This window comes from Anolis sagrei, chromosome 2, assembly GCF_037176765.1.
Source record: "Anolis sagrei isolate rAnoSag1 chromosome 2, rAnoSag1.mat, whole genome shotgun sequence".
NCBI lineage: Eukaryota > Metazoa > Chordata > Lepidosauria > Squamata > Dactyloidae > Anolis > Anolis sagrei.
Genome location: NC_090022.1, coordinates 179,707,362 through 179,931,493, shown reverse-complemented (window position 1 = coordinate 179,931,493; position 224,132 = coordinate 179,707,362). Strand labels below are relative to the sequence as shown.

Genomic DNA, 224,132 nt, shown 5'->3' with positions numbered 1-224,132 from the left:
TCAGTGGCATGGATCAGTGTAGGAACTACCAAAGGTCCTAAAATCTACCCTCAGAATATGTTCAGCAACCCAAAATATCTTGTTGAAAGCCTCAACGAAAACCTGGATTGGATTTGCTGCCCCACCAGACACTCCTAGGGATTTGTAATCCAAAAAAGGAACTTTTCTGAATTCTTTCCTGCAATCAGAAGTCAATACTTACTGGAAGCTAAGTGGAGGTTGCATTGTTTCATAATAATAATAATAATAATAATAATAATAATTATTATTATTATTATTATTATTATTTCGAATCCAGACTGACAAAGTTTTGGAACACAATACACCAGACATCACGATTGTGGAAAAGAAAAGTCTGGATTATTGATGTCGCCATACCAGGTGACAGTCTCATTGAGGAAAAACAATAGGAAAAACTCAGCCACTATCAAGACCTCAAAATCTAACTGCAAAGTCTCTGGCATAAACCAGTACAAGTGGTCCCAGTGGTCATCGGCACACTTGGTGCCGTGCCAAAAGATCTCAGCCAGCATCTGGAAACAATACACATCGATAAAATAACAATCTGTCAATTGCAAAAGGCCACCTTACTTGGATCTGCGCGCATCATTCGAAAATACATCACACAGTCCTAGAAGTGTTCGACTTGTGATTGAAATCCAGCATATAGATCTCGTTTGCTGTGACATACTGTGCTTTTGTGTCAGAATAATAATAATAATAATAATAATAATAATAATAATAATAATAACAGCTTCCAAATTCAGACTGATAAGAGTTTTGGAGCACAATACTCCTGACCTCACGGTCGTGTTAAAAAACAAAGTATGGATCGTCAATGTTGCAATCCCAGGAGACAGCAGGATTGAAGAGAAACAACTGGAAAATGATATGAGGATTTAAAGAACTGCAAAGACTCTTGCACAAGCCAGTCAAGGTGGTCCCAGTAGTGATCGGCACACTGGGTGCAGTGCCTAAAGACCTTGGCCTGCACTTAAACACTATCGCCGCTGACAAGATTACCATCTGCCAGCTGCAAAAGGCCACCTTACTGGGATCTGCACGCATTATTCGCCGATACATCACACAGTCCTAGACACTTGGGAAGTGTCCGACGTGTGATCCAATTCAACGGCCAACAGAGTGATCTTGTTTGCTGTGGACTCATCCTGTTGTGTTTCAAATAATAATAACAACTTAATTTTTATACCCCGTCTCCATCTCCCAAGGACTTGGGGCGGCTTACATGGGGCCAAGCCCAGTTGACAGTTAAAACATTTATTTACTTATTTATTTACTTCATTTGTATACCGCTATTCTCAGCCCTAAGGCGACTCATAGCGGTTAACAACAATCAAGCAAAAACAAGGCAAAACAATCAAAGCAAAAATTCAATGCGGCATCAACAAGGTACTTAAAAACAATTAACACAGAAGCAGACTAAACAATTTAACAGTAGTAAACATTCAAGTGGCGTCTCATAACTAGAATCATGATTCAAACTCGTCAATTGTAGTTCCATTTCCTGAATTCATTGCACTGCCTATTCAAACGCCTGTTCAAATAACTAGGTTTTCACTTTTCTCTGGAATAACATCAATGACGGAGCCAATCTAATGTCCGTGGAAAGGGCGTTCCACAGCTGAGGGGCCACCACCGAGAAGGCCCTGTCTCTCGTCCCCGCCAGCCGTGCCTGTGTTGCAGGTGGGATCGAGAACAGGGCCTCCCCGGAAGATCTCAAAGTACAAATGTACAAAATGCAATAATCAATATAAAAAACAACATAAACAACATTGTAACAACAATAAAATAAGCATCAGAAACAACAACCAATAGTATAATTCAAGTTTTGTTGTCTCACTCAAGTCTTCATGGACTAGAGTCCTTTGTACATCTCTTAAACTTTGTAATGGAAATATGGGGTTTCAATTCAGAAAACAGACACTGTCAGACAGGTACACACTTATAACAATGGCTCACTCGGTTACTTATATTGGATATATTTCATAACCTCAAAGTAGACAAGTTCTGATGGTAGAGGTAGATTATTTGTTTGCTTAGCCTTGTGGAAGAGACTTGGGGCTATTAATCAAAGACGGGCCTGCTTTTCCTAATGAACAACACCACTGCAGTAAGGATAGTAAAACTGAAAGTTAGATCAACACACACACACAAGGAGTTAAAGAGCCAAGAAACTGCACATCATTCACAAATATGCCAAAGACGGACTCAGAGGGTGACTAATGCTTGGAAAATCCTGTGGTATGGCAGCTGCGCTTTCCCCCCCTGTAGCCACAGCTGCAGTCATTTCCCTTTGCAAATGCATTGCTTCCCCAAGACGCATCCTGTCTCATAGGGCATGGTGTCCGTTACTCCATGTCCTCCCTGCTTTTCATAGGTGAGAATAACCTATTACCTCTTCTTCTTCAGACACGGGACTTGGTTGATCCTCAGCGTGGGCTGGCCAATCTCCGGTTCTCCAAGGTCATAGGATTCTTCTTTTCCATCAGCTCCAGCTAGTATGTCCATGTTTAAAGATGATGGCAGGTGTACTGGAACTAAACGAGAGGGCCATATTTTATCTATCTCTTCCTTATGAATGTACTCCTGTGCATAGCTAACAGCCTTTTCATCTGATTTCTGCAAATAAATGGCTCAGTCGAGGCACAAAGATAGCAGCATAACTTGTGGTCTAGTACTGGCATGATTTAGAAATGTCAATTTCAACCTTAATGTCTCCATAATTAATCATATTGTGTTGGAATATTCAAATTCATCAGTTCACTAGGGATTCCAGGGTTTAAGCCAGGAAGCTGAACATGTTATGGTTCATGTATCCTTGACTATGTATATATGCTCAGTTCTTGTCTATCCATCTCATGGTACACATATGCCTAGGTAGGCTCTGGAGAACCCTACAGGAATGGGGGAATTCATTGTCTACATCAGTGGTTCTCAACCTGGGGTCCCCAGATGTTTTTGGCCTACAACTCCCAGAAATCCCAGCCAGTTTACCAGCTGTTAGGATTTCTGGGAGTTGAAGGACAAAAACATCTGGGGACCCCAGGCTGAGAACCACTGGTTTATATACATTATAGTATTGCTAGCTTTGAAGCATCCAAATATTTTGTTGATTTATCAGGGCGTCATCAACCAGGGCAATCCCTTATGGCTAAATATCATTGTCTTGCAAGGTGCCTGCGCCCTACACCACTGAAGAAATTACACTGTTTAGCCAATATTGCACCATCTGACATTCACAGGGAGGTAGCAACCAATAGTGAAAGGACCAAGGCAGTGACATCCCCAGCTCATCCTCTGTTTGGGTATCAGCCAGCATTTCAATGACTTAAAATAAGAAATAGTTTTCTAAGATCTACAGAGACACTCTCTGGAACACCTCAGCAAGCAAGAGTCCAAACGTGGCAGGCTCAAACGCAGAACCTCAATCCATGGGTGATACCAAATGAGAGACTCCCCCCTGGGCACACAGAAAACTGGGCGACTTGGAAGGCGCTGAACAGACTGCGCTCTGGCACCACGAGATGCAGAGTCAACCTTAAGAAATGGAGCTACAAAGTGGAATCCACGACATGCGAGTGTGAACAGAGCAAACTAAAGACCATCTGCTGCAATGCAACCTGAGCCCTGCTACATGCACAATGGAGGACCTTCTTATAGTAACACCAGAGGCACTCCAAGTGGCCAGCTACTGGTCAAAGGACATTTAATCAACTACCAAGCTTGCAAACTTTGTGTTTTGTTTGTATGTATGTTTGTTTGTTAAAAATGCAATACAACTGTTTGGTTTGCTCCTGACATGATAGATAAATAAATAAAGGGAAGAATCTTGTCAGTGAATTACTGGATCTGCATGGTCTTTCACAATGAGGACATAGATTTCCACATGGAAGGTGGCCCCAACAAGGGCTTGATGTGCCTTCCTCTTGGCACGTTTCTCCCTTTCTCCTTCTATTCATGCCTCTTCAAAGTGCATAGCACTGTTGGTAATCGCTGACCTCTAGTTACAACACCCAGGGGCCAGGGCTTTCCAGTTCTCAGTGTTTATACCACTAAGAACATAAACACTGAGAACCGAGTGGCACAATGGGTTAAACTCTTGTACTGCTGAACTGCTGACCTGAAGGTTAGCTAAACTAAAAGTCGGCAGTTCAAATCCGCGAGAGGGGATGAGCTTCCATCTGTTAGCTCCAGTTCTTGCCAACCTAGCAGTTTGAAAACATGCACATGTGAGTAACTAAATAGGTACCGCTTCGGCAGAAAAAGGCGAAGAGACACTCCAATAATAATAATAATAATAATAATAATAATAATAATAATTTATTTATATACCCGCTCTAGCTCCCCGAGGGGACTCAGAGCGGTTCCCAGATAACATCACAAAACATATAAAGTAGAACGATTAACAAATCAATATAAGCATAAAAATTGTCGCCATAACACACATATATTAAAAGTAATCCTGCATGTTCAAGGCAATTAAAAAATTTAAAAGGCCAGGCCAAGATTTGTGCAAGCCCAAAAATTCTAGGAGGCCCGGAAATTAAGTGCAATGCTATAGCAGGCAACAATAATATTAGGAACGGGTATGTGGCTGTTCATTCCGGGGTAATTGGTAGGGAGAATAAGGCCGTATTTGACAATGTGTGGGGCTGAGTTAGAACTGGTCATTTTCAAAGGCTTGTTGAAACCACCAGGTCTTCAAGCTCTTAGGAAAGGAGGGGAGGGATGGGGCCTGTCTTATTTCCATTGGAAGGGTGTTCCAGAGATGGGGGGCCACCACAGAGAAGGCCCTCTCTCTCGTCCCCACCAGCCGTTCTTGTGATGGCGGTGGGACCGAGAGTAGGGTCTCCCTGGAAGATCTTAGAGTTCGTGTCGGTTCATAGAAGGAGAAGCGATCGCGGAGAGAGGCGGGGCTCGAACTGTTTAGGGCTTTATAGGTCATGACCTGCACCTTGAATTTGGCTCGGCAACTTATTGGCAGCCAATGAAGCTGTTTTAATAGTGGTGTTGTATGCTCCCTATAGTTAACTGGCCACACAACCAGGAGGTGACAACCAGGCTCTTCGTTAAAAAATGGAGGAAAGCACCTCTCCAGTGCCAGAGATGAGCACTGTCTCCAGAAGCCGGAAATGAAAGGAGAAGCCTCTGCCTTTGTGTTTGTGTGTCTCACTATATACGATTGTAAAGGCGTTGAATTTTTGCATATGTATATAAATGTTGTAATCCGCTCTGAGTCCCCTAAGGGAGAAGGGCAGAATATAAATAAAGTGTATTATTATTATTATTATTATTATTATTATTATTTCTGATCCTAAGTTTTCTAGGTTCCAGTTTTACAAGACTACATTTCATCTCTTTCTGTTCACTAACTGCAATGGAGCTGAGCTTAAGAGAATGTGTTCCAACACAAGGTTTGTATACAGCTGCCTATGCCCATCTGGCCCTTACAGTAGATTGTTGAATATGGTATATGGAGCAACAGCTGTGCTACTTCCAGTTCGAGGATGTGAAATTAAACCAACTGAGAAATGCAAAAGAAAATGCTCTGTAGATGTGATGGCACCTTAGATTTGGTGAAATACCGTATTCAAGATTTGTGGGAAGATATAGGGATTTCAGACATGTGGAGGCTCTACATCGACAGACTGTGTTTCTTTAAATGTATATACATCTCTTGGGTCATCTTGACATTCATATAATAGTATGCTCTTGCAGATATATAGCAGAGCATGTGATAATACAATAAACAAATACACACATTCCCATTTGTCACGGGGCAGATCAATTAGAAGACCTGACAAAGCACTTATGTGGAAGGAATGCTTATTACTCACCATTTATAATGCGGCTAACTTCAAGGTTTGCCCTTATGACTTATCTCCTGATGGTGTTTCAAATATTTTGAAATTTATAACATCTGTACTGTTGTCTTTAAAGCCCTAATTCTGGAATCATTGTACGTGAAAACCACTTCAGAGCAGAGAATTTAGTAATGTTTGAGCTGCACAAATAGGTGCTATAAGTCAAAACCTTAACTAATTAAGCAGATGACTAGAATAAACTATTTTAGATAATATTTCAAAGAAAAATGCCTGGTTATTTATTTGTCGTGTCAGAGCAACCAGTCCATTATATTACATTTTTAACAGAACAAAGCAAACAAACAGAAAAATACACAACTTGTGAGTTTGGTAGCTGGTTAAATGTCCTTTGACCAGTATCTAGCCACTTGGAGTGCTTCCGGTGTTGCTGCAAGAAGGTCCTCCACTGTGCATGTGGCAGGACTCAGGGTGCATTGCAGCAGGTGGTCAGTGGTTTGCTCTTCTCCACACTCGCATGTCGTGGATTCCACTTTGTAGCCCCATTTCTTGAGGTTGGCTCTGCATCTCGTGGTGCCAGAGCACAGTCTGTTAAGCACCTTCCAAGTTGCCCAGTTTTCTGTGTGCCCAGGGGGGAGCCTCTCATTTGGTATCAGCCATTGGTTGAGGTTCTGGGTTTGAGCCTGCCACTTTTGGACTCTCGCCTGCTGAGGTGTTCCAGCGAGTGTCTCTGTAGATCTTAGAAAACTATTTCTAGATTTAAGTCATTGACGTGCTGGCCTATACCCAAACAGGGGATGAGCTGGAGATGTCTCTGCCTTGGTTCTTTCACTATTGGCTGCTACTTCCCAGCGGATGTCAGGTGGTGCAATACCAGCTAAGCAGTGTATCAAATCAAATCATTTATTTCGGTCATTGACCAGCACAGGAAATAGTCACATTTTCATACAAACTTGGTATGTTTGGTACATAACTACTGAAGCACAATATGGGTGAGGGAGCGGAAAAGGAAACAGTGTAAAAACATACAATGCCCAGATGCATCACCAAATTGTAGATTCAGGGAAGAAGGTTACTGGACACACAGTTAACTTTTGGGACTAGTTATTCCCTGACGGATTTTGTATGCTGTTGCACAGAACTTTGCAACATTGTAGGTTGTAGCTGAATTAATATCTGCAAGTAGCAGGGAGGTATAAAATTGTCCTGAATGGCCTGGGAGCTTGTATAAGCTAAGCAGTGTAATTTCTCCAGTGGTGTAGAGCGCAGACACCCCGTGATAATGCGGCATGTCTCAGTAAGAGCCACATCCACTATTTTGGTGTGGTGAGATGTGTTCCACACTGGGCATGCGTACTCAGCAGCAGAGTAGCATAGCGCAAGGGCAGATGTCTTCACTGTGTCTGGCTGTGATCCCCAGGTTGTGCCAGTCAGCTTTCGTATGATATTGTTTCTAGCACCCACTTTTTGCTTAATGTTCAGGCAGTGCTTCTTGTAGGTCCAGAGTGACTCCCAGGTATTTGGGTGTGCGGAGTCCCTGGTGGCGCAGTGGGTTAAACCCTTGTGCCAGCAGGACTGAAGACCGACAGGTCGCAGGTTTGAATCTGGGGAGAGGCAGATGAGCTCCCTCTATCAGCTCCAGTTCCTCATGCGGGGACATGAGAGAAGCCTCCCACAGAGATGATAAAAACATCAAATCATCTGGGCGTCCCCTGGGCAACGTCCTTGCAGACGGCCAATTCTCTCACACCAGAAGCAACTTGCAGTTTCTCAAGTCGCTCCTGACACAATAAAAAACAAAACAAACCATAACTCAGAAACTACTTAAAAGCACATGAAAACAAGTGTTAGTGTTGAATGCTTATACATATTATTTATGTCCACAATTGGACCTAGGACTTTTTTTTAAATGGGTCCACATTTTTAGTGGGGCAGGGTATAGGACCCACAGGGCACATGCATTGCACAGATGTGTACCGCTTAATCTGTAATTTGGGAAATGGGCTCCATGAGGACAAAAATCCAAATTATTGTATTAATACCGTTCCCAACAAATATGTCATACATTTTCTAGATCCCGCACTAACTACAACTTTAACATACATCATATTGAATAATGTGAAGCCAGCTGACAGTCTGCCTGTTAGAACTTTTGGTGCCAATATTATGGTTATTTAAATTAAATAAATTATAGGAAAGAAATAGCATCTAATTTTCAAATAGTGCTTCAGGAGTAAAAAAATTAAATAAAAGCAATAGCATAGTCGGTTTAATTGGATATTTGATGTATATATAAAATAATTGAAATAACATTTCCATAGGTGAGATTAGCCCTTCTATCTATGAATTAGAACTTCAGAAGAAACTGCCTGCTTATTAAACTGCAGACTAGTTAAAGAAAAGTATTTGGGGTAATTCTAAGGAAGTAATTTCACATTCTATATTTTAATGCCAAATAAAAAATTTAGTGCCCAGAGCACTGCACTTTTGTTACTTCGAAGTTCAATTATTTTAATATTTTAATCTAAAAATTTAAAAGTCGTTGATGGAGCACAGATCAATAAAATCCTCCCAAGTTTTCTGAAAGCCGTTTAATGAAGTCTAAATTGTTTCCAGATTATAGAACAGACGCTGGATATTTTAACTTGGAACGAATATATATATATATATATATATATATATTCAGAATATTTGAACACAGTTCCATGTACCCATCATTCCACCTTTATATATATTGCAATGATTAGTATTTATGAACTATTCTTAATGTTTTATAAAATAAATAGAATGGTTTACCAGAAGTGCAGAATTTCTTTTTCAACACCTGCCACACATTTAATCACAAACCTGCTCACCAAGGTTTTCTACAGTTATTATGGATAATAAAAAGGAAGATTTGGTTGTAATTCAGTCCATATTTGTCCGATATTTAATCCAATTAATTATAATGGGATTTGAGTACCAAGGTGTGGAACTACATTGTTTGACATGGGCCCCATCTACACTGACAATTGAATGCAGTTTGAAACTAATTCCCACAGAAGAATACATCTGGATCTACACTGCCAGATAAAATCCAGATTATCTGCTTTTATGCAGATGTGTGTAGTCTCAGGCCCCTTTCACACAGCTGTATAAAATCCACATTGAGCTGGATTATATGGCAGTATGGACTCACGATAACCCAGTTCAAAGCAGGTATTGTGCATTATCTGCCTTGATATTCAGGATCATATGGCTGCATGGAAGGGCCCTCATATAATCCAGTTCAAATATGATAATATGGATTTTCTGATTTGACAATTTGGGTTATATGGCAGTGTAGATCCAGCTTACGAAAGGGAGCTCTGTGGTTTGTGTAAACACCATCCAGGCTTCGAACTGCACAGGGAATCAATTTTCTCCAATCCCAGTTTTAAATGGCATTAAATGGTGACTGTAGCTCGGGCTATACACATGCAAACTGTTATCACATAACTTACCACAGAGAATGGGAGCATCATTCTTTAAAAATATCTTTCAGCATTGCAAACACATGCTTTACATCCCTATTCTAATACTGTCATGTGTCATAGTGAGTACATCAACAACATTCGCATGCGTAATAAGCTGTTTCTATGAACTATCTTCTTGGTTACACACAGTGGGAGGTACATTTAGTAAAATAATGTATTTAATGGGTTGTTGTAAGTTTTTTCGGGCTATATGGCCATGTTCTAGAGGAAGCATTCTCTCCTGACGTTTTGCATGCATCTATGGCAAGCATCCTCAGAGGTATTGGGGATGCTTGCCTCAATACCTCTGAGGATGCTTGCCATAGATGCAGGCAAAACGTCAGGAGAGAATGCCTCTAGAACATGGCCATATAGCCCGAAAAAACCTACAACAACCCAGTGATTCCGGCCATGAAAGCCTTCGACAATACAATGTATTTAATTCCAAAAAAATTGCTCACCATGGTGACAACTCAAAGCAAATTTAAGCATACTTGAATCCATTGGTTATATTAGGTCCCCTTCCACAGAGATGTATAAAATCCACATTGAACTGGGTTATGTGGCAGTATGGACTCAGATTAACCAGTTCAAGCAAATATTGTGGATTATCTGCCTTGATATTCTGGGGGCCCTTCCACACAGTCATATAACCCAGGGCCCTTCCAATAGTCATATAACCCAGAATATCAAGGCAGAAAATCCCACAATAACTGCTTTGAACCGGGTTATCTGAGTCCACACTACCATGTATTCCAGTTCAAAGCAGATAATGTGGGATTTTCTTCCTTGTGTGGAAGGGCCCCCAGAATATCAATACAGAAAATTCCACAATAACTGCTTTGAATTGGGTTATCTTAGTCCACACTGCCATATAGTCCAGTTCAAAGCAGATAATGTGGGATTTTCTGCCTTGTGTGGAAGGCCCCCCAGAATATCAATACAGAAAATCCCACAATATCTGCTTTGAACTGGGTTTCCTGAGACCACACTGCCATATAGTCCAGTTCAAAGCAGATAATGGGAGATTTTGTTCAGCTGTGTGGAAGGGGCCTATCTTATATGGCTAAGTGACAGGGTTCTAGGCTTAACTGTTCTTGAAACAATGTTGGATCACAGTGAATGTGAATAGGATTATAGTGATAATAATAATCACCTCACTACCTCTGAGGATGCTTGCCATAGATGCAGGCGAAACGTCAGGAGAGAATGCCTCTAGACCATGGCCATATAGCCCGAAAAAACCTACAACAACCCAGTGATTCCGGTCATGAAAGCCTTCGACAATATATAGTGATATAGACCACTAACTACAGACAATCGAACTAGCAGACAACCTCTCAAAAGCCTGTATGTAATTCTGGTGGAAATTCAGAATCTCTGGCATTGAGGATGCTAATATATACTACGGTTTAATATATTCCTAAGTAAGAGTGCATATTCAAGATCACTTAACATTTAGCAGGGTGTCAAACCCACTCTCATGGAGGGTCCCATCAGCCATATGGTGGCCTTCAAAGAGCTGCTGAATCCATGGACAGAGAGTCCGTGGATAAAGAGGGCCAGCTATAGTTGTTGTTTTTTTTAACATTGTTATTGGTGCTCTTTAATTTTGTTATTGAATGACAACTCCAATGACTTTTGATTGTCTGCCATGCAGACTGGGGATAACAGCACTGAGGTTCAAGAAAGGTTAATGGAGATTTTAAAGTCAGACATCATATCCACAAACCTTGTATCTCAATCCAAACCCCACTCTCCTGACTAAATTTGCAGCCTTCCAGATGTTACTGTATCACAACTCCCAACAGTTCTAGTCATAATGTGTATTTATGGGAAATACAGCAGCTGGGATCCAGCATCTGAAAGGTGACATAAAAGTCTTGGATAAGAGGATAATTTGGGATCAGATCTTGGGATATAGTGCAGTGTAGAAGGGGCTGTAGAATATCACGATGACTGGGTCTTATCTATGAACCAGGGGAAAACTGAGGCATTTGGCCAATTGAGCCTTTGGACATTGTTGCCTTGTTTGTTTCCCAAATCTCAGCTCAATATTATTTCAGCACTAGAGATGGGATAGTGCCTACCATTCCCATTGATATATCTCAATATCTTGCCAGTGCACACCAGCATGTTTTATGCCAGGGGTCCTCAATCTAAGGCCCGGGGGCCGGATGCGGCCCTCCAAGGTCATTTACTCGGCCCTCGCTCAGGGTCAACCTAAGTCTGAAATGGCTTGAAAGTATGAATGACTCTACCATTCTTTACCAGTGCGGACTCTGACAGATTACTTGTAGAACCTTCAACAGAAAACTGAAAATGCATTTACTGAAAGTGCATCTACCCTGCTCTTGATTCCACCTCCTTCACAGGCGTGACTGGTGAGGACAAGACACAGGGCCTTCTCAGTGGGAGCCCCTTGTCTATGGAACACCCTCCTCAACAAAATTAATTCGTGCCCTCCCTCTTGGCCTTCAGAAAAAAAGCAAGAACGTAGCTTGGCCAGTCAGCAGGACAAGAAATGAACACGGGTTATGTGAATTTGGTATTTGATACTGGAACAGCCCGGACCATGCTTCTGGATTGTGTGATTTTAATGTTTATATTGATGTGCTTTTAATCCCATGGTTTAATGTAGTTATGCTTTATGATTTAATTGATAGTTTTATGTTACTGTTGTTTTTATGTTAGGTTTTCATGTTTTTAAAGTATTGAATTTTGCCATGAATATGTTGGAAAGCATTTTGAGTCCCCCCAGGGTGAGAAAAGTGGTATATAAATGAAGTAAGTAAATAAATAAATAAATAATTGAAAGTACATAACAACAATCCTATCTCATCAGCCAAAAACAGGCCCACATTTCACACTGAAATACTAATAATTTTATATTTGTTAACATTGTTACTCATTTTAATTATTGTATTGTTTTTATGTGTTTTTTTACATTACAAATAAGATATGTGCAGCGTGCATAGGAATTCATTCATTTTTTTTTTCCAAATTATAATCCGGCTCTCCAACAATTTGAGGGACTGTGACTTGGCCCGCTGTTCAAAAAGTTTGTGGATCCCTGTTTTATGCAATCCCCCTACTCTACCTAATGATATGAAGCTTGTTTGAAGTAAAGCAGGATTCTAGTAAAGTCAAATTGAAGAAATGCCCGCCATGCAAGTCTGATGTCAGGCCACCTCAATTCTCCAAGATGCCTTTTGGTGCTAGCAGGGTGTGTGTCACTGCTAGTTTAGAGGAGATTAAGCTTTTGGCCATTCCTCAAGGCAGCAATCTTCCTTCTCCTTGAAATAATGCAATGGAAATTTTGTGACTGGTGGCCAGAGCAACTCTGGGTGTTTTTCCTTGGCCTCGAATGGCTCTCTTCACTCCACCCTGCGATCATCTCCCTTTCTTGAAAGAGGCATCAGTCCTGAAATTAATTCCGCCAAGGTTTTTGGATGGATGAGGAGTATTTTGACACTTCAACCAGATTTTTTAAAGTATCCGCACGTCTCTTGTGGAGTGGATTTTGTGATGTGAGCACTCAAGGATTCAAGTATTAACATTACAGTCTGTCAAGCGATCCAGGCTGATATCACCAAGCAACGAATCCTTTCAAGATGAGGTAAAGAGCACAGTCCCAGGGGGAAGGGAGTGTCTTGCATCACCCAACAGCTCACTTCTTGGATGATAGCAACCCTGAAAAGCTCAAAAGGGAGTTCCTTCCAGTCATCTTCCAGACGCCAGAAGGGTAGTGATTGAGGATGTGTGTCTCCAGGGTGGAAGGAGGCAAAACCAAGGAATATTTGAGGGTCTGTTAAAGGCAAGGGATGTGTGAACAAAGTATAAAACTGCCTATGAAACTTTCACATTACCCCTCTATGGTTTCATAGCAAGGCGGGTTATAGATTTTGCTCACAAACAGTACTAGGGGTTTGCGAAGATACAGGAGGCGCAGGGAGCATATAATTAAAACAAAACCCACCCTTCAAAGCAATAATGCTGAACACATTGTTTCTTGACACTCCCAGAGTGTAGGAGGCAAGAATGCTTTACATGTGCAAATATTTATTGCATTTAATGCCTTTGAGAGCATATATCCCTGCCTTAAGCATATTGTTTGTTATCACATGAAAAAAAGGCATTCTCTATTGACTATGGTTTATTTTACAAAGAGGAGACCTCTCTATGTGAGAGTGATCTCCAGTTAAAAGGAAGAACACTTATGCCCTTCCACAAAGCTGTATAAAATCCACATTTAAGTGGGTTATATGGCAGTGTGGATTCAGATAACCCAGTTCAAAGCAGATATTGTGGGATTTTCTGCCTGGATATTCTGGATTACATGGCTGTGTGGAAGGGCCCTGGGGTCTCCTCTACACAGTTGAATAAATTCCAGATTATCTGCTTTGAACTGGAAGCCCTTCCACACAGCCCTATATCCCAGAATATCAAGGCAGAAAATCCCCACATTATCTGAGTATGGACTCAGATAGCCCAGTTCAAAGCAGATATTGTGGGATTTTCTGCCTTGATATTCTGGGATATAGGGATGTGTGGAAGGGCCCCAGTGATCACCATAACTATATAGTCTCAGGGCCCTTCCACACAGCCCTATATCCCAGAATATCAAGGCAGAAAATCCCCACATTATCTGAGTGTGGATTCAGATAGCCCAGTTCAAAGCAGATATTGTGGGATTTTCTGCCTTGATATTCTGGGATATAGGGATGTGTGGAAGGGCCCCAGTGATCACCATAACTATATAGTCTCAGGGCCCTTCCACACAGCCCTATATCCCAGAATATCAAGGCAGAAAATCCCCACATTATCTGAGTGTAGACTCAGATAACCCACTTCAAAGCAGAAATTTTGGGATTTTCTGCCTTGATATTCTGGGATATAGGGCTGCATGGAAGGGCCCTGGATTATATGGCAGTGTAGAAGGGCCCTAAGAAGAAAGAGCATAGGCTTAGAAGTTGTCCATCAACAATTAAGACCTACATAGCAAATTGAGGAGACCATCTGGCCACAAAATCTTTTCCACTGTGGTGAGATGTACTACATTTCTATTTAAATCTCCATCTTCTAACAAGATAGTTTCTGTAGGTTTGTTCTTAAACTGAATTTTTATGTAGGTTGGTGTAATTCAAGCTATATATATGTGGATAGCATAGGGAATGGTTAACAGCCCTATGGTGTTTGTTTTGCTGACTGTGCCCCTGTTCAAAAGATTCTCCCTTACCTCCACTACCTCTGAGGATGCTTGCCATAGATGCAGGCAAAACGTCAGGAGAAATGCCTCTAGGACATGGCCCTATAGCCCGAAAAACCCCACAAGAACCTAGTGATTCCAGCCATGAAAGCCTTCGACAATACATCTCCCTTACTTTCTTTCCCTGTGACCAGTGGATTTTGGAAAATGTGGTTTGTTGTGGAAACAAGGACTGGTGAGAAAACTTCATTGGAGCCACCTTTTCCCCATGATAATAACTCTTCCAGGAGTGAATTTCCCTTCCTAGGGATAGAATTCACTCCCTTCCTATTGTCCTGCCCCCCCCCCCCCCCCCGCCGTTCTTAACTATGAGCAATTTGTAAATGGGATATTTGTAACTTGGGACTGCCTGCAGTTGGCCCTCTGTATTCATGGATTCTCCCTCCATGGATTCAAGGGTCTTTATAAGGCTGAAGTGGCCCTGGATAAGACTTGGGCCCCTTCCACGCAGCTGTATAAAATCCACATTGAACTGGATGATATGGTAGTGTGAACTCAGATAACACAATTCGAAGCAGATATTGAGGATTATCTGCCTTGATATTCTGGGCTATATGGCTGTGTGGAAGGGCCCTAAGGCAGGATCTACACTTGCATATAAAATCCAGATTATCTGATTTGAACTGTTGGCAGTGTAGAAAGAGTCCCTACCACACAGCTGTATAAAATCCACATTGAACCGGATTATATGACAGTGTGGGCTCAGGACCCTTCCACACAGCTGAATAAAATCCTACATTATCTGTTTTGAACTGGCAGTGTGGACTCAGATATTCCAGTTCAAAGCAGATATTGTGGATTATTCTGCCTTGATATTCTGGGTTATATGGCTGTGTGGAAGGGCCCTCCGATAATCAGATTATCTCACATTATATTCTGGGTTATACGGCTGAGTGGAAGGGCCCAGTCTACACTGCCATAAAATCTAGTTCAAAGCAGATAATCCAGATCTTATATTGCAGTGTAGAAAGGGCCTGGGTTATAAATGTAATTTCCTAATTCGTTCTATCCTGAAAACATGGGAAAAGTTTATTAAGATGCAATAACTTCATTTTTGCGGGACATCCTGCAGCACATTTTGATATAGTTTTTCAATGAATATTTCATTGATTCTCAAGCAATTCAACATAGTTTGTGGCAGCCACAAAAATGAAGTTTATGGAGTATAACAACTGCTTCCAAAGTTAGGCCCCTTCTACACTACCCCATATCCCAGGATCTGATACCAGATTTTCTGCTTTAAAGGGGATTATATGAGTCTCCACTGACAGATACTCTGGGATAAGAAGATAATCTGGGATCAAATCCTGGGATACAGGGGCAGTGTGGAAGGGGCCTCAGCCACTTCAAGCCATGAGGAGAGGCGGGTAAGAAATAAAAATTATTATGATTATTAGTTTCAAAGTAAACACCGCTCAATTAAAAGAGAAGTAACGCTTTCAAACCAGGAACAGACAATTTTTCCAACTTTTTTTTACATACTGTTATCTGACAGTGTCGAGTCATATTATCCAGTACAAAGTAGATAATTTGTGATCAGATCCTGGGATATTGGGTAGTATAGATTGAAGGCCCTTCCACACAGCCCTACAGCCTAGAATATCAAAGTGGAAAATCCCACACTATCTGAGTATGTACTCAGGGCCCTTCCATACAGCCCTATATTGCAGAATATCAAGGCAGAAAATCCCACAATATCGGCTTTGAACTGGGTTAGATAAATCCACACTCAGATGTGAGATTTCCTGCCTTATATATAGGGATATAGGGCTGTGTGGAAGGGCCATCAGATAACCCAGTTCAAAGCAGATATTGTGGGATTTCCTGCCTTGATATTCTGGGGTATAGGACTTTGTGGAAGGGCCCCCAGTCTTCAGCCCCCTTTACGCTGCCATATAATCCAGATGATCAAATAAAATAATCCAGATTATTGGCTTTGAACCGGATTATATGAGTCAACACTGTCATATAACCCAGTTCAAAGCAGATAATCTGGATTTTATATGACAGTGTAGGTAGGGCCTCATATAATCCAGTTCAAAGTAGATATTGTGGGATTTTCTTCCTCGATATTCTGGGTTATATGGCTGCGTGGAGGGCCCCGAGTCCACACTGCCATATAATCCAGTTTAGTGTGGATTTTATACAGCTGTGTGAAAGAGCCCTTGGTGACTATGGGGCCCTTCCACGCAGCCCTATATCCCAGAATATCAAGACAGAAAACCCCATATTATTTGAGCGTGGACTCAGATAACCCAGGCCCCTTCCACGCAGCCCTATGTCCCAGAATATCAAGGCAGAAAACCCCATATTATTGGAGTGTGGACTCAGATAACCCAGGCCCTTTCCACGCAGCCCTATATCCTAGAATATCAAGACAGAAAACCCCATATTATTTGAGTGTGGACTCAGACAACCCAGGCCCCTTCCACACAGCCCTATATCCCAGAATATCAAGACAGAAAACCCCATATTATTTGAGTGTGGACTCAGACAACCCAGGCCCCTTCCACACAGCCCTATATCCCAGAATATCAAGACAGAAAACTTCATATTATTGGAGTGTGGACTCAGATAACCCAGGCTCCTTCCACGCAGGCCTTTATCCCAGAATATCAAGACAGAAAACTTCATATTATTGGAGTGTGGACTCAGATAACCCAGGCTCTATATCCCAGAATATCAAGACAGAAAACCCCATATTATATTATTATTATTATTATTATAACTTTATTTGTACCCCGCTAGCATCTCCCAAAGGACTTGATGCGGCTTACAAAGGCCAAGGCCTCAACACACAATACAACAAAGCAAAACAACACCTAAAGCAAATTAAAAACAGTTAAGCAGTATAAACAACAAGCAATAAACAATACATCAAGACACTATGAAAACCGGGCCGGGCCAGGGTAATGGGTACAAGATTAAAAGTGCTGATGTGGCAGGAGGTATGTAGGATTATAAAGTAAGTGCAGTGTGCGGTGTGCAGCGATCTTAGTTCTACTAAAGTGCTTCTGGGACTTGGTATTGGAGATTCCTAATCTGGGAAGGCACATCGGAACAGCAAGGTCTTCAAGTTCTTTCTGAAGACTGCCAGTGTAGGGGCCTGTCTAAGATCTTTGGGAGGGTGTTCCAGAGTCGGGGGGCCACCACAGAAAAGGCCCTGTCTTGAGTCCCCACCAAGCACGCTTGCGACGCAGGCGGAATCACGAGCAGGGCCTCTCTGGATGAGCGAAGTGAACGTGTGGGTTCATAGACGGAGATGCGGTCACGCAGGTAGGCTGGTCCCAAACCGTTTAGGGCTTTGAAGGTAAGCACTTGCACCTTAAATTGGGCTCGGAAGATAAATGGTAGCCAGTGGAGCTCCTTGAACAGGAGGGTTGACCTCTCTCTGTATGGAGCCCTGGTTAACATCCTGGCTGCTGCCCGTTGGACCAGTTGGAATTTCCGAGCCGTTTTCAAGGGCAGCCCCACGTAGAGCGCATTGCAGTAATCTAATCTAGAGGTGACCAAGGCATGGACCACCCCGGCCAGATCCCAGACACAGCCCTATATCCCAGAATATTAAAGCAGAAAACCCCTTATTATTTGAGTGTGGACTTAGATAACCCAGGCCCCTTCCACACAGCCCTGTATACCAGAATATTAAGGCAGAAAACCCCACAATATCTGCTTTGAACAGGGTTATCTGAGGGCCTTTCCACAGAGCTGAATAAAATCCCACATTTTCTACTTTGAATTGGAATATATGGCAGTGTGGACTCAAAATAACCCAGTTCAAAACAGATCCTGTGGGATTTTCTCCCTTGATATTGTGGGATATAGGACTGTGTGGATACTGTGGGCCTTGATATCATGAAATATAAGGCTGTGTGGAAGGGCCCACAGAAAAGGCAGCTCAGGACCCAATGGCAGTTCAAGCAGGGCCAAACTGCGTTAAGAATCCAGTGCAGCCTCCCAGCAGCCAGGAGGAGGCGGGGCAGGCGGTTTTACAGCGGAGACCCCCTTTGTGTGGAGGAGGGACAGCCCTCTGGCTTCCCTTCCCCGCCTTTGTTGCCCGACAAGAGGGCGGGAAGGAAGGAAAGGAAGGCAGGCAGGAAGAAAGGAAGGAAGGCGGCCTCCTCTCCTCTCCCTCCTCCTCCTCTTCTGAGGCGAGCCCTGCTCATGGCGACACTGGGCACATCCGGGCATTTCTCCCTTCGGCGGCGATTGCCGCTGCCGCCGCTGTTCCTGCTTGCTGCTGCTGCTGCTGCTGCTTCTTCCCTGAGCCGCCTCCATTAGCAGGCCTGCCTTCCCTCCTCCGCCTTCTCCTGCCTTCCTCGGGGGGAGGGGGTCATGTCCAACCCCGGGGCCCGGAGGAACGGGCCCGTCAAGCTGCGACTGACAGGTGAGAGACAGGCAGAGAAAGGGAGGGAGGAAGGGGCGCGGGGGGGGGGGGGAGAAACAGCCTTGTGCTCCTGTTCAGGCGTTACTTCAGGAAACACGGGGCCTTCCAAAGGAGAGAAGAAGGCTCACAGCGTTGGGGGGCTGGGGAAATAAAGCGGGGAAGGGGAGTGGGGGGAAGGGGAACACACACACACACACACACACACACAAGGCTTCCATGGCTTTGAGGTTGAACCTGCAGTCTCCCTCAGAAAGCCTCAAGGGAAGGCCTCAGGAGGCAGCAAGCCACTCTGGAGGCCCTTCCCCACACAGCTGAGTACAACCCCACATTATCTGCTTTGCATTGGAATATATGGCACTGTGGACTCTGGGCCCTTCCTCACAGCCATATAACCCAGAATATCAGGGCAGAAAATCCCACAGTATCTACTTTGAACTGGATTATGTGGAATATATGGCAGTGTGGACTCAGGGCCCTTCCACACACACTGCAAGATATCCCAATTCAAAGCAGATAATGTAGGGTTTTATTCCGCTGTGTGGAAGAGCCCACAGATAATCCCACAATATCTGCTTTGAACTGGAATATATGACAGTGTGGACTCTGGGTCCTTTCCCACAGCTGAATATACAATCCCACAATATCTGCTTTGAACTGGAATATATGGCAGTATGGACTCTGGGCCCTTCAACACAACTGAGTACAATTCCACAATATCTGCTTTGAACTGGAATATATGGCAGTGTGGACTCTGGGCCCTTCCACACAGACCTATAACCCACAAAATCAAGGTAGAAAACCACACAGTATCTACTTTGAACTGGGTTATCTGAGTCCACATATATCCCAGTTCAAAGCAAAAAATGTGATATTCTCTTCAGCTCTCAGGCCCCCTTCCACACAGCCATATAACTCAGAATATCAAGGCAGAAAATCCCACAATACCTGCTTTGAACTGGGTTATCTGAGGGCCCTTCCTTACAGCTGTATAAAATCCTACGTTATCAGAATTATATGGCAGTGTGGACTCTGGGCCCTTCCACAGAATCATAGAATCATAGAATCAAAGAGTTGGAAGAGACCTCATGGGCCATCCAGTCCAACCCCCTGCCAAGAAGCAGGAATATTGCATTCAAATCACCCCCGACAGATGGCCATCCAGCCTCTGCTTAAAAGCTTCCAAAGAAGGAGCCTCCACCACACTCCGGGGCAGAGAGTTCCACTGCTGAATGGCTCTCACAGTCAGAAAGTTCTTCCTAATGTTCAGATGGAATCTCCTCTCTTGTAGTTTGAAGCCATTGTTCCGCGCCCTAGTCTCCAAGGAAGCAGAAAACAAGCTTGCTCCCTCCTCCCTGTGGCTTCCTCTCACATATTTATACATGGCTATCATATCTCCTCTCAGCCTTCTCTTCTTCAGGCTAAACATGCCCAGTTCCCTAAGCCGCTCCTCATAGGGCTTGTTCTCCAGACCCTTGAGCTGAATATAATCCCACAATATCTGCTTTGAACTAGAATATATGGTAATGTGGACTCAGGGCCCTTTCCCACAGCTGATTATACAGCCCCACATTATTTACTTTGAACTGGAATATATGGCAGTGTGGACTCTGGGCCCTTCCACACAGCCATATAACCCACAATATCAAGGCATAAAATCCCATATCTGCTTTGAACTGGGCTATCTGAGGACCTTTCCTTACAGCTGTATAAAATCATACATTATCTGGATTATATGGTAGTGTGGACTCAGGGCCCTTCCACATAGCCATATAACTCATAATATCAAGGCACAATAACTCACAATATCTGCTTTGAACTGGAACATCTGAGTCCACACTGCTATATAATCCAATTCAATATGGGATTTTATACAGCTGTGTGGAAGGGGCCCCAGTTCAAAGCAGATACTGTGGAATTTTCTGCCTTGATATTCTGGATTATATGGCTGTGTAAAAGAACCCCTGATTTCATTTCCTCTCTATACAGCATAGGATTCTAAAGTATGGTCAATTTTAAAAGGAACCGGAAAGGAGGGATTCAAAACTGAAACCTCTTCGCAACTCTTTAAGGGCCCTTCTACACTGTCATATAGTCCAGATTATCAAAGCAGATAATCCATGCTATCTCCTTTGAACTGGATTATGAGTCTACACTGCCATTTAATCCAGTTCGAAGTTGATAATCTGGATTTTATATGACCGTGTAGAAAGGGTCTTAGTACACCCCATCTACACTGCAATATAATGCAGTTTGAACTGCATTATATGGTTAGTGTAGTCTCAGGTCCCTTCTACGCGGCCATATTACCCAGAATATCAAATCAGATAATCCACTTTATCTCCTTTGAACTGGATTATATGAGTCTACACTGTGAGATAATCAAATTCAAAGCAGATAATCTGGATTTTATATGGCAGTGTAGAAGAGGCCTCATATAATGTAGATTGAACTGCATTGAACCAGATTGTATGCCATATAATCCAGTTCTATCTGATTACAGTGGTAGTGTAGATGGCCCGTAAATCAAAAATAATCACCCCTTGTCCAAAAACATACCTGCGTTCATAAGCACATATAACATTAGTCCTGGAAACTGAGTTCTAGGTGAAGTGATCCTCCATTGGATTGACCGCTTGTTGAAAATGGGTGCACCTACACTGTGGAACTAATGCAGATGGAAACCACTTTAAATACCATGGCTCAATGTTATGGGATAATGGAAGTTGTAGTTTGGTGAGGCATCAGCACTTTTGGGTGGGGGCTGAGAAGGCTAAAGATTTTGTAAAACTACAGCTTCCAATAGTGTCACTTGGGAAGCATTAAAATCACAATTCTTCCTCATTCCAGCCTAATAGCCAAGAAGCTATTTTTGAGAGCTAACTACACTAGAGCAGCAAACACTCTATATGACAATGTTTATCTAACATAAACAAATTATGTAGATAGTTATTTTTAATTAATATTACTATAACCTGGAAATTAATGTTGAGCCATGGCAATCGAAGTGTTGTCCAACTGCATTAATTTGACAGCATAAATGCACCCCAAGAATGACACCTCTAGGGGGATACCTTCCTGAAAGTATTACATTTTCTGAAATATTTAGACGAAACTATGATGACTTAATTTTAGTGAGCAAAAGAAGATAGTTTGGAATGTTTTGTCTCCGTAAGAATAGCATATTTAAACTCGGTGCTTTTCTTTCCAATCTTTACTTTTTTAACCCATCTTTCAACATTTGAAGAAATGGTGGAGAGTTGTTTGACTGTGCTATAAAAACAAACATTGCACTTGATTTCGGCTGTTGCAAGGTTAAGTCACTGAAGGGGTCAGTACAAGGTCCAAAGCAGAGAGAGACAGAAGATAGTTTATCCTCTTTGAGCATAAACTTGAATCACTTGTCAGCCCTTTTGTACTCTTTGTTTTGATCTTCTATGCTGTGTTGTCCTGTTCAAATCAACTTTGTACTGGAGTTGTGTAAGGTTTTCTTTCTGGTCTGTGAAAAAACAATCTTGTGGATTCTTTAGAAATAACTTTTTATATGAGTGTATCTTAACAAAGGAGTTTTGCAGAAGGAAAGTAATCTATTGCTTCTAAAAATAAGTAGGTAGTTTGATACTATTCGTTTACTTCTGTTTTTAAAACAACCAGCACATAGATCTTTACTATCCAGTTTTATGCACATTTTCATTGGGATATACTCTAAATTAGATGCAGGTAAGAATATATGGGATTGTAAATATATGTGGAGTTATAGAGGGGAGTTAAGTCTATAAATGTGTATAAAGATGCTAAAGGAGACAGTGAAACATTAACATAATTACAATGTTGATATAACTTTTTCCAAAAAGTTAGCATAATTATTGAATGTTATGCAAACTAAATTTCAGTTGGTTTTCACTTTGACCCCAAATAATTTTGCATGATTGTTTCACAATAGTCAACTGTTAATGTTTTGTGAATTCTGACAGATAATAATAAAACATTCAAACTTTCATGTAAGGAATGAAAGTTTTTAATAATAGAAGTGAATACACATGTTTATTTAAAAGTTAAATCTACTTTGTTAAATGGAGTTTACTACGAGAAACTTTATGGTGGGTTTACAGCCCAACATTAATTTCTATTAATATTAATACAAATAACAATACAATTTGGAATTGTTTATGCTAGGTAAGCATTGTCCTATAGAGTGTTGTAGTCCTAGTGTCGTTAGCTTCTTAAAAATAGCTTCTTAGTTATTAGACTGGAATGTGGAATAGTTGTGATTTTGTTTTTGATGCTTTCCAAGCTGCAGTATTGCAGAACAAAAAATGCCTTTAAATTTAGAGCCTACTGATGCCTTGAGGGGAAAATGTTTTCAGACAGTTGTCTTTGGTCTGTGGAGTCCTAGTTCGGTTTCTTTTTCCCAGAAACATGCTGGGATGTAGGATTCCCCTTCATGACCAGTCATAACACATTCCTATCAGTATTTGAGGGTAAGAGACAAAAACAGTCAGTATTTTTTTCTTTGTATATTTATTTAACTGGATACATACCTATATATGAAATTCATTAAAATGTTATGCTCCTTTTAGCCAGTATGGTCTAAGTAGAAAAGCGGGAGATTTGTGGTGAAACTACGATGACTAATAGTTTTTTTTACACAGAAAATTAATATGAATTATTGTAATGTACTTGGAATACTAAAACATTAGACAGATGGTAGTTGATGATATAAAGAATGAGCCGGCAAAACAGTTAAAGCGTAGAGGAAGAAACATGTTACTTTATCACTAACAATATACTGTAGTATGTTTCCAAAGTTGTCCTCTTATAAATAAGTAGTGTTTCCATGGGGAAAAATGCCTTAAATGTTTATATATTTGTATATTTTAAATTGTATGCTAATGCCTTTATGTCAAGCTGCTTTGAGTCTCCTTCAGGAGACATAAAGCAGGGTATAAATAATAATAATAATAATAATAATAATAATAATAATATGTTTAAAAATAATTTTCAAGACAGCAATACTGTGAAGATTTATTTGGAAGTAAGCGCCATTGAACTCAGTGGGATCTCCAAGTAAACATAACTAGAAGTAGTTGTAAGTGATTTTCATAGAGCTTGTTTAGGAATACCATAATCTTATGTACTCTGTGGTTTTGAACACTTACTTTGGTCAGAAATACGCTCCAGGAACTTCTAAAAAGGCAAATTATTTGGAATAAAAATATTATAGCCTGCAGTCCTATGCACATTTGTATTGGAATACATCTTAACGGGGCTGGGTGATACTTACTTTTGAGTAGGCCTGTATAGGATTGTAGTGTTAATAGATATAATTTGAGATACTTGACGTATCTAGTCAGTCTTTTTAGATTTTATGAAATAAGCAGTCTTCTGTTTTGGCTTCAATATTTTCTTTTGCTGTACTAATTTTGTAATCATATAACATGTATTTCTCCTAATTTGATGCTGTGGACTTTGAAAAATGGATTGGAAAAAACTGGATTCAATTAGCCATTTTCAGGACATAAACATTAAACGTTTTAGATGGAAACATTGTTTTGACTGACTGGATAAATGACAGAATAGTGTTTGAAGTGCGCCCAGAAACTGATTTGGATCTAATGCCCAACTTCTCTGTCCATCTTGAGGAGCCAAATAAAATACAGCCCATGCCTGATTTAGAAGAAAAGGTTGATTCTTTGTGAGGCTTTAAGAATGTTTGAGAAATGTTTGGCATACCTTTGCACTAAGTGTTCAACCGTTTATTTAGATCCCTGTTCTAGCACTACCACTGTAAAGACATCTTATTTTACAGGATGGCTAGGTTTTTATAGATCTCTGTGTGTTCACTGTGATTTTTTTAAACCTGTCAAAACTTCATCGAATATTCAATGACACATGATCACATGTTCAGCTACTGAAAAATATGCAGATATTTGAAAAAACAACATTAAATAAGATAAGGACTGAATTCCAGCTGTGCCATGTAATTCAAGTAGATGTGATCTTGGCCTTTTACTGCTGTTGAATTAGCATTTGCCAGTCACTGTGGTATCCGAATAGGTGGGCTGTGTGAAGCCCTGTTAGAATGTCTATTCTCTAATGAAATGCTGAGAAGGAGCTAGTGATCTAGGAAGACCCTAAAGTTAATTTTCTTTGTACATAATTTGCATGAAAAAGCTACTTTAATATATCTTAATTTTAATAGTTTTGTTCTGCTGCCTATCCTGAATGGCTAGTGAATAACATTCAGAAGTGACGTATTGGACACTAAGATTATTATTATTATTTGAAACACAATAAGATGTGTCCACAGCTGACAAGATCACTCTGCTGGCTGTTGTATTGGTTCACACTTCCCAAGTGTCTAAGACTGTGTGATGTATCGGCGAATGATGCGTGCAGATCCCAGCAAGGTGGCCTTCTGCAGCTGGCAGATGGTAATTTTGTCAGTGCTGATTGTGTTTAATAATAATAATAATAATAATAATTATTATTATTATTATTATTTTATCTGCCTCTCCTCATTACTCAAGGTAGGGTGCAACATAGTTAAAACACATATATTAAAACACATTTCCCTCTCTCTCTCTCTCTCTTTGTATATATAGTAAGATTGGAGATTTTGGGGAAAATTCCCATTGGACTTAGTTTTGAATAAGCTCTCTTCAGATTGTGACAATACCTTAAAACTGACAGCTTGATGTTTTATTGGTATGACAATCTGCCTCAAACAGGTATATAATGACAACAAGGTATTTTCATTTCGTAGACTATAAACACTGCTGGTGTTTTCTCTTTAAAATCAAGTACAAATTTATGGATATGCAGTGTTGCTGACTCTTAGTCTTTGCAGGGAAGTATTTGTGCTTGCATAAATAAAAGCCGATGTGCTTCATGAAGAACAACACAGGAATTATCTCCTAGCCATTTATTCTTGTTAAATCAGTATACAGGTGGTGGTGAGGCATTAGTATAATCTTATTAGATACTTAGTATTCTTTTGTTTAAAAGCAAATGGTGAGGGTATTTGTTTCCTTGAAGAACATGCCATTGAGAAGTATCACAAAATAGGGAGAGAAAGGCTTGTCTCACATTTTCTTTTGCAGAAAGTCGTTTCCTATAGTTATTTGTATAAATGATGGGAACATATAACTGAGATAAGTTGCTGTGCATATTATGGCTGGTAAAAGTGCCATTCCAAAGGCAGGAGCATGAACAATGTCACTGTATGGAATGAAATGCTTTCTGCAAACCAACCATTAGCTTATTGGCTATATTTCTTGAGAATAACTAATGTTTGTTTAATGCAACCTTAGTTTTACCATCTGCTCTTAACTTCATACAGGATAATTCATGCTCTGGTTAACTAAACAACAACCAGAAGAAGTATATTCACATTGATCAAAAGGTAAAGGCTGTAACACGGGTTTGAAAAGCAAAACCAATATGATCAAGTGGCTTAGATAGCTCTCTTTGAAGGAAGAATGTGACTGTTTGAGGTTTTTTAGCCTAGAAAAAAGACAAATTAATCATTACCTTTCTCCCTCTGAAAACCTGAAGTCTACTGCTAAATCTGGATGTTGGAGATGCAAAACAGATACAAGTTTCTATCTGGCAATTATTCCTTCTTCTCCTTCCTCCACAGTAGTAATGGACATCAATGTGGACATTACTTTTGAAAAAAAGTAAGGGTTTCCGTTCCCCCTAACCATGAGAATCTTATACTGCTAGTGGTAGCAGAAGTGAAATGCAAGATTCTTGTGTCCTCTCTTCAGATATACCATGAGTGTCTGTTTGGGCACTAAGGGAACACAATGCTGGACTAGGCAGAAGTTGTCTTCTATGATGCCTCCTCTTATGTCTCTAATAAAATTAATTCAGTAGGTTTATAGTCAGAGACACTGACTAAACCTTGATTCATAAAACAATTTTGTATTACAGTCTCTATTTGCCTTATATTTTTCTCTAAACCTTATAACCAGCAGATTTTGTTTTGTTCTTTGCATCAGATGCTGAGAAACCGATCTCAGAGCTTTATAAAGTTTGTAAAACTTTTCTGACTAATGCTGGTAGAGCAGAGCTTTTAAAACAAAACTGAAAACATTCATTTAATTTTTTCATTAATTAATTATCTTGGTAGTGTCAGTTTTCAGGTTGTTATTGCAGTGAGTAATTCTTGGTTATGTGGTTATTGACAAGGTGAACCTAGATTATCATTGCATGCAACTGTCTCCCCAAGAATACAATTTGTGTATTTGGTTGAATTAGGGTCATCTCGGATCTCATGTTTACATACTAATTTGAGTACACACCTTATCTGGAAAACTATCCAGCTCTAGGCACAATTCAAGAGGGATATTGGCAAGCTAGAATGTATCTATAGGAGGGTGACCATGATAGTAAAGATTCAGAACCAGTTCCTATGCGGAACAGTTTAGTGAGCTGGTGGAAAAGAGAAGGTTGAGAGGGGACATGGTTGTCATGTTTAAATATTTGAAAGGATGTCATAACAAGGAGTTGAAATGACAAATTTTTTTCTGCTGCTCTAGAGACTAAGATGAAGAGCAGTGTATTTAGATTGAATGAAAAAATATCCACTTAATCATTAGGAAATACTTCCTGATGTTAAGAACTATTTGATAGTAGAATATGCTGCCTCAAAGGGTGCTGGAGCTCCCTTCTCTAGAGGTTTTTAAATAGAGGTTGGATGGCCATCTGTCAAGAGTGCTTTGATTATGTATTCCTGCATGCCACGGGGTTGAACTAAATGACACTTGTGGTCTCTTCCGACTCTATGATTCTAGTTCTGCAACCATTGTGGGTAAAGCGTGTAATTGAATTGCAATTCTAATCAGCTTAGCCAGCATGCATAATGGTGAGGTAGACTTTGAGTTAGGAGTTCCTCAACATTTGGAGAACTGTATTTTGCCAAGCCTTTTAACCTTTATGAACAACAGGGAAACAATATCTTGGTTATGGATATTCATTTTGGCTTTTTCTGATATAAGGTGAAACTGAAGCCTATAAGTGTGTTATAGTTTCCCCCACTCATCATAAACAAAACAGTTGCAGAAACTGTATTTTTCTGCAGAAGAAGAATGCAGTGCTTTAGATAAACTATTCAACATAGTTGTTAACTGGGAAGATAAATGCTTGGAAACATAAGCTAGTATGTAGAAGATGCAAAGGCTACAAGCTGTGAGATGTTGGTAAGAAATGGCAGCAGAATGTAGTTAAATAGATGTTGTGTTGATGGTCATTCTGAAGTGCATGGGTCAGATTCTATGATTAAGTTATAAGAATTTTCATCCTATCATGTATTGATTTCATGATCATTTAAAGTAAAGTAATCCTATATGCATGCCTAGTCAGAGGCAAGTCCAATTGAATTCAATAAAACATACACCAGATAAAGTGTGAATACTGGATTGTGGTCTTAATAGGATATGTTACTTGCCCATCTTGTTCCCCCCCCCCCCCCCCCCGTCCATTGAATGTAAAGATTTATTCATATTAATGTGTGAAGAAACAGGGACAACAGTAAAACGATCTCTTGAAAGTGTTACTTTAGAGTTAAGCCCTATTATTCTGACTTCCAATCTGATTCCCATTCGTACTATTTTTCAGAGTACAGTTTCTTAAAATTGAAGCCCGTGGTCAGCTTAGCTGAGTCAGTAGACTGGTGATGTCTCTAAGTTACACATTACTAGACTTTTTGTTTGTACCATTCCTTTCACAAATGTGTTTAACAGTTTACTCTTAAATGCCAAGTCTAGGAGTAACTATGCATTAATTTCCTGTTATGAATAGAACTTTAGCTGGTAAGCCTGATTATCGCAGTCATTCTACAATATGAGAAGGATTATGGTGTCAGTGACGGTGACTTTTCAAGTTTTCTCATTTTTTGAACAAGCATTATGCAAGAAGTTTATGTAAAAACTCTTTCTTCCTCTTTTAGTAAATAAATCCTAAGGGATTCTTCATGTTCAACAGAACTAATACCAATTGTTTGCAGAAAATAATAAATTTTAAGTTTTCAACATGAAACTGCCGGTTTTCAGCATTTCAGTAATGTTTAAAAGGAACAGTAATGTTGCTCTATGATAGGAGAGGCAACTGTAACTAATATAAATAAAGAGCTTACTTTTCCCTCTCATCTTTTCAGGCAGTGTTTACTTTTATATGTCCCTTGAAGGCAGGGATCAGGTGTAAGTCATACTTGGTCATATTCCGAAAGCTTAGCTTTATTGTTTGGTAGAGTTTAGCATGAGAATATTGACTCAAGAATGCCATTAAGATTTTCTGTTTTGGCAGCACAGTGAACTTTATTGTGATCTCATGAGTCTCTAGTGGTAAACTCTTATGCAACAATGAATGTGGTTTAAAAGATATCCTGGATCTTCCACAGTTCTTTGCTAATATTCTAAATGCCAAGCTGAAAATGAGTAGAATTCTTTAGTGGTTTGGCAGTCTGCTTCACCACTGATGTTTTTCAGTTCATCGTGGAAACAAATTGTGGAAGTAAAAAACATGCAGAACAGAACAACTGAGTTCATCTCTTGAGCAAAGAAATGGTTACCACATATTCTTGATCCTTCAAATCCTAGTTTGGAAGGTCAAGAGTGTGCTTGAACTTGGACTTAGTGCTCCTTCTTTTATCTACTTAATTATTTCATGTTTAGTTCAAGGAATAGTAAGTTGTGACATCAAACATGGAAGTTGCAGTATCTGTTTGCTTTCAAACCAGAGTTGCAAACATGACTAACCCTATTCTTGTATCCTGACAAAATACTATAAATTATTTGAGAAGGGAGAAATATAAAAATATCTTCCTCGTTACATCCTTTTTTGTTTTTAGGTGGAAATATTGAGCTGGCATAAATATAATACTAATAATAATTTCAATAAAAAATTTTTTTCATGACACTCCTAAACCAGTTATTATGTCATTTAATTAAACAAGAGGGGTGGCCACAATGGTCAGAATGCTGATGGGTACCAACCTGATAGATAAGTAATGTGGGTTCCCAGCGAGTTGCACGGGGTTCTAATTTCTAATCCAGTTCTGATTTTTTTTATTGCTTTGGATTGCTTGGGCTCCAGGGTCCTGTTTGAGTTATGCTTTCTTCCAAATGCCTTGAAGTCCTGGAGTAGGTTCTTTTTCTTGTCCCAACAAGTGTCTGGAATTCTTTGAGTGGCAATTAGAATCTTTTCCATTTTAGTGTTTTTGCTATGGAATTCCCTTCTCAGGATGCTTGTCATGGCCAGCTCAGTTAACATTTTTTTGGATGGGTAACAAAGGCATTCCTTCTAAAATGAGTAGTCTGTCATTGCTCTTGTTGCTTTTGGTAGGGTTGGTTTATATTTCATATTCAGCAACTGTATGGATAAATCCTTTAGAATATCCTGCTAGTTCTCAAATTTTGGGTATGACCTTTCATTTAAACTTAAGATAAAAATATAATGCAGATATTTATTTCTGTTAATTATAATTCTAATGGCATTTTGTTTCTAATCTAGGATTTATAAACAGTATCTGTGTATTTAAATGCTGATTGAGGGTGAATCTTCATTGTAGAATTAATGCAGTTTGAACCACTTTTAAATGCCATGGCTGCCATACCGTGGAGTATTGGTATTTGTAGTTCGTAAGGCACCAAGATACTCTGACAGACAAGTTTAAAGGCTTTGTAAAACTACAACTGCCATGATTTTATAGCATTGAGCCATGGCAGATAAAATAGTGTATGTATATGTAGGTGCTTTCAAGTCACCTGATCAACCCTATGAATTGCATAGTTTTTTGGGGGGTGGGGGCAAAGACTGTTTTGAAATGGCTTTGCTTGTTCCTTCCTCTAAAATAAAAACTGCAGCACCTGGTATTTTTTTGGCAGTTGCCCATCAAAGTACTAATTAGGACTGACCTTGATTACCTTTGATAAACTAGTAGGTTCTGGTATATTTAGCTATAGGTGCCTGGATTTTCCTTAAATCCTGGATCATGTTTTTAGTGACGAGACGCTAGTGAATGGTTATCTTAGTAATTGTGTATTAATTGTGTATTAGATTAGGCTATTAACTGTTTTATATTGGTGTTTGAATTCTGCTGTGTTCTGTGTCTTGTGAACTGCTGTGAGTCGCCTTCGGGCTGAGAACAGCGGTATAGAAGCAAAGTAAATAAATAAATAAATAATGAATTAAGACACATACAGTTTTCTTTTAAATTGGAGGTAATATTGTGCTCTTGTTAAATGAAACATTTCGAATTTTGTAGATCCATTGCATGTGTTTAGTTGCTTTGAATGTGTAGGAAGCCGAGTCTTTGGAGATCTGTTTCTTTTAAGTCACTTATTCGGACACTGAGAGGTAGGGAGTGGTGGGGTATCCTGGTATTAAAGTTTTTGATATTCCTTGAAGCAATGTTATATAGACTAGTTGGTTTGAGTGTTAGATTTCAACTCAGGAGACCAGGGTTCGAATCCTTGTTTTGCCATTGAAACCCATTTGGTAGCCTTGGGGAAGTGATATACTGTCAACGTCAGAGGAAGCTAAAGAAGAATCTGAAACAATCTTGCAAAGAAAACCTTGTGATAGGTTGGTTTGCCTTAGGGTTGCCAAAATTCAGAAATAATTTGAAGGCAGAGACCAATAGAAAAGAGACTATGACTCAAATTTAATGGGTCCATGTACACTAGTAGTTAATCCAGTATAGATGGCACATTAGCCTGAAGTGTCTAAACAATGTACCCAAGCAAATGCATTTTAACCAACACTGCATTGGCACGATGGGAATGTATGGTTCCTCCAATGAGGCGGGGCTTTGCCCCCATGCCTGGCCTCAAAATGTAGCGCGAACTGACAAATCAAATCTTTCTTTATTACAGTCATAGACCAGCATAAGTGGGGTACTGTCTGATAAAAGCATAATACATTGAAATAATTAAAATCTAGGCTAAAAGCTAAAATACAAAGGTATATTAAAAACTAAAACACAAATATATGAAATGATAATATATAGAAGGAAAGGAAAAAGGAAGAAAATCTGGAGGGAGCAGAAGGAGCATTCAGGGAATATGAAGGAGCATAAGGAGGGTGGGGAACAGTCAGACGCAGGTCTAGGAGACTAGGGGTTGGGACCATTAAATATATCTTAAATGACATACATTTATAGTTAAAATTTCCTGATAAGTTAGAATGCTCACTTGTGGCACCAGTCATTACTTGGTTTTAAGCACTACTGTGCAGAACCAATATATTTAATATTGGTTGGTGCTGCATTTTTTTCTGTTTGGAAGCAGCCTTAGAAAGCAATATATTTCTGGGTAGTCGGGTTTTCAGTACATCTTCATTTATGAGTTTATGAAAAACACACATGTCGTATGTTTGGTTGTACATAATAGGATGATGATGATTTATACCCTGCTTTTTCCCTCCACAATGAGACTCAAAGTGGATTTGAATTGAGAATAAATAGTCGTAAAATCTTTGGGGGTTGGGAGCTAAAATCTTGTTGCTAGTATTTTGTCCTGATTTTGGATAGTCTTTCAAGTGAATAAAGTTGTTAATGACTTCAGATGTGTTTCTCAATTGAATATGCTTCAGTTCGTTGTAGAGAAGTTTATGTATGGGTGGCTTCAATCTTAGATTGCTTTGTTGTTTGAATATACTTTGTAGAGGAGAAGGAAAACTGGTTTTTCTACTTTCTAGTGCTGTATTGAATTTTTGCTTGAAATCTTGTTCAAAGCCAGCAGAGCATAAAGCTCCATTTACACAGACAGAGTGACAGTAGTTGGAATACAGGGTGGCTGTTATGGTCGTCATTTTTGAGTGTTTCCATGTCTGTTATACTCATGTAATTGGAGGACGGAACTCTGCCCATGTGATATTGCATAGTGGATGAATTGGATTTTGGCCTCTAATTGGTTGTAATGAATTTATCAATAGCATTTCTATCTGGCAAGTGGGAAAGACATGGGATCTTTATGAACTAGGAATATAGTTCATGATTCATTAGTCATAAAATGGTCACCAAAGCGCACTCATTTTACTAATGAATTCCGCAGGTATCAATTTAATCCTCTATGAGGTAAAGATATATGATTTTACAAATCTGCTCATTTAAAATTACAAAAGATATGTCTGATTCTCACATCAGATTCTGATTCTGACACCATTTTTCTTTTGGGATTCTTCAGAATATGTGATATAGGCAACCAACATTACAGTGGCGACCAGTTTATTACTGCATGTATCTTTCTGGAAAAAATATTTTAGCAGAATGTTCAATCTCTGGATTCTGTTCTGTGATCTGACTTCGAGAGTGTCTGCAAATTTTTCACTTTGCCTTAGAAGGTTTCTTTTTTGACTTCCAAAAAACATACATACAAAAGCAAATATTGTTTTAAAACTTTAAAACTTACTAAAGTAATTAGTTACAATGTTCATTTTAGTAGCAAGAAAGGTTAAATTTGATCATTGGATTGGATCCTGGGATTGATATTGTGATGTGGACAAATTGTAGACAACCTGCTTAAAGAAGGGCCCAAAAAAGACAGGAGGAAATAACTTCATTAGGATCAAATTGTCACAAAACAATGAATATATGTTTCATTTTCTTAGATTGCCAAGCTGTTGGATGTCAATCAGAATAAAAATTGGTTGATTGAGAGAATGTGAAAAGTAGTCTATGTTTCTGATAGTTCATTGTTGCTTTTATGTGACTTCCAAGTCACCTCCGACTTATGGTGATTCTGTTCTGGGTTTTCTTGGTCTTATTATTAAGAGGTTGTCCACTGCCTTTCTCTGAGGGTGAGAGATGGCGATTGCCTAAAGTCACCCAGTGAGTTTCCACAGCTGATTGGGGAATTAATCCTTGGTCTTCCATATTCCCAACTTATCACTACTGATAGTTAAGCAGTTATAATTGGTTTCAATTCTACTAGATGTAAAACAGATTTAAGTCTGAATTGAATGCAATGAGGGGAATAAACATTGCACCCATTTCTTATAAAGGAATTATGAAAGTAGTAGTTATGCAATTATTGGCCTCGAGAAAAATTATTATTTTATATTAGAATGGAACACAGAATGTATCATTTGATGTGTCTAATTGCTTCTTCATTTAAAATCTAGATTTAGGGTTTGCGGTGTAATTTCTTGCAGTTTTTCAATTTAAATTGTAACTTCCTATTTTTTAATTTTTTTATTAATTTAATTTTTAAAAAAATTATCAAGAGCAATAGTTTTGCATATTGGATGCTATTTATAATAGCTAAAAGAAACTGTATTGTATCAATGATAAACAGCTCTATTTCTTTTGTGAATTTTTTTTTCTTGCTAAGATAGCTGTGAAAATCCTTAATTGAAGGAATGTACAGAAATGCTGGATGTGGTAATAATATAAATTATTTCTTTGGGAAGAAAGATCCATTGTTCTAGGAGTATCAGGTGGTTACAGTGGCCAGGAGCCCCTTTGGTTAGCTTCATTTTGGTTAGCAGGTGGAAGTCCAGCTCTGGCCACAGTGGTTCATTCCTTAAGCATGCGCAACTGGTCTACTATGGTCTACGCACTCAACATGGTAGCTGCCCTTGAAAAGTATTTAGAAGTTTTTGTTAGTGCAAAACAAAGTGGCCAGATAGCTGCTTAATACCTTCTTTACAGACTACATATTATTGGTCTTGCGTCAACAACACTGGTTACCGTTTACCTTACAACTTTGAGTTCAAAACTAAATTGGGGTGGACAACTGTGGAAGACTAAGCGCTTGTGCTAGCACTCCAGGAGAAGTGGGACCCCCCCCCCTCCCACCACTACACCTCCTCCTGACCAAAAATAAATCATTTTTGGTCCACAAATGCCATCTAGAGCAGGGTTCTGCAAAAGCATCATTGTGGTTTTGTGAAATATCTTAAAAATCAAATTTAAAATTGAATGTAAAATAAAACCAACTGTTTGATTTGCTGTCTCTGCAGTAGCTGTTTTATACTACAACTATTGCTATCAGGTGTGTAGTTACTGGCTTCATATGTCAACATTTTTTTGCCATCTGAACAAAGTGATTTACATGTAGTTTATTTTTAATGTTGATTCTACATTTCTCTATTAGTCTTGCTTTGTGCAGGTTTTGAGGTGGAAGGCATTCGGGGGTATTGACATATTATTCACAAAATATCTAGAGTAAAATTGACTAAAAAATTAGACATTAAATAAGAAATTGGGAAATGTATTTGAATTACTATAAAATGATCCAGAAGATATTTTTGATTAAACAAATTAGGGATCAGGTTAGGGTTCCATGGAAAATAAAGGTCTTTGGAAGGGTTCCTTAACCGGAAAGGTTTGGGAACTGGTGGTGATATGTTTTGGGATCTTCCTTGACCCTTTGGGGACATTTGGAACATAGAGGATCGAGGGGGCTCCAGTGTGACTGCCCTTCCTACCACATAGAGATTGTTTTGTGACATGTAAGGGGAAAGTTGACTCCTCCCCCTGGGGATTGCTTATTTGTCGATCATTGCTCTAAGTTGTTTCGGCCAGAATATCTGAAAGACTACCTTTCCCCATGTGAGTCTATCTAGAATTTGACATTTTCAGTGGAGGCCCTGTTACATGTCCCATCATTTCAAGAAGATAAGTTGGTGAATATACTTCATTTCAAGAAGCTGAATTCATGACTGGATTTTATTCTGTAGCAGCACAGTAGCTGTGGAACTATCTTACCAGGGAATTCGTGCTGATTTTGTTACGCTTGAGCATCCTGTAGATACCCCAGACTACATGGCCTTTCACATGCCCTTTGATTCTTAAAACCAAGAGTTACTTGGCTGGCCTGAGTCTCTATCTCCCCCCCCCCCCCCCAGCGGTGAGAAGGACAAGATAAAAATGTACGAAATAAATAAATACTTTTCTGAATGTATTTATTGCTCGTATTTTTGAAAATCTGTTTTTTAAAATGTTTTTGTCTGTCCTCCAAGCATGACTTTATCTGTTTCAACTGTTGTATTCTATCTCCAGTGGTTATGAGGCAATAAATACTTTTATAGATAGATAAATATATTCAGTTTGTTATTGGGTGGGTTTAGGTTTTTTCCTGTAATATGTGGGAGATGTTGTTATTAGATTGGATTCAAGCAGAATAGAAATAATGTGGAAACGAAATAAATATACATATGCATAAATCATATAGGTACTATTTTATTATCCGGGTGGAGGCCACAAGGGGGCACTAGAGAGAGAAATTTTACGTGAGGAGAGGGGTTTGAAGGAGTAAAATATTTTTTCCTGTTTTCCTGTAAACCCTCCCCCCCCCATGTTGCCATTGGAAGGGGGGGGGGAGTAGAAATAACCAGAGAAAATGGGGAAATTGTTTTTCTCCCTCAATTCCCCCCCCCCCCCCCCCAAATGGATTATCCTTCTTCTTAGGCCCCTTTTTGGAGTCCACCAGGATGATGGAACAGTACCATAATATATTTACATTAATAAGTCATATCCTTTCCTAGTTTATAGTATAAGCACTAAATTAAAAATGAATTCTAATCCTACGCCCTCTTGCTAGAGTAATTCAATAAACCCCTGGAACTAATGAGTATAAGATTGCATGATTGGAGTTGTTCACTGTTTGTTGTTACCTAATTTCATTAAAATTTCTGCTACTGTTAAGGAAAGGAAACAGAACATAAAATACACTGATTGTTACTAGTCTTTAATTCTTTATTTCTGATAAATATAATGAAATTTACACAATCAAAAACAATTTCAAAGACAAGTCTGAACAGAAGCAGATGAAAAGCTAGTATTTGGTTTGGCAAAACACTCAAGTAATTCAAGCAATCTAGAAAGCTCCTGTATTTTATAAAAAAGAATGAAGTGGCAATGGCAGAATATTTTTGGTATGAAGGGAGACTATGGTGTGGCTTTGTCTCACCTTATGTGACCTTAGGGCTTTCAGTATGAACTTCAAAGTGAGCTATATTTTAGCAACTGTTGTACTATGAATCTGGTATGAGAGACAGTTATGAGATTTTTTGTGTGTTTTCTTCATGTGCTACAAGTACTGGTAATATGCTCACAATTCAGTTATATATTTGGCTGGCATTAGCTAATATCACCTGAAAAGCCCCCGGTGGCGCAGTGGGTTAAATATTCCTACAGTCTTCCTATAAACTAAGAATATTACAAGAGACCTGAGGATTACTTACCATTTTTGATGATGTATAAATGCAACTCATTGTTTTCTCCAGTTGGTAAAGCTGTTCACTGCATAGTATGAATTTAGGGTCATTTCCTCCTAAGTGTCAAATGAAGATGATTGTGAATAAGACCAATAGGTATGCTTTCAAATAACTTGCTTCCCCTCAAGACTTTTGATGTAGAGTGAGTGAACATGCGAAGTGTTATCCAAATCTGAGTTAGGTCATTAAGACTGGAAGAGGTTTATTTATGTGAACTGAACACTTAACAACCTTGAAAGCATAAGTGTTACTAAATATTGATTCCTTTTAAGTATTATTAAGTATTTAACTTAATTTATTGTTTTTAAACAGATGTACTGTCAAGGGCCCCCTGGTGGCACAGCAGGTTAAGCCGCTGAGCTGCTGAACTTGCTGACTGAAAGGTTGGCGGTTTGAATCTGGGGAGCGGGGTGAGAACCTGCTGTTAGGCCCAGCTTCTGCCGACCTTGCAGTTGTTTAAAAGCATGCAAATGTGAGATCAAATTCCTTCACTCTGCACATAATGTATTTGTATGTTTCTTTCTGTCTCCTCTCACTTTCTCTAGCTTCTATCCACATATCTAAAATTAATGATTAATAACTGCTACCCCATTCCTCCTCCTCCTCTTTTTGTCTCTGTTACATTAGTTAGTCCTCCAATGGAAAACTGTTTTTAAACCTTTATACTGTAGTTGTATTTTCAAAGTATTTGTGTCAGAACAGATAGAAGGAAAACTTCCATTAGTTTTCTGTAAAAAAACAAGTTAGTGGAATTCTAGAAGAAACTTATTTGAAAGACAAAGAAAAAGTAAAGCAATATAGCTGTTGGATAAATCTGTACAAATACGTTTTAATATGTGTATTCTACAGAGTGTTTTTAAATGATTATGTGTTTTAGCAATGTTGTAAACCGCCTTGAGGTGTGAAGAGAGGCGGGTAAGAAATAAAACTATTATTATTATTATTATTATTATTATTATTATTATTATTATTTTACTGGCACACAGTATGTCACAGCAAGTCGAACACTTCCCAAGCATCTAGGATTGTGTGATGCATTTTTGAATGATGTGCACAGATCCAAGTAAGGTGGCCTTTTGCAGTTGTCAGATCATGATTTTGTCAATGTTTATTGTTTCCAAATGCCGGCTGAGGTCTTTTGGCACGGCACCCAGTGTGCCGATGACCACTGGGACCGCCTGTACTGGTTTATGACAGGGTCTTTGCAGTTCGATTTTGAGGTCTTGATAACGGCTGAGTTTTTCCTGTTGTTTTTCGTCAATTCGACTGTCACCTGGTATGGCAACATCAATAATCCAAACTTTTTTCTTTTCCACAATCGTGATGTCTGGTGTATTGTGTTCCAAAGTCCCACAGTATTTTTGCGTGTTCATTTGAGAGTCCCACAGTATTTTTGATTGTTCATTTTCCACTACCTTTGCAGGTTTATGATCCCACCAATTCTTTACTGCTGGCAGGTGGTACTTGTCACATAAGTTTCAGTGAATAATTTTGGCCAGAGAGTTGTGCCTTTGTTTGTAGTCCGTCTGTGATTTTCTTGCAACAGCTGAGGATATGGTCCATGGTTTCATCAGCTTCCTTGCACAGTCTGCATTTTGGGTCATTAGCTGGTTTTTTGACCCTGGCCTTAATTGCATTTCTTCTGATGGCTTGCTCCTGGGCTGCAAGAATCAGGCCTTCTGTCTCCTTCAGTGTTCCATTCGTAAGCCATAACCAGGTCTTCTCCCTGTCAATTTTTCCTTCAATTTTGTCAAGGAACTGCCCATGCTTTGTTGTGCCAGCTGTCAGCTCTGGTTTGGAGTGCAGTTTTCTTGTACTGACTCTTTATCTACTGTGGTTTGAGAAGTTTCTGATTACTGACTTCAATTAAGCAGGTTTTTGGCTTTCTTTTACATAAAATGCAGTCAAGTGTGATCCTTTTTTATGCTTGTTGGGTTACGGAAACTTAGCATATTAGAAAAATTGTGAAGTAGAGATTATTGAGAACAGGGCAAGATCTGACCTGAAAGTAGGTAGTAAGAAATTTTGTTTAAAATCAGGTGCACTGCATTAGTTAACATACAACAAGGGTACAGGAAATCCTTCACAAGTCAGCCTTGTAGGCAGAAAGATTGCCAAATGGGATATGATTCACCGTCTCTGAATGAGATGAGCATTGAGAAGAAGCAGTTTGAATTTCAGACTTATTTGGCTCAGAAACCACAAAATATGTGACTATGTTCTACCCATGCTATCCTCTTAGTGTAGCTGTGCACTAAAAGTGTAGCAGCCTCTGAGTAGTTCTTCATTATTTGACCACTTGTATTATCACTTTAGAAACTGTATCCCTGTATAATAAATAAAATAGTACCAGTGTGTTATATATTTGGCAGGTGGTTTGGTTACAAGAGATATGTGGAAGACATGTCATGATTTCTCAGTACAAGGAAATAATGTATGTGTGTGCACAAGAGAAAGAGGAATGAGCACATGTATATGTTCAGCAGGAGTTCATGGCCTTTGTTAATAATGCATGTGATGAACACAGCAGAATGTAACATGGCAACCATTAAGTTGAGAAGCTGCTTTATTTATATGAAGTCAAATTGAAATTTCTTTCTAACTTCAAGTCTGCAGAATTCTTTAGGAATCACTTTTAAGGAATCAAGGGCAAGCAGACATATTATGAATATCTTGTCTTGAAATTTTCTGATTTATTCTCCTCTGCTTTTCCATCCTAGCCCAGCGGTTCAACAAGTCTGTTAGACACTACCTCTCTTGGATTTCAAGCAGTAATTTTCTATTTCAAGCCCATGCAATAGGCTGCTTTCAGGCTCTTTGGGGTGTATTTTGTCACCAAGGTGCGACCCTTCAGGTTCTAATGGCAACAGCAATATGACTTTTCTTTTCCATTACATGGAAATATATAATATGATAATATATATATATAAAAAGTTTAAAACACCCTCTCTCAAACACCCCTCTTCCCTCTAATGTTATTTCATATAGCATCACTACAGAGATTGGGAGTGGTTCTCTTTCTCATGCCTGTTTCATCCTTCCACAAGTGAATAATCAAACTGTAAGCCTCACTATTTTGAGTATATAATTTGCTCAGATCCTGGGAGGAGGTCCTGTTTACATCGAACTTACTTTCAAGTAAACATACATAGTAAAAAAAAGGGTAAAGGTTGTCCCCTGACATTAAGTCCAGTCATGTCTGACTCTGGGGTGTGGTACTCATCTCCATTTCTAAGCCAAAGAGCCGACGTTGTCTATAGACACCTCCAAGGTCATGTTGCTGTATTACAGCGTGATAGTAACGTTACTACTCCCGGTAGAAGGGAGAAGAGGGCTGCGCAGGTGTTGGAGGAGGAGCAGCAGTGAAAGCTGATTAGAGACATATTCATGGCTCCAACTGATTCTGATTCCTTCGAGGGTTTCTCAGACTGTGAAATGGGGGGAGGAGAGGAAAGCAGGGGAGTTAAGCAGGCTACTCACGAACAAGAATCTGATGAGGAGCTCCAAAGGAAGCGTATCCATGATATACTTAGCGTTCCAACAGAAGATGAAGATTTTATGGGTTTTGAAAGGAGTGATGGGACTGGGAGTGACATTGAGGAGGAGAGTGATTTGGACTGGACCTGTGTACAGGAAATGAGGGATATCTGTACTCAGCCTACCTCCAGTGATGACTTTGAGGGGTTTGCAGAAGAGTGGCAATCGGGGAACACTTGGGAGGACCTAAGCCTTGACAGACGCTGGCAAAGGTCGAGAGATGGGAGGCAGTGTTCAGCTGCAGGGAATGGGGCAGCTGAAAGTGATGATGAAAGGGTGGGGAGCAGTTCATCCTCTGATGAGGAGCTTTAGGATATACGTTGGTTTGGTTTCAATGGGTCTTTGCAGAAGGCAAAGTGTTTTTTTGGGTGTGTTCCTGCTATTACTCTCAAGCTTGGGTCCTTGGACTACAGATCTTCGTGTTTCCGTGACTTCTGGCTGATACTTCGTAAGTGCTGACTACAACTCTCCCTGTTTGACTCCGGACCGTGTTTTGACAACTATGCTTTTTGGACTGCTTCTTCTTACTTCGGATGTGCCTGGACTACGGACTGCCTTTGGACTCTGATTTTGTTTGCTCCCACATTGTTTTTTGGTGCCTTTTGGACATTTTGAATTGCAAGCAGATTGTTGTATATTTTCGTTATCCCAGATTATACTCCGGGATAATCCGGATTTTATTTAAGTTGAGTTTTTTACATAGCGGTTGCTATAGACTTTTAGTTTGTGCTAGAGACACTGAAGCAAGTGTCTCTAAAGCCTTTTTGTGTTCAATAAACCTGTGTTTGGACCTTTCATATTGTGTTTGGCGTTCTTGAGGCTTCTGGGTTTTGACACATGTGGCCGGCAGGACTGCATGGTAATAGACTGCAAATACTTTTTTAAAACAGCTTTACAGTCTTATCTATGTATATGCTATATTTGAGGAAATGAATACATGAAAATTCAGAATATTCTATGTTCCGAAGCAACTTATTACAAATTTGATTCCTAAGAATCAACAGAAACTGTTTGGTGGTAAAGTCTAGTCATCCACATTGTTTCAAAAATATTAATAGTTTCATTTGGTTTCTGTAAGGTTATGGCCTAGGGAAATGAATAGTCACTTATATTCACTCAGGAAATTCTTTTTGACTGACTAAACTGGATAACTATATGATAGTTTGGTGTTTGTATAGGAACAAAGAGAATTTCAGACAAATTTGTTGAGAAATTTCATGGACTCATTCCAGGCCTATTTTTCACCTGCCCCTGGAGATGTAAAGTACAGAAGGGAGAAAACAAGATTTTCTGATTTCTTCTGTTTTTCCGTGGTTTTCTCAGTATTTGTTCACAGATCAAGGGATTCCTTATCAAGTTAGTCTTCCCTTTTGTCCAACTAGTCTGATGCAAAGACATTTTTATTTCAAAAAGCCTTTTGCCTCACCTGCTATGGAATGGATTCTGAGTGCTGTTCTTGCTTCTATTGGTGCATGTGAAATTGTGTTTTTAATCTGGTTTTGATTCTGAAAGTACTTGTTTTCATTTATCATTTTCTGCTTTGAATGCCATTCTTTCTAAGGAAGGCACAATAAAGATCCTCAAAATATGTTTTCTTGGATTTTCTAAATGAAAACATATGTAAGTTTTGAAATATTTTATTTCAAAACATTAAAATAAAAATTTCAAGACAAGATATTCATAGGTCTGCCTGTCCTTGACTCCTTAAAAGGGATTCCTAAAGTATTCTCCAGACTTGAAGTTTGAAAGAAATTTCAGTTACCAAATAGAGAACATCTTCAGGTACTGGGTAGAGGAATGCAGTCTGGGAATCTGTCCAGCACTTTTCTTTTCCAACATGATGGCAAGAGTGTAACAAAAAAAAATGTACACGCTTTGCATAATACAGACATTTGTTTTCCTTTTTTGCTTCTCATCTACTTCAGTTTTTTTCATTTTTACATTATGTGAAGGAAAGTGTTCTATTTTTGGAAGTAAATAGAAGTAAATCGGTAAATAAGCTGATAAGTGAAAGGACAGAGAAACATGTCTAAATCTGGACAAACTTTTGGTTATTGTATGGCCTTCCATATGATAAAAATTAACCTTAAGAAAAACTTAAAAATGAAAAATCTTAAAAAGATTTAAGATTTTTGAAGTAAAATATTATTGTCTTTGATCCCCGCCCCCAGGTCTTTAAGTTCTGTATATACAGTAAGTGTTTTTTTAGTTTACTATGAAATTGATAATTCCCTCCCCCCCTTCATTTTCTACCTTTAACTTTATATGCTTCTCAAAAACTTGCAAAACTTGCAAAACTAAACATTCCTAGATTTTTTTTAGAGTTCGGGATGTATACATTCAGTTTCAACATATATTTAAAACATGTTAAAGTAAATATAGTTTAGTGATTTGTGTAATGCATTGTATAAATAAAATATATGAATAATCCCCATATTTTCCCTCATTTAAAAAAATGTTTGTATGTAGGCTTCTTAACCTGATGCCTGAATGTGTAAGCTTAAATCTAATGTACAAATTGTGCACCATATTCTTTTGTGCAAAATATCTTGAAACATTTCTCTGTCCATTTGCAATTACACACTCAGGCTAAATTTTTGCATTTAAAAAAATTAAATGATAATTAACAATGAATGTTCAATCAATTGTTATACCTCTTTTAATCAAATTTCTGCCAAAAATACTCTCCTGGTAAAGTGCATGTTATTGTCATAATGTTGTAATTTATAATCTTTGAAAGCTGGGCGTGTAAGGATCAGAGCACATAAAGAAAGGTCTCTATACAGTCCATCACTTTAAAAAAAAGAAAAGAAGGAAAACTTTGATCTTGGCAGAGAAATAGGAGGGGACGATTTCTTACAATTTTATCAGTAAATATACATTGGCTAATGTCTAAGCCTTTTATGCTTTTACATGTTTGAAGAAACCATAAAAATGATTCCATCATAAGTACTGGATAAGCCACATATCTTTCTTGTGTAGTAACTAACACCATACTACTCAAAAGGAAGTAGGGGCTGCATGGGCAGTGTGTGACAATGTTTTGGGGGTGTTGAGCTGTTATTTATCAGGGTTTTGGCTAAGCCACTGGACTGTAAGACCTGTAATCATTCTTCAATGCAATGTAAGTTTGATATGTTTGAAATGTTTTAATATGTTTGAATAATTTGAAAGACTATTTTAATTGATATGCATGTGCTTTTTACAGTTTTATAATATTGTGTTCTATTGATATTGTTATTATCTGAATCTGGCATTGAATTATTGCCATATTTTGTAAGCCGCTCTGAGTCCCTGTATCCTGTATGTTTATCACGGATGGGGCTAAGATCCCAAAAGAGGATGAAGAGGGCCCTGAGGCTCCCCCCCCCCCTATTTATATATGTCAGGGGTCCACAAACCTTTTAAACAGAGGGCCAGGTCACAATCCCTCAAACTGTTGGAGAGCCGGATTATAATTTGAAAAAAAACCATGAATGAATTTCTGTGCACACTGGACATATCTTATTTGTAGTGCAAAAAAAAAAAGACGTTAAAACAATACAATAATTAAAATGAAGAACAATTTCAATAAATATATGTCTATTAGTATTTCTATGGGAAGTGTGGGCCTGCTTTTGGCTGATGAGATAGGATTGTTGTTGTTGTTGTGTGCTTTCAAGTCATTTCAGACTTAGGTTGACCTTGAGCGAGGGCCGGGTAAATTACCTTGAAGGGCCGTATTTGGCCCCTGGGCCTTAGTTTGAGGACCCCTGATATATGTCATCAAATATATATCTGACCTAGAATTTCAGTGTCTTTATTCAGATTTGTTAACAACCATAAAGCAACTGAATAGAAATTTCTCCTCCCCATGATTAACTTTTGTTGTCAAAGGCTTTCATGGCAAGAATCACTGGTTTGCTGTGGGGTTTTCAGGATGTTTGGCCATGTTCCAAAAGCACTCTCTCCTGATGTTTCACCCACATCTATTCAGGCATCGTCAGAGGTTGAGGGGTATGTTGGAAACTAGGCCTTAGTGCTTTCAATCTAAATAGATTCTGTCTTTAGCAGGGATGCTAACTAAGCATCACTGGTAGTATAGGATCAGCTGAAATCTTATTGCAGGAGCAGCAAACACAGCCTCAAATCCCTGTGGAATCCAGTTCATATGGTAGTTTCCAATTTGGTTTTGGGTTTAAAATGTGCCAGTGGGAAAACAGTAGGTGTTGGAATGAACACTTAGAAATGGAGTCTCCTGCTTGTTTCACAAGTTTGCATAGACATAACTTGCAAATTGAATTAATTATATTTTTCTTTCCCCTCTGCTGCAGGGTGTTGTGAAATATTTTTCAAAACCATATTATATTAGTGGGCCAAACTAGGGTAGAAACTACATGAAGCTATCATAAAACGAGTCAAGGCAAGATGAATATATTATCTCTCTGCAAAAAATTCAGGGTGCATGTTTGTTTTGTTTTAATTTTGGCATAGAATGGAAAAAAATGGGAGGAGTGGTGGAAAAGGAAGCTCTTTGTTTACTGTAGAACAATACTGTGAAGTAGACATGATGTATAAAACAGGAGTCTAAACATGGCAATGTAGTCAGGCTCCATCTGGCTGTGTCTGGAAGTCGCTCAGCAATCTTAAATGCAGATTACTGGATTGGCATGTATTGAATCCCATTATTTAATGTGTCATCCAAGCTTCTCTGCCTCTGTCCCTCCTTCCAAGTAGCCAAGAAGTAGACAGGGATAGAAGAGGACAAAATGTGTGTAATTGTCAATTCCAATTGGCAAAAGTATAAAGAAGACAATATGAATCGAGAGGAGGAAGCGCCCTCTCCTGCCTGTGTATCTTCCTATCCCCTTTTTCATACCCTGTAATGTTGAGGGAGGTTAGTCATAGTTAGATATCCTCCACCCCTCACTTTCTGATGTTTGGGGAAGCAAGGCTTTTGGCTCTGTCCTGTTTCCTTTCTGACAAGCTTCTCTGTAAAATTACTAAAGGAATTGTTTAAGAATGGAGACTAAAAGTATAATTGACAGCAAAAAAAGGTCTGCAAAAGGTAGTTTTGCTCCCTGTTGTGTTCTTTTGTCAAGATTGCCAGTCGAATAAAGAAACAGAAACAGATGTTATCCTCATAACTGGAAAGTGTGTATCAATTCATAGATTCCAGTGTGTTGTTGTTGTTAATTATTAGTGACTCAATGCTTATGACTGCTCCCACTCCTACCCCTCCCTAATCCATAGTAACTTTAGACTTATCATTGTCATTATATCGAAATCCCCCCTACCATCATATCAACCGGGAGTATTTCCCAGTAGGGTCAACTTTATGTCCCATTCAACCATTTATCTCAAACTTTATTGTTTATTGCTATTGTTTAAGACCAGTCAGGGGTTGAGTGTTGTGAAGGGCTCTAAAGGGAAGGAGTAGTTTTTGGAATTGAGAGTGGGTGGGGAGGAAGATCAGATTATAATGGGGGGGGGAGGAAGGGGCGGGTTCGTTTTTAATTTGTTAGATACAAACTGTGCAATATTAAAAGAATAGGTGGAAATAGAATAATAACAAATCATAATAACAAGTTGGAGGATTCATGTGTGGGGGGGAGTTCTGGGTCGGGGGACAGCCTATAATGGTGATCCAGGACAGGAGGGGAGGCGGAGATGGCAGGGGGCAGGCGATAAGGTTCTTGCTGCCCCTAGGCAGTATCAGGCTACAGCTAATCTAGATAACCCAGGAGGCAAGTCTCCTCACCTGAAATTGTTGTTGTTTAACGCCAGATGGTTAGCAGTAAAACAGCTGCCATCGAGGATCTGATGTGGATGACCATGCCGACCTGACATGTATCACAGAGACTTAGTTGGATGAGGGGTGTGTGTGTGTGTGTGTGTGGGGGGGGGGGTGTTAATCTCTCCCAGCTCTTTCTACCAGGTTTCTGTATGCAGCAGCAAACGAGGCCTGGGGGGCGGGGAGAAGGAGGAGTCGCAGTGGTCTAGCTGGATACCATCTTCTCAACTAGATTTTCCATCCCACAGTCGGCCACTTTTAGTGTGTCTACTTAAGGGTGGGTGGCTAGGACAGAACAGGGATTCTGTTGGTGTACTGTCCACACTGCTGCTCAACAACATCCCTGCCTGAGCTGGCCGGAATGGTCTCAGGCATATTGTTGGAGTCCCAACTGCTAATAGTGTTGGAGGACCCAAATGGTTTCTGGCCCCACACATAGTGCTGGTCACACCCTTGACTTAGTCTTCTATTTGGGGCAGGGTGACTGTGACACTATTGTGGAGGAACTATCTATGGTTCCTTTGTCATGGACCAATCACTACCTGGAGCTCTAAACCTCTGCAGTGGTGGAGAACCGATTAGGAAGGTGCGCCCCAGGAGACTTATGGATCTGGACAGATTCCTAAAGGCGCTTGGGGATTTTTCTACCGTCTTGGTAGGTGATTCTGTTGAAGCTGTGGTGGGCTTCTAAAATTGGGAGGTGGCCAGGGCAGTTGACACAGTTACTCCTGAATGTCTCCTTTCACACAGCAGAGCCAAAGAAGTTCCCTGGTTATTCCAAGAGCTGGTGCTGAGGAAGCAAATGAAGTGGAGATTATAGCTGTGATGGCGAAAAACTCACAGCGAATCTGACCGAGCACGGTCCAGAGCAGTGGTTCTCAACCTGTGGGTCCTTAGAAATCCTAACAGCTGGTAAACTGGCTGGGATTTCTGGGAGTTGCAGACCAAAACACTTGGGAACCTGCAGGTTGAGAACCACTGGTCTAGAGCATATTTAAGAGCCTATTCCGCAGCACTGAAGGCAGCGCAGAAATCTTTCGCTGCTGTTAACATTGCATCTGCAAAGAACCACCCGGCTGAAATGTTTTGAGTGGCCAGAGGACTGTTGCACCCTGTCTCTCAGATGGGGGATCCTATCCATTTGACAGCTCAATGTGAAGAATTTGCAAGGTTCTTTGCAGTTAAAGTTGCAAAGAACCTTGCAAATTCGTTCCAACTTAGATGGAAGTGTTGATGCAATCTCCATCGATGTAACTCGGGCACTTGCTTGTCCTTTTTTGTGGGATTCTTTTCAATTTAACATGGACAAGACCTTGGGAGAAATGAAGGCAACCACCTGTTCTCTGGACCCTTGTCCTTTCTGGCTATTTAAACAGGCCAGAGGGGGAGAGTGGGTGAAGATGCTGGTGAACACCTCTTTGGTACAATTAATAGGTCTTTTAACAATGGATATGTTTTTAAAATCTACCACACTGGCTTTTAACCTTGCTATTTATTGTGTCTGATTTGTGTTGTAGTGATTTGTCTTCTGTGTTTAGATATGATTATTTATATTATTTATATTTTACATTTATTATGTATTGTGTAGCATTGAATGGTTGTCATCCATGTTGTAAGCTGCCCTGTAAAGTTAAGCAGAATTTATTAGTTAACCTAATTTAGGAAGGCTCAGTGTTGCTCTCATTTTTCTGTGATTCATTAATGCAGTTGTATGTATATTTAGGAACCTAACGTGTAAATGAAATTCACTGTTTAAATTAGTGGTTTAAAATTAGTGTTCTGTTGTTAATTTGAAACCATGATTTAAATTGCTTACTTAAATTCACACTCAGATTTATATTTGTGCATAATACAATGAAAGGAAGAATGTAAGAATACATTTGGCTCACACATAAAACAAGTTCTACCTTTGATTAGCTTCTGACATTAAAATGTATCATGGTCTTAATAAAAAAAACCTGCACATTGTTACACCATTCTTTATTGTTAATAACATGGTTTATTGCAGAACTAATATGTATGGGCTGGGGCTATATGGCAGTTCAATATTAAATTACCCCATTTGAGGTTCAGATGGCGGGACAGTGTTAACAAGTTCACTCCTTTTCTTAAGAAAGGTCAAATAAACATTCATTATATGAGATAAAGAGATCTTTGAGCATAGAGCCACATCATATTGCTAGCTAATTTTTGACACCCCTGACTTGGATCAGGAGGAATGTTTGCCTTGAATTCAGTGGTACATTCATGTTTGGGAAAGAAAGCAAAAATCTTCATGGACTTTCTGGATTTGGTGTTTGTATTTCTGCATAATGGCTACTTAGTTGGATGAAGTTTGTATGAAAATTGGATCACAGAATCATAGAGTTGGAAGAGATCTCGTAGGCCATCCAGTCCAACCCCTTGCCAAGAAATAGGAAAATCACATTCAAAGCATCCTCGAAAGATGGCCATCCAGCCTCTGTTTAAAAGCCTCCAATGAAGGAGCAGAGAGTTCCACTGCTGAACAGCTCTCACAGTCAGGAAGTTCTTCCTAATGTTCAGATGGAATCTCCTTTCTTGTAGTTTGAAGCCATTGTTCCGCGCCCTAATCTCCAGGGCAGCAAAAAACAAGCTTGCTCACTCCTCCCTATGACTTCCCCTCACATGGCCATCATGTCTCCTCTCAGCATTCTCATCTTCAAGCTAAACATGCCCAGCTCTTTAAGCCACTCCTCATAGGGCTTGTTCTCCAGACCCTTGATCTCTTCTGGACACATTCCAGCTTGTCAACATCTCCCTTCAATTGTGATACCCAGAATTAGACACAGTATTCCAGATGTGGTCTAACCAAGGCAGAATAGAGGGGTAGCATGACTTCCCTGGATCTAGACACTATACTCCTATTGATGCAGACCAAAATCCCATTGGCTTTTTTTTGCCGCCGCATCACATTGTTGGCTGATGTTTAACTTGTTGTCCATGAGAATATTTTTTACATGTACTGCTCTCGAGCCAGGTGTCCCCCATTCTGTATCTTTGCATTTCATTTTTTTCCGCCTGGAGTATCTTGCATTTGTCACTGTTGAACTTCATTTTGTTAGTTTTGTGTCATCTCTCTAGTCTATTAAGATAGTTTAAATAGATTTAAGATTTTTACTATATCATAGGTCAAGATGCCCTAAAATATTTTCAATTTTAAGAATTTGCGGGTAACCATCTGTGGAATATTATACAACTAAAAGGGAAGATTTCATAAAGAAACACAATAGAATTTTCTTATCTGCCATGTCTGTACAGTCCTTGAAAAGCTTCATGTGAGGGTTGAGGAATCATCTACAACTTTCTGAGAAGTTATGCATGAGAATGCAATAGGAAGGTGGAATTTGCCTAAACAAGTTTGTCTTATGTGTACTAGCAGACATTCTTGATATTCAGTTGGATTGAAGCTATTGCTTAATTTGTATATAAAGTTTTTGCCATTTGGAGTCGGATCATGCTAAAATAAATTTAATTCTGTTTTTGCAACATGTTGTTCAAAAGGTGACTGAAATTTTATTGCCCAGTGTTTTCAGTTAGCAGCAATTCCTTTTAGAAGTCTTGGTTCATATCTTTTCTGGGATTGTGATTTGCTCTGGAAAGCAAATCTCAAAAAAATGTAAGTGGATTTATAGCATGCCAGTAGTTCAGCAAAAACATAGGAAATTGAATCCTGAAAAAAACAAGGAAACTCTGAGCTGTCTTCCTGAGTATTCATTTTGAGTGCCCTCTTCCATCAGTGCTGACAATATGTCAAAAAGTGTTTAAACATGGATATGTGTGAATTGTCAATACTGTTCTTTGATTTCAGAAGCAATATTTTGAAATAGTTTTCAAATTTTAAACACACCTCCCCCCAGTAGAGTTCATTCCAAGCAGCAGTGTAATTGGAATGCAACCACAGTCTGGAGGAGGAAAAGGAATTTTTGGCAAGAGGCAGCAGAGCGGTTTGTGGATTTACTCAGATTATACAAAATCTGGAGGGAAGTCCATTTAACTTTTTAATTTTATTATTTTGATTGTTGTTTTAGGGTGGAAGGTGGGAGAAGCTAGTTTTAATTGGTGTGTGTAGCAATACAAGTTATATATTAGAATATTTCTGTCTTTACAAATTGTATAACAATACGTATATTGCTGAAAAAAATAAATATATAGATAGAAAGATTAAACATAGTATATTTATTTTCAATACAACACAGTAATAGTACCATTGTGTTGTATTTCTACAGTTGAGATGTATTTTTAATAATAGATCTTTGAAGATACTATATAAAGAACATAAGTATTAAAAATGTGTCTCAGCTGTAGAAATACAACATTGAACAACTGTAGGAATGACTTTCAGTTACAGATTGTTTTAAGTAGCAAAAGTATTTCCCAATTCTCAGACCGAATTACTGTATGAATTATCAGGTACAATAAATTTACATGTATCTTGCACTTTCCCCCATCAGTTCTAAAATATACCCTTTGAGAAATAAGTGCTGGTTTTATGTTCAGTACTGCGAATGTTGTAAACTGTTTTTTAATGTTTATTGTTATTGCTTTAATTTTTTGTTTGCTTTATGAGTTTTATTGTTGTATTTGTTATGCTGTTGTTTTATTGAGGTCCTTGGCCTTTTGTAAGCCGCACCGAGTCCTTCAGGAGATGTTAGCGGGGTATAAATAAAGATAATAATAATAATAATAATAATAATAAACCAGGGGTTCTCAAATTATGGCTTGGGGGCCAAATACGGCCCTCCAAGGTCATTTACCCGGCCCTTGCTCAGGGCCAACCTAAGTCTGAAATGACTTGAAAGCACACAACAACAACAACAATCCTATCTCATCAGCCAAAAAGCAGGCCCACACTTCCCATTGAAATACTAATAAGCTTGTATGTATTAAAATTGTTCTTCATTTTAATTATTGTATTGTTTTGAAGTGTTTTTTGCACTACAAATAAGATATGTGCAGTGTGCATAGGGATTGATTCATGTTTTTTTCAAATTATAATCCGGCCCTCCAACAATTTGAGGGACTGTGTATAGAGCCTAAATATAAATTGGAGTATTCAGGGAATTATTGGGCGCAAGGAAAACTGATCGAAAATGGCATTAAAGACCACATTTCTAGTAGTATTTACCAGCTTCTGAACAACCTACTGTTTTCAAAATACATATGCACTATAAGTAGCATAATATATACTCGTTCAAATTCTGGCAGGACTGCTGACCAAAAGGTTGGCAGTTCAAATCCAGGTAGCAGGGTGAGCTCCCATCTGTCAGCTCCAGCTTCCCATGCAGGGACATGAGAGAAGCCTCCCACAGGATGGTAAAACATTTGGGTGTCCCCTCGGCAATGTTCTCACAGACAGCCAATTCTCTCACACCAGAAGTGACTTGCAGTTTCTCAAGTCGCTCCTAACACACACAAAAAATTCCTCACATGGATATTATCGGTCGAGATTTGCAAATTCTTTAGTTGTGTGTTTTGTGACATCTGTTTTTCTTTCCTCCTTTGCACATCTAGCTGAGTAACTTCAACTGCTCTAAAAGATTTTGTATATTCTGCCAACACTTTATTCCCATGTGCCTAATAAGGCTTCTGCTTATCTATGGCCTTAGAAAGGAGTTGTCAGGGTAGTTACAAAGACTGAGGTCTTTTACAGATTATTATTTGCTGATAACTGCCGTATTGTTGACTTAACTTTTATGTGGGGAAGTATTTTCAAGGTGTTGTGCTAGCAAGTAAAAGAGAAAGAGCATTTGCATAACCAGAAAGCATACTACTACCTTCGGTTGTGGATCCTTGTGTGCTACAGAATTATGTTTAAATGGATAAATAATTCCAGTGTACATATGAAATTATATAAAGTATGACAATTAATTCAAGAGTAAACATGTAATCTTGTGAATATATCTGGAAACAAGACACATTGAACAGTGAGGAATGTGTTTCAGACTAAATTTATACCTCCAATTCAGCTGAAAAAATGGCACTGAGAGTTCTCCAGAAGGAAAAGGTGGACGGATTGGTGCTTCCTGTAATAATAATAATAATAATAATTATTATTATTAAAAAACAACTTTATTTATACCTCGCTCCATCTCCCCCAGGGGGACTCGGTGCGGCTTACATGAGGCCACACCCATTGATACAATACAAACAAATATAACACAAAACACAATAAAATGAGCAAAATACATAAAATGCAAAATCAAAATAATATACAACACAACAATATAAAATCAAACATTAAAAACACAGGGAATTTCAGTAGGCGGGGCCAGATGCATGGATAAAATTATATATTTTTTAAAAAAACACTAGGAGATAGGACAGTGTAACTTATAAGGAGAAGGCTTCAAGAATGAGGAAGGATTTCATTGCACATAAGATGGACAGCAAAACTCCATGGGAACGGAAGCCATAGCAGAATCTGACTTGTTGGAAAATAAAGTTGCATAACAGCATCCATATAAGCTTAGGGATTTCTCCACAAAGATTTTTTATGGTTTGTTGTGTGTCTTCAAGCCATTTCTAACTTGTGGTTACACTATCATGGGCTTTTTTTTGGCAAGGTTTAATCAAAGGGGGATTTGCCTTTGCTTTCTTCTGAGGCTGAGAGAGTGTGACTCATCCAAGGTCACTCAGTAGGTTTCCATTGTTGAGCAGAGATTTGAATCTTGATCTCCAGAGTAAAATATGCTCCCTGTCCACAAGGAATGTCTGTGGTTGCAGAATGGAGGATGTTGCACTATACTGGAACACCCACAAAATGCACCTTCATATGAAGTAGTACATTTCTTCTGCATAGCTGACAGACTACTTTCTGTTTGTGTATATAGATAATTTCAGTGTTTGAAAAATAAATGATGTTCTTTATTGCTGAAAACCCCTCTCCTTGTGAATCACCCCAAACAGGAAAAAGACATAGTATTGAAACAAGGCCTCAGCTGTACGTATAAATTCTACGATAAGAAAAAAAGTTATTGTTGAAAAACCTGTCCTCGTAAAAACCCATTTTTGGGCCAGCCATTTTGCAAATAACCAGATGATGTTACTTAGATAGTCCATTTGTCGTGGAAAGCAAATTTCCCCTATGTGGTACATTGTATGATGGTCTTTTTTACACAGTCTTAGTACAGAAGTAACAACAGGAAAGATGTAGCCCCCCCCCCTTGTAAAATGCAGCTAGCCTGATTGATATTTGACATGCAAACCAAAGCTCAGTATTTTATTGTGTGTCTTATTTTGTTTTTCTTACAGTTCTCTGCGCAAAAAATTTGGTCAAAAAGGATTTTTTCCGTAAGTATACATACATCTTTCCTTCAGTCCCCATTAGTTCTGCCCACTGCCGAATAAAACATACCACTAACCTAAAGACCTCTGATATAGTCAGAATCACTATGATTTTATAAAAAATAAGTCTAATTAAATTCAAATATTCTGATGTGTGGATTGTTCATCAATATTATTCAGTTTTGAATATAATATTTCTTCACTGTTACTTTTCTGAGACATCTAATTACCTGGAATTCTGTTAGAGGCATTTTATAAGATTAGTAACTCATATTATTTTTTCCTGACTTTCTGGATTATAGTTTTACACATTAAAAATGGATCAGGAATCTACTGGTTTCTTAATTTCAAAGCCATGATCCAAAGAGCTTTGATTTCTTTTTTCATGTCAGGAGCAACTTGAGAAACTGCAAGTTGCTTCTGGTGTGAGAGAATTGGCTGTCTGCAATGACGTTGCCCAGGGGACACCTGGATGTTTTTGATGTTTTACCATCCTTGTGGGAGGCTTCTCTCATGTCAGACGGAGCTGATAGAGGGAGGTCATCCACACTCTTTCCGGATTCAAACCTGCAACCTGTCTGTCTTCAGTCCGGCCAGCGCAAGGGTTTAATCCATTGCGCCATGGGGGCCTCCAAGAGCATTGATATATTGTAAATTGCACATAATTGCACATACATTTTTGTTGAGCATTATTGTTTTAAGAAGCTCTCAGCTAAATGACCTCAAGAGCTTCCTTGTTCAAAAATCCAAATGAGACTTGGAGGTAGTGATGTAAGACAGTGTTAAAGGCTTTGGTTTTGGATGTATTCTCTTGTGTCTTACAGAATACTGTGAAAGTAGTAGTTGCTATGTGCTACATTCCTTGTTGACCAAAGTTTAGTGTGTGATTAGATAATTAGAGGTATCAAAAAGTTTCCAGGTGTGTGCTACAGAAAAAAGTGTTCCCATTCTTTAAGATATTTGAGTTGTGAGAAGAATAGTTGAAGACTGGTTTGCTTTTTATATATATGATGACAGCCTAGTGTGTCTTGAGACACCCATGCCGTGAGGCAAAGTAAACAGATTCTGGCATGTATGTTGTTGTAATGAAGAAATGTAACGAGAGATAAAAGAGTTCCTTATAGAAAAAAGTGCTGGTGAGTTTCTCTTTCTTTTGAAATATGGAGGCCCCGGTGGCACAGTGGGTTAAAACTCTGAGCTGCTGAACTTGCTGACCCAATGGTCACAGGTTCGAATCCAGGAAGTGGGGTGAGCTCCCGCTATTAGCCCCAACTTCTCAACCTAGCAATTTGAAAACATGCAAATGTCAGTAGGTCAATAGGTACCACTTTGGCGGGAATGTAATAGCACTCCATGCAGTCATGCCGGCCACATGACCTTGCAGTTGTCTCCGGACAACGCCAGCTCTTTGGCTTAGAAATGGAGATGAGCACCAACCCCCAGAATCGGACACGACTGGATTTAATGTCGGGAAAACCTTTACGTTTACTAATGATGTTTCTGAGTTTGAAGGTATAATATTATTGAGTCCATAAACAGAATTTGAAATGTCTAAAGGTTTCTCAAACTCCTAGGATAATGTGAAAGCACTAATACAGTTAACTGAGTAAAACGTATCAAATTGAAAGTATTAAATGCTTTACTTACAAAAGCCAACAAATGGCAATCATTCATGACTGAAATTATATAATTATACTGCCCACCCTATTATGTATTTTTCCTCCCTTCTGACAGGGCTTCCTGACCCATTTGCTAAAGTGGTGGTTGACGGATCTGGCCAATGCCATTCAACAGATACTGTGAAGAATACCCTTGATCCAAAGTGGAATCAGCATTATGACTTGTAGGTGTCAATAGGGATGGTCAAAATATACTCAGACTTTGAGGGGTATTCATTAATAGAACTGAAATATATGGAATCAGATAAATCCTTATAATATTCACTCTGCAAATGTATAAGTGTGCAGTACTTTATTACCTATTTTATTTAACTTCTACACATAGTTTACCTTTTTTTTCTAAGCTAAAAGCAGTAACACCATTTAGATCTCATGTTATGTTTTTCATCTGACCACAAAAGGTCTTAACTGAGGAGGTGAGTATTTTTATTTTCATTATAGTGAATAGTAGAGTAAAATAAAGATTTGGGCTTTCTTCTAAGCTGTGTATGCATGTGTATGTGCCTTCAAGTAAACTGTTGACTTATGGTTACTCCATGAATTTCATAGGATTTTCTTAGGCAAGGAATACACAGAGGTGGTTTGGCTAGTTCTTTCTTGCAAAATAAAGCCAACAGCACCTGGTATTTATTGGCACTTTCCTGTCCCAGTAATAACAAGAGCTAACTCTCCTTAGCTTCCAAGTTCAGATATGAAATTTTGTACTTTTAGGGAATTTAGACCTGCCACCTCATACGGCACTTTTATTCTCTCATATTTAAGAAAAAAAAAATTCTGTAAAAAAAGGTTTGTATTTGTTAGAACTTTTTCTCGCATGTATAGAACCACTGGAATACATCTGAGTTGATAGTCAGGATGTTATAGTGGTTTGAGCATTGGACTATGATTCTGGAGCTCGGGGTTCAGATCCCTGCTCATCCTTGGAAACTCAGTGGGTGACCTGCTCAATGTCACCCATTTCTCAGCCTCAGTGGAAGACCATTGTATATGATCTTGAATTAATCTTTGAATAAATCTTCCCAAGAAAAAACTGGTGATATGTTACCTTAGGGCTCTCATAGGTCGTAAATGACTTGAAGGCACATAAGAACATCAGCATTGGGTCAAGGGTGATGGAGTTACTATCCTCCAGAAGTTGTTGGAGTCTGCCTCCCATAGCTCCTCCATGGCCAGTTGTCAAGGAAATCATAGTTTCACATCATTCCCAACCGCTGCTCCAGATAAGGCTGTCAACGTCATAGCAAACAGTCTTTCTTACACGTTCACTTCCACTCATAGTAGGTTCACTTTCACTGGTCACAATATGCCTAGGTAGTAATTGGTTTTTCTGTAGCTTACCACTTTAATGGTAAACTGCAGATACTCTTCAGATACCAGCCAAGTATAGCAAGTTGTATTTCCGTTAAACCTAAGGTCGGAGCCACTTCTTGTGACCTAATTTTATGTGACTCTTGCCTTAATTATCCAAAGGCCTCAGCAACAAGTGAGTTTAGACATCTGATATAAAAATAGTCTATTTCCTCCCACTAGGAAAGGAGATAGAGAAGGGGTTGTAGTGAGAGTTCTTTAAGAAGGAGGTATGGGGTGGGGGGGGGGGGGGAAGGCTTGCCCCACTCATGCTCATTTCTGGTTTTGACCATTTCTGGTTTTGCCTCTGCCCTGTACCACCATGCATTCACTGACAGTTTATCTTCTTGATCTTAATTTTAAAAACAGGTAAGGAACTCATTTTTCAACAAAAATGCAGTTGATAGATTTTACAAAAAAGGCTAAGGGTTGTTGTAGGTTTTTTCGGGCTATATGGCCATGTTTTAGAGGCATTTTTCCTGACGTTTCACCTGCATCTATGGCAAGCATCCTCAGAGGTAGTGAGGTCTGAGGATGCTTGCCATAGGTGCAGGCGAAACGCCAGGAGAAATGCCTCTAGAACATGGCCATATAGCCCGAAAAAACCTACAACAACCCAGTGATTCTGGCCATGAAAGCCTTCGACAATACAAAAAAGGCTAATTTTGAAAGAAATGCAAATTGGCAGCCCCCCCAGGTGCATTTTGCACTTTGGACAACTTTTAAGTCATTTTCAGGGTCAATCCCACAAAGAGGACACTGCAGTAGTCTAATTAGATGTTTTCAGTGTGTGAACTACTGTGACTAAGACCCAAGCTAAAGTCTACTTGGCCCTCCTGCGAGAGAATGGATGTGAAGTACTCTCAAGCTGTGGACCTGTGACTCTTTGGGAAAGGAGGGAGTTCAGTCTCTTCCGTGGTAGTTCATGTGCCTAGTTTCATGCTCCGTAAGCCTCCATCTTAATTCTGTTTTTTCATTCACCGGTATTAAAAATAAGTAAAACAAATAATATTTTTATTTCGTTATGTAAGGCTGCAATTCTATATGCATGTGTCTGGGAGTAAGTTCTTTTGAGTAACCATGTTTAGTAATCAGAGGATTCTGTCACATCATTTACAAGCATTTATTTTAACACAACACTTCCAAACTTTCATCTCTATGGGCATTCTTTTCCTTTACCCAAAAAGACTAGAAAATATAATAATGACAGAATGTAATTTTCTGCTAAATATTGGCGATCAATTCTTCAGTCTGAGATTAATTATTTGCCGTCTATCCTGTTCTGAAAATAACTGTATAGTTGATGCTGAAGGCTCTATAATAATGTTTACCTTAACAACACAGTATTGCATGGGAACGCTGGTCTTTGACTTATGACACATTCATTGTTACAGGAAATAGCTTGCACGCCAATGATAACAGTGTCTCAGTGGCAAAGTGCCCACTTGGTCTCTTTGCTTGCAGATCAAGTAGATGAAAGAGGCAATCATACAAAGTTTTAGAACAGATACAATATAAAATCCCTTTCATTTTCCTTTCTCTTATTTTAGGATGAAAAAAAAGTTGAAGTAGTTTTACAAGAAAATAGCTTGGAAAAAACATTAAAATATTTCCCAGTCCTTAGGACATTCGCTTTGAAATGCATTTGTTGTGTAGCATTATAGGTGGCAAACTAAAGTGGTTTAAGAACTACAGCAGTGTCTAATGTGAGTTTCCATGAGAGATAAGAGATGGAAGTTGTCTTCAACCTATTTTTCAGGGAGTAATGTTCAATTTGGTGTTCTTTATATTTTGTGATGCATCCCCTCTTATTCTCCATTGTTACTGCATTTTAATTTTTGTAGAGCTCTAAGAATTTTTGTGCTAATTTTAGTGAATTTTTAAATGCATGGTGTAAGATATATCAGTTTGATGTTGTAAATGGAGAAACCCAGAGTATATAGAACTTGGGTGACAGAAGATTAAAATAAGGCTTTTTTTGTGGTGTACACTTTGTTCTCTGGTGGTGTCATATCTGATAAAGTTAGCGTATTCAAGAGAGCTTTTTCACGCACTTGCTGCTATCTTCTTCCACTAAATATAATCCTATTTTAGAAGTTTATGGATTACAGAAAATGGTTGGGTGTAACAGAATTAAGTATTTCTTCTATTGAAAATTAGATCTCATGAAACAAATATATTGATTTGTCTGGACTTGAAAGGACACTAAGTTTTTATAATTCTTACTCTCAAAAGTACAGGTTTATCTCTCAGTGGAGTCTCTCTCTCTCACTTCCACTCACACACACACACACACACACACACACTGCTCCTGCTGCTACAGGCCACTAGGCTGGGAAAGCGGTTTTCACTCTATACCCTTTCCCCATTGATCTTAAGCAGAATTGTTGGGATGGGGATAGCATTCAAGCCTTCTATAACAGCATCACTTGAGTGGAGAGCAGGCGTTAAATTGACCCCTCTCCCAGGGGATGGGAGCAAAACTAACTCCACAGCCAAGCAGTGCTCCTCAGGAGTGCCCGGAGGAAGGAAAGGCTTTAACATCACCAATCTAGCATTTATACAGGGAAAGTGGCCACACAGAGATGACATTCAATGTATGACCTTTTTTATTAGCATTCCTAACATTTTGCTAGGAAGTAAACCACAAGAGGAACCTGGGAAAGGCTGGGATGGAAAGTGGAGAGAGAGGGGCTGGGGAATGGGGGTAGTAAAGACTGGGATAGGAAGGGGAAAACTAGAAAAAGGAAAGACGGGTGTGGAAAAGGGATGCTAGAAAAGTATGTGGGGGGGGGGGGAACTGAGGTGAGAAGGGAGGAAGGTGCCGTCTGGCTCAGCCAAGGAGAGGCAAAGCCTGGGGGTCACCTCCTTCTTCTCTCCCTTGTCCCCAGAAGGGAGACCTGGAAAGCAAGGAGGGGAAAGGAAGCATGGAGGCGGCTGCTTGATTGCAGGAGGGGGCTCTCTTGCATGCGTGGAAGAGAGCCCACTTTCTAGGTCTCCCTTCTGGGAGCAGGAGGGAAAGGAAGAGGTGACCCCCGGCAGCTGGTGGATCTCAGGAGGGGAATGAAAGCAGGAGGGGAACGAGATGCCCCCTCCTGCGATCCTCCAGCTGCCTGCCTGCCTCAATGGGGCACTGGTGCATGCTCTCCTCTTCTTCCTCTTCTTCTTTCTCAATGATTAACTGGAGGAGGAAGAGGAGAAACAACAGCAGCACCCCTTCTCTTCTTTCTCCCTCCAGTTGGCCATCGATGAGGAAGAGGAAGAAGAAGAGGAGAAGGGACACTGCTGCTGTTTCTCCTCTTCTTCCTCCTCTTCCTCTTCGATGGCCAGTTGGAGCACAAGAAACAGCAGCAGCTCCCCTTCTCTTCTTCCTTCTCTTCCTCCTCGATGGCCAGCTGGAGCAGGAGGAGCAAGAAGAGGGAAACAGCGGCAGCGGCCCCTGTGCAGTCTCCGTGGTTTCTCCTCTTCTTCCTTCATGGCCAGCTGGAGGAGGAGGAGAGGAATTGTCAGGAATTGTCAGTGGCGGCATAGTAGCCTCGCCTGGGGGCCCCTGTGCCGCCTCCGCTGCTTGTCCTCCTCCTCCATGGCCAGCTGGCTTCGGAGCCTCACCTCCAGACTCCGCTGCCGGCTTGGCCCGAATATAAGCTGAGGGAGGATTTTTCAGCCCCCCCCCCCAAAGCTGAAAAACCCGGCTTATAATTGATGCGGTAAATTGGACCAAACTTGGAACACATACTGATATGCTGAGATTTGATTACTGGAGGGCTTTGTATCTGTGAGTTGTAGTTCACCCACACCAGAGAAATCAACCTCCCCCGATGATGGACCTGGATCAAACTTGGGCAGCAAGAGCCAACCCATATAGGGAGCCTTCCGCTCGACCTCCACTCCTTCCAAGCTCTCCAGGGGGCAAGTGCCCAAGAAGGTCTAAAAAATGGTGGACCTTCTCCCTTGTGCACCTTTGCCTCTAAGCTTCTCCTGACTCCATGCAGCCTTGTGGGAAGAGGAGGAGGAGCCGACCTGGAGTGCTTGGCTGTTTGGTTGGTACAGGGGCCGGCAGCCATTTTGAAGAGGGGACGAGGCTAACCGAGATGCCGTTGCGACCCCCAGAAACTGGCCCAACGACCCCCCTGGGGTCGCAACCCTCAGGTTGAGAACCTCTGTCATAGAGTCTCAACTAATTCAACATAGTTTGTGGGAGCCACAAAAATGAAGTTTCTGGAGTTTATTAACCACTTGCAAAGTGTCATACAATTAAACAGGAAATAATATTTTCAAACCAGGAACAGAGTTTTTTTTCAGATTCTGTACATAGTATTTATTTATTTATTTATTTTTATTTATCGTGTCAGGCAACAGAACAGTTGTATTACATTTTTGACAGAACAAACAAACAAACATACAAACATAGACAAGACACAGAGTTTGCAAGCTTGGTAGTTGATTAAATGTCCTTTGACCAGTATCTGGCCACTTGGAGTGCTTCTGGTGTCACTATAAGAAGGTCCTCCATTGTGCATGTAGCAGGGCTCAGGTTGCATTGCAGCAGGTGGTCTGTAGTTTGTTCTTCTCCACACTCGCATATTGTGGATTCCACTTTGTAGCCCCATTTCTGAAGGGGGTACATAGTGTTATTTGGTAAGAGTACTTTGTTGATTTCTACACTAGATGTTGTATCTTTAGCAGTTCTGAAGTGCTCTGTCTAGGTGAAGGAGCCTTAATTGTATGTTATAGCAGGTGCTAAGCCTTACTGAAAATACTGTTTTGATTTGAAAGCTTAATTATATCAACATTTTATATAAAATATATCAACTAGGCTGATTGAGAAAGACCCCATAGTGAACCTATGTCTTTCTTCAATGCTTCTAGAACACTGTAAAAGGTTTAGAAAAGCAAATGATGACTAAAACCTGAACTTCATTATTTCAGTCCTTCACAAGCATCCTTTTCTTTTGAATGTTATTGAACTGGTATTGCCAAAATATGATCTGTTAGAACTATATTAATTGTTACATTTATGTTTTACTGAAAGCAGACCCTGTACTAGTCTTAATATAAATATAATGAGAGTACAGTTTTCCTTTTCTTCATAATCAGAGGAATGTGGGTACAGCATAATGGCTCCCTGCTGTGCTTGTCAGCTGTCTGCTCCTATATGCTGGCAGTCAGCTGAAATCTTTAATAATTTTGCTAAATGATGACCTGCATACAATAAAAATGGGGTGGAGTGGGAGCAAGTGTTACATGAACAGCCATTGTAAGTCTTGAGGGATAAACCAGGATTTTTCTTTTCAAGCCCTAAGAGCTTCATTTAGTGTTAGATAACTAAAGATGTACAGCAATCATTGGGGAAGGATGTGTAGAAAATTTATATGGGTGAGTGTAGGAGGGTGTGTTTTAGTAAGTGGAATAGTTGGATGTTTGTACTGACAGGGAGTATGTCATGGAAGAAGACTGCTAAACATCTCTCAGGGAGACCCATAATTCTTACATTTCATAATCTCCCCCCAGGATTAAACACCCAATGATATACCAGTCCTTTTCCTTTAGACATACTGTCATTGTCTAGCCAAAGGATGTCGGCAGTGCTTGATTTACGTAAGACATTCTGAAAAGCTCCTTTGAAATTCCTTCGTGTCAATTCTGTTTTACAAATAAATTACTTGGGAGGCTTTTGCCAATCTGTAGCATGCAGTTCCTGTGAATCTGATCTTTTCTGCCAGAGGAAACCATGTTTACTCCCCTTACACTAAAATATTTTCCAATCGGGGACTATGTTGCATAGACTGTCCAAAATATGCAGTCAACCTAATTTGTATTGCTCTGATTCTTGTCCTTTTTTCAGATATATTGGGAAATCAGACTCCATAACAATCAGCGTATGGAACCACAAGAAAATTCATAAAAAACAGGGTGCTGGTTTTTTGGGTTGTGTGAGACTGCTTTCCAATGCTATCAACCGCCTTAAAGACACTGGTTGTAAGTAGACCCAATGTGTTGTAACTGTTTCAAATCTGATACCATGTGCAAGCTTCTCTCTGTGCCTTGGGCTTGCAAACAAGCATACATATCTGCCCCACAGTGCATTCTTGAAATGTTTACCTTATGGGTGGGCAGATTGTGGTCCTGGGACCAGATGTACCAGCTCAGATTGTTTTTGCAGTCCTTGACTCTTCCAGAATCTTTGGATAGCCCTTTTTGCCCAGAAACTTGTGAATTGTCTCTTTTATAAGTCTTCAGATTAAATAATTAAACTTTTAATTACATTGGACTTCCCACCTTATTTAAAACCAAAACTTATCCTACCCCTCTGAAGAAACCCCCAAACAAACCCTTAAATAGAGTTATAGCCACTGGAGTTATGTATGAGAATTGTATATCGTAAGTGCACATCTGCTTTTCTCCATATTTGTAGATCAGAGGTTGGATCTGTGCAAACTTGGGCCAAATGACAATGATACCGTCAGAGGACAAATTGTAGGTAAGTACTGGTCTAAATGTGTTCTTGGACACAAAGTTTTAAAAAATGGTGTTGTAGAGAACGGGTCCCCTGTTACTAAAGTGAATTTGGTTCTTGTTAAAAGAGACTGGTGTGACAGTGCCATGACCATGGTCAGTTTTGGCAGAAACCCCTAAAATATAGTTTCCATAACTTTGGAGTTGGTAAAGGTGGTGAGTAGGGCATTCATGGAGTAGTTTTGACTATGGCTTCAACCAATGAAAGTCAGAGAGAATAAGTTTATTTGGCTGCTCTTTTTTCTGACTCCCTTGTATACCATTGCAATGATTCCATAATCATGTGAAGTAGATTTTTGGAGGTGCAAAAAGATTGTATAGAGGAATTGAAATCAGTGAAAAAATAATTTCCCTTCCCTTTAGTTACTTCAAACCTCTGGTGGGTCAGATTCATCCATATGAATGGGAAAAAACCTACAGTATTTAGTAGAGCACACATAAATTAAATTCAAAGTACTCTGGAGAAATTCTTTTTGAGCAAAGATACAACCAATATACTAAGGTACATATATCAAAGGCAAGTCCTACAGGCTGAATCCGGCTCACTGCATCATTTTATGTGGCTCAAAGTTTTCTGTACCAGGATAACTTCAATACATTTATACAGTCTAACAATTACAAATGGCCCTTTGACGTTGCCTTAGGTGAAAATGGGTTTGACGCCCTTCTACTAAAGGGAACTCAGAGCCAGTGAGGAAACAACTAACAATCTTTGTTAATGGGTTCATGCCATTATTAAAGTCTGAGGTGTGGTTTGGCAATGGAAAAGGCCAATGAAAATAGGGACACCTTTATGTTTTAGTGCTCAATATACCATAGAGCAGTGGTTCTCAACCTGGGGTCCCCAGATGTTTTTGGCCTTCAACTCCCAGAAATCCTAACAGCTGGTAAACTGGCTGGGATTTCTGGGAGTTGTAGGCCAAAACACCTGGGGACCCACAGGTTGAGAACCACTGCCGTAGAGGAATAGAAAAAACCCATGTAGCTGTGGGAACCTTAAAATCATGGTCCATTCTGATTGCCATAAGGTTGATTTTGAATTCCTGAGCACGTTAAAGGAACTAGGTGGGAGGCATTTCTCTGAAAAAAGTTCAGTAGGCAAAGAACCAGGAAAAATTAACATAACAATAGAGCAGTTTCAAGCTAAGGAGACAAAAATATTCTAGTTCTATCTGAAATCTGTCAACTACTATGGAAAACAAAACAGTGACCTATAAATAGGAACATCCAATATACATTCCAGTCCTGAAAAAGGGGATGCCAGGGATTGCAGTAATCATTGCCCATTGCATTAATCTCAAATGCCAGCAAAGTAATGGTCAAACTTCTAAACAAAGACTTCAGCATAAGTGGGACAAGAAATGGCAGATTATTTATTTATTACTTAAAGCATTTATATTCTGCCCTTCTCACCCCGAAGGGGACTCAGGGCGGAACACAACATATACATGGCAAACATTCAATGCCAGAACATAAATAGACTATACACATACATAAACATTAAAATCATTTATCTTGACATTAAAATCCACTGTTTAAACCATCTCAATCAGAAGTCTAAGTTGGATTCAGAATAAGAGGATACAGTAGTAACTGTTTTGCAAACATGCACGTCAAATAATTTCTTGGGGAAAATGAGATTGTATTTTATAGAATATAGCTCAGCAATTGATGGTGTAGAATGAAAAAAGAGGATCGCTGGAAAAAAATCAGTGTTCCTTAACATTTGAGTGTCTCAGTGTGTAACCTGTATTCAGGACAAGAGGCTACTCTGAGGACAGAATATGACCAAACAGTACAGTTTCCAGCTGGCAATGGGGTCAGGCATTTTTATTGCCCTATCTGTTTAACTTGTACACTGAATGTGTCATACATAAAGTTGGACTAGACTTGGAGGAAGGAAGCATGAAAATTGGAGGAGATGACATTATACTTAATAGCAGAAAATAGCAGACTTGGAACAACTATTGAAAAACGTCAAGGAAGAAAGTGCAAAGGCAGGTTTATGGTTGCACATTAAAAAAAATAATGGCCACAGATTATTTACATAATTGTAAAGTAGACAGTGAAGACTTTGAGATAGTCAAAGATTTCTTGTATCTTGGCTCAGTCAGCAATGGAGACTGCGGGCAAGAAATGAGAAGATTAGGACTTGAAATTGCACCTATGAGGGAACCAGGCAAGATCCTCAAGTGTAAAGGCATATCATTGAATACCAGTTTGGGTTGTGTATCCCTATATATGTTTAATTTCTTTGTATGATTGTTAAAGCTGGACAGTGTAAAAATAGAAGGAAAACATCCTATTTGACATGGCGATGCTGGAGGAGAGTTTTGTGGTGAATTGCCGAGAAACAAATAAATTGGTCCTTGAGCAAATCAGGCCTTACCTCTCACTGGAAGCCTTGGTGAATGTGCTGAAACTGTCATATTTTGGCCATATCACGAGAAGACCTGATTTACTAGAAAAGAGAATAACTCTTGGGAAGGTAGAAAGTAGCAGGAACAGAGGAAGACCATACTATAGTTGGGTAGACTCAGTCCACTCAGCCACAGCTTTAAGTCTGAAAGTCCTGAGTAGGGCTGTTGGTGACAGGGCTACTCAAAGGACTGTCATTCATGGGTAAGTTGACGTGACAGCAGTTTACAACAAAGGCAGAGATAAGGTTATGCCTAATTCTGTATATATATAAAAAGATGACTTCCTTATGTATGTGAATGTGGATCAAAGTAAAGCAGAATAATCCATAACTCAAGGGAGTTTTTAGAGTAATCTTTTCCACGTACTTGCATGATCACTTAGCGTTATATAGTGGCTGAGGTTGTAGCATTAGGTTTGCAGATGATGTCCTACAGCAGTGGTTCTCAACCTGTGGGTCCCCAGGTGTTTTGGCCCTACAACTCCCAGAAATCCCGGCCAGTTTACCAGCTGTTAGGATTTCTGGGAGTTAAAGTCCAAAAACATCTGGGGACCCCAGGTTGAGAACCACTGTCCTACAGTCAGAATATTGGCATGTTTTGGCTACAATTGGGAACCGTTTCTCTATTATCTTTTGCTGGATGGATGCTCATTTTGGTCTAGACATGAACTTTCATTTCCAATCTAAACAGGATTAGGAAAAGCACATTAATCTTAATGCCACAGAAACCACAAATAAAGTTATGTGTTCAGTTTCATTCTTGACTCTCATGTTTATAAAATAAATAAAGCTACTTAAGCTTTCACATGCTGTCTTTATTTGACTTTTTACAGTACTTCATGCAGAAAAATGCCATATTATTCTGTTGTTAAAAAAAACCCTTACTACATGGAGTGTTACCAAATCAAGAAAAGATTGTCATTTTTAGATACATGACCCTATTTTACTGGAATTGTAAAGTATGCATGAACATCTCAACTCTGTGTATTTCTTTACTGTTGCTTTGTTTTGTGTAAACCATTACTTAAAAGCAATGAGCTACTTCTAAAATATTTTGCAAATATTTCAGAACTGTTGTGTGTTACAAAATTCAAGCTAGGGAAAAGTGCAAAGTTTATCTTAAAGTGCAAAGTAATCCAAAATTATTATAAAACCACAGTGTAAATAACCTAGAAGCACTGCCATAGTTCTGTCTAGTGTGCGTACTTAAAGAAATCCATGCAATAAGGATGTTGTCTGTACAAAATTCTTCTAAGTGGATGAGAGGCCCCATTAAGAGCATTTGACTCCCACCGCACTGTTGTCCACTGATAAATTTTCTCATCTCTCCCTGCAAAGATTCGTTTTGTTTAAAAGATTTGTAAGCTGAGCTTCTAGTCAGTTTACATTAATTATATAGCAAATACAAATAGTTGCATCATATTTATTTCATTATGAAGTCTGAGGGAACAGAAATTTATCAACAGGCTGAGAAAAATCTTCAAAGATAGCTGCCACATCACTGAAAAAATGTTACCTTAATAAGTGCCAACAAATTATCTGAGCCCAGGAGAGCTGTCCATGCCACAGATACTATATGTCAGTGAGGTGGTTTGCACTTCAAGTCCCAGAATTCCTGGCCATTGGACAAGCTGACTAGGGCTTCTGGAAGTCAAAGGCCCAAACTACTGTGGGACCACAAGTTTGACATCTCTGCTATATGAGCTTTCGGTGACAAAAGGAAATCCAAGAGTTACCTGCAGATCAAAATCAGATCCTTCAAGAGGAAAATACCCATCTAGAATATGATGTTTCTGGGGAAGGGGGAATCTGTTCACAGAATCTCAGCAGTGTCAAGACTTAGTTGCCATTTATTGGCCCTTATCCATAACATTGGTACTGTTTCTGTTTTAGCACTTTTGTTGTCTTGTTTCAATCTGATGAGGAAGAGAGAGAATTTTCTTAAGTATACGAGGGGCTGCTGATAAGTCTTTGGCTTTATGTTCTTGTTTTGTTTCTATGGTAACTAATGTTACATCACATGAAAGTCTTACGTGTCTAATATATGTTTTCAAAATTTTGTGTCTGTAGCTTATGGCAACATTGATCTAGGCATGCAGGAAAACAAAATGGCAGAGTCTAAGGCAATATTCACAGCAAATGAGAGCAGGGGAGTGATAAAATTCTTGTTTCTGCAAGGAAAGTCCGCATAGGATATTCATGGTGATATGTCGCAGACAATGAGGGATCAATGCCATTCATATTCTACAGTTAAGAACTAGGTAGCCGAATTTAAAATAGGCCACTTCATCATCAATGATGAGGAACGTCCTGGACCACAGGGTTCTCCTTCTTCTCCTCACTGGACAGATTGAACTAGCTGTGCTTAGATACCTAAGACAATTGGTTTATTTATACTCAGTACTGGCTTGTTTGGTAAATTACCCTGCTTGTGTTAGTAGAGAATGATAGAAAATAGCTGGAGGAAAGCACCACTCCACAAAGATTTTGGTAGATAAAGGAGGTGACTGTTTTTTGTATATCTTGATCAAGTCAGAGTTTTAAAGGTTTCCCTCTCTTTCACAGACTTAGCACAACCTGTCAGATTATAATCAAAATATACAGGCTTTATAATAGTGTAAATAAAAGTTTCAGTAATGTGTTAGCTATACTGAAGTTGTTTTGAACTTGCCTCTATTGAAAAACATCACACGTGTTTTTAAAAAACCTCTCAAAACAATGACCTTGTAAAAATACTTGCAAATTTGGGTTGGGAGTCCTACAGTCCACCTGATGTCATTGAACTGCAACTCCCAGTAGTTCAAATCAGTATAACCAACAAAAGGAATATTGGAAGCTACAGTCCAGTGCCATCTATACAATGTCTTCTAATATAGTTGTGATTTGAAATATATTGCCACCTTTCTAATTTTGACTTCTCTTTTTTTAATAGTAAGTCTTCAATCTAGAGACAGGATAGGCACAGGAGGGCAAGTTGTGGACTGCAGTAGATTATTTGACAATGATTTACCTGATGGGTAAGTTAAAAAATTGAATGCAGGAACAGAGCAAAAACATTAGTATTAAAGCTAATCAGTAATCACTACTGCCAATTTAGAAAATAATTTGTTCATGGTAATTGTTAAACGGTTTTATGCAATATTAATAATGTGTTAGTAGTATCATTTTAAAAAAATCAAACAAGAGAATTAACTGTATCTCCAAATGCCATATGGAAGCTAAATAATTTGAAACATTAATCATTTTTAGTCCATGATTCAGATCATTATTATTTTTAATTTCAGTATTTTGAATAATTGTTACCTTTTAATCTTGACTAATTCTTTTTAAGCTCTGAGAAGGAAACTTGTTTTCTCTTTGGATCATATGCATTTGTCACCTTTTACTTTCTGTATTATGTAAAAACAAAATTGACTGTTTCTGCATAGGTACACATACAGCATTCAGAAATGCTCACTGAATGTGGCATGGTTTTGTGTTTTTACAACTCAATGTTTACTGATCCTTATTCTTCACACCACTTGGTATTTGATCACAAACTACTACTGAAATTATAATTATATTGAATTCTGTGGTTTCACACTGATGTGGCATTAGAGGCTGTGCAATAGCGATTCAAATGTGGAAGGATGGGTGTATTGTTTTCTAATTTGTACATATATAATATGATTGGGGTGGCATTTAATTATGTACAATGACAGTAACATTATGTTTATGTTTTGATGTGGCATTGAATTATGCCGAATGGTTCTCACAATTAGAAAGAACTTCCTGACTGTGAGAGCCATTCGTCAGTGGAACTCTCTGCCCCGGAGTGTGGTGGAGGCTCCTTCTTTGGAAGCTTTTAAGCAGAGGCTGGATGGCCATCTGTCAGGGGTGATTTGAATGCAATATTCCTGCTTCTTGGCAGGGGGTTGGACTGGATGGCCCATGAGGTCTCTTCCAACTCTTTGATTCTATGATTCTATGCCAAGCTGTAAGCCGCTCTGAATCCTCCTCGGGGGTGAGATAGGGCAGGATAAAAACATAATAAATAAATAAATAAATCTAATTCAGAAGAAGCTAGAGACATTTTCTATAATGCATGGGAAAGGGCAGCTGTATCAGAATGTGATTCAGGATTTGTCTTATACTCACATAATGGCTCCTCTTACAGAAAAAAATTCGATGTTTGGGGGGTGTTCCCCTCTACACAGTACAACTCACATGTTTCAGGAGGTTCTTCTTACCTACTGTGGGCCATATTCCGAAAGATAGCAAGATAGAAATCAACAACCACATTTGACAGGATAAGGCACAGTTCTCTAAAATGATATTCCATAGGAAGGAAAGAATTGGAGTCCATTTCTACTCCCTCCCCCCACTTGTATGCAGGTAAATCTTGATTCATCCCACAATGTGTTGTGTCATAGCAATGAGTGTGTAAATCATTGGTTCTCAACCTGTGGGTCCCCAGATGTTTTGGCCTTCAACTCCTAGAAATCCTAAACTGGCTGGGTTTTCTGGGAGTTGTAGACCAAAACACCTAGGGACCCACAGGTTGGGAACCACTGATGTAAATGAACATAGTAGGTTAACTGTTGGCTGAAACCCACATGAAACAAACTTGTGAGAAGTAAGATTTGCTTTGCTTTTGTCATATACATTTTAGTTGGGAAGAAAGAAGGACAGCTTCTGGAAGAATTCAATACTTAAATCACATTACACGAACAACACAGTGGGAGCGACCGACAAGGTAAGAATTATTTGACAGAAGATGTATACCGTGAAATTTCAGAAAATGAATCTCTGTTCCCACATTTTTTTGCAGCAATCGGCAGGAGCTCACTGTTTCAAGAACTTCTAGTTAATATATATCTGACCACTCCCTATTATTGTAATATACTCATGTATAAGCTGACCTCACGAATAAGTCGAGGATAGGTTGAAAGCCAAAATTATAGATTTACTAGGCATTCAAAAAGGCCAGAAATGAAGATAACAAAGAGGAGCTGTTCATTTTAGCTTCTCCCAGGACCGTTCTCCTTTTGCTACTCTATTCAGAGAAAGGAGGTGGTTTCTTTTTTCTTAAGAGTTAAGGTACAGTATTCACATTGATCCATGAATAAGTCAATCAGGTTTTTTTGGACTGATTTTTCTAGACATACACATGAGTATATAGGGTAGTTTTGCCACTTGACAATGTTGTCCTTGGTTACAAGGTTTTTCCCTAATGTTGCTCCTATAATGTTACTTTTTCTACTGCTCAATCTGTGTCTTAGTAAGAATGAGATATAAATATAACGGAAGCTACTTTATATGCCTGTGATGCAAATAGTAAGACAAGTGTGAGGTATGGCACTGTTCTTTCATGTTTAGATACATTTCATATTGTATAATGTTTTAAATTGAGGTTTAAGGTTTTAATTGAAATTTTTATTGTATATGTTGATAGCATCTTTGATGCTTATGTGAGGCCACCCTGAGTCCCCTTTGTGGGGAGAAGAGCGAAGTAGAAATGAAATAAATAAATGAATAAATAAATAAAATTTTCCCCTTATCCTCCATCTGTATGGTGCTGCTCATACTAATCCTTGCAATAATTTGAGAGAAATTAAGGTAGGGATGGACCTGTTCGCAGGTCCATCCCCACATTAAAAATAGTTTTTAAAGTTTTAAATATTCCATGTTAAGAAAGATAGAAATCAGCAGCCACATTTGATAGGATAAAACACAGTTCTCTAGAATTGTGTTGTCTTGTGAATACAGTGATACCTTGACTTTCGGATATAATTTGTTCTGTGACAAAGCTCATAACTCAGATCTTGACTTGCAGTTCAAAGCTAAGTGTCGAAGGAGCGATGGTTTGTACCTCAAAAAACCTCGTAAGTTGGTGCACTTGTAAGTCAAGGTCTCATTGTAATCTGTTTGCTAATTTGCAATCCTAGTCTGCAGAGCAACATGCAAAGATCGTTGCTTCATATGACATGCTAAAGAAACCAGTCCTTGTTTGATTAGCATTTGGCTTGTGGGAAGGAGCAACTTGAAACTAAACAGCTTGCTTATTCAGTATAAGCCATTATTCTGGAATGTAGTTACTATGTTACCTGGACTCTTCATTTCCCTCTCCCTTGTTCCCTTGGTTTCATTTGAAGTAGGATCTAAAAGGCACGTATATTGCTATACAAAGCAGCATTGAATATTTTGTGGCAACAACCAGTACTTAGATTCAGCCCCCACCCCCAAGTCATTTTTATTCCAGAAAGAAAAGTGATAATACAGGGTGAAGCAGCATAATTTCCTTTTTTTAAATGCACGCCATTCAGTCAGTTGAAGACGTGTCGGAGCGCTAGTGGTCTCGTTTGAGAGGCAGGAGTATAAAGTTTTGTCCTGATACAGTTCAGTCGCCATCATGTGTTGGAACAGTGAAGAGCGTGCTTTTGCTGTTGAGGCCTACTTTTCGAGTGGATTTGGAGTGGCCGGTTCGCTCTCCAAATTTGGCCCCTTGTGATTTTTTTTCCATGGAGTTTTTTGAAATCCCGTGTTTATGTGAACTGTCCAAAGATCCCTACAAGATTTGAAGACCAACATCCAGGAAGAAATTGCCAACATAATGCCTGCTATGCTGGCAAGAGTCATGACAAATGCCAGAAATCGGTTTACTCAGTATATGGTGAATGGAGAATGGGGGACGTCATCTACCTAATTTGATCTTCAAAACTACGTAAAACAAAATTTTAGGTATCTGTCTACATTATAAAAAAAATCTGATTCATACAATGGGTTTTATTAAGTTTTGAAAAAAGGATGTTATTCTGCCTCACCCTGTAGAAGAGCAATAACAAAACAAGCAAGCAACTTTGGGGGATATGTAATATTGGAAACTATACAACTATATTCTATCCAGTGCTATAGAATTACAACTCAATACCTATTAAAAATAACAGAACATAAACAATAAAACAAAACACACAAATACACAAAATATTAGACTAAGAAACAGACAAAAAGACAGCTCTATGAACCTCACACTCACAGTCTGATGGTTTTTATTCCTTATTAGTCTGTTCCCTTTAAATTATATATAATCACGCCTTTACTTTTGTCAATTCTTTTCTCATTCATAAATCCTACAATTGACAAGTGTTGTGAAAAAGTAATAAACACATCCCAAGCTTCCTTTAAGTTGGTCAAAATTTCTCCTTCATCGGCATGGTCAATTCATTCATCTGAGTTAGTTCACAAATTTTTATACTTAGATTCTGTTACTAGGCTTCTGAATTGCATTGATTAGAATGGATTTGTTGACATTCTTGTCACTGATCGTAATACTTTACCCATATTTTTAGAGTAATTTTCTTTAATAAAGGGGAAAAATCATCTTCTACTGCATGGCCTCTGTAATTAAAAAAAATAGTTTTATTGAATTACTGGATCTAAAGGAAAATACATACAAAGTTGGACATTACTTTGTTGTTGAAGAAAATCCAACAAATTCAGCAAAGGACAAGAGGGATCCTCTCACCTCTGCAGGAGACTACTGTATACCATGCAGCTGTGGACAAGTCTTCATAGGGACCACGAAATGCAGTGGCCAAACAAGAATCAAGGAACATGAAAAGCACTGCAGACTAATTAAACCAGAGAAGTTAGCACTTGATGAACCAACCTGGACACAGCATATTATTTGAGAACACAGAAATGCTGGACTCCTCTAACAACCATCATGTCAGACTACACAGAGAAGCCATTGAAATCCACAAGCATGTGGACAATTTCAGGAGGAAACCATGAAAATGAACAAAATCTGGCTACCAGTGTTAAAAAACTTTTAAATCAGGACAGTAAATAAAGAGCAACACTCAAAACAGGAATTCCAGACAGGAATTAATCAAGGCCAGATCACATCTCCCAACAAAGGATTCCCCCAGGCAGCAATCAGCCAGGCTATGAAGCTGCAAGCCCATTCAGGGCTAATCAAGGTGTCCAGTTGCAACATTCACACTTGCCTCAAACAGACAAGAGTTTTTTCTCCCACCCTGGATATTCCACAGATATGTAAACCTCAACTGCCTAGCTTCCAACAGACCTCACAACCTCTGAGGATGCCTGTCATAGATGTGATTGCAACATCGGGAGAGAATGCTTTTGGAACATGGCCATAGAGCCTGGAAAACTCACAGCAACCCAGTGGATATTACTAATCAATAAAATAAGAACTGAAACAACAACAATACCAAATGATTTGCTTCCTATAAGTAAGGCAGAGCAGCATTCCCAACTCCAGTTTCATTTATCATTCATTTCAGGTGATGGAACATTTCGTAGGATCCAGGCTTTCATTGACAGCACTATGATGGTTCCGATGCAAAATGTCATTCCAAAGTCTAAGATGATGTGGCAATGGATGCCTTGATTGTGTTTTGTATTGACAAATTCAATAAATGGATGCAATTTCCCAACAAATGTCCTGGCTTCTTTGTCCCTTGGTAATGTGTATGTTGCTTGACAATTTGTCTAGTAACCAAGCATCCTAGATTCACTTCTGCCAAGTATTCACTGATTACCTGTTTCCAAGGAATGTTTCCATAGAAGCAGCTAAAGTAAAGAATATAATTAGATTTTTACACTTGTTTTTTCCTAATTAAAGAGGTAACAGTCGGAGAACTGAACAAAATGATATCTTTTCCCCAGTGATGGTTGAACCTAGTTCCAATTTATTATGCCAAAATCTTTTTACGCTTGGACAAACAAGGCACCTTTGAATAGATGTTCTTAAGTCATTTCATCGTCTCTATCCTTTTGGGCCAGTTTTTTCACCATTATTGACATTTTAATTATAATATCCTTTATGAATAGTTTTAGAGCCCTGGTTGAGTGGGATTTCAAAGGAGCTGTACATGTTAGTCCAGATTGCTATTTTCACTGTTACTAATTCAGATTACCAGTCTCCCATAGCACATTGCCCTCTGCTGTATTTATGTTCAATTAAACTATAGTAAATTAATGACACCTGACCCTTTATTTGCTGAGTAGAAAGATCATAGTCAAACAATGTCAGTAGTCCCCTAGACAGTAATTTAGAAGCAAAGGAGAGTGCACGTGTAGACACTGACAACTGACAGATAGGCAGTAATTCCATGTCACTTTCTGTTGTATAAAAGGAATCTCTTGTGCCTGCAATGACACAGAAAAGGGCAGGACTCAGGTAAAATGCTCCTCCACACCTCTAGAAAGAACTGGGAGCATAATGTGTGTGTGTGTATTTATTTATTTCTGGGGTCTTTGGAGGTATGAGTGTGCAGACCTCCAAGGTCTTCTGGTGGAATAATTTTTCACTATCTTTGAAGGTCTCATTGGCAGTAATATCTGCTTACCACCTTCCTTTGCAAGGACCTTCATCTTCCTTGCTGTATCTGCTTTCTTAGGTAAGAGATCTCCTAAGGGCCTAATAAATGTCTGTTTATAACCCGCACAATCTCATTTGTTAGTGATCCTGCTGCAGCTCGTGAAAATCTGTTGAACCAAGAGTAATGTGCAATCTCCAACTCCTTACTCTCCAATTTGACTTTCTAGTTGTAACAAGTGTACACAAGATGTTCAAATGAATTCTATTTTTTCCAGTTTCCCTTTCTACTCCATCTGAAATGTTACTCTATTCTTAGATATTAGGCAGAAATTGCCTCTGGAGCAGTCATGTGACATTGTCACTCAAATGTACTTTATTATGCTGGTCCTTTGTCTTATAAACTTTGTCTTATAAACCTGCTCCTGGAGGACTCTTGAAATACACTGTCATATTGGTGATAACTTTGGCAGCTTTGGTTCATCCTGGAAACCTATGTGATCGAGTCACTTGATTCCAGGTATCAACTTTCATCAATCATTACAGTTTTGGTATCTGACTAAAACAAATACCATATATTCTGGCGTATAAGACTACTTTTTAACCCAAGAAAATCTTCTCAAAAGTCAGGGGTCGACTTGTACACGGGAGTTGTCTTATACACGGGAGTAATCTTATATGCATGGGAGTCGTCTTATATGCGGGAGTCATCTTATACGCCAGGAGTCGTCTTATATAGCGGGTGCTGAAACTTCCAATCCGGATTGAAGAATCTATGGTTGCTGCATATTGTGGGGGGACTCAAAAATGTCAGTGGCCGCGTCCCTGCCGTATGCAGCGACTGTATGAAAGCATTAAGGGCGAAGTTGTACGAGTATGGTAGAAGAAAATCAATTCATCAGGATTCGTGGACTCAATGCGGTCTCGATTGTGAGGTGGGGGGGGGGCTTCACCGGGAAGGTTTAAGTGAAGTGTGCAGCAAGCTGCAGGCATCCGGGGCACCCGGAGTATGGAAAAAAGAGATAGAGTGGCTCTGGGCCCAGAAAAACACACCTCTTTTACCTGTCTGGCCCGCCCTTGTATCCTATTACCGTACCTCCTCCTCTGCCTCTCAGATCTCGCTCCTGAAGACTGCAGTGAAGCGGTGAAGGTGCGCATGTGCAAGATCTGAGAGGCAGAGAAAGAGGTACAGTAATAGGAAAATTACCATATTGAAATCAAATCTGATGCTTTTAAAAAAATTATTTGGTGTGCGTTGGAAGAGGGGTAGTCTTATACGGCGAGTATATCCCAAACTATATTTTAACTGGAAAAGTTGGGCATCGTCTTATACACCGAGTCGTCTTATATGCCGGAATATTATTTCAGTGAAACTATTCTTTCTTCTGTCTTCACTTATCTTCTATTTTGCCTCTTGTAAATTAGCAGCTAATCACCCACATGGGTGAACCATAGAGAATAGGATGCTTGTTTGTCACTGGTTGTTTGGTTGTTTGTAATTGCTTTGAACTCTTTATCATGGCTTTGCAGTGAAGGCCCCACTAGACATATCCACTGAGGGTGTGGGGGACAGGGACCCTGCCAAATATTGCTTCGTTTTGCAGCGTTACAAATTTGGTTTTGTGCTGGTGCAATACCTGTCTGTATGAATTCACAAATGAACACTCAAAGAAAACTGTTGTTTTTTTAAAAAAAATAGGCCAGCCTCAGAATATTCCAGTCCTGGTCGACCCCTGAGTTGCTTTGTGGATGAGAATACGCCTGTCACGGGAATCAATGGTGCAACATGTGGACAGACATCTGATCCAAGGCTAGCAGAGAGAAGAGTGAGATCTCAGAGGCACAGGAACTACATGAGCAGGACCCATCTACATACGCCTCCAGATTTACCTGAAGGATATGGTACGTATTGCTAAAACTGTTTAACTGTCTGTTTGATCCTTACCAAGTCTGTGTATGATTGACCATTTCCGAAGAAGCCTTCTGGCAAGTCTTTGCAGCATTGATCTTGTCATGGTTACAGCTATAAAGTTTTTAAAAACCCTTTGTTAAATAATTCTGTGAAATGATTGTTGGGCTAGTAGTGATTGTGTCTGCAGGATTTTTGTTTTGTCGCATGAAAACGCATGGTTCATTTGGCAGGAAGGAGTTAGGAGATAACTTCAGGCATAATAAGAGAGGCATTTCTTCCTCATCTATCATAATGAAAAGAACAAAGGGAGGAGAATTCTTCATGAACTATTGGACAGTGAAGATAATCCATTTTCCTTGTACACTGCCGTAAGATCCCATAAGTGGTGGAATATAAATATTTTGATTGATTCATGAATGCAGTAAGGCCAACATTCATGAAGGATTCAGGTGAAAATGTTGATAAATAAATGTGTGAGCTAGGCATAGAAGACAGTATTGGTTGTGAATAGTAATAAATGTGTATCACATAGAACATTAGTAGATGTGTAGGGCAAGCCTCTGGTATAGATAAAATTGAATGGAATGCTGACTGCTTTTAAGTTAATTCCCACCATTAATAGCTGCTGAGTAAAATGTGATGCAGAAATATTCTTAGAGTTGGAAGGGTCTACAAGGGCCATCTAGTCTAAGCCTCTTCTATACAGGAATTCACAGCAAAAGCTCTTCTGGAAGATGGCCATCCAGCCTCTGCTTTAAGATCTCCAAAGAAGGGGAATTTACTACTCAACAAGCAGTCTATTTCAGTCCTGAACAGTTCTACAGCCAAGGTGGTCTTCCATATTTGACATAAAGTGCTCATTTTGGGTTTGTTTTTTGTTTTTTTGCATCTATGACAGTTGACAAAATCTTTAAAAATAACGAAGATTCTTGGAATTTGTGCAATCTGAGCCTTTGATCCAGCACCGTTTTATGATATGGTCATAAATAAGCATATTGTTTAGATTTCCTGCTTAATATGATCCTTCTTACTGACAGTACCATTCTATATGTTTGCATGTGTGCTGGGTACATGCAATAATACAATTCCCTTGTATTTCTAAAGAAACAGTTCTATTATTTCAGTCCATAAAACCATAAGGTATTGGGCTACTTCCAGAACGATGCTACCAGTGAAAAGGCAATGCAGTTATTCCATCTTTGCCTCCATCTCTTTCATGTTAAAAAAAAGAAATAAGGATAGAAAAATATGGGAACAAAAAGAAAATGGCAGAGTCAAATCCCTTTAAGTTGTAATAAACAAAGTAAGGCAACTGCATAACAGAATGGCCTAATCTAGAAGCACCCTCAGACAGCGTCAGATACAGTGACACTCTCCCATGGTCTCATCAAAAGGTTGCAATAGTTGTCATACACAGCATAGACATATCGTATATACTAGAGTGCAAGCCAAGTTTTTCAGCCCTTTTTTAAGGCTAAAAAAGCCTCCCTTGGCTTATACTTGAATCAAGGTTATTTATTATTTTACTGCTCCTCCTCCTCCTCCTCCTCCTCCTCCTCCTCCTCTTCCTCTTCTTCTTGCATTTACATTATTTTACTCTATTATTATTATTATTATTGCATTTATTATTTTACTCTATTATTATTATTATTATTATTATTATTATTATTATTATTACATTTATTGGAATGATATGTAAGTACATATACATAGAAGAAGCTTAAAATAATGGTTTAATCAGAGCTGGACAGTCTTATCTTAAATTACAGCTTTATGTAAATATTCAAAAACATGTAACCTACTGATGCCTCAATTAATGTGATTTTATTGGAATCTATTTTTATTTTGAAATTTACCAGTAGCAGCTGCATTTCCCACCCTCAGCTTATACTCGAGTCAATAAGTTTTCTTAGTATTTATGTTGTAAAATTAGGTGCCTTGGCTTATACTTAAGTATATATGGTACAGAGGATTGTGCTTTAAGAAACTGAAATCAAACAAGTCCTACCATTCCAATTGGGCAAGAATAATGAACAGTTTGTACATATAACATAAAAGTGGAATAAAATATCACCTTGGGAAAATGGTTTGTATAGGATAATATAACCCCAGTCCTGTTTATGTCTCACTACTCTCACTAAAGCACACATGGACAACAATTCTGCAAAAGATTGAATTTTGGACTGATCTCTGGGGAATGAGAATTTTACAGATAAATCACTGCTGTGGCATATTCAGTCCTTGATTTGCTTGCTCTACAATTCATGTTCACTGACATTTTCTTCAATCAAGGAAACAAATCTTTTTATTATTGGTGTTTGTTTTCACATTGGTATTTTTTAATGAACAGAGCAAAGGACAACTCAGCAAGGACAGGTGTATTTCCTACATACTCAGACTGGTGTAAGCACATGGCATGACCCCCGTGTACCTCGGTAAGGGAATATTTCGACTTTGTTTTGATGTTTTTAAATTGAGGGTTTTTCCAAAACAATCTAGTAATGTTTACCAACATATAGATAATAAATGAGAACAGCATGCCTTGTTGGCATGGCTATCTGTATCTGTTTGCGCAAACTCAGATTTGGAATTTGGTTCAACAGTTAAGAATTTATGATTTCACTGAAAAAGTAAGAAGTACTACATTCTTCAAGCCTGTGTTTGAAGAGTGGTATGGACATTGTCGTGTTCAAAGCATCTAATACTTTACAGAAGCTGCATAGAGCTATGGAAAAGTTTCCAATGGCCCAGATGGGATTTCAGTGCCTTGCATAGCTTCTTTCCTCTGCCTTTGACTCAAAAAACGTTGGAACAAAATATAGTTTTCAGATCTGCCTGTCTCATCAAACTTGTCTTGGATTTCTCTGGCATAGAATGTTTAACTTTCTAAGTACTATGTGTGTGCAGCTGTGCATATTAGCTGAAATACGGCTTGTGAAATTTATTTTTATTAACATTAACTCTCATGCACACAAATTAAAGATAATTTGCATTGAGTGCATTCTGGGATGTTTTTTGATCTCAACAAGTTTGAGGAGATAAAAATGTCCCATGTCCGCATGAGTGTTTGTGGCATTGGATAAGGATATTCCTCAGTATTCAGATATTCAAAGACAGGCAGCGTGTTTACATGAAGCAAAACACTTTAGTGGTGGTCAGATCTCTTTTTCTGCATAAGAAAAAAAGAAAGACAAAGAGAAATATAATTTTGAACTTCTAAAAATACTATTGCTGTTATTGCCAATTCAGAACAGAACAAAGACTTTGTTGAGAATCCCACCCCCCAAATAGGAAAAGGATTTAAACCCTGAAGAAAATTGCTATTTTATTAGTTTCAGAAAGGATATGATGTTTTAGCACTCCAGCAGCACCACTACCATCGTTTATGCTATTTTCTTGCTTGACTGAATCATAGAGTTGGAAGAGACCTCATGGGCCATCCAGTCCAACCGCCTGCCAAGAAGCAGGAAAATTGCATTCAAAGCACTCCTGACAGATGGCCATCCAGCCTCTGTTCAAAAGCCTCCAAAGAAGAAGCCTCCACTACACTCCAGGGCAGAGAGTTCCACTGCTGAACGGCTCTCAGAGTCAGGAAGTTCTTCCTAATGTTCAGATGGAATCTTCTTTCTTGTAGATTGAAGGCATTACTATGCGTCCTAGTCTCCAGGGAAGCAGAAAACAAGCTTGCTCCCTCCTCCCTGTGACTTCCTCTCACATGGCTACCATGTCTCCTCTCAGCCTTCTCTTCTTCAGGCTAAACAAGCCCAGCTCTTTAAGCTGCACCTCATAGGGCTTGTTCTCCAGACCCTTGATCATTTTAGTTGTCCTCCTCTGGACACATTCCAGCTTGTCATATCTCTCTTCAATTGTGGTGCCCAGAATTGGACACAGTATTCCAGGTGTGGTCTAACCAAGGCAGAATAGAGGGGTAGCATGACTTCACTGGATCTAGGCACTATGCTCCTATTGATGCAGGCCAAAATCCCATTGGCTTTTTTTGCCGCTACATGACATTGCTGGCACATGTTTAACTTGTTGTCCACGAGGACTCCAAAATCTTTTTCACATGTACTGCTCTCGAGCCAGGCGTACCCCTTTCTGTATTTCTGCATTTCTTTCTGCATTTCGTTTTTTTCTGCCTACTTGGAACATAGTATTTCAGTGGGCATTTTCCTCTCAACTTAATAAGCTGTTCCATCAGTGATTAGATTCACCCCTTGTGTGCGAGGCTCTAAAGAAGGAGATTCTGAGATTAGATGCCACCTTCCGCAAAACTATCTGTTCTCACTGTGAACCGTTACCAAGAGCAGTAGATTAATGTATGCCTTCAGCAAGGAGCTTCCACATTTTGATTTTATTCAAGCTTCCACTCTTGCTCCATGCTGTGAATAAATGTTATGTCTTTTTATTTGTTTTACAGAGTATAAAGTGCTTTCTATGGGGAGCAATTAATAGGTTTTAGCATTATTTGTTGTTTGAATCCATCATTGGCTCTGAGAATTTCTGAATGGTATATCTGATTGCTTTGCGCTGAATACTGTAGATTTTTCCACTGAATCCTTTCAGGCTTTCCTCTCATAACTTCTGTCATGGCATCACTTGTCCTTCCTGGAGAGGATCAAAAAGAATATATATCAAGACTTTTGAACAGAGAGAGAGGTTGTTCCTCTTTAAAGCACTCATAGATGTTTCCATTTATCACGCTTTGACCACGGAATAGCATGAGATTTCCCTCTCCGGTGTGTTACACATGGGGAGAACAAGATTTTTTTGGGATAATCCATCCCCACATACACACAAACACTGTTTTTCAACAGTTAAAATTGGAGGCCAGCTATGTTGCAGGGGGCTGATGATCATAGTTTAAAGCGCATCTGACAACGATGTCATAAAGGTCTATCTTGTAGCTCTAGACCTTGGCAAATTTTGCAACGGAATGTGATTCTGCAATACTAAAATGTCAATTTTGGTAGGACAGGCGTCATTTGTCATTGGCATATAATTATTTCATACAGCATTGCCTTTTTTCCATTTACAGTAATTAAATTTGTTTACTTCTGCTGCTATGCTAATTGGTGATTGGTGTGTTCAAATTTTCCTTCTGCCTTTAGACTGAAAGGACCACCTAGGGCCAATATTGTTTCCCAAGCTTTACCTACTTTATAATGTGTAAATCATGCATATATAGGAGCCCCTGGTGGCGCAGAGGGTTAAACCGCTGAGCTGCTGAACTTGACTGAAAGGTTCTGATCTGGGGAGTAGGGTGAGCTCCCGATGTTAGCCCCAGCTTCTGCCAACCTAGTAGATCGAAAACATGCAAATGTGAGTAGATCAATAGGTCCTGGTTCTGTGGGAAGGCAACAGCACTCTATTCAGTCATGCCAGCCGCATGATCTAAGAGGTGTTTACAGACCACGTCGACTCTTTGGCTTAGAAATGGAGATGAGCACCACTCCCCAGAGTTGAACACGACTAGACTTAATGTCAAGGGGTAACCTTTACATTTACATGTATGTGCATATGCTCCAGGTCTCCGTTTTATTTATTTTCTATATTGTTGCATTGATGGACAAGCTCTGGAGGTCAGAAGGCTACCTAGATGCCCATTGTCAAATCTGATGAGGTGGTACTGTATGTTAGTTGTAAAAGTACTGTTATTTGTATGCCAGTTCATAAACAAACTGCTTGTTCTGGGCCTATGAGTCTGATTTTAGACACTGGGGTGTATCTTGATTTATGGTAAATGGGAAAAGCACTACTAATATACATGTTGGCTTTACCCCTTTAAGAATACCCTCATACTGTACAAATGGAAAATGACCCATTACTGCTCCACATGGGTGGAGGGCAAAGCTCTATATTGAATTTATATTCATTATAGGCATAAAGTCAGAGAGTATCTGAACAGTTTGTCTGCTATTCTTGTCTGTTGGGGAAATATGGAACTGGTGGGCTTCTTGTTATCCATTTCTAGTTTATGGCAGCTTAAGGGATGAGGAATATTTCTTTATTGCGTATAGCATCTGGTTTTCACAGTGGGCAAAAACTATGTGGTGCACTTTATACCCTTCATTGAAAATACCAATGTATTTGCAAATGTTCATCTTCAATTTTAAGAAAAAAAGTAAGATATTCTTAAGAGAGTGCTATCATCTTTTAAGAATATTTGTCAAAACAATTGTTCAAGTCCTGTCAGCAAGTATGGCAAAGGATGTTATTTTTGTTTTTAAATCAGCATCACAATGATTGCTAGTGTATTTGTTTGTTTTGAAAAAAGTAGGCTATGAGAAGAGCTTTCCCAAGGCATGTATAGTGGATTGTTTTTGTCAGACTGTGTTTTTCTTTTCCTTTGGTGGGCTCGTTCCTTGGGAGTAGAGATTCCAGCTGAACATATCAAGTTTCTGAAACAATGCATACACTCAGGCTTCGTGGAATTGTTATGTTACATTTACACTTGTTCGACTCAGATGCCAAATGCTGAGGTATTTTTCATTTTATGTTTGTTTTTGCAGGGATCTTAGCAACATCAATTGCGAAGAGCTTGGTCCTTTGCCTCCTGGATGGGAGATCCGCAATACAGCAACCGGCAGAGTTTATTTTGTTGACCATAACAACAGAACAACGCAATTTACGGATCCACGGCTATCAGCTAACTTGCACCTGGTTCTAAAGTGAGTCCATGATGTCACCAGTCCATGTGGATTAATATTTAGAGAATGAAAGTGTTTTTGATGGGGTGTAGTCAGTAGACTCTGAAACCTTGCATTATGTAATTTCTTAGTGTTCAGCACAGGTCTCTTAAATCTGTTGTCATGTGCCATGAAGATTTTATATGAGTCACAAATATACTATTAAGGGAATTCATGGAGGAAAATATACATCACAAGCATAATTTATATTGCAGTTAATAATAATAATAATAATAATAATAATAATAATAATAATAATTTGTATTCTGCCCTATCTCCCCGAGGGAACTCAGGGCGGATTCCAACAAAAAAGGAAAACATTCAGTGCCATCGGACATTCATAAATATAAGTACAAATAACAAACCAACCAGATCCCAAAATAAACATCTAAGACAAAATTATAACCAGAAATTTTAAAAAAACATAACATGTCAATTAATCTACATCTAACATTTAAAACATAAGCATAAATTTATATAAAGCCAGAATTAAAATTCATTTAAATTAGTTATTAAAATTATTATGAGGCCAATAAAACCAACAGAACTAACAGAGCCAGAGTATAATATGATTTCCAGTCAGTGACATATTAAGTATATTTAGACTTCTTAATACTTCAGACTAAGCAAAACAAATGCTAATGGACACTCTACAATCCCAATTCTGTGCCTGTTTACTCTAAAGCCCCACTGCATAGAGCTTGCCCTAGGAAAGTGAGCATTTGATTGTAGTACAAGCGTCCAATGTTTTTCACCAGGGTAAAGTTACTCTAGACATGTAGCACCTAGTTTTTACCCAGCCTGTTTTGTTCTTTTAAAATTATACTTTTCCTATTCATTTTTATTCTTAGTCATCTTGGCTCTCTTTTTTTGAGAGAGACTGTAACATTAATATCAATTAATTTATCAATGAAAACATAATAATAATAACTATTTTTTTTGGTTAAAACTGTTTATTTTGATTATGGTACATAACAGAAAAGCAAACCATGGCAAATCAGATATAAACAGGTACCAATATTTTTGACGTGTACATGCCTATCTACCTTATTCAATCAATCAGTTAATTTTGACGTTAAGTACAAATTATTATCATTTACATGTCTTAATACACATAAACTTGCTATTTCTGGCTGTTTTCCACTGCTTTCAGTCAGAGCTTAGTATTAATTTTTTTCATAACATTCAGGAAATCAGCACATGCCAGTTTACACACATATCCCAGACCTTACACTCAACCCAAAACCCCTATCCTGAACAAAATAAACCCTCATCCCCACACCCGTGCACCCTTTACCATGACTTCCCGCACCGAAACACTATGAAGCCTTTAAGCCTATTTATCTATCCTTATTCATGGTAAACCTAAATCCCTAGTGGAGCTCCTCTATATTACTGACTCTATATTACTGACTCTCTATTCAGATATGCCATGGCCAACTTCCATTTTTCTAGAAAGTCCTCATTACTCTTATTCCTCCTGTTATAAGTTAGTCTGGCCATTAGCATATATTCTCGCATTCTAGTTATACCCTGCCACCATCTCTCCAAGGGGACTCGGAGTGGCTTACATGAGGCCAAGCCCGACAACACATCAATAAGACAAAAAACAATAAGCAAAAAACAATACAACTAATATAGCTCACATATAAACAGTAACACGCAAGGATTTTAAAAACCTATGGCCGGGCCAAATGTAATAGTTTAAAATTTAAAAAATAAACACTGGGCATGAGCAGAGGTAGGATGTTTCTAGTAGGAGGGTTTTAAAGGAAATGAAGGGAGAGCAATCCAATGAGTAGTTAAAGTGCTTCTGAGGACATTTTGCTGGGGATTATTTCCTCATTCAGGGAAGGCACACTGGAACAGCCACGTTTTGAGGTTCCTCCTAAAGACTGCCAATATGGGGGCTTGCCTGATATCCTTAGGAAGTGAGTTCCAGTTGGGGGGCCATCACAGAGAAGGCCCTCTCCCTCGTCCCCACCAATCGCGCCTGTGAAGGGGGCGGGAAAGAGAGCAGGGCCTCTCCAGATGATTGAGGAGATCGCGTGGGTTCGTACACGGAAATGTGGTCTGCTTGTTGCTCTGTGTTTAGAACCAGTAGTTCCTTGCTTTGAGTCCGCAGATGTCCTTAGACTCTCTGACCATCAGCTGTGCTGGGAGTCGAGACCCAGCAACATGTGGGGGTCTGTAGATTAGAAACCATTATTCTAGGGGGCAATTAGAATTATTTGAAGCACATAAGCCACTAATTGCTTCAAAATGCTACATATGTATTAGAGAATGGATGGCATATGTTATTGTAAGAATATGCATTTTGTTTGGGTTTCATCTTGTACACGAATCTGAAGCTGACCATGTTCCCAACCTCAAAAGCTTTTGAGAAAAAAAACAAGAGCCCTCCAATATTTCTGTGTTTCCAAGATCAAGAAAGGAAGAGATTTCAAAGATATATAGAAGACAATTTATTGCTCAATGTGTTTTGCGTTATAAAACTTCCTGAGGGATAACTGTGATTAAATTCTTTCAAAGGGAAGCAAAACCTTGAGTTATTTTGAGATGAAAGACAAAACTGTGTCTATTTCACTTTGAAACAGTTGCCCCAAGAAAGATTTTCAACCCATAAAGTAATGGGCAATAAAATTATCTTCTCTCTAGTTGCTCCTGCATTTTGCGCTTCTCTTCCCTGTCCCTCCTCCATTGGTTAGCAAGGTTTCCAAGAGCAGGAGAGGCTTTCAAAGTCACATTTTCTATTGTCTAGACAAAACTATCCATTTGTTCAGACACCCCTGGAATTTTCCTTTGTTGTTCCTCAATCTTGACGCCTTTTAAATGCTATTTCTAGGAAACACCTGTGTAGCATTAAGTAGATGCTCCATAAAAGGCTGAATGGCTAGAAAACCAAGTGCATCTGAAGGGAACGGGGCAGCAAGAAGCCAGAGGGCAGGATTAGGTGATGAAACTCTGGAATAGGAATCTCTTTTTGGAGGTAGCCTGAGAGGCTCCAGCAAGTTAAAAATGTTAAATCGTATCTTCCCATTGTATGGAAATACAGGAAGGTGTGGCTAGTGTATATCTACTGCTAGAAAATACAATATTCATTCTTATCAGCTGGGATATGTTGGAGGTCTCTGCAAATGCCTACTGCAGAGGAATGTTTACGTTTTTATTATTATTAAGCATTTCTTTTGGATTTCGCAAACACTTTTCTTTTTTTCTCAGTAGTAATGTTCTATGAGTAACTGATTTCATCTATATAGATTTCTAAAATAGCTGACAATAGACTTTAGAAGAAATCTCGTGTTTCTTACAAATTCTAAAATCATAGAAGCTTTTTGTAATTCGCAAGCTGTTCTAACCACATACTTCAGCTTTTTCATTTGTACATCTGTTTTTCATTATGAAAGGATTTGAAAAATCCAATGAGCAATGTCATCAACAAAAAATACACATTTTGATATATCTATAACCTTTGATTTTCTAAACAATTAAGATAAAATTGTCAATTTTACTAAAATTACATCTACCACCATCCCTCCTCATTTGCAATTTTGACCTGGAGGACTGAGAACATTTCTAGAGAGGACATATCTTGTTGGATGCTGGTAGGTGAAAACACGGATCCTGGGCCCATGGATGCAGAGTCGTACTGTAGTAGATTTTTAGAATCAGGAGAATTGATCACAAAAAGGATATAATAAGCATTGATGACACTTGGCATTTTACCATGCTAGGCAAACATATTAAAATGGCCTCTGGTACTCCATCTCTTACAGTCTCATGTCTTTAGCTCTAGTTTGCTTAGCAACATGTTACTGCATAGCATCATAGGTTTTGTCAAGATAGGTGACTATAGAAAAGGAATATCTCCACAATAAAGTTTATTAAACAAAGCAAAAAAGGACTCAGAGACACTTAACTCAGTGCCTCTGGTCAAAAACACAAAGATAACAATCAGTCCTGGTTCAAAAAGAAACTTAAGGCAATAATCCGGATTATCCGGAGAAAAAAATCCGGATTAACACAAAGTGCTCAGAAAGTCACACAAATTAGCACAGAAAACAAATGGTTAACAAACAGAAGAACTGTGGAGGAGAAAGCGTAGTCAAATGAAGTCTGAGGTCGTAGTAAGCCAAATCCAAGGTAGCGAAGTTCCAAAGCGTCGTAGTCAAGGAAGGGGGAAATCTGCACCCACAAGAATCCACGTCAGATCGAAAGCACATGAATGGAAGCAGTAACCTGTAGATCCAGGACCCAATGCCAACACGAAACAGGCAGCGACAAGAACCCAATGCACGAACCAACACCTTGCCTTCTGCGAAGATTCACCATTTCAGAGCCTACTTTTATCTTACTTCCTGTTTGCCAATCCTCATTACCAGAGAAACCCATAAACGTGTCACTAGACGTCGGCTCCACACATACATCTTGTACCTCTTTAACCTTAGTCCAGTCCAATGTGTCATCCCCATCCTCATTACTCCCAGACCTATCACTCCCAGAGAAACCCATAAATGGTTCGTCATCTGTGGGAGTAGCAAGTATATCCCGGATCCTCTTCCTCTCACGCTCTTCATCTGATTCCTGCTCCCAAGTAACCCTCTTTGTTCCTTGCTTACCATCCATTGTATCTCCTTCCTCTCCCTCACTCATTGACTCTTCGTCTCCAGAAAACCATTCAAATGAGTATTCGTCGGTAGGCACCATAAGTATATCCTGGATCCTTTTCCTTTGTTGTTCTTCATCTGACTCCTGCTCATGAGTAACCCCTTTCCCCCTTCTGGCACTCATACTACTGTTTGCAACATTACTTACAGGCTCTACTATAACTATAGTTCTTCAAGTGGTCGTCTGGGAACTCACATAATGCCATCCGTCCTACCTTTGTTGTGTCCTGTCTATCCTTAGATCTTTGGCTGCTTTGCTGTCCAGGGAACTGAAGGTTTAGGTGGGAAGTGCACTGCTCTGATCTGTGGGGCTGGGTGGAACTACTGTCAAAATGCTTAGAAAAGATCTCTAGAACATCCTGTGGGTCCCCAGATGTTTTGGCTTTCAACTTGCAGAAATCCTAACAGCTGGTAAACTGGTTGGGATTTCTGGATTGGGATTCACGCAAAGAACTACAGTTATAGATCAGCAACCTGTCCCCCTTTGGTATGTACCAAATGCTATCTTTCTGTACAAATATAGCTGAAATAATCAGCATAATAACCAGAATGCTTATGCAACTTTTGAACATGCAATTTTTTTCCATTTGTCCACCTAGGAATTGTGTTGTCTGCCCCGCTTGCTTCATCGTCTGTAGTTCATACACATTTTTAAGAAAAAGGCTGCAAAATATGGTCTAATTACAATGCAGCACATGTTCCCATTACTTCTAACCTCATAGCTGTAGAGAATATCAAGAATTCTTTAATCTTAAAATGCTTTCTTATGAAGGCCCCCACCCACATGCACAGTCCAAATTTAGCTCTGATACATTTTTAAGCACAGCTAGTGAAAATATTCATGTATCCCCGCCAACTGGCTACATGTGAGTTTGCCTACATTCCTGTGGTCAAGACTAGTCCAGGTACAAGGGGCACCACCTTTGCCAAAGTGCCTGTACACACATTTTTGTAAGCTCATTCTTCAGGAAAGCCATTTAAAGCAGTGTGGTATCCAGTTTTAGACTTTTATGTGTGTGTGTATCTTGACGTAATCCTGAATATTAACATGAAAGACATTAAAACATACAAAGGAAACATGAGAGCTTTTGAACATTTGACATAAAAATACTGCTGCCGCATACTTACTAGAATGTTTTAAACCCTCTGAAGCTGGTTGAAAAATATCAAACCAGACAGACGTGCATGCCCTCAGTCATCTTAAAAGAATTGTAGCAAAACAAGACATTGTAACTATAGTAACCACCATTATATTTGCCTGAACATTTTGATTCCATTGCCTATTGATTAATTATGAGAAGAGAAACAACTGAAAAACTTGAATTAATCAGAGCTTCTATTTTTTTTCAGCCGTCAGAACCAACTTAAAGACCAACAGCAGCACCAGCAGCAGCAACAGGTAGTATCATTGTGCCAGCTTCCTGATGAAGCCGAATGCCTAACGGTGCCAAGGTACAAGCGGGACTTAGTGCAAAAGCTTAAGATTCTGAGGCAAGAGCTGTCTCAGCAGCAGCCCCAAGCTGGACACTGTCGCATAGAAGTCTCCAGAGAAGAAATCTTTGAGGTAACTTTGAATAAACATTTTATTTACAACAGAATACAGGATACTGGGCAGGACAGAGCAAAACAAGCCGGAGGAAACAAAAACGGCAAATGGGAAAAGAGAAAACCATGTCATACTGGCTCAGAGGGTTATTGCCCCATAAGTTAATGTGTGTCTATTAGCATTTACAGTAAAGGACTGCTTCCCACAAAATATCCATTGCATCAATGTTCATGGCTTTATTTAATTCAGATTATTGGGTTGTTGTAGGTTGTTTTGGGCTCTATGGCCATGTTCTAGAAGCATTCTCTCCTCATGTTTCGCCTGCATCTATGGCAGGCATCCTCAGAGGTTATTGCTAGTATATGCTAATAATGTAATGTAATGTAATGTAATGTAATATATTGTATATACATATAATAATTATAATATTATAATGTAATACAATATAATAATACTACTACTAATAATATGATATTATAATTATATATTTTATATATTACTAAGAATATTACAATATAATGTTATAGATCAATATAGTAATATATAATACTGATATTGTACTATTTTTATTTTTGTCGTGTCAGGAGCGACTTGAGAAACTTTAAGTCGCTTCTGGTGTAAGAGAATTGGCCGTCTGCAAGGACGTTGCCCAGGGGACGCCTGGATGATTTTATGTTTTTGTCATCCTTGTGGGAGGCTTCTCTCATGTCCCCGCATGAGGAGCTGGAGCTAGTAGAGGGAGCTCATCCACCTCTCCCTGTATTTGAACCTGCGACTGTTGGTCTTCAGTCCTGCCAGCACAGGGGTTTAACCCACTGCGCCACCGTGGGCTCCATATTGTACTATGCTAATTATATCTATATCTATCTATCTATCTATCTATCTATCTATATCTTGAAAGCCGCTCTGAGTCCCTTTTGGGATGAGAAAGGCGGCATATAAATGTCGTAAATAAATAAATAAATAAATAAATAAATAATAAGACATATACATTTGAATAATATGATTATAATTTTAAGTAGAGTATAAGTATTGTGATAGTACTCACAAAGCCATATGCAATTTAATTTCAGGAGTCTTACAGGCAAGTCATGAAGATGAGGCCTAAAGACCTATGGAAGAGATTAATGATAAAATTTCGTGGGGAAGAAGGCCTCGATTATGGAGGAGTTGCCAGGTAAACAATTACATTTTTTTCATTTTGTGATGATCCAGAAACAACAGGTTTTGCCCATGGGTGCACTATGTAGTGATGGATTTTAAAGCCAGTTCAGCAATTTCTGGTGAATTTGGGGATGTAGGCTCAGTTTCCCATGTTGGCCTTCTAGCAACATTTTTTTTCAGAACAGTCCATAATCTTACTACATTTTTAATAGAAGAATGTATATCTAAAGCAGAAAGCATACAAGATTATGTGACACAAAATAAAATACGCAATAGCTCTCAGATCAATGTTTTTGTCGCAAGAGTTCAAGAAGCCCTCTATGGTCCTAAGCAAGGCTAATGCCAACTCCCAGCTTCAGTATTAAAGTATAGTATGAAAAGTGCTGGTTTTTCTGATGAGCAAAGGCGATAATGTTTGTCACCCCAATCAAGCTTCCTTGCTTTTGTGGAACTTATCAGCAGTCCTCATAGTTGTGAGGTGGGTGAGTGGATTTTCCCAACAACAATGTATTGTATTGTCGAAGGCTTTCATGGCCGGAATCATTAGGTTGTTGTAGGTTTTTTTTTGGCTATATGGCCATGTTCTGGAGGCATTTTCTCCTGACGTTTCGCCTGCATCTGTGGCAAGCATCCTCGGAGGTAGTGAGGTCTGTTGGAACTAGGAAAATGGGTTTATATATCTGTGGAATGACCAGGGTGGGAAAAAGGATTCTTGTCTGCTGGAGCTAGGTGTGAATGTTTCAACTGACCACCTTGATTAGCATTTGATGGCCTGGCAGTGCCTGGGGCAATCTTTTGTTGAAAGGTGATTAGATGTGCATCAAATGCTAATCAAGGTGGTCAGTTGAAACATTCACACCTAGCTCCAGAGACAAGAGTTCTCTGTCCCACCCTGGTCATTCCACAGATATATAAACCCATTTTCCATCTATGGAATCACCAGGGTGGGACAGAGAACTCTTGTCTGTTGGAGCTAGGTGTGAATGTTTCAACTGACCACCTTGATTAGCATTTGATGCAATCTAATCACCTCTCAACAAAAGATTGCCCCAGGCACTGCCAGGCCATCAAATGCTAATCAAGGTGGCCAGTTGAAACATTCACAACTAGCTCCAACAGACAAGAGTTCTTTCTCCCACCCTGGACATTCCACAGATATATAAACCCAATTTTCCTAGTTCCAAGAGACCTCACTACCTCTGAGGATGCTTGCCATAGATGCAGGCGAAACGTCAGGAGAAAATGCCTCCAGAACATGGCCATATAACCCGAAAAAACCTACAACAACCCAACAGTGTATTATTGAGACCTATCCATGGTGTCATGCAAAATATTTTAGACTGCATTGGTCTTGAGAGGGCATTTAAGACAAGTGAGTTAACAAACACTTGATCTAAGTGGAAGAACGGGACAAACTGATTTGTTGACATTCACTTAATACATTTTCTGTCAAGGTGCATAATAAATAAAAGCACATTTCAGATGACGAATGGATCTAACTAATGGGAAGGAAAGTATGGGCTGGAGCAGAGGATGATTCCTCTCTGCCTAAATCCAAAGCACATATATTTCTAACAACTAACAACTAGCAAATGCTTCTGGGCAGCTTTTTATCCATTTCAAAACTAGAATAAAGCTGTTTCAGGTGCTATTGAGATCTAACTTGCTTTCCTTCCATCAGCAATTCCATTTAGCACAAACTGGCCAGCTGGCAATGAGAGTTAGTGACCTGAGCCAGGGGAGTAAATCTCAGAAGCACTATAAAATTCTATGTACTCTTGCTGTTGCTTAAGCCAATATTTATCAACGGGAGCAAATTTATTTAGCACTTTAAAATATAGTCTTTTAAAGTAATAGTCCTTTGAGTTATTGGCATATTTCAACATGCTGTCACATAATTATTTAGGACACAATAGCTGAACTGTATGCAGTCTTAACATCTAAGTTAGAGTACGCTTGCATTGCTCATGCACTGAAATAAGGAACTGCTACAGAATGCTAATTAAGCATTAAATGAGATCTTAAATATGATATACAAAACTGGAGATGCCAATATTATTTTATTATGGGATAAAATTATTGGAGCTTCCTTGGCAATTTTAAAATGTATTCTTGACCTGAAATAAATAAGCATCTGTGATATTGTGTCCATGCTGCATTACTAATATATAATTAAAAGAATCAGTGACTCCATACAACTAAAATGCTGTTTCTGAGTTTAGGAGAGGGATCTGCTGAGGATAGATTGAATACTGTTGTTTTTGTTTGTTTTCATACTGTACTTTTTAAAGAACTAAATAAAGTACTGTATTTCTTCAGTCTTGTACTTCCACTGGTTACTGTTATTGTTTTCTTTAATAGGTTATTTTATTCTGTGCTGTGTATGCCTCCACCAACCCTACCCCCACAATTAGAAATGTTGTATAATCCCTTCCATTGCTAGTTTCTGGGATTTAGCTGTTCTTACAAAAATGTGACGTCTCCTTAGCTTTATTCAAAGAATACTAAATTTTGCATGGAGTGTCGTGTACTTTGTATGTTCTACATAACATTTTCTCATGATTTAGCATGAATTTACAAAAGAGATCAAACAAGTCCCTGAGATGCTTAGTTGAAATAAAATTGAGGCAATGATTGTAAATTTATTTATTTATTTATTTATTTACAGTATTTATAGTCCACCCTTCTCACCCCACAGGGGACTCAGGATGGATTACAATGTACATATACTTGGCAAACATTCAATGCCATAGACACACGACACATATAGACAGACAGTCAGAGGCTATTTAACATTCCAGCTTTTCTAGCCACCAGGGGAGCTGTCGCTTTACCGTCCATCTGCGACACTGACAAAGTACTTCCTCCATGCTTTTGCTGGAGATTTTTTTAATGGTCTCGTAAATTAGTTAACTTAGCCTCTCCACATAAGTGGTACCTAATTTTCCTACTTGACAGATGCAACCTGTATTTTTGTGCAACTCTCATCTGATCTCAGCGTGCTTGTGTTTTCTTCAGAGAATGGCTCTATTTGCTTTCCCATGAAATGCTGAATCCCTATTATGGCCTCTTCCAATATTCGCGTGATGACATCTATACGCTACAGATAAATCCAGATTCTGCTGTTAACCCGGTATAAATAAGCACTTCCTTGAATTTATATGCTCTTTCTACCCAGCAAAATGTCTTTTCAGTATTGATATTAACATTATAAATCCTCATTTTGTGTGATCATATGCTTTATTTTTAGAACAGATAGTGATATTAAATAAATAGTAAAAATGTCTCCTCAAGATCCTAGAATGTCTACAAGGATGCTAAATGGAATTTGTGATTTTGGAATTTGTGTCTCAGATACAATGCATTATTCTTTATGCCCCCATGTCATCACACAGGCATTTGTGATCTTGTCAGTATTAAGAACACTTTCCATTAGGAATGCTTACAGCCAGATTTCCTGATATTGTCAGTGGACATAGACCTGTAAAGATGATTTGGGAAGCTGTCCCATCTGTGCCACTAATGACAAAGTTACTGTTACTAGTTCATTTATCAGCATTGTTAAATGTCCTAACACCTATGGATTAGTAGCTGGATACAAAAGACCCCAGAAACAGCAACATCTAGCCTAGATGTTTTACAAGGAGATTGCTTCCTACCTCCTATTTCTTCAGGTGCTTGCAGTCCTGCTCTCCAAATTAATCTCAAATATCCCCAAATCCTTGACCCATGTCATAGCACAGCACATTAGTAACAGAACAGAAACATAGCCAACGTGGAAGCTGATACAATAAATATAGGATGGATAGATAGACAGGATATATTTAGCATTACAGATGGTAGTTAAACTGGCAAGACCAAGACAACAAAACAAAGCAAAGCTGAAGGCTTACTAAAATGTTACAACCACCAGAATAAAGGTTAGGAAAGCAGCAATATTTATGCAAAGCTGCTTTAGATTTCCTCAGTATTAGCCTGTCTCCTTTGATAATATAAACCAAGCTAACCTTAGATAAGCGGTTTGAAAGATCTTGTATATATGTTTAGCTCTTATTCTTTAAACTAATTGGGATTATGTTTAAATACGCATACTTTAATTTTTTCCTTGATTAATATTATTTTGTGCTGTATACTGTTATTTTTCTAACTTTCTAACTTCCTAAGCAATCTAATGTGTGTTGCAAAATGTGACAATGTTTCATTATCCAGATCTCAGTAATTAGGATTGATATGGCTATTTGTGTTCTTTCCACTCCAGGAACATTTGTCCTACTTCCACTTTGTGGGGCGGATCATGGGGATGGCTGTGTTTCATGGACATTACATTGACGGGGGCTTCACGTTGCCTTTTTATAAGCAGTTGCTGGGAAAGCCAATTACACTGGATGACATGGAATTAGTTGACCCAGATCTTCACAACAGCTTAGTATGGATACTGTATGTACCAAGCCCTTCCAAAGGATGATTATGTTTAGAACGATTGTATTTTTTAAATAAAAAAAAACCAATCTCAAATATATTTGCCTTGTAACAACAATTTCACCAAAACTGTAGAGGATCTAATGCACATGTGTCAAACTCAAAGCCCTCAATGCCTTTCAGATTCTGGACTACAACTTCTGTATTCCTCATTAGGCATAATAATGACTAGAGCTGATGGGAGTTGTGATGCAGTCACATCCGGTAGGCTACATTTGTTCTGTCTACCAAGTAAAGTGGAGCTGAATTTAGATACAAGGCTTGTGGATATGATGCCTGACTTTAAAATGTCATTTAATCTTTCCCCAACCTCAGAACCACAAGTGCTGTTGGATTGCAATTCCCATTATCCCCAGTCCGCCTGGAGGATAACACTGTGTAACAAAATTCGAATAAACATCTCTTTCTGGTTTGAAAGTGTTATTCCCATTTAATTGTGCAGTACTTACTTTGAAAGTAGTTGTTATACTCCAGAAATTTCGTTTTCATGGCTGCCACAAATTATGTTGAATTGTTTGAGACTCAATGAGATATTCATTGAAAAACTATAGCAAAATGTGCTGCAGGATGCCCCGTTAAAACATTTTTTTGCCATTTAATCAACTTTTTCCATGTTTTTATGGTAGAAATGACATTTATAACCCAGGAACAAAAATCATGTTACATTCCTTACTCCCAAAGACTATGCCTCTGTGAAGAAAATAAAGTAGAAACAATATAGCATATTTTATTGCAGTGCCGTTATTACGAAGTGCAACATAGCCAGCTTTTATATCCAGTTTTGTCCCATGTGTGACCAGACATCCCCCATAGAGGATTGTTAGATATCATTTTAGAGCAGGGGTCCTCAAACTTTTTAAACAGAGGGCCAGGTCACAGTCCCTCAAACTGTTGGAGGGCCGGATTATAATTTGAAAAAAAAAAACATGAATGAATTCCTATGCACACTGCACATACCTTATTTGTAGTGCAAAAACAATACAATAATTAAAACGAAGAACAGTTTTAACAAATATAAACTTATTAGTATTTCAGTGGAAAGTGTGGGCTTGCTTTTGGCTGATGTGATAGGATTGTTGATGTTGTTGTTGTGTGCTTTCAAGCCATTTCAGACTTAGGTTGACTCTGAGCGAGGGCCGAGTAAATGACCTTGGAGGGCCGTATCCACCCCCCCCCCCCTGGGCCTTAGTTTGAGGACCCCTGATTTAGAGGATAAGTGCCACAGGGTGACCCTCATAGTGGCAAAATTCCTCGCAGTGTCAACAAGGATGAGAAAGAAACTAACCTCCGATAGGGGTATTACTTGGACCATGTAGATATATCTTGTATAGTGAACTTCTCCTGAGATGGGAGAATTTATTTTTGACTGTTTGTTCACTGATGGGTCTATGCACCATAATAAATATTGTTGTTACTGTGTTACATAACGTAATCAAAGATAATGGGAGTTGTCTTCAGTAGCATTTGGGGACCCAAACTGGTAAAAACTAAAGAGCACTGTGAAAAATATATTGTTGGCCCTGTCTCCATGGATTTTTTGTCCATGGAGCCAACGGCCCTTTGGAGGCAGTTATAAGGCTGATGTGGCCCTCGATGAAAATGAGTTTCACACCTTATATCTGATAGTTTTTAAGCAGGACTTCTTCTGAAGCTATGTGTCAGAGCTGTCCTACACATTTTTTTTTCTTTTCCTCCACACAAGTACTCCTTTGGACATGTTTGGTTAGGTGAGGAGGGAGAAAGATGGACAAATTGATAAGTACGAGCAGAACTAACCAAAGTAATTACCGTATTTTGTAAGTTCTGAGATGCAAACTAATTTCATTATCACCAACAGAAAGGCACTCTCAATTCTAAAACAAACCAAACTTTCCTCAGTTTGACATTTATATTCAGCATCAGGAAATTTAACATTGCCATAGGCAACTCTTTTATAGTCATTCTCATTTATTCTTAAATTCACTCACCTCATTCCAAAGCAGTGAATCTAATAATAATAATAATAATAATAATAATAATAATAATACTTTATTTATACTCCGCTACCATCTCCCAAGGGACTCAGTGTGGCTTACATGAGGCCGAGCCCACAATACATCAATAATAAAGCAATAACAATAAATAATACAAAACAATAAAATAAAACTCATAACAAAAAATCAAATCATGAGATCTCCAATATGACTATAGCTTTTTAAGAATATTATTTCTAGGAATGTACGATCAAATTGTCCCTTCTCCTCTCACACACATATGCACCACAAACTTAATTACTATTCCAAAACATGTTTACATGTCACCTTTAGTATTGATAATTCTACTTTGACTCTGGGAAAGATTATGATGCTATTTTTGACGTTATTTCTGTTATATGACATTATTTCCGTTGTACTTAAAAGTCCTTTAAGAGCAGAGTCAGTAGGAGAATTGCATGACTTTCTCATTCTGCACAGACTCTTCGTTTACCTCTGTTTTCTTTACTACTTTAGTGAGAACGATATTACAGGAGTCTTGGACCATACGTTTTGTGTAGAACATAATGCTTATGGTGAAATTATACAACATGAACTTAAACCCAATGGCAAAAGCATTCCAGTCACAGAGGAGAATAAAAAGGAATACGTCAGGTATGTATATGTGTCTGTGTTTTCTGGTAGCAAAATAATAATTTTAAAAAAGCAGTGGTGCAAACCTTAGGTGCTAGGTATGAAGGAAAAAAACCCTTTGCAAACAGATTGTGATTTTTGTTGCAGGCTTTATGTAAACTGGCGATTTTTACGAGGGATTGAAGCTCAATTTCTGGCTCTGCAGAAGGGATTTAATGAAGTAATCCCACAACATCTACTGAAGACGTTTGATGAGAAAGAGCTAGAGGTCAGTGTGCGAATGTTATGCTTGTTAAGTGTAACAAGAGAGTATTCCTAAATTTGGGAACATGCAAAGTTAAGCCCTGAACTTCTACAGAGGATTTGCAGAGGCAATAATTACGAGTAACAACTGTATTGAACATTCTTAATCAATGAAGGCTTAAGTGGGCCATACATTTTATCTGTTACTAGCCGTCCCCTGCTACGCGTTGCTGTCGCCCAGTCTGTGTATGTGTGTTTTGTGTGTGTATATATGTGTGTATATATGTGTGTGTATGTGTGTATATATTTGTGTATTTGTGTTTATATGTGTACATGCATATTGTGTATATGTGTGTGCATGTGTATATGTATATATGTATGTGTGAATGTATATCTGCATATGTGTATATGTATATATGTGTGTATGTATATGTATGTGTGTATATGTGTATATTTGTGAGTGTTTGTGCATATATATATGTGTGTGTGTAAATGTGTGCATGTGCATATGTATATGAGTGTATGCATATATGTATATATGATGTATTTTTGGGGTTTTTAAGTCTGTTCCGCTGTGTGTGTGAGTGCTTGTGTTTATGGGTGATGGACACCCGTTGGACAGTTAGGTGTATTGTGTACAAATTTCGTGTCAATTCATCCAGTAGTTTTTGAGTTCTGTTAATCCCACAAACAAACATTACATTTTTATTTATATAGATTAGCTGAACTTGTTAATAATATTTCAGTCTTGGGAAACATGAAACATGGGTCGGGGGGCTATGAGATTTAAAGGCCATTTTAAGCATTTCTTGTACTTTAATGCTGTTTTTAACAAACTGTTACTATTTATATATTTATTTTACTTTCGTGTTGCACTTTTAAAAACTTGTCAAGTGTGGGTTGTTAGCCACCTTGAATCTCCATGGAGAGAAAGGTGGCGTATGAATAGTTAATAATAACAACAACAACAATTCGGATAGTTGTTTATGATCAAATCAATTAAGCCACTTGAGTTCCTTTTGCAGTTATGTCAAGAAATTAATTTGTAAAACAGGTTCTTTGGGGGTTTATTCAATTTTTGTAAAAATTGGATTGGGGGGATTGCAGGAGAGAGGGGATATTTGTTGTTCTGGAGAGGATTGGGTTTGGATATGAGGGGCATGTCTCTACCGCAGATAAGATCACACACAGAGAGAAATTGGAGACACTCATACCCAATTCCATTGGAGAAAGGAGGGGAATCGGTTACGAGATGTGGCACAAGACGTGGATACTTTCGGCACTTACCTGCACATACATGTTTCACCACCAGCTTTGAGACACTCGGTCTCTTGTCAGCTGCCCTGAGCTGCTGATGCCAACGTCCACCGCCTTATTTATAGACAGGGCATCCCAAATGGCCCAAGAAGCCAAGGAGGGTGACCTTTCCAATGTGATACTAATCATTGCCCTGATGGCAAATCAGGCAGATGGAGCAAGGTTTCATAGAATCATAAAATAATAATAGAGTTGGAAGAGACCACGTGGGAGATCTAGTCCAACCCCCTAAAATGCAGGAAAAGCACCATCAAAGTTTTATGTGAGCTAGTTGGCACTCCACCTATGAGAAGCTTCATTGATGTGACCCAGATAGATGCATTCATACATGACACACACATTTTGAGGAGCAGACAATAGAGGTGAATCATGAGCTAGTCCTCACACCAGAAAAGGGACAGAAACAGGCCTCAGAACTATGTGCAAGTTGAGAAAGGACTGCTTGGTGAGAGAGCTGTATAGCTCAGGAGCTTCTTCGTTACTTTGCCTGTTGTCGTGTTGTGTCTTCAACTTGCTTCTAACATGCGAGATTTATTCAGGCTGATTGTTGACAAGCTGGAATGTGTCCAGAGGAGGACGACTAAAATGATCAAGAGTCTAGAGAACAAGCCCTATGAGGAGCGGCTTAAAGAGCTGGGCATGTTTAGTCTGAAGAAGAGAAGGCTGAGAAGGAGATATGATAGGCATATATAAATACGTGAGAGGAAGTCACAGGGAGGAGGGAGCAAGCTTGTATTCTGCTGCCCTGGAGACTAGGACACGGAGCAATGTCTTCAAACTACAAGAAAGGAGATTCCATCTGAACATTAGGAAGAACTTCCTGACTGTGAGACCCGTTCAGCAGTGGAACTCTCTGCACTGGAGTGTGGTGGAGGCTCCTCCTTTGGAGGCTTTTAAACAGAGGCTGGATGGCTATCTGTCGGGGGTGCTTTGAATGCAATTTTCCAGCTTCTTGGCAGGAGGTTGGATTGGATGGCCCACAAGGTCTCTTCTAACTCTATGATTGTATGATTTGCCTTTTATGTTCTTCCTCTGAGGGAGTGTGACTTCCCTAAGTGGCTTTCAATATGAAATGTATATGTATTAAACAATATATTTTATATTGTATGAACCTCTTATAAGGGGTTATGAACCTCTTATAAGGGGTTGGTTTACCCCCTGGTTTTGCCAGTAAAACCAAATTCCCATGTTGTGAAAGGATGTATGTCTAACTTGAAAAGTTTGAACATCTCTAGCTTAGGTTAACAGTCAAATTTTACTGGCCCTCATTTCTTACGTGCAACTAAAAACAAAAAATCAGAGCAGCCGTTCTTTTTCATTCAGAGGCTGTAGTTTCCTGTTTTCAGCATCAATTGCATGTAGTCATTGCCACTGTCCTTTGTATTATTGTGAACAGCTCATCATTTGTGGCCTTGGGAAGATAGATGTAAATGACTGGAAGGCCAACACGAGGCTAAAGCACTGCACGCCGGATAGCAATATTGTGAAGTGGTTCTGGAAAGCCGTGGAGCTCTTTGACGAAGAGAGGAGAGCCCGACTGCTGCAATTTGTGACTGGGTCATCCAGAGTGCCTCTGCAGGGCTTCAAGGCATTGCAAGGTAACAAAGACACAAATCCCATGGCACTGTCATGGTTCAAGTGTTTCCTGAAGTAATCCAGCACTTTGTAACATTTCTAGCAGAAACAATGTCGTTTTGCAAAGTATGACTTGTAATATGTCATGGATCTGTGCATTTTTGTCCAAAATCTACATGGTTCTTCTTCTTCTTCTTTTTTTTTTTTTTGGGTAAAGAGTTCAACTTACCTGGTTAGTTGATGGTTCCACCTAATATGATGTTCTTGTCAATTATCAAAGGAGTAAAGATTTTTTAACTTTGGAAGAAAGATCTGGTTAAATTCATTTGGAAAGGCACAAAAGCTAGATTTTTATAGGTTTTTTTGGGCTGTATGGCCATGTTCTAGATGTATTCTCTCCTGACGTTTCACCTGCATCTATGGCAGGCATCCTCAGAGGTAGGAATCTTATAGATGCGAAAGGTAGAGGGGCCCTAGTGCAGGAGTCCTCAAACTCTGGCCCGAGGGCCAAATACGGCCCTCCAAGGTCATTTACCCGGCCCTTGCTCAGCTTCAGCCTAAGTAAGAAACAACTTGAAAGCACACAACAACAACAACAATCCTATCTCATCAGCCAAAAGCAGGCCCACACTTCCCATTGAAATATTAATGAGTTTATATTTGTTAAAATGGTTCTTCATTTTAATTATTGTATTGTTTTGAAGTGTCTTTTGTATTACAAATAAGATACGTGCAGTGTGCATAGAAATTCATTCATTTTTTTTTCATATTATAATCCGGCCCTCCAACAAATTGAGGGACTGTGATCTGGCCCTCTGTTTAAAAAGTTTGAGGACGCCTGTCCTAGTGCTTCCAGATCTTGGGTATTATTATGAAACATCAAGTTTCAGTTGGCTTAAGGCAGGAGTCCTCAAACGTTTTAAACAGAGGGCCAGGTCACAGTCCCTCAAAATGTTGGAGGGCCTGATTATAATTTGGAAAAAAAAATGAATGAATTCCTGTTCACACTGCACATATCTTATTTGTAGTGCAAAAAAACACACTTAAAAATAATACAATAATTTAAATGAAGAACAATTTTAACAAATATAAACTTACTAGTAGTTCAATGGGAAGTGTGGGCCTGCTTTTGGCTCATGAGATAGGATTGTTGTTGTTGTTGTTGTTGTGTGCCTCCAAGTTGTTTCAGATTTAGGTTGACCCTGAGCGAGGGCCAGGTAAATCACCTTGGAGGGCCGCATCTGGCCCTCGGGCCTTAGTTTGAGGACCCCTGGCTTAAGGAATGGATCAAACTGAACAGCAAGTTACTTAATTCAGAGGGCCATAATATACGATTTGGGTGGCATGCCTATCTGTGGTATGAAAAGGACAAAGCGTAATAGGAATTTAATAGACATATAATAAGAGCTAATCCTTAGCAACATGGAAAAGGTATAAGAAGGGGATTGAATCAAAACTTCTGATATGGCTGATCCATTGGAAGCAGTATTGAGACCAATGAAGTATACCTATAGGGAGTACCATACCAAGAAAAAGAACAATGGAATGTATTGTCAAGGCCGAAATCACTGGGTTGTTATAGGTTTTTTTGGGCTGTATGGCCATGTTCTAGATGTATTCTCTCCTGACGTTTCACCTGCATCTATGGCAGGCATCCTCAGAGGTAGTGAGCCTGAAAAACCTACAACAGCCCAGAACAATGGAAACTTAAAAGGAGAGAGGGGTTAGGATAAATGATTGGTTTTGCTTCTAACAATTACATGATAGATTTACAAAAGATGTGAGGGTAGGGTTTTCAACTAGAAAATCGGAATTAGACCTAATCCTTACCTTTTCTTTCTTACCCCGATTTTATGTTAAATTAAAACAGAAATGCTTTTACCGTATATACTCGAGTATAAGCCGACCCAACTATAAGCTGAGGCAAAGTATGGCCTTTTCCGTTGATGGGAGTCATGATTGAGAATCCATTGGATGCATTAGTTTTGGTCCGTTACACATCTGCATGATTTTGAATTTTTAAAGTATTTTCAATTTTACTATGTGAACTTTTAACTTGCTAAACTCAAAGTTTTGTGGAGAAACAGCAGGGTATAAATCATCATCGTCATCATCATCCCAGTGGTGATCGGCACATTGTGTGTGGTGCTTAAAGACCTTGGCCAGTACTTGAAAACAATCAGTTCTGTCAAAATTACCATCTGTCCTATGTGGATCTGCACGCATTATTAGCCGATACATCACATAGTCCTATGTGTGATCCAGTGCAAAAGCTAGTACAGTTATCTTGTTTGCTGGGTACTAATCTTGTTGTGTATATAATAATAATAATAATAATAATAATAATAATAATAATTCAATATGTTTTAGCCTTTTAAATTCATCATTTTATTTGTTTATATCTTTTGAAATAATCACATCCATTTTATTGTGTGCTGTCCAGAGATCTTGAGAATTTTTGCTTCTTGGTTTAAACTATTTATATTCTGCGCTCATAAGAATGACGAAATCTCAGGCTGTGTCATATTGAACTGTATTTACTGTCTTTGTATTTTAGGTGCCGCTGGCCCAAGATTATTTACAATTCATCAGATTGATGCTAGCACAAATAACTTGCCAAAAGCCCATACTTGGTAAGTCACACACAGTGCCACATTGATCCTTTCCTATCAGGCAATTATGGAATTTGCAGTGAATTAAATCTATCCTTCATTAGCCTTCCAATAAAAATAATAGCAAAGTGATTGCACATTGTCAAAATTGTTATAGAAATGATTTTTTAAATTTCAGCCACCATCAGGACCTTACATCAGGGGTCCTCAAACTAAGGCCCGAGGGCCGGATACGGCCCTCCAAGCTCATTTACCCGGCCCTCGAACAGGGTCAACCTAAGTCTGAAATGACTTGAAAGCACACAATAACAACAACAATCCTATCTCATCAGCCAAAAGCAGGCCCACATTTCCCACTGAAATACTAATGAGTTTATATTTGCTCAAATTGTTCTTCATTTTAATTATTGTATTGTTTTTAAGATTTTTTTTGCACAACAAATAAGATATGTACAGTGTGCATAGGAATTCATTCATGCTTTTTTCAAATCCGGCCCTCCAACAGTTCGAGGGACTGTGGCCTGGCCCTCTGTTTAAAAAGTTTGAGGACCCCTGCCTTATATATTGGTTTGCAAATTGCATACAAACTTGCGGGATTTTTTTACCCAGCCAATCAATACAAATCCTGAACCTGTTTACCATTTTAATATTTAAGATCTGCAGGGAGAATTGGACAACATGGTTGCGAATTGTCTCAGATATATTTCCCACCATGTTTACTAATCAGGTGGCGGATTTCAACCCTTAAGGGCTTAAAATGAATCAAGGTTTAAGACCATCATTTCCAAACTGGAACAAAGTTTCCTATCTGCATTTCATAGTGTAATAATTAACATGTTCACCTTTGGGTAGCCTGTTTTTAGGCGATTTCTTAAATCAGCTTCTTTAAAACAACATCTCACCCAAACTGTATTTGTAAACGCTTTGTGGAAGCCAGTCCCTTTCTTTGACTGTTGAACATTTTAGATTTGTTGGTTTATTATTTTGATTTGTACTCCACCTTTCTCATACAAGTGGGACTCAAGTCTCCTTAGAGCAAATGCAAATAACACATTTTTTGTGACTATGGCCCTGTTACAAACAGAAAATAATACTTTTAAATCAGGAACAGATTTTTTTTTCAAATTTTATGACATAGTGTTGTCTGTCTTATTCAGGGACAGCGATCTAATTCCATTTTTGTGTTATATTGTGTTTCTGTATTGATGGGCGTAGCCTCATGTAAGCCTCCCCGAGTCCTCGTTGGGGAGATGGTGGCGGGATATAAATAAAGATGATTATTATTATTATTATTATTATTATTATTATTACTATTATTATTTTCCTGCCATGGCTAAGTGCTACGGAATCCTGGGAGTTGTAGTTTTACAAGACCTTTAGCCTTCCCTGCCAAAAAAAGGGCTGGTGCCTCACCAAACAGCAGGGGGAAGTCCTTCTGAGTTACTGTATTGTTATAAGTGTTTTATTTAACTTACTATATAGAGTGTAATCAAGTCTTATCAAGCCTTGTTGTTAATTTGGCATTGCGATATGACCTAAGGCAGTGGTTCTCAACCTGTGGGTCCCCAGGTGTTTTGGCATACAACTCCCAGAAATTATTTTTATTAATTATTATTATTATTATTTTATTATTATTAAACTTTATTTGTACCCTGCTAGCATCTCCCGAAGGACTCGATGCGGCTTACAAAGACCAAGGCCTCAGCATAACACAACAAGCAATAACAATGCAAGCAAATTAAAAAACATAAGCAATAACACAACAAAACATTACACTATTACACAGTAAAAAACAGGGCCGGGCCAATGATGGGTACAGGTTAAAAGTGCTGGGTGTGTGAGGTGGTATGTTGGAGTTCTGGGCAAGTGTAATGTGCAGAGAGTATTAAACTCTAATAAAGTGCTTCTGGGACAGAGTGCTGGAGGTTATCCTATTCTGGGAAGGCACATCGGAATAACCAAATCTTCAAGTTCTTCCTAAAGACTGCCAACGTGGGTGCTAGTCTAATGTCTTTGGGGAGGGTGTTCCAAAGTCGGGGGGCAACCACAGAGAAGGCCCTGTCCCTCGTCCCCACCAAACGCGCCTGCGACGCAGGTGGGATCGCGAGCAGGGCCTCTCCGGATGAATGCAGTGAGCGCGTGGGTTCGTAGATGGAGATGCGGTCACGCAGGTAGGCAGGTCCCAAACCGTTTACAGCTTTGTAGGTAAGCACCTGCACCTTGAATGGGCTCGGTAGGTAAATGGCAGCCAATGGAGCTCCTTAAACAGGAGGGTTGACCTCTCTCTGTAAGGAGCGCCAGTTAACATCCTGGCTGCCGCCCGTTGAACCAGTTGTAATTTCCGAGCCGTTTTCAAGGGCAGCCCCACGTAGAGCGCATTACAGTAGTCCAATCTGGAGGTGACCAAGGCATGGACCACCCTGGCCATCCCAGCCATTTTACTAGCTGTTAGGATTTCTGGGAATTGAAGGCCAAAACATCTGGGGAACCACTGATCTAGAATATCTTTCAGGGTTCTACTGAAAAGTTTTGTGGGTAGACCACTTCACTGATCTCTTTTATTATACAACCATTTTTGTAGAGCTGTATGTAGTATTATATCTTACTGATTTTGTTGCCATGAAAGTAGTGTGTGTTAGTGTTACAGGCTGAAAACCCATTTAAGCTTTTTCCTCCTTGATTTGCAGCTTCAATCGAATAGACATTCCTCCTTATGAAAGCTATGAGAAGCTCTATGAAAAGCTGCTAACCGCCATTGAAGAAACTTGTGGGTTTGCTGTGGAGTGAACATTTGCAAACTTACTTGGGATTGTATTTATACTCCGCCAGGCAGAAAATCCTCCCTACAGCCATGACACAGTCGATGCTTGAAATATAGGAAACTTTCTCCTCCCCGTCTCCCTTTTTTCTACTTTAGGACAGTATGAGGGAAAAGGACAATTTTTGGGATTTGTCGTTCAACAAAATGTCCTGTGGCTCCTGCCAAGGAATCATTCAGCTGCTATTTAAAAAACTCGTATCTTGAACGGAACAGAATGCTGACTTCTTCTTCATTTCAACAGTTAAGCAGTATTCTTCTCTTTGAAAGACGACTACTATTTTTGTAAAAAAAGGAAAGAAAAAAAGAAGCGATCTGATCCATTTGCCTACCTGATTACTATTCTTCCAGGTCCAAGATACAGACGGTACAAGTCTCATTCCAGCCTATTTACACAAGTATGTGATGCTGAACAGCGCCTATAACCTGCTATTTTTTTAAATAAAATATTTTGATTACTCTAATTTTTTGCATAAATTGGCTAAACAAATCAGACACCTTTTAAATCAAGGCCACTTAACATATAAACTGTGTTTTCTTATAGTGGGTAATTTTATTCTATGTTACGATGATTTCATCTTCCGTGTTCCTTCACTTAAGAATTTTTTTATATCTCTCAAGCTTGGATGACAGGTTTTGGATCCTGTTCTTTTCTGGTCATATTTCTTCAGCAGAGTCCTGATCTACGTTCACTTGCACTGCATTTGGTACATGACTTTGTGGTAAATGTGGAAAGCCCTTTTTTAAAAAAAGAAAGAAAGAAAAGAATTATAGGCATTTAGCATTTTTAAAAGAACTTTTTTTTTGTAAAAAGAAAGTGAATACTTGAGGTTTTTTAAATTTTTGCTTTCCATTTTAAATGGAACTGCTGCGTTTTTTAAAACTCCTAAATGTATGTCGATGATATCAGCAGCCTTCTGCCCGGCCATTGATTCATCTTTCAAAAACTCTCTGTGGATGTCATACCAACCAAAAGTCCTTTTGTTCACCTGCAGTCCTTCTGTACTGCATTGTGCTGAAGTATCATACCAGGTTATAAAAGGTCTGTTTTTCTAACTTTCTCATCATGTCTGGGGTTTGTGTTGGCTACAGTTAAGGGGGAAATGGTGATGCAATGAACTCAGAGAAATGCAGAAGCTTTGCTTTTCTGTGATATGCAAATATAACGTGATGTGCTCTAGTTGGGACACAGAGTGGACGTGGTTATTTTAATGGAAGCTCTAGTTTGCAAAATACTTAAAAAAATATACAGGGCATATTCATTATCTACTCTTAATGACAGTTATGTGAGGAATTTTCTCTCAAGTCCCCATGTAATAAACGTTGGGCTTGTGCCTTAGGAATGCTTCACATATTAAGCTCTTAGTAATTACATGTGCATATGTGTGTGGATGCCACAGCCAGCGTCGCTTCTCTTGCACATTTCGCTGCTGTGCTGGTGTACACTCAGGTTAACGTGGATATTTTGCCATAGTTTTATGAAGCCCACATCCCTGTATGGAGAAAGCAGTTGGAGGGGAAGTGTCTAACCTAAGGGCTAATATCTGGGCTCATCTTACCTTGAGCAAATATGCTGAAACCAATAGAACTTAAATGAGTTGTAACTAATATGCCCCCTTTATTCAGTAGTTCTTCTAACCGGTAGGACTGATGTTAGATTTGGTCTGATTGCTTGGTGAGCAATGTTGAAAACTTCATAAACACTAGGTTCTTGTGGGTTTTTTCAGGCTATAGGGCCATGTTCTAGAGGCATTTCTCCTGACGTTTCGCCTGCATCTATGGCAAGCATCCTCAGAGGTAGTGAGGTCTGTTGGAATTAGGACAATGGGTTATATATCTGTGGAATGGCTGGGGTGGGGCAAAGAGCTCTTCTCTGCTGGAGCTAAGTGTGAATGTTTCAACTGACGACCTTCATTAGCATTTGAAGGCCTGGCTGATAAACACTTGATAGCATTCTCTTCCTCACATTTCCACTGAGAAACAGGAAAGCTTTGTCAGGCAGGCCGTAGTCACACAATGTAAATAGACCTCTAAAATCACCATGGATTCTGTAATCTCAGTATTGAGATAGGTTGGGAAGCTAGTAGCACAGCCTCACTGTTCTTGGACACTTTATCCGGACTGAGACTTTATCCTCAAGAACTGTCAAAAATGTAGATAGAAGAGAGAAAACAAGCAGGGCAAACAGTGTCTGATAGAGAGCTTCTTGCTTCTTCAACTAGGACCCAGCTGCAAATTCTGGAGGCCTGAAAGTTGTTTGGCCCCAAATCATTTCATTGAATCTGTGGCAGAATCTGGAGAAAGTGGTCCATGGCAATATTAGCTGTGAAGTGAATCCTTTGAGACTCTTGCCCCTCTGTAGAAAGGGATGTTTCTATCCCAGTATATATCCTTCCAACTACACGCATCAAACAACTGTAGCAAACCCAGTGGTGGGAGTAGGTGATCTATTTATATTGTGGAACGGTAGGAGTTAGATCTATCTCTTCTGTCCGTTTCAGACCAAACTAAGGGTAGGGAATGTGGAGGTTACACTTTCCCAGCCCTAAATTTTTTTGAAGAGGAATTCTTTTGATTAACTTAAAAGCTCACAATACCCCTAGCTACTTTCAGTATGTTGGAATGTGCTCTCTTTGTTGTACAGGCTAAGTGGGATCAAAATATTGGGCAAAATACTTAAGAAGCAAAAGTTGTTTTGGAATTTTAAAAAAACAGGTGTAAGAATGTATGACCCCCAATTTTGGGTAGTTGCCCTCTGCTGAAAACACATTCATGATCATCTAGATCAGTGGTTCTCAACCTGGGGTCCCCAGATGTTTTTGGCCTACAACTCCCAGAAATCCCAGCCAGTTTACCAGCTGTTAGGATTTCTGGGAGTTGAAGGCCAGAAACATCTGGGGACCCACAGATTGAGAACCACTGATCTGGATTTCTGGCTGTATTGGAGCGAAACATAGCCATGAGGGATCCTGCTGAGTTGCTAGGCTGCCTGATGTTTGTCCATTCTTTCAAAGTAGCTCTGTGGTTATCTGCTTCAATTGTTCCTTCAGGCACCCCGAATAGCACTGCCTCAGTTCTTCATTCCTCTTTTTTCAAATGAACCAGTGCAGTGCCAGTTTTCTTCCCCGTCATTAACTTTCAGTGCAGGACAAGTGTGGGCAATTTGTAGCTTTCCAAATGTTGGAATGGCACTTTCATCATCATTGACCATTGGTAACCCTTGCTAGGACTGTAAGCCAACAAAATCAGGAAAGCCACAACTTGTACACTCCTGTGCAATGCCTAGTGTAGATTATTCAAAATTATTTCACAAATTTGTCCTTCCACACCTACCCAGCTAATAGGCCTGGGCAATGCATGGTTCTAAATGGTTCTAAAGTAAAGTTCTGGTGGTGAAAATTTCAGAACTCTGACAAAACTCTCAAAATGTTGTTATAAATGGCAGTTCCTAATTGGTTCTGTCATAAATATTGCCAATAATGAAATAATTAAATTTTGAAAGTTTTGTTAGAATTCTGAAATTTTCACCACCAGAACTTTAGTTTTCTAAGTACTTTAGAACCATTTAGAACCATGGATTACCCAGGCCTACCAACTAAGGTGTGGAATTTCTCAAGAAAACAGGATTTGTACAAAATCAGGCTTGCTATGTACATTTTCTTCTTTCAGCAGAATTCTTACTTTATTCAAGATAACCTTACCCTTCCCATCCTTTAAGGGTGTTGCCCCAGATTACAGTCTTCGTGGGTGGCTTAGGCTCTTTTGTTCATACTATTTCAATAATGGGAGACAGCCTAGTAACTCCAAAAGGATAAATGAGAACTCAAATACGGTGTTGACAGGCTTCTACAAAGGGCTCATTTTAATTGGCTTGAGGAAGGCAAACTGACTCTAGTTCAATATCAATATTAGAGGTTCGGCATCACCTCATTGTGAACTTGGTTTAATTTGTGTCCAGACAGTCTTCTGTCTTTATAGGGCTAGCTTTATAAATCAAATCCTAAGCATTTCTGCACATTGCTTTGACTTACACTGAGCAGAGCACTGCAAATGAAATATCTGGTTTTCTGAGTGCCTTTGTATCTGCATTACCATTAAGAGCTTTACAGCATACAATCTATTAGAAATGTCTCTGGACCCATCAACTGTAGTGCGTTGAAACTTTGGCTTTTCACCTTAGATTTAAATGTGAATATTTATTTCCAACATGTCCTTTTCCTTACATGGTTTTGTCATTCATTCTGAGTTTTGCATTCAGTGGTTAAGTGACATCGCCTCACATTCCCATACTTTCTTTCCATTAATGAATGTGTCCATGTGGATAGTGACTATTTTGGTAGGGCTCCGTTATGCAGTACCGAACTGCTTCAAATTTATTTTTTAGGTGTAAAGTTTTGTAATGGTGCTTTGTACAGTATGTATTCTATTTTTTTGCACATAGGTTCAGTTTCCCTAAACTGATTTTATTTTTACCAAATTTCTATGTTGTACTAAAGTCCAGAGCACACAGTGATTTTTTTGGTCGTCGTTTTTCTACAACACTACATCTGTTAAACCTTTGGTGCATTTAAACTGGCTGCAGTAATGGAAGCAAGAGCTTTGCTCCTATAATCGTACATTTTAATGTAGCATGAGCCCGTTGCTTCAGACTTTAAACTGCACCACAATTAACAGGTGCAATTTGTACTTTATACACTCTATTTGTAGATTTCCGACTCTGCTAAATTTTAAGAGCTTTGTCTATAGCTAAAATCGGTCCCGTCTTGGTATGATTTCCCCACCTTCCACAGACTGACAGGTGTTTTTTTAAGTTGCATTTCTATTGTATTTATTGCAGAGTGTTTTTAGTATTGATATCTCTTGTATTTTCACCAAGCTGTTACATGAGCTTTAACAATACATCTGTATAAAATGTTTTTTTTAAAACTATGTACCCATGCAGAAGTCAAGCAATAAAATTTGTATGCTGTTTGCACTGTCACAGCATTGACCATTTTAAAGAAATGTTTGTTTTGCATCTTCTTGATGTTTAAGGAAAATGAATATTGGCATTCATATTAATTAGTCTTCAGAGGAGAGAACACATGAAAGGGTTTTCAAAAAAAAAGCAAAGCCAGTCTTCAGGGCACTTTTCTAACTTCTATTACTTCTTGTTGACTTTTGTGGGTGGATGGCTCTGAAATTATATGTATATCCCGCTTTTTCTCTCCCCAGAGGAGACTCAAAATGGCTACATTCCACCTTTTGCCCTCTACAAACCCCACTCTGGGTTTTGTATATTCTTGATGGCTCAGGTATAGCTCAAGTAACCTGACAAGTCAACCTAGAAGAACATTTTCTAACAACTTGATTTCTACATAATCTTTATTTTAAAAATCTGTAAAAAATAAAATCTTCGGAGACCGTCCGTTTGGTATTTTCTTGCCATTGTAAACAAGCCAAATTTTGGATTTAGGACAGCAAATCCCAGGTGGCAAAACAAACTGCTAACTTCACACTTCTAGTTTTGGTCCCCTCGATGTTTTCTTTAAGAAGTCTTTTTGCCAGGACTAAATCGCACAAGTATTTGCGAGAGAAGCCTGCCAAGACCTAAAGGAACTGGTAGTTTTTGTTGTACTGAAAGGAAGCCACCAGGAGCCTGGATTTCAGACGGTCTGCTTCCAGTTCTCGGAAAAAGGTATCGTCGTCGTTTTGCATGATCATATCCTGCAGCTCTTTAATCTCTTTCTCCATCTTTGACCGCAGCTCACGTTTCACTTTGTTTAATGTCTGAAAAAGAACATGAAGATTAAGTCAAGGCATTGGTCAATTCATCAGCAAGTCCTGGAAGTCCAAGGCAACAAGGCTCACTTACGTTTGCATGTGCTTTCTCTCTGGTTTGGATTTCATGACGTTCTTCTGCAACAGCTTCTGCCAGCATTGAAAACTAAGCACAACACAAAGGAAGGTCAACGATGTGGAAGCAAAGCATTTCCTTATGGCAGTGGTTGTCAACTTGTGGGTCCCCAGATGTTTTGGCCTTCAACTCCCAGAAATCCCAACAGCTGGTAAACTGGCTGGGATTTCTGGGAGTTGTAGGCCAAAACATCTGGGGACCCACAAGTTGACAACCACTGCCTTATGGGATGGGAAGCATGCGGAGCCTACCTGGTTCCTGTAGTAGTTCTCCATAGACTCTAATTCATCCTGATGCTTCTTTTTTTGCTCAGCACGCTTTTCTTTGGCGTATGCTCTTAACTCGTGCAGTCTTTGTTTCTGAATGTCCAAGCCTTCTTCAAACAAGCTTTTAAATATCTGCCAAAAAAAAAAAAGACCCCAACAATCATAAGGAGAGCTCTGTTAAGAAACCCAACAAACACTGGTTTAGTTTGGGCAAACGTTAGTTGTCTACTGTCACAAAAGGATTGTAACAACACTTCCCTTTCTATGGATAAAGGACCCCAAACTTAAACTTGTTTCAAGATCACATGGTCCATCCTTAGCAACATATGTTAGGACTTTCCCTTAATTCTCAGTTAGCAACTGCCATTTTGGCAGGCGGTGGATCCATGGAAGAGAAGGCAGGCTGGGCTAACCCACTGACTTCACTGAAAGGCTGATTGTTTTGATGGCCCTTCTGTGACAGTCACTTGCCTGTGGCCTCCATCCACGCAGCTGGTCATAAGAATTGCAGTGATTCAGAACTGGTGCCTATGTTTTCTTTTATTGCTCTTACCCTCCCAACTTCCTGAGCTCTGTTACATGAAACATGTACAGTGCCATATTCCACATCAACCACGATATATATATATATAAATGCTCTGTTCGTTTTGATTTACATTGTAACTCAAAATTCACTGGATGAATTGCTGCCAAATTTGGCCACAAGGCATCTAACTAACCTAAAGAGTGACCATCACTCAAACTTATCATTTGGGAGTTGTAGTTGCTAGGATTCTGAACTCCACCACTGATGGAATTGAACCAAACTTGACACACACAACTCCCATGACCAACAGAAAATACTGTAAGGGTTTGGTAGGCATTGACCCTTGAGTTTTGGAGTTGTAGTTCACCTACATCCAGAGAGCACTGTGGACTCAAACAATGAATGATATAGACCAAACTTGTCACAAATACTCCATATGTCCAAATATAAACACAGATGGAGTTTGGGGAAAATAGACCTTGACATTTGGGAGTTGTAGTTACTAGGATTTATAGTGCACCTACAATCAAAGAGCATTCTGAACCTCACCAATGATAGAATTGGGCCAACTTCCCACACAGAACCCCCATGACCAACAGAAAATATTGTGCTTTCTGGTGGTTTTTGGCAACCTCCCCCAGGCTGAGAAATGCTGCCTTAAGGCATCCAAGTCCAACTCCCTTCACCAGAGCAAGAAAACAATCAAAGCCCTCCTGACAAAGAGCCATCCAGTCACAGAAACAGGAAAGAGTCTTAGCAGCACAGTTAAAGTGCTGTCTTCACAACCGCCTCTCTTCCAACCGAAATCCATGCTGCTCTTCAGATTCTGGAAAATCACTATCATGTGGATAGATAGGCTGGATTGGTTGGGTACCATACAAAATGGTGTCCCAACTCCCAAACCACTACTTATGGAAGAAATATCTACTTGAGGATAATCTACCCCCATAGTCTGGACATACCTATGCTGTAAAGAAGCGTTAATCCCACCGCTTGTCAACCAAAAATGTAAAGAAGCAGCGCTAATCTCACTAAAATGCCACCAAAAATTATGTGAGGAAGTATTAATCTTCTTTAATGCCACCAATATTCTGTGAGGAACCTTCTTTTAAATATCAATTAAGCTGCCACCAATATGTTTAGAGACGCTGGTTTATGTCTCTGTTTATCTTTAGTTGGGTTGTGAGGTGATTTTGGTAGTGTGGAATGCACCAAGCATAACAGCAATGGAGGAGGCAGGTTTGAAATAAAAAGAGAACAAGTTTTATTGTTAACAGAATGTAATTGTTGCAGTTTTGAGAGTTTGAACTTGGCACAAGGCTTGATGTTACAAAATGGCTGGTTTGAGATACTTTCAGGCTTCTGAATGTTACAAATCTACAAACTCCTTCTTTAGTGAAGTGCTTATACTATTCCAGAGTTCCCTATTGTGAATGTCCACACTGTTTGCCCTATACTCGGAACAAACCACTGATCACCAGTCTTTCCTTACTGGCGATCCTTAAAACCCCCTCTGTTAGATTCTTTAACCTAAGTAATCTAACAAGGTAACACCTTCAGCTCTCTTGCTGAAGAAATATTCACAAATTCTAGGAACTACTGAATTCTCACAGCTTCACAACAGAGCCCTAACTAACTGGCTCTGCTCTTCTCCGGGTCTCCTCCACCGGACTAAACTACTTTCCCCCAGAGTCCTTTCTTGACTCTGCTATTTCCCAGAGCCCTTAACTGGCTCTGCTCTTCTCCGGGTCTCCTCCACCGGACTGGAGCTTAACTGCCACACTCCAACCTTTTTCTCCTTAAGCTCCGCCCACCTCCTCTTCTGCCTTGTCTTGTCACCATGGCAACCTATCCCTCACAGCTAGGCCATGGCAATAAATGTAATACATAAATGCAGTTTAAACACAGTACATTAAACACTCTATAATAAACATTATAAATACAGTTTAAACACATTATAAATAACACTTTATAATGAACACATCTCTACATATGCCATAAACATGCAAACCGGCACAAAGTCGCAAATACATGATGAATCAGCCTGTTCCGGACCTGCGTAATGTTTGTACAGATTCTAACATGCATTTCTTCCATCTCATTTTGTCAAGTCTGCAATTTTTCACATGCATTTTCCTCAGCCACACACCAATTTATAAAATTTTAACACTTTTTTTTCAAACTGGTAATTGTAGCGCAAAATTCACAGAATGGCTGGACTCTAATCCACACCTTAGTCTAGAAAGTGCAAATTGTGTCATTCCTTGCTGAAAAATTATGACTACAAATTCTCCATCCTTAGTCTCAACTCAGCACCAAGGGCAACCGGACGAAAGATCCGACTTCCTGAAGAGAAAGATCCACTACTTACACGTTCCTCCCGTGTCCTGGCCCGCATCATCTTGGCCCGCAGCTGAACTCTATAATCTTGGTAGTATTTTTTGGCTCTCACGATCTGCTGCCGTCTGTCTCTCACCTTATTCTGAGTATATTTCTGCCGATGAATGCGCTGCTTAAATTCTTGCTAACAGTAACAACAAAAAGAGAAAAATCACTTGATTTCCCTTAGCAGATGGGAGCACACACACACATGGCTTTCTGGAAGGTTTCACAGTAGCCATTACTTGAAAAATGTGGGCCAGGATCTGGTGTCGGGAGGCATATTGCAAAGTTCTGCCATGGTGGAATCACAAAATATCCCTCTCCTCTTTCACAGGAAGCACCTTCCCCCTGAGGTCTGTCTCTCACACACACATCCATGGCTACACAGCAGCTGGTGGGGAGTGAGCAGCGGGTGAGAAGAGATGTCACTATAGCCAGATTACTAGGCATGGCCAACCCATGGTTCTAAATGGTCCTAAAGTGCTTTGCTTCTAAAGTGATGCTAAAGTTCTGGTGAAAATTTCAGAACTCTAACAAAACTTTCAAAATTTCGTTATAAATGGCAGTTCCTAATCGGTTTGGTCATAAAAATCACCAATAACAAAATAATAATGACATATTGAAAGTTTTGTTAGTGCGGATGATTACACAGGAAATCCTAGAACAAAGTGTGAGGCTCGGATGGTGATTTCACAAACCACAAAACACTGATTAGCATTGAGGGCTTTCTTTGGCACACTTTCATGGATGTTCGTTGTCTGACTGCCAGTTTGAAGCTAGCTTACTTATTCCTTTGACAGTTACCTGTCCATCGCAGTAGGTCTTCCATGGCTATTGTTCTACGCCTTCAAGTTGTTACAGACTTATTGCAACCCTAAGCCAAACCTATCATGGGGTTTTCTGGGGCTGAGAGAGTGGGACTTACCCAAGGTCATCCACTGAATTTTCCTGGCAAAGGGGGGGGGGATCAAAACCTGGTATCCAGAGTCACAGTCCAGCACTCAAGGCAATGCGCTATATTTTTAAGCATTATCATTATATTCTACCTACCCGTTTAATCTTTTTAATATGACTACTGTAAATAGCCAGTATTGCCCGACTGTCATTGGAACCGCTGCCCACCTGCTTTCTCCCTTCTCCAGCTCTGAGAAGGCCTAACTCACAGTGTCTCAATAGCAACACTCTGGCAATGGTGGGCAGGCTCTCTTTGTGGCTCTTCCCTTCATTCTCCTTTCCCTTCATAAACATGTCACTTTTTTTTTCCCCAGTGACATGACGGGACCACTTCACCTAACAACAGCCAGTGCAGCGACACTACAGAGGGCCACTTCACCTAGCAACAGCCTTTGTAATATGAATAAAATTATAAATAGAGTTAGGACCTGTTGAGAACAGAGGAGTGGAAGTGGAATGTGCAGAGTTTTCAACACTTTACCAACACTTTAGAAGCAAAGCACCAGCACCCTCTAGTTTTATAAGTACTTTAGAACCATGGATTGCCCATGCCTACCAGATACACAACATCATCATCTTCCAGGACCTCTACTACACTGCTTCTTAAACCCTGGGTCCTGACTCCAAATGGGGTTCCTTTAGCTCAATGCTGGAGTTCTGAAATATTTGGTAACAATAAAAGGCTTGTGAACATCACTGAGTGGCTGTTTACACAAATTTGTTGTGCAGTATTTACACTGGCTTCTGCAGAAATTGTTTCAGCTGTGCTTCATAAAAAGCAAAAATCAGCTTGTTTAGCTAGGCTTGCAAATGCCAATTTATTACCAACAACTGTTTGGTTTTTATACTGCTTTAGACACCTACATACAATATTTCTCAGGACGAAAGGGATTGCGAGTGGAAAAGTTTAAGAAGTCCCCCTGCTCTAGAAGACCCTTGGGTTCTGGCATGCCGCAGACATTGCTTTCTTTGCTGTGCATCTGACCATAGCCGTAGAGCGAAGCATTCCATAGCACTGTGCAACACAATTTGTGTTCCTGGGTCATAAATGTCATTACCTATTAAGTTGTATCATAAAAACATGGGGAAAGTTCATTAAACTAGTAAAACTTGGTTTTTGTGGGACATCCTGCAGCACATATTGCTATCATTTTTCAATGAGCAGCTCATTGAGTCTCAACCAATTCAACATAGTTTGTGGCAGCCACCAAAACAAAGCTTCTGGAGTATAACAACTACTTTCACTGCACAATTAAACAGGAAATAACACTTTCAAAGCAGGAACAGAAATTTGTTCAAATTTTGTTACATAGTGCTATTTATTGGACATGATGTTCTTTTGTTCTTCTGGCTCTAGAAGTGGTTTGATATGGCCGGGTGTAACTCCCATCAGTTGTAGTCAGCATAACATATAGAGACACTAAGAACTACAGTTTGACAACAATCAAAAGACCGCATAACCAGATCTATGGAACCCCCGGTGGCGCAGTGGGTTAAACCCCTGTGCCGGCAGGACTGAAGACCGACAGGTCACAGGTTTGAATCTGGGGAGAGGCAGATGAGTTCCCTCTGTCAGCTCCAGCTCCCCAAGCGGGGACATGAGTGAAGCCTCCCACAAGGATGATAAAAACATCAAATCATCTGGACGTCCCCTGGGCAACGTCCTTGCAGACGGCCAATTCTCTCACACCAGAAGTGACTTGTAGTTTCTCAAGTTGCTCCTGACATGACAAAAAAAACAAAACCAAATCGATAACAGAGAATGATATTAATGCTTCACTCTTATCTAAGGCTCACCCTATGCTGCCCCTCCCCGTTACAATATTACAAGCTGCTTTGGATGGACATTGCTTGAAAATCAATCAGACCTACCAGCCTCCTATTATGAGTCTGCTCTTTCTTGATGAGGTCAACAAGGAGCTCGTGTTTCTTCAGAGTTTCTAATACCTAAAAGGAAAATAGAATACACATTTCTATGAAAGGGCTTTTTTTTCTTTCACACATCAGTTTGCATATTTTCTAGTTTAACATATTACAAAGACATCTTAACCTTGCCAGCCAAGTCTGGATTCACTGTCTCTTGCTGAAACTCTCTGTAGTAATCAACTGGCAGTAATGATTGGAATCCTGTTGCTTTAAATATACAAGCTGGAACTCAATGGCTCCTCTTTTCCCCAGTTGCAAAGCTGCAGCTGGATGGAGCTTTGGATCCTCTTGCCACCAAAGGCACAACTAATGCAATTCCATAAGGTAGTGCATTAAGATATACTGGATCACTCCTTCCACAATGAAAAGGAGGTTACATATGTTGTGGCGGGGGGGGGGGGGGGGGGAGTCATTTCCAAAAAAAGCATTAAAAATGGTAAAGCAGCAGTAACAGCAGTAGCAGCAGCAAATCAGAAGCTTCTAGTGCCAGCAGTAGAGCCATTGAGCTTAAGCAATTCAGGAGCAGAGCCAAGCTTTAAAAGATATTAAATACTTTATTCAAAGGAACATTAACAGGGCCTAGCAATCTAACTAACTCACAGCAGGCATCTCTCTCTGCTCACAGGAGAAGAAGAAAAAATTATGGAGGTGCTTGCCAGGTGCTCAGAAAAAGAACAGTGTGTCGGAGAAGTGGTTGTCCAACAAGCAAGGTGAGAGGAGGAGAAAAAGAAAGACAGGCAAGACAAAAAGGCCAATGGGGAAGGGCTTTCCCTGCCAAGTAACTCATCTGCCTATCTAAGCCCTTGCTGAGGACTACAACTTTGTACAGGCTGAGTTCCAACAACTTCAGCATGCGTCAGTTCAGTAAATTTTCTGGTAATTGATACTCCACCAACCATAATGTGGGATCTTATCCTCAAGGATCCATTTTAGGCCCAAGGACTCTTTGGGGTCCAATTCTACCACTTGCTGTGAGGGAATACTGGACCCCATAAGTTAAAGCAGGGGTCCTCAAACTATGGCCCGAGGGCCGAATACGGCCCTCCAAGGTCATTTACCTGGCCCTCGCTCAGGGTCAACCTAAGTCGGAAACAACTTGAAAGCACACAACAACAACAACAATGACAACAAGAACAACAACAATCCTATCTCATCAGCCAAAAGCAGACCCACACTTCCCATTGAAATACTAATGTTTATATTTGTTAAAATTGTTCTTCATTTTAATTATTGTATTTTTAAGTGTCTTTTGCATTACAAATAAGATATGTGCAGTGTGTATATTCATTCATTTTTTTTCCAAATTATAATCCTGCCCTCCAACAGTTTGAGGGACTGTGACCTGGCCCTTTGTTTAAAAAGTTTGAGGACCCCTGAGTTAAAGGATTGAGATTTTCCCCCTGATGCATCTGTACACTGTTTATTTTTTCTTGAGAAGTCTGTGGGCCTTTAGGAGACAACTCACTTCATTCTGAAGTTTCTGACGGCTTCTGTTGATGGGAGATTTCAGGTGGTCTATCTGCGCAAGCTGTTGCTGCCACATCTTATTCATAGTTGGGTGGGAAACGTGCAAGTGGGGAAAATCTTCCAATAGTTGAGGCAAAAGGTCATTTTCCTTGACCTTCACTGTGAGAGAAAGGAAGGCGTAGGCAGGTAAATATGTATGTTCAAGTTGCATGGCCAAAGAGTTAAGTTTACACTATGTAACAAAATTTGAAAAAAAATTGTTCCTGGGTTGAAGGTGTTATTTCCTGTTTAATTGTGCACTGAAAGTAGTTGTTATCCTCCAGAAACTTTGTTTTTGTGGCTGCCACAAACTATATTGAATTGATTGAGACTTTAGGAGATATTTATTTTAAAAAACGACAGCAAAATGTGCTGCAGGATGTCCTGCAAAAACAAAGTTCTTGCAGCTTAATGAACATTTTCAATTTTTTATGATAGAACCAATTAGGAAATAACATTTATAATGCAGGAAAAAATTGTGTAAGCACAGAATTATTATTATTATTATTATTATTATTATTATTATTATTATTATTATTATATTTATTATATTTATTCTGCTTTTTCTCTGGAAAATGAAACTCAAAGTGACTAGATTTGAGGAAACACTGGCACTCTTTAAACTGTCAGAGTATTGTCAAGAGAAGGAATGGGGAACAAATGTATGTAAAAGAAGAGAACACCAGTCTAGAACAGATAAGTGGTATGAAACATGGGAATATGGGTGCACAAACATATATACATATCCCACCACCTCAACCACCCTCTTCACAAACCTCTGAACTCCATCATTCAATCTCCACTTAAAAGTAACTAATTCTATTTGTTAAAGTGAAATATAATGAATTTCTTTTTGGTAGAATCTCAATTTTTTAAATTTTGTTACATAGTGACTTGGAAATTTAAAAAATCAATTCCATTTTTTTAAAAAACCTGCACTTTCAAAAATTCTAGTCTTTTTGCACATTGTTGGATCTGAATACTATGAAGATGCAGAAACAATGGAAACAACAAGGTGCATCTCAATAGTTTTTACATGTTATTGATATGGGATAGCTAACATTCCCATACATTCTAGCTAAGAGCAGCTCTATGTGGGCAATAATTAAATACATTCTATAAATCTGTGCTTCAAAAGAAGATTAAGACACTAGTCCTATGGTCCTTGGGAAGGTGTTCCTGGAGCCATAGTAAATGTTGATCTCCTTCTCCGAAAGAGGAGTCCAACTTGGGAAGGGGGGATCCAACTTCACAACCCACCCCCTCTAACACTATTTATTTATTAATTTACCACTTTTTATCAACCTTTAAGGCAGTGGTTCTCAACCTGGGGTCTTCAGATGTTTTTGGCCATCAATTCCCAAAAACCCTAACAGCTGGTAAACTGGCTGGGATTTCTGGGAGTTGTAGGCCAAAAAGATCTGGGGACCCCAGGTTGAGAACCACTGCCTTAGGAGGACTCAAAGCGGTTCACAACAAAATAAATGGCAAAATTTAATGCATCACAAAATACAAACACTACACATAACTAAAATAGTATATAATAATAGATTAAAACCAGTAAACTATAAAACATCAAACATATACAACATAATATAGAACACTGGACATTGTACCAATCCCAAAGCTATCTTGACTACTTCATCTCACTCTCCAAATGCTTGCTTTAAAAGTTTTGAGTAATTTCCTTAACATCAGGAGGGAAGGGGTTGATCTGATCTCACTGGGGGGGGGGGGGGGGAGAGTTCCACAGCTGAGGTGCCTCCACCGGAAAGGCCCTGTCTCTCATCCACACCAGTTGTGCCTGCGAGGGCGTCGGGACCGAGAGCAGAACCTCCTCAGCCGGTCTTAATGCTCTAACTGGCTCATAAAGGGAGATACATTTGGATAGGTAAACTGGACCAGAACCATTTACGGATGTATAGGCAAAGGCCAGCACTTTGAATTTGTGCTCGGTACCAAACCAGCATCCAGTGGAGCTGATTCAACAGGGGGGGGGGGGTTGTATGCTCCCTGTATGCCGCTCCAGTGAGGAACCTGGCTGCCACCCGATGGACTATCTGAAGCTTCCAAACAGTCTACAAAGGCAACCCCATGTAGAGCGTATTGCAATAATCTATTTGAGATGTAACGAAAGCATGGGCCAATAAGTCTGACTTTCCAAGATACAGGCACAACTGGCGCACAAGTTTTAATTGTGTGAATGCTCCCCTGGCCACTGCCAAAGCCTGGGGTTCCAAGCTCAGCAATGAGTCCAAGATCACTCCCAAGCTGCGAACTTGTGTCTTCAGGGGTGTATAACCCCGTCCAACACAGGCTGTAACCCTATACTCTGTTCGGCGTTACAACTGACCAGGAGTGCCTGTCTTGTCTGGATTCAATTTCAATTTGTTCACCCTCATCCAGACCGCCACAGTTGCCAAGCACCGATTCAGGACTTGAACAGCCTCCTTAGCAGCAGATGGAAAGAATTATAGAGCTGAATGTCATCTGCGTATAGATGGCATCAAACTCCAAAACTCCAGATGATCTCTCCCAGCGGCTTCATGTAGATATTAAACAACACGGGGGACAGTACTGAACCCTGCAGGATCCCACAGGACAATGGCTATGGGGTGGAGCAGGTGTCCCCCAACAACACCTTCTGGAAACGACCCTCCAGGATGGACCGGAGCCACTGTAAGACAGTACTCCCAGAAGGTGTCCAGGCTTCAACAACTTGCTGTTCTTACATGGGATTGCTTTCTTCGGCTTGGCAAAGCCTCCCCTTGAAATCCACTGGTTGAGTTTGGGATTCCTAGGCCCACTTTTCTGAGAATAAAGTTTTGCTGCTTGTGAAGTTCTTGGAGGTCCTTTCAAGATGCATTCCTTATATCTTTGTTCCTAGATGAAAATACATATGGAGTATTGTTAGTCAGATGCTGGCACATTGAGCAAATAGATTCCAGGCATCAGTGAAGGGATTCACACAGGATACTTGGAATTTCCTAAAAAAGGAAGTTAGAAGATCTCCAAGAAACAAGAGGACTATGTCTGGAATTATGTTGATCAGACTCAACAAGAGTACACCCAATGAATCAACTGTTAAGTAGTGAGTCAGGAGGTAGGTAAATCTCTTTAATTCTGTGACTCTATTTTAATCAGAAAAAAACCCAATAAGATTTAGACCAGAGATTGGTTATGTACAACACTGCATCAAGGACAAAAAATACAGCCCCTCTGCAGGACAGGAGCTTTCCTCTCTTTCACATACCCTAACAGACAGAAGTATCAGCCTGAATCCCTGCTTGCACACACAACACCCCATTCCTACTCTTCAAATATGAATGACTTCAGATCCAAAAATCTCACTGTCTCCCAGAACATGCAGGAGAAAACAGATCTTCCTTTTTCTGCACCTGAAACCAGGCAATGAAGAGAGCTTCCAGGATAATAACAAGAAAAAGAACAAGAAGAAGAAGAAGAAGAACAACAACAACAACAACAACAACCAATTTATTCTTATATCCCACCACCATCTTCTCAAAGGGACTCGGGGCGGCTTACAGATGGCACAAAGTGCCTAAAAACAACATAAAAGTGAACACAATATAAAATACAATAAAATAAAACACATGCACGTATGAAAGCATCAATTCAGACTCCATCAAGCTGCAATCCTCTAACCGTGGCAGTAAATTCCTGTAACCATGGCCGAGCTATAAACATTAGGAATAAATAAGTGCCAGCCGCAGTAATGGAGAGGGCATGGGATAAAGGACAGGATGTGCGACTTCTACGCTGGACAACTAGAGGCTTAATATTAACAAATACTTGATTAAATATGAATTTTCATGGCTGGGTATGACAGTAGGAAGGGAATCAGTGACCACTTCTTCCTGCTTCAGTGGAAGGAAGGCCTTTTTAAAGGCACATCTGTGCCTTCTGGTACGACAGCATTGCCATCACCTTCATGGAAGGGACAGCTTTTATTTGGAAACATTCTCAAATAAGAATCCCAATAAATGGATCATTTTCTGATGCCCAGGTACCGCTATATTCCCAGATATAAGTCTCTAGACGTTTTTTGGCAATAAGGTCTGGGAGTGAGCTCCCATCACTCCTTTGCAAAAGAGAGAACGGCTCAGAGGGGAACCTGTTTCTGATCCCAATAATAATAATAATAATAATAATAATAATAATGTTTATTTATACCCCGCCACCATGTGGAGACCTGCAACCAAACAACAGTTGCTAATACTAGATTGGGGATAAACCGTGCACCTTGATTACACTGGGGCAAAACATTACAGCCATGTGATGTTGGCATGGCCATATTTCAATTGATGGTTTTAGTATTAACTAAAGAATGGTTTAACTGCTGAACTTGCTGACCAAAAGGTCAGTGGTTCGAACCTGGGGAGTGGGGTGAGTTCCCACTGTTGGCCCCAGCTTCTGCAAAACCTAGCATTTCAAAAACATGCAAATGTGAGAAGATCACATTTCTGCAGGAAGGTAACAGTGCTCTATGCAGTTATGCTGGCCACATGACCTTGGAGGTGTCTCCGGACAATACTGGCTCTTCATCTTAGAAATGGAGATGAGTACCCCCTTGCAGAGTCGGACATGACTGGACTTAATGTCAAGGGGAAACCTTTACCTTTATTAAACAAATTAAGAAGATTCCCTCTGAAAGGCAGGGAATCCTCCCTTAGAACAGTAAAGCCAACAGAGATACGAGAAAGGCACCATCCTTATCAGTGCTATTTGTTCTCTCACCGTTTCTTTGGCCTTTGTTTTCAGTTTTGCCATTTCCAATCTTTCAGTAGCTTCATAAGCTCTCAATTCATCATCATAGGCTTTAGCCAACAGCTAGAAGGCAAACAAAACCTGCTTTACATCCATGATATATTCATGACATGGCAACAATAAAAAGCAACAAATCAGTATCTTGAAACAGCAGCAAAGGCCCCAAAGCTTTACAGAAAACGCAACAACATTAAGTTGAAAACTGATGCTTCCAAAAAGTGTAAAGAAATAAAAAAAGGCATCAGAACGACAAAAGGGAAGAACATTGTTTCCACAAGGTTCTTCATTCTCTTCACAATCTGTAATCATAAAGGGCGGGACTGCCTGTAGTGGGCCTCCCAATATACATCTTTACATAAAATGTAAAGATGTATATTGGGAGAAGAAGGGCCTTTTGAGATTCAAGTCCCAAATCACAGATAACTTCCAAAGTAAGCATAAGGATTCTGTGCTCAGAAACCTGTTGTTTCAAAACTGAAACAGAGAATCTCAGGTAATGGTTGCGATAGAGGAGGTATTACTGATTTGCCTATAAAGATTTGGGCCTAAGGCCCTTTCAAAAAAGTTACAAAGGTAGTCAAATTCAGATGTCATTTAGAAAGCATCTTAATGAAAGAGAGATTAAAGTCATAACACCAGATAAATTTTAAGTGCAACTGTATGTTTATACTGACAAAATGTAAAAAGTCCAAAGTATTTGGTTCAAACTATAATGTGATGGGCAATTACTGGGAGCTAGTATGTGTTTGTGTCACACAGTCTCACCTACATGAAGTTGCAGGCACACATACACTCAAAAACACAATACATTTTTAAACAAATTTGAATATTTAAACATCTTGCAGAGGGTGGAGAGGTGCACCACCTTCCTCATCTCTGCCAAATAAGCCTAGAGTAGACTTCCCAGGTTGCTTCTGCTTGAAACAGTTTCAGAAAAATCAGATTTCTAGTAAGGCAAATCCACACAAACCTCTCTTGAATTGTGGTCCTGTCCCCTTAAAACAAAACAAAACAAACCCCTTCACATTCTCACTCAGACTCCCAATGTCTCTTTGCAGTGTCTTCAGAAACTATGAATGGCCTGGTTCACTGAGGTCCCTGGATATTCAGGTACTTGGCTGCGTCTAGAATCCTCTTGCCTTTACCTTTGCTCTTATTTTCCTCTGGTCTTCTTCCTTTTGCAAGCGTTCACGCATATTTCCAGCTGGCCTTCTTACATCCCTCTGTTGAAGATCATTGTCCAGCGCAGACAAGAGGTGGCTGGATGGTGGCGGTGAAGCAGAAAGTGATCGCTGTCTGACGGGTGCTTTCCTCAGGCGTACAGTGGCTGTGCAAGGGAAAGAAAAATACACTCACTAAAGACAGAAACCCCAGTAGGCATACAAAGAGGAGCGAATGCCTTTATGCAATCTAATGGGATGGTCCACATTGAACAACCGCTTGCCGTTAGTCTCTGAGACCAAATGTGCTACTCATCCACATTCCAACGCTACACTAATTTTTGGTGAGCAATTTGATTTACACACATTTAAAAAACTGTTTTGAATGTTTATGTTAACCCTGTTTATAAGGAAAACTCTCAGCAATATGCCCTCAAAATGCACTTTACCCCTGATTTAGGACTGACTGCGTTCCCTCATCTCTTTTTGAAAACCCTATACCAGTTATATCCTACCTTGTTCATGCCCAGCGTTATTTTTTAAATTTTAAACTATTACATTTGGCCCAGCCATAGGTTTTTAAATGCTTGTGTGTTACTGTTTATTGTTTATGTGATTAATATTAACTGTATTGTATTTATTGTTTTTGTTATTGCTTTTGTTATTGATGTACTGTGGGCTTGGCCTCATGTAAGCCGCAATGAGTCCCTTGGGGAGATGGTAGCGGTGTATAAATAAAGATATTATTATTATTATTATTATTATTATTATTATTATTAATGACATTCAAAGACACAGCCATGTTTGTCTGGAACATCAGTAGGAAAAGGATGTTATAGCACTTTAAAACAGGGTTTTGTTTTTTTAAAAATCCGTTCCATGCAGCCCTTTGCCAGTCAGGGGAAAACCATGGGCTCCTTCTCAGAATGTAGCAGCCAATAGTTTTAAGACACTCCCCACTGACATGTCACACAATAGTTTGTACGCAGCAAGACTGTGATCATGTGTGATCTTGTGTTGGGTCTAACAACAATTTCAAAGTGTGGATGAACATAAGCGATTTTTCAAGATATGCAACGAGCGTAATGTGATATGGAATATTATTGTAATTCAATGCATATATTAATAAGGGAAAGAAATACTAAATTTAAGTCAGAGATCAAAGAAAATAAAGACAATAAGTTGATTTTGTTTTGCAATTCAAATTCTTTCCATGGACCCCAAAGGGAATTCCCTAGTGAAGAACAGAGTTGATAGCATAAGCTTTTGTAGACTAAGTCTACTTCCTCAGATGTATGGAACAATAGTCCTAGAAACAAATTTTAATAGTCACAATGCATATGTGAATACCCATTGAAATACCCAGCATTGCCTGGATTGTTTGAAAAAGCCATTTTTAAAAACTGTAGAAAATGCATAAGGTTGTGGGTGAACTGCAACTCACATTATGCCAGGTTAACCCCAAAAAACTCCCATCAGTACTTTAAATTTGTTATGTTGGGCAAGTTTGCTCTAGATTTATCATTGGTGGGGTTCAGTGTGCTCTCTGGCTGTAGCGTAAACTACAATTCCCACTACAATGAGTCAGTCCCCTCAACTTGGTTGTGGGGATTCTGTGAGCCAAGTTTGGTCCAGGTCCATCATCAGTGGAGGTCACAGTTTCTCGGTTGTGGGTGAACTACAATTCCCAAAAAGGAAGGTCAGTTCCCCCCAAACCCCTCCAGTAATCAAATTTCAGCATATCAGGTATATGTGCCAAGTTTGGTCCAGATCCATCGGTGTTTGGGTTCACAGTCTTCTCTGGATATAGATGAACTACAGCTCCTATAAATCCCTCTAAAGATCTCCAGTATTTTTTGTTGGGCATGGGGGTTCTGTGTGTCAAGTCAGTTCCACGTCCATCATTGGTGGAGTTCAGAGTGCTCTTAGATTGCAGGTGAATTATACATCCCAGGACCTACAACTCCTATAAATCATGGGGAATTCTCCCCAAACCTCTCTAGTATATTCAGTTGCTGATCAATTCCTCCATATGCGGTGTGCCATAGAAAAGAATAGGAAAGGGCTAAGAGAGTGGGTGGGGTCATGCAAATTCCATACCAATGGAGAGAGTAAGAAACACTGAGATGCCTGTGATGGAGGAAACATATAAAATCTAGGATGAAGTTGTCCCCGTATGAAAGCCTTAATTTGGGTGGTAGGCAGTGTTACCTGGTTTCCTTTGACGGTAATCCATGACACTATCACTGTGTTGAGAAAGTTGATCCTCTTCAGATGATGACTCTTCTTGGGTTCGTTCACCCAAAGCGTGCTTTAACATCTGTTATTTAAAGAGAAATGTCCCTTTTGTTAGGAAGCTCTTCCCAGGGTGGTCTCAAAGATTTCCAAATGCTCAAATGTTAATGCCAAAAAAGACAAAGCATGCCCTGGCACATACTCAACGTAAAACATAACGAAATAGAGTGCTGCCCACAGCTTTGTAGACTAAAAAGAGAAGACAAAATGAGAAATGACTAGAGTGGCAAGAAGAAATCCTTCATCAGGGAAAAGGGAATAGTCATGCTTCCCACCCTGTCTCCCTCTGCTCTAGATCAGAGCGTCTTAAGCTTTTGGACTTGCAACCCCTTTTTGCCCAATAAAGTTTTGTGCAAATAGGTACACAAATACAATTTTTAAAATATTGAACAGTTAAATCCGTGGATGTGGAGGACCAACTGTACCACCGCAACAACAAACCTTTGCTTTTCCTCATCTCATCTCTTTCTCCTCCTCCTCCTCCTCTCCCCCCATTTCTATACCTCATCCATCCAGGTGGCTGGTTGCTTCTGCTAGGTAGCTTTCCCTTCTCTTAGCAGCTTGGGATTAGCTTTTGGCTTTTTCTTTTCCTCCATCCACTACTACTCTGGCTGGGGAGGGGGGGGGGGGCTTTTGCAATTCCAATATTGAGCTATGGGGTCAGGACTCTCAGTTTAAGAAACTCTGTTCTAGAATACTGTTTTCAGGGATGCCAAACTTATTTTCTTTGAAAGCCACATTTAGCCTTATGGTTGCAAATTTCTTTTTTTACATAGTGGTCAGTGCTCCTTAGTTTTTACCAGTGTTGGTCCCCAGATATTATTGAATGACAAATCCCACCACTGTTGATCATCCACTATGTGGACTGGGGATAATGGGAATTGCAGCCCAACAGCACTTGTGGTTCTGAGGTTGGGGAAAGGCTAAAGGCTATTTTAAAGTAAGGCATCAAATTATTAGGATGCAGCTAAAACCTAGTAATTTTCCCTTAGACTAGTTCAAAAGTTCACTCCAATCTTAAAAGTGATAAATTAATTAGTTTATCCCCTTTAAAACCATATCGCCTTCAGAATAATCAATGTTAGGAAATGTTAGCACAGCCCACACCATATGCTACATTTTCCTACAGTTCCTAATGCTTGAGAAATCTGGCACTAGTCAAAGTGACAATATGACAAAGGTTAAATGGTGCTCACTTACTGCATCAAGTTCATTCAGCCGCCGGGAGAGTTTCTGGGACATGTGATGCAACTCCTGGCGAGACAGTTTTTCCTTTGCCCTTCTGTGAGGAAGAGGTTCTTCATCAAGGGAGTCTGTTAGTGTCAAGCTTTCATTCTGGCTGAGAAGGAGCAAGGCACCATGCTATAAACATGTTTTGATATTCAATTTACTTATTTTTAAAATAGTTTTTATTCATTTTACTCACGTTTATAATTTTATTTTTAAACTTGATTTTAATTTATTTAACTTATTTTCATGCCTAAATCTATAGCAGTGTACAGATATAGTGTTATCTCATAGGGAAGGCCTCATTCTTTGGATTCTTCAGGAGTCTGGTGAATCCCAGGACATGTTATTAGCTTGCTATCATCTTATGTCAGCAATCTCAAACTCAGCACAAGTACGATAGGGCCACAGCTTCTGCTAGCTCTTGCCAGCATGGCCAATTGTAGTAATGGAAAATCAAGGACAGGTAAAGGAAAAAAACTATTATTTACACTGGTAACTGGCATGGGAGGGTGGAACCACATATTAAGAAGCTCTAGGTGCAATAAGCAAACTTTAGTATAATATACAGTTTAGAGCAGTGGTTCTCAACCTACCTTTTTCCAAGAAGCAGGTTTCTTTGCTTAGGTCTTGTGCTTTGTACAGATGTGGAATGGGGTAATGTATTCTCAAAACAAGGCGTTGGTGTGTACTGATAACTCTCATACGTTTCCTTTTAGAAAGAGAATTTAAACATGAGGTCACTGGAGAAGTGGGAGTAAATTCGAGAGAAAGGCAGGTGATGAAATGTAACAGTGACTACCATGTAATCTAATCAGGTAGGGCTGGTTTCTCGATGAAGTCAGGTGAAACAGTCATCTTAGGCGGCAGGGTATAGGTTACATCATAGCAAGTGTACGATTCCACCCCATGTTCTGGTGTTGCTAGCCCAAAAAGGCCCATTCTGTTTGGAGGAAGGGAGCCATTATTTGATGCAAGTGTCAAGGGCAACCACTTCCAGAAACACAATGCCAACGTAGCAAGCAAAACAGTACAGCTAGCCAGCCAGCCAATCTCCCTGCCATACTAGGAAACACAGATGGACAACTATGTATCACAACAACCTCCATGCAGGGCAAGGAAGATGAGAGTCTAGAGCATTTCTGTAGCACAGAGTGGGCAATGTGCAGTTTCTGGGTCTAATGCAGCCTCTACCTACCCAATAAACAAAAATATTGTTCTCAAAACAATTGTTCCAGAATGTGTCCAAACACACTGAAGAGACATGGAATGCATCTCCACCCGCTGGGACTCCCAGAAGTCAATAACAAGCTTCCTGGGACAATTTAGGTCCAGGAAAAGCTTTTTCATTAAGCATGGTGAAAATGCCCCCCTACCCGTTAAAGGCATTTGGGGGCACTTGGGGGGGGGGGAGGAACAAGTACAGGCCTCCAAGGAGACTTCAGGATCTAATGGACCCCTAGTCCTCCACAGTTACCCAAATCACCTTAGTGGAAGGTAACAATGCAGAGAGTGTTTTGTTTCTGAAAAAAAAATCTCTAACCAAACCATAAAGGTAACTAGGAAAACAGAATAGATAACTTTATTGTCATAGTACAATGAAATTAAATGCTTTCCCCAGCACACATCACAAAAAAAACACATCCATCCCGCCACACTCCAATCACCACCGCAATGCCACATCAATGCAAAACCATGAAGGTCAATATAGTTACAGCTCTAGGATAAAGTTATCTCTAAATCTGTTTGTCCTTGTCTTCGTCATCCTGTACCATCTGCCAGATGATAATCATTAAAAAAAATTATGCCGAATGAGAAGGATCCTTAAGAATGTTCCTAGTTTCTTTAAGGCTGCGGCACTTATAAAGTTCTACCAAAGAGGGAAGAGGGCAAGCAATGATTCTCTGGGCAGTAGTGGTGACCCTTTGAAGTGTCTTCCTATCTGCCACTGTGCAGTGACCAAACCATGCACAGATAAAGTAGGTAAGGACAGCAGTAGAAAGTCACCAGTAATTTTTCTTTCAGTTTTTGGTTCCTTAGAAGTCTCTGACAGTAAAATCTCTGTTCAGCTCTTTTAACCTGTGCTGCCTTATGAGTGTCCCAGGTCAAATCCTCCTTAACAATGACACCCAGGAACTTAAAACTAGCCACCCGCTCCACTTGGTCTACGTTTAAGACCAAGGGCTGAATTTCTGATCTATTCTTTCTGTAGTTCACTATGGGCTCCGTGGTCTTACTGATGTTAAGAACCAAATTATTGTCCCTTCATGTCGAGAGCAGCCAATCCACCTCATCCCGATAGGCAGACTCATCCCCTTAAGAGATAAGCCCCACAACTATTGTAGTATCAGCAAATTTAGAAATCAACTACTGTATATTAAGTACTTTTTATAAAGTTCAAAACCACTATCAGGTCCCCTTAATGTCATGTATTTAATGAGGACACTACAATTGCTGCCATAGCAGCAAGGGTACAAGTTCCCACCACGACTGCTGCCAATCTCCAACCTCCCCTCTAGTTTGGAGAGAGTAATGCCTTCATTTCCAGGGTACCTTAGTAATCAACAGGCATACATGGAACCCATTGGGGTGGTCAGGACTTTACTTCCCATGTCAAGCAAGGGAAGGAACTCTAACCAAGAGTTCCAGATTGCTATGCTGGTAAGAAATCTTAGGTCATTCACAGTACTTTAAAGCAAACTATTAGATGCAACAATACCAGGCTGGAATGTGTGCTGAGATCTCTTTAGACATCACCAAATGTACTGTTTCTTTAAAAGCTAAATGCTTCAGAAAGAAAACAAGAAGCACAATCTTTTAAAATCTCAACATGGCTAAGTCTGACTCATGAGTTTCTAACCAGATTACAATAGATTGACCATTCTGGAAATGATTTGTGGGCGTACTTCCCTTAATCAAGGAAAAGCTTGACACAACAACAGTGGTGTACATCCTATGAAGCAACACTGTGGGTTTTGAAGCTGTAATCAGATACAGGGAGAAGAAGTCATCCATCTTATGTTTAGGCAAACATAAACACAGCTGGATAAATGTACCATCAGCTGTAACAAGTCAACATTAATTTTTGTTTGGAATCATGAGCTTGAATTGCTGGGGCAAAAATATTGTATTAACATCAAATTTAAGCATAGATGTCAAAAATCAATTTGTTATTGTAGACTACAGATAGGCCAACTTCCTATCTATTCCAGCACCTTTTATCCTTAATTTGTTTTACTCACATATCTCTCTGTACCAATTCAGGACCTACTCCATCATCCTAAGCCCTCCTGTTCTTTTAATCTCTGATCTCCTATATAACTCAAACACCATCAGAAAATACCTATATAATGCTGCCCCCCTCTCTTTGAGAAAATCCTTCCTTGAAATATACATTTTAGAAGAAAAAGTTGCCCCAGTCTTCATTTCTTCCAAGAAACAAGGCCGAGTACATGTTAAATGCACTCAACGCTATTAATATTCCTTCTCCGTGGCCTTTCATTCAAATTTTAAGTTGCAAGCTCCTTGGCCAGAGACTGTTTCTAGTTATTCCACATAGCACCATGCAAAGCAATAAAACTATGAAGACATATATTAAATCTGTATCATAATAACAGCGCTGTTTTCTAATTTATACAACAAGAACTATGAATTTTATTAATGTTTGCTTTGCTTCATACTTTATTCTGTGGTGCATAGCATCAGGTGGAGATGAAACAATCACACATGCCATTTATTTATATCCTGCAAGAAACAAATAATCAGTTACCTTTCTTGAATCTATGCCATCTTCTGGCACAATTGTTGCATCAGTTACTTTGTCTGAAACAACTTCTGATGTTTGCTCCTCATCTCTAGTTGGATGATCTGACACGAGAAGCAACAAGGAATTAATTTGTGATTTGTGATAAATGTATAAATATAGAAATACAGGTATGTAAATTTATGTGGCACAGCAATGACACAGCAGGAAAGTTGAGACTGAAGGTCTTATTACTCAGTATGAAAACTCAAGCCTTTTATACGTTCTCTGCTGGGATTGCAGCTGATAGGTTTCCTTCTAGATTTAAACTCTCTCTCCAAAAAGGGGGAAAAAATCAATATTACCAGCAACTTTGTCTATTTCTGTCACAGACTGACTAGACACATATTAGAGAATTCCTCTCTCTCCAGCAACATTTCCTTTAATGTGTGTCCAGCAAACTCCTTTGCAAAGAACAGGTGCTGCATCAGCAAAGACTTAAAAGGATTAGTTGGACAAACTGAATGTTTTAGCCAAGAAGAATTTTGGTAATTCCATTTTTAATTTATGCTAAATAGGTTTAGAGTTTAATATACTTATTTACTTAGAAGTAAAACCAACTGAGTTCAATTCCCATGTGCATATGTAAGAATTAAAGCCTTAACAACCATGGTTTTCTCATCCCAAATACCGGTAGTACTAAGAATGGCAGAGGTGAGAAACATTAAAATGTAATAATCACCATCACTTTATAAAACATCAGTTCCCAAGTTTCAAGGGGAGTGGGGCTGGACTAAGCACATATGTAGAGCATAGATGTGTACTCTGAGCAGGGCTGAGAGTGCTGTATTCCTAGTTAACTAAACTGATATCTATATATCTTGTAATAATACAGAGTTTTCCTGTTACTGTATTCTTAATTAAGAATACAGTAACAGGACAACTTTGTATTAATACTAGGTGTTGTATTCCTGCCACCATCATCTCACATCAATGTGGTCAAGAGTCAGGAATGATGAGACTCGGACAGCCAATAAAATCTGGAGGAGCACATCTTGCCTTGCAACTAGACTAGAGCACTGCCATTCAGAACACAAATCAGAAAGGAAATGGTCAACCTCACACATAAAGACATTGACAAGATTTTCAAAGACGCCTTTCTCACTGCACTTAGAGTTTGATTTCAGAGCAACAAACACTAACTTCTGAAGGCGTATTAAAACACAATTTATTATGAACGAGGGTTTGCTCTTACCAGAGGTCATCCTTGATTGTGAAAGGTGACCACCTGAGAGGATTGCAGACTCTTCTTCAGGAGATTCTTCAGCCTGCAAAGGCATGCATCTTTAAACTGGTTTTTTTAAATACATGAATAAAAATTACCCAAAACTGACCACAAAATGCATGGGCACTTTTTAATTTTTTCCACAAAGAAAATGTCAAAAGGGCAGGAGGAACAAATATCAATGACATTATATGCAGGGGGAAAAAACGGGAGAAATACATTGCATTTTTCATGGTATGTTAAACCATTGTCTGATGCCGGGGTGGGGATTCTGTGGCTCCCTGGAAGTTGTCAGACTGCAAGTCTCAGCATCCATCATCACCATGTTTACTAGAGCTGCAGTCTAACATCATCTGGAGGGTTGGATTATCCCCAAAGTAAGAGATATTGGGCTACTTTTTAATTGATGTCCACAAAACTTCTGAGAATTCTAGATTTCAAATAGGTTTATGTAGATGGTCCTTATGGTCTCTTCCAACTCTATAATTCTATTATTTTCTCTTAGTAGCTTAGTGATACAGTGTTATACAGCCATGGATATTCTTTGCCCTTTGTCCTCTGAAATCAAGGATTAGACACATTGAGGCTTAGTTTTATGTAGTCCCTCAGGCTGTTTTGACAACCTTAAACCTAATTCCTCATCCCACTCTCCTATTGCACTTTTGTCTCTGAAGACGAACGATCTGCCTCTCTTGGAAACTTCTGGGAAAAGTAATTCACCTTTGACATGGGTCATAAGCACTCCTTGCACGGTCTAATAATAATAATAATAATAATAATAATAATAATAATAATAATAATTTATTTATACCCCGCCACCATCTCCCCAAGGGGACTCAGGGCGGCTTACATGAGGCCAAGCCCAACAACACATCAATAAAAAAAGAAAGCAGTGAGCAAATAAAACAATACAATTAATATAACTCACATAAAGGCAATAACACACAAAAATTTAAAATCTAAAATGGATTGTTGGTCGTTTCTGGTGATGATGGGGGAGATTTTAACAGTCTATGTCGCTCCCAGAGGATGGCAAAGACAGATAATAGACCCATTGTTGCCCATTCCTGCTAAGTGACAGCCTAGTTCAATGGTAACCTTAAGGCATATATCCCAAGTAAAAGGATACAAAGGCATCAAACTTACATCAGAGGATACGTGTTGAGATTTGGATGACGGGGATTGCCTGCCCAAACTTATGTCCTTTCTGTCTGTTGGGTGAGACATCCTGGGTACAGAAGGCTGGTAGGGAGGCTGTAAAGGAATTGCTGAGCGAATGGGTTCCCCAAGCTTTTTAGCACTGGAACTCGGCTGCTCTCTAGACAACTCAGAAGACTTTGCTGCTCCTTAAAGATATGTCAGTTTAGAGATTTGATGGATTTTTTCATTGTACAATTGATGCACGTCAGACACGCTGCTAGGCCATTTCCTTTAAGAGTACTGACTCCAGCATGACAACAAGTTATTTATGAATGTTTGTATAAATTATTAGGACATACTGATAAAAACACTGCCCTCTCAGATCTTATTAGAAGGCATCCAGTTCCAAGCACATTTTAATTTTATACACAAACAACAATCAGATGCTCAAGCACAGTAATAAAACTGAAGTCACACTTTCCCACTCCTCTTCAAGAAAAGAGAAAAAGATATTTTAGGATTTTAGGCACTGTTCCCAAAGATGCTACACTCACCTTTAGTTTCTGTGAAATGAACGCTTCTGCCACTTGAGGGGAAATCCGACGGCACTCTAAAACCTTCCTGCTTTTCAGAGTCCAAAGTTTTCATGGGTGTTTCTCTTTCTGACGGCAAGCCTTAGAGATGTTGACATGTTATTACCACTGCTTGAATGCAAATGTTGAAGAGTGCAGTTCTACTAATTCTTGGAGAGGGGCTACAGCAGGCATGGGCAAACTTTGGCTCTTCGGGTGTTTTGGGCTTCGACTCCCACAATTCTTAACAGCCAATAGGCTGTTAGGAATTGTAGGAGTTGAAGTCCAAAACACCTGGAGGGCTGCAGTTTGTTCATGCCTGCGCTACAGGGTATTGAGGGCAGAGCTTCCTCTCTGGAAGTAGACAAAACTCCTTCCTGGGTCTAAGGAGGCATGTGAGGCTGTTAAGGGAATGTTCATTCACAACAAATGTCTTGGAATGAAGGAGAACTTAAGCCAGTGCTGGAGCAGGCAGAGTGACTTCAGCTGGATCTACACTGCCATATAATCCAGTATATTATTCCAGATTATCTACTTAGAACTGGGTTATATGAGTCTACATTGCCATATAATCCAGTTCAAAGCAGATGATTTGAATTATATGGCAGTGTAGATTAGGCTTTCTTTTCTCTTTTGAAGGGAATTGTCAACAGATCAAAATTTTCATATAGAGAGGGAAAAACTGGCCCCCAGTGCATAGTTCGACTTTAAGGATTAAGAGTTCCACATAGAAAGGAAATGATAATTTATGATGAATCTGTTCAGGTGCTCCCTTTTTGGAAAACTCTCAACCTGGAATGCATAGAATATGCTTACCCTCTCTTGTGGGCAAAAGTAACCAATGAACTGATTTATGTAGTATTCAAAGGCTCATAAATCAATTAATCGCTCCCCAGAAAGCACAATTTTAAAATAGATTGTCAAAGACGCATATTTCAATTACCAACCAGTTTATGCCTCCCTTTGTCCCATTAGGAAGAAGTTTCTGACACCCATCTTTGGTTAAAATAATCTTTCTTGCTACACAGAAATCATACAAGACTAGTGTGTGATGAGAATGTGTTTTATGGACCACACAAAATGAATTTGTTCTCTCAGATTCATGTTATATTGCTGCTTCCAGCTGTATGCTCATCACCATGTGGCCTATCCCAATCATTTCAATACTTGTTTAGTTTTAAGTCACCAAGCGAGTAAATTTCAGTTTACACTAAGGTTGTACAGTTGTAATACTTTTGCATCTTGATCTAATAGAAATCGGGAGTGCCAGTTGTTTTCACTTACTGAAATTTACAAAATTTAATGCAAAAAAAGGTTAAAATGTTTCATTATCAAGTCAGGCCTGTTCACCTCAATAAAGGGAGAAGAATTTATAGTAAAATGGAAACTTCTCCGTTCTTATGGTACGCAGTTATAAGCAGATCATTTAGAGAAGGATCTAAAACTGCTTCCATGCATTAGCCATCTGATAATTCTCATTTGCCAACAAAGATCTCTCACCGTCATTCCTCAGGGAGAACAAATAAGCTGTGTCACCCAGCTTAATTAGTTCACTTGTTGTTTCTGAACCATCTACCTCTTCTGATGGGATTCTTGCCAATGACAGAGGAGACCTAAATGGAAAACAATTTAAACAGAAAGTACACTTGAAACCATGATCTATGAGAAGCGGCTTAAAAAGCTGGGTATTTTTAGCCTGCAGAAGAGTAAGTTGGGAATAGACATGATAACCATGGTTTAACTATTTGGACGGAAGCAGGTTTGTTTTCTACTGCCCTGGAGAGTAGGAATCAAAGTAATTGGTTCAAATATCTGGAAGGGAGATTCCACTTGAACATTTGGAAGAACTTCCTGAACAGAAGAGCTGTTCAACAGTGGAACTCTCTGTCTGGTGGAGACTCCTTCTTTGAAGGCTTTTAAATAGAGGCTGGATAGTCATCTGTTGGGGGTGCTTTTATTGTGCTTGTCCTGCATGGCAGGGGATTGGACCGGATGGCCCATGTGGTCTCTTGCAATCTATAATTTATGATTCACACTGGAATACAGCTCGATTTAAATCAAACAAGTTAATTTACAAAATTTACTCTATTTATGTCCTTTATTTTACCACAAGGTGGTGCTCCAGTTCAAACAATCCATAGGACTACTTCAATATATTTAGTTGAAAACATAACAGCAAATTTTACATTGATAGTTTCATTTTGCATTCATGATGACTTGCACATTCATTCATCTAAGATACCCTTAATAGGATAAACATGTGAACCATTAAGTGACCACACACTACATATCTCAGTATAAAATCAGTATGACACCAGGACAATATATGATCCTGCTTTAATAGTTGCAGTTACTTTCTTATATTAACTTTGGATCAGCAAGCTAGGATATAAACTCAGTTATATCAGTGGTTCTCAACCTGTGGGTCCCCAGATGTTTTGGCCTTCAACTCCCAGAAAACCTAACAGCTGGTAAACTGGCTGGGATTTCTGGGAGTTGTAGGCCAAAACACCTGGGCACCCACAGGTTGAGAACTACTGAATTATATGATTTTAAATTAATTATATATTCAATCAGTTTGTCCACATTTTGAATATCAGACATAATATAAAATAGAGAGAAATGTGAATATGTAAGTACATGTGCATCCTCACATAATTTACAGATTTCAGATAAATGTGTCAAATCTGCAGAAAGCTACACAAAACCCTCTCAAAATGCCTGAGCAGTATGATCTCTGAAACCAGGCTCAAGAGCTGTACTATTTGTTATGGCTTTGAAGGAACATCCCCTATGCATCTGCCAAGACTTACATGCATGATGTGTGCATGTGCCTTCAACATGCATGTTGACTTATAGTGACCCCATGACTTTCACAAGGATTTCTTAGGCAAGGAAAAATCAGCAGTGATCTTACTAGTTCTTTCCTCTGACATACAGCCTATATAACAACTGGTTTCTATGGTATCCTCCCATCCAAGTACTATGACAGTTGATTCTGATTAGTTTCCAAGATGAGATGGGATCTCGTGTCTTTGGGGCATTTACATTAACACGTTAAAGGCTATGCAATGCTGCTAAATTATATGCTATGTTATTGCTGTTGTTTAATACTGTCACTATGTGTTTTTATTGTACTTGTTGGTCTTTTTGGAGTCATCTTGAGCCCCAATCTCCAAAAAAGGTGGCATATATAATCACAGTGGTGCACAGAAAGATGAAGTTGACAACAATGTCATAAAGAACCTGCCTTACCCCACAGCTGATGGTAGTTCTAGGGAGGGAACTGGCAACTCTTGGCCACCTTCTTGCTCTCCCAGATGATGATGCTGGACTTCATCTTTAGCCACCTGATTAAAACCATCTGTAAAAATCCAGCAAATATTATCAGGAATTAACTGGACAAAATCTTTGCCACAAAGATGAAAAGTTGTAAGAGCACCTTCCTTCCAAATTATACCCATTTCCAACTGCACACAATTGTGTTCCAAAATCATATTGTTTGGGCACAATGGTTTATACAATAGTCTATAACTGCTTATACAAAATACAGAAATTACTCATCAATAGTAAACTTTAGCAATGCACTGTAAGGAATGAGTGTCTGCACAGACAATACCTGGGTCAGAAGCTCACCCGGACCCCAAAGCTATGGGTCAGGGTGAGTTCTCACTGTTAGCCCCAGCTCCTGTCAACCTAGCAGTTAGGAAACATGCAAATGTGAATAGATCAATAGGTACTGCTTCGGCAGGAAGGTAATAAAAGCATCCATGCAGCCATGCCGGCAATACGACCAGTGTTACAGTATATGATTTTGTAAGTCTTGACAAGAATCATCCCTTGCTTATATGTGTGTTGAGGAAGAACACATGGACAATGTAGCAATCAAGTTAAGGTGAATGTATATCAGGTGAAGGTTTTTTCTTGATGCAAGTAGTGGGTGAAATGAAGTAATCAGAGATGGAACTATGCTGCAAGGTTTGCTGGAAAGAAGCAGATTAATGCATTGTTTTGTAAGTTTGTTTTTCCTTCTGCAATGGACAATGATGGACAATGTATTTTCAAGGCTACTGTATTTTTTCTTTATGAAGCTGCATGTGTCAATTACTCAAGAGTAAAGACATTTTTCCTTTTATACTCTGTGTACTTCAACTTGGGGCCTGGAGCTGGGAGGACTGCTGTGTAATTTCAATATAAAATTTAACAAACCGCAACAGGTTATGGGCCCAGTCTGCGCAGTTTGCCCAGTCTGACCAGATTGCCCAGTTGGATATTATTTTTCTCCAGTTCCAGTTTTGAAGACATTTTTGGTTTTGCATTGTGTGTTTTATTGGCAAAACAAGAAGATGGATACTGGAATGAATTTTGCTTTCCCTATGGCCAGGTTAAATGGCAATAACTATTCCATTTGGAAAGTCAGAATGGAAAGTTATTTGAGGAGAGAATCCTTGTGGGAATGCACAGAGAACCCAGTGCAGCAGCCAGCTACAGCAGAGCAGCTGAGAGCTCTGGAAAGAGCAAGGTCTACTCTGATGTTAGGAGTTGACGATGAACAATTGGTTCATATAAGCAGCCTGCCAACTCCCAACGCAATTTGGATGAGACTCAGAGAAGTACATGCTTCCAGTTCGGCAGCAACAGTGGCTGTACTGGCAAGACGACTTTACAGGAAGAGATTGGAGAAGAATGAAAGTCTGAAAGACCATTTGCAGATATTGCAGAGTTTGTTTTTGCAATTGGAGGAGAGAGACTTTCATCTCACAGAGCCAAACAAGTGTTTTATTGTCCTGTCATCCTTGGATGATTCGTTTGACGGGATAGTAAATTCCTTGGAATCACTCCCACAAGCACAATTAAACCTCCAATATATTTGTGCTAGAATTCTTGCTGATTGCGAAAGGCGAAGAGATCGTTGTCTGGAGACTGCAAACACAGCAGGGCGTTCTCAAGGAAAGCAGTCAGCCGGAGTTGCACTCGAGGAGGAGACAGAGAAAGTTTGTGTGGTGAGAAGGTGCTTCAATTGTGGGTCTCCAAAACATTTAAAGAGGAATTGTCCAAAGCAGCAGCAGAAGAAGCAAGTGTGGAAGAAGGTGAACCAGAGGAGGAGTTCCTCGCATGTCAGCATTGTGAAGTCCCAAGGGAGTCCAACAGATGAAGACATATTTTATGTGGACTCTGGATGTTCACAGCATATAGTGAACAACAAAAGTTTGATTTGTAATCCTGTAAATCCTAAATGTTCAAATGTTACCCTTGCAGATGGAAAACAGTACAAAGTACAGGGACAAGGGGAAGTTTATGTTAAGCATTTGGGTAAAACATTAAGGAATGTGTTTTTAGTTCCAGAGATTGAGTACAATTTATTATCAGTTGGAAAACTGGATAAAGAAGGTTATGAAGTTAATTTTTCTGGAGGAAAAGTCAGAATTTTGAAAGGGAATAAGTTATGTGGAACTGGTGTATTACAAGGGGATTTGAATGTGTTGACTTCAGGAGGTAACACAAGTGATGTAAATGTAGTAAGTAAGAATGCTCCATTACACCAGGGATGCATTCATGATTTACATAGAACATTAGGTCACCCAAGTTTCAAAGTGTTGTATAAAATGCCAGAGTTTAGTGAAGGTATAAAATTAAAACATTGCAAAAAGTTTCTAGATTGCAATGTATGTAAGAAAACTAAAGCACAGTCAGCTCCAATTAGTAAGAGAAGTTTAAGAAACTCAGAAGAAAAGTTTCAGTTAGTACATGCTGATTTAATTGGACCGTTTCAACCGAGTAAGGGTGGAGCCTGTTATATACTGTGTATATTAGATGACTATTCTTGTTTTTCTTGGTGTTTTTTGTTGAAACAAAAGAGTGAAGTTTTTGAGATTATTAAGAATTGGGTGGCATATGTGAAGAGACAATTTGGAGTAGGAGTAAAGGCTCTCCAAACTGACAGAGGAGGAGAGTTTACCTCACATAGTTTAGAAAATTTTCTGAAAAAAGGGGGGATAAAGCACAGACTCACATGTGCTTATCAAAGTGCAGAAAATGGAAAGATAGAAAGACTAGTAAGAAAAGTTCAAACAGTGAAAGATTCTTTGTTAGAAGATTCTGGATTATCCCAAAATCTATGGGGAGAAGCAGTACTGACTGCATGTTATTTAATTAATAGACTCTGGTGTGAGCCTATTCAGAACACTCCTTATTTTATGTTATATGGCAAGAAGCCTCCATTAGGGCATTTAAGGAATTTTGGGACACAGGCATGGGTGTTCATACCCAAACCATTGAGAAGGAAAGGCCAAGATAAAGCCAGGAAATTAACAATGGTTGGCTATGCACAGGGAGCCAAAGCTTGGAGATTTTTAGATAATGAAGGAAACATTGTTATATCAAGATCTGCTAACTTTGCCTGTAGCCAGAATTGGGATAAGATTCATGCTAATCAGGAAGTTTTCTTTCCTATTTCAAAAGAGGAAACTCATGAGCAAGGTAGACAAAACACAAAGCAAGAAAGTGCTACTACACCTCAACTCATAAGTAAGCCTATAATTAGGAAATTTAAGAGGCCTAGACCCTCAGATGAGGATGATGAGGTGAATGAAGATCCTGAAGAGGGAACTAGTCAGGAAATTTTACTCAGAAGAAGTGAGAGAACCAGAAAGAAACCTGACAGGTTCACAATACAAAATGTAAGAGTATGTTTAGTTAATTATGAGCCTCAAAGTTTTGAGGAAATAGAAAGTTTGCCACAAGAAGAGAAAGAAAAATGGTTAGAGGCTATAGATGAAGAGATGAAAAGCATGGAAAGGTTAAATGTGTATGAGCCTGCAGATTTACCAAGAGGGAGTAATCCTATTGACACAAAATGGATTTTTAAGCAAAAGATTGATGCTAATGGTCAAGTAAGGTACAAAGCGCGTCTTGTTGCTAGAGGGTTTACACAGGTTAAGGACATAGATTACACAGAGGTGTATTCGCCCACTGTTAGTCCTAATTCTGTAAGATTGATTTTAACTCTTGCAGCATGTTTGAATTTAAAGGTATATCATTTTGACATAAGTACAGCATATCTGAATGCTACTCTAAAGGAGAATATATATATTGTACCTCCACCAGGTTCAAAGTACAGAAATACCAATACGTATTTTAAGCTGAATTGCTCTTTATACGGACTTGTCTGGAATGATTGTTTAAATGATGTTTTGACTAAAATGGGTTTCCAGAGAAGCAGAGCAGATCCATGCGTGTATGTAAGAAATGTACAACATGATTATCAAGTATTGTTTGTATATGTTGATGATGTATCATTTTTGGCTGAAACTCAAGCAGAAATTGACAAGTTTGCAGAAGAGTTAGGAAAACATTTTAAGTTAAGAAACCTTGGTCCAATTCAATATTTTCTTGGTGTACAAATTATGAAAACTGAACAAGGTTTTGTGTTAAGCCAAAAAGGGAAGATAATGCAGATTTTGGAAAAACTAAACATGAAAGATTGTAAAGGAGTTAAATCACCCATGATTTTAGGTTTTCAAAATGAAGTGGAAAATGCTGCAATATTTGAAGAGAAAGCCTTATACAAGAGCATTATTGGTCAGTTATTGTACATATGTAATTACACCAGAGCAGACATTGCATTTGCTGTGAATTTTCTAAGCAGATATGCAAGCAACCCAACCATTGCTGCATGGAATGGACTTAAGAGGGTGGCAAGATATTTAAAGCAAACACAAGATTTTTGTTTGGCATTAAGTCCAGATGATTCACTATCCTTGCAGGTATATACAGACAGTGATTTCGGCAACTGTACTGATAGGAAATCGACAACAGGGGTTTTAGTTAAGTTTTCTAATGCTGTAATTGACTGGAAGTCGAAGAAGCAGAGTTATGTAGCTTTAAGTTCCAGTGAGGCTGAGTTTGGTGCACTTAGCTTAGCATATACAGAGATTTGTGTAATCAAACAACTGCTTAAAGACTTGCAAATACCTGTTGAAGATCCAACAACAATATATGAGGATAATCAGACATGCATCACAATGGCAACACAGGCCAGAGTAAAACAAAGAAGCAAGCATGTAGATATTAAGTACAGTTGTGTAAGGGATGCAGTGAAAAATGGTGAAATTGATATAGTATATTGTAATACAAATCTAAATCTAGCTGATGTACTAACTAAGCCACTGAGTGTACAGAAACATCAGAATGTTTTGAATGATTTGGGAATTTTTGAATGTACCATGTAATTGTATTATGTATTGTGTTTCCCTCTACACACAAGGAGGAGTGTTACAGTATATGATTTTGTAAGTCTTGACAAGAATCATCCCTTGCTTATATGTGTGTTGAGGAAGAACACATGGACAATGTAGCAATCAAGTTAAGGTGAATGTATATCAGGTGAAGGTTTTTTCTTGATGCAAGTAGTGGGTGAAATGAAGTAATCAGAGATGGAACTATGCTGCAAGGTTTGCTGGAAAGAAGCAGATTAATGCATTGTTTTGTAAGTTTGTTTTTCCTTCTGCAATGGACAATGATGGACAATGTATTTTCAAGGCTACTGTATTTTTTCTTTATGAAGCTGCATGTGTCAATTACTCAAGAGTAAAGACATTTTTCCTTTTATACTCTGTGTACTTCAACTTGGGGCCTGGAGCTGGGAGGACTGCTGTGTAATTTCAATATAAAATTTAACAAACCGCAACAACCAGGAGGTGTCTACAGACAACAGGCTCCTCGGCTTGGAAATGGAACAAGAGCCTCCCCATGGCCAGGGTTGAGCACTCCCTCCAGAAGATGGAAGGGGAAGCCGTTACTTTTGTTCTGTGTATTTGTGTTTCATTGTTATTCCATTGTATTAAAGGCACTGGATGTTTGCCTATCTGTGTATGCTTTAATCTGCTCTAATTCCCCTTGGGGAGCAGAATATAAATAAAATATTATTACATTATATAGCAGCTGTGATTAAAGTGAAAGGTTAGTACACTTTATTTGAACCCTCTTTCCTACCAACAGTCCCACAGGCACAAAAATGCAATTACATACAAATATTGAAAATAGCAAATCTACATAGAAAATGCTATGTTCTTTTGCTCACCGCCATTCTGAGAAGCAGTCTCACTTATGTCTTCAGTAAGATATTCAAGTAGGCCATCAAATATTTCCAAGAGATTTCTAATGGATTCCTTGTCTCCCTTCACAATATTTTCTCCTGAACAGAAATAGGTTAATCTTGTATGAACGAAGGCAAAAAGCATTGAAGGTACAATGGGAATAGGAATGGTCTGGACCAGGGCACAGGAATGCATTGTAAATTAGCATCCCTATTAAACCAAATGTACCAGGAATAAAAACCACTCAAAATCAACTAACTCAAATTGCAGGTAGCATTTTCTCAAAGCACAAGGCAGGGAGGCTGCTCTCTTGAAGCCCTAAAGCCCTGCACTCTGGCATTAGCTCTCCCCCTAAAGCTAGCTCTTAACTCAAAATGCTGCTCTTGTGTCAAAGCAAAACCTGGGCCAAGCAATAGCTCTTAACTGAAAATACTCTTGGGATGCTTTTATGTAGAGATTCCACTGTAAACAGTTCTAGTGAGAAGTCAGTTCTTGTTCAGTTAGAAACACAGATACTGAATCACGTGTTCAGTGCTGAAATAGGGGAACACACGATAATAATGTCAACACAATCAGAGCAAGCTTTAGAACATTCACTTGTGATTACAATTTAGATTATGCTCCACATCTTTACTAGCTACCTCAGAGATAGGCAACTCTGGTCCATCAGATGTTTTTGACTGCAACTTCCCTAATATTCCTTCTGGCTATGATGGCTGGGGCTGATAAGATCAGTGGGCTAAAAAATATCACGGACTACTATTTTACATCTCTGCACTAGTAATAATGATAGTGATGATACATAATAATAATACAGTTAGGTGCAAAGTCCTTATGGTATGACATACAAGTTGTCACTATTTATTATAACAGCTTTTCTCCATGTCGCTGAAGGTTATACTCACATGGAGCACAGCATTTAACATTCTTCCCTGCTGCCATTATAAATCAGGATCCTAGAGTGTGATCTAATTTTGACTGAGTACAATACAACAAAGGTTGCTGTAAGTTCTGTTATAAAGATTTGGAGGCTTTCTAAGATAAACCGTGACTCTTTTTTCCCTCTTGTATGTAGAGTTAGCAGTTGAAATAGGAATGTTGTTAATTTTACCCAACCAAAAGCATCTTCTAGCAGGTACCTTAGCTTACAGATCCACTGTTCTGAAATATATCAATTTTATACCTGATTACCTGGGAATAAGCCCATTGAACTAAATGGCACTTACTTCTGAATAAACCCAAAACTGATTGCACTGCAAGGCTACTTATTCCAAGATAACTGCATTGGCAATTTTTCATTGTTTTTGATGGGAATATGTGTCCTGTGGTACAAATTGTCTCCTGCTTTACTTATAAAACACTCAAATGGACCTTACTTCCAAACAAACAAGAACAAAATCATAGTCTTTAAAACTGACTCATAATTTTTCCATATTATACATTCAGGCTTCTTATATATCCAAGATTAAATAAATTCTTGCTGGCTCCAAGCAGACAAGCACTCACATATATTTCATCTTACTCTAAATGGCAAATGTCTGACAGACTGAGTTGCAAGGTTGCTTTGTGTATTTTTCCAACAACATACTGTCTATTAAGATATGGGTACCTACCAGTTATATGCGATAAGCTGACCTGCAAGTAATCCAATGCCAAAGAATCGATTACCGCCTGCACATTATGCGCATCATCTTCTTGACAACTTGGTACAGCAATGAAATCTATAAAGTAATGGAATTGTATCATACTGTTACCACACAGAATAAGATACTGAATAAACTTGAAAAACTATCTACTTCTCATGTAATCTAAGTGCAAGTCCATGGAGATCTTTTCACAAAAGTTTGTAGGTCATATAACAATAGATAAACATATGAAAATATCAAACTGTTATTACATTCAGTGCTAGAAAAAAAAACCTCAGAGAAAAAATCTTAGGCTGTGTTTACGCTGCCATATAATCCAGATTATCAAAGCAGATAATCTACATTATCTGATTTGAACTAGATTATATGAATCTACACTGCCATTTAATCCAGTTCAGAGCAGATAATCTGGATTTTATATGGCAGTATAGAAGGGGCCTTAAGATATTCATGCTTGGGATAAGAACACCCTTTGTCAAAATAACCACGGCTGCAATTCAATGACTTAAATCCTGTTGTTAGTCCTAACTAGAGTACCTCCACTGGATCAAAACATTTTACCTGTATTTTGACTGAATGGGCTTACCCTAATTAGAACTAACCAACAACATGTCAGTCACTATAACTCTATTCAGGAGTAAGTGCCATTGATCTCAATGGGATGTACTCTAAGGCACGGATAGGGTTGCATTTTGCAGCTGTCATAGCACAAACTCAGTGTTATCACAAAAGCAGCTTCAGTAATTCCCAACACAATGTGGGTAATAGAAGAAACCAACCACTTAGGAGAAGGATATTCCTGGGTAGTCAAGAAGGATATCTAGAGATGGTCTGACAGTACAGTACAATAGAGTTTAACATTTTGGGTCTTTTAAGTCTAATTACAACTAGGGGATTTTGACCATTTAAAAGATGCAACACTTTGTTCAGTATGTTATGAAAAACTCTTGGATGGAAGCTATATATTGCTATTTATATACAATTCAACTCACTGTATTTCTGCTAAACTGAACATGCTTTAGATACATCCTGTTAGGATTACTGTAATGCACTCTATGTGGGGCTGACTTTGGAAAATGGTCAGAAACTTCCGTTGGCCCAACGCTCTGCAGCCAGGTTGCTAAATGGAGCTGGCTATAGGCAGCACACAACTCCCTTACAGCAAGTGTTTTACTGGCTGCCAGTCTGTTTCCAAGCGTAATTCAAAGTGCTGGATGCTGGTATTGTTTAAAAAGCAACGTATTGAAATACAACATGAAACAACAGTTAAACATGTAACACCTAAACTAGTTGAAGCATCAGGTTAAAAGAACACATAAGAACAATGCATTTTAAATTATCATGACACTGCTTAAAATTATCATTTAGAAGTAATGCCCTACACAGCTTGGACCCAGATTATTTGAAGGACTGTGTATGACCTTATGAGCCCTTAAAACTTCTATGATTGTCTGGAGAGGCCTTCCCCGCTGTCCACTTTCTTCTCAGACTCATTTGGTAAGAATAAGAGAAAGGGCCTTCTTGGTGGCTACTCTCAGGCTTTGAATCTCTCTCCCTTGAAAGGCCAGGATGTTCCCCTCCTTGCTCTCTTTCCATTGGTATATTTTTGTGTTGTAAGACATTTTTGTGTTGTAAGGCTTTTATAAACTGACATGGTTTGGGCTTTTAATACTGCCTTTTACTGTTTTTTAAGGGTTTGCATACAGTTTTTGATTAACTATTTGTTTTTCAAATGTTATATTTTATTTTGACATTTGCATTGTTTTTAACTTGTATTGTCTTTAAAAAACAGGATGTAAAAGAGGAAGCTGATAAAAATAAACTTATTTCACTAGTGTGCAGAAAATATCACCCAAGGAAAGAAGATGGTAGGATGCCCTTATTCTTACCTGGAACACTCTCTCCCAATATTGATTCATAAAGCTGAGTAAACACTTCAGCTCCACAATCAGAGAGACTGTTGACATGTAGATTTAGATTGCATTTTGTGAGAAGATCATTGGCAACATTGACCCATTCTGTATTAAAACAAAAAGGTGAAATGTTACAGCTTTGCAGAATATACAAGATTACTTTGTATAAAAGACATTCAACATATATTACATGTGACAGCCGGGTGTGATTAGCAGGAGGAGTTAAAGAGTTACATTAACTCCATGATGTCATAGTAATTGCAGAAGGAATTAATGGCATTACTCATTAAATTTAATGTGTACAACCTTTTTTTGGCACTTGGAGGAATAATGTGAAAGAAAAAAAATAAGTTGCGAACTCATTGCATCATCAGGTATATGCCATCCACAGATAAGAATCTAGGCGCCCCCAGCAGCGCAATGGGTTAAACTGGTAGACCGACAGATCAGAGGTTCGAATCCGGGGAGAGTGTGGATGAGCTCCCTCTGTCAGCTCCAGTTCCCCATGCGGGGACATGAGAGAAGCCTCCTACAAGGATGGTAAAACATCAAAAACATCATGGCATTTCCATGGGCAACGTCCTTGCAGACGACCAAATTCTCTCACACCAGAAGCGACTTGCAGTTTCTCAAGTCCCTCCTGACATGGAAATAAAAGAAAAGGAAAAAAGATAAGAACCTTGATTTTCTTTCACCTTTGTCCTATCCATATTTCCTTAAATGTAAGCTCCTTTGATAATTCCATTATTTTGCTCAGCATATAGCATAGATGACCTTGGAGGCATATATGACCTTGGAGTTGTCTATGGACAACGTCGGCTTTTCAGCTTAGAAATGGTTTAGAAATGGATTACTTTAAAAGGCCTATAATGCCACTTTCGACATTTTAGTCAAGACAATTCAAAACTGTTAACATATTAATTTACAATTAATTTAATAGAGGCAGTTTGGGCTTCATATTTACAAGACACTTTTAATCTATTCACCATTTATATACCAAGAAAACACTATAAAAAGACATTTGGCCAAAATTTTCTGCATCTTACTGTAAAATATATGGAACTCAACTAGACAGGAGAACTTGGCACAGTCGTGTTTCAAAAGCAGAATGTGAGTAAAGAAAAGCTCTTCAAAGAACACTGAGGCAGTTCTTAAGTCAAATTTTGCACATTTTCCCTCCTATTTGGAAGGGGATCCAAGCAACAAATCTATCTATGTCCAAATGGCAATATAGTCTAGTGCCAAATGAACAGGCCAAGAAATAAAAACTATAAACGGACTATAGGTTCTGTTTTTCAAGAACAGTACTTTTTTACAGTAACATCACATACATGACTAATCAGAAGTAACTTCAAAAAAGATTTAATGACAAGAGGATACAAAATCCAATTTGGGCTGAATTTCTGTATCTACACTTGGTCATTTACATTCACAAATTCTGTATCCATAGATTCAGTCATTCATGTGTGTGTGTGTAAAATTTCAAAACTGAAAACTTGCTTTGGCATGTTATATAAGGGACATCATTTTAATATACCATAATCGGATAATAAGCAACCAGGGATTTTGCTATTTTTGGGAACAGCATGAAATTAAACCCAGCTGATGCTCATTGTATTTCCCAGTAAGAATAAGCCTCAAAACTAACATGATCTGGTGTTTTGAGTAATGGATCAAGAGTCCAGGAGACCAGCATTTGAATCACTGTTCAGCCATGGAAACCCACTGACTGACTGACTTTGGCAGAGGCAAACCTGCTCTGAATAAATCTTGCCATAGGGCTGCCAAAAGCCAGAGTTGAACTGAAAGCACATAACTGCCATTCCCATTTAATGTATTGGGATTTAATTCTAAGTGACTATTATAGTATATAGTATTTAGAATTTAAAATGTTCAAGGATGTGCAATATTAACATTGGTGTTTTGTTATTATTAAAAATGAAGATGATACAGTGCTGTGTTTGTTTTTTTTAATCTGTTTGTTTTGTTCTGAAATGTAACACAATTCTCTTTTTGTAACACAATTCTCAAAAAAAAGAGAAAAGTGGGGGAAATGTCAAAGCAAAATAATAAAACAACATGTTAAAGAGGCTGATGTACGAAATGCAATAGTATGTAATAAATGTGATAAATCAATAAAAATTATTTTTAAAAATGTAATACAATGTTCTGGTTGCGGATGACACGATAAATAAATAAATAAATAAATAAATAAATAGTGCTGTTAAATGGATACCATACTATACAAAAACTAAGCAATCAAAGGTATACTAACAAATTCAATTTTAACAAAAATATATACAGAATTACGGCACATTTAAAAATGCAAGGTCCAATCTATCAAGAAGCTGGGAAGTCTGGGATTTGGGAAATGGGTGAGGATAAGGAGAACCTGTAGCCAAATGCAAAATACAATCTATAACAGAGATCAAAACTATGTAAAATATTTTAAAATGGAAGCTCAATTTTTCATTCAAAAGAATGGAAACTATATGCCTTAGCATAACAATAGCAAAATATTTCATCAGATCTCCTGCTGCCATGTAGCCCATAAAGTAGGGAAGAGACTTTGTATTTATTGTGAGGACAGGGCTAAGAAGGATGGGTTTTATCTATGTGATGGGAGGAACAAGCATAGGATTCTTGTCATTGATATGCCAGAGAGTAGTACCATATTTGTGACCATTGCTTAAACTATTGCTTTCTTGGAAACTCACAAAGAACCAGAATCTGATGGCTCATGAACCATTACTGGTTCACAGATCACCTCTTTGAGTAGCACTGCTTTAACCAGCAAAACCTACAACAACCCAATACTGGAAGGGTTTGGTGGCATTGACCTTGAGTTTTGGAGTTGTAGTTCACCTACATTCAGAGAGCACTGTGGACTCAAACAATGATGGATCTGTACCAAACTTGGCACGAATATTCCATATGCCCAAATATGAACACAGATGGAGTTTGGGGGAAATAGACCTTGACATTTGAGAGTTGTAGTTGCTGGGATTCACAGTTCACCTACAATCAAAGAGTGTTCTGAACGACAGAATCGGGGCAAACTTCCCACACAGAACCCCCATGACCAACAGAAAATATTTAAGGCCATCCAGTCCAACTCCCTTCACCAGGACAAGAAAACGTCATCAAAGCTCTCCTGACAAAGATGACAAAGAGCCATCCAGCCATAGATATAGATAGATCGATATGATTAACGCGCACAGAGATATAGTATCATAGATTTGAAAGGGACCCCTAAAGAAGGACAATGATATCTTGCATGTTCCAGGGTGGGCAAACCAGACCATCTCCACATCAACACTGACAAAGAAACAGCAAAAAGTACTGTTTACCCACAAGCATAAAGAAATTACATATATTAGAAACCAACACTTTCTCATTAATTTATTTTCCAGATCACTAGACTGGGCCACAGCAACGCCTGGCAGGGGACAGCTAGTGTTATAAGAGTACGGTGTATATGAGACATACAACACCCGCCTACAGAATATCTCGTTATGCACATGCAAGTATTCCAACACTTCTAGTCCCAAGAATTGAGGAAAGGGGATACCTAATCTATGTCAGAGTCTAAGTCCTTAAAAGTAAAAAATACAAATGACATAACTCCACAGCACTCAGCCCCCGGTGGCGCAGTGGGTTAAGCCCCTGTGCCGGCAGGACTGAAGACTGACAGGTCGCAGGTTCAAATCCGGAGAGAGGTGGATGAGCTCCCTCTGTCAGCTCCAGCTCCTCATGCGGGGACATGAGAGAAGCCTCCCACAAGGATGACAAAAACATCAAATCATCCGGGTGTCCCTTGGGCAACGTCCTTGCAGACGGCCAATTCTCTCACAACAGGAGCGAGTTGCAGCGGGCTCAAACTGCATGAATTCTACAGTGTAGGTGCACTTTGAGTGGCCCAGGCATTCCCCCTCTAGCTCTACGACGTCCTTGCTCTACCTCAGGGAGCAAACACACCCCAAGGAGCTCTCCTGAGCAAGGACAATAACCCCCTCCCCTTCCCTGAGGGCCCACCTTTTTCCTCAGTGGGGCCCATGTCACGGTTCCGCCCAGGCCTGCCTTCTTCAACTGATATCCAACCACCCCCGGCCCCTCGCCTGAAGAGATTTAAACCCTTCACCGCCCCACGGCCTTCTGCGAAGGGATTGGCCGGTCTGGAGAGGAAGAGGCGGGGCTTCCTGTGGTTGCTTTCGTAGATTCGCAATCACTCGAGTCAGTGTCCTACTTCCGGCCTTGTGTTCCAATGATAAAAGAGACAGCCGGCCGGGCTGTTTATTTCCTCGGCCTGGTCCCGTTGCCGTGGCAACGCGGCGCGCGCTTCTGAGAAAGGGTGGCGCGCGCAATTTAGGCCGCTGGGGCGGGAACTGGGTGCCTGTGAGGAGGAGGGTATAATGATGGTGGCTGTTCTTGACCTTTGCCCTCCATGTTAGGCTGTTTTACTTAATTTCAATCCTATCTCTCCTCTTAAAAACTGCACGGTTATAATATAGACCTAGGGCCCTTCCACACAGCCCTATAACCCAGAATATCAAGGAAGGAAATCCCACAACATCTGCTTTGAACTCGCTCTTTCACACAGCTTTATAACCCAGAATAGCTTGGCAGACAATCCCACAATATCCGCTTTGAACTGGATTATCTGAGGGCCCTTCCACACAGCCCTATAACCCAGAATATCAAGGAAGGAAATCCCACAACATCTGCTTTGAACTCGCTCTTTCACACAGCTCTATAACCCAGAATAGCTAGGCAGACAATCCCACAATATCTGCTTTGAACTCGCTCTTTCACACAGCTCTATAACCCAGAATATCTAGGCAGACAATCCCACAATATCCGCTTTGAACTGGGTTATCTGAGGGCCCTTCCACACAGCCCTATAACCCAGAATATCAAGGAAGGAAATCCCACAACATCTGCTTTGAACTCGCTCTTTCACACAGCTCTATAACCCAGAATAGCTAGGCAGACAATCCCACAATATCCGCTTTGAACTGGATTATCTGAGGGCCCTTCCACACAGCCCTATAACCCAGAATATCTAGGCAGACAATCCCACAATATCTGCTTTGAACTGGGTTATCTGAGGGCCCTTTACACAACCCTATAACCCAGAATATCTAGGCAGACAATAGCACAATTTCTGCTTTGAACTTGGTTATCTGAGGGCCCTTCCACACAGCCCTATAACCCAGAATATCAAGGAAGGAAATCCCACAACATCTGCTTTGAACTCGCTCTTTCACACAGCTCTATAACCCAGAATATCTAGGCAGACAATCCCACAATATCTGCTTTGAACTCGCTCTTTCACACAGCTCTATAACCCAGAATATCTAGGCAGACAATCCCACAATATCCGCTTTGAACTGGGTTATCTGAGGGCCCTTCCACACAGCCCTATAACCCAGAATATCAAGGAAGGAAATCCCACAACATCTGCTTTGAACTCGCTCTTTCACACAGCTCTATAACCCAGAATATCTAGGCAGACAATCCCACAATATCCGCTTTGAACTGGGTTATCTGATGGCCCTTCCACACAGCCCTATAACCCAGAATATCTAGGCAGACAATCCCACATTATCTGCTTTGAACTGGGTTATCTGAGGCCCCTTCCACACAGCTGAATAAAACCCCACATTTTCTGCTTTTAACTGGGATAAATGGCACTGTGGAAACAGATAACCCAGGACCCTTCCACACAGCCCTATATCCCAGAATATCAAGTCAGAAAATCCCACATTATCTATGTGTGGACTCAGATAACCCAGTTCAAAGCAGATATTTTGGGTTATTCCGCCTTGATATTCTGGATTATATGGCTGTGTGGAAGGACTGCCATACAATCCAGTTAAATGTGAATTTTGTACAGCTGTGTGGAAGGGCCCTTAGATTTTTCCCTCCACCCAAACCTGGGTCTAAGGGCCTGTCCACACAGCCATGTAACTCAGAATATCAAGGCAGAAAATCCCAAAATATCTGCTTTGAACTGGGTTGTCTGAGTCCACAATGCCATATATTTCAGTTCAAAGCAAATAATGTAGGATTTTATTCAGCTGTGTGGAAGGGGCTTGAAGCTGGATCTGCACTGCCATATAATCCAATTTGAAGCAGATAATCCGAATTCAGAAACTGGATTATAGGGCAGTGTAGATGGGGCCTTAACTGCATAGCAGCCTTACGAAGTCGGCTTGGCAGGAAAAGGGGGTGGTTGGGAAAGTTGAGGGTCAAACAGAATGGGGTAAGAGGCTGTTCCTACTTTTTAGTGCATCTACACTGTGGAATAAGTGCATCATGATATCCCTTTAGATGCCATGGCTCAATGCTTTGGGATCCTGGGATTTGTAGTTTGGTGAGGACACAGCACTGTAATAAGAAATTCAATGTACAGATTTGATAAATGTTAATTTAATAATTATGTGTGGGAATGAATGGAAGAATGGAAGTTGTATGTGTGGAATTAATAATTTTGGAGACCCTACTAAAATACTAAGGCCTTGGGATCCTGGAATTTGTAGTTTGGTGAGGACACAGCACTCTTGCAGAGAAGGCTAAAGAAAAACCTTGAAAAACAACAGTATTTATGGTATCATAGCTTTAAGCCATGGCAGTGAAAGTGGTGTCAAACTGCCATAATTCTACAGTGTAGCAGCACCTATAATTTGAATTATTTGAATCTAGGCCCTCTGTGGCGGTTGTATTCTCTTCCCTTGTGAAAGATGGCAATGCAGTGACTGCCTAGTACTGCAAGAGCCCCATTTAATCCATTGTCTAAAGGGGGGTTACACTTTCTTTCCAGCTGTACTCTGTTCCATCAATATTGTGAGTGCTCTCCTCCTTCAGTTTCATGTTTTCATTTACGAGCAATATAAAATAATGTATTAGAATTGCTGCTACACCTTTTCCATTGCTCTCTTCACTTCCGGCATATAAACAGGCAACATGTTAACCCCTCCTGGGTGTCTTTGTATTGACAGGCAAAGCCCTGTAATTTTTTTTTTTTTTTGCAGACTTTGAGCACTAAAGGTTTCCAAGACCTTTAGTACTCAAAGTTTGCAAAAAAAATATACTGCTATGTAATTAATTTTCTGAGTCCAGATGATCTGCTTTGAACCTGATTATATGGCAGCGTAGGTCCAGCCTCTGTTGATAATCCAGTTCAAAGCAAATCATCTGGATTCAGAAACTGGATTACATAGTAACCTAAGAAAATAACTTTTAAGAGGACATTGTCTTGTTTTGTGTGTTGAAACTCAACCAGAGCAAAATTTTATAAGACTGCACCATTTTGAATGGTTTTTACCCATTGACTTGTACATTTTAAATTGTTTCTATGTTAATGTTGATCTTTTGTATGTTTCAACTATTCTGCAATCGATGTAACTGATGGTGATGATAAGTGGATAAATTGCTACTATTGCCAAAACATTGCTTTGCAGATTCGATTGACAAGGTTTGACATGATAATGCAGAAAATTACAACAGGGAGTCCCCAAATTACAAACATCAGACTTACAAATGACTCATAGTTAAGGAGGGTGAGACAACAGGAAGTGAGAGAAATCTACTCTTCGGAAAGAAAATTCACTCCTTATAGTGGGAAAAAGGTGTTTCCACTTAAGCTTTCTCCCCAATCTTTGTTTCCACAACAAACTATTTTTTTTTCAAAATCCAATTATCACAGGGACAGAAGGTGAGGTGAAATCTTCTGAACAGGGTCACGGGCAGCAAAACAAACACCACAGGGCTATTAACTTTTCCCTATGCTGTCCAAAGCTTATAGAAATATGTGGCTGGAGTTACATTTCAAAATGTATGTGTTCTTACATACAAATTTAACTTAAGAATAAACGTACAGAAACTGTCTTCTTTGTAACTTGGGGACTGCCTGTAATGGCCTCGTCTTATAATCATGCAAGCGGTACAGGGAAAATATAGACTTGCTTGTGAGTGCCTTTGTTCTAGTGTAATTGAGCTTTTTGGGGTGTTATTTTGGAGTGATTTCACGATGGAACATCTCAAAGGTCGGTATACTTTTTTCAGCTGGGACTACTATGCTTTTAATTGACAAGTCAAATCTAGAAAATTCTAGTTACCCCAGCAAAGCAATGGAGTGACAGGAGAAAGTTTATCTATTGAAGCTGTGTTGGATTTGAACAATTAAAAGCGTAGGAACCCAACTAGGAGGAGGAAGAGCAGCATCTAACTGCTCAGGGGATCATGAATGCCTTTAGATTGCTTCATAATAGATTTATCACAATTATGTGCCCCTCTGACTTCACAGCAAGGTCTTTATAAAATCCTGGGGATACTGTTGGCCCAGTTTGATTGTGCAGCTGTCATTGGATGCATCTACACTGTAGAATCAATGCAGTCTGATACCACTGAATGTGATGGAATCACTGGAGTTATAGTTTCCCAAGGTCTTTAGCCTTCTGTGGGATCTTGCCAAACTACAAATCCCATCATCCTACAGAACTGGGCCACATCAGGTAAAGTGGTTTCAAACTGGATTAATTATACAACATAGATACACACAGTTAATCTGGATACTTAGCTTGTACAACTGCAGTTTATCAAACCTATCTTGAGGGAAAAGTTATTATGAATCTCGTAATATTTGTGTGCTATGTATAGCATACAATCTTCTATACACAATCTTCTTCCTGATGGAAACAGCAACCTTCTCAAGCCTCTAGTCTACTGGTTATTTGTTATGTATATAATTGCTTACTATATTTATTTGTGTATTGGTATGCAATTTGACCTTAATTCTTTGTTGTGGGAGGGGCTGCAGACATTGTGACACTTAAAACGTTAGCATATAAAATATAAATTCATATCAAGTCAATAAAAACAATAAAAACGTATATCCTCAGCATCTCCTTACTGAAATAATTATTCAATCACATCGTCAGTTATCAATGTTTCTTCAATAAATATTTTCCCATCTGCTTTTAAAAATGTTACTTTTCCTTAGGCCTTTTTAAACCTGTAAATTAAATGTTAATTTATCATTTACTGCTCATTTCCATATTTCCTTATACTATTCTTCTACCTTAATTTCTACTCCTCCTTTCCCATTTTGTGTTATTAATAGCCTTGTTAGATGCTGGTGTAATGTCAGGAGATAATGCTTCTGAAACATGACCATACAGCCTGGAAAACTCATAGCAACCGGTTCACAACATCGTTATCAAATTCTTTATGATTCTAGATTATCTGCTTTGAATTGGATTGGTCCCCACTGCCAAATAATCTGGGATAATCAGATAATCTTGGATGTAGATCCAGCCTGAGATCATATAATACAGTCCTAACTGCATGAAATGACTGTGTAGATAGGGTGATAGGCCCCAACTAAACTCTGATATAATCCATTTTATAATATATATATTTATAATGTATATTTTACAATATAATGGGTAAAAACAATTCAAAATGGCGCAGTCTTATAAAATTTTGCTCTGGTTGAGTTTCAATCATTATAATTTATATTTTACTAGCTGTCCCCTGCCATGCATTGCTGTGGCCCAGTCTGTTGATCTGGAAAATAAAGTAATGAGAAAATGTTGGTTTCTAATATATGTAATTTGTTTATGGTTGTGGGTAAGCATATTTCTTGCTGTTTCTTTGTCAGTGTTGATGCGGAGAGTGTCTGGTTTGCCCACCCTGGAACATATAGGATATCATTGTCCTTCTTTAGGGGTCCCTTTCAAATCTATGATACTATATCTCTCTCTGTGTGAATCATATCTATCTATCTATCTATTCCTTGATGGCTCTTTGTCAGGAGGACTTTGATCATGTTTTCTTGCCCTGATGAAGGGAGTTGGGTTAGATGGCCTTAAGTATTTTCTGTTGGTCGTGGGTGTTCTGTGTGGGAAGTTTGCCCCAATTCTGTCGTTCGTGGGGTTCAGAATGCTCTTTGATTGTAGGTGAACTGTGAATCCCAGTGACTACAACTCCCAAATGTCAAGGTCTGTTTCCTCCAAACTCCATCTGTGTTCATATTTGGGCGTATTGAGTGCTTGTGCCAAGTTTGGTCCAGATCCATCATTGTATGAGTCCATAGTGCTTTCTGGATGTAAGTGAACTACAACTCCCAAACTCAAAGTCAATGCCCACCAAACCCTTCCAGTATTTTTTGTTTGGCATGGGTGTCCTGTGTGCCAAGATTGGTTCAATTCCATCGTTGATAAGAGTTCAGAATGCTCTTCGATTATAGGTGAACTATAAATCCCAGCAACTACAACTCCCAAATGACAAAATCATAATTTTTGAGTGGTCACTCCTTGTGTTGTAAGAAGTTTTGTTGCCAAATTTGGTATAATTTCGTTCACTGCTTCTTTTGTTTTTAAGATGCTCATTATCCACAGAGCATTTTTATAGATATAGATAATAATAATATAAATATAATCCTCCTAGGGCCTTTCCACACAGCCATATAACCCAGAATATGAAGGCAGGAAATCTCACGTTATCTGCTTTGAACTAGAATATATGGCAGTGTGGACTGAAATAACACAGTTCAAAGGCGATATTGTGGGATTTCCTGCCTTGAGATTCTGGGTTATATGGCTGTACGGAAGGGCCCCTAGCCAACAAGAGAGGATGCGTGACAAACGTCCTCACGTACAGGAACCAAGCAGGGTCAGTGCCCGGAGCCGAATGAGAGCCGGTCTGCGCATGCGCGCTCAGAGCTGCGTGGGCGTCAGCCGTGGAGGCCGAGCCAAGCCTCACAAGGCGCCCTGGGCTCCAGCGGCTACTAGGCCGAGTGGGAAGCCCCGCCCCTTTTTGTCCGAAGGAGCCGAAAAGCCGGCCGGCTCCAGCTCCTGCGCTCCTTATAGGCCGAAAGAGGTGCCCATCACTGTAGCCCCGCCCCATCGCCTTTGAAAAAAAAGGAAGAACGTTGGAAGTGGAATCTGGAGGGAGGGGCGGGGCTCTTTAGTGACGTCACGAGCCGGCTTCCCGGCATTCGCGGCGGCGCCGGCTATATAACCGGCATCCGCCCGGCGAGACACTCCCCATTCAGTCGCCCCCGCCATCGGCTTTGCGGTTGATCCCAGCCTGCTTGTGTCCCTCGCCGTTCCGTCGTTCAAGGCCCTTTCTTCGTCGTCAGCATGCCTGGCTATTCCAGCGACAGGGACCGCGGGTGAGACCTGAGGGGGCTCTTTTGAAGGATGAACTCTGACGGGGAAGAGCGGGGGGGGGGGGGCTCTAAAATGGCGGCGGGGGGAGCCGGGGGTATTTAAAATGGCGGCGGGGGGAGCCGAGAGTGGCCAAAATGGCGGCGGGGGCGTTTGGGAAAAAGGAGAGGCGTGGGGGGGAATTCAGAAACGGGTTGAGTCTGGGAGGGGGAAGGAAAAGGGAATGGTTAAATATCTGAAAGGATTGTGGTGGGGAAATAGAAGGACCTCCTTTTCCTCCTCTCTTTTGTCTCTCGTCCCCGCCATGCGGTGGCTGAGGGGAAATCAAAATGCCGGCGGCTGCCTCCTTTGTTCCTCCTCTCTCTCCTTTCTCTCCTTATCCCCGCCCCGGCGTTAAAATGGACGCGCGCCGGCTTAGAAAATGTGGCGTAGACGGGGGAAAATAGGCCCTCAAAGCAAGGGGAGCCCCTCCTGTCCAGCTACCCGCCTTCCAGGCTTCCCTTTCCGTCCCTCTTCCTCCATTCCTTCCAGACAAAAGCTGAGCGGGGACGGATTTACTCCTCGGCTGGGGTTTTAGAGGAGACTTTCGATGGAAAAAGGGGGAGGGGGGTTGCGCATGCGCAGTGGCGCCTTGGCGTTTTTCTCCCTCTGTGAAAGAACCCTAGAGTTGAAGGGCCAATCCAGTTCAACCCCGTCCTGCCTGCCACGCGGGGATACACCATCCAATCACTCCCGACAGATAGCCATCTGCTTTGAAAAAACTCAAATTATGTGTTATGGTGGAACTCCTGAGATGTGGATGTTTATGTATGGTTCTCAAGAAAAGAAAAGAAAAGAAAAGAAAGGGAGAAAAAGGGGGGAAAAAGAAAAGAGAAGGGAAAGAATTTTTTTAAAAAGAAAAACTCCAGAGAAGGAAAGTCCACCATGCTTCCTTTTTTTTAAAAAAAAAAGAAGAAATATAATCCCCTTTGTTCTTTAAAAAAAAAGCTGCTTACCGGAATTGTGTCGGTTTCACAATCCTCCCCCACCCACTTTGAGGCACTCCCTCTCTGCGTCAAGACACTCAACAATTACGGAACAATTTTTTTAAAAAAAACAACACACATCCTTAACAGTTCAAGCTTTTTGTCCTGTATCACAGTGCATAGATTATAGATTGTAGTCTATACTATAGTCTATATAGGCTATATAATAGTCTATATAGACTATATAATAGTCTATATAAATAATTCCAACTCCCTTCATCAGGGCAAGAAAACGCAATCCAAGCCCTCCTGACGAATTGCCATCCAGCCATAGATATCTATATAAATAAAAATGTAATGTTCGTTTGTGGGATTAACAGAACTCAAAAACCACTAGACGAATTGACACCAAATTTGGCCACAAGTCACCTACTAACCCAAGGAGTGACCATCACTCCAATAAATTGATATTGTTATTTGGGAATTGTAGTTGCTGCAATTTATAGTTAACGTACAATCACAGAGCATTCTGAACCCCACCAACGATAGAATTGGGCCAAACCTCCCACACAGAATCCCCATGGAGATGGCTAGTCTATATAAATAAAAATGTAATGTTCGTTTTTGGGATCAACAGAACTCAAAAACGACTGGACGAACTGACACCAAATTTGGACACAAGACACCTAACATCCCAATGTATGTCCTTCACTCAAAAAAGTTGATTTTCTCACCAAAAATGGCAGTGAACCAAACGTGGCATACAGGACTCCCATGACCAACAGAAAACACTAGAAGAGTTTGGTGGGCATTGACCTTGAGTTTGGGAGTTGTAGTTCACCTATATCCAGAGAGCACTGTGGACTCAAACAATGATGGATCTGGACCAAACCTGGCACAAATATTCCATATGCCCAACTAGGAACACAGATGGAGTTTAGGGAAAATAGACCTTGACATTTGGAAGTTCTGGTTACTGGGATTTATAGTTCACCTACAATCAAAGAGCATTCTGAATCCCACAAACGATAGTATTGGGCCAAACCTCCCACACACAACCCCCATGACCACCAGAGTGGCCCACAGCAACACGTGGCAGGGGGCAGCTAGTAATAATAAAACTTTATTTATACCCCGCCATTATCTCCCCAAGGGAACTTGGGGCAACTTACATTAGGCCAAGCTCAATAAAATGCAGTTGCTTTGCTTGTCCTCTAAATCTTGGATGTTTTAATATTTGGATGTTGATAGTGATATATTAATATCACTACCACAATTAATTAATATTATTAATTATATATTTTTATTTAGAAGAAGAATATTGTATGCTACTATAAGTTTCTATCCACCTTATTGAACCACCCTATCTCTTAACCAGTTCGCATAGTGGCCTCCCCCCCTCCCTAAAATTAATCTGCTGTTGTTTTTTATAGTTGTTTATTACTGTTTATGATATTTTATGCTATTTTGTTATTGTTTTGTTTTTAATTGTATGTTGCCTTGGGCTTGGCCACATGTAAGCCACCAAGAGTCCCTTCGGGGTAGAAAAATAAAGTTACGATACTATACAATCATGTATAGTAACATTTACGATATTTCTACCCTACCTTTCTCAAACCCACAGGTGGCAAATGATATGATTAGAGCGATAGTATTATTATTATTATTAATAACTTTGTTTATATTCCACATCTCCCAAAAGGGACTTGGTGTGGCTTCCAAAAGCATGTGTTAGTGCAGTGCTATATGTACAATACAGTAAAACGAATTAATGGCACTCCATGCAGTCATGCTGGCCACATGACCTTGGAGGCGTCTACAGACAACGCTGGCTTAGAAATGGTGCTCATCTCCAGCTTAGAAATGGAGATGAGCACCAACCCCCAGAGTTGGACTCAATTAGACTGAATGTCAAGGGGAAACATTTGCATTTTACTGAAACACTTAACAATTGTAAAACAATAGCAATGTTAGTAACATCAAATGGATGTACAAAAAAACAGCATTTAAAAACTCCTAGTTAAAATACTCAATAAAATGCAGCAAAAGCTGCAGATAACAACTGTAACCCTGATTGAAGGTCTGTTATGGTAGATATTAGTAGTAAGGCATTAAAATGCAGTAAAGTTAGCAAAGCAGTAAAACTACAGAAATGCTACATTACCTGAAAATTGATATCATAAAACTTTCAAAATATTACAAATCTTAGATAAAACAAGTCCAAAATTCTTACTTTACTAATATGCCAGACCGAAGATTTAACTGGTCTTTGAGAGAATAATTTCACTAACAAGGCAGACTTTTGTGCCAGTTGCCTTCAGGCTAGACGGAGTTGTACAAATATTAGAGGCCAATGAGGGGAGGCAGGCTTTTGCAAGCACAAGATTTATGGGCAGTTTCATTTGTTGTTTGTCCTCTGCTTTAATATTTGAGATTTGTGGATGGGCATATATAGCAGCAAGGCATTATAGAATATGAATTGCCAGGCTGTGTTGTTAAATGATTTGAAATATTCGCATTTGTCTCAACAGGTTTGGTAGCCCTCGTTTTGGAGGAAGCAGAGGGGGGTCTTTAGGTGGAAAGAAGTTTGGAAATCCTGGAGAAAAGCTGACAAAGAAGAAATGGAACCTAGATGAGCTTCCCAAGTTTGAGAAGAACTTCTACCAGGAACATCCTGATGTTGCCAGGCGACCTATGGTATGAGAACTGCCTTGTATGAGAATGTGTTTGAACTTTTTACTGTAGACTAGGACAGTAATGTCTCTAAACAGTTTTATGATCCTAGCATCTTCCTATCCTCATAAAAAAGGAAATGGCTTTTTAAGCCACTAAATCTAAGCCCCAAATCTTATATTATTGTTTGTCCAGCGCCAGAGGAGGATTTCTAATCATGTTTTCTTACATCTGTGTGGCCTCTGGAATATTTTGGGAGCAGATAATCTCAGTATCTGTTGGTTTTTATTACCCTTGAGAATAATACAGCTGAAGAATGCCTTTGCTTTATTTGCAGCAAGAGATTGAACAATATAGAGGAGGCAAGGAGATTACAGTTAAGGGCCACAATTGTCCAAAACCTGTTATGAACTTCTATGAAGCTAATTTTCCTGGTAAGCAGCAATGCTATTGTTGACTTTTAGATATTTGTATACATACTTTTTTCATGGAATTCGAGGCCCTTAACCAATCCACTTTTGTGTCTTTTAGCAAACGTTATGGAAGTAATTCAGCGACAGAACTTTACTGAACCAACTGCTATTCAGGCACAAGGCTGGCCTGTTGCCTTGAGTGGACTGGATATGGTTGGAGTAGCACAAACTGGATCAGGGAAAACACTGTCTGTGAGTGACTTGTTCTGTATGTTCTGAGAGTAACTTGTTCTGAATGTTTAAAATTAAGAATTGCAGTGTGCTTGGAGAAATAAATGATATTATTTTTGTCTTTTCTTAACAGTATTTGTTGCCTGCCATAGTGCATATAAATCATCAGCCATTTCTTGAGCGAGGAGATGGGCCTATTGTAAGTACTGAACTGTGCAAATTTTAACTGGGGGAGGGGTTAATTTAATATTGACTTGTCACCTCTAACACAATAAAGCATATTTATGAGTTAGACTTAATAAAGGGTTTTGAATTCATAAATTTCAAGGCTAAAATTGAACAATGGGTTATCATGGTGAATATTGAAACCAAGGCAGGACTTCAATATTGTGCTTGAAGCTGTACAAATAGCTGAGCATGTGATCCTACTGGTTTCATTTCTGTGTACTATTAGCTCTTGTGCTGGAGCTCCTCGGTGGTTTTACTTCTTACCCAGAATGTAGCATCATTATGCGGGTAGAGGGCATAGGCTAATTGTAACATGTAATTATAGCAGTTACGGAAGCCTTGGGATTATTTTATGTATAGCAAGCTTGTTAGAAGTCAAAAAAATAATTTAAAGTAAATGAGAATATATTCCAAGAATATATCAAAGTGGTGTTGGCATGTATAAAAAGCATTCTCGGAACAATGCCATCCTTTTAATGCGGTACTGGATTTGATTAATCAATTCAGAGCATCACAAAGTCTGTCTTTTCACTTCTCCCCATAGTGTCTGGTGCTGGCACCAACTCGAGAATTGGCTCAACAAGTGCAGCAAGTGGCTGCAGAATATGGCAGAGCCTGCCGCTTAAAGTCCACTTGTATTTATGGAGGTGCTCCCAAGGGACCACAAATACGTGATCTGGAAAGGGGTATGAAAAGCATATTTTTTTGTGGGGAGGGGGAGATTAATAACCCTGAACATTACAATTTTGTATACTGCAGAGATTACAAGCCAAATATCCTATCTTCCTTTGATTCCAGGGGTGGAAATTTGCATTGCAACACCTGGTAGGCTCATAGACTTTTTGGAAGCTGGAAAGACCAATCTCCGAAGATGTACTTACCTTGTTCTTGATGAAGCTGACAGGATGCTGGATATGGGCTTTGAACCTCAGATCCGAAAGATTGTAGAGCAGATAAGAGTAAGTGTCGAAGTTTCACACTGGGTTTGTGCACTTGAAAGATGGCCGAGAAGCTGTGCTAGAATTTCGTTTAGTTCCTTGATTGTATGTGTGGGATGCTAAGCAAACCATTTGATGTTAAGGGCAATCCATTTATTTCCAGCCTGATAGGCAGACTCTCATGTGGAGTGCAACATGGCCTAAGGAAGTGAGGCAACTTGCAGAAGACTTCTTAAAAGAATATGTACACATCAACATTGGTGCACTGGAGCTTAGTGCCAATCACAACATTCTGCAGATAGTGGATGTATGTCATGATGTAGAGAAGGATGACAAGTAAGTGAAATGGGACATTTTCAACTTGAAAACATAAAGGCATATGACTGTAGAACCTTTAAAGGCTTCTTGTGTGACATCACTGCTCAAAGAGGACCTTCTCTTTTTGTTATGAAGGCTTATACGGTTGATGGAAGAAATTATGAGCGAGAAAGAAAACAAGACAATTGTGTTTGTGGAGACCAAAAGAAGATGTGATGACCTTACTAGAAAAATGAGACGAGATGGGTAAGCATTTCAATAAACTTTCCTTGTTCGCCTGTTATTGTGCTATTTTGGTACAGCCCTAGTCTAGATATAATGGCACAATATTGTACTTTTTTTGCTTTAATTTCGGATCCTGACTAGGCATGATTAATTACCTTCTGTTGCTACATTGTTTTTTTATTAATTTATATAAACCAATAATGATTATATCAGAACAGCTGAAGTTGGGGCTTTCTTCTATAGATAGAGCAGTGGTTTTGCAAAAAGATGCCATGATATAATCACCCAAGCCATATATGGCAAAAGGCCATTGCTACTGAGCCCCTAGTATTATTTTAGTATTCATTTATTTACCACATTTATACTCGGGGCAGCCTTACAAAGGCAATAATTCAGTGCCATATATTAATACATCAGTAAATAGAGGTGGGAACAAAAGTTTGAATGCTTATGTGAGGTTGCGAATTTACTTGCAGATGGCCAGCAATGGGTATCCATGGTGACAAAAGCCAGCAGGAGCGAGACTGGGTTTTAAATGGTGAGTAATACTGATTATGTTTAAAATAATTCAGATTGGTGATATTGTTATCAGGTGTTTAGTGTTAAGTACAAACTAATCTGCTTTTCTTTGGCGCAGAATTCAAACATGGGAAGGCTCCTATCCTGATTGCTACAGATGTTGCCTCCAGAGGTCTAGGTTAGTACAATTCTAATCTTGGATGCCACATAAATTTTTAAAGAAAGTTCATTGCTTTCTTTAACCTCTGCATTTTTCTAAGTTTTTTCACATAAAGGTGCAGTCTTTGTGGCAAGGCCTAGGCATGACAATCGGAGGACTCGAGGGGGATGGAGGACTAATGGAAGTGATCGTCTGGACGCTTCCAGTCCGATAGAGAGGTGAAAGTTGAACATTGTGTGCCAGTAATCTTCAAAAGGCAAAGACAAAAACTACGACCCCATAAACTGTTCTCTCAAACGGTTGCTTCATTCACGGTTCACTTTTGCCCGGTTATTTCTACTGTTCCATGCTTTGCATGACACTGCCCTAGTGCACTGCTGTTTAGTCTGTGTGCATACTGTTTGCTGTGGTCCGTGAGTCTTTGGATTTCAGTGAGTTTGCTGAAATGTCGAAGAATAATTAAACTTTTGTGGTCTCTGATTTTTGCCAACCTTTGAAATGGAGAGAGCAGACTTAAAATGTACTGAGCCTTGTACAAATTGGTGAGTACTGGCACATGAAATTTGAAAGTCCACCTCTCATATCCAAGTTGGGGTGGGAAAGCAGTGGCTTTTCAAACCTGGAGTTCCTCCGTCACCTATACCCTAAGCGTCATGTCGAGACCTGCCAGAGAGAGACCCACTCAAGTGAACGCTGGCTTCTTGGAAGCGCTTGCCTAGACGAGACACAGTGCATGAAAACAACTTGATGACCTTTCGGGGACAGGTATGTTTTTCTTGCAGCTGCGGTTGAAAGGTCTTGGCAAGACAAGCAGTGTGGCCCTCTTTTTAAGCTTCTGATGTGCGACAAGGCCTCGTTTTTATCTCGAGGTCCTTGGGAGCACTCCCAAGAGGCTACTGTGAACTTATTGGTCCTACTGCAAGAAGCATTCAGATGTCACTTGACTTGTAGGGGTGCTCTGGTAAGGATGTTAGGTTGCAGGGTTAATTGCAGAGAGATTAAGAGGGAAGAGTTGCAGCAATGTTCACTGTTCCTCTTTTTTGCAGGAAATAGATAATTAACATTCTTTACAGCAGTTAGCGTCATACAGTCTATTTCTATCTAACTTGCTTTTTCATCTGGCTGTTGTGGTGTGCAAAATTTTGTGCATTGCTTTTTGCTGCACTGCAACACTTTACAGATGTGGAAGATGTGAAATTTGTCATCAATTATGACTACCCTAACTCCTCTGAGGACTATATCCACCGAATTGGACGAACTGCCCGCAGCACCAAAACAGGCACAGCATACACTTTCTTTACACCTAACAATATAAAGCAAGTAAGCGACCTCATCTCTGTACTTCGTGAAGCTAATCAGGCGATCAACCCAAAATTGCTCCAGTTGGTTGAAGACAGAGGTTCAGGTAAATCTTTTATTTTGCCTTATTCTGATACATTTTTGATTGCTGACTTAACAAGAGCATGTACTGTGAAGTGTGTTCTGACATCACAATTCCTTTATGACTTAAGAAATATTGCTATAAATAGTAACAGTTATGCAGAACTTAAGCTTTGGCAAGAAGATGTCACAAGGAAAGAGATCTGTGTTTGCTTGTTGCGTCTATTTGGAACAAGAGTGGTTGCCCCTAATATGCCTGTTTCAACTTTGAATCATTCTAGGTCGTTCCAGAGGTGACCGACGTGACAGATACTCTGCGGGCAAAAGAGGTGGATTTGGTTTTAGAGAGAGGGAAAACTTTGAAAGAACCTATGGTGCAGTGGGCAAGAGAGACTTTGGTGCAAAAACTCAGAATGGTGGCTATGGTGCTCAAGGTTTTGGTAATGGAACTGGCTTTGGAAGCAACTTTGGAGCAAGTGGCATGCAGAGTGGATTTAGGGCTGGCACCACAGCTTTCCAGAATGGCTATGACCAACAGTATGGAAATAACATGGCAAATATGCACGGTGCAATGAACCAACAGCAGTATACGTACCCTGCAACTGGCGGTACGCCAATGATAGGTTATCCAATGCCAGCAAACTATACCCAATAACCTAGTCTATTTAAGTGTCTTGTTTTTTTTTCATAATTGCTCTTTATATTGTGTGTTGACAACATAGTTATTTAAAATCTTATGGAACATGCAGAAACGTCTGCAGTGCAACAGTACCTGGTGCACTTTTCCGCTATTTAAGTTGAATATTCTCTACATTCCTGAACAATTTTTAGTTTTTTGTACTAGAAAATGCAGACTGTGTTTTCACAAAGTAAATGTACAGTGATTTGAAATACAACTGGGGGCAATGCATGGCCTTCCAATAAAGATATTTGAAAACAGAAGTTGCTTGTTCCGTGTTTGAATTATTGTTCTATCAGAAGTTGTATCTTCCATTCTCACTAGACTGGCTGTAATATAAGTGCCTTTAGGATCAACTGAGAACCTTATTTTTCTGACTGGAGTCTTATTAGAATTCAGAACCTCTGGGGTTCAGTCTTTTTGGATAAGTAATAAGTTCCCCCAAGCACTGTATGAAAAGGACATCACAATCTCTTGAAGTTGACTTATGGAAGGAGAGGATTCTTAAATGTCTCAAAGTAAAAAAAAAAAAGCTATCTAAAAAGGCTGAATAACTTGTTATTGTCGGTTTAGTGGAATTAAAATGGAAATTAAGGGAAATACATTGAAAGACAGTTCTGTAAAATCTTGTCAGTAGATTAACGTTTTCCTAATGAGTTTAGTGCAGGGTTTTAATTATCCTATTTAGGGTAGCTTCCTCCTATCCTAAATAATAGTGCATTTAGAATTATGTATTAAATGCCAGACTTCCTGTTGAAACTGGAAAGGTATCGGAGATCCTTGTTTACTGGAGATTATGTCGTACCTATGGCTTCGGAAAACACCTGTTCCTCCTTTAATCCTAGGATAATATGAAAATTACCCAGCTATGCATTTGAAATGGTTTACTGGTGTGGACAAGTGGCTTCCAGGATGTCAGCTTAAGAATTACTGCTTATTTGGAATTTTTCTTGTGAATTGCAGGGGTCCATAACTCTTGGGAGGGGGGTATATGTAAGATAAGTATTCAGTTTATTGGTGATTCAACACTGGAATCAAACATGCTTCAACCTACAGTGGTAAGCAAATAAATGTAGCTGTTTTAGAGCAGAATCAGAATTCGGTTACCCAAATAAAGACTTTTTTAAGAAAAACACAGACCTATTTCCAGTTTAAATGCAAGTCTGAATAAATACACAACATTTAGTTATGTAAAATGACATTAGCATCTGTTTTGTGTTGTCACCCCACCCATGAAAATATTTTAATCGGAATGGAAGACATTTAAAAATGGCTCCCTTTGCAACTTGCAGATATTTGTAGATGCTAAATTGATTTTTATTTTGTTAAAGGACAGGTAGAATTGGTAATCCTAATTTCAGTGGATTTCATTTGCTTAGCAAAGATAAATATGTAATTTTGACCCAGTAACCCAACTACCTCTTAGATTTATTTTGAGGGCTCTGAAGTACTTCAAATCACCTATAATAGGATTATTCTGACTCACTGGAACTTGAACATGGCTGACTCCCATCCTCCTCCGTGGTAACTGGCTCAGTGAGTTTAATGCTGCTTCTCTGTAAGCTCCACCTAATGGAAGTAGGTTATAACTGATTTAACAAATGTGGCATGATGGAAATTTCCACTGGCCTGCTGCTGAGCCAGAATGACTATGCCAGTTCTGAATACCATTGGCAACGTTGGCAAAGTGCACTTCTAAAACCACACTGACGTTTAAATCTGGTATTCAGCTATGGGACTGAGCATTTGAAGATGTGTTCCATGGTAGTGTACTCTTGTGCTTTCAGCACTGGAAACTACAGTAATTCAAAAATATCTGGAAAATGTATAGCAAAGTATATGAAATTTAATTAGGCTAGAACTCATGTAACTAAGGGGCATTTTTGGCACTTATTAATTCGTGAAATAATTTTACTGGTGAAATGGGTGCATGAATGGATGGAGAAACTTAAAAGTGTGTTGCATCATCCCCCCCCCCCCCCTCCAATTTGGAAGACTGTTCAGTATTCAGTAATAGCAATGATTGTTTTGATCAACATGAATATGAAGCACCTCACTTTTTCAGTTTTGTATGTACTGGAGCCAGTATTAGATGGCAGAAACACACATTCTTGAGATACATCGTGTTTACAGACTTTTAGTACTACCTATGTCCTGGCAACTCTCACTTGAGACCAGCCCAGCCTTTCCTTAAATGTGGCATTTCTCCTGCTCAGATCTCCTGAATGTTTTCTTGCCATCCTGATCAAGTGATATCCATTTAGCCTTTTTAACAGTGGTTTTTTGTAGGTTTTTTGGGCTGTATGGCCATGTTCTAGAAGCCTCTTGATGTTTCGCCTGCATCTGTGGCAAGCATCCACAGAGGTTGTGAGGTTTTGAAAACCATACAGTCTTAAAACCTACAACAACCCAGTGATTCTTGCCATGAAAGCCTTTGGCAATACCCTTTTTAACAGTTTGATATCAAAACAACACACACTAGGGTTGGTTTAATTTTTATTTCCACATATAATTGACAAGTGTCAAATACATAGTACTACTATCGGTGAGGATACATTCTCCTAATACCTGAAAGCATTTGATTATACCTGGATACGAACTGGAGGACCTAGAGAGGCCTACAAATACTTCAGGGAAGGAATATTTAAATATTTTTCTAGAATCTAAACTGGAAGTGTCCTGATGTGTCTTTGTTCTGGAGGTCAGGGGGAGTTTTCAGTTATCAAACAGCTATTATATATTCCAACACCCCTCTAGGTCAGTAGTTGTATTCCTGGAACACAAAAGAACAGTACAGACATTTTATCTGAATTTATTGGATATTTTTATTACCCTCTTGGTAGAATGAGAAATGCTCCTGCTAATCAAGGTGGCCAATGGCAACATTCATACTTGCCCCAAGCTGACAAGAGTTATTTTTCCCGCTCTGGATATTGCACAGATACATAAACACGTCAGGAGAGAGAATGCTTCTGGAACATGGCCATATAGCCCGGAAAACTCAAAACAACCCAATGCTCCTGTTACTCAAATGCAAGACAATGATTACAATGCTCACTTGACAGCATCTCTTCCCTCTGGCCAAGTATGACCAAAACCAAACCTTTGACAATACAAACCTGTTTTCACAATTTAAGTGTTTGTTTCCTACTTGCCCAACAATGGCCATTATTGTTTAAATATGGAAAAGGAGGTGTCAAAAGTTAAAATCTACATCCTTATTAAAAGGTACAGCTAGAGCCAGCACATGATACTTTGCTAGCAGAAGTGTGGCCTCTTCTCTCCTCCAGGAAGCCCAGTACTCAAGGCAATAACCCTAAATGTACTTCCTCTTCCCCATCTGCATGTTAACAATTTCGTAATTTGCTGCCCTTTCACAACAGCCAACACTACTGTGAGTCCTGGCAACATAATCTACTATGAAACATCTTCAGATTATGGCAGGCATGTGCAAACTGGCCGGCCCTTCAGGTGTTTTGGACTTCAACTCCCAGTTCCTAACAGCTGGTAAACTAACTGGGATTTCTGGGAGTTGTAGTCCAAACACCCGGAGGGCTGAAGTTTGCTTATGCTTGGATTACGGGATATGTAGCAGTTAGATTTAGATACAGTTACAACAATCCTTTTGAGCTGTGGTGTTGGAGGAAAGTGCTGAGAGTGCCTTGAACAGCGAGAAGATCCAACCAGTCCATACTTCAAGAAATAAAGCCCGAATGCTCATTGGAGGGAAGAAGACTAGAGGCCAAGATGAAGTACTTTGGCCACATCATGAGAAGAAAGGAAAGCTTAGAGAAGACAATGATGCTGGGGAAAATGGAAGGGAAAAAAAAGGCATCTCTGCCTATGAGCCCACCAGGACTTTGAGATCTTCCAGGGAGACCCTGCTCTAGATCCCGCCTGCTTCTCAAGCTCGGCTGGCGGGGACGAGAGATAGGGCCTTCTCGGTGGTGGCTCCTCGGCTGTGGAACGCCCTTCCTATGGACATTAGACTAGCACCATCTCTAATGGTATTCCGCAAAAAGGTGAAGACCTGGCTGTTTGAGCAGGCGTTCGAATAATTAGTGAAATGATTGGTTAATGAACACTGGAATGGAACAATGGATGACGAATCTGGAACATGTTTTTGATGACGAGACGACAGTGAATGGGTATTGTAGTAACTTTATTAATTGTGTAATGTGTTAGGTTGTTAACTGTTTCTACACTGTAGCACTGAATTTTTGCTGTTCGTATTTGTTGTGAACCGCTGTGAGTCGCCTTCGGGCTGAGAACAGCGGTATATAGGTAAGGTAAATAAATAAATAAATAAATAAAAAGAAGAGGGGCCGACCAAGGGCAAGATGGATGGATGGTATCCTTGAAGTGACTGGATTGACCTTGAAGGAGCTGGAGATGGTGACGACTGACGGAGCTCTGGCGTGGGCTGGTCCATGAGGTCACGAAGAATCGGATTACGAATGAACAACAAACAACAACAATCCTGTCCATTAATACTGCGGCAGAAATGATCACTTAGTATCTCCATCTTGAGTGGGGAGTTAACTATATGCCTTTATTAGAGAGAGCTATATAAGGCATTCCTGCCAATAGAAAAAAAACCATATCCAACAATGGAAATTTATCCAGATTATACATTCTTTTGAGTTTGGTGTGATTTACTCAGCATTGTGTGTCATCTATATACTTAAAGACACGTCAGCTGAATTTTAGCCCATAATTCCTGTTTGGGTAACATGTAGCCCTCCTGGTGATGTGTTGGACTACATCTTCCATCAGCTCTGCCTGGCACAGCCACAGACTGGATAATGGGAGCTGCAGCTCAAAAACTTCAAGATGGTGATGACATGTGCATCTGTGATGTAACTTAGAAAATTGAGGTAATGCAGACACTGTTCTTTTTGCTATAATATTAAAAAAATGTTGAAATTGAGAGGAGATGGTTATCTTTTCCATCTCTTCATTCTATGTGAAGTCTTTGCGATTGTGCAGGTAAATTTTTAGAAAGCCCCACAACACGTCCAACTCCGAAATGAAACCAGCTGATTATTATGTATAGGCATGCTGACCACACGGTCTTGGAGGTGTCTATGGACAAGGCCACCTCTTGGGCTGCAAAATGAAGATGAGTACCAACCCCCTGAGTAGGACACGACTAAACTTAATGTCAGGGGAAACCTTTACCTTTGGCAGTGCGGGCTCAGATAACCCATTTCAAAGCAGACATTGTGAGATTTTCTGCCTTGATATTCTGGGTTATAAGGCTGTGTGGAAGGGCCCTCAGATAACCCAGTTCAAAGCAGATATTCTGGGTTATAAGGCTGTGTGGAAGGGCCCTCAGATAACCCAGTTCTGAGCAGACATTGTGGGATTTTCTGCCTTGACATTCTGGGTTATAGGGCTGTGTGGCAGGACACTGAATCCACACTGGCCTACATCCCAGTTCAAAGCAGATAATGTGGGATTGTATTCAGCTGTGTGGAAGAGGCCTAAAGGAACAAATAACACCTCACTTCTGGAGCAGGGGCGGTTTCCCCCGCCTAATTACATCCTTCCGCTGTTTGGCGCATGCGCCGCAGCAGTAAGAGTCAGACAGAAAAAGCGTGCCTTTCGACGCATGCGCACTTCGCTCAGCGGGGGCGGGGCCACGCGCCTCGGAGCCATGAGGCTCGCAGGCTCCCGGCTCTCGGGATTCTTGTTGCTGCTCCGAGGAGGAATAGGAGGATTCCGCGGGGTCCCAAAGCGAGCCATTTCCCTGGAGAATGAGGACGGCAGCAGCAGCAGGTCCGAGGAGGTGTCCGAAGCCCTCCTGTCCCTGTGTCGGAGGAGGCACTTCCTCCAGGACCAGGTTTCCGCCACCTGGGGCTCTTACCTGAGGGGGAACCACCGCGGCTTCGGACCCCTCGGGGTGGCGCTGAGGCAGAACATGGCGGCGCAGTGGTGGGGGTCGGAGGCCGCCTCGAGGGAGCGCGTGCTGGGCCTGGGCGCCAGGGCCTCGCGACCTCCCAGTGCCGCCTCGCCAGAAGGGGCCCTCCGAGCAGTGGCCCCCGCAGCCCTTCGCCAAGCCACAGCAGAGGGAGAGGAAGCCCTCCAGAAGATGCTGGCCGCCTCAGACACGCTGCGTGAGGACCTCCTGGATGGTGGGGCTCATTTCCCTCAGGAACAAAGACACTTTCCTTTCCTCGGGTGTTTTGGACTTCATTTCCCAGAAGACAGCAGAGGCTTCTGGGAAATGAAGTCCAAAACACCCGAGGGCCCAGTTTGAAACTCCTTAGTAACACACTTTGTGCGCCTGGGTTATAAATATCATTTTCTAATTTTCTAACATGGGAAAAGTTGATTAAACTTTGTTTTTGTGGGATATCCTCCAGCACATTTGGCCCTACTTTCTCAAATGAGTCTCAACCAATTCCACATAGTTTGTGGCAGCCACAAAAACGAAGTTTCTAGAGTAGAATGAGTCTTTTCAAGTTAAGTGCCACACAATTAAACAGTAAATAACACTTTCAAACCAGGAACAGAATATAGTTCACATTTCTCAAATGATATTATATATTATATTATCCAATCCAACCCCATTCTGCCAAGAAGTAGGAATATTGCATTCAAAGCACCCCCGACAGATGGCCATCTAGCCTCTGTTTAAAAGCTTCCAAAGAAGGAGCCTCCACCACACTCCGGGGCAGAGAGTTCCACTGCTGAACAGCCCTCACAGTCAGAAAGGTCTTCCTAATGTTCAGATGGAATCTCCTCTCTTGTAGTTTGAAGCCATTGTTCCATTGCGTCCTAGTCTCCAGGGCAGCAGAATAAAAGCTTGCTCTCTCCTCCCTATGACTTCCACTCACGTATTTATACATGGTTATCATGTCTCCTCTCAGCCTTCTCTTCTTCAGGCTAATCATGCCCAGCTCTTTAAGCCACTCCTCATAGGGCTTGTTCTCCAGATAGTAATAAATCCATACAGTTTTGTAGCACTAAAGATGTGAAGCAAATATTGCCCATGTAAGATGTCATTAGTGGGCAGCATTGCTCACCACTGGTTTCAAGCCAGAAACACTTTCAAGCCAGAAACAAACAAATTACAAATTTTGTTATATATTGCATCGAGAATGAACACATCTTTGACCTCACTGTAACCGCTATGGCTCAATGCTGTGGAGTCCTGGGATGTGTAGCTTGCCACTGTAAGCCGCCCTGAGTTGCCTAAGGGCTGAGAAGGGCAGTATACAAATATAGTAAATAAATAATAAATAAATACATGGCATTTAAAGCAGTGCCAAACTGTATTCAGTCTCTAGTGTTCGATGCACCGTTGGATTACATACTGAATGCCTTGCATCATAAATTGATACAGGTTGAGTAGCCCTTATGCAAAATGTGTGGGACCAAACAACATGAATATTATTTTTCTTTGATGTGCAATTAATTTTTCTTTGAAAAATGGAAATACATCAGATTTTTTTAAAATTCTAGAAGTAACCTATACGGGCAGTTCCCAAATTACAAACATCTGACTTACAAATAGCTCAATAGTTAAGAATGGGGGTGAGACAACAGGAAGTGAGAGAAACCTATCTCTCTGAAGGAAAAGTCACTCCTGGAAGAATGACTTTCATGGGGAAAAGGTGGCTCCAATAAAGCTTTCTCACCAGTCCTTGTTTCCACAACAAGCCAATTTTTTCAAAATCTAATTCTCACAGGGACAGAACGAGAGGTGTAATCTTCTGAAAAGAGGAATAGACAGCAAAACAAACACCACAGGGGTGCTATCCAATGCTATCCAAAGCTTGCACACACACACACATATATATTTGGCTGGAGTTACACTTCAAAAATGTACCTGTTCCAGCTTACAAGCAATTTCATGTAAAAAATAAACTCACAGAACCAATCTTGTCTGTAACTTGGGGACTGCCTGTAATGGTACTTGTAACTTTAAACTCTGTACAAACACATCGTTATATGGGAAATGCCAAGTATGTAGTTATCTCAGTCCCCAGTGTAGCTGCTAAGCTTTCCACTTAAAACTGCCTGTGTCCTGGGTTGTTTTTTCAGTCTGTGTTTAATACTTTCTATTTAATACTTTCTAGGAGTCCTGGAACATTATGTCGAATGCCTGGAATTGGTAAACAAGAGGCTGCCTTTTGGGGCTGCGCAAATAGGAACGTGTTTCCATGCAGTCACCACAAATGAAAAAGAGAATCATGTGAGGTACAATGTTATACATTCCTACATCTTTTTTTATAAAGTATTAAATAGCTGAAAAAAATAACAAAATAAAATGAATTTGGTAGAAAAATAATACTTTGAGCTTGTATTTTAAGTATTAGTTTGCTAGTCATTTACTTCTTTTGTTTTTTAAAGAACAGGTGAAAGGACGATGTCCACCCTGGTGTGGTACAGCTCTGGCAGAACTGCTGGACAGTGGCTTGACTACTGGTTACGTCAGCGCCTTCAGTGGTGGAGAAAAGTATTGACTTTGGTTATTTACCTTCATTTCAAGTTATGTTTTGCTTTAGGAAGGCTGGATGGCAATGTGGAAACACTTTACAAACATAAAATGTTCTCAAGTTACAAATAAGCTAGAATTTTCACTTAAGAGTGAAGAATTCTGTTTTTGGAAATGCAACGGTACTTTGATTAGCAGCCATTTGGTTAACAGAAGAGAAATATAGCCAACAACATCTTTAATCTAGGATTGCAAATGAATTATCACTCATTAGCAAGTAAAAATGCGTTTCAGGTAACTGCATTTCCATGAGCAGAGTTGGTCAAAGGAAGGTTGTTATTTCAAAGCAGTACAGACGATGCACCCACAATTTAGTAAATATCCTTGGAATAGTCATGTGACAATTTGCAAAATCTTGACATAAATGCAATAGCGTCCTCCCATTTGCCTTCCCTAGCACTTGGTATTCAGAGACAATCTAATAGACATGAAAAGCCTAATTTGCTATTATTTCTTTTTAATTTTATAAAGCTTCCCAGTCATTAGATCTTATGGCACAGAATGGCATCGTTTCACTGAGCACAGTGGGAGAAATTACAGCAAAGTGAACTTTTAGAGTATCTTAACTTGAAGCATTTTTTGACCCCACTATGCATTTGGATGCTTTGCAGAGCATAAACATGCCCATGCCCACAAAAATGTGCGAATAGAGAACCAAGGATATTCCATGCTCCTCACATATCCAAAGTTAGAAGACACATGTAATATAATGTTTCTGCAACTCTCAGCCTTCCTTTTTCAGAAAAAGTAATATAATCAATCTAGTTGACGTTGATGTAATGCTATTTTTTTCCTTTAAAAAAAGGAAATCTCTAATTGCCAGTGTCTGAAACGATGGGATACTCTAACCTGCAGAGTTGTAAGCAGTGCTATGCTACCTAGTAGTTCTAGTTCTGCAACAAAACAGCCCTTTGGGGAACTAAAATTCCCCGTCTGCACAGAGGAGAGTTAACGTTATCTCTAGTTGGGCCCCGAAGTGTAGCCTACACTCAGGCATGTCTTTTTCTGGTTGTGCTTCTCTTGGTGAATGAGTATGCATTGCCCTCTCAGAGTGTAAAGACAAGCTTCTATCAGTTGTATAGATCAGTGTTTCCTCAACTCTAGTCTTCCAGGTATTTGGGACTTCAGCTCCCAGAGTCCCTAATTGTTGGCCAAGCCAGCTAAGCTTTCTTGGGGATGAAGAACTAGAGTTTAGGAATCACTGGTGTAGATATTAAATATTGATGTGCATATTTGTTATCAGGCCAGTTTAGTTCTGTATTTTCAATATCACTTCTGTCATTTTCTTAGTTTGCAATATGTCCATCCAACTTCAGCAGTAGTCATCATCATGATGAAGAAGGAAGGAGAGGAAGCAATCTGTATTACAGCTTTCCATGGGGAAAGGAACTGATAGAAACTCTGCGGAGCCTAGGAGATAATGAGTTGTTGAAAATTTATCCAGGAAAAGAATCACAACTACATGTGAGTTTTTGTGAATTTACTTAACTAATTTAGATCGGAATCTGCCTTATCCTGTCTTGATATTGTCTGACAGCAGTGGGTTTTTTTAGGCTTGCAGATAGGATTCTTTCCTGGCCTACCTGGAGATCTCAGCTATACATTTTGGTCTCCTACCGCAGAACTAGCCACCCAAGCCCTGCTTAGGATCTGAAGGCAGACTAAATCAAACACATGCTGAGAATTATGGTGCTAGTCAAGTGAATTTCGCTTTGCATCCAGGTTCTCTTCCCCTCTCGCTTTAGCTCAGACCTGAAGGATCTGTTGCATAACTTGCTCCAGGTAGACCTCATTAAACACTTTGGCAACTTCAAAAATGGAGGCACTGACATCTGATCGGATTGCCATCTACCAACGGAAGGTGAGCAGGAGTGCCAAAGCTCGGGACCTCATTGTAGTACCTTGCAGGCATCCTTCCACACCAGAAAATTAATGTAACCTCCATGCATTGCATACAGATGGAGGGAGACTTTCCTGTTTGCAAATGAATAAAACAAGACCATTTCTAAAATAGAAGAGCTATAAATAATATCCGAATTATTCACCAGGGATACTTTTCATGTTACTTTGTTTGATGTGCAGTCAGTTGAGAGGGTACTTCTCACTTCCCCATCTCTGTGTTTTGAATGCTCCAACTTTTCTAGAAACACTTGTAAGCATTTGATCTTCTGCGAACAATTTAAATTGAGTCAGCATATTCAGTTATTCAGACTTATGGCCACCCTAAGATTAACCTGTCATAGGGTTTTCTTGCAAAGATTTGTTCAGAAGTGGTTTGCCTTTAACTTCCTCTGAGGCCAATATTGTGTAACTTGTCTGAGGTTACCCTTTGCATTTCCATGGCTCTCTGGTATGTTCTGGAAGTAAACAGATTCTTTCCAGTTGAAAGCAACCTGAATTTTCCTGGCTTGTGATATGTCTCTGGATGCACATTTGATCTCTTTCCATCAGGGTCGAGATGGGAGGAAGAGTATGGTCCCCCATATCCTGTCTGTGAATGGCAATTTGGACATTGGAGTATTAGCTTATCTTTTTGATGGCTTCCAGTTGGGTGAAAATGCTTTAACCCGAAAGAAAGCACAGCAGAGAAAGGTGAACATCTTAAATTAATATCTGTCAGGAGTGGATGAGAAATTGAAGAATGATATACGAGTGTAGACTAACTATAACATGGGGGTTTGGGCAGGGACTGGACACACTCCTATGTGAATCAAGGCACTTACAGGAATGTGCCTCTTATGTTGGATTGCTAGAAATGGTACCTAGAAATGATTTGAGTTCCGTTCCTGTTGCACCCAACCCATTACTTTTTCTAGTACTAGAAATATTCACAAATATTTTTTAAACTTCTGTTTTAATTGTTGAAATGTTGTATCCTAGGTACTTAAGCTCCATCCATCTCTGACACCTATCAAAGTAGCACTAGATGTGGCAAGAGGCCCAACAACAGAGTTGAGACAGGTGAGCTATGGAAGTATGAACTTGGATTTGCATTCTTGGGAAGCCTTTGGGCTTCAGGTAACCGCAGCTTCAGTACATGAGAATCAAGTGATTCACCACTTTTAGGGAGCACCCTTAATCTGTGGTAGTAAACTGTAGATCTAATCTAATGAGTTCTAAGTGTTATTTCATACTCCGTTAACTGAAAAAAATACTAACTTGTGACATTTGTGTTAATAAATATTACAAGGTAAAATGTACACAGTTAATAACAGCACTGTAGGTTTTTTAACAGAGTAGTACCATACTTCAAATTAGTAGTTCTCAAATTCATGTTTTATATGTTTGATGTGATTCTGTTTACTAATTGCTGTCATGGAGAGACAGAGTTAAATGCCACATTAGAAGGATTTCATGCCATCCAGATTCTTCCTAAGATGTCTTATCCTGACTTTAGGGTAATAAGAGAAAAGGATTCCAAATGGCAGCAAGTATAGGACTACATGCAGTGCGATGCCAAACTCTTTCCCCCTCTTTCCTCTATAGCTCCTTTCACTTGGAAACCAGCTTCCCAGCATGTTTTGGGTGAAATGTATGTGGGACTGGAAATAGGGATTTCTGCAATGGAAGCGATAGCATCAGTAGGTGCATGCCATTGGATCTTGTATGTAGCCCACTCCACAGGGGCAATTTCTGCGTGAGCCCCATTGTGATAGATGGGAGTTGCTGGGAGCAAAAACTTCCTCGGCCTACTTTGTAAACTTCTGCTCAAGGACTTACAATTAAAAGAAACATATCCAAACTCAGGATCTTACAGAAGAATGCAAGTGAATAAAGTAAGAAAGGAAGAGTACAAAATAATGATAAATAATTTTTCATTCTAAGTCTCCTTCCCCAAAACAATATATTTGAGAGAAACAAGTTTATATAACATTGTCAGTGTCCTTCTCCCTCTATGGGATGTTTCTTCAATGCTTATCTGTCCTGAGCTCATTTTAACAGACTTGAATTTATTAAGCTGTTTTTGAAGATTTTAGTTTTTTAAGACTTTAATCCAGTTTGTATCTGATTAGCTTTAATGAGCCTTGGTTCTGGCAATACATTATCTACTATTACCATTTTAAAAAACTGTGGTCTATTTTTCAAAAAGGAATTGCTATTGACTTGTTTTTATAGTTCTAATCTGCTTGTTGGGGATTTCTTTTGAAAAGTGATCTCTATATTTCTTTATATAGAATAATTCCTCATTAATTCTCATTGACTGGATGGGTTTTTGGATGCATTTTAATATTTTAAAATGTATCTTAATATTGTTAGACTTAATGATACAGAGGGGTTAATTTTTAAATAAAAATATCCATATTATAAAACATTTGTGCTGTTTTTATGTGTATTGTGCCATATCTGTTATGAGCCACCTTGATTCCATATGTTGGGAGAAAGGTGAGATAAAAAGTAAATAAATAAGCAAATGAATGAATGATGCTGGCAGTCAGTGTACTATTAAAGCATAGTTTTGCTTTCCCAATTCATGCTTCAAACAACTGACAATACTATCCTCCCGAAGGTGTGCCAGGGATTGTTCAGTGAACTGTTAGAAAATGGGATTTCTGTTTGGCCTGGATATCTGGAAACCATGCCGTTGACATTGGAGCAGCTGTATACAAAGTAAGGAGAGGGGGAAGCTATTAAATTTAGAAAAAGAGTTCAGAGAACCATAAGCTAACTGCATTTTCAGGTGGAAAACAGTCTTTTCCCCAAATTAACCTTGACGTGTCAAAATAATTTATTATGCATAGTCAGCTGACATTTACTTCAGTACAGTAAGCTTGATGCACTGACTCACTCAACTTCTGAAAATTATCAAGACTGCTCTGGGGAAAAAAACCACTTTTAGAACAATTTGTAATACATGACAAGAGTTTTGTACATTCCTTTACCACATATCCCTTTAATATGCTGCCGCCGCCCCAAATCATTATATTCCTGTTCTGCAAGTTTGCTAGCTGGCATTGGCTGTTTTTAGCCAAGAAATGCAGCAGATGTAACACTAATTTGGAGTTAATAGTGGTAAATTTGGTCCTGGAAAGCATCCTGATTTATTAAATAGACATCCACTCTGTTTTTCAGGAAATAAGTTCATTTCTTAACAGTCCCCTCCCCCGCAAACTAAAGATTAATGAAGAAAACTAGAAAGAAAATTAGGAATGGACCAGAAGTTTTTAACACAGCACCACTACAGTTGGCTATTAGCTTCCTGAAGTACACTTTCTTAATCCATGCATTTGGTACTGCTATTAAGCCAGAGCAGAAACTTCATGTTGTTCTTTTTCTTCCTTGCAGATACGATGAAATGAGTATTCTCTTCACCATCCTGGTCAGTGAAGCTACACTAGAGAATGGAGTTGTCCAACTGAGGAACAGGAACACTACCATGAAAGAAATGATGCATATATCTAGATTAAAGGACTTCTTAACCAAGTACATTTCAGCAGCTAAAAATGTCTGAGTGATAATAAAGGCCATTTTGTATCTTCCTTTCAACACAGTCCTTCTCCAGTGGCTCCCACAATGAAAACTGCAAGGCTTCGTTTCTGGTGCATTGCTCTCTTCAACTTGGAGCACATTCTAAAAGCCAACGAAAGGGTAATCTGGAGGATGAGGAAAGACAAACCCTGAAAATTGAAGGAAACAAGTTGAGGTTTTTCCATAATGCTACAGAGCAATATGGAAAAAACAAGAGGGGCCGACCAAGTGCAAGATGGATGGATGTTATCCTTGAAGTGACTGGCTTGACCTTAAAGGAGCTGGGGGTGGCGATAGCAAAAGGGAGTTCTGGCGTGGGCTGATCCATGAGGTCACGAAGAGCTGAATGACTAAATGAATAAACAACAAATAGCAATATGTCGTGTGGACAGAAGTGGAAAAGGAATCTTATAATTTTCAGAAGCTGCCTATTTGGAGTTTATTGAAATTAAAGAGGAACTACATTCCATCACAACTTACTGCTATCTTTTGTGCTGTTGCTCAAAAGCAGTTTTCCTCCAATGTTATATCAGTATACTATGTTGGGGGTAGGCTTTGGAAGTGCAGTCTTATTATAGAGACACATGGGACACATTTTTCCCCCAGCAATTATATCAGCTAGAATTCTTTAAAGACTCGTACCAAAAAGACCAACAAAAACAAATCAGGGGCATGGATTTTTTTAAAAAAAATGAGTATGATGAAACTATGATGTGTGCCAGTTTCCTATGACTCAGAATCACATGAGCAATTGGCACTTTCCAGCGGTCTGTGTAATCATAATTGGCATTTGAAAGCTGAAATACAATATATTTACATAAATGGGGTTAGGTTAGTGATTTGGCAGGAGATGGTATTTGAAAAGGATGTGGGAAAATTCAGTTTCTCGAATTTTCTTTCACGGAGGATGGAATTCTAAACCCCCACCCACTTTCGTGGTCTCTCCATGAATGCTACACAAAATAGTACAAGCTTGCTACTGAAGATCTTAGAAACTGGTTTTTAAGATACTGAATGTGTAGGTTTCATAATGCAGAAAAGAAGGCTGAAAGAGGACATGATGTGTCACATGGTGGACAGGGCAATGGATTCAAATTGGGGTGGGGGTATTCCATCTCAATATTAGGAAGAATTTCCTGAGGGTAAGAGCTATTCAGCAGTGGAATATGCTTCTACCTTGAAGTCCTTTGGTGATTTTTAAGCAGAGGTTGGATGGCCATCTGTTGGGGGTGCTTTGATTGTGTTTTCCTGCATGGCAGGGAGTTGGACTTGATAGCCTTTGTGGTCTCCCCTAATTCTATGAATCTTCCAAGTGGAATAACCTCTAGGGAGCCATAGGATGGCAGTGCTTCCCCTTCCTTGGGTGGATGGAGATGTCTGCCTGCAGAGGTCATCCCAGGATAACAGCATAACTTTTTATCACTGTAGTTCTCTCACTAGTTATGGGGCTGAAAATGGGGCAGTTTTTAGTTTCTCAAGGACAACTGGAGGTCTACAAGCAATCTTAGACGAGCCACAGAAATGGAAACAAAGCCAGTCCGCACACTAACATAACATGCTCTCTTATAGGAGGAGAAATAGAAAAAGGGATTAACTCATCACTTGTGTGAGCAAAAGTTCATTTGCCTAATGGCTTTGTGCATTGAAATTATTTGTATCTGGTCATCTGCTTTGGGTATTTCTCCATTTTGGTTTTATTTTTGCAGACTGCCAAGTAAACACATATCTGGGTACCACAATTTAAGAAAGAGATTGACAAGCTGGAAGGTGTCCAGATGAGGGCAATTAAAACTATCAAAGGTCTGGAGGGCATGAATTCCTATGAGGAGTGGCTTTAAAGAGCTGGCCATCTTTCGCCTGCAGAAGAGAAGGTTGAGAGGAGACATGTTCAACCATGTATGTGAAAGGATGACATAAGGAAGAGGGAGCAGGCTTGTCTTCTGCTACCCTGGAGACTAGGACTCAATGGGGCAGTGGGTTCAAATTCCAGGAAAAGAGATTCCACTTGAACGTTAGGAATAACTTCCTGACCAGTGGAACTCTCTGCCTAGGAGTGTGGTAGAAGTTCCTTCCTTGGAGGCTTTTAAACAAGCTAAATGGCCATCTGTCAGGGGTGCTTTGAATGTGTTTTTCCTGCATGGCGAGGTTGGACTAGATGGCCCATGTGGTCTCTTTCAACTCTATGATTCTGTTACTCTATTCTATGATTCTATGATCTGAACTTCAGAGATCCCAGTTGCTCGTTATACAAAATATGTTTCTTTAAAGGGGGCAATGTCAATAATGCAACCCTAGACAATAAATTATTTGTTTCCATTCCATAGTATGCAGGAGGAAAACAGGAAGAACTGTAGGACAAAGTAACTTGGCAAGACATTTACCTTGTTTATCTTCTGATGACGATTTCAGCATAATTCACTGTCGTATCCTCAGTGAGGGTCCCTAGGGCAATGAGACATCATGGTAAACAGGAAAGCCTACAAACGCATTACATAAAAACAAGACTTCAAATTATACCTGAATCCTTATAATATATTCATCTCATTCCAAAATTATTGTTGCTGGAGTAGCAACTTTTATTCATGCAGCATTGCAAGCTTGGGTCTGGCTAGTAACAAAATCCTCTGCTTTGTTGCTTTGGGCAGGGGCTTAAAAATTGCACTCTTCCAACAGGTATATTTATGCTCCCCTTCAGTCAGGAGCTTCTTATTGATTCATATTATAAAACATGTATAATTGATAAATCAATATGGATAAAGTTTCATCAATATTTATGCTACATTTTAAAACCCCCAAATTCTTGGTGTAAAGCTATTTTACATATATTTCTCACCCAACTTCTCGTGGAAGTTTCGACTCATAAATATCCCCACTGATGGCCTTTTAAAATGTTTTTAGTGGGGGATAGTGCAACATGGCCAGGAGTCCCTAGAACAGAGGTGTCAAATGTCCCAGAAGTCCTAGCCATCCTGTCCAATGGCAAGGAATTTTGGGAGCTGCAGTCAAAAACACTTGGAGGGCTACAGAATTGACCCCACTGCCCTAGAAGCATATGCCCAAGTCCTGCCAGGCAGCCAATTTGCTCCAGATTCAACAGCAAAATTGAAGCAAATGTCCTTGGAAAGCCGCCTCTGGAAAACAATGGCACTCATCGCTTGGCAAGTATGTTTAGGATTAAGCTACAAGAATTTCAGCTACAAAGTTTGTTTTCCATCTGTAATGCCCCAAGGAAAATGGTGGACTGGATAATATATTGCAGTTTTAGTTCTCAGTGTTACAGAGTCACATTAAAATGAGTCATCTGAATCTGTTTTCACTTGTCATCTATCATGAGGGCCCTGTCAGTAATAGAGAAATTCTCAGGACAACACAAAAATACAAAATTCATATATTTGAGTACAGTGGGTCCTTGATAAACTGGGGTTTAGGTCCAGGATGATGCTCAATTCCCATTATAAACAATAATGTAGTAAAATTTCCATATATACTATGGCAATTGCATTTTGGATTTTATTTTACTGGAATATATTCAAACGAGGATGGTTGAATCCTTTGATATATACAAGGCTGACAGTACATGACACTGAGTGAGACAATTTCTGTTTACCACAGGAATTTTAGTGTGACTCCATCTGTTGGATTACTAGCTAGTGTTGCTGACTGAAGTATATACATTTTTACAGTGATGGATCACTTGCTTATCAAAAGCAAATTTGTAATCTATTTTGTAAATAAATTTATATTCAATCTAGGTTTAGTCCACCATTTCTTAAACTGTGGGTCCTGAAACCAAAGGGGGAAGGGGACCCATTAGCTCAATGTTGGGGTCACCAAAAATTTGGGAACAATAAAGGTTTCCGATTGCGATCCATTTACACAAATCTATTAGCGACAACGTGGGTGTGTACAGTGGCCTCTGCAGAAAATGTTTTAGCATTCTACAAAAAGGAACTCCGCCTATTTAGCAAGTCTTGCAAAGATTGGTGTATTATTAAATGTTTGATTTTTATATATTTATTTGATATAAATATCTGGGGTCACATAAACATTTCTTGGGTGGAATGGTCGCAAGTGGTAAAAAAAATTAAGCCCTGATTTAGTTTCTTACTAAATTTGGTTTTCTATAACTAAGTAGAATTTACCTTTACTGCATTCTCTCTCCATGGTTTCAGTTTTCACGTTGCAATACACAACTTCCTCTCCTTTTTCATATACTATTTTGAATATAAGAAATAAAAGATAAAAAAGTATTTCTAGTCTACAAAAAACAAAACAAAACTATGCCCTAGGTCAGGGGTCCTCAAACCTTTTAAACAGAGGGCCAGGTCACAGTCCCTCAAACTGTTGGAGGGCCGGATTATAATTTGGAAAAAAAAATGAATGAATTCCTATGCACACTGCACATATCTTATACACAATACAATAATTAAAATGAAGAACAATGTTAACAAATATAAACATATTAGTATTTTAATGGGAAGTGTGGGCCTGCTTTTGGCTGATGAGATAGGATTGTTGTTGTTGTTGTGTGCTTTCAAGTCGTTTCAGACTTGGGTTGACCCTGAGCGAGGGCCGGGTAAATGACCTTGGAGGGCCGTATCCGGCCCGGGCCTTAGTTTGAGGACCCCTGCCCTAGGTTGTGCTACAGAAACAGCATCTGGACACAGAACTGGCAAATCCTATCACTTCAGTCCACTGATATCTGGGTTGGGAATCATGTGTCCCTCTGGAAGTTGTTTGGTTGCATCTCCCATTATTCCACATCATTGTGTGATGGGATGGATGTGTAGTGGAACAACCTCTGGAGAACTTAAAGATTATCCTTGATTTATGGGATTAGTATTGTGTAGGACTGAAATACCAGCTTTACTATATCCTCCAGAAGGGATATGGAGTTGGGATGAGCTCCGAAACTAAGCAAGAAGACAGACAACAGACAATATCTTTGTCCAAAAGATCTACCACAATCCAGGGTGGATGTCAGTTCAACCTACTCACATGACTGGTCTACTTCAACCGCAAAATACACTTATGGTTTCTTAAGTTGTATCCACAATGGTGGATTTTAATAATGCTGTTTCAGTCAGGTCTTAATTCTTTGTTTAAAATACCATTATTTATTGCCATGTGAAGGCAAAATGGCATTATAGTTTCATTTATGATAGGATAATGCTTGAGATTTCATGCTTCCACCTTTTTAAACTCAAAAATAGCACCAACATTTGTTCTGCAAGCATGTTTCTCCCTCTATGTGTGTGTACTCTCACACACAATCCAGCATGGTATAGTGGTTTGCGTGACTGGAGACCAGGGATCAAATCCTCACTCAACCATGGAAACCCACTGGACGTTTCTGGACTACAAGGCACGCAACCACAAATATACACACAAATTTCATAACAAAAGAATAAATTGTTCCAACTTTACCAACATCATAAGTTGGACATGTTTCTGAGTCGACGCGTCTAACGGGAATGAACCGTGTGGATGTGCTTGCTGACTTCTGATTTTCTGTAAAAACCCAAAATGCAAAAAGTAATGGGGAAAAGTTGGTCATAGGAAGTACTGTCTTGTTATCCACTCTAAAGATATGTCTCTTGGCTTTAAACAAAGGAATGATTTTCTCGGTTTGCTTAACTTCAATGAACTGGCATAAGCTATGCCAGTTCATTGTTAAAGTTAGAATATTAGTGATGACATTATCAAGCACCATAATTCTGTGTGAAGGTTTCTTCAGCTCCACTAAAGAGAAGACATTATTGTTTCCCTCAGACCAATACCTATGCATCCTAACCATTGAGGAAAGAAAAGACTCTGCTAGTGAAGAGAAAGTTCAAAGTAATACATTGTGTTTCCTAGACTCCATAAGATACAAAATGGATTTGAAGGGAGTGGGGGAGAGACAATAAATAACGGCCATGCTTACTCGCTTTACACCAAGGAAGAATCATCAGAGGAATTGCTACAGCGATCACTGCCAGCAAGAACAGCAGGAGCAAAGGAGCAACTATGTACACAACCAACTTGTTCTTTTCCTCTTCTGGAGCTTCTAGGAGAAAAGGTTTAATAGGCACGTTAGGTGCACAGGGATAGGTTTCTGATCCAGTCTGATGCTCTTTCTAATAAACCTTAAAAATACAATAGTGTCTCTCATGAAAACCACACTGCTCCTCATAAGTATGCCCACTAACATGCCCTCTAGGATCTCTTGCCTGAGTCTTCCAATATTTTGGTGCCCCACTCCCAATACATTTATATGCTGCTTTTTTACCCAAGGTATTCTTTAGCGCAGAGATGAGGATTGTATGATCCTTTAGATCAGGGGTCCTCAAACTAAGGCCCACGGGCCGGATGCGGCCCTCCAAGGTAATTTACCCGGCCCTCACTCAGGGCCAATCTAAGTCTGGATCGACTTGAAAGCACACAACAACAACAACAACAATCCTATCTCATCAGCCAAAATTCCCATTGAAATACTAATAAATTTATATTTGTTAAAATTGTTCTTCATTTTAATTATTGCATTGTCTTAAGTGTTTTTTGCACTACAAATAAGATATGTGCAGTGTGCACTGGAATTCATACTTTTTTTTCCAAATTATAATCTGGCCCTCCAACAGTTTGATGGATTGTGACCTGGCCCTCTGTTTAAAATGTTTGAGGACCCCTGCTTTAGATAAGTGGTTCTCAACCAGTGGGTCTCCAGAGGTTTAGGCCTTCAACTCCCAGAAATCCTAACAGCTGGTAAACTGGCTGAGATTTCTGGGAGTTGTATGCCAAAGCATCCACAGGTTGAGAACCACTGCTTTAGATGCTGCTGAGCTACAGTTTCCAGTATTTCTCACCACTTTGCTGATGGGTTGATAGGAGTGACAGTCCAACAACATTGGGAGATCTACACATTTCTCATAATTGATCTTGCACATGTTGACTCTGGCTCCTACCATCTACAGTCACAAACAACTAGTGCCACATAATTAAAGAGATACGTCCAGATCCGTCTCTTTTCGTTGAATAAGAATATTCACTTTTCTGTTTGCAAAAACTCTGAATGTTAGGAGGAATGGAGACCCTGATTTTAAAATTAAAATACAGGGTGAAGCAGCATAACTTCCTTTTTTCAAAACTTAATAAAACCAATTGTATGAATCAGAAATTTTATTTTTTTATAATGTAGGTGCATACCTAAAGTTTTGTTTTACATAGTTTTGAAGATCAAATTAGGTAGGTGACGTCCCCCATTCTCCATACACTGAGTAAACCAATTTCTGGCGTTTGTCATTACTCTTGCCAGAATAGCAGGCGTTATGTTGGCAATTTCTTCCTGGATGTTGATCTCCAAATCTTGTAGGGTCCTTGGACAGTTCACATAAACACGGGATTTCAAAAAACCCCATAGAAAAAAATCACAAGGGGCCAAATCTGGAGAGCGGGCCAGCTACTCCTAATCCGCTCGAAAAGTAGGCCTCAACAGTAAAAGCACGCTCCTCACTGTTCCAGCGCACGATGGCGACTGAACTGTGTCAGGACAAAACTTTATACTCCCACCTCTCAAACGAGACCACTTGCGCTCCGCTACGTTTTCAACCGACTGAAGCATAAAAAAGGAAGTTATGCTGCCTCATGACTCTTGCCAGAATAGCATGCCATGACAAACTATTATCTTCTCACACTTTAGGCTGTCAAATATCTGGTCTGAAAGAGGTGTTCCAGCCACCAGCACCTCCCAACACCCTGAACTCACAGTTCTGTTTTTTCTTATTGGAAAAATGCACATACCTTTTAATACAAAGTTGAAGGCACGGCTATATTTGTTTGTGAATGGATCTTTCAGCCTGCTTTGAGCTCTGCACTTGTATTCACCCAGTTGACTGCTGGACGTGATGGTGAAATTAAACACAATCCTTTCTTCTTCTTTGTTCTTGACTGCAGTAAATAGTTCTTTGTGTTTATTAAGAAACAGTGAGTAGTACACTGGCAGACACTTGGCAACTGATTTGCACTCCAGTGTTACATTCTCACCTAGTACAATTTCTGAAACGGGGCTGGAGATTTCAAGCCTGCTTGCAGGATCCGAGCAAGGAAGGACATCCTTGGACTCATCTGCAACAAAAGTCTACCATTAGTTTTACATCCAATTGTGTTAAGCTCTAGAAAGGAAAATATGCTTTAATTCAGAATCTGGAGTCCCTTTTATGTTATTGAACTACAATTGCCACCATCCCTAACCATTGGCTGTGTTTTAGAGCCACAGGTTCTTCACACTCCTCTTGTTTCTAGCACTCAATAAATGGCAGGAAGGGAATTCTCTATTGGGGCATAGGTAATTGTTGACCTGAGAAAGCTAGTGTGTCACAGTAATCAGGATCATAATATTTAGCACTCACAAAGCAAATCAAAGCAGACTCCAGACTAGGCAATCATCCTAAGCAAGTTAGAATGGTTTCCTTAAGAACTGATATCAACACATCTTATGATTACTTCCTGCCTTCTTAGAATCCCATTGTATACTAGGATTCAACCTGCATGGAGTACATTCAGCCTGCTCTGGAATTCACAACAGCCAACTTGGTATAGTGGTTTGAGTGCTGAACTTTGGAGACTAGGGTTCAAATTCCCGCATAGCCATAAAAATCCATTAGGTGACCTTGGACTATTTATTTATTTATTTACAGTATTTATACACTGGCCTCCTCACCCCGAAGGTGAGAGTGGCTTAGAGAACACACATATGGCAAACACTCAATGCCGATTATACAATTAACAAGGGCAGACAAACACTAATAGAGGTAAAGGCAGCTTTTGGCATCTTATTTCTGGCATCTTGGAGGCTGTGCTCGACTCCAGCCATGGGTGTGTATGTGTGTGCGCGCGCGCGTGGGTGCTGTCACTCCATCTTCCGGGGAGGCCCTCCTCTCAGTCCAACTACCGTCTTGAGCGCGATTAGTGGGGATGAGAGAGAGGGCCTTCTCAGTGGTGGCCCCCCGCCTCTGGAACGCCCTTCCAAGGGAAATAAGGCAGGCCCCATCCCTCCCCTCCTTTCGTAAGAGCTTGAAGACCTGGTGGTTTCAACAAGCCTTTGAAAATGACCATTTCTAACTCAGCCCTACACATTGTTGAATTTGGCCTTATTCTTTCTACCAATTACCCTGATCATTTCCTCTAATCGGCCCCAGAATGAACAGCCACAGACCTGTACCTAATATTATTGTTGCCTGCCATAGCATTGCATTTAATTCCCGGGCCTCCTAGAATTGTTGGGCTTGCACAAATCTTGCCCCTGACTTTTACATTTTTAAATTGCCTTGAACAGGTAGGATTACTTTTAATATATGTGTGTTATGGCGACAATTTTTATGCTTATATTGTGTTTTGTTAATCTTATGGTTATGTTGTCTTTTACTTTGTATGTTTTTTGATGTTACCTGGGAACTGCTCTGAGTCCCCTTGGGGAGATGGAGCAGTATATAAATAAAGTTTTTATTATTATTATTATTATTATCTTCCATGCAGAGGAGCTTTCCTCCGATCGATGTCCTTTAAAGGGCACCTTTATTACCTCCCCGCTAAAAGTGGTACCTATTTTATCTACTTGCATTTCTGGTTTTGACCTGCTAGGCAAACAAGTGAGCTGGGGCTTACAGTGGGTGCTCACCCTGCCTGGCTCGAACTGCTGACCTAAGTCACACTTTTGCACCTTCAGATGAAGGCAAAGGCAAATCTTGCTGAGAAAACCATGTGATAGGGCCACCTTAGCATCACAATTAATCAGAATTTCAGTTGGCAGCACTTCAACAGCCATGGCTCAATGATATGAGATAATGGGAACTGTAGTTTCACAAGTTCTTTATCCTTCTCTGCCAAATAGTACTGTTGTCTCACCAAATTACAGATCCCAGGATTCCATAGCATTCAGTAATGACAGTTAAAATGGTGTCAAACTGCATTAGTTCTACAGTGTAGATGTACTCTTAATCCCAACGAGAACTCAACTGAGCTATCCCAACTGGAATAGATCAACTGAGTTAAAGACATTTACATGTGTGCTGACCTACCATTAGCCATTTTCAATGTCTCTGCTCCAGTTGGGAATAACCAATAGGATTCAGATGGCTGCCTTCAGCAAGCCCCTCTATTCCCTCTTGATCCCATGTTTTCAAGAACTAGATCGATGGTTGCTTACGTTCAAAGAAATAATTCCTCCCTTGGAGCAATTTGCATGTCATAAATATCTGTGACTTGCTCTCCAACTGTCCCAATTATGTATTGTCGAAGGCTTTCATGGCCGGAATCACTGGGTTGTTGTAGGTTTTTTCGGGCTATATGGCAATGTTCTAGAGGCATTCTCTCCTGACGTTTCGCCTGCATCTATGGCAAGCATCCTCAGAGGTAGTGAACCTCACTACCTCTGAGGATGCTTGCCATAGATGCAGGCGAAACGTCAGGAGAGAATGCCTCTAGAACATGGCCATATAGCCCGAAAAAACCTACAACAACCCTGTCCCAATTATTCTACTGCCATCTCAGTTTGTTTTAGCTGTTTATGATACGTCCCAGTTTTTCACTCCTCTTCCCATTTCTCTTCATTGTCCTTAGTTTACTGCAGATTAAGGTCTCTTCTACACTACCATATAAAATCCAGATTATCTGCTTTGAACTGGATTATATGGCTGTGCAGACTCATATAATCCAGTTTAAAGCAGATAAGGTACATTATCTGCTTTGATAATCTGGATTATATGGCAGTATAGAAGGGGCCTAAATCCCAAATGCAAAAGTAGCTTGTCCTCAATTAACTCAGTGGAAGCAGAATCATGCACTTCCGAGTAAGGTCAACAAAAGCAAAACGTTGTAGCCTCCCCTAATTTATGTGTATTTCCTCATTAACAACGTTTGCCATCTTAACCACAGTTTAGTCTTGCTAGGTCACATGTGTCCAAGCTTTCACCTGGGAAATGTTGGACATCAGGCCCGTAGCCAGGATTTCATTTCGGGGGGGGGGGGGGGGCTGATTTTTTTTCAAGGGGGGTTTCGGGGGGGGGGTGAGTTTCAGGGGGGTGTGAGTCTGAGTGAAAGAGGGTGTAGCCTAGCAAACCTTTTGTATCATTACCCCAATACCCCCATGAATATGGGATATATTGAGTATGGTGATCAGATCATGATATGAATAAACATAACAGTTTAAATAATGCACCAGTAAGGCCTTCTCGCGAACCACCATGAGAATTTCGGGGGGGGGGGGGGCTGAAGCCCCTAAAGCCCCCCCCCCCTCCCGGCTACATGCCTGTTGGACATTGTGCTGTGATTTTGCAGCCTAATTCGCCCTGTCAGAGACTGTGAGCAAAACTATTTTCCGTTCACAAAACAGACTTTTTAAGCAGAGGCAAAATTCCCAAGATTGCAGTCGTACCTATAAAAACACATTTTATTTTATGCATTCATTTCTGAAGCCCAAAGAAGAACTGATTATGCTCTCAAAAAACACATTAAGATATCAATACATGACTTATGCATCCTCTTTCTTACGTCATACTGGAAAACATACCTCCTCTCAATGTGAAGTTGAAACCAGGACTGTACTTAGATCCATTGTTTTCAGCTTTGCATTTGTATTCACCTACATCGCCGATAGAATTGATAGCGATATTAAACACAACCTTTTCTTCAGCCTTTCTTTGGATGATATGTTGAATTTTCGTTGTGTTTAAATATAGTGTGTAGTTAATTGGCAGGCAACCCTTCTTTGATCTGCACCCCAGTGTCACATTGCTGCCGATGGCGATTTCTGAGAAGTCACTGTAGATTTCTAGATCTTGCAGATCTTTCAAGCAAGAAATGGCAGTCTCAGATGTACCTGCAATAAGAATTTAACATGCCATTTTCTGATGAGGCGTCATGGATTGTCACATCATTTTAAGCAAGAAGTGAAATTTTCAGGCATCTCTGGAAGAGACATCTAACATTCATTTTCAAACAACTTCAGTGTGAATTTTCAATCTCTCAACACTAGATTTGAGCACTAGAAAGGAAATAAATAATACTAAGCTTCCCAGTGGAAATAAATAATACTAAATAAATAAATAATACTAAGGTTCCCAGGTGACTCTCCATATGCTGCTGGACTGCAAGTCCCAGCAGCCCTAGCCACCATAACAAGTGGAAAGGAATGCTGGGAGTTGCAGCTCAACAACTTCTGGAGGAATATTTTATCCCCATCCACGTTTTTCTTGAAGTATTGTTGTTTTGTGCCTTCAAATCATTCCCAACTTACGATGACACTACAATGACCCTACTATTGTGACTCAGATGGAACCACAGAGTGCCTCTGATGAGGATGATGGGATTCAGGTTCACAATCTGGTTCAAAATGTCCCTGTTGTAGTCAATGAAGAACAGGGTGTAGAAGTTCAGTTTCTCACAGCAAGAAATGAGTTTGTTGATACTGAAACCAGTCAGGTGCAGGTGCAAATTGACTCAGAAAAGGAGGACAGTTCTCAGCCTGATAATGAGCAGGGAGGCAAACTGGATAACACTAACGAACAGACTGACCTTGACGAAACAGGAACCTTAGATCATGCTGACCGTTTGGAATTCAGAGTTCGAAGGAGTGCGAGAATAGCTAACAAGAAGGAGGTCAGAGGCCAAAGGAACGCTTTCATGTTTTGCAAAGGGTATTAAACAGTGTGTTTGGGATCAAACCTTTGCCAGAGCAACTTTTCGTTTAACCAAGAAGCTTGCATTTTGCTTGTCTGGATTATCTTGCAGTTCTTGTGTTCATGGTCTCAGAACTGTCATGTTCTCATGGGATTTTGCTTTTGCTGGTGCCTTTTTGGATCATGCTTCAAAGTGTTATTTTGTATTGGATCTTTTTGAACATTAGTACCACGCTAAAACAGTAGATGTGGCTCTTAATGAGACTTGCCACATTATAACGGGGTGTTTGCATCCTACGCCACTGGAGAAATTACACTGTTTAGCTGGTATTGCACCACCTGACTTCCGCCAGGAAGTACCAGCCAACAATGAAAGGACTAAGACAGTGACATCTCCAGCTCATCCTCTGTTTGGGTATCAGCCAGCACGTCAACAACTTAAATCAAGAAATAGTTTTCTAAGATCTACAGAGACATTCGCTGGAACACCTCAGCAAGCGGGAGTCCAAAAGTGGCAGGCTTAAACCCAGAACCTCAAGCAATGGCTAATACCAAATGAGAGACTCCCCCCTGAGCACACAGAAGACTGGGCGACTTGGAAGGCACTGAACAGACTGCGCTCTGGCACCACGAGATGCAGAGCCAACCTTAAGAAATGGGGCTACAAAGTGGAATCCACAACATGCGAGTGTGGAGAAGAGCAAACTACAGACCACCTGCTGCAATGCAACCTGAGCCCTACCACATGCACAACGGAGGACCTTCTTATAGTAACACCAGAGGCACTCCAAGTGGCCAGTTACTGCTCAAAGGATATCTAATCAACTACCAAGCTTGCAAACTTTTTGTTTTGTTTGTTTGTTTGTTAAAAATGCTATACAACTGTTTGGTTTGCTCCTGACATGATAAATAAATAAATTACCAAAAAATCCACTTCCTAAGCAGCTGTTGAAACATATGAAAAGAAAGCTTTAGACACGTGAAGAATGCTCTATCTTAGACTTTGATCCAAACCTAATGTGATGAACACAGTGGTTTACCACTCTTAAAGTGGAGGACTCAGTGGAATTTAGTAAGTGTGATGAGTATCCTAAACGTCCATCTTAACTTTCTTTACATCTCACAAAATATTTTAGATCCAGTTTGGCAAGATAGTCCTGCACCCTTGGCACACACACAACATACTTTGTCACATTAAGGCAAATTGTAACTATGAGGTTCTATTATACACCATGGCAGCATCTAAACGGTAAAATTAACACATACATAGGGACCACCAAACTCAGCGTCCAAACATGAATCAAGGAACATGAAAGGCACTGCAGACTACTTCAACCAGAGAAGTCAGTCATAGCAGAGCACCTGAGGAACCAACCTGGACACAGCATATTATTTGAGAACACAGAAATGCTGGACCACTCTCACAACCACCATGTCAGACTACACAGAGAAGCCACTGAAATACACAAGCATGTGAACAATTTCAACAGAAAGGAGGAAACCATGAAAATGAACAAAATCTGGCTATCAATATTAAAAAAACTCTAAAATTACAACAGCAAAACAACAGAGAGTAAACAATCAGAGACATCTAATCGCCTCTCAACAAAAGATTCCCCCAGGCACTGCCAAGCCATCAAATGCTAATTAAGGTGGTCAGTTGAAACATTCACACCCTGGTCATTCCACAGATATATAAACCCATTTTCCTACTTCCAACAGACCTTACTACCTCTGAGGATGCTTGCCATAGATGCAGGCGAAACATCAGGAAAAAATGCCTCTAGAACATGGCCATATAGCCCGGAAAAACCTACCACAACCCAAAATTAACACAGTTTGATATCACTTTAACTATTATGGCTCACGTCTACGGAATCAAGTGGTTTATAGTTAGTTGAGATCCAAGGATTCTATAGCATTAAGCCACAACAGTTAGTGGTGTCAAACTGCATTGATTCTACAGTGTAGATACGCCCCAAGATTCTTTGCTGCAGACTGAACAGATCTTAGCAGTATACATTAAAGAAGAATCATACCTTTTTCACCATCATGACTCTGCTTGTTCTGTAGACATGAATGAACTGAAAGAAGAAAACAAAGGTTAATGACATGGAAATGTTTTAGAGACAGAAATAATTAAAGACAAAAATAATCCTTACAAGACGCTAATAGGAGACACACAATGCTCAGGCACTTGGGCATCTTAATAAGAATGGAGAAGTTGTTTCTTGCCAAACTGGGAAGTCGTTCTTGAAAGCCAATAAAACCAACATGGGGAACTTGTCTCACTAAAATGTAGTGGACGTTTGCTGAGAAGTAGGCATGATGTGTCTCCTGCACAGATGCTCAGCTGTCATCATCCTGTTAATAGCGTAGACTAGACTTGGAAAGTGAACTTTGAGCAAGTTCGTGGTGCAAGTGATGGACACTTTTACTTTGAGAGAGCTTTGCCACCCAGGCAACCCTGTTGTTCCTCCCAAGGCACAGATTCTGCAGCTACAGTTTCTAGTTTCTTTTGCATCTGTGAGGAAGGAGGAAGCTGGAAAATGAGTGCAACCAGGAAAGAGGAGGCGGTACATGCTTATCTGGTAAGAAAAGGGGGAAGTAGCTGAGACCTCAGAGGGCAGCACAATACACATGTAACCCAACTCTCAACATTAGTTGTGGAAATCAGATCTAGTCCTTCTCCTCTACTCTCCCCTTCTCTCTTTAGCAACAGTATGAAAAGAGACCAAGGGTTCATCTATAGCAGTGTTTCTCAACCTGGGGGTCGGGACCCCTGGGGGGGGGGGTTGCGAGGGGGCGTCCGAGGAGTCACCAAACACCATAAGAAAACACAGTATTTTCTGTGGGTCATGGGGGGTCTGTATGGGAAGTTTGGCCCAATTCTATCATTGGTGGGGTTCAGAATGCTTTTTGATTATAGATGAGCTATAAATCCTAGCAACTACCATTCCCTAATGTCAAATCTATTTTCCCCAAACTCCACCAGTGTTCACAGTTGCCCATGTTCAGTCTGTGTACAAAGTTTGGTCCAGATCCATCATTGTTTGAACCACGGTGCTCTCTGGATGTAGGTGAACTACAACTCCAAAACTCAACGTCAATGAGTTCCAATATTTTCTGTTGGTCATGAGAGTTCTGTGTGCCAAGTTTGGTTCAATTCTATCATTGGTGGAGTTCAGAATGCTCTTTGATTGTAGGTGAACTATAAATTCCAGCAACTATAACTCCCAAATGACAAAATCACCCCCCCCCCCCACCCTACCAGCATTCAAACTTGGGTGTATTGGGTATTTGTGCCAAATTTGGTCCAGTGAATGAAAATACATCCTGCACATCAGATATTTACATTACGATTCATAACAGTAGCAAAATGACAGTTATGAAGGAGCAACGAAAATAATATTATGCTTGGGGGTCACTGCAACATGAAGAACGGTATTAAGGGGTCACGGCATTAGAGAGGTTGAGAAACACTGATCTATAGAATTAGTGCAGTTTGACACCCCTTTAAAAGCCATGGCTCAATGCTGCGGAGTCACATAAGTTGTAGTTTTGCAAGATCTTTAGCCTTCTCTGCCAAAGAGTGCTGGTGCTTGCCCAAATCACAGATCCCAGAATTGCACAGAATTGAGCCATGGCAGTAAAAGTGGCATCAAGCTACATTCATTCTGCAGTGAAGATGCACCCCAACACAGATGCTAATTAATAATAAATAATAATAAACTTTATTTATACCCCGCCACCATCTCCCCAGTGGGGACTCGGAGCGGCTTACATGGGGCCAAGCCGGGACAACATTACAGTAAAATAGAACCAGAGCATAAACAACAAACAACATCATCAAAATTACATAAAAGAAGAAAAAAATTATAAACATAGTCATAAAATAACATTCCAATAAGCACTATCGCAATAACAATGGGAGGGCCACATGTACAGAGTAAAACGATTAGAAACGATTTATCTAATGAGATAAAAATAGGAGCAAGTATTTGCAGGGAACTCATAAAAACACACAGAGTTGTGAAGCTAAACTTCCCATTTGGAGGGCGTGTATTCCAGTGGGAAGAGTGTTGAGAAGTGCAATGGTGTCATATTGTGCACCTACGCGCCAAAGGCGCAGCGGAAGACCAGGTTTTAAGGTTCTTTTTGAATGTTTCTAGTGAAGGAGCTTTCCTGATCTCTCCAGGTAATGAGTTCCAAAGTTGGGGAGCCACAGAGAAGACTCACTCTCTTGTGCCCACAAGACGAGCTTATGAGATTGGTAGGGGTGAAAGGAGGGCCTTCTCGAATATCTAAGAGCCCGGGTTGGTATGTGGAGAGAGTTTGAGGAACTGTGACCTGGCCCTGTGTTTAAAAGGTTTGAGGACCCCTGGTCTAAAGCATCTCTCTAGTCTGAGAATCTAATAGAGTCTGACTTCTGTAAAGCATACTGGCATCTGTACATTCTAAAATGGAGTCTGAGTCTTGAGCAATCCCAGATCTGATCACATGGTCTGCAGCCCCTCCCACAACATAGAGTTAAGGAAAACTGCATGCCAATACACACATATATCATACAGTAAGCAATCTGAATTATATACATAACAAATAACTAGTGGAGGCTTGAAAAAGGTTGCTATTTCTAACAGGGCCTGAGATAAGCAACAACAAAAATAGAAGTGGGGAAATCATTTAAAGCAAAGGCCCGTGGATAGGCAAAATGCTTTAAATGAATTGAGAGTCAGAGCACTTCTCAACAGTGCCATTGATCAAAGTATGTGCACACCCGCAGCATTACTTCTTGTAGTATAGTTATAACCCATGAAGAATGATGGTGTTTGTTGACTCATCGATCTCACCTTCCTGGCCTTTCAAACATCTCAAAGGGCCACCGCTGTGTTTGATCGCAGTGTGTGCTGGGTTTTTCTTTGCCTTGCTCAAAGGTCCCATTTGTTGTTGCTGCCTAAATCAGATGACCTTGGATGCTGTTTCTCAAATGCAAGGTGGTGGTCAGTAGGGAGACTAGATAGGAAGGGGAGCATTGCTCCAAAGGGAATAGATTGAGGGTACATCTACATGGTGGAATTGATGCAATTTGATCCCACTTTAACTTCCATGGCTTAATGCTATGGAATCATGGGAGCTGTAGTTTTATAATTTCTTTACTTTTCTCTGCCAAAGAGTGCTAGTCCCTCACTAAACGACAACTCCCAAGATTAAGGCAACTCTCACAGCACTAAGCCGTGACTGTAAAAGGGGTGTTAAATTGCATTAATTCTACAGTGCACATGCAATCCATGTTTGCTGTACTTTGCTCAAAAGTGAAAAACAAATCCTGCACTACTTAAATGCATTAAAGAGAGGAGGAAGTGAAGGTTGATTGTGGTGATTACTCTGCTGATAATCAACGTCAAGATTACTAGTTTGCTATTTTTCGATTCTTGTGTTTTTTTGTGTTTAGACTTTTTTCAGTTGTATTCTTATACTACACTACCTGTACCCACCACGCTTTGCTGTGGCTAACCTTCCCTCCCTCTTTCTCTCCTTTGTTCCTTCCTTCCTTCCCTCTTTTTCTTTCCCTTCTTCATTCTTCCTTTTCTATCTGATTCTTTACTTACTTCCTTTGCTCTTTGGTTCCATCCTTCCTTGTCTCTTTCCTTCCTTCCTTCCCTCAGTCTTTCTCTTTTTGTTCCTTCTCTCCTTCCTTTCCTCTTTCACTTTTTTATTTCCTACTCTCCTTCCTTCCTTCTCTACCTTTCTTTCCTCCTTCCCTCCCTCCCTTCCCTCTTTCTCTCTTTCGTTCCTTCTCTCCTTCCTTCCCTCTTTTACTTTTTTATTTCCTTATCTCCTTCCTTCTTTCTCTACCTTTCCTTCCTTCCTTCCTTCCTTCCTTCCTTCCTTCCTTCCTTCCTTCCTTCCTTCCCTCCTTCTCTCTTTTGTTCCTTCTCTCCTTCCGATCCTCTTTCACTTTATTTCCTTCTCTTCTTCCTTCCTTCCTTCTCTACCTTTCTTTCTTTCCTTCTCCCCTCCCCTCCTTCCTTCCCCCTTTCTACGTATGTTTTGTGTGTGCATATATGTGATTTTGTGCTTGTGTGATGTATTTTTTTTTTGTTTTTGGCTTCTGCTGCATTTTTCAGTATTTTTAATGAGGGATGGTCACTCGTTGGCCTGTTCAGTGTATTGTGTCCAAATTTGGTGTCAATTCACCCAGTGGTTTTTGAGTTATGTTAATCCCACAAACGAACATTGCATTTTTATTTATATAGATTGTTGTGTATTGTACCTTTATTTGCAATCCAGCTCAATGACCTTTGACTACTGACACCTGCATCCAATGATTAGTCCTAACTCAAGCTACTGCATCCATGCAAACCTGGTAAGTCAATGCTTACATCAATTCAGTGTGTCTCCTCTGCTTGGGATTAACATTTTGTTGTGGTCATAATTAATTAATAATAATTATTAAAAGCACACCCTTGTAATATAAGTACAAATCCTGTAGTAATCTGCAAGCTTCTTTTTCTTGATTGGAGGAGGTACCTCATCCACTAATTAAACTAATTAAAGAAAGGAGGAAGTGAAGGGAGATTATGGTGATTCCCCAACTGAGCATCAAGGTTATTAGTTTGCTATTTTCTTAGATTTTTGTGGTAGTTCTCATACACACACACACACAGAGGTATGTACATGTGTATGTATATATATCAATCAATCACTCTGATCCCACTTTAAGTACTATGGCTACATCCTGTAGAAATTTGGGATTTGTAGTTTGATCAACTGCTTGGCTGAGGATTCGATATGTTTCCCCCTCAATTACCAGTCCAGAAGTCCATATCAATTTAGTGGTGCATTGCTATGGCAGTTAAAGTGGAATGTAGTTCTCTAATTGTGTTGTGTGCATCAAACCAGTGTGGAGCCCTATTCTTGATCTGCATCTTCTCCCACAGTGAGGGCATCGGTTTCCAGGTGGAAGGCGGTCCCAGTCGGGGTTGGCTTGATGCGCCTTCCTCTTGGCAGATTTCTCTCTTTTGCCCTCCATTCGTGTCTCTTCAAATTCTGCAGCACTGCTGGTCACAGCTGACCGCCAAATGGAGCGCTCAAGGGCCAAGGCTTCCCAGTTCTCAGTGTCTATGCCAGAGTTTTTAAGGTTGGCTTTGAGCTCATCTTTAAATCTCTTTTCCTGTCCTCCAACATTCCGTTTTCCTTTCTTGAGTTCAGAGTAGAGCAACTGCTTTGGGAGACGGTGGTTGGGCATCCGGACAACATGGCAGGTCCAGCTGAGTTGATGGCGGAGGACCATCACTTCAATGCTGGTGGTCTTTGCTTCTTCCAGCATGCTGACATTTGTCCGCTTGTCTTCCCAAGAGATTTGCAGGATTTTCCGGAGGCAGCGCTGATGGAATCGTTCCAGGAGTTGTATGTGATGTCTGTAGACTGTCCACATCTCGCAGGCATATAGCAGGGTTGGGAGGACAATAGCTTTACAAACAAGCACCTTGGTATCCCTACGGATGTCCCGGTCCTCAAACACTCTCTGCTTCATTTGGAAAAATGCTGCACTCGCAGAGCTCAGGTGGTGTTGAATTTCAGTGTCCATGTTGACTTTTGTGGAGAAGTGGCTACCAAGGTAGCGGAAATGGCCAACATTTTCTAATGTTACACCATTAAGCTGTATTTCTGACATTGGAGATCAGATAATAGTGAAACATTAGAACAAATGTTTTCCCCGTGTTTTTATGATAAAACAAATTGGGAAATGACATTTATAACCTAGGAACACAAATTGTTTTACATAATGTTATAGATGGATCTCTGGCAGTCTCTATAAATTTACTGGAAATTGACTTTTCTGATTTATTTTTTTAACGTGTACAATTATTATTTAATTATTTATTTACAGTATTTATATACTGCTTTTCTCACCCCTAGAGGGACTCAAAGCGGTTTACACATAGATAATGGCAAAAATTCAATGCCTTACAACTTCAATAGTAAAACCACACTTTGAACATAAATCATATTAAAAACAGTAAATCACCAAATATCAAAAGTTATTAGCAGCTTATTTATTTTATGAGTCATAGGAGCTATCGTTTGGTGAGGCACCAGCTCTCTTTGGCAGAGAAGGCTAAAGGACCTTGTAAAATTACAACTCCCATAATTCCATAGCATTCAGTCTTGCCAGTTAAAGTAGCGTGAAACTGTACTAGTTCTAGAGTGTAGTTGTACCCCAGAAATTGACTTGCCCAAATTAAATTAATAATTAAATGTAGTGCCCTGTGTTGTTCTCTATACCTTAACGAACGACCATTAAATGAAGATGGTAGATTCAGCAACCAAAATGAAATTCACTCCCAAGTTGCTTGCTTGTTTGTTTTGGTAATGGTTGTTCTGGCTACAATATGAAATGTAACCTATAAATAGGAATGCAATTTTGCTTCTCTTTTTTGTGCTTTCCGCATAGTTTCTCGATAATGGCAAGATGTGTGTTTCCGTGGAACGAGTCACAGGAAGACACCTAAGATTTCTTCACGTCTTATCAACACTGCCACTCACTATCCAAAACACAGACAGCTTGGAAGAGTAACTTTTCAGAGTACCTCCCCCAAAATCCCCAGACAGCAGGCCAGTAACATGCTGATGAAGGATTTGGAGAGTTGTACTTCTGAGGATCACTTTTCTAAGCTCATTTATATAAGAGCAAGAAAGTTTTCATTGCACAACCCGTTGCCAGTGTATTTGGAAATAAGTTACAAGTTGCTAAGAAGCTCTTAGTCATACACCTCACAACCACACACAAAATAAAGAAGTATTCACATTTTGCTGCAATAATCAGTGATTCATTTGGGGAAATATCATTATTGCAACAGAACAGCCATAAGACAGCCTCATGCTAGTGTGGAGGAAGGAATGCTTCTGCGCAGGCATTCAACACTTTGAAGCATACCCTTCAACTGTCCCGATTTGGCAGGGATGGTTCCCAATAAATCTCAATCATCCCACTTTTCCAGCTGCTTTTTAAATGTCCTGGTTTCTCTCTCCTCCCCCCCCCCCCCCCAGTTTCTTTATATGTCACTAGCTGTCCCCTGCCACGCATTGCCGTGGCCCAGTCTGGTGATCTGGAAAATAAAGTAATGAGAAAGTGTTGGTTTCTAATATATGTGATTCCTTTATGCTTGTGAGCAAACAGTATTTCTTGTTATTTCTTTGTCAGTGTTGATGTGGAGAGTGTCTGGTTTGCCTACTCTGGAATATGTAACATATCATAGTCCTTCTTTAAGGGTCTCTTTCAAATCTGTGATACTATATATGCGTGTGTGGGAATCATATCTATCTATATTTATGACTGGATGGCTCTTTGTCAGGAGGACTCTGATTACATTTTTTTGCCCTGGTGAAGAGAGTTGGACTGGATGGCCTTAAGTATTTTCTGTTAGTCATGGGGGTTCTGTGTGGGAAGTTTGCCCCATATCTGTCGTTTGTGGGTTTTAGAATGCTCTTTAATTGTAGTGAACTATAAATCCCAGTAACTACAAATCCCAAATGTCAAGGTCTATTTCCTCCAAACTCCATCTGTGTTCATATTTGGGCATATGGAAGTTTTGTGTCAAGTTTGGTCCAGATCCATCATTGTTTGAGTCCACAGTGCTCTCTGGATGTAGGTGAACTACAACTCCCAAACTCAAGGTCAATGCCCACCAAAACCTTCCAGTGTGTTCTGTTGGTCCTGGAAGTCCTGTATGCTATGTTTGGTTCAATTCCATCATTGGTGGAGTTCAGAATGCTCTTTGATTGTAGGTGAACTATAAATCCCAGCAACTACAACTCCCAAATGTCAAGGTCTATTTCCTCCAAACTCCATCTGTGTTCATATTTGGGCATATGGAATATTCGTGCCCAGTTTGGTCCAGATCCATCATTGTTTGAGTCCACAGTGCTCTCTGGATGTAGGTGAACTACAACTCCCAAACTCAAGGTCAATGCCCACCAAACCCTTCCAGTGTGTTCTGTTAGTCATGGAAGTCCTGTATGCCATGTTTGGTTGAATTCCATCATTGGTGGAGTTCAGAATGCTCTTTGATTGTAGGTGAACTATAAATCCCAGCAACTACAACTCCCAAATGTCAAGGTCTATTTCCTCCAAACTCCATCTGTGTTCATATTTGGGCATATGGAATATTTGTGTCAAGTTTGGTCCAAATCCATCATTGTTTGAGTCCACAGTGCACTCAGGATGTAGGTGAATTACAACTCCCAAACTCAAGGTCAATGCCTACCAAACCCTTCCAGTGTGTTCTGTTGGTCATGGAAGTCCTGTATGCCATGTTTGGTTGAATTCCATCATTGGTGGAGTTCAGAATGCTCTTTGATTGTAGATGAACTATAAAGCCCAGCAACTACAACTCCCAAATGTCAAAGTCTATTTCCCTTAAACTCCATCTGTGTTCATATTTGGGCATATGAAATATTCGTACCTAGTTTGGTCCAGATCCATCATTGTTTGAGTCCACAGTGCACTCAGGATGTGGGTGAACTATAATTCCCAAACTCAAGGTCAATGTCCACCAAACCTTTCCAGTTTTTTCTGTTGGTCATGGGAACCCTGTGTGCTAAGTTTGGCCCAATTCCATCATTGGTGGAGTTCAGAATGCTCTTTGATTGTAGGTAAACTATAAATCCCAGCAACGACAATTCCCAAATGACAAAATCATTTTTTGAGTGGAGGACATAAATTGGGTTGTTAGATGTCTTGTGTCCAAATCTGGTGTCAATTCCCCCAGTGGTTTTTGAGTTCTGATGGTAGCACGAACTAACATTACATTTTTATTTATATAGATTAGCTTATGCCACATGTTAAAAAGTGAGTTTAAAAAGCAAAAGTATGGTAGCTTGCATCCAGTTTACTCAGCAAGGAGGGAAGAGAGGGCAGAATCAGCAAAAGCAAACTGCTGCAGCTAACGGCTCTGAATATGCAGTGGTAGTGGAGAAATGTCATCATTCTGTCAAAATGATGACAGAGCATGTAATCAGAAGATGTTAACATTTGATCCGTGGAGACATACACCAAGGACTTCATCACATTGAAGCAGGGAAGTGTTTGGTAGAGTAGAGCTTGGTCTGACACAGTTTGGAAATTAAACAGTAGATTTCTCTACCTTCATCACACTTTTAAATTTATCTGTGTTACTCAGTTGTACTCAGACTTCTTTCAGTGGATTTGTCATCACACTGTAATTGCCGCTCACCATTCCTCCCCCATGTTCTTTGTGGGGGGAAAAACTCTTTTTGAAATGTCAGCTGTTATGTGTCTTCAATTCCGGAAGCAAGAAAGTAGGGAGGGAGGGAGGGAAAGTAGAATTGCACCCTCCCCCCTCGGATGCCCCACAGAGAAGGGTATGGACCTTGGAAAACTATAACTCCCAGGACTGCATGGTATGGTACTATAGTATTTAAAGTAAGGTCCAGCTGCATTCATTTCACAGTGTAGATGCACCCAGAGAAGGTTCATGGACCTTGGGAAACTGCAATTCCCAAGACCATCTCATGGAGACATGGCATTTAAAGTAAGGTCCACCTGCACTCAATCCACAGTGGAGATGCACCCGGAGAAGGGTATGGACCTTGGGAAACTATAATTCTCAGGGAAATGGTGGGAGGACTCCATCACGTGGAGCCATGGTATTTAAAGAGGGGTGCAAGGGCATTCATTCCATATTGTAAATACACCAAGAGAAGGGTATGGACCTTGGGAAACTATAACTTCCAAGACTGCACATCATGAAAACATGGCATAATCATCATCATCGTTTTCATCATCCTTCTCTCCCAGCATGCCCTGGGATTTGTAGTTTGGTGAGGCACCAGAACTGTTTAACAGAGAAGACTAAAGACCTTGTGAAACTATAACTCACATACTTTCATAGCATTGAGCCATGGCAGTTTTAGTGGTGTCAAACTGACATTAATTCTACACTCTAGATCAGCGGTTCTCAACCTGGGGGTCGCAACCCCCAGAGGGGTTGTTTGGCAATTCTGGAGGCGTCGTGGCATGGTCTTGTTAGGCCACGCCTCCTCCTGCAGGTCCCACGCACCCTCAACAGCACGCCAAACAGATACCAAGGCCTTCTCAGAAGCTACTGGAAGAGTGTGTAAGAGAGAGGAAGGCTAGGAAAGAGAGTAGGGAGACTGGAAGTATGAGTGTAAGAGAGAGAGAGACATGGAAGGAAAGGAAAGAGAGGAGAGAAAGAGCCTGGCTGTAATTTGTGGGGGTCTCATTGGGCTGTGGAAGTCAGAGCTGAATCGGGTGAAGGTACTGCAAATCCCTTCATCCATTGTCCATACTCCCCCAAACATATAATTTTTATCATTAATCACTGTGCTTTAATTATGTTCTATTTGTAACAATGGAAATACATCCTGCATCTCAGATATTTACATTACAATTCATAACAATACAGTTATGAAGTAGCAACAAAAATATGGTTGGGGGTCACCACAACATGAGGAACTGTATTTAGGGGTCATGGCGTTAGAAAGGTTGAGAACCACTGGTCTAAATGCACTGTCATATAGTCCAGTTTAATCCACTTTAAATCTTGATTTTTATGGCAGTGTAGAAGAGGCCTCCGAGACTTTAATTCAGGGTAAATCAGGCCACAGCCTGTTTTGATTACAGCTGAAATGTTTAGTTTTGGCATAGGGCACTGACCCATAGATTGAGTGACCTATCTGTCTGCCAATAAACTTCCTTTATTTATTTGTTGTGTCAGAGCAACCAGTCCATTATATATTACATTTCTAACAGAACAAAGCAAACAGACAGAAAAATACACATCTTGTGAGTTTGGTAGTGGGTTAAATGTCCTTTGACCAGTATCTGGCCACTTGGAGTGCTTCCGGTGTTGCTGCAAGAAGGTCCTCCATTGTGCATGTGGCAGGGCTCAGGTTGCATTGCAGCAGGTGGTCAGTGGTTTGCTTTTCTCCACACTCGCATGCCGAGGATTCCACTTTGTAGCCCCATTTCTGAAGGTTGGCTCTGCATCTCGTGGTGCCAGAGCGCAGTCTGTTCAGTGCCTTCCAAGTCGCCCAGTCTTCTGTGTGCCCAGGAGGGAGTCTCTCATTGGGTATCAGCCATTGGTTGAGGTGCTGGGTTTGGGCCTGCCACTTTTGGACTCTCGCTTGCTGAGGTGTTCCAGCGAGTGTCTCTGTAGATCTTAGAAAACTATGTCTAGATTTAAGTCGTTGGCGTGCTGGCTGATACCCAAACAAGGGATGAGCTGGAGATGTCTCTGCCTTGGTCCTTTCACTATTGGCTGCTACTTCCCGGCGGATGTCAGGTGGTGCAATACTGGCTAAGCAGTGTAATTTCTCCAGTGGTGTAGGGCGCAGACACCCTGTGATAATGCGGCATGTCTCATTAAGAGCCACATCCACTGTTTTAGTGTGGTGAGATGTGTTCCACACTGGGCATGCATACTCAGCAGCAGAGTAGCACAGCGCAAGGGCAGATGTCTTCACTGTATCTGGTTGTGATCTCCAGGTTGTGCCAGTCAGCTTTCGTATGATATTGTTTCTAGCACCCACTTTTTGCTTGATGTTCAGGCAGTGCTTCTTGTAGGTAAGAGCACGGTCCAGAGTGACTCCCAGGTATTTGGGTGCGCTGCAATACTCCAGTGGGATTCCTTCCCAGGTGATCTTCAGAACTCGGGATGCTTCTCTGTTCTTGAGATGAAAGGCACATGTCTGTGTTTTAGATGGGTTGGGGATCAGCTGGTTTTCCCTGTTGGGGATCAGCTGGTTTTCCTCTTACTGTAAATAGGCAGTAAGAGTACCTAGAGCTTCGGAAAGCTTCTGTTCTACCAACTCAAAGCTCCCTGCTTGAGCAGTAATGGCATGGTCATCAGCATAGATGAAACTCTCTGTCCCTTCTGGCAGTGGCTGGTCATTTGTGTAGATGTTGAACATGGATGGAACAAGCACACTCCCCTGAGGCAGGCCGTTTCTTTAAGATACCTTGGGATGAGGATCTAAGCTTGCAAGGTTTGGGGCTGGTGGGTAGGAAGTTTATTCTCTGGATCGAGAATAAACTTCCTACCCACCAGACCCAAACCTTGCTAGCTTAGATCCTCATCCCAAGGTATCTTAAAGAAACACTCTAATATTGTGAATATATTATATATTATAATATAAATATTATATATTATAATATAATATAATATAATATAAGTATTATATATTATAAAATATATATTATATATTATCCCACCAATTTTATTTGGCTGTATGTTCAGAGAGATGGCCTTCCCTGCTTGGCTCCCATCAATCTACTACAACTGCAAACAAGAATCATTGAGGGAAGCCACATGCCCTGACCTTATTGTGATAGATCTGCCTAGAATGCTGAGTTCAAACAAAAAGAGATGCTTGTGATGTTGAATAAAATGGCCCTCAATGGATTTGACATAGCTTTGGTCACTACTTTCCTTCTGGAGTTCAGCATCTGAGCAGCAAACAGGACATAATATATTACTGTTATGTTTATCTGGTGACAGTTTTATTTTTTAAAAAGTATATTAAGTCCAAAATACCCTTGGGCAGGGTTGTCAAGCTCATTTTTGATCAGGGATCACATTAACCCAATTTAAGGTGCAGGTGCTTACCTACAAAGCCCTGAACGGTTTGGGACCACCCTACCTGCGTGACCGCATCGCTGTTTATGAACCCACACACTCACTCCGGTCATCTGGAGAGGCCCTGCTCGTGATCCCGCCTGCGTCACAAGTGCGCTTGGTGGGGACGCGAGACAGGGTCTTCTCCGTGGTGGCCCCCCGCCTCTGGAACACCCTCCCGAAAGATCTCAGACAAGCCCCTACACTGGCAGTCTTCAGAAAGAATTTGAAAACCTGGCTGTTCCAATGTGCCTTTTCAGATTAGGAATCTCCCAGTACCAAATCCCAGAAGCACTTTAGTACCAAAATCACCGCACACTGCACACCGCACTTATATCATAATCCCACACCCCTTCGATATATCAGCACTTTTAACCTTGTGCCGCTACTCCGGTTTTTAATAATGTCTTGTCGTATTGTTATTGTCATTGTTTTTTTGCTTAACTGTTTTTATTTGCTAGATATTGTATTGTTGTATTATTTTGGGCTTCGGCCTGTTGTAAGCCGCATCGAATCCTTCGGGAGATGCTAGCGGGGTACAAATAAAGTTATAAATAAATATAAATAAATAAACCTTATGGATGCAAATGGCCGTTGAATCCATGGAGGGAGAATCCGTGGATTTTGTATTGTTGAAGGCTTTCATGGCTGGAATCACTTTTTGTAGGTTTTTGTAGGTTTTTTCGGGCCATATAGCCATGTTCTAGAGGCATTCTCTCCTCTGAAACCTCACAACCTCTGAGGATGCTTGCCATAGATGCAGGTGAAACGTCAGGAGAGAATGCTTCTAGAACATGGCCATATAGCCCGAAAAAACCTACAACAACTCTGTGGATTTTGTTGTTGTTTATTTGTTCAGTTGCTTCTGACTCTTCTTGATCTCATGGACCAGCCCACGCCAGAGCTCCCAGTCTGCCGTTGCCAGCCCCAGCTCCTTCAAGGTCAAGCCAGTCACTTCAAGGATAATACAGAAGGCAAACTATAATTTTTCTACATAGTGCTCTTTTAGTTTTTACCCAGTGTAGGTCCACAGATGTTACCGAACAACCAATCCCTTTGATTATCTGCCATGTGGACTAGGGATAATGGGGATTACAACCCAACAGCATTTGTGGTGCTGAGGATGGGGAAGGGTTAAAGGCATTTTATCCAGACATCATATCCACAAGCCTGCAATCTAAATTCAGACCCGACTCTCCTGACTAAACAGAACCAACTGTAGCCTTCTGGATGTTCGTGTATCAGAGTTCCCATAAGCTCTACTCAGGAGGTCTAGTGATGAGAAATACAGGAGTTGTAGTTATAGGGCCACATAAAATGACATGACAAACTGGATCCGGTAGGCCAGGGGTCCTCAAACGTTTTAAACAGGGGGCCAGTTTACTGTCCCTCAGACCGTTGGAGGGCCGGACTATAGTTTGCTTGTTTTTTTTTTTTTAAAAAAAACTATGATCAAATTCCTATGCACACTGCACATATCTTATTTTGCTACTGTTATGAATCGTAATGTAGATATCTGATATGCAGGATGTATTTTCATTGTTACAATCTGAACATAAGGCATAGTGATTAATCACACAAACAATATGTAATTATACATTATGAAATATTTATTTCTAATTACAAATAAAAGCCCCTCGCCGCTTCCATTGCTTGCAGGCAAGGGGACTGGGACTGGGAAGCGGTGAGGGGCTCCGTGCGAGAGTAGGCTGTGCAGTGCAAGCAATGGAAGCGATGAGGGGCTTAGTGCGAGGCGCAATCCCCTCGACGGGCTGGATAAATGCCCTCGGTGGGCCACATGTGGCCTGTGGGTCGTAGTTTGAGGACCCGTGTGGTAGGCAATGAGTTTGACACATGCGCTTTAAAGGCACAAGGTCCTATTTGATCTTAGAAACTAAGCAGAGCCAGCTGCCAATTAGCTGGCTGCCAATTAGCTTCCGAGCACAATTCAAAGTGCTGGTGTTGACCTATAAAGCCCTAAACGACTCTGGCCCTGTTTACCTCTCCGAACGTATTCTCCCCTACGAACCATCAAGATTATTAAGATCATCTGGAGAGGCCCTGCTCTCGGTCCCACCGGCCTTGCAAGCGCGCCTGGTGGGGATGAGGGACAGGGCCTTCTCGGTGGTGGCCCCGTGACTCTGGAACTCTCTCCCTCTGGAGGCCAGAACCGCCCCATCCATCCTAACATTTAGGAAACGGGTGAAGACGTGGCTGTGGAGTCAGGCCTTCGATGAATGAGACAACACCATAGGACCCTGGATGGAAGTTGAGGTAGATCCATCTTAATAGGACGACTGACCACTGTAGTTTTATATATAGTGTTTTTAAAGTTGTTTTTGTAATTGTGATATATGATATTTTAATGAGTGTATATGTTTTTATGGCTGGAAACTGGGCTGAGTCCCTCAACGAGGTTGAGAAGCTCGGTATAGAAAACTGTGAAATAAATAAATAAATAAATAAATAAATATTCTGATGGGTGGCCATCTGTGAATACCAGATACTGGTATTTGGGATTATTTTTAATATATGTGTGTTATGGCGACAATTTTTATGCTTATATTTTGTTTTGTTAATCTTATGGTTATGTTGTTTTTACTTCGTATGTTTTGTGATGTTACCTGAGAAACGCTCTGAGTCCACCCGGGGAGATGGAGCGGCATATAAATAAAGTATTATTATTATTATTATTATTATTATTATTATTATTAGGGGACGAGACATACAGGGACCGCCGCACCCCCTACCAACCCCAGAGATCCCTCCGTTCTGAGGACCAAGATCTATTGGAAATTCCCAGTGTCAAGACCTTGCATCTAACAGCAACCAGACGCAGAGGCTTTACAGCAGTGGCACCATCACTCTGGAATACTCTGCCACCTGAAGTCCATGCCTTGCGGGATTTATCAGCTTTCCGCAGGGCATGTAAGACACATCTATTTCGACGGGCCTTTGATCTCTGATTGTTTTTAAATTGTTTTAAATTGTGTTCGATTTTAGCCTGTTCTTGTAAGCCGCTCCGAGCCCCAGGGGAGTGGCGGCATATAAATTCAAATAATAAATAAATAAATAAATAAATAAATAAATAAATAGGTTTGAGAGGGAAATTGGAGATAAGGGCCCCTTCTACGCTGCCGTATAAAGTCCAGATTATCTGCTTTCAACTGGATTATATGGCAGTGTAAACTCATATAATCCAGTTCAAAGCAGATTATGGATTATCTGCTTTGATAAACTGGATCATATGGCAGTTTAGAAGGGGACAAAAATTGTCCATGGACTCCCATTCAGTTATCTGCTTTTGGTCTAAGTAACAAGTTACAAGAGACAGAAGCAGATCAGCTTGCTGCCATGTTATGACTGGCCATTTCCCACTAGATGGTGACATTGCATAATGCAATGGAACTGTACATGCACACCAAAGGATATGTGTATCTTTTTCTATCCTTAAGCTCCTATTAGCTTCACAGTCTACCTCTAGCACAAATACCAGGTGCTGTGAGCTCTATTTCAGGGGAAGGATCTGGCAAAAATGAACTTTGAGTATTCTTTGCCTAATCAAACCCAATGAAATTCACAGAGATGACATATAATAATAATAATCATAATAATCATCATCATCATCTTTATTTATACCCAGGTGCGGCTCAACCCATTACGCAAAGTAAGCATTTGCAGCATAGTTGATTTTGCCCAGGGGCGCTCTTGAGGCTCTCTTGGGGGAAAATAGACATTGACATATGCGAGTTGTAGTTACTGGGGTGTATAGTTCACCTACAATCAAAGAGCATTCTGAACTCCACCAATGATAGAATTGAACCAAATATGGCACACAGAACTCCCACGACAAACAGAAAATATATATCAGTGATTGGTTTGGGGGGCGGGGCGCCAAAATACTGTTTGCTTACCATTGAAAATTACCTAGGGCCGCCTCTGTTTATACCCCGCCACCATCCCGCCCAACGGGGACTCAGGGCGGCTTACATGAGGCCAAGCCCAAACAACAAAATACAATAAAATAGGATATAAGTTACAATAAAATAAAACAGCATCGCAGTAAAATACAAAACATATGAATACAATAAACAAAATACCCCCCCCCCCCAAAAAAAACCCATTAAAAAAGCAGTTAACCAAACATAATAATAGTGAGCAGGCCACGTGTACATAAAATGATTCAAAAACTCAGGGTGAGATAAAGGAGCAGAATTATTTGTGAGAACTCGGAGAGAGACAAGGGGCGGTGTACTCCTAGGACAAGAACGTTGAGGGGAGCAATAGCTTAAGATTATGTGACTACTCTCCAAAGCAAACATGAAGGCCCATACAGTATTTTAAGACAATTAAGCAAGACCACATTTACTCATTTTCTATAGGTGAAGGTGTACCCTGGAGCTTCTACAACAGCATTCTCGGGTCCTGTCTACACTGCCACATAATGCAGTTTCAATACAGAACTTGGGCAATAATCTATGTCCCTATAGTGCAAGCAAGACTGGATATCACATATTTTTACTAAAAGGGAAAGCATCTTGTGAGACGAGAGCTTAAGTAGAATTGCTGTGCCTTCCCCTTCTCCCACAATATTGCTGTACTAGTACAATATTAAGGGTTGTTTTTCCTAAGGCTCTATGCATACATTCTCCATAACCCTAATAATAATAATAATAATAATAATAATAATAATAATAATCTTTATTTAATACCTCGCCACCATCTCCCCGATGGGGACTCGGGGCGGCTTACATGAGGCCAAGCCCAACAGCATATTACAATAAAGTAAAACCATAACACAATAACAACACACTAAAATACATACAACATATGAGTACAAAAACGATAAAGCAAAATCATACACAATAAAATAAAATAACATAACAACAATGAGCGGGCCGCATGTGCAAGATAAAAACTAAGATACTAAAAATACTAAAATCAGGATGAGATAGGGATGGAGCAGATTGTTTGTGGGGGAAAAACTCGTAAAGGAACGGGGTCATAAATATAGGCCTTCATACAGGCAACAAAAAAACGTTGAGGGGGAGCAACTGTGTATGATAATATGGCTACTCTCCAAAAGCGCATCGGAATCCTCTTCTAAGATACTTACTTTAAAGCAGGGGCACAATGTGGCCCTCTAAATGTTCTTGGATCTCATCTCCCATCATCCCTAACCAGTGTAGTCAACGATAAGGGATGCTAGGAGTTGTAGTCTAGTTATATTTAATGGACTGCACCCAGCTCCTAAAAGCATGAGCATCCAGGCTCCTCATCTTCTCATTCACCTGCATCCATCAGTGGCTGCCATCTCAGAATATCCTGTACATCTTCCAGGGTTGAAAGCATCTATTTAACAGTATCTCTCCCCCTAAAAAGTCTGCATATGTAAAAAACTGACAGACACCTCCAGTGTATGGCAACCAGTACTTTTATATTGGGATGGGCCTCTTTCGCTTCCAAACAGAGAACCGTTCCATCATCTAAGTTTGTGATTCGAGTGAACTATGACAAATTTGCAGCCATAGCCACGAAGTCTAGACTTCCTATGTTCTGAAACAAGGGGCATCCGCTGTCGTTCTCTGCCCATTGTTTTTCTTAAGGGACCTCTGGCAAGCCTTTGAGTACTTCTTCACGTCATGAAATTGGCAGTGGTTCAGACTAAGGTACACTTTTAATGTGACTGAAAGACAGTAAATCAGCAGCCAATGTGGGGACTAGCTGAGTAATTGGACATTCAGTTTGCTTCGAGTCCTCGGATTGGGCAGAGGTTAAATTCAAATCTATACTGTTTATGAACCTACCCAGAGCAAAGATAAAAGATAGACTCATGAAATCATAGAGCTAGATGAAACTTCAAGGGTCATCCAGATAAAATATTATAATATGGTAAATCAAATTTCAATGACAATACCGTATCTATTTATGCACCCACCCCAAACATACACACAATAATTGCAAACAAATAATGCTTCGAAATGACAATTAAAAATAACAACAAAAAGACAATTAATTAAAACCTGTGAATGTTATAATCTAGCGGGAGAAAAGATATGCTGTTCAACCTTTATCTTGCATTTTTAAAAAAGGTTTACAAAAGTCATCAGTCCTTCTTTAAAAATACCTTTCTTAAAATGAAGCAATGTCCCAACTCTTTCTGAATTGATATTACCAAATGTTACTAGGCACTACTATGTTACTAGATTATTCAGTTAGTGCAGTGGTTCCGAACCTTATTTTGACCAGAGACCATTTGACCAGGGGCCACTTTGACCAAGGACCACTCTCCAACATTAGTACCAAAAGGGTTACAAATCAGTATTTGGGCAACTTTAGATTTGGTTTGGTTATTATGGGTGCTGATTCAGAAAATTGCATTGGATAGACCACATCGGCTGTAGTTTCTGGTACAGAACATATGCCATCCAGTAGTCACTTTCTGCTCACCCACAGAAAACCATATTTAATAAGCCTCTGCACTATAACTATATTCCCCATAGTCATCTACGGATGTGAGAGCTGGACTATAGGGAAGGCTGAGCGAAGGAGCTTTTGAACTATGGTGTTGGATGAAAGTGCTGAGAGTGCCTTGGACAATGAGAAGATCCAACCAGTCCATACTTCAGGAAATAAAGCCTGACTGCTCATTGTAGGGAAGGATAGTAGAGGCAAAGATGAAGTACTCTGGCCACATCATGAGAAGAAAGGAAAGCTTAGAGAAGACGATTATGCTGGGGAAAATGGAAGGCAAAAGGAAGAGGGGCCGACCAAGGGCAAGATGGATGGATGGGATCCTTGAAGTGACTGGATTGACCTTGAAGGAGCTGGGGATGGTGACGACCAACAGGGAGCTCTGGTGTGGGCTGGTCCCTGAAGTCACGAAGAGTCAGAATCGACTGAACGAATGAACAACAACAAGCACTATAAGAGGGTTTTGTGAGACCAATCGCTCTTGTTGCAACGGTGGTATTAACGGTGAGGCTGTGGACCATATTTTAGGTCTTGTGGACCTCTGGTGGTCCATGGACCACAGGTTGGGAACCACTGTGTTTGTGGGCTATGCAGTTTTGTCTTGGACTCTTTAAGGAAAAGAAAAAATAGTACATGGGAAGTATAATGATTATATAGTGAACTTTAAGATTTTAGATGAACTATTTAAAGATGAAAATCGTGGCTTGTATCTAGCTGGGACCGTTTTGAAAGAAAACATTCCATTGTTGTCCATGCACTGCATGTCTTGCCAAACAAATGTCAGCAAATGTAAACTGCCCTGCCCAGTTATTTTAAAGCTTGCCGTTGACCTTACTGATTGTCAGATTGACTTGTGACTTTGGAGACCTAAGATGTTTGTTTAAATAATCCCACATGAAATACACAAGGAGAGATTTAGGGCACGATCTAGTCAAAAGTAAGCATTGTGAAGTGTCACTCCTTGGCATCAGTTGATTTAAAACACAAAAATCAACACAAGCTCAAACGTTTCTTGTTGAACAGGACACACTTGAAATGGCAGTATCCAAACTTTGCTGGACCTGAAATGTAGGATTCATTTACACTGTAGATTTTTAAAAGTAAAACTGTTTATTTTTGTTATGGTACATAACAGAAAAGCAAATCATGGCAAATATCATCAGGTTACAATATTTTTGATGTGTACATACCTATCTACCTTAGTCAATCAACCATTTAATTTTGACATTAAGTACAAATTATTATCACTTAATGTATTATAACTTAATACATATAGACTTGCTATTTCTGCCTGTTTTCCACTACTTTCAGTCAAAGCTTTCTAATCATTTTTTCCCCATAACATACAGACAATAATCACAAAGCATATTACTCACAGTGGACCATACACTCATCCCAAAACCCCTATCCCACATAAAATAAGACCTCTTCCCCACACCCGTGCACCCTTCACCATGACTTCCAACACCGAAACACTATGAAGCCTTTAAGCCTATTTATCTATCCTTATTCATGGTAAACCCAAATTCCTAATGGAGCTCCTCTATATTACTGACTCTCTATTCAGATATGCCATGGCCAACTTCCATTTTTCTAAAAAGTCCTCATTGCTTTTATTTTTCCTGTTATATGTTAATCTGGCCATTAGCATATCCTGGCCCAAGGACCTAGGTAGACCAATAGAATTGGACAACTGGGAATACCTATGGAGTAAAGAATTCAAATTTACATTATCCGGGTTCAATTAGGGAGAACCAATATAAAATGTTTTATAGGTGATATATCACTCCAGCAACATTGGCTAAAATAGACAAATCACAATAAGGTTTTTGCTGGAGGTGCAGGAAACAGAAAGGGACATTCCTCCAGATGTGGTGGACCTGTGTGACCAAACAGGCATTTTGGGATAAGGTCATTAAGGAGACAAATAAAATGTTACATAACAAGATTTTAAAAAGCCCAGGATTGTGTCTACTAGGTTTACATAGGGAAAACAATAATCAAAAGGACCAAGAAATATAGCAATATAGCTTTGCAGCGGCAAGATTGACCATAGCCAAAGACTGTAAAGGGGAAAAAGGTCTAACTAAAAAGGATTGGAGAGAAAGAATGCGAGGATATATGCTAATTTACACTGTAGAATTAATGCGGTTTGATGCTAATTTAATGGCCATGGCTCAGTGCTATGGATTTGTAGTTTGATGTTTGATGGGGACCACCAGGCATGTAGCCGGGAGGGGGGCTTGAGGGGCTTCAGCCCCCCCTGAAATTCTTAGGGTGGTCCGCAAGAAGCCCTTACTGGTACATTATTTAAATGTTTATTCATATCATGATCTGATCACCCTGCTCAATATATCCCATATGCATGGGAGTATTGGGATAACGATACAAAAGGTTTACTAGGGTAGATCCTCTCTCACTCAGACTCAGCCCCCCCCCCCCCAAATCAAAATCCTGGCTACGGACCTGGGTACCACCAAAGAAGGTTAAAAGCCTTGTAAAATCACAACTCCTATGATTCTATTGCATTGAATCGTGGCAATTAAAATGGCATCTAACGACATTCATTCTAGAGTGTAGATTTACCCAGAGAAGGCAATCCTATGGTTCTCAGTTGTTGGGCCTGGGTTACTCCTTGACAATCGATATGTAAGTATAGCACAGGGGAAAATAATTTCTCCAGAAAAAAGAAAAAGATTGGCGTTGACTGTGTGGGGCCAGGCATAGACTTATACACAATGCTGTGAAATTTGTACTCAACATATTTTGTCTAAGGAGCTGGTTTGAGAGGAACAAGCATTTGGAAAGGAGCCAGTTAGATAAAGAAAATCATAGACGCTACTGAAAGCAAACTTGCCAGAGACTGCACTGTGACCTTGCTCAATGGAAAACATGAAACTTTGGACTTACAGCTCCAAGAGGTAGCTGTGGCCTCCACAAGCCAAAATGAGGTCTTTACAATGATTTGGAGTGGAATAATTTTGAACAGGGCTTTCCCATGACTCTACTTTTGCTACTCACTTCACAGATCTGCAAAGCATTAGACAATCTTGGGTGCAGAATTGTACAGTTGACACAGGATTAGCCTAACAAGTTGAAATAATTGTTTCCTGATTATGGATTCTTTCCCAAGCAAACAGCTATTGAAGAGTCCTAAATACACCAGACAGTCCATTTTTACAGGGATTACAAACACAAGACCCCATGAATGTTTTTTAAATTAATAACATAATTTTTAAAAACCCTATATTTTCTTAACCTGAGAAAACATCTTTTTAGGAATTTCTTGGTACTCCAGCATAACTCTATGGTCAACTTCCAGAAGAAACTGTTAACAGAATCACACTATGGGACCTAAAAGGCCCAGAGAGAATATATGGATCAAATCTATTAATAATCAAATCTGTGAAATGTTCCAAATAACAACAATTACCATAATAGTTTTATTTATTTATTTTTTCTCAGTGCTTAAGGTGGGGTATAACATAATTAAAATAGTTAAGATTTTAAAACTGACTGGGTCAGCTTTCCAGAAGAGATACGTCTTAAGTTGTGTCTTAAATTCTAACAGCTGTTTAAGGGTCTTACCATACAGCCCTATATCCCAGAATATCAAGGCAGGAAATCCCACAATACCTGCTTTGAAATGGGTAATCTGAGTCCACGCTGGGATTTCCTGCCTTGATATTCTGGGATATAGGGCTGTGTGGAAGGGCCCTTAGCTGTCAGATCTCCTCTCGTGGGTCTTTGCCAGTTTGGGGGCAGAAAAAACCCTCTGGGTAATTGTTACCAGTTGGGTACCTTTTCCACTCACAACCCCTGTTGGCCTAAGAATTTTTTACATGATCCCAGGTGTATAGGTATATAAAATAAATATAAAAATTAAACACTGATAACAAATCAGCATTTGTAAGGCATGCTAAATAGGCTTATTGCAGAAGCCCATCCTTGATGTTGTTATCGAGTGGTAATACCTCCCCCCCTCACACCCGCACCCACAACAGATGACAAGCAAATGTATTATTTTTTTCTTTTTATTCAAAACATTTTTTGGAGGTTTGGAGTTTTGCAATTCCGAAGCATTAGACGTTTCGGAATGAACCTAGCAGTAGCTGTACACTACAAACTTTATCAATTCTAAATTCTTTAATAAAGTGTATCAGTTTGATTATTTTGTTTAACTTGTATCTTTTATATTCTGTGTACTGTGTCAATTCCTTATAAGAAGGGTATAAACTGTTTCTAATATATATATCCAAATGTAACTTGAAGGTGGCCAGCTCTCCATGACCTGGTTTGCATAATCCCTCGGGAAAGGGGAGTGTGACTGAGGGCTTTCTAGCCATATCTCAAGCCATATAGATATTAGAACCATTGTATATATGTAGATAGATTATCTTCTTTATCAAAATAAGCTCAGGATGTTTGTCCATTTAACTTGAGGCTGGGAGTCTGCCTCTCCCATGGGAGAGGGGGTTTATTAGATCCAGATCCATTTACTTCTCAGTGTTGGCAGTCAAGTCCTTGAATGTCTGGAAACAACACCTTTGTCTTTTGAGTCTTGCGCCTTTGTCTCACACAGAACTGGATACTTGAGTTTATCAGAAACTCATCAGCATATCTACACCAATGTTTCCTCATGGACTATGCCCTCCCAGACAGTCTTTTTGTTCCTTGGTTGAAAATCCCTGGCTGCCATTCTTGCTGTCATGGGAATCCTGTAGGCTGTGACGTCAAGGGAACTCCCAGCTAATCCCGGTGCAGATCCTAGCCTGTGTCTTTTTCAGCCAATTAGGGGAGGTAGTAGGAAGTCAGAATAGCTGTCAGTACTATATAAGATGTTCTGCATTTCTCTGTATGTTTATGCTTATACTTTTTGAAGCAAATTGTTTGTGCTTGCATCCTTTTTGGCTGAATCATAATAAACTTCTGTGGCTTGTTTTCAACCTGGTGAGCATGTTTCTCTGTCCTGGCTGGTCTGGTTTAGCATACACTCGCCGGGCACAGACCCTTTTAACTGTGGTCCTGGCTGAAATCACTGCAAGGTGACCCGCACTTGCATTACATTCTTTAGGTCTTCCCGTTCTAGGAAAGGGTGCAGATGGCATATCAACCAAACCTGATACATTGATTCAATGGTTCCACTCTAACTGGAGTTAACAAATAAATGCAACTCTAATTTTTGTAACTTATTCTTTCTCCAAATTGCTCATAGATCCCTCTTCCACTTGTGTGCAGTCAGCTGAAATATGGTGACTAGTATACTTATACTTAGGCGATCCCTCGTTGGACGAGTAAGATGGTCTTCCATGATGGGTTTCCTTGTGTATTCGTAGGTGGCTGTGGAGCCCTATTCTTGACCTGCATCTTCTCCCACAGTGAAGGCATTGGTTTGTAGGTGGTTGGGGTTGGCTTGACCCTCTCTCTTTCACCCTCCACTTGTGCCTCCTCGAATTCTGCAGCACTGCTGGTCACAGCTGACCTCCACCTGGAATGCTCAAGGGCCAGGGCTTCCCAGTTCTCAGTGTCTATGCCAGAGATTTTAAGGTTGGCTTTGAGCCCATCTTTAAATCTCTTTTCCTGCCCACCAACATTCCGTTTTCCGTTCTTAAGTTCAGTGTAGAGCAACTGCTTTGGGAGACGGTGGTCAGGCATCCGGACACTGTGGCCGGCCCAGCAGAGTTGATGGCAGAGGACCATCGCTTCAATGCTGGTGGTCTTTGCTTATTCCAGCACGCTGACGTTTGTCCGCTTGTCTTCCCAAGAGATTTGCAGGATTTTCCAGAGGCAGCGCTGATGGAATCGTTCCAGGAGTTGCATGTGACGTCTGTAGACAGTCCATGTTTCGCAGGCATAGAGCAGGGTTGGGAGGACAATAGCTTTATAGACAGTATAAGTGACTAGTATAAGGCTACACATTTATCTTTATCATTTATCTTTATAGTTGTGTGGGAGATTTAAATTCTCTGTCTCAAAGAGTCAAATCCCTCCATTCCAACTTGCACTTCACCTTTAGGCCTGTGCTCTGTTTGCATTGGGGCATGCCTATGTTGTTTGCTTGCACCCCCTTTTTCCTGACCATTACCCTGTCTTAGAGAAGCCAAATGGCACCTGGCCAACGTTTCAAAGCCTTGTAATAAATATATTTTAAAAAACAGGATAAGGAACATATACACCATGCTAACAAGCCCACAAGTTACTTCTCAGTAATTTATTGTCATGACTACCATGTTATTTTTCTCCAGGCCAGCTTGTTAAATGGTGACTAGGGTATTTGTTGTTAAACCTTGTTACAGAGAAGAATGTTTCCTTCCTGCTTCCTGCTGCAATACAACTCGGCTCATGTACGCAAAAGAAACACTATGGCACAGACTCCACCTGAAGTTCTAGGCTTGGGAAGGACATTTCCCAATCCAAGGAGAAACAAAAGAGACTTTATGTAAATACGGAAAGCTATGAGAACAAAGGCCAAGCCTTGTGAGACTTCCTCAATTTATACTGCCGAAGATTAATGTACATTACAGCTTAAAACATCACCCGTTTGAAAGAATGCTATAAAAGAAGTATATTTGTGTTTGCAAATCATGCTTCTGTCTTTCTCCTGGATTCCCTTAATTCCTTTTTAAAAAATCAGCTGCAAGGTAGGGAATATATCTATTTCCAGTTGATGTTATATCCATTCAGTAAATTGGAATGTATTGCACATTTTATATGTAATTTCTGATAGTACTAGACTAGAGCAGATAATACATAAAATTGTTCTGGAGCATCAGAGTGCAGAAAATAAATATAAGTGTCCCTTTATAATAATAAAAAAATTAAATGGAGGAGTCACTGGATTTTATTTATTTATTTATTTAAAACATTTATATTCCACCCTTCTCACCTCAAAGGGGACTCAGGGCAGATCACAACATACAAATGGCAAACATTCAAGGCTGGGACATGAATAAATTATATGCATACATAAACATTAAAAACATTTGTCTCAACATTAAAATACACGGTTTAAAAACATCTCAATCATCCGCATCTAGTTAACATAGTAAGGTTTCCTATCGCTGCTTTATTGCCCTGTCCCGAAAGCTTGGTTCCACAGCCAAGATTTTACCATCCTTCTGAAGGACAGGAGGGAGGGGGCCGATCTGATCTCACCAAGAAGGGATTTGCCACCTGAATGCGCATATTTCTGCCAACCAATCCTAAGAAATGGGGATTAGGATAAATATGAATAAAACCACTGAAAATGTGTAGAAAAAGTTCTAGGGTACTGATTCGGAGATGGATGTCCATTGTCCACACTCCTTCCCACCAAATTACTGTTATCATTGTTTCTTAACCACTTTTTGATGTGTCAGTCTGCCCAAGGGAAATCCTAGACTAAGGTTGTGCTCTACT

General features: G+C 39.9%; 5 protein-coding genes across 9 annotated transcripts; 3 read left to right on the top strand and 2 right to left on the bottom strand.

Moving 5' to 3' along the window:
* The first annotated feature begins 18,478 nt into the window (after positions 1-18,478).
* On the top strand, positions 18,479-111,751 carry SMURF2 (SMAD specific E3 ubiquitin protein ligase 2). 3 transcript variants are annotated; one of them, XM_060763101.2, is made up of 19 exons: positions 18,781-18,993; positions 53,801-53,839; positions 55,568-55,676; positions 62,705-62,838; positions 63,275-63,340; positions 68,727-68,811; positions 70,446-70,529; positions 76,819-77,021; positions 79,382-79,466; positions 83,544-83,702; positions 89,738-89,951; positions 91,007-91,110; positions 94,116-94,230; positions 95,356-95,534; positions 98,066-98,203; positions 98,330-98,450; positions 101,139-101,340; positions 103,875-103,950; positions 106,617-111,751. In XM_060763101.2, exons 1-19 carry the CDS (start codon positions 18,942-18,944, stop codon positions 106,714-106,716), a joined length of 2,265 nt encoding a protein of 754 aa, XP_060619084.1. In that variant the 5' UTR covers positions 18,781-18,941; the 3' UTR covers positions 106,717-111,751. The 3 variants fall into 3 exon arrangements, with proteins under 3 accessions (XP_067320314.1, XP_060619084.1, XP_067320315.1); XM_067464214.1 differs by lacking the exon at positions 18,781-18,993 and adding an exon at positions 23,420-23,471; XM_067464213.1 differs by lacking the exons at positions 53,801-53,839; positions 55,568-55,676 and having other exon boundaries at positions 18,479-18,993.
* Positions 111,752-112,093: 342 nt separating this feature from the next.
* On the bottom strand, positions 112,094-153,235 carry CEP95 (centrosomal protein 95). Its single transcript, XM_060763100.2, has 22 exons — positions 153,105-153,235; positions 149,046-149,174; positions 147,124-147,231; positions 145,495-145,608; positions 139,668-139,776; positions 137,913-138,025; positions 136,395-136,514; positions 135,847-136,046; positions 134,671-134,743; positions 133,443-133,540; positions 130,270-130,385; positions 129,647-129,785; positions 128,363-128,471; positions 126,137-126,318; positions 124,962-125,054; positions 122,936-123,086; positions 120,163-120,323; positions 118,644-118,718; positions 115,807-115,959; positions 112,895-113,041; positions 112,602-112,673; positions 112,094-112,516 (listed from the first exon to the last, which is right to left on the bottom strand). Exons 1-22 carry the CDS (start codon positions 153,124-153,126, stop codon positions 112,337-112,339), a joined length of 2,664 nt encoding a protein of 887 aa, XP_060619083.2. The 5' UTR covers positions 153,127-153,235; the 3' UTR covers positions 112,094-112,336.
* A 6,860-nt stretch (positions 153,236-160,095) lies between these two features.
* DDX5 (DEAD-box helicase 5) lies at positions 160,096-169,235 on the top strand. The gene is made up of 13 exons (XM_060763102.2): positions 160,096-160,248; positions 163,740-163,905; positions 164,219-164,315; positions 164,413-164,546; positions 164,659-164,724; positions 165,298-165,439; positions 165,552-165,712; positions 165,855-166,027; positions 166,145-166,255; positions 166,711-166,772; positions 166,872-166,931; positions 168,094-168,318; positions 168,575-169,235. Exons 1-13 carry the CDS (start codon positions 160,217-160,219, stop codon positions 168,946-168,948), a joined length of 1,803 nt encoding a protein of 600 aa, XP_060619085.1. The 5' UTR covers positions 160,096-160,216; the 3' UTR covers positions 168,949-169,235.
* Positions 169,236-174,563: 5,328 nt separating this feature from the next.
* Positions 174,564-183,419, top strand: POLG2 (DNA polymerase gamma 2, accessory subunit). The gene is made up of 8 exons (XM_060763103.2): positions 174,564-175,109; positions 177,060-177,180; positions 177,334-177,439; positions 178,769-178,942; positions 179,930-180,070; positions 180,359-180,439; positions 181,986-182,086; positions 182,762-183,419. Exons 1-8 carry the CDS (start codon positions 174,587-174,589, stop codon positions 182,925-182,927), a joined length of 1,413 nt encoding a protein of 470 aa, XP_060619086.2. The 5' UTR covers positions 174,564-174,586; the 3' UTR covers positions 182,928-183,419.
* MILR1 (mast cell immunoglobulin like receptor 1) lies at positions 183,008-198,119 on the bottom strand. 3 transcript variants are annotated; one of them, XM_060763104.2, is made up of 9 exons: positions 197,760-198,119; positions 197,637-197,681; positions 194,490-194,798; positions 190,724-191,047; positions 188,871-188,993; positions 188,372-188,455; positions 187,087-187,158; positions 185,326-185,386; positions 183,008-183,093 (listed from the first exon to the last, which is right to left on the bottom strand). In XM_060763104.2, exons 1-8 carry the CDS (start codon positions 197,800-197,802, stop codon positions 185,331-185,333), a joined length of 1,056 nt encoding a protein of 351 aa, XP_060619087.2. In that variant the 5' UTR covers positions 197,803-198,119; the 3' UTR covers positions 183,008-183,093; positions 185,326-185,330. The 3 variants fall into 3 exon arrangements, with proteins under 3 accessions (XP_060619087.2, XP_060619089.2, XP_060619090.2); XM_060763106.2 differs by lacking the exon at positions 188,372-188,455; XM_060763107.2 differs by lacking the exon at positions 183,008-183,093 and having other exon boundaries at positions 188,376-188,455.
* Positions 198,120-224,132: the final 26,013 nt, after the last annotated feature.

Bases quoted from the DNA above. Each gene is read 5' to 3' on its own strand.
- MILR1 (XM_060763104.2), bottom strand. From the start codon at position 197,802: ATGCCCAAGTGCCTGAGCATTGTGTGTCTCCTATTAGCGTCTT. The intron at 197,682-197,759 runs GTAAGGATTATT...TTCTTCTTTCAG, and splicing joins GTGTCTCCTATTAGCGTCTT to TTCATTCATGTCTACAGAAC. The intron at 188,994-190,723 runs GTATGTGCATTT...CTTTTCTCCTAG, and splicing joins CTTCAACTTTGTATTAAAAG to AAGCTCCAGAAGAGGAAAAG.
- SMURF2 (XM_067464213.1), top strand. From the start codon at position 18,515: ATGGCAGTTCAAGCAGGGCCAAACTGCGTTAAGAATCCAGTGCAGCCT. The intron at 77,022-79,381 runs GTACGTATTGCT...TTTAATGAACAG, and splicing joins AGATTTACCTGAAGGATATG to AGCAAAGGACAACTCAGCAA. The intron at 101,341-103,874 runs GTAACAAAGACA...TTTGTATTTTAG, and splicing joins GGGCTTCAAGGCATTGCAAG to GTGCCGCTGGCCCAAGATTA.
- DDX5 (XM_060763102.2), top strand. From the start codon at position 160,217: ATGCCTGGCTATTCCAGCGACAGGGACCGCGG. The intron at 163,906-164,218 runs GTATGAGAACTG...CTTTATTTGCAG, and splicing joins ATGTTGCCAGGCGACCTATG to CAAGAGATTGAACAATATAG. The intron at 164,547-164,658 runs GTGAGTGACTTG...TTTTCTTAACAG, and splicing joins GATCAGGGAAAACACTGTCT to TATTTGTTGCCTGCCATAGT.
- CEP95 (XM_060763100.2), bottom strand. From the start codon at position 153,126: ATGGGCCCCACTGAGGAAAAAG. The intron at 149,175-153,104 runs GTGGGCCCTCAG...GTTTTAATACAG, and splicing joins GGGCCCCACTGAGGAAAAAG to AATGGGTCAATGTTGCCAAT. The intron at 130,386-133,442 runs GTAACTGATTAT...TCTTTCTAAAAG, and splicing joins ATGGCATAGATTCAAGAAAG to GAAACGTATGAGAGTTATCA.
- POLG2 (XM_060763103.2), top strand. From the start codon at position 174,587: ATGCGCACTTCGCTCAGCGGGGGCGGGGCCACGCGCCTCGGAGCCATG. The intron at 175,110-177,059 runs GTGGGGCTCATT...AATACTTTCTAG, and splicing joins GCGTGAGGACCTCCTGGATG to GAGTCCTGGAACATTATGTC. The intron at 177,440-178,768 runs GTATTGACTTTG...TCATTTTCTTAG, and splicing joins GCCTTCAGTGGTGGAGAAAA to TTTGCAATATGTCCATCCAA.